Source organism: Megascapheus bottae, chromosome 22, assembly GCF_031878675.1.
Source record: "Megascapheus bottae isolate mThoBot1 chromosome 22, mThoBot2.hap1, whole genome shotgun sequence".
In the NCBI taxonomy this organism is placed as follows: domain Eukaryota; kingdom Metazoa; phylum Chordata; class Mammalia; order Rodentia; family Geomyidae; genus Megascapheus; species Megascapheus bottae.
In genome coordinates, this window is record NC_143530.1 from 6,727,466 (window position 1) to 6,972,001 (window position 244,536).

The 244,536-nt window shown below is 48.4% G+C and overlaps 9 protein-coding genes across 14 annotated transcripts; 4 read left to right on the plus strand and 5 right to left on the minus strand.

Moving 5' to 3' along the window:
• Nucleotides 1–24,158: 24,158 nt before the first annotated feature.
• On the minus strand, nucleotides 24,159–35,434 carry Vegfa (vascular endothelial growth factor A). The gene is made up of 7 exons (XM_090355581.1): nucleotides 35,389–35,434; nucleotides 32,096–32,292; nucleotides 31,220–31,296; nucleotides 30,629–30,658; nucleotides 28,912–28,983; nucleotides 27,619–27,750; nucleotides 24,159–26,112 (listed from the first exon to the last, which is right to left on the minus strand). The coding sequence occupies exons 1-7, from the start codon at nucleotides 35,414–35,416 to the stop codon at nucleotides 26,091–26,093; spliced, it is 558 nt and encodes a 185-aa protein (XP_090211707.1). The 5' UTR covers nucleotides 35,417–35,434; the 3' UTR covers nucleotides 24,159–26,090.
• A 79,794-nt stretch (nucleotides 35,435–115,228) lies between these two features.
• Nucleotides 115,229–129,957, plus strand: Mrps18a (mitochondrial ribosomal protein S18A). Of its 2 annotated transcripts, none has more exons than XM_090355583.1 (6): nucleotides 115,229–115,358; nucleotides 122,584–122,615; nucleotides 124,737–124,844; nucleotides 126,678–126,801; nucleotides 126,896–126,965; nucleotides 129,617–129,957. In XM_090355583.1, exons 1-6 carry the CDS (start codon nucleotides 115,247–115,249, stop codon nucleotides 129,759–129,761), a joined length of 591 nt encoding a protein of 196 aa, XP_090211709.1. In that variant the 5' UTR covers nucleotides 115,229–115,246; the 3' UTR covers nucleotides 129,762–129,957. The 2 variants fall into 2 exon arrangements, with proteins under 2 accessions (XP_090211709.1, XP_090211710.1); XM_090355584.1 differs by lacking the exon at nucleotides 115,229–115,358 and adding an exon at nucleotides 122,123–122,432.
• Nucleotides 129,958–130,048: 91 nt separating this feature from the next.
• On the minus strand, nucleotides 130,049–142,280 carry Rsph9 (radial spoke head component 9). Its single transcript, XM_090355582.1, has 5 exons — nucleotides 142,029–142,280; nucleotides 139,661–139,826; nucleotides 137,523–137,652; nucleotides 137,120–137,266; nucleotides 130,049–130,541 (listed from the first exon to the last, which is right to left on the minus strand). The coding sequence occupies exons 1-5, from the start codon at nucleotides 142,253–142,255 to the stop codon at nucleotides 130,381–130,383; spliced, it is 831 nt and encodes a 276-aa protein (XP_090211708.1). The 5' UTR covers nucleotides 142,256–142,280; the 3' UTR covers nucleotides 130,049–130,380.
• A 2,498-nt stretch (nucleotides 142,281–144,778) lies between these two features.
• On the minus strand, nucleotides 144,779–155,729 carry Mad2l1bp (MAD2L1 binding protein). 2 transcript variants are annotated; one of them, XM_090355587.1, is made up of 4 exons: nucleotides 155,644–155,729; nucleotides 147,356–147,694; nucleotides 146,733–146,989; nucleotides 144,779–145,702 (listed from the first exon to the last, which is right to left on the minus strand). In XM_090355587.1, the coding sequence occupies exons 2-4, from the start codon at nucleotides 147,399–147,401 to the stop codon at nucleotides 145,190–145,192; spliced, it is 816 nt and encodes a 271-aa protein (XP_090211713.1). In that variant the 5' UTR covers nucleotides 147,402–147,694; nucleotides 155,644–155,729; the 3' UTR covers nucleotides 144,779–145,189. The 2 variants fall into 2 exon arrangements, with proteins under 2 accessions (XP_090211713.1, XP_090211714.1); XM_090355588.1 differs by lacking the exon at nucleotides 155,644–155,729 and having other exon boundaries at nucleotides 147,356–148,081.
• A 452-nt stretch (nucleotides 155,730–156,181) lies between these two features.
• On the plus strand, nucleotides 156,182–164,977 carry Gtpbp2 (GTP binding protein 2). 2 transcript variants are annotated; one of them, XM_090355586.1, is made up of 12 exons: nucleotides 156,182–156,286; nucleotides 159,424–159,450; nucleotides 159,737–159,921; nucleotides 160,276–160,384; nucleotides 160,541–160,738; nucleotides 161,037–161,211; nucleotides 161,363–161,582; nucleotides 161,958–162,093; nucleotides 162,222–162,280; nucleotides 162,765–162,936; nucleotides 163,334–163,498; nucleotides 163,746–164,977. In XM_090355586.1, the coding sequence occupies exons 1-12, from the start codon at nucleotides 156,182–156,184 to the stop codon at nucleotides 163,920–163,922; spliced, it is 1,728 nt and encodes a 575-aa protein (XP_090211712.1). In that variant the 3' UTR covers nucleotides 163,923–164,977. The 2 variants fall into 2 exon arrangements, with proteins under 2 accessions (XP_090211712.1, XP_090211711.1); XM_090355585.1 differs by lacking the exon at nucleotides 156,182–156,286 and adding an exon at nucleotides 157,572–157,810.
• Nucleotides 164,978–167,038: 2,061 nt separating this feature from the next.
• On the minus strand, nucleotides 167,039–192,595 carry Polh (DNA polymerase eta). Of its 2 annotated transcripts, none has more exons than XM_090355590.1 (11): nucleotides 192,484–192,595; nucleotides 189,153–189,298; nucleotides 188,880–189,014; nucleotides 186,357–186,574; nucleotides 184,514–184,683; nucleotides 182,347–182,450; nucleotides 180,302–180,421; nucleotides 178,199–178,322; nucleotides 177,008–177,073; nucleotides 173,746–173,915; nucleotides 167,039–170,568 (listed from the first exon to the last, which is right to left on the minus strand). In XM_090355590.1, the coding sequence occupies exons 2-11, from the start codon at nucleotides 189,287–189,289 to the stop codon at nucleotides 169,683–169,685; spliced, it is 2,130 nt and encodes a 709-aa protein (XP_090211716.1). In that variant the 5' UTR covers nucleotides 189,290–189,298; nucleotides 192,484–192,595; the 3' UTR covers nucleotides 167,039–169,682. The 2 variants fall into 2 exon arrangements, with proteins under 2 accessions (XP_090211716.1, XP_090211715.1); XM_090355589.1 differs by having other exon boundaries at nucleotides 192,206–192,595.
• Nucleotides 192,596–192,791: 196 nt separating this feature from the next.
• Nucleotides 192,792–231,852, plus strand: Xpo5 (exportin 5). Its single transcript, XM_090355595.1, has 32 exons — nucleotides 192,792–193,071; nucleotides 194,560–194,681; nucleotides 197,990–198,062; nucleotides 198,927–199,064; nucleotides 199,212–199,394; nucleotides 201,719–201,745; nucleotides 202,017–202,202; nucleotides 203,014–203,090; nucleotides 204,477–204,576; nucleotides 205,719–205,802; nucleotides 206,157–206,282; nucleotides 207,612–207,702; nucleotides 210,969–211,097; nucleotides 211,736–211,854; nucleotides 214,174–214,329; nucleotides 217,063–217,104; nucleotides 217,481–217,570; nucleotides 219,160–219,359; nucleotides 220,611–220,710; nucleotides 221,566–221,747; nucleotides 222,757–222,857; nucleotides 223,900–223,996; nucleotides 225,000–225,135; nucleotides 226,065–226,163; nucleotides 227,037–227,083; nucleotides 227,325–227,422; nucleotides 228,563–228,625; nucleotides 229,813–229,895; nucleotides 230,847–230,954; nucleotides 231,082–231,219; nucleotides 231,356–231,520; nucleotides 231,691–231,852. The coding sequence occupies exons 1-32, from the start codon at nucleotides 192,967–192,969 to the stop codon at nucleotides 231,829–231,831; spliced, it is 3,606 nt and encodes a 1,201-aa protein (XP_090211721.1). The 5' UTR covers nucleotides 192,792–192,966; the 3' UTR covers nucleotides 231,832–231,852.
• A 1,639-nt stretch (nucleotides 231,853–233,491) lies between these two features.
• Polr1c (RNA polymerase I and III subunit C) lies at nucleotides 233,492–238,559 on the minus strand. Its single transcript, XM_090355596.1, has 9 exons — nucleotides 238,321–238,559; nucleotides 238,157–238,228; nucleotides 236,548–236,655; nucleotides 235,457–235,589; nucleotides 234,852–234,971; nucleotides 234,620–234,772; nucleotides 234,329–234,478; nucleotides 233,913–234,029; nucleotides 233,492–233,819 (listed from the first exon to the last, which is right to left on the minus strand). The coding sequence occupies exons 1-9, from the start codon at nucleotides 238,546–238,548 to the stop codon at nucleotides 233,701–233,703; spliced, it is 1,200 nt and encodes a 399-aa protein (XP_090211722.1). The 5' UTR covers nucleotides 238,549–238,559; the 3' UTR covers nucleotides 233,492–233,700.
• Nucleotides 238,560–238,689: 130 nt separating this feature from the next.
• On the plus strand, nucleotides 238,690–243,267 carry Yipf3 (Yip1 domain family member 3). Of its 2 annotated transcripts, XM_090355591.1 has the most exons (9): nucleotides 238,690–238,772; nucleotides 239,219–239,416; nucleotides 239,842–239,948; nucleotides 241,861–241,906; nucleotides 242,006–242,098; nucleotides 242,257–242,388; nucleotides 242,572–242,685; nucleotides 242,798–242,921; nucleotides 243,051–243,267. In XM_090355591.1, the coding sequence occupies exons 1-9, from the start codon at nucleotides 238,692–238,694 to the stop codon at nucleotides 243,197–243,199; spliced, it is 1,044 nt and encodes a 347-aa protein (XP_090211717.1). In that variant the 5' UTR covers nucleotides 238,690–238,691; the 3' UTR covers nucleotides 243,200–243,267. The 2 variants fall into 2 exon arrangements, with proteins under 2 accessions (XP_090211717.1, XP_090211718.1); XM_090355592.1 differs by lacking the exons at nucleotides 238,690–238,772; nucleotides 239,842–239,948 and having other exon boundaries at nucleotides 239,349–239,416.
• Nucleotides 243,268–244,536: the final 1,269 nt, after the last annotated feature.

The following is a 244,536-nucleotide window of genomic DNA, read 5'->3' on the forward strand; positions in this document are numbered from 1 at the left end:
TGGAGTTTTCGCATGGAGGCTTCTGGGAAACACTGTTCTTCCCGGGTAAAACCAGAAGCCCAGGCCCAGCACAGCTAATCCACATCTATGATCTAGTCATGAACCAGCAAGCCCAGGTGTAAGTGTGTGTAACTCTGGTCTGCCCGAGGTGGGGGCGGTGGTGGACGGTGACAAGCCCCTCCTCCCAGACCTCATCCTTCAGAGGTGACCAGAAGCTGGAGGGCCCATCTGAGGCCCCAAATCCTGCCCCACTCCTAACAGTTACCCAGCAACCTGAGTCCTGGCAGAAGCTGGGGTTAAATTAAAATGAAGAGAGATCAAGGTACATTGTAATTTTGTGGTCATTCTCTACTCTGACCTCTTTTCACCCCCAACCCCCAAGTCTAGAATCACACTCCAATGCCCTCTCCCTCCCTTCACAGGCCAGCCCCTCACCCCACACTCTGCTCCCCTCACCCAGCACTCAGCCCCTTGCACACACAGGCCCCTCCACTCACCCCCACTGGGTTCAAAGGCTCACCAAGCTGCCCTCTCCCTGACCACAGCTTGAAGCCACACACTCACACCAATGAGCTGCCGTCAGAGGCCGGCACCGCTTCTTGGAGGATGGGAACACCCAGGGTATGAACCCCAGATCCCAGCCCTCCACATCCCCCCCTCCAGGCCCAGGCTGAGCTCTGCCCCCACTCCCCACCAGTACCTAAAGGCATGAGTCACTGTACCCACACCCACAACCAGCTGAGTGGTCCCCACCCCCAGCGTGGATCAACCCAAGCCTCGATTGTCCCCTGCCACCCTGGGAGCATCCCATGAGAGGTCAAAGTCTCAAGGACAAGGTTCCTCCTGAGCAGGGAGGGGTGAGTCACAGGACTGCAGGTGATGTCAGGAAACTCAAGACACCAGGAACCCAGAGAAGGCTGAGTCTGAGCAGAGGGCACAGTTGACTGCCTAGGGCTGCATGGGCCTGGAGCTCCCCGGGGCACAGGTAGCCCTGGCAGCAGTGGGGCAGCCTGCAGGGGTATCTTCCATCTCTGAGGGACAGGGAGAAGCAGAAGCACCCCTCTAGCCTCATACACTGACCATAGCACGCAGCAAGGATCCGACCTGAGTCCCAGCAGTGTCTGGGGAAAGACAGGCCCCTGCCTCCCCACTGTCAGCATCTTCTCTTCTCTCCGGCCTTGGTGCCAAGAGCAAACAGGGAGCCACCCAGCTGTTGGGAGAACAGGCAGGGGATGGCCCAGGTCTCAGGGGCCAGGACCGGGGAACTGCCCTGAGGCTCCATGATCCCATGATTTAGGGCAAAGGGCAGGAAAGAAAAGGAAAGGAGAGTTGCGGCCCTTGTGCCCCAGCCCCCTTGCCCTGGCCCTCCACCTGAGACCATCCCGGGAGAGGAGACTGTCCGCACCGCTGAGCTGTGGCCAGAGCTGAGGTTAGAGATATTTGCTACTGCCAACCACACTGACTGCAGATAGGATCTTTTATAAATGGCTGAGAACAGCAAGCAGTTTACTTTCCTAGAAGACTTCAGGGGGAGGAGGAGGAGGAGGAGGAACAGGAGGAGGAGGAACAGGAGGAGGAGGAGGAGGAACAGGAGGAGGAGGAGAGAACTATTCAGCAGGACTCTCGAGATCAGGGCCAAATTAGCAGCTACCACAGGGGAGATGCAGGGAGGACCAAACAAATGATGGCCCCACCCAAGCAGCAAGTCCTGAGCATCGTCCAAGGTACTGAGGCCACAGGGCTGCTCCCGAAAAGCGGACACTTAATGAAGCTGTCAGACCAGCAGCCACAGCAGCATGGTATTTATGATGCACTGATCTCCTTGCGGGGATTTACAAGTCATTTGATCCTCGAGCCAACCTTCTAAAGCTGAAGTTATTTCATTCCTGTTTCAAAGACACTGAAGCACAGGAGGGTTGAGTAACCTGCCCAAGGCCGCACAGCCAGGAAGTAAGGCTTTGAACCCAGTGCTGTAGGCCGGTTGCCCATACTTCCTGACACACAGCGGCAGGCTACCACATGCACATTCCCCATGGCACCCAGAACCCCTAATCTGGCTTCAAAGTTGGGTGGAATCTATCAGTTCATCAAATAAATGCTGAGTATTTGCTCTGGGCCAGGCTAAGTAATGGGCTGAGGATGCAGACATCGGTGAGGCCAGGCCTGTCCCCTGTGTCTGCTGGGTGATGTCACCCAGGTACACAGATGGTCACTGAGGACACCCAGGCGAAGAGGCCAAACTGACATCATGAAGAATTCAGGCCAGGACTAAGGTGTGGCTCAGAGGTAGAACTCTTGGCCAACGTGCACAAGGCCCCCGGTTCGATCTCCCAGCACTGCCAAGAAGGAGAAAAAGAAAAAGAAGCAAAGATGTCAGCTGGTGAGATGACATAAAAATTCATCACATGTAGAGCCATTCATGAAAATAGCAAGCTTTTGTACCTCAAAGCCACCATCAACAGAGAAGAGGGATAGTCACAAGATGGGAGAAATGTTTGCAAGTCATATATCTGATAAGAGGGTGATTTTAGAACAGAGAGAAACAATCAAAACCAACCTGCTTCAAACCTGAACAAAGGAACTGAGCAAACATTTCTCCAAAGAGGATATGCAAATGGTCTAAAACGTCATTTTTAATGTTCAAAACTGATTAATCATTAGTGGGAATACGAATTTTTAAATACATTGAGAGCCAGGTATGGTTATGTGCATCTGTAACCCCAGCACTCGGGAAGTTGAGGAAGAAGAATTGCAAGTTAGAGAGCAGCCTGAGCTATGTACTAAGAAGAAAAAAAGCCACGCAGATGTTGGTGTAATCCTGGCTACTCAGGAGGCTGAGCTCTGAGGATTACAGTTCAAAGCCAGCCTGGACAGGAAAATCCATACCATTCTTATCTTCAAGGAATGACAGAAAAGCTAGAAGTGAAGCTGTGACTCAAGTGGTAGAATGCCAACATTGGGTGAAAAAGCTAAGGGACAGCACCCAGGCCTTGAGTTCAAGCCCCAGTACTGCTCCTTCCCTCTCAATAAAAATTATTTAAAAAAAAAGTAAAGTGAAAGTCTCTAGATTTGTACACCTGAAATGAGACAGAGAGCTATGATCATTCATGTAGGATCAGAAGCTCAAAGGGCCAGGGCCTGAGGTGGCCTTCCCAGGAGAGGACACCCCCACCAGGCTGCAGGAAGAACATAGCCACAGGCTATGCCAGGGTCCTTGTGGCTGACAGCCCAGCCTGGCCCAACTGGGGACCACTGTGTTGTCCCTGAGAGGAAGAGAAGGGTCCATGGCCCGCGTGGTAAACCTGGAAAGCCATCTGGGGAACTTACTCAGCCAGTCCTGTGAGGGAAATGGCCAAGCCACAACCCTTTGCTTCCTAGCCAAAAGCACTGAGCACATTGTGGCCCCTCTGTCTTCTCTCTGGGCAGTCACAGAAGCTTCTGAGCTTCCTTCCCACTTGGGTAGGAGGGAGGACGGGGCATGTGTCCCTTCCACAGACTGTCTCTTGTACAGATTTTGCAGGGGTCCACACTGGGCCAGGGCTATCACAGTCAGTACTCCAAACCAGCTCTCCAGGGCTGGGGCAGGAGGCCAACGATGGAGTACAGAGGTGAGTCAGATGAGTCCCTCAAGTCTGCTAAGTGTGTCTGGGTCTTACCAGAGCCTGGGGGGGCGGGGGTTCTGCCTAACCAAGGCCTGATGCTCTGAGGTCCTAGGGCATCACCTCCACCACCACCTCGCCAGGACAGCCCTGCCAGGGTGGGCACATTTTCTCCTCCCTAAGCACTGCATGTCAGAGATGGGAAGTTGGTGGGGGGGGGGGTAGTGGTGGCAGTCTAGACTTTACCCTCACTCTGCCCTCCCAAGGGAGCTATGCAGATTCTTCCTCAGGGCCCAAGGCCAGCCCCAGAGGACTCCAGGGAGGAGTCATATGGAAGATACCTTCAAAGCAAGCTTCCAGCCTCCTCTCAGGGCTGAGCCACCCCCTCTGTCACCATCTCTCACCCATCTACCACTGGCCTTCACACACACACCGACATCTGGGTCTCTTATGACCCCACAGAGAATCATTAACCTGGGAGGGCCGCCGCTGGCCCTTTAAGGTAGCTCTGGGAAGAGATGACTAAATCACCCCCAATGGACTTTGTGTCCCCAGGTGTGGGGCCACCAGGCCTGGGAGCCTAGCTCACCAGAGCTGCCCAGGCAGGCCACCATGGGAGACCCAGATGCCCAAGGAAAGGGCAGCTAGCTGTGCCTTTCGGGCTCTTTCCTGCCTGCTGTGGCCTCTGCTGGACTCGGGGCACCCTCCGTGGCTCTCTCCAGGCTGCGCTCCCCAGCTCCTTGCAGCAGATCACGCTGCTGGCCACCACCATCTGTCACGGCGTAAGAACGGGGCCTCTGGCAAGGTCCACTCCAGCTGCACCCAGCGAAGAAGCCTCTGGCCTAGAGAAGACAACAGTGGGGTGTGACCCAGGGGACAAGGGCAGAGCAGGTTGGCTCTGGGGATCAGCAGCCTCTAGGCTGATGTCTTCACAAATTCCTCCGGGGCACTTTCTTCCCAGAGCTGAGAGCTGCTCTGGTAAGATTCCCCATCCCCAGTGGTTTATGACCTCCCTGAAGCCAGAAAAGAGCCCAGCGAGTGAGCCCAACACCTGCTTATGACGGCATAACACCAAGTGTAAAGGAAGGCGCACCCATGATCTCCCTGTTTAGAGACAGCATCTCGCTCTATAGCGCAGGCTGGCCTCAAACACCTGGTCCTCCCACCCAAGCCTCCCAAGGGCTGGAATTACAGGCATGCAATACTATACCTGGCTGGATTAGAAGTTTGAAACAATCAGTTCTGCACACAGAAAGAAGCTCCAGACAGACGCATGTGCAAGAGGGTTAGCCAAGAATGGGCCCTAGGTCTTGCACCAGAACGTAGGTGACCTTGGAGGACAAGCTGCCCACCTTGGCCTTCTTTGGCTCCTATCCCACAGGCCAGTTGGTTGGCAAGCGTGGATGAAGTCCTGCCGTGTGTAGAGTGCCAGGGAGAGTGTGAGAGGGGGCCACATGGGAGAATTAGGAGGTGTTGTCTCTGTCCTGGATTGTGGTTAAATGAAGCCATCTGGAATAACTTGCGTGCAAGGTCAAGGAAAATCAGAACGGAATGGCCAAATCAAAGACAGGCATGGGAAGATAGAAAAAAAAATCAGTGGAGCCGGGTGCTGGTGGCTCACGCCTGTAATCCTAGCTACTCAGGAAGCTGAGATCAGAGGATCGTGGTTCAAAGCCAGCCTTGGGATGAAAAGTCCGAGAGACTCTTATTGCCAATTAACCACTTGGAGACCGGAAGTGGCACTGTGGTTCAAGTGTGGTAGAGTGCTAGCCTTGAGCTGAAGAGCTCAGGGACAGTGCCCAGGCTAAGTTCAAGTTCCACAACCAACAGAGGAAGGAAGGAAGGAAGGAAGGAAGGAAGGAAGGAAGGAAGGAAGGAAGGAAGGAAGGAAGGAAGGAAGGAAGGAGTGGACACAATCCCAGGAGGCCTCCACGGGGAGGTGGCTCAGAACATTATTTCACCCACCCATTCATCCATTCACCCCCCTATCCATTGTTACAGACATTAAAAGCCAGCTCCAAGCCAAGAAATGATGGTCAATTGTGTGCCGGTGTCTCAGGCTTATAATCCTAGCTACCCAGGCCGTTGAGATCTAAGGATAGAGGTTTGAAGCCAACCTATGCAGGCGACTCTGTGAGACTCTTATTTCCAATTCATCACCAAAACTTCAAAAGTGGGCTGTGGCTCAAGTGGTAGTCCACCAGCTCTGAGTGAAAAAGCCAAGCAAGAGTACCAGGCCCGGGGTCAGGGGCCCACGCCTCACGCTTGTAATCGTAGCTACTCTGAAGGCTGAGATCTGAGGATCTTGCTTTAAAGCCAGAAGAGTTATACAAATCTGAGAGGCTCTCATCTCCAATGAACCATTTTAAAAGCCAGATCTGGAGGAGTGGCTCAAATCCCCCAGTCATGAACGGAAAAGTGGAGTGAGAGTGCAAGGCCCCAAAAACTGCCCCATCTCCCCACCCTCCCATCCCTCCCCCAAAAAGCCAGCTTGAGAGCACAACCCTCCCCTAGACTGCTTACAGCCTCACTGGACAGCCAGCACCTAAACTCACACGTTCACACAGTCTAGAGCGAGACCTCATGCCAAAAGCGCAAGTGGGAAATGTCGCAGGGGTGAGCCCTGCAGGAATTCAACACCAACCCCAGATCCATGCTTTTAGGCAACAGGAGATGCCGGCAGGAGAGAGGCAGAGCCTCCTGGTGAAGCAGCAGACACCTGGCAGGGAAACACAGTTAATGGTGACCTGTTGTTTTTCCAGGTTCCTGGTGACCTCACCTTTGACCAACAATTTCTTGGCACTAGCACAGTCTGCCAAGGGGGCAAAGGGACGGGAGTAGGAAGGTAAACAGGAGGCGAGGCCAAAGGTAGCCCTGGAAGACAAAGGGCACATTCCAAAAAGTCTCACCAGCCAGAGGCCTGCGGCAGGGCCCAAAGTCCAATGGGGAAACACAGGCTCTCCAGGCACCAAAAATGCCGTCGGGCTCCATCACTGGCTGATCACCCTGGGAAAGGATGCTTGGGGCTGACTGGAATTGCAGTCTGCTGCAGCGCCCCGAGGGCCCCCATGTGCTGAGACTGAGGTAGGCTAGGCAGTTGGGGATTCCTACATGGACCTGCCCTTTCTTCACACTGACTTCTCCCATCCAGTACCCTTAGCTGGCATTAGTTGATGTCACTCTCAGCCCACACTACCCAGGGACTTAGGGGCTCTTCCGCTATGCTGGGTTGCTATCCTGCCAAGGACCCCAAAAGGAAGCCTTCAAATTCCTCAGCTGCCTGGCAGGCTTTCTGTCACTCATAGGCTTGTGTGACCTTCCGTGAGTCACTGAACCTCAGTGATGCCATCTATAAAATGGGGTGCATACAAGCAACACATGGGTTAAGCTTCTTAAAGGAAGATAATGCAATGAAATAAACAGGCATCCTTATTCAAAAGTCTGAATATTACTAGAGATCACATAAATATCTAGTCTTTTGTTTTTTACAGGGGAGGGGGTTTGAACTCAGATTTTCCCATTTGCTAGGCAAGCATTCTACCATGTGAACCATGCCTCCAACCCGCTAAACTTTATTTATTTATTTATTTTTGCCACTCCTGGGGCTTGAATTCTGGGCTTGGGCGCTGGCCCTGAGCTTCTTTTGCTCAAGGCCAGTACTCTTCCACTTGAGCCACAGCACCACTTCTGACTTTTTTTTTTTTTGCATGGTTTATTGGATATAAGAGTCTAATGGACTTTTCTGCCTGGGCTGGCTTTGACTTGTGATCCTCAGATATTAGCCTCCTGAGTAGCTAGGATGACAGGCCACTGGCACCCAACTAAACTTCCAATTTTACTGATAAGAAATTGGCCTTTTGTTTCTTTGTTTAAAATACCAGGACTCCAGTTCAGTATGTGACACTTGCTTTCATTCATTGGCTGGCACTCTCGGACCTGAGCCATGCCTCCAACCCCTAACCTGGCCTTTTAGATCTGAATTCCTAAACTTTGGGCACAGATCTCTTAAGGAATCTGGTGACAGATAAAGACTTTGTCCCCTAAGCCTTAAAACCCATTCACTGACACATTTCTCCTGCCTCAGTGACAGAGCAGGAGGAGAAAGATGATCAGAGTCTGAAGCTCCATGAGCCCCAAGGAAACAGGAAATGACAAGAGCAAATCCCAAGTGTCAAAGCGCAAACTTCATCGAAAGAATCCCCCCGAACCCAGTCCCCAAGGCCCAGTTGATCCCCCAGCTCCTCATTTTTCCAGTTCCCTACCCTATCCTCCACTCTCAACTGTGGGCACCCCTCCCCCAGCCGCTCCCAGGCTGGTGAATTCCACTGTGGTCTTTGAAAGTCAAACAGAATCTTGGAGCCCATCAGTACAAACCCTTTATCTTTACAGATGAGAACTGCAAGCAACCCAAGGTATGCTGACTTGCTTGAAGTCGTTCTGATAATCAAGACAGGAGCCAGGCGGCAAGAACTGACTCAGGCCCATGTGAGCATGCGCTGAGGCCTACTGTGGGTCCCTTGCCCTGCAGGGAGAGGAGGGGCTGCTAAGAACGGATGAACTGCAACTGGATTGGCCAAGCACGTCGAAAATCCTTGGAATGAAAGTGCACACAGGGTCACCTAGCTCCTGCTTATGCAAGAGAAGTTGCAAAATCTAGGCGCTCAGCAAAGGCAGGGCTGGACCGTTCGTTCATTCATTCATTCAACAAATATTTATTAAAACCAAGCATTAAACATGAGACAGTCACCCAGACAAGGTGCCCACTCACCCCTGAAAACCCACACATGAAGAGAATTGAGCTAGAAAGAAATGCCGTGGAGAAAGTTAGATGATGCCGTATAAGCACGTGGTGATATCACCTGTGGGGGGGGGGGGAGGCTGCGGTGTAGAAGGCACAACGTCCCTGAAGGAAGGCCAATCAGAGCGTGGGTCCACAGGCAGGACCAATCTGGTCATGGAGGGAAGACAAAGGCACAGTGGGAACATTTATTCATTCAGCAAGTATCCATTGAACCCTTGGCCCTATCTAAGCAAAAGAGTCACCTAGATCAGGCACGAACGGCGGACACCTAGAATCCTGGCTGTTCAGGAGGCTGAGATCAGAGCAGTGCAGTCTGGGTAGGACAGTCCATGACACTCTTATTTCCAATTTACTACCAAAAAAAAAGAGGAATGAGGAGGAGGAGGAGGAAGAGGAGAAGGAGGAGGAGGAGGAGGAAGAGAAGGAGGAAGAGGAGGAGGAGGAAATGGAGGTATGACTCAATAGTAGAACACTAGTCTTGAGTGCAAAAGCTAAAGGACAACACTAAAGCCCTAAGTTCAAGCCCTAGTTTTGTTACACGCATTATTCCCCCTACCCCGCCAAAAAAAAAGAAGTCACCTAAAGTTGGTGCTCCTGAACTCCTAAAGAGGAAGAAAGATGGCCTGTCTTTGAGAAGACAGAAAGCCTGGTGGTGTCATTTGTTCTGGCTGCTGGGAGGAACAAGAATCAGAGAGGCCAGGCCAGACAGTGTCAAAGAGGAACAAGGAGTGGAAATGGGTGAAGGTAGAAGTGGAAGGAAAGAACAGAATGCAGGTCACAGCTTCAAGTTACTACTGCAGGAATGGCGGGGCCCTCTGAAGATCTAGAAGACCATAGGTTTGCAAGGAAAACCAAGTCTGACAACATGGGATCAGGGCAGCACCAAAGCTTCTCCGGCTGAGGACCCTAAAGGCAGTGCTTCCATTGGGCAGTACACAGAGCCCCTGAAGGAAGGAGCCAATGGCAGCCAGATGGGGATGGGCAGGCCCTCAAGGTGGCCCCATTGGCCTTCAGTGGACATCTTTCCATTCTCTTCTTTGGGAATTCCCCCTCTCTGAGCCTGTTCCTGGTAGCCTTCCTGTCTTCCCACTTCCTCCGACCTCTGCCCAGGTGCCTCCCATCCAGCCAGCAAATTTCTATTGCACATTTTTTCTGTGCCAGACAGGTGCTGGGGGGCACACACAGTGAGCAGGGCACACACAGTGAGCAATGCACACATGGCCCCATCAGGCATGAAGTTGTCACTCTGGGTGGAAGTTAGCTCATAAGCAGAGAGGTGAACAGGCACGGGGCAAAAGGACAGGAAAGACCGTCAAGCACAGAGAGGAGGTCATTCACTCATTCAAGAAATGGAGTAGTACTTCGTGTCCAGTGCTGTTCCAAGGAGTTAAGATACAGCAGAGAACAGAGCAAGCCAGGCACGGTACAGGGAATGCCTGTGGTCCCAGCTTCTCAGGCGGCAGAGACAAGAGACTTACCCTTGGAGGCCAGCTGAAACCCTTTCTCAAAAACAAGCTAAAAGCCGGGTGCTGGGGTTCACTCTAATCCTAGCTGCTTGGGAAGCTGAGATCTGAGGGTCACAGTTTGAAGCCAACCCAAGCAGGAAAGCTAATGAGACTCGTAACTTCAATTAATCACACACACACACACACACACACACACACACACGAATGGGGAAGCAGCTCAATAGAAGAATGCTTAGGCACTTGCCTAATGAGCACAAGGGGCCCCAAATTCAATCTCCAGTAGGTAGGTTGGCAGGTAATTAGGTAGATTGGTAGGTAGGTAGATAGATAGATAGATAGATAGATAGATAGATAGATAGATAGATAGATAGATGTGGCACTTACAGCATAGCAGGGGGAAGGACAGACAGTTCTCCATGCACATAATAGGTCAGTGCACTTACAATGTGAGACATGGATGTGTTTAGAGAATGAGACAAGGGAAAGGAGCTGAAGATGGGGGCAGACTGTTTCTATTTTGAATAGGGATCAGGAAGGCTTCCCCGAGAGGTGATTGGAGAGGAAAGACTTGAAGAGGACGGGAGAGGTCTGGCAGCTATCTGGAGACAGAACACTCCAGGCCAAGGGGAAAGTCTGTACCGTGCTTGGGGCAGGAGCGTGCGGCCGTGTTTGAAGAGTGCCCTTGCTGCTCCTGGAAAGGAATCACACCAGACCTTAAAGACCTTTTGCTCTCAGGAAAGCCAGGAGCAACAGCAGAGATTTGAGATGAAAGGTGACCCGGTCTGACCTCCATCTTTCCTCATGAAAGGAAGTGATTGTAGGAAATGACGGGAAGAGGAGGCGGTTACTTTAGGGAAAATGGCTAGGGGTGTCTTCCTGGAGCTGTGGGCTGGGGCACAGCCATAGCCACTTTGCCTTTCCTGCTCCTTAGTCTGCCAATAGGAACAAAAAGCCTTCAACTGCACCCTCCTCCATCCTTTCCTCCTCCTCTCTTCTCTCTCCCTTTCTCCTGTCTCCTTTGTTTTCTGCCCCACAGATTAGTTCCCTTGACCTAGCCCTCAAGCCCAGAGGAAACGATGCCATCCTAAGTTACAGTGAGATGGTGACTCAGGTGCCCTTCCACCCAGGACATCTCCACTTCCAGTGCACACCTTGGGGCCCGGATTCAGGCAAAGATTTCGGCAGTCCATGCCTCGGGGAGAGAAAGCTGCCTCTGGCAATGTAGCAGAGAGAGTTTGCTGAAAGAAGCTGATTTCCAGATGGCTGGGGGAAAAGGATTGCTAAGGATGAAGAGCCCGACCCCGTCCCTATGTGAGAGTGAGGTTTGTTGGGGTGGAACTATCCCATGCTACCCCCTAAAAATGCCTCAGCCAGACAATGCATCCGAGGCTCTAGGGGAAGCTGGGTGCAGGTGGCTCACGTCTGTCACGCCAGCTACTCAGGAGGCTGAGATCTGAGGATCACAATTCAAAGCCGACCCAAATGGAAAAGGCCATGAGACTCATCTCCAACTAGAAAAGAAGCTGAAAATGGAGCTGTGGCTCAAGCCTTGAGGGGAAAAGCCAAGGAACAACATCAGGAAGCCTCCAGTTCAGACCACCGTATTGGGCCCCAAATGAGAAGAATACATACTCTAGGGAACAGAGACCCCTCAGCGCCACCGCAGCCACACCCCACGTCTGAGCCTACGAACATGTGTCCTCGTCATTCAGAGGAAGGCTCTGTGTCACCTCACAGGTCATCTCTCCGATCCACAGCAGATCTGGCTCCCTTTGACTGTCACATGCCCTCTGTGGCAGTGGCCTCCAGCACCTGAGTCACCTGTGATTCAGCCATCAGCTTCTGCCTTGGCCTAGAAAGGCTGGGCCAGGTGGACTCAGCTCTAAATGGGATAAGGCCAGCCGGATGTCCCTCCCACAGGCCTCCCCACCCACTGAACCACAAGAGTGCACCCCTCATCCAGAACATACACCTGCCACAGGAGACCCCACTCCATTCAGGGAAACGCGCTCTCTCTCTCTCTCTCTCTCTCTCTCTCTCTCTCTCTCTCTGACACACACACACACACACACACACACACGCACTCGTGCCAATGTACAGTATTGGCTCTGTGTGACTTCATAGCCCTCCTAAGACCTCTCTGGGACACAAGTTTTTTTTTTATTATAATTAGTAAAAGGGTTACATGATATTTGCCAGATAGAAGGTGCATTAATTCACATACATTGATACCCTTTCACATGTCTTGGTACCCCTTTCCCTCCGCCCCCCCCCCGGACACAGAAGTTTTAAAGCCCTTTTTTTTTAAATCCCAGAGTCCAAGAGGGGCTTTAACAAGGTGTCTCCACATCTGTGGTTTCCAGGTGCAAGGGACTCACATGGGAGAAGGCTGTGACAGCAAAGAGGAGAGGATGAGCCAGGACCTTCCAATAACACCAAGTCTCCAGCCGCAGGAAGAGAGCGGCATTGATGACGATGCTGTGCCAGCTGAGGGGCCCTCAAAGCCACCCCCTGCGGGGAAGCACAAAGATGAACTCTCCTGGAGACCATCAGGACAGGCGTGTCCCCTCCCACGCGCGCTCCTTGACTACCAGGCGGGGTGCTCACCCCTGCTTCTCACTGTACGACCCTCCTTTTCCCCTCTTGGAAAGCCTGCCTGCGCTCGAGGCCCGTTCACGCTCAGCCCATCCCACTTTTGGATTCTCAGAACCACAGCACTAGAGGGAGAGGGAGAAGGAGGAGAGGGAGAGGAACCAAGCCATCTCAGCAATGGCCATTCGCAGGTCCTTCCCATTTGGGGTCTCTCAGGTCTTCAGATCACACTCAGTGGATTCGTTCTGGGCACAGGAGTCTTGAGTGCTGGAGACTCCAGAAGATTGCAGAGCCGAGCGTCCTTGACCCCCTCGCCCTCTGTCCACCGTGATCCACTTCCCCGGCCCCGGATGGCGTGGCACGTGCCACTTCCCCCACGCTCCAGGAAGGGGTTAAGGGAGCTCCCAGGGTGGAGGGCAGTTGGGAAAGCTGGGCAGGAAGTGAGTTTCTCCACTTGGCCTGAGCATTGGTTTCCCAATCCAGTGTGACAACTGTGCGGACAGAGCCAGACAGAGACAGCCAGGCAGGTTGGACCTTGCCAGGCCATGGTGCCTAGAACCTTGTCCTGTTGGAGTGGCCCAGGAACCAAACTGGCCCCTGAAAGCTGTCACGTGGGAGGGGCCCAGGGCCCACTAAGGCAGTAAGGCAGAGAGGGGCCTAGAGTAGAAGCTTCTATGTGGGCCCATCCCCACATGGTAGAGTCTGTCCCTGTCATCCTTCTGTCACTGCTCCTAAGATGATGTCTCCTAGACTCATTTTACCCTAACCCATGTGAAGGACACATTCTGCCCACAACCCAGAACACCTGTACACATACCTGCCATTGAAGTTTGAGAACAATTCTTCTCTCACCTTGTGAGGCTCTTGGAGAGTTTCTTTCTTTTCTTTGGTGGAGGGAGGGGAGGTAAGTGTGGGGCTAGAATTCAGGACCTCGCACTCTCTCTTGGCTTTTTCACTCAAGACTGGCCCTCGATCACTTGGGCCACAGCTCCATTTCTCTGGGACATTTTTCCCCACCCTTCCTCTATAAGAAAGCAAGGCTACGTAACCACCTGATCCACTTCTTAACCACTATTTGAAAATGTCCACCCAGAGGCCCACAGCTAGATATAGTACCATAGTGGGATCGCTGTGGCCCGGCAACCACCAACTGCCTCCGCTTGAAGGGCTAGTAGCCACAGAGGCCCTGCCAGAGCTGAGTCTTGGCTCCCAGGGAGATTGTACCAACAGAAGCTCCAGGAGTTTCTCAAGATGGCTACCTGCAGGCCATGTGAGGGTAGAGACTCGTGCAGCTGGCCTCACAAGGCTCCTGTTTGTGTCAGATCTCTGCTGCTGGTGGGTTCCACCTAGAACAGAGACTGCAGGTGAGGTCAGGAGGAGGAGGAGAAGGCATTTACATAGCTCACCTGGTTGGCAGATCCAGGTACTTCCTTCCGCCAGGGACCATGGCCCACAAGCACAGCATGTCCAGATATGTTTGAACTGATCTTCAGATAGCCAAGGTCAGACCTGAGGAAGAACTTTCCAGGTCTCCAGTATTGATCCAGGGTGTGGCACAGCAAAAGGAGGGTATCTGGGATACCTCTAGCCTCCAGAGGGTAGTCTGCAGACCACAGAGGCCCCCCGGCCCCAAATGGCTTCCTCCACCCCTCTGAAGTGGAGAAAACATGGCGTGGGAGAGGAAGAAGATAGCCCATGAAGGTGGACAAGAGAGTGAATGGTTTACTTTGCTGTTTTCTGGCAGCCATACATAGCAGGTCATTTGAGATAAGCCAGCCTCAGGAGAACTTCCTGTGAGGAAAATAGCAATGGCTGACATCCAGGCCTGTGGGGCCTTTGCTGGGAGGGATGTTTCCCGTACCATGGGCCTGGCGAAGGTCTTGCAGCAGGGGCAGCACCTTTCCCCACCCCATGTCTCTTCTGTCCTCCCTCTGGCTCCACTCTCCCCAGTCTAAATTATTCATGTGGCTGCTGGGTCAGCTAATGCCCCACGTGGGACCAGAAGGGCCACAGTTGGGAGGAAAGGGGGTGAGCCTTGCCAGCCCCCCCTACCCTTGGAGCCTGAGTGAGCAGCATGGCCCTTTCTCCAGCCTCAGCCAGGACAGACTAATCTACCATACTCTTGCCAATTAGGCCCTAAAAAGCCAGAATTGCAAATGTGGCTCAAGCAGTAGACAGCCAGCCAGAAGCACAAGGTCTTGAGTTTAAGTCCCAGTACTGTCAAGAGGGGGGGGAGTGGGGGAAAGGAAGGAAGGGAGGGAGGGAGGGAGGGAGCGAGGGGGGGGGAGGACAAGGTGTACAGAGCCAGGGGTGCAGCTACCAGCCCGGCAAAGGGACTATTGGAGGGCTAAGATTAGGCTCCAGGCCTTGCCCACGCCTCACTGAAAGGAAAGGAAAAGTCTTCTTTTTCCCTGTGAGTTTTCTTACGTATCTCTGCACTACTGCCACACCAGAGGAGTGAAGCTTCTAGAATGTTGAGCCTTTTATGATCAGCCTCAACAGAATAAGTGCAGAGCTGCACCCTCAGCTCGGGGAGCTCACAGGTGGCACCGGAGCATGCCTCTGCACTGTGGGCCTGACAGCCAGGTAGCTGAGACCATTCATTCATTCACTCATTCATTCATTCATTTGCTCACTCTTTTTTTTTTTTTTTTTTTTGCCAGTCCTGGGCTTGAACTCAGGGCCTGAGCACTGTCCTTGGACTTTCTCAAGGCTAGAACTCTACCACTTGAGCCACAGCACCACTTCTTGGCTTTTTCTATGTATGTGGTACCGAGGAATCGAACCAGGTCTTCGTGCATGCTAGGCAAGCAGTCTACCACTAGGCCAAACTCCCAACTCCTCATACACCCTTTTATCCCCTCATGCATTCCCTTCCTCATTCATTCATACCCTCATTCATTCACTCATTGACTATTTGCTCATTCACTCATTCATTTCACTCACTCACTTGCTTATTTGTTCTTCAAACATTCAATTCTCTTATTCATTTTATCCTCTTATTTATTCTTCATTATTCACTCATTCATTTTATTCACTTCTCATCCACTCATTTACTTATTCATTTACATATCCATCCATTCATTCAACAAGTCTATATTTATTAAGTCCTCTTCCATTTCCACAGTGCTAGGTACTGAACCCAAGATCTCCACACATGCCAAGCAAGCATTCCACTGTGGAGCTACACCCTCAGCCTTATTGAGCCTCTTTTTCTTTCCTTTTCTTTGTCATTCTTTTTCAGAAAGTCTCACAATATTGCCAGACGGACCTCCAACTCCCAATCCTCTGCCTTAGCCTTTCCAGTGCTGGGATTGCAAACATGCATTACTTCACTTGGCTCTGAGTCCCTCTTAAGTGACAATCACATTATGTTCATTATCTAATTTAATCCACACCAACACCTGAAGGCAGGTAGGTAGTACAGTATCAGTTTCTAGATCAAGACAATGAGATCCAGAGATGTCAAGCAATTTATCCAAGGTCCCAGCGCCAGAAAATATCAGAAGTAGAACTGAGCTCTGTCTAGTTTCAAAATCTCTCTTTAAACCACCCTATCCCTAATTGAATGCCAACCGTTGACCTTTCTTGGGCACTTGCTGCATGCCATCACCATCCCATCCTCATTTCTCCTAGAATCAGCACTCATCTCGAGAATGGGGCCGCTATTGTCCACAGCCAGAGGACCTGCCCCAGGTAGCCATTCTGAAGTCTACACACTGCCTGCTTTTACAGATGGCCACTGCTATTCAGAAAACTCATTTGAGGGCTGGAAGTATGACTCAATTGGTAGAGTGCTTGTCTGGCAAGCACAAAGCCTTGAGTTCAAACCTTAGCACCACTACAAAAGTTTGGGTGTTTTGGTTTTGGTTTTGGGTTTTTGGTTTTTGGGGGGTTTTTTGGTCCACGAAGGGAACTCAAACTTAGTACCTGATGCTTTTGGCTTCTTGGCTTGCATTCTACCAAATGAGCCATGCCTCCAACCCTAGTTTGTTTTTCTTTAAAAGAATAAAGGGAAGGTAATTTTTCCTAAGCTTCAGTTTAGAGGCTCTCAGGGTTGAGTCTGTGTTTAGGAATTTGAAGACTCAGACCCAGAAATAGCGGACTGGATTTGAACTGCGGCAGTCAGGTGTGTGGGGCCAAAGTCACAGTGTTATCAAGTCTGTGACTGCCAGATAGGAGGTTATTAATAGCCACAGTGTTTATCTCTGTGCAGTCAGTAGCTCCCAGAGGACCGTGGGGTCAGAGGACCTCAGCCAGGTCAGCCCCCACCCCCAGCCCCATGAGTACTCATCCAAGAAGCTGGCCTCACTCCTCCTGAGAACCCTTACCCAATAGGGCAGCTGCCCTGGGACAGACAGGGTGAACCTTGTCACACTTGTGTTTGCAAGCTGGTCCGGATGGGCTCATGTAGAAAATCCATGACTGAGCATCTTGCTGCGGGAGGGAGGGAGGTGTCTGTGGGGGACAGGCCTGGCCTCTGGGCCCAGCAGGCCTAACCTGTGGCCTTGTCATCTCTTTCTTGAGCTGGTGGGGAGGAAGGGCTGGGAGTGACACCCATCCTGGAAATGATGAAGACGCCTGGACTGGGGATTCTGTAGGATCCCAAATCTAGACTGCAAGCAAACCCTGGCAGGGCACTGGTGGCTCACACTTGCAATCATAACTACTCAGGAGGGTGAGATCTGAGGATCACAATGAGAAGCCAGCTTGAGTAGGAAAGTCCGTGAGACTCTTATCTCCAATTAACCAAAAAGGTGGGAGTGGAGAAGTAGCTCAAATGGTAGAACAAATCTTGAGTAAAAAAACCTAAGGGGCCGGGAGTTTGGCCTAGTGGTTAAAGTGCTTGCCTAGCATGCATGAGGACCTGGGTTCGATTCCTCGGTACCACATACATAGAAAAAAGCTGGAAGTGGAGCTGAGGCTCAAGTGGTAGAGCTCTAGCCTTGAGAAAGTCCAAGGACAGTGCTCAGGCCCTGAGCTCAAGCCCAGGACTGGCAAAAAAAAAAAAAAAAAACCTAAGGGACAAACTCCAGGCTTCAGTTCAAGACCCAGGACTATGGCACAGACACACACACACACACACAGACACACACACGCACACATATCTCAGAATATTTTTTCTAGAAGGTGTCCAGACAACCATATTTTTCATCTTGGGGAAGCTTCTGGAACAAGTGCCCCTCAGAAGTAAGCTGGCCCGGTATCCGACCCTGGCTGCAAAGGTTCTGCCCAGAGCCTAGGTGCTTCTTCCACTCCTTCCATCAGACCAAAACATTCATGGTGTGCTTCGAGGGACTGGAAGAGAAGGTTGGCCTTGTGTCCTGGCCATTTCTTTTTTTTTTGCATTCCACAAATACGGAAGCCATCCTTCCTGTAGCCACATCCCTACTGGGCGACCCCACAGACCAGTATGGTCCTTTCTTTATCCCAGGTTCCAGAGCCCTATCTGCCCTGGTCTGCCTCACTCCCCCGCTGGAAATAAGTCTGTGTACTCGCAATAATGGCTGTCCAACACAGCCAGAGTCTAGCCACTTGGGAGATAGAGATGAAGAGGACGGTAGTTCAAGATCGGCCCAGGCAAAAAGCAAGTGAGACTTCATAACCCAACAAAATAGCTGGATGTAATGGCATAGGCCTAGGCTATCACCCCAGATAGCAAGAGGCACAAATGGAAGATCACAATCCAGGCCAACACAGACAGAAAGACAAGCTTCTATCTGAAAAATAACTACAGCAAAAAGAAAGCATGGGGGCCCTGAATTAAAATCCCAGTGCTAAGAAAAAAAAAAGGAGAGAGAGAGAAAAAAAAACTATAATTAAGTTTCCAAAGAAAAAGAATAAATTGTCCTAGGAGCAATATAAGTACTATAATAATGAGCCCTCTCAAACACACCTCCATACCAGATGCTGCCACGTGGAACAGGATTCTCATCCCACAGGCTCCACCCGGAGGGGTTTCTGTTCCCATGTTCCTAAGATGAGAAAGTGGAGACCGGGAACTAAGTTATCCAATGGCACACCAGAGATTCCAAACTGGATTCATCAGAAGTCTGGGGACATGGAATGGTCCAGACTGACAGTGCAGAGACACCAGGCAGAGCATGTGAGGAGAGAGCCAGGGTCCAGGCCTCTTAGGCCATCAGTCCTGGAGGACTTCAGAGTCAGCTGGCCCAGCCACCCACCAGAACAGGAAGAGAGGCTGAGTCTTCCTGCAGGAAGCCAAGGACGACATGAATGAGGGCTTCAAGGGGGACAGGTGAGGCCCACAGCAATGAGGACACGTTGGCATCTGCCCTACTCGGAGCCACACCAAGGGACCAGCAGGGCAAGTCTGGAGAAATAGCAAGGCCAGGCTGGCTGGCCGTGCATGGCTCATGACAGATAGTGAGCCCCGTTGGGACTGTAAATATGAGAGAGAAGGAGGATGGGACTGGAAGCCCTGAGGAGGTCCATCAAGCACTCCATCCGGGGACTCCTGACACAAATAACAACCACAAGAAGGCCAGGTAGACCTTTCCAGGACCAGTATCCATCTTCAACAACAAAGCAGTGTGGGAGGACAGCTCTCTCCTGGAGGCATGGAGTATCCTCGGGGCAAGGGTCCTGTCACCTCTCAGCCTGGGAGCTCCCTGATGGTAGAAAGTACATTTCCCTCACAGAGTCCACAGCACTGGTAGCTAACACCTGTCATTCTAACTGCTCAGGAGGCTGAGATGTGAGGATCAAGGTTCAAAACCAGCCCAAGCAAGAAGGTCCAGGAGGACTTTTATCTCCATTTAAACAGCAAAAAGCCAGAAGTAGAGGTGTGGCTCAAGTGGTTGAGCACCAGCCTTGAGTAAAAAAGCTAAAGGACAGTGTCCAGACCCTGAGTTCAAGACCCAGTTCTGGGGAAGGGGGAGGAGGAATGGAAGAAAAAGGAAAAACCAAGATGAATGCTCCAAAGCCTTTGAAATCATCTTCAGGTCCTAGCTTCTTCATCCTCAGAAGACCCAGGCCCACCTGGCTCCCACAGGCTTCTTTGTCTGATGGTCCCTGGATTCTAGCTCTTTCCTTTCAGAATCGCCCTTTCTGTCCCCACTGCTACAGCTACTCCCTCAAGCCCTGTCTCTGTCTTGTGTTTTCCCTTTTCAGGCAGATGGTAAATATTGACCATTTCCTTCCCTGCCCTCCCCAGGTCCTCACCCGGGTGAATAATGCCCTTTGGATGTAGCTGAATTCTCTCCCTCCGGTGGGGCCTTCTGAGGATCATCTTCTCTATTCTCCATCTCAATGCTAGAATAGGCAGAAGCCACCCAGCACACAAGGATCATAGCAAGTCACAGCCCGCATGGCTGGACTTCACGAAGTGTTGGTTGATGGAAAGGAAGAGGAAGGAAAAGGATACGATGATCCTTTCCTAAAAACCTCTTTTTTCTATCTCTCTGGAAATTCGCCTTGTCCTTGGAGCCTCTCTTCTTGCATTGAGGTCCACTTTCTCTTGAAGAGATCTCAGTTGAACTGAATCTTTCTTTGTGGGTATGTGCGTGTGTGTGTATGTGTGTGCCAGTACTGAGGCTTGAATTCAGGGCCTGGGCATTGCAGTTTGGCTAGCATTCTACCACTTGAGCCATACATCTACTTTCAGCTTTTTGTTGATTAATTGGGGAAAGACTATCATAAATATTTCTGTGCATGCTGGCTTTGAACCATGATCCTCAGATCTCAGCCTCCTGAGTAGCTAGAATTACAGGCATGGGTCACTGGTGCCCTACCCAGCTTAAATCACAATCTTTATTCTGGAAATTCAGACATTCCTTTGACATACCTGTGTCAGCCCTGCCCTGTCATCTTACCAAACCTACCACCAGAGCAGACTCCTGCCTATAATCTCTTCAAAACACATCATTCCCTTCTAGAACCTTCCTCTGACACCTTGGGCCTGCACATATACCGAGACATTGTGGATGGGACAGAACACTGTCACTTGAATGATTTAAACAGCCCACACATCTGCTCACAACTCTAAATTTGAGCAGTCTTAAGATGGCTTTGTTCTACTTTCTTAGCAGTGGGCTATACTGGGCAGGTGCCCAGGGGTGTCTGCCCACCTCTTACACAACTGGCAAATGCTATGTTTTCTTTCTCTCCTCCTTTTCTCCATGATCTATTTTTAAGACTTTCTTTAGTCCAAGCCAGGTGTTGCAATCTCTTGCACGATCCCCAATGACTTCACTTGACTCTCTGGGGCCTTGGCTGGGGGCAGGAGAAACAGTAAGGAATCCCTTTCCCCTTCTCATTCCAACAGGTAATTGAGCTTCCTTATAGCATGGCGGCTGCCTTCCAAAAGAGCAAAGCTAGACCGCCTGCTAAGGACTAGGCCTGAAAGTCCCAGAATCTATCTTCTGCCACATTCTTCATCAAGTCTGAAGGCCAACCCCGATTCCCAAAGTAGGGGAAATGAGGGAGGAAGCAGCCTAGGGGTGCAGGCTCAGGACCCATATTTGCAGCTAGGCCACCAGAATGGTTCTAACTCATGAATAGAGACCGGGAATCACCTCATTTTGTATATATCCATCCACTCACCTTCCTCACAGGAGCAGCTGTGAGAGGGGGGTAGGATGGCAGGCCAGTCCTCTGGAGAAGCAGAGATTCTAAGTAAAGGCCTAGGAAGGCGGTGACCAAGGTGCTCCCCTAGAAAAAGACAAGGTTCTCAGCTTGGCAGAGCAGAACTGACAGAAGGGAAGACCTTGGCCTTGACTGGGTCTTTTCTGAGCCTTGGGGGATCCTTGAGGAGGCTCCCAGGGGTGTCTGCAGAGCTCTCAAGACAACTGCAGGATGTGGTATTCTCGTGTTCTCCTCCTTCTCTCCATGGTCCATTTCAAGACTTTCTCTTGTCCAAGGCCACGTGTTGCGATCTCCTGTGTGCTTAGATTTCCCATCTCCCACATTGGAGCCCCAGGCTTGGGAGACATCTCTTGCCTTTGCTTTGCCTTTGCATGCATAGGGAAGCTGGATTCCAGCCCTGGTTTGGCCACTGCTACATCCTCCCGCTGTCCCACTTTTCTCCTGCCTGTTTGTATTCAGTCTAGACGATTTCTTTTTATTTGCTGTTGTCCTGCCCTAGCCTCAGGCAGCTGTGGTGTGGTGGAAAGAGCACTGGAATTGGAGTCAGGAAAGCTGGTTTAAATTCTCAATAGGCTATTTATTAATGGTGAGTCAATTCCGACAAGTTACTTAACCTCTCTGGGCTGCCTGCTTTATCAGCTAAGTGACAATAATAAGCTCCATCTCCAGGGTAGCTACAGGGAGAGTGGCATAACCAAAGGGTCTCTGATCCCCACCCCATTTACTGGCTGGCGGCATTCACTTTTGCTTGCCCAGTATTGCTTAGATGCTCACCTACCCCGCCCACCATCATCCTCTCTTGACATGGCGGCAGGAATCCCTTTTCCTCTCCGTAGCCTTGGGATAAAACTTGTTCTGTCTGCTTTAAAAGGGGGAAGAGGGCAGCAGTACATGTTGGAGTCACATTCTCCAAAATGGTTGTCACTAGCTAGGCATGTCTATCAAGATCAACCACAACTGATATATGTGAGTCATATAAAATGCACACCAGATTTGCAGACTGGGTACCTCCCAAAGGGTACAATCCCTCAATCATTTTCATATTGATTAAATATTGAAATGCTATTTTAGATATGTTGTGGTTACATAAAATATATTTATCTTTTAAATTGTCTTATGGAAAACTTTGAAGACATACATATGAATGGGCTGGGCATGTAGTAAAGTTAAGAGTATCAGCCCCAAATGTGCCAAGCCTTGAGTTTGAACCCAAGCATCAAAACAGATTAAGTTACAGATGTAGTCTGCACACTATTTCTATGGGCCAGGGCCTTGTGTGCCATGGGGAAGCAGTCATGAAAAAGGAGATGGTCCATGCCTGGCCAGGTGGCTCATACCTGTAATCCTAGCTACTCAAGAGGCTGAGATCTGAGGTTCAAAGCCAGCCTGGGCAGACAAATCTAAGACTCTTATCTCCAATTACCCAGCTAAAAACTCAGAGTTGAACTGTTCAAGTAGTAGAACACCAGCTGAGTGAAAAAAGCTGAGCACAAAAGACCTCGAATGCAAACTCTAGTTTGGAAAAGGAAAGTGGGAAGACAGAAGGAAGGAAAGAGGGATGGAGTGAGGGAGGGAAGGAAGGAAAGAGGGAGGCTGAGCCCAAAGGCAGAATGAGGATGAGGTCAGTAGTCCAGGGGACAAGAGGGAGACAGGACTTGTGAGGCAGTGTACCCAAAGGGGGCCCACCGATGGATCGGGCAGGGCCTTTTTAAAAGATCACTTTTTCCCCCTAAGTAAAATAGTCTCTGGAGGGTTTTCAACCAAATGGTGACATGACTTGGCCCCAATCTGAAAGGGCTCGTTCCTCCTATGGTGGGAGGATGAAAGGGAAGCCCTAGGAGGCAGGTTTGAGATGCCTTTGTGAATTCCATCTCGACCCATGTGGGAGTCAGGAGAGATGGAGAAAGGAGCAAGGAGCATGCACTAGACCAGATCTCCTGAAGAGCAAGGCCTGGCCTCCTGTCCTACCAATGATCAGTCTGCCATGCTACCCATCATGCTTAGTACCTCGGCTCCACCCCTGCCTTGCCGTCTACCTGTCGTTTAGCCACTCTTTATAGGGCAGCCTGGAAATCATGTTATGATAAGATACCTCCTACCTGCCAAAGCTAGATCTAATGCCGCCAGCACATTTTAGACAGTGCGTGTACATGTCTGTGTGTCTGTGTCTGTGACTGTATGTACATACTCATGCGTGTACATGCTGGTCCTGGGGCTTGAACATACTCATGCGTGTACATGCTGGTCCTGGGGCTTGAACTCAGGACCTAGGCACTGTCCTTGAGCTTCTTTTGCTCAAGATTAGTGCTCCAATTTGTTTTGTTTTGTTTTTGGTGCTTAATTGGAGATGAAGTCTCACAAACTTTCTTTTCTGGGCTGGCTTCGAACTTAGATCAAGGTCTCAGCCTCTGAAGTAGCTAGGATGACAGGTATGAGCCATTAGCACCTGGCAATGAAGCACATTTTCTTCTCAGAGTAATGGTTCTATATCTCTAATTTCCTCCACCGCTCCAGATCTTTTAGGAGCCAAATCACTTTTTTCTAAAATAACATCCTAGGCCACAGCACAATGGCTAGCCCTGCTTGTGCTCTGAAAGAAAGACAGACTAGAGGAAGTAGATTTGACCCAGCAGAGTCCACTTTCCCCGGGCCCAGGACATCAAGACATTGCAACAAGGCAGTCACAGCCCCATCTAGGGCAAACAGAGCTGTGGTTCCAGAATGCCTCAACACTCAGAAATTCAAACCAAGTACATCCTAGGGTCTCAGCGCCCTAGCAGAACCCTTTCACATTTCCCAACTGCGTAACTACAGCCAAGCCAAAACTCACACAGAGAAGGCCAGCTGGAAATAGGGCCAGATGCTTCCTCAATGAGGGCCAAGAGCCACCGTTGCACCCACTGCTTGATGCCTTGGCTAAGGAAACATCACTCATCCCCAGAGCTCCCATCTTTAGAAACCAGAAGCAGACCCATGCCCCTAGGACCAAACTGACCAGGATGGGAGGGCTCTGGACAGATCACAAGAAAGTGGGGATGCTCACACTGCACACTAGGGGACCCTTTTTATATTCAATGGAGAAAGACCAAGAGGAGCTTTGCAATCAGAATTAAAATCTTTAATACAAAATGCTTTTTTTTTTAAGATATATCTGTATTTCTTTGTTGTTGTTTAAAAATAAATATGTACTACGGAATATCTCGAAAAACTGCACTAGAGACAAAGACGTGATGTTAATATCTTTTCCCCCCAACAATTATTACGGATAAACAGTAGCACCAATAAATAAATGATAACAAATATTAAAATTAAAAAAGGAGAGAGATTTAGTATGTAGGATTCTCTATTTTTCTTGTTTTGTTTTTACATATAAAAAAACAGAATAGCAATGTCTATTTTATCAGAATCACATATATACATAAACATATATATATATATATTTATATACAAACACAAATTGCCAAATATATATATAGTATGTAAATGTATATTGAAACCTTATTTGGAAGGAATGTGTGGTGAGAAGCTAGGGGAAAAAGGAAGGGCAGGACTGTTAGCAATATTAAATATCTGCCCAGGGCAAGCTAGTAACTTTCACCGATCAGGCAGAGAGACAGATTGGAAACATGAATTTCATACACACAAACCGGTACAAACAAAGAGTGTAAGAAGGGAGAGAGAGCAAGAAAGAGAGAAAGAGAGAGAGACATCTCATAAATAGTTGAAATTAAATATTAACCAAGAATACTGAAAAAAACCCTACTCTTTAATTAAATTAACTGTTTTTAATTTCTAATTAAAAAGATATATTAAATAAGTACCGCATATAAAACACTCTGTCTCTTTTCTCTGCCTCCGCAGATGGGCAGGTGGGCCTGTCCATCTTCTCTGTGCTTCGGGAAGGGGCGGGGAGAAGGAGGGCTACCCACTCACACACACAGCCAGGTCTCCTGGGGACAGAACTAGTGGTTTCAATGGTCTGAGGACGTGAGGGCCACCTGGACAGCAATCTGGGAAGCAGGGCAGGGAAAGGACGAGCAGGTCTCAGGAAGAGGAGCCGTCGCAGGCTTCTTCTTCCACCAAAGTCTGTTCTCTGCCAGGACGCCTATTGGTAGTCCCCCAGGGACAATGAGAACAGAAAAAGACTGCCCAAGCTCTGGGCTCTTCTGGGCAGTGCCCTGGGGGGCGGTGAGAGAGGGGCAGGATGCCCTTGCAGCATGTGGCAGGGACCCACAAACACGCCATCTCCTGAGGCTCCCCCAGAGTCCTGGGGTGAGCTGGCATCCTTGTCCCTGCTATCTGTCGTCTGTCTTTCTGTCCTTTTTGACTTGGGGCAGAGGCTCAGGCCCAGGGTTGGGTTTGTCGATGTTCCTGGAAGTTGCCCCCAGGCCCTGGCTTTGCACATTCATTCCCAAGGAGAAGACAGGACAAAAGATCGCTCCAGAGTTTCTTGTTCCCTCCTGTCCCGGCACGACGTGGGGGAGGGACACCTCCTCCCATCTCGAGTCCACAGCAGTCAAAATACATCCAGTGAAGACACCAATAACATTAGCAAAGTTAACTTAAAAAAAGAATATATATATTTTATATAGATATAAAATATATATATTTACTTTTATATATATATAATATATATATAAATGTATAGGTGTGGGATGGGTATGTCTACAGGAATCCCAGAAATAAAACTCTCTCTAATCTTCCAGGCTCGGTGATTTAAGCAGCAAGAACAAAAAACAATGAAATGACAAAATCCAATCCAAGAGGGACTGTGCTGGGTCACCCGCCCAGGGAACTCGTCTCGCCCTCTGGACCCAGAATGCTCTGCGCAGCGTCCTCTTCCTTCATTTAGTTTAGGTTTCTGGATTAAGGACTGTTCTGTCCATGGTGACTGGTGACGGGTGTGGTGGTGGTGGTGGTGGTGGCGGCAGCGTGGTTAGTCAGTCATTCTGGATCTATCTTTCCTGGTGAGAGGTCTGGTTCCCGAAACCCTGAGGGAGGCTTCCTTCCTTTCCACAGCCTGGCTCACCGCCTCGGCTTGTCACACCTGAGACATACAGCAAAGGTCGGGGTGAGGGCCGGGAGGAGAGGCCTAGCAGCAAGGCCGGGAGCCCCTGTGGAAGCAGCAGCTCTATTTGGCACGTATCTCCCCCACCCCCAGGATGTCCACTGGGGTTTGCAGCCCATGCGAGACCGGACAGACATGAAAACACCTCACAAAGCAACGAATGGACAAATATGGGGAGGAACGGTGTCCGCCCTGAGGGGCAACAGGGCTGGACAGAGGTCGAGGGAGGGCCTGCAGGTCTGTCAGCTCAGGCTCTAAGGACAGACTTGGGGAACCATGAGAAGGAAGAGGATGTGGTGACCACTGAGGGGGACTGCCCTGGGGACATGAGGGCCCCAGCAGAGAGGAGCCAGAGGGATGCGGGGGCCCAGGGAGGAGAGAGACCATCTGTTCCCTGCAGGCCTTGTCTGGCAAAAGCTGCCTGGGAAATGGCAGGCCCAGTCCTGCTGGCAAACCTGGGCTGGGGACAGGGTTGGCCTCTAAAAGCATTGTCTGGTGCTCCCCTCCCTACTGCGGGGGATGCGGGTGCTGGTCCGGAGTCCCAGGAACTGAAGTTCTCAAATCCAGCCAGCGTCACCTCAAACAACCAGAACCCTCGAATGTTAAACCCGGGCTTTTCCCTACCCGCGCTGCAGTCACACCGGAGACCCACCGGACACGCCACAAACTCCACACCAATCCGGGCGGCCGAAGAGCTCCAGCCGCCAGCGGCCTGGGCTCCTGACCACCCCTCCCCCACCTCCCTCACCCCCCCCCCATACACACAACTGAGCATTTGGTCAAGCACCTGAACCCCACATGGACACCCAGGGCCCAGGCTAAAGGAGTTCACAGTCCGTGAGGGGAGGGGACACGTGGAAACGCAGAGGACACAGATTGATCTTTTGATGAAGGATAAGGAAATCGGATACCACAGATCCCATTGTAGATGGCTTGGCAAGGAAGAACGGCAGAGACCCGCCCAGGGAGTCCCTGTCTCTACAGCCTGCCCTCAGGGAGGGACCCCAGTCTAAGGGGATGCAGCCTGTCCTCAGGGAGAAGCCTGAAGAGTACAAGGCCCACCTTGGAGGGCCGCGCTAAAGCCAAACACGCTTCCACACTGAAGACATAACCCGAAGGGCTGTTTCTCAGCACTAACACCAGAGACAGCACAACTACACTGGCAGCAGCCAGGAGCAGCGGGACCACAGGACACAACACACAGCGGCATCCACACAGCCACGTGGAGGCACACCCGACTACCCACTCAGACAGCCAGGACAACCGCAGCAGGCCTGCCAGGCCAGGACCCACAGCCCCCCATGGCATCGGGAACAGAAAAGACAGCAGCCACCAGGCAGGCACAGCAGCCAGAAGCTGAGCAAGCAGCTGGCCCCTCAGTAGGCATGCTCTGTGTATGTATCTCTCTCTCTCGCTCGCTCGCTCACTCTCTCATCCCATGTCTTCAATGCCCCTTTCTGACTCGCTCGCCCTCTGGGAACCAACCTGCAAGTACGTTCGTTTAACTCAAGCTGCCTCGCCTTGCAACGCGAGTCTGTGTTTTTGCAGGAACATTTACAGGTCTGCGGATCTTGTACAAACAAATGCTTTCTCCGCTCTGAGCAAGGCCCACAGGGACTGCAAAAAGGCAAAAGGAAAGACATCTAAGCTAGAGCGTCAGCAGAGAGAGAGAAGAAGAAAAAAAAAAAAAACATGCAATACCCCTGATGTGTCCGCTGGGACCCCCACCCCCCCGGGCGGCCCCCGCGCCCTTCCACGCCCTGGAAGGATCAGAGCGCTGTAGCAGAGGAAGAGAGAGCGCGAAAAGAGGCAGCACTGTCCAGGACGCCTGTCCAGGGGAAGAGGAGGGCACAGGCGGGCAGAGAGGGCAGGAGAGGGCTGCCGGAAGGGGCGACGCTGTGCCTGGGAGGACATGGGCACATGTCCTCCTGTCCACTTGACATCAGGCCCCAGCTGCTGCTGCTGCTGCTGCTGCCCTCAGAAGAGCACACCTTGACGCTCTTCGCCTGAGGGACATGAGAGTTCCCAGGCCTTCTACCACACGAGGGCCAGCAGAGGGCATGACGGGAAGACAACCTCTCTGCCCAGCAGCCGAGCCACTGGGACTACAGCGTCCATCACCATCTCCAACCCAGAAGACACAGCCTTCCTCAGGGACACTTCGTGGGCATCTCGCCTGCGGCTGGACAGGGCAGGTCCGCCCCACCAGGCCACAAGTGCTGAGAAACCAGGGCCCTGTAGTCAGAGCAAGAGGGGCAGCCATGCCGGGCTTGACACCCCCCAGCTCCCCATCCTGCAGGCCCTACCCTGCCCCACCCCACCATCACACTCCCTCCTCACACCATGTCTGCCCGCCCTTCCACTCACAGCTCCCAGACAAGTGCAGAAGCCCAGAGCAGTGGAAGCCTGCTGGGTGAGCGGTCCTGACGTTCAGCACCCATGCCAACATGGGCCCACCACCAGCGCCCAGTGGGTGAGAGAAAGTTGGTGCCCAGCCAAAGCGTTCTCCCAGAGATTTCCAGGCCCAGGACACCGCCACCCCCACCCCCCATGCCCTGGGTATTAACCCTGGACCAGCAATACCACCACATCTCCCCATGGGTGCTCATTAGTGGAGTGAGTGAGTGAGAGAGAGACACTGAGACCAGGAGGAAAGGGCAAGAGCCGGGGCAGACCACGGGAGGGAGGGTAGGGTTACGGGGAACTGCAGGCGGGCGTTTGACTGGAGGCCACAGAGGCCCCAGGACATTAGACAGCAGAGCGCGGGCACCAACGTACACGCTCCAGGATTTATACCGGGATTTCTTGCGCTTTCGTTTTTGCCCCTTTCCCTTTCCTCGAACTGATTTTCTGGAAAATAAAATAACAGAGACAGACAGAGAGAGAACGAGCAGGGATAGGAGAGCAAAAGAAGGCGTGTGGGGTACAGATCACACAGGCCCAGTTCCTGGAGCAGGTGGCATGGGAGACAGGAAACCTCGGGAAAGGCTGGGTGCACAGACACCCCTTAGGGCCTCCTCACTTTGCCCAGCCTCCTGGCATGCTTTGGGTGGGAAGTAGAGATTGTGCAGGGCCGCTATGCACACGGGGCACTCCACTCTGGTAAGGTACAAAGCCCCTCTAGAAAGGTTCTCTGCTTAGCAGGTGAAGGGCAGAGGCCACAAAAGGTAGACATTGAGGCCAGATTCCTGGGCTGACAGAGAGGGGGACAGACTGCGCGTCAAGCACCTTCTAAAGAAAATAGCAGCGGAGCCCTCCAGAAGCCCTGGCTCAGGGGCCCCCGGGGTGGGGGAACAGCTTCCTTAGGAGCTGGCACAAAACCCAGTGCAGGACATGAAAGGTCCAAGTCTGTCCAGCCACAACCTGGGCTGGTGTCCTCAGAGCCCATGGAGGGGAAGGGAGGGAGGGCAGGGACTCCTGAGGCACTTAGAAGCCAGTTCCCTCAAAGTCGGCCACATCATCTACCAGGCTGTCTTCTGAGCCCAAGCAAGCCCCTGGCTTTCCCCATGGCCAAGAGGGCATTAAGGGGGACAGATAAGGGAGACAGGCTGAAGCCTGCCCCTCTCCAGGGAATCAGCACTCTCTGGGCCCCAGAGAATGCTCCGCAGCATATCTGTCACAAAGAAGGAAGAGGGAGAGAAGGGACCTAGGCAGAGGCAAGTCTGTCCCCTTTAAGAGAAAGTACTGGAAGGATGGAAGAAGCAGGCCTGTGCATGCATGCTGGCTTGTGTGCTTGCGTGCGCGCTCTCGCTCTCCTCTCTCTCGTGCTCTCTCATTGGCCCTCTCTTTCATTGAGCCTATTTTCCCAGATCAGAGCTCTGGGACTCCCAGCTGTCCTGTCCTAGAGTCTTAGGACGTTCCATCCTGAGTGGCGCATCAGATGGGAAGAGGAAAGGGAAAGACATGGCACTCTCTCTCAGTCGCTCCTTCCCTGAAACCTTACCAGTGTCCCCTGCCTGCCCCATCCTGACCCAACCTTCCACACAGAGCAAATGGAAAGCAGAAGCCAGGGTCAGTACTGCTGCTTTGCCTCCACGGCAGAGAGAGCTAGGTGATTGCTGCTTCAGGAACCACGCACCGAGAAACTCAATGCAGCCCCAAACCCAACTGGGTCACCATATTCATCGCCCAGTCTGGTTGTGTCTCCTATCACACAAAGGCTTCTCTGATACCCACTCCCTCTCTGCTCCAGAGAGCCAAGGGAGCTGGTGTTCACACCATCCAGCCCGCACACAGGGAATCCACAGCACCTCAGTGCCGCCAGACAGCAATATCGTCGAGGAAGCCTCTGGCTCCAGGCTGGAATTCTTTGCTTTACCTGGAGCCGGAAGCTGGAAGCTGACTCTGTCCCACAGTTGCCACCAATCTAATCCCCACCCAGACCAACTCAGTGACCCAGGAGGCCCTCAGAGCCCAGGGCAGAGAAATCCAGAAGCCCCAAACCAAGACAACTTAGCCAAGGAGAAGGGAAAGTGTGAATGTCATGACCACTTACTTTTCTGGTCTTGCTCTATCTTTCTTTGGTCTACATGGGGTAGAGAAGAAAAAGAGAGAGAAAGAAGAATTAAGAGGGTGATGATAATTGCAATAATAATAATAATAGCAATAAAATGTGGACACAATGTTTACAATGTAGCAACACTGCTTTGGGTTTGTTTTGTTTTGTTTTGTTTTGTTTTTGCCAGTCCTGGGACTTGAACTCAGGACATTAAAGGGCCTGGGCACTGTCCCTAAGCTTCTTTTGCTCACAGCTAGCACTCTATCACTTGAGCCACAGCACCACTTCCAGCTTTTTCTGTTTATATGGTACTGAGGAATCAAACCCAGGGCTTCATATATGCTAGGCAAGCACTCTACCATGAAGCCAACTTCCCAGCCTGCAACATTGCTTTAATCCCTTGACTAGCCAAGCAACTCATATAACCCTGTAATAAAATTATGAGGTACATGCAACTATTAGATCCACTTTCTAGAGGTGGACACTGAGGTGGGTCTGGATGAGGCAAAAAAGTATATGCTTAACCCTTGCACAGATCACAGTTGTTTGTGATCGGATGGATGGATGGATGGATGGCTCAGTCCTCACCTGCATTCACATTTGCTGTGCTGTAAGAAGCTCATCTCTCCTATGTGCTGGCCTTGGTGAGGTTTGATCCGCATGATCTGCAGAGGAAGGAAGCAGATCACAAAGGTTAGTGACCCAGCCAGCCAGACCCAGACGGGACACCCTGGGGCTCCTGCCACTTAGGCACCAGGGGTTCTACAGAGCAGGGTGGGCTATGGAGGTGGGATGACCAGGGCTCTAGCAGGAAGGCGCCTCAGGCCACCCCAACTCCCCCAGCCCTGCTGGCCTCAGGGAGCCTCTGCTCCTCTGAAGGGCAAAGATGGCTACAGGGTTGGCCAGGCTGGGAATTCAGGTCCTGGATTCTCGCCATTCTCCATCCCCCCTTCCCCGTGCCCCCTCAGGCCTCACCCTGACCCTAGTAGCTACCCAACGGCCACCCACCCACCCCCTTATGTCTTACAGCTCTTGCCCACTCTCCACCCTGTCTACGCTGAGACACACACAAGCACCACACAGCACCCAATGACAGGCTTTCAATTCTTCATAGACCAGGCCCATCCAACATCCCAAATCAAGCACTCAAGGGGGAGAGCTTGCAGATCCTTTCCAAGATGAAGAGAAGGAAGGGCTCTGGTTGCAAGCATCAGCCCTCCTGAGCCCAGGAGGCAAAGATCAGGAAGGCGAAGGTGATGATCCAGGACTGAGGACTGCAGTCGTCTTCTTCCCCAAGTAGACAAGACCCCGCCTCACTCTTCTCTCCCCAGGCCCCAACTCAGGGGCAGGAGCTGGGCCAGGCTCCTCCTACCAAGAGCTTCTGAGGAAGGGGCCCAGGCGACCTGTCCCAAAGTCTAACACCCCTCCCTGCCCCTCCCAGCCCCCAGTCCCACAGTGGCCCACCTGCATGGTAATGTTGGACTCCTCGGTGGGCACGCACTCGAGCGCCTCGTCATTACAGCAGCCCCCACAGCGCATCAGGGGCACACAGGACGGCTTAAAGATGTACTCGATCTCATCAGGGTACTCCTGGAAGACGTCCACCAGGGTCTCGATTGGACGGCAGTAGCTGCGCTGGTAGACTTCCATGAACTTAACCACTGCGTGGGGTTGGCGGAGGGGGGAAGAGGACAGGTGAATCTAACAGGTGCCACAAAAAGTGACCTCTACCCAATTCTGAAAGGCCACTCTGCAATCGCCTCCTCGGTTCTTTGGAGAGCTCAACCCTACCAAGTAAGTAATTCTATTATCTCACTGAAGGCCCTCCTGCCTGCTGAGTGGAAGCCCCTCCCTTCTCCCCCATCACAAAGGCTGGGCTCACTCCACAGATCACGAGCTTGTCAAGGTCCAGGGGAGGTGGCCTGCCACATCTGATCCTCTGCTTCAAGGTGACACCAGAGGGCAGTCCAAGTGTGGGCACACCTGCTGGGGCGTGGGGCCAGGAAGAACAACCAGGTCTGGCAAATCACTCTGTGCTTTCCCTCAGCCATTGCTATTGGCTGACGTTAGCTAAACTGACAAGTACTTCTCCCTGAGTACTTACTTCGTGCTGGGTACTGTGCACAGTTGTTGATATTACTTAGTACTACTGGGAGGTATCTTACACATGGGGAATGAGAAGCTCAGAGAGAGACACGGAGAGGCTCTAAAATCTGCCCTGAAGCCATACTGCCTAAGAGTAATAAACTAACAGGATAGAAGCTTCAGGAGACACCTTGCCACCTGCCAGTTTCCCTCTCCAGACCAGGGCTCAGGAGGTATCAACAGGTGAAGGAGGCAGGCACGCTCGGCAGGCCCTGCCAACCACTGATAACCCCGCCCCAGAGGGCAGACGGCTTACATCATGGAAAAAACAGGGCTGCTACTGCAACTACCCACCCAGGGTTTCTAGAAGCTGATCTGGAAACCAGGGTAAAGACAGTTTTCCAGGCTGACCGCAGAGCCTGGGTGCACCAGAGCATGAAAGGGTAATTCTGGGCCACAGGGGTGGGGCCCTTGAGAATAAATAAATGCACGACTCCAGAATGACTGCTCCAAACTGCAGGCCCAGCCTGCCACTCCCCATCACACCCCTGGCTACTGCCACATAACAAACCTGTCCCTAATACGAGCTCCCTATGCAGGAGGAAAGAAAAAAAAAAAAAAAAAAAAAAACCCTAGCTGGCCCAGGGGCCCAGGCACAGGCTGAGTAGATGTGACCTTGGGCCTGTCCTGTCTCTGGGCCTCCAACTCCGCTCATCTAAGCAGGTCGGCCTGATCTCTAAAGACACAGGGAAATGCTGAGACATGGAGCTGTGTCTCCTATCACCAGCCCTGAGGACAAGTGTTCTCTTATCCTGAGTGACACTGAGTCTGGAATTTCACCAGGCACTGAATGCACACTCCATAAACTACAGCCCTCTGCCCGCCTAAGAGCCATTGCAAGCTTTCATCCCTGCTCCTGTTCCAAAGTTTGTTTTTCTAAAAGTATAAAGTAAGCTCAGAGCCAGGGATATAAATACAAAAGGTTGGTTTGGAGAAACTTGGGGAGTTGAGGAGAGAGTGAAGAGAGAGCCACAGAAAGAACAGTGGGGACACCCAAGAAGCCTTCTCTACCCTCAAAGGGTTTAGCTGAAGAAAAGCATAGTCAAGAAACAATCAATGAGACTAGAAAGCAATCTAAATTGAACAAAATAATTAAAGTGAACAAGATAATGAATGCAGAACTTCTGTGTGTGTGCGTGTGTGTGCACGCATGCACACTGGTGCTTGGGGCTTGAACTCAGGGCCTGGACCCTCACTAATCCAAGGCTAGCACTCTTTACCACTTGAGCCACACCTCTACTTCCAGCTTTTTTGGTGGTTAATTGGAGATAATCTCATGGACTTTTTCTCTACCTGGGCTGGCTTCACACTGCAATACTCCGATCCCAGCCTCCTGAGTAACTAGGAGTTTTAAACTGATATTTCATGATGGTAGGGAATGAGGTGGCCCACATCTGTAACTCTACCCAGGAAGACAGCAGAAAGGCCTGGCCTGAACAATGAATAGGGTGAGGACGTCAAAGGTAAAACAACCTGGACTGAGAATTCCTTACAAAAGCTCCCTCCCTAGATTACCAAAGCCCAGGGGAGGTGAAGCAGCACCGTTCGGCCTGCCTCCTGCAGCCCAGCAAAGCTGTCCCAGGCAGGGTGTGCACATCATGCACTCCAGCATCAGGCTCCCGTGGTTTTCCTTATTTACGGCAGCCAACCTTTTCTCCAACAAACAAAGACCATTTGTCTTGCCTTTCCCAGACCACAGAGACCACTGGAAAGCTGAAGGGGGTGGGTGGCACACTGGAGCAGGGGCCTGTCAGTGGCACAGGCCAGGGAGTGGTGCAAAGCCAGGCCCTGGGCCAAGGAAAGGGCTCATGGAGTGGGGGGGGGGGAGGGAGGCAGAACTGGCTGTGGCATTGCCACCCCTGGCAGCTACTAAAGCCATACTGGATTTGGGTCAGAGAAACTGGCCTAGAGGGAGACCCTAGGGCCTTCCTTCCTTGGGGGGGGGGGGCAACCTGGAGGAGGAGCTTCTGGCTAGAGCAGAGGCCACACTCAGTGCTGAGGAGAGCCAGGGTGTCCCCAGAGAAATGGGAGGAGCCCCGTACTCCAAACCACACTGGAACAAAAGGCAGGCAGAGTCGGGCTGGGCAGGGGGGCGGGGCGCATAGGAGCTACAGAGCCCTCTGCTGGCCCTGGACAGAAGTTCACCGCAGCCAAAGCAGTCCACCAGGGCTTTCTCCAATCCCAAAAGAACACAAAATGCAATGGAGTGGGAAGAAAGAGGGTCCCCTGTCCATTAAGTTATCAGCCTTCTCCAGCTCACACAGGAAGAGCCACAGAACCCATCAGTGGCCTGTGGCTGGGTAGGAAAGGGCACTGAGCATCCATCCTCCCTTGGGACACAGGAACAAGGGACAGCCCTCTTGACATCTGGAATCCCTGAACACCATACCTCCTGGTCTGTGTTCAATTTCTCTGGAGAAAAGGATACTTGGCAGAAGTAGAAGGAAAAAAGCAACAAGTCTGACTTCTAGTAGAGAGCTAAACAGGGAAGAGCTTTAAGAAACTGAAGGGTTAACCTGCTGCCTGCCAGCTCTTACACACACTCACAGGACACAAGACACTAAAAAGAATCAGGTCTGCCCATGCACACTCTGGGGTGACAGGGGACTCACCTTCATGGGTTTTCTGTTCTTCCACCATGGGTGCAGCCTGGGACCACTGAGGACAAAACAAAGGCAGGATGTTGGCATGGGTAGAGGCAGAGACATGAGCAGAGACAGGGGTGCAAGGGCCCAGCCATTGGGCCCCCTTCTCCCTGTGTGCTTCCCTTGTAGCGCGCCCCCACCCTTCACCTCTGACTTTTCCAGACCTCCTGAGAAGCAAAGGGAATAGTGAGGAGTCCCCGCAGACCCAGAGCAGACCCGCTATCTGTGGCTTCTTCCACTGTTCAGTCCACAGAAGTTACAGACTAGCCAGATGTTGTGGGAGACGGGTTGGAGGCTCAGTGCAGGAGGAAAACACTAGAATTGTGTACTGTCCTGGCTCCCCACACTGCTCTCCCTACCCCGAGTCCCTGGTCAAAAGCCGTGGGTAAGTATTAAGGTCAAATAGGAGGACAAATTTGGACTGGGGCAGGAAGGAGGGACTGGGGGCGAGGAAAACAACATGGTGACCTTCTCCTGCTGACATGACAAATACCAGGGCAAGCGGGTGTAGGGAGGGAGGGGGTGCAGAGGACCGAAGGGCGCCAGCCACCCTCCCCCACCCACACCGCTTCCAGTTCTCAGGAGCATTCAGCACACCTACAGGTGGCTCCGGGGAGAAAAGCCTGGAAGGAAGGCCCCAGGGAAGAGAAGAACCTCATTTTTCTCCTTGGAGCCTGGGGTGAATTTCCAACACCTTGCTGGCCACCCATTTCCACCTGGACCCCAAGCCCCTCTCACCTGGACAGAGCCTCCAAAGTGATCTTTTCCTCTTTATGTTGCCCAGCCCCCAGGGGTTTCCTGTTCTATCCAGGCCCAGGCCTCTCTCAGCCCTTCCCACTCTCACCAGATCCCCAAATTTGTGAAGGTCAACAGCAAACCACGTGGACCACACAAGAGTAAGAATTAGGCAAAGGCTTCTAGCTCTTCCTGTGGATCCCCACTTCCCAAACACGCCATTCCCCTCCAGCAGCAGAACTGCTCTCAGGCTGCCCAGACCTCTCAACTTCCCTTGAGAGGAAATCCCACAGTCTGCCTCTCCTTCTCCTTTCCCACAATGCCCACCGCAGCCCACCCACACCCCCAGCCTTGCCTCCAGGGCCAAGGTCAGAGGAAGTCTCTCTCAAAGAAAGATAACGTTCCCCCCAGCTCCCAGCTGGGCGAGCCTCCCACTGGAGCTCCCCCCCCCAAAATTCTGCACCTCAGCCCTTCACCCACCCCACAATCCAAGATCCCCAAGTTCTCCACCTCCCCAGAGCCTCAGTGAGGAGAGGGAACAGAAACTTTGTGACCCCTCCTAAGCCAAGGGGGCCACGGGAGGAGAGGTTCTAGGCAGGGAGGGGCCAGGTGTCCTTCTCTGGGGGCCTCTGAAGGTCACTCTGTGGCTGGGCAGTCACTCCTGCCCCTCCTCCCCACTCGGAGGCCTGGAGCCAAGGCCCTTTGTGCCAGGGTCTGAGGAACTCTGGTTGGCCACAGGGACCCCTGCCCCTTTCCTTCCTTCTTTCCCCTCTCCAAGGGGCCCCTGGCTGAGTGAAGATATAGGGAGGGTCTGAAAAGGACTCAGGTGGCTCTGAGAAGCAAGTTTGGAGTTCTTAAAAACCACCTGCTCCGGTGTTCCATGCCGCCAGGACGACGTGTGTGTGCAAGGCTGGCAGGGGCGCAGGAGCGGCCATTCCCAGGCTACCATGTCCCAGAAAATTTCCGAAGGGGCACGTAAGGGTGATGCCGGGCTTTACCCTTCACTGACCCCCATAAAAGCTTAGCACAGCTAACTAGAAACCGCTGGGGAAGAGTGAGGAGCGCCGGGCCACCGAGTCAGGACTCCACAAAGCACAGGGGTGGGACCCGGTACCCCCACTTCTGACAGCTCCCATCCTTTCTCTGGCTTCTGAGGCCCCCAGAGAAGCGAAAATCAAGAGGGCGCTAAGGACTCCTCTCCTCGCTAGTAAAGCACTGGGCAGGGGGAGAAGGGGGAGAAGGGAGCGTCAGGAAATTCCTCCCCAGCACGCGACGCTGGGGACCGGGGAGGTTCTCCGGGTCCCCGGGCTGGGGCTGCCACGCGAGGTCACCTTCCCGCGGAGGGCGGGCGGGGGAGGGGCGACGCCCGCGGCCCCGGGCTCCCGGCTCGGGCAGCCGCGGCTCCGGGAACACGAGGCCGGCCAGGCCCGGGCTGATGTAATCGGCTCCGCGCCGCGCGCGCCCGGCCGGGCGGGGGAGGGCGGGCACCGAGCGGGACGCGAGCGGGGACGGCCGGGGGTGGCGCAGGTGGCCCCGCAAGCAGGGGTCCCCGCGGCAATCCATCCCCAAACTTTTGCTCAACTCGCAGCTAAGGGCCGGAGAGGGGCCGAGCGGCAGCGTGACAGCAGGCGGCCGGCTCCCCCCGCGCGCCCGGCCCCCCCACGCGCTCTGCCCTCCCCCTGGTCCAAGGTCCGAGCACCCCCCTTGCCCGCGGGACTCGGGCTCCCGCCCCCGCTGCCCGGATTTCCAGTTGGTCCGGGGTGGGGGGGGGATCCGCGGCCGGGAGCAAACTTCAGCCGCCAGCGCAAGCCCAGCCCCCTCGGCCTCCTCCTCCGGCTCCCGCCCTCCGCTGCTCGGCCCAGATCGTACGTGCGGTGACTCTGGTGGGTGGGCAGGGCCCGCGTGGGCGGCGAGCCGGGCCTGGCGCCCTCCCACCTAGCGCGCACCCCCTCCCCCTCCACGCTCGACGACAGGCAGGGACGCCGCGCGCCCGGTGCCCCAGGACCCGCGTGGGGCGCGGAGCCCCCCACGCGCGCGCTCGCAGGCACGTTCCCAGCCGGGAGAGGCGCTCGCAGCGGCCCGCGGCACCGAGCGGGCACGACCGCTTACCTTGGCATGGTGGAGGTAGAGCAACAAGGCAAGGGTCCAGTGCACCCAAGAAAGCAAAAAGTTCATGGTTTCACAGGCCCGGCCGGGGCCGGCGCGGCGCGTGCTGCCTCTCCGGATCGGGCTGCGGGGCAGCCCGCTCTCCTCCCCGCCTTGGCGGGCTCCGCTTCCTCCTGGAGCCAAGGCCCGGGCCCGGGCCTGGGGCTGGGGCGCGCGCGCGGCTGGGGCTCTGTCTGCGCACACGGCCACCTCACCCGTCCATGAGCCCGGCTGCCGAGAGCCGAGCGCCCACTGCGGCCCCCTCTCCTCTTCCCTCCGCGCCTCCTCCTGCCCTTCCTCCGGCCGCCGCGGCGTCTTCTGGCCCGAGCTGGGACTACTTCTCCCGGCTTCGCTCGGCTTGGCTTCCCCGGAGCGGACCACGGCTCCTCCGGAGCGAGAACAGCCCAGAAGTTGGACGAAAAGTTTCAGAGCAATTCCGCGAGCCCCTGTGCCCTCCACCCCGCCTCCGGGCGCGGGCTCCGACTCCGGCTCCTGCCCGCGGCTCGCCGCCGCGTCCACCGTCGGCTGCCCGCCCGCCCGCCCGCCGGGGAGGAGGTGGGCGCTGGGGCTGGGGGCGGTGTCTGTCTGTCTGTCCGTCAGCGCCGCTGGTCCGAGGCTAGATCCCGGGGGGAGGACGCACGCCGCACGCCCGCGGTCACCCCCAAAAGCAGGTCAGTCACTTTGCCCCGTCCCTGGCGCGGCTGGCTGGCTGGCGCGCGCTCGCTGGCCGGATCTCTCGCTCTTTCCTCGACTTCTCCGGAGCTCTCGCTACCTCTTATCTCTCGGCTGGTTTCCGAAATCCGAAGTGATGGGGGGGTGGGGTGGGGAGAGCAAAGAAGCAGTCGTCCCCCACACCGTCGGTACGATTTAAGGAATTAGAAGTTAAAAAAAATTAATAATAAATTAAAGCGGAAACACAATAGTTTTCAAAAAAATGTTTCAGAAAAAAAGAGGGGTGCAAACCCCGGGTAGATGGATCTCGAATCTGAGCGCAGAGCCCCCCCAGGCCGGTGAGTCCGCGGGACGGTCCGCCCGGCCACTGCGTCTCCCGACAGAGCTGCGCTGCCGCCGGCTCGGCTCGGCCCCGCGCGCGGCCTCCTCGCAGCCCGGCTGCCCCAAGCCTCTGCGGTCCGCACCACCACCGGCGGCGGAAAAAAAGAGGCTCAGGCCCCGCCCCGTCGGGGCCCCGCCTCCGGCCCCACCCCGTGGGCGTGCCGGGTCGGCGGGGCCAGGCACCGCCTTCCTCGAGCCCCCGGCCCTTCACCGGGAGGAACGGCGAGACCCCCCACCGGGGATCGCAGCCGGAGAATTATCCGCGCACCCCCCCGCTCCGGACCCGGCCCAGACACGCGTTCCCGCGGGGCGTGGGCGCGGGGGATGGGGACGGGTGGCTGGGCGCGTTCGGGGCCCGAGAGCAGCCCCTCTGTCCCCTTTGCGGGGAACGCTGGCGGGAGCGGGGAGAGCCACGGATCCCGGGGACCCCGGGGTGACCCCGGCCCCCTCCCCCGCACACGCGCGCACGCACACGCGCTCTCGCACTGACACCCGCGTCCTCACGCAGACGCCGCGCGCCCAAGTTCACGAGCTCCCGGCGGTGGCCGAGCGCCCCCTAGTGACCCCGGCGAGCACCGCCCCGCTCGGCTCAGGCGGACCCGGCCTGGGGAAGAGGGGTGCCAGGAACCCCCAGTGTTTGACCTCCCCAAAAGGTTGCATGTTGGAGACTGGAAAGGCCACGCAGGCAGAAAGCCCAGTGCCGCGCTAGCGGAGCGTGGGGAGGGAACTAGGTAGTTATTTGGAGCCTCTATCCAGAAGGATCTGGGGCTCCGGGGTGACGGGGTCTTTCGAGAAGTGTCCAGGGAGGCGTCCTTGGAGATAATTTGGCACCAAATGAGAAGGGGGATTCTGTGTGTGTCTGGGGTTTCGTCGGTGACCTGGAGGGAAGAGGACCTGTTAGAGCCCACGTATGCACTGCTGAGTCTGGCAGAGCCCAAGGGGAGAGGCAGCTGGGCAGACAGAGGCCCTTGTTCCTCCTGACCACCCCCCCAGATGTTGCCAGGGAACTGAAGCCAGGGGGCTGGAGGGGGCAGAGGGAGGCCTGGATTGAGGGATGATTCAAACCTACCACCCCCCCCCCCCCAGCACTGAGGCACGTCAGTAGGCCAGCTGCCCAGAGCTCCCCACCAGGCTGGGGGCCAAAGTTCTATCAAGCCCAGTCCAAGCTCACATCTTCTCTTCTGCACAGAAATGAGGGGGGGGGGGTAATTCAGTTTCTCCACCCCTTCTGGAACCCTTAGCTGCTTCTCCAGACTCATAGCCTCTTCCTTCTTTTTCCTCTGTTCCTTCCCTTCCCCTCAAAGACCCCTTCTCTAACTCCACATCTTCCCTAAGTGCTCCCCAAGGCCCCCGACCCCACCCCTGGATATAGGAACCAGCCCGGAAAAATTCCTGGTTGGGCTTTGGCCCAGCTGTTCCCAAGTCCCCCCCCACACCCCCCAACAAGGCAGGGTTCAGATACCTGTGGGAAGACGGGGACCGGGAAGCCCCATTTCTCACCCAGAGCTGGCTGGGCCTACCTGGGGCTGAGGTGGCCTCTGTGAAGACCTTGGGTGAAGAACAGGATTTCCCTCCAGTTATCCACAACAACCCAAGGGGTTTACTCAGCCAGGGCCCTCCCTTGGTGCATAGTGCTGTGTGGTTGGTGGGGTGCTAAGTTACCTACTGGGTACCCTGCCCTATGATGAGAGAGGCTGGCTCCCACCACCCCACCCCACTCTCTCCTTTCACACTCAGGTCTCATCCAGCAGCAAAGATGGACTGTTCTATTACTGACTTTATGACTCTGCTAGGCAGGTCTATTACCTGAGTCTGTACTCCAATCTGCAGAATGGGTTGAGGAAACGAACCCATTAAATCTCCCCTTATCTGCCTTGTATCCCAAGAACACAAGACGTGGCATCTTATCCTATCCTGAAACAGGACAGAGACCCCCCCAGACTCCTCAGGTTCACCGTGACCCCTAGAGAGCCAGAGGAGGACTTTGTAAATGGCCCTGAAGTTGGGAGAGATCTGGAGGGGTCCAAGGAGGCTCAGCCATCGGCTGAGCCAAGCATGCAAGGTGTGTCACATCTACTGGTTTGAAGTCCCAGGTGTGGGTTCTGCCCCCAAGATCCCAGGGCCATGACAGAGCAGAATTCCCAGTCTGCTGAGCTGGTACTGAGGCCTGGCCCCAGGGCTTTTGAGCAACTTGCTTCTGGGTGTGGATACATTTGAGAGATACAACTTAGTGAGTCAAAGGAAAGGACACCTCTTGCAAAGGTGCCTTCCCCAGCTTTCAAAACCAGCAACTCCATGCTCTTGTGTGGACCCAAGAGAAAAGCTCAAGTCATCTGGCTATTCTAGAAAGAGAGAAAGAGCCAAGCAGTGTCCTAAGGTCACCTGATGTCTGCCTAGTCCCAGGGTTCAGCTCCCTGCACAAGCTCTTCTCCTGTTCGCTTAGACTCCCTCCCCACGTCTCTCTTCCCAGATGATCCCCACCCCTATAGTCCCAGTCCCAGAAAATTAAGAGAGTAGTAGAGCCAAGAGCAGCTCTGAGGATCTGGCTCTGTCCTAGTCCAGGGGTAACAGCAGCCCCACTTAAGGCTGGGGCTGGGGTGACTATAGTTAATGGCTCTCAAAGTAGCTCAGACAGAAGATGTTCTGGGGGAGGGAGTGGGGGAAGGAACAGAGTGGGGGTGTGAAGGAGCATGAAAGGCAGCTGGAGTAAGCTGTGGCCCCAGACACAATAGTTTGTACTTTGTCCCGAAGTCCTGTCACCTCCAATACTGAGGGGAAGTTCTCGCCTGGGGAGGGGGAGGGGAAAGGGGAAGAGGTAATTTGAGGTCTGTGGATTCGTGGACAAGCCTCTCCCCCAGAGAAGACTATCTCGAGGTCTTGTTGCTGTCTACACATTTGTGTCACTAATGGAGGGAAGTCTTCCCTTCCACTCTGTCCCCCAAACCCCACGGGATTTAGTAGGGTCTTGGTCTGCAAGGAGAGAAGTATGTAGGTCTCCCATTCCCTGTCTGTTGGCTGTGGGTCTCTGTCTAAGTCAGCCAACAGAAAGCACAGGGGCTTTGGGGACAATGTACCCTATGGCATCCCCTCTAAATGTATGACCTTACACAGATTCTTCAACCTCTTTAAGCCAAGCTCCCTATCTTCTGCAAGGCCAGTGAAAATATCTGCCTTGATCAGCTGCTACCTCCAGACAAATGTGAGTGCATCTAACCCTATAGGAGGATACTAAATAAACTGTGGGAGAGGCACAGGGCCTGTGGAAAGCTGGGAGGACAACCTGCCCAGAAGACACATCAGGACACATGAGAAGGGCTTCTGGCAGGAGGTGGTACCAGATCTTGATTCAACAGCCATTATTCAACTTAGCCCGAGTCCTGCTTTGGGTGGGGGCATGGCTGCCTTTCCGGTAAACTGAAAGTCCAGGTTTTCTGATGGCCACAGAGAGGTAAAGGAAAACAACACAGATTTGCCAGGCAAAGGGGAAAAAAAAAAAAAAACAGAATTGCTACAGATAGATAAAGGCTTCCTGGAGGAGGTGACAAGAGTTGGGTTTTGGGAAGAGCAGAAGTTCAGCAGAGGACAGACAGAGGATTCTGCAGCTGCCCGGTGATGGAGAATGAAGCTAGGCAGAGCAGGGGATTAGGATTTCTTTGGAAGCATTCCCAACTAGAGCCCAAGGGGACAATGGCGCTCCCTCAAGGGTGAGCGCCACACTGCCTTCCCCGCCCTCTGGGACAGCATGTCTCTGCCAGAGAATTTAAACAAACAAGCAGGCACTTGGGGTAGGTCTGGCTCATACGTGGAGCACCACTACTGTTTGCAGCAGGGGCAGGGGGAGGGCAGAGGACACCCCTTCGTGAAAAGCACAGGGTCAGCAGGCTGGGACCCAGAGCAGACAAGATATTTTCTCCAGGTCTGCTCCCTCCCCAGTTTCCACCAGATACCTAGAACTTCTGGTCTACCAGCCACAGCCATGTAGAGAACAGAAAATAACACTGAGCAAAAAGATAAACAAGTAAATAAATTCCACAGACCTGTCTGTGCTGTGTGGCCTTGAAGTCAACTACCCCTTCTGGGCCCCAACTTTCTCATAGAGGAAACAGCTCTGAGGCTCTGGGAGACTGGAACAGCCCCATACAACAGCCCAATTAGAACCACCTGGTCCAAATGTCACACCCTCTCCAGAGCAGAGCCCTTCAGTCTCTTGAAGACAGAAATGGTTAACTCAAAGAAATCCAGCAGGAATATTGCTTAGCAGGAAGGTAGGAGAAAGAAAGGAAAAAAGGAAAGGAGGGAGGAAAGAAGAGAAGAAGGAAAGGAAGAAGGAAGAGGAGGGAAAAGGAAGGAAATGGAATGGAGGGAAAGAAGGAGAGAAAGGGAAAAAAGAAGAAAATAACAAGAGAAAGAGAGAAAGACGGAAGGAAAGAAAGAGAAAAAAGAGAAAGAACTTGGTTCCTGTCAAAATGATCAGGGGATGTTGGGGGACATGTTGGCTTGAGTCCTGCTTTAGGTTTTCTGTGGAGCAACTCGTCACTAGATTGTCACTGAATTGGCTGCAATATGGATTCCTTCAGGGAAATCGGAAGAAAAAACAATAAAAAGAAAAGAGGCAAAAACCAAAGATTCCCCTACTCTCAGTGAAAAGGGCCCTCTGGATCTAGACTGAAAGCCTGGCCCATGACCTAGGCCTGCCAGGACAGTTCACAAAGATAAGCCAGTTAATGATTGGTCCCTGAGGGGACTCTCCCCTCCATCTTGCCTGCCTTCCAGACCCACAGTGCAGGGTGTGGTGGTGAAATAAGGAAACCTCCTCTGTTGCTTCCAGAATCTTCCTGGCCTAATTTCCCCAAGATAATGGTGAAGCAATTCGTCACAGGCTATCTGTGTCCGAAAAGCACCAGGCATGCCCCTAAGATCCTCAATCAAGGTCCTTGGATCGGGGGCATGGGGGGGGGGGTGGACAGGGTACTCTTCCCCAGTATACCTGCCTCGTTTGTCCGATTTACTCAGTATTTCATGGAAAGAAAAACTCCACTGCTGAAGAAGACTGAAAATCTCCACCAGGCAGATGAGTAAAATGAAGTCCAGTGTGAGCAGGAGCCACGAGACCGTAGAAGCAAGACCCCCACTCGGGTCTCCCTTCCTTCCTCTCCAAGGACTGCAGGATCACCTAATAGGGGAGGACTTGCCAGGGGGATTTGCTGCGTCTAGGTGTTTATGCACTGGAACAAATGAGCACCTGAGTTTGGGGACCCATCTTTGCCCTCCCTTCCTTCCTAGAGGGTCACCCCAGGCTAGGCCTGCAGAGAGCACAGCCAGGGTGAGCCCCACCCCATGTGAGTCCCCTGAAGATCCTAGCCTGACTTCGTTTCCTTCCGTCTCAGCCCATGCACTCACACTGGTCTCCTTTGTTGGTTTGTGTGTTTGTTGAAGGAATCCTTGAACGTAGGGCCTCGCTCTCTGCCTTGGCTTTCTCACTCAAGGCCAGTGCTCCATCACTTCCAGATTTTTGCTAATTTATTGGACAAAAGACTCTCAGGAATTTTTCTGCTGAGCTGACTTCAAACTGTGGTCCTCAGATCTCAGCTTCCTGAATAGCTAGGATTACAGGCATGAGCTACCAGTGCCCGGATTCTATTTTCTTCTAGAACACAACTGAGTAGTGTATCAGGAGAGTCTTGGACACATACACACACACTCACATACACACCCAGCTAGCCAACATATTCAGTATCTGTTACAGCTCAGGCACAGTGCATGAAGAACTGGACTCGGGTGGCCGTGCCTGTGTGTACCAGCTGAAAGACCGCCCTTCCCTGTCCACTCTCCTGTCAACACTGGAATGTGCACTTCCTAGCTGAGAGTGAGGCCTGTGTGGGGCACAGACCCAAAGGCCTCTAGATCTCTTTCATTCCTGAAAAGCCAGGCCAGCACTCCCTGCTCCATTTCCAAACGTGGCACACTCTGCAGAGCAGGCACTTACCAGGCCCTCTATCCCGAGGCCAAGGCCTGGGCCATGGATTCATGGATTCCATGTTGAAAACATGGAAAACAAGCCCAGTGCCCGTGGCTCACGCCTGTAATCCTAGCTACTCAAGAAGCTGAGATCTGAGAATCATGGTTCCAGGGCACTAAAGTTGGGGAGACTCTTACCTCCAATTAACCACCAGAAAACCAGAAGTCGTGCTATGGCAGAGTACTAGCCTTGAGCAGAACTCGAGGACAGTAACCAGACCCTGAGTTCAAGAGTTCAAGTCTCAGGACTCCTCCCTGTTCCCCCCCTCAACACATACAAAATTTTTTAAAGTGTGACGGACATTACCAGAGTTTTGAATCTATGCCCTGAACTCAGATCATAAATGGTTTGAAGTAATCAGAACATTTTCCTTTCCTTTCCTTGTCTTCCTCCTCCTTCTCTTCCTCTGTCTCTCTCCTCTCTCTTTTCTTAAATGTCTCTCTCCTCACCTCCTTCTGTCTTCCTTCTTTTCTGCTGCAGGGGAACCTCTTTGGCTACGAAGCACTTGGTATCACTCACAAGCTTCTGCTTCTCAGAACCCCTCAAAAGTCACAGCTCCTCAATTCTCAGTTACGTTTGGTGTACAAGACTGGACAGCAGAAGTGGGGACTTTATGTCTTCCCAACCCCCACTGGCCTACTGGAGCTGAGGGGGATCTTGCAGGAAGAATCCTGAGGTTACAGGACACATTCCTTCTTGTCTGGGCCATTCCAGACTGAGCAAGAGGACCCTAAGCCCCTCCCCTATGGTTGCAGGACCTAAAGGGACAGAGGTAGGCTTGCCCTTCCCCCACCTCTGCCAGAGCCCAGGGAGCTGCCCCCCACCCCTGCCCAGCCCTCCCTTCCCCTGTCCACCAATTGCCTGTCCCCTCAACTCTGCAGGCTGAAGGCCACAGGGACTAATAAACCACACACACACACACACACACACACACACACACACACACACACCCCACTGCCACCACCACTGCCACCACCACCCACGACAGGGCCCCACAAAGATGTCAGGATTGTTCCCAGAAACCCAGCTGTTCCAGACAAGCCGACCTGGGTCACAACGCCCTCCCCACTGAGGCAGCTGAGAGGCTACCCAGCCCCCGAGCACCACCTCAGGAATTACCTTGAATGCCCCTTGGACAAATGGCGTCTCTAACATCCTTCTCTTATGTGCTGCTGTTCCCTGAGCCATAGTGGCCCTGCCCAGAAATCAGAACTCCAGGGTCTAAAACCAGGCCCTGTCATTGTCTTACAGCGGGGCCTAGAGCAAGGCCTGCCGCCCTCTGGCCTCAGGGTCCTGCTTGTTAGACTGAGGGGCTGCTCCAGTCGCTCAGGCTCACCTCATTATGGCCCGGTGCACAGCCAGAGCAGGGTAGGTGCCATAAGGAAAAGCACTGTGGACACCCTAGAGGCCCGGGCCTGGCTGGCTGCAGTAAATGGAGAAAGGACAACCAAGAGCAACTTCCCGGGCACACACCTGTAACCCGGGCTACTCAAGGCTGGGAGCTGTTCTGAGCCAGCCTGGACAGGACATTCCTTGAAACTCTGATCTCTAATTAACCAGTAAAATGCCCGAAGTGGGGTGGAGCTGTGGCTCAAACGGTAGGCTAGCACCAGCCTTGAATGATAAAAGCTATGAGACAGTGCCGAGGCCCTGAGTTCAAGCTCCAGTACACACACACACCCACACACACACACACACGCACACCCACAATTACTGCAGTAGTAGTGGTATGCAGGGAGGGAGGCAGAGAAAAACAATCTTCTATCTACTATCTGACCGACAGCTTGAGTTTGCCTATTGTCACCAAGCAGAACAGCTGGGATTGCAGCAAGAAGGATTTAAGTTAGATAAGAAGAGACCTATCAAACTCATTTTCTCTGAGGGATTTGTGGGATAATAGCAGCAGGATGTTTATCTAGTGACTTCTAGGTCCATTCCTAGCCTGGATGGAATGCCAAGGAAAGAGGAGACAAAGGAAGAGAAGGCCAGATAGGATGTCAGCTTGCTAGCTTCTGCTTTGGGAGAGGTGGTGAGCAAGGTACTCCTGTCTCTGAGCTGAAGTGGGGGACGGAATGTATGGGGTGTGGTAGCTAAGAACGGGCTGCAGGTAATGGAATGACAAGGCTGTCAAGTAGCACAGGGAAAATAAAAACAAAAATTTTAAAAATTTAAAATTCAGCCAGACCACAGTGGCTCCGGCTGAGATCTGAGGATCCAGTTTGAAGCTAGCCAGGGCAGGAAAGTCTGTGAGACGCTTACTTCCAATTAAGTACCAAAAAGGCCAGCAGTGGAGCTGTGGCTCGAGTAGTAGAACTAGACTTGAACCAAAAAAGTTCAAGGACAGCACCCAGCCTGAGTTCAAGCCCCATGTCTGGCACAACAAAATTAAATTTAATATTTTTTTTGTCAGTTGTGGGACTTGGGCCTGGGTGCTCTCCCTGAGCTCTTCAGCCCAAGGCTTCCGCTCTACCCTTTGAGCCACAGCGCCACTTCCAGTTTTCCAGTGGTTAATTGGAAATAAGAGTCTCACAGTCTTTAGTACCGGGGCTGGCTTTGAACTAAGATCCTCAGATCTCAGCCTCCTGAGTAGCTAGGATTACAGACCTGAGCCATCACACCTGGCTAAATTTAAATGTTTAAAAGTAGCACAGTGTTTATGACCCCTTTCCATGGGGGGCCCCATCTCGGGCATCCCAGCCCCACTGGAGTAATCACAGGACCTCCTTGGGGAATTAATCTGAGGCCTAGGCTGTGATGTGGAACTGGACAGGAAATGCAGAGACACTACTTGAGGAGGAGAGATGACATACCCAGCCTGGGCCCGGAGTGGGTAAAGTTGGGTGGTCTCCACGGGGACCTCCCAAGGACTGCCAGTCTGCCTGGGCCACTCCGGAGACTCCTAACAGTTTTGTGACTCATTCCACAGCCCCTCTTCCTTCTCTATCAAAAATCCAAGAAGCTGAGGCTAAAAAGCCACCCAGGAAAGGAAGTCCTTCTTTCTATCTACCCATCTTTCTTTTTTTCTACAACCAAGAATAGAGATGAAAGGATGAAAACAAGAATAAGGTCAAGGCCACTGACCAAACGCATCCGCTAAATAATGGACAAGATGAGTTGAGGCTGGTTACCCTGTGCCACCTCTGGCGCCACCTCCAGCCCCCTCTCCCCTACTCCCAATCCCACTCCCACCCCCAAGATGCTCTATGCAAATACCCTTGTGCCTTTGCATGTGTGGGAGCTGGAATCTGCCTGCCCTTTCCTTCTCCAAGACCTCATCTTCTGGGCCCAGTCCTCTCTCCACCATGCCCTGGCTCAATCCACACCCTTGTGCTGCCTTTTTCCGTCTGTCCCCAATCAGGAAGGAATTACTTCTGCCTCTTCACCCAACCCCCAAGTGCACCCTGTGTGGGGGGAACAGAATGGTCATGCCTTCGCTCCTGCCCTGGGCTCTTGGGCTACCCCTAGCTGCTAGGACCGAGCTGCTGCCCTCCTTGCTCCCTCGGGGCTGGCAGAAGCAGCAGCACCTCCTTGAAGCTGCCCCAGGGGAAGGGGAGAAGGGACAGGAGCTAGCCTGCCGAGCTGGCCCCTCCTCACTCTGACAAAGGCGGGGAGCTGAGTCAACAGGACAACCTTTGATGGGCGCCCTCCAGCAGCAGCCTTCAGATGTAGCTGTTACCTAACCTTGGACACATTCCAGACATTTCTCTGGAAGGCAGAGGCTCCCCCTCCTCAGTCAGGGCCCCTCCTGGGTGCCTCACCTAGCGATGGCCCGGGCCTCCAGAGGGCGCAGGAGAGCAGCGCTGGACCTCTCTGCCCTGGGGCAGCACCTTGCTGGAGGCCGTCCAGCCAGCCTCCTGGCTGGAGAGGGTGGGATGGGAGCTCCTCAGCATAAGGGACAAAAGAGGCAGCCTGGGCTGCAGAGGACCCTAAAGAGAGTAGATTTGAGCTAAGGAAAGTGATTCTCTGCCCCCACCATTCATTTGGGGATAAAGAAGACAGGGGTGATCTAGGCCCCAGGGATTCCTTCCTGACCTCGGAGCAATTAAAAAGACTTCTGATTCCAGTCAGCAAAGCTCCAAAACACCCCCAGTCCATGCTGGGGCAGAACTAGTGTGAGCTGTTGGGTCCCAGGAACCTCTTCTCATGTTCTATGGCACAGCGGGTAAACAGTGATTAACAACATTTAATTATATGTTTCCAAATGTCGACAAGAGAAGATTTTGAATGTTCCCAACACAAAGAAATGATCAGTGTTTGAGATATGCCAGTTACCCAGATCCAATCATTACGCTTTGTACACAGGAACGAACCCTTCACGCGGCACCTATAAATCAGAACAATTACAGCCTGGGCACGGTGTCGAACACTTGTAATCCAAGCTACACCGGAGGCAGAGATTGGGAGGCCAAGCCAAGTTTGAGGCCAGCTGGGACAAAAATTACAGCAATTCCCTCCTTTCAACAAACAAGCTGGGTGTGGTGGCACATGCCTGTCCTCCCAGCTGTGTGAGGGGGGAGCCAGAGGGTCATAGTCCAGACCAGCTGAGGTAAAAGCCAAGGAACCATGTCAAAACTAAACCAAAACTAGGAGCCGTGTGGCTCAAGTGGTAGAGACCCTGCCTGAGTAAGCTCAAGGTCCAGCGTTCACACTCAAGTACCACAAAAAGTACACCACGACAGAAATATTTCAAAAGAAAAGCAGAGCGCTCTAGAAGGAAAAAAAACCACTGGCATCTAACTCCACTAAAGGGAAGAGAGTCACAGGTAGGGAGAGAAACAGGACCTCAGACCCCACCCTGCATGTACCAGTCTGGGGGAGCTTGCATTGGGATGCTTGCGCATTTGAATTGTGGGTCTGCCCCTTTGGGGACAGGCTACTCTACCTCCCTGAGCCTGTTTCCCTGAGAAACTGTGACAACACCTGGGCCCCCGTGAGGAGAGAGTAACATGGGAGGACACATGGAGAGAGTAAAATGGGAGGACACATGCAGATGGATGTAGCATGAGGATCCAGTCTGTGTTCAGTTGGGACCAACCATGTGGGGCTTGCTTTTCCCACGACTGGGGATAATGGCATCGTTGTTGTCGCGCCAGAGGACCTTATAGACGTTTCCCCCACTCTCTCTCCTCTAATTCAACTCGCTGTGGCCCAACAGGGCCCGTGGACAGATAAATTCAACCTCATCTGCACACCACCAGCCTTGAAGACGCAGCTTGGAAAACCGGAAGGCAAAGCCCAGAACCATTTCCATGTAGGAGCCCTGAGCCCCGACAGCCAGAGCTGTTGGTGCCTTGTGTGCCAGCCTCTCCCTGCTGCTCAGTGTTTCCTTCTGAGTGCGTGTGTGCGTGTGCATGTGTGTGTTGGACACACCATTGGAAAGACCGTGTTTAACTGTATCCCCACCCCCAGAGCCTGAGGGCTGACACCAGCATGTAAGTGGAGACATTGAAGATAAGAGTCTCAGGGGCTAGGAATGTGGTAGAAGGCTTGCGAGCATACACAAAGCTCTGGTTTCAATTCTGCAGTACCCCATAAATAAAACCAAACCAGAAGTGGTACTGTGGCTCAAGTGCTAGCCTTGAACAAAAGAAGCCCAGGGACAGTGCCCAGGCTCTGAGTTCTAGCCCCAGAGCTGGCAAAGATAAATAAATAAATAAATAATAATAGATAAATAAATAAGTGGGCTGAGAGTTTGGCCTAGTGGTAGAGTGCTTGCCTAGCATGCATGAAGATGGGGGTTCAATTCCTCTGTACCACATACATAGAAAAAAAAGCTGGAAGTGGTGCCGTGGCTCAAGTGGTAGAGCTCTAGCCTTGAGAAAGTCCAAGGACAGTGCTCAGGCCCTGAGTTCAAGCCCCAGGACTGGCAAAAAAAAAAATGTGTCTCATGAACTTCGCTACCTGAGCTGGCTTCAAACTATGATCCTCAGATCTCCACCTCTTGAGTAGCTAGGATTACAGGTGTGAATCACTAACACCTTATATCTTTCTATGTTATTAAGACATGGTCTCATATCTAGAGACCCTACTCACACCTGCTTGTATAAGTATTTTTTTGTTCTCTGGGTTTGTGTCCTGCTAGGAATTAAACCTTGGGCCTCTTTTATATAAGGCAAGCACTGTATCACAGAGCCACATCCCCAGTCCTGGGGTCTCCATGAATAGTTAATCACGGCAACCACTGCCTTGGACCTCACTTCTGCTCCTCACACAACAGTCTCAGGAGTCTGCAGGGCCTGTGGAGTAGTCTGAACTTGAAAACCTTAGGCAAGGAAGGTAACTTACTCCAGCTCACAAAATGGACCAGCAACAGAGACAAACCTACCTGGCTCTTAACCGCTACAAGAACAAATCCTCAACAATGGTTTCTTTGAAAGAAACCGAATGAAATTCAAAGAATTTCTGAGGAAGAAATAAAAAATGAAGCAAGTAGCTAGCAGAATTTCAGTTGAAGGTTTTCAAGGTTTCAAGTCCTTTGGAGTTCAAATCCCAACACATGGTTGAAAGCAAGGCTAGAGCTAAGGCATCCCAGACAAAGGTCATTCATTCTAAATGTTCCTGTTGATCCTACTTTGTGTGTACATATGTGTGTGTGCGTGCTTCCTTCCTGTTCTATATATCCCTATAATAAGATGTATAAATTATGAAGAGCAGGAAATTAATAATAACTAACAAGAAAATAGAAGAATTATAACAACACATTGTAATAGAAGTTATGTGATGAGCCGGGCATGGTGGTTCACACCTGTAATCCTAGCTACTCAGAAGGCTGAGATCTGAGGATCATGTTTTTTTGTTGTTGTTTTGTTGTTGTTGTTGTTTTGTTGTTAGCCTGTCATTGTGGCTTGAACTCTGGGCCTGGGCATTATCCCTGAGCTCTTCAGCTCAAGGTTAGCACTCTACCACTTGAGCCACGGTGCCACTTCCAGTTTTCTGGTGGTTAATTGGACATAAGAATCCCACAGACTTTAGTGCCTGGGCTGGCTTTGAACTGAGATCCTCAGATTTCAGCCTCCTATGTAGCTAGGATTACAGGTGTGAGCCACCGTGCCCAGCCGAGGAGCACAGTGGTAGCCTTGAGCTGAAGAGCTCAGAGACGACACCCAGGCTCAGAGTTCAAGCCCCACGTCTGACCAAAAAGAAAAGAAGAAGTCATGTGATGAGAAGCTACTACTGACCACTTAGCAGAGAATCACTGAGCCCCTCTGCTTGCAGGAAGTAGCTTGTCTCCACATCCTTATCTCCTGGGACACCGGTCTCTGACAATTAGCCTTCTGTCCCCTTCTGCCCTTCTGGTCACACCTGGCTTCGCTGGAGGCTTGGAATTCTCAAAGCCCAAGGCTGAAAAGACAGCCAAAGCCATTCCCTTTTCAGCGTCTCTGTGGCCCATCCCCCACCAGGTGTTCAGCTCCCAATCGCAGGCAGGCTCCACACCCACATAGCGGGCCCTCCACACCTAAGCCCAGGCAACCAAGGTAGCCAAAAACATTTGTGAACTTTCCTTCTTTCTCTGACTTGACCTCAGATTTCACTGTACACTGAACAAGGAAATCAATCTCACAATGCGGTGCCACACCTCATCTAAAAAAAGAAAAAAATGGTGCTATTATTGCCTACTCCGTTTGTTCACTGTCACTGACACATGGTTTGGCACTGAAAACCTTTTGGGTATTTCCATCCCTGTTTAAGGCCCCAGAATGAAGTTTTGACAGCTTAGAGAATGGTTATTTTTTAATATGATGTAGATTTTGAAGGCAGCTCAGTGGTGGACTCATCAATGTGGTATCTTACAGCACAGGAGACCAAACTGATGCAAGCCAATTGTGTCAGTTTCTTTTTTTTTTTTTTTTTTTCTTTTTGTCAGTCATGGGACTTGAACTCTGCCTGGGCGCTGTCCCTGAGGTCTTCAGCTCAAGGCTACCACCTATGCATGGATCCATGAACCCACTTCCTGTTTTCTAGTGATTAATTGGAGCTAAGAGTCTCATAGACTATAGTGCCCTGGCTGGCTTTGAACCTCTGTCTTCAGATCTCAGCGTCCTGAGTAGTTATGATTATAAGCATGAACCAGCCATCAGTCATCAAATTGGTAATAGTGAGAGCCTCTAATACTAAGGTGAAAGGTCTTCCAGGTTTTCTTTTAATATTTGACTGTTTTTTGCTTTGTCATTTTTCTCTGATCTATATGATGGCCCTTCTTCCATTTCCTTTGTGGTTAACTGTTATAATCCAAGAGTTTCAAATTCACTTCAACCAAAAAATAAAATACCACAGAGATAACTTTTTACCTTGGAAATAAACTTTGCATTTCAAAGTTTCTCAGAAGGTGAAATCACACTTCTGGTGATTTTATGTGCCACCTACTGTGTGAAGGACTTGCTACTTACTATGTTCTGGACACTACTCTAGGTACCTGAGAGCAAATCCTGATTAACATAAAGTTCATGTGTCATTCAACTTACATTCTGGAGGACATGGGCTCTAATGAACAAGTAAACAATAATATGAACAATAAACACTATGCAAGAAAATAACGCAAGAGGAGGGGATGGAGCCTGGGTTAGTTGGGGAATGTTGTTTCTAACAACAGAGGGAGAATGTCATGGAAAAATTCTGGAAAAGAACATTCTAGGCTGAAACAGCAGCAATCAGGACAAAGGGTGGGATGGTAGAATATTTTTGTGGACTCTTGTTGGCTTCCTTGTTTGCTAGATTAGTTGGTGTGGGGTAATAATTTTTTTTTTTTTTTTGGTCATGGGGCTTGAACTCTGGGCCTAGGTGCTATCTATGAGCTCTTCGGCTCAAGGCTATGGCCCTACCCCTTGAGCCTCAGCCCCACTTTCCATTTTCTAGTGAGTAATTGGAGATAAGAATCTCACGTTCTTTAGTGCTGGGGCTAGCTTTGAACCATGAGCCTCAGATCTCAGCCTCCTGAGTAGCTAGGATTACAGGTGTGAGCCACCTCGCCCAGACTTGGGTAATATATTTTTTTTAATTGCCGGGGTATTGTATATAGGTTGCAGTTAATTTACCAGGTAGTAGGTGCATTACTTCTCACACATTAATACCCTTGCACTCATGATTCTCTTGCATGCTTCTCGAGGGCTGAGATTACAGGTGTGTGCCACCACACCTGGCTCTGGGCTTATGTTGCCAAAGAAATGTAAGAATGTCTAAATGCTAGGTAGAACGGTAAGGAGGGGATCAATCAGGACAAGTGTTATGAGCATAAAGATGCGAAGTTAGAACATAATGAATATGATGTGAAAATACTAGAATAATGAATATGATCTAAAATAGCGATAGAGTAATATGAGAAGCGTACAGTAATTAAATGAAAGGAAACTAAGAAATATATTGCCAATACAAACTTGTATCTAAAGGCTTATGGACATGGGAGATAAACATGATGTAAAGAGGGCCGAGAGTTTGGCCTAGTGGTAGAGTGCTTGCCTAGCATGCATGAAGACCCGGGTTCAATTCCTTGGTACCACATACGTAGCAAAAAGCCAGAAGTGGTGCTGTGGCTCAAGTGGTAGAGCCCTAGCTTGAGAAAATCCAGGGACAGTGCTCAGGCCCTGAGCTCAAGCACAGGACTGGCAAAAAATAAAATAAAATAAAATACAATAAAAGACACATATGACTGTAACCATAGGAATGGTCCGGAGCCTGGCTTACAAAATATAGTATCATAGGAGCCCACCTACCTGGGCAGAATAGATAAAGCAATAGCTAGAGTAAACAATAGTACATCTCTGGACACCACTGACCAAGGCATAACCACTCCAGACCAAGCAAGGACCAAGGCATAACCAATCCAGACCAAGCAAGGACCAAGGCATAACCAGTCGAGTCAAGCACAAAGGAGTTTGGGCCAGAGAGAAGCAAGCCACGGACCCAGAATGAGACACAGCACTTCCTCTGGCTTAACCAAGACTGCGGTTTGAGGATCTCTGGCCATGCAGAAGCTGCTCCTTGCCTGAGAGGACCGACAAGGACCTAGACTCACACTGCGTCTAACATCTGACTGGCAGGCCCTGTTCGACTTCGGGACTAAGAGATGTGGAGAGGGCGAGTCCAGCGGTGTGCTGGATAGGCGGATTAGGATTAGGCAAGTTAGGACTGGAAGATAGTGTCAACTCTGCTAAGCTATGTGAAATCAATAAACTATGTTGCATCATATTATCTACCTTTTGGTGAATTGCTTCGCCTGCTCACAACAGTAAGCCATGTAAGCCCCTGGGAAAGTTCATATTTAATCATAAACATGGCAGGTGGAATTCTAAGACAGGTCCTCAAGTTTCAAGCCTCAAGGTACCTTTCACGCCTGTAATAAGGTTACTTTACATAACACAGTGAACAAAAAAGAGGGACTGTCCCCAAAGATTTGAACAGGAACCCTTTGAAAGCTCTTTAAAAGCAGTTTTCTTCAGGATTGGAGGTATGACACAAGCGGTAAAGCACCAACCCTGAGTAAAAAAAAGCTAAGCAAGAGCCCAGCATCCTGAGTTCAAGCCCCATTGTCAGCACATACACATAAAAAGCTGTTCTCTTTGCTGCCCGATTTATGAAATGGGATATGATATTCCCTGCTGCCCTCTACACAGAGAAGGCCGTGTGGCATAGGTGTCAAGAGCCTAGGGGAATTGTGGGCAACCCTGGCTCACAGCATGAAAATAGGATTTCTGCCAACAATCAGAATGAGTTTGGGGTCAGGTGCTGGTGGCTTATGCCTGTAATTCCAGCTATTTAGAAAGCTGAGATCTGAGCTCACAGTTCAAAGCCAGCCTGGGCAGAGACGTTCACAAGACTCTATCTCCAGGTAACCAGCAAAATACCAGATGGGAGGTACGGCTCAAGTGGTAGAGTGCCAGCTGAGAGGGAAAAGGCTAAATGAGAGTACAAGAGCCCTGAATTCAAACACTAGTAGCAAAACAGAAATAATAGTAATGATAATGAGCTTAGAAATGGGTGTTTCCTCCAGAGTCTCTAGACAAGAGCTCAATTCAACCAACACCTTGATCTCAGCTTTGTAACAAACACCCTGAGCAGAAAATCTGGGCACATGAATGCCAGACTTCCTGCCCACAGACAAGTGTATGGCATGATCATACACATTGGTTGGAAATGTTAAGTTTATAATCATTTGTTATGCAGCAATAGAAACAGATGCAGCATGACAGGAACTCATAACTACCTTTTCTTGCGCCAGCCCTGAGGCTTGAAATCAGGGCCTGGGAGCTATCTTTTAGCTTTTTCATTCAGGGCTAATTCTCTACCACTTGAATCTGAGTTCTACTTCTGGCCGTTAGTAGTTAATTAGAGATCCTTGGTGATTCTCCTATCTTACCCTCTTGAGGAGCTAGGATTACAGACATGAGCTAATGGCACGAGGCTGGACCTCCCTTTCTGCCACCTCTGTCTTGTAGGTTCCTGACCTCAAAGCCTCATGCTGGAACCCAATTCCTCCCTCTCCCACTTTCCATGTGTCAGCCATCCTACAAATGGATCTCCCACGATGTCTCCCCCATAAATCCAAGCTTCTGTGTTCCTGCCACCATCACTACCAGAGCCTCTTCAGTGGTTACCCACCCACTGGATGGCCGCAGCCTCCTGACCAGCTCCTTCCACCGCCTTGGACCCCCCTGGCAAATCTCCCAGATTAGCCTTCTCACCTATTCTCTGATCCCTTGTCACCCATCTAGGTGAGCCTGGCAGGCTTTTGAGCATCAAGAGCCACGTGCTGAGTGTATCTGTGGCATCCTTCATGGCACCGTGCTTGTTCTGTAGGTTCACAAGTTTGTTGATAATGGTCGTGACCATAAAAAGGAGGCACCTAGCGATTTTCTTCTTTTTTTGTGCCAATTCAAGGGCCTGAATTCAGGGCCTGGGTACTCCCCTTGGCTTTTTCCCTCAAGCCACTCAAGTGACTTTACCATTTGAATTATAACTCCCCTTGTGGCCTTTTGGTGGCTCATTGGAAGTAAGGGTATCAGACTTTCCTGCACAGGCTAGCTTCAAACAGTGATCCTCAGCTCTCAGCCCCCCAAGCATCTAGGATTGTGGACATAAACCACCAGTATGCCAGCCTTTTTCTTCTTCTAGATCAGAGCATACTAGCCTGGGTCAGTCCCCCAGGCTCTGAACATTTCATCAGAAGCAGAGGAACTCTGTGATATATAGCTTTCTATATCTACTGCCCAAACTCCTTCCCACCCACCCACCTCCCCCCGGGAATCCTGGCCAGCCAATCTCCCACCTCTCCTACCCCACCCCCATTCTTACCCTTTTATCAATATCAGAGCTTTTGCTCAGACTGAAGGGTTCGCTTCTCAGGCATGTTTGCTGTTTAACAAGGAGGTAGCCTTAAAGGAAGCCAGCATTAATGGCAGGGTTTCAGCTGTGATGTTTGGACAGGGATCTAGAGCTCTTTCTCCTGGACCCAAAAACATACCGGACCCATTGAGAAGAGAAGAGGCTAGATTAATGAAGAGCACTGAACACCCGTGACTTTCCCTTCACAGCGTGGACAGAACAAGGGTCCACATAATAGGCTGGGTCCTGAGGAGGATGTTTCCAGAAGGACTCCCCATGAGATGATGGAGAAGTCAAAAGATATTGGGTGGCCTGGTGAGTGTGTGAGTGTGAGTGTGTGTGAGTGTGTGTGTGTGTGTGTGTGTGTGTGCGTGTGCGCACGCGCCAGTTCTGGGGTTTGTACTCAGGCCTGGGTTCTGTCCCTGAGCTTTCATGCTCAAGGCAAGGCAATCACTCTACCACTTGAGCCACAGCTCCACTTCTGTCTCTTTCAGTAGTTTACTGGAGATAAATCTCACGGACTTCACTGCAAAGAATAGCTTTAAACGTCAACCCTCGGCTCTCAGCCTCCTGAGTAGCTAGGATTACAGGTGCAGAGCACCAGCACCGAGCTGCTATGGTGATAGAGAAGCTCCTCGCAGTCCTCCCCCTTGAGACCCTTCTCCCACACCCTACGGGGGTCACACTGGGTAGGGTGGGCACCCCGTCTGAGAAGTCAGGATGACTTGTTCTATCCGTGGTCATTTTTATGCCATCACCTTCAATACAAACGAGAACAGACCTTTCTTTCTACAGGTCCAACACACTCCAAAAGTAGCTAGTGGCGAAGGGGAGATCACTTCCAAATCCACCAGCCTCTCCCTCCACACTCTGTTCACTAAAGTTTTCATGTCCCTTTTCCCCTCACAACTGCAGCCCTCGGCTTCCTGGCCCCTGGGAGGGGAAGCCTATGGTGGGAGGGGAGGGACTGTGTGCAGCTGGGGGCTGGCTCTCTGGCATCCTGGGGGAGTCTTCCTCCTTAATTGCTTGAGTTCTACAGCTGTTATCACTAACAAGAAATTAAAAAGCACCCTCCCCCTGTCCCCGCTCCTGCCCTGGGGACTCACAAGTGCTCTCTCAGCAAGTTGCTCTCCTAAGAACCCAGCTGAGGGGGCGAGGGAGACTTAGGGACCCCTCCCACTGAGGAGCCTCAGCCCCTCCAGAGGAGAAGGCCCTGGGGATGATGGGGGAGTGGGCTCCAGGCTCCACCCCTCCACTTCTGCTACTGTCAGGCCCTAATTTTTATATATCCTGTCTCATAATCCCCGTAGCTCTTCTGGGACTCATCAGACTTTAGGTCCAGATTTGGAGTTTAGGAAATCAGATCTCTGGGACTGCAGACTGAAGATCCACATTCAGCTGCTCTGGGCCCAATACGTTATTATGTAAAATGGAGAGGAATGAAGGGGAGATGAGTCAGAAAATAAAGCAGGAAACCTGTCAGTCAGCCCAAGGGAGAATGACCCAGCTGCCCTAAGACCTTCTAAGGATCAGGAACCTCTATCTAGCTTTGCCCACAACAGTCATGACCTGGCCCTGTCGTCTCCTCCCCCCCCCCCCCCCCCCACATACCAGAACTCAGGGCAGATGCTAACTTTGCTCTCGGAATGGACTTAGGACACTTACAGATTTCAGACTAGCGTTTCAGACCCCATCCTTTCCTCTCAACTTTCCCTCCCAAGAATTCATGAGCGAGATGCAGCACACCTGAATCATTCATAGTTTTCACCAAGCACAGATCAACTTATCTACTTTATTTTCTTAAATAAAAAACCAAAAGAAATGTCAACCACAAACTTTTAGATTCCCACGCACGTGTCCCACGGCTCAGCAGACGCCAAGAAGCTTTTGTCAGGCTGCTATTATTTGTGTTTAAATCCTAGTATGAGCTGCCAAGTGCTTTCTTGCCCTTAATTTTGGTGAAAATCTGCCTCCCCTAAAAAGCAAATGCCCCCCAAGAGCAAGGTCAATGTGAAGGTGCTTAATTTAAATGACCTAGTGGTGAAGTGCTTGTCTAGCATTCGATTCCTAGGTTCCATTCCTCGGTACCACATACATAGAAAAGGCCAAAAGTGGTGCTGTGGCTCAAATGGTAGAGCTCTAGCCTTGAGAAAGCCCAAAGACAGTGCTCAGGCCTTGAGTTCAAGCCCAGGACTGGCAAAAAAAATCAAAAAAGAACCACATCACAGACCCACAGATAGGGGCCGTGTCCTGTTTATTTTCACAAGGAATCTCTCTCTCTCTCTCTCTCTCTCTCTCTCTCTCTCTCTCTCTCTCTCTCTCTCTCTCTCACACACACACACACACACACAGAGTTGTTGTATATATTAGAGTGTACATCACATCAATCATATACCTAGATAAGAGACAATTCCCCCCACCCCCAGAGAACCCAATCCTTACCCTTTAAATCATGTCACTGTAATGAGAATGTTGACTCACAATCATTGAAATGCAGTTTCTACCCTGATTTGCTATTTTATCGCACTTTCAAATGTGTATTGGCCATGAAAACTAATAAAGGCAATTTCATTTCAAATGATTCCTAAATTAATTCACCAAAGCGCAGATATTTTTCCAATGATAGATGTCTCACTTGAAATCGGGAGTGATCTTTAATTAGAGTCCTCTGGGGTGTTTTTAGTGTTAAAGGGTTTCCCTGCATGGAGACAACCATGCTGTAATGGGTGCCTAAATGGCATGTGTGTTTCTGGTTTTGGCAAGTCTCATGTAAGTCCATTTTCACCCAAGAATCATTTCAAATCTAAGGAAAAATGAAGCGAATGTGTCACCAGCTCTCCCAGCCTGTGTGTGAACAAGGGTTACTTTAGAGCAAGGGAGCCTGACACAGCACTCACCCCAGTCATCCAGCGTGCCCGCTGCTTCCCAAGGCTGCGAAAGCCTGACTCAGGCTGAGTTTACGTAAGTAAACCTGACGTAAATGTGTACCTATAACATTTGGGGAAGGCACAAAGAGAAGTGTAAATAGCTAGGATTCTGGGTGTGAGTTTAATTTGGGGGACCTGATGTTCTAAGACTGCTTTACAAAAGAATTTAACCATACTCAAAATTAACCTTAGACACAGAATGCCCATTGCATACCCAGGCCTGTGTGGGGGTTGGCAGAGATGTTATGATGTTATAATTAAGAGATGTTATGAGCCAGATGTGCATTCATGAACCTTAAATCCAGGCTCTAAGAAAGAGCTTGACACGCCAGCCTCTAACCACTGGCATGCATCAGCTCCTCCTTAACCCCCTTCTCTCTGCCCCCCAACCCTCCATGATCCCCTAACCAAGCTTTCTCTCACACTGTCCCCAAATGTCCCCACTAGAAGGAATCTTCTTAGATAGGCATGCTACTGTTATTGACAATTACAACAATGTCAAAGAAAGCTCCCTTCTCTGGGGGACTCGAGTGCTGCTGCTTGCTATCTGCCCCAGTCCTTCTCTACAAACAACCCAGGGGCAGTGGGGGGGGGGGCACTGCCATCTGCATGTCCTCAGCCATCAGTCCTCCCCCACCGCCTGTCTGAGCTGGGAAGGGGCGACTGCTGAGTCAGGATATTCCTCACATTCCCTCCCTCCTCCCTCCTCCCTCCTCCCTCCTCCCTTCTCCCCTGCTGGCCTAAATGCCATGAACCCAGCCTGAATGACCAACTCAGCTGAGTGGGCCTCTCCCTCAATCCCAGCCCTCTCACCCAGAGTCTGCAGGAAGGAGGTCCCTAGCCCATTCTCCTCTGGGTCCTCTTCATGTGTCCTAGAAGGTGCAGCTCCCACTGGCTCCACTCTGCCACCTCCCTTCCCCGGTGCCCTCAGGCAGACACTGTACCCTCCCCAAGGAACCAGCAGGGAAAGTGGTGGGGAGCCAGCAGCAGACCTAACTACACTGCACCCCCACATACCGAGCCAGCCGGGTGCCCACGGGAACATGTTACCCCTCTCGTGACATGTCTGCCCTAGCATGCAGTGTTAAACTGGTAGGGAGGCTCTGGGGAACCCAACTTTAAAAAGAGAGGCTGCCTCCATCCTCAGGGAGTTTCTAGTCTGATGGAGGAGGTCCCGGAAGAAGGATGGACGAGAGGAAGGAGCAGACTGACCTCTCTCACTAATAGACTTACACCTAAAGTAGGCATCGCCTTAAGTCCCAGGGCAAAGCACGGAAGTGAACAAGAAGCATGGGCCCAATCAGCAGTGGGACCGGTCCACGTAAGCACAGAAGGCTTCCCGAAGAGGTGTGGGGACAGAGATCTCTCCAAAGGTTCGCGATGAGCAAGGAGGGCAGTGGCTGGCAGCCATGGCTGCACAGGGCCCAGGAGGGCCTGGCTCCCCTCTGGGATGAGGCGTCCCCACCAAGGCACACGCCGAGTGCTGTCCCTCTCAACACAGGCAAGAGCGTGTGACACGTGCAACTGCACAAAGCTCAAGGTGACAAGGTCTCAAGACAAGGCCTTGCCCACTGGTTTTTGTTTGTTTTGGTCGGTTCTGGGGCTTGAACTAGGGGCCTAAACACTCCCTGAGTATTTTTCATTCAAGGCTGACACTACCACTCTACAGATCAAATAGTAGTGAGTAGAGACAAGAGTCTCACAGACTTTCCCGCCCAGGCAGGCTTCACACCACAATCCTCAGAGCTCAGCCTCCCGCGTCACACTTAGATTCACAGTGTCCAACTAGGGCTCCGCCATTCCCTTGGCACCTGGCTCACACATTCTCTCGCTGTCCTCCTCCAGTTCCCTCAGCCTCCAGTTCTGAGAAGGAAAGGGGAAGAAGGCGACGTGCAGGGAGGAGCCGCCCTGGAGGGAGGTCGCAGGGTGTGACTGACCCAAGCCCCCGTTCCCAGCACACACAGGTCCTCGGCCTGACCCCTGGCAGCCTACAGCAGCCCACTCAGCCCACGATGGCCTCATCCCTTGGAGGGCCCAGCGGGACCATTTCACAACCCTGTGTGTTCCATAAAGCATGTTCTTGGAAAGCCGGGGACGGGACAGCTCAGCCCTGGGTGTTAGAGAGGCCTCAGCCCCAGGGGTCTATGCTTGAACAACAAACAACCGTGGGCCTGCTTGGCAGGAGAGGGGGGGAACGGGGAACGGGGATAGCCTGTGCTCTGAGGCTGGAGGAAGGCAGGCCCCCACACCCCAACCTGCGAGTGAGCCACACACTAGTCTTCCTCTCGTGGGAGGGCTCAACCTAAGGACGGGACACTAGTGGAGGTACAGCCAGGCGAGGGTGGGAGGACACATGGCCCTGCAAGCTGAGAGGGCTCTGAGGGCAGGTCCCCAGCTCCCCCCACAGTGCCTGGCTTCCCCAGTAATCTGGCACACCAGTCAGTGATGACGGGAGCTGTGACTCAAGGAATAGAGCATAGATAGATAGATAGATAGATAGATAGATAGATAGATAGATAGATAGATAGATAGAACTATCCCAGGGTCAGACAAGTTGTCCTTTCCCAGCTCAAAGCTGTCCTGTGAGGTGGGACACCGAGTCAGGAAAGCAGCCCAGTTAAAGGGGCTGGAGGGTCAGGACTATGTCCTAAGTACACTGGGAAGCAAAGCATGAGCCCAGCCGGGGCAGGCTTTCTTACAGGAGGCTTTCTCAAGATAAGGCTGAAGACCTCTTCTTTTAAAGAAGAGAAAGACAGAGGCTCTGCAGACCACGGAATGTGCTGTGGGGTCCCATGATGAATCAGTCTCTATAAAAGCCTACAAGTGCCTGGGAAATGAAGATCCCCTCCCCTGTGTGGGTGAGCCGTGGGGTGGGGAGAGGGGGAGGAGCTAATGCCTCTTCCAGCCCCTGACCGGGGACCAGGGCCAATCCTCCCTTTGATGTGCCACTTCCAATCACTGAGCCTCACTCTCCTGACAAGACAGAGCCATGCCAGGGCTAAGCAGAGGAGGCTGGAGAGGGAGACCCAGCACAGTGCTCACTGATTCTTCTAATGAATGAATGGTGATGGATGGATGGATGGATGAATGATTCAGGGTCCTGGTTTTCCTGGGAGACTAGTAAGCATAGCCCCCCTCAGATACCTCCAAAGGTCCTGAAAACACTGCAGACTTTATCTACAAAATGAAGCTTCCTCCAGGAGGCTTCCTTGGCTTTCCTGGTATCTCTAACCTCTCAGGTTTTCAAAGACCTCAGATAGATTAGAACACAAAGCAAGTAACACATATTTGTATATGTACATGCACATATATAGAGAAATACATGTGGACATATGATATATCTTTATGAATATATCATAATGAAACCCACAAAAAAAGAGGGAAGGAGGAAAGGGAAGAAATGACAGAGCTGGAGGAGGTGAATTTATTTATTATACTATGTGTATATATGGAAATAACACAATGAATCCTCTTCTTACAGAGATAAAATGTAAACATTTTATTTTCTTATTATTTGTTTTGCTGGTCCTGGGGCTTGAACTGTGGGCCTAGGCACTGCCTCTGAGCTCTTCAGCTCAAGGCTAGCATAGCACTCTACCACTTGAGCCACAGCGCCACTTCCAGTTTTCTGGTGGTTAATTGGAGATAAGAGTCTCATGGACTTTTCCTGCCAGGGTTGGCTTTGAACCTCCATCCTCTGGTCTCAGCTAGGATTACAGGAGGGAGCCACCAGTGTCCAGCTGTTCCTGGGCTCTTTTGGCTCAAGGCTAGCACTCTACCACTTCAGCCACAGCTTTTTCTGTGATTTAATTGGAGATAAGAGTCTCATAAACTTTTCTTCCTTGGCTGGCTTCAAACTGCAATTCTCAGATCTCAGCCTCCTGAGTAGCTAGGGCTTACAGGCCACTGGCTCCCAGCTAACTTAAACATTTAAAAGAGTAAACAGAGGAGGAAGGAGAAGAGAAAGAGAAGAAGGAAGAGGAGGAGGAGGAAGACAAAGAGGAAGAGGAGGAGAAGGAGGAGGAGAAGGAGAAGGAGAAGGAGAAGAAGAAGAAGAAGAAGAAGAAGAGGAAGAGGAAGAGGAAGAGGAAGAGGAAGAGGAAGAAGAAGAAGAAGAAGAAGAAGAAGAAGAAGAAGAAGAAGAAGAAGAAGAAGAGAAAGGAAAAGGAGGAGGAAGAAGAAGAACAAATAGGTAGTATCAGAGGAGCAATAAAAATGTTTGGGGGTAGTGGGGGAAGAGAAAGAACACAAAGGACTTTTTGCGTACAAATAAAATTTCTGTACATATAATAACAACAGCAATAATAGTTAACATTTAATGATTGTTCAGTGTGATCCAAGAGCTGTGCTGTGTGTCTAATGTCATAAACTTTGGTAGGACTCTCCTAAGTAAACATTATCTGATGCAGGGAGAGGAAAAAAAAATGGGTCTAAGAGAATGTTGATAGAAATGTTTTCAACTTTATTTTGATTCTCTGACACACATTTTTCACATCTTTGCAATCAATAACAAGAAGGCACTGTGTCATAGTTTAATTAACAGCATTCTTGAGTTTTGGTCATTTAACAGGGTGTCTTGCTTTGCATGTTATACGCCAGTTAGGTGCGTGGTCTTTAAAAAGACCACCAAATCTTTCAGCCAACAGTGGACGTTACATAGCATGTTTCTCTAACTCCAAGTGTGTTTGGGGGTTGGGGAGAGCAGCACACAGAGGCTCATGAACCTGGGAGCAGCCAAGGAACAAGGTTGGCTTTCCTCCTCTGAACTCCTGGAGCACCCAGCCCAGCGCCCCCGGCTTCGGAGGTCCAGAAGACAGGGACATGGAGATATGGATGGACACAGAAAGAAAACCTTGGGCCTCTCAACCAAGCTCTCATTATGCAGTGAGGAAGACAGAGCTTCGAGAAGCTGCTCTCAGCAACCCAAGAGAATGGAGGTCAAAGGGAAGGACGGGGATTGCTCCACAGTCCTCCAGGAACCTCGGGCCAAGGGAAGCATGCAGGCCTAAGGCACTAGGCCATCAGGACTAAGTGCTGGCCTCTGCTTCCTCCAGCACTCACTTCTGCTTACCTGCCAAAATGAGGTCCCCTTGGCCTTTCCCCCTCTGCTCTCCCACTAGCCCAGGAGGGGAGGCAGGGGCAAGATAAGAAATAACCAGCTCCGTTGGAAAGCTGAGGAAACTGAGGCCCCTGGAGTTTCAGGCCTGGCCACTGGGTTCTCTCTGCCCTCTTTAAGTGGTGGTGCCTATCTGGATATCTGTGCCTGCCCCCTGGGCCACCCTAGGCAGGGGATCTCCGGGGTGACAAGGGGCAAGAGGAAGGGAGAATTATCCCTTGCCAGGGACTCTCCTGCTTGGTCAGAACATTGCTACCACCTCCTCCTAGGTCCCTTCTTTTCCCAGGACTCCTCCCATCAGAGGCCCGTCTTCTCTGGGTCCCAGGGTCCTCGTGGCCTCCGACCACTACATCACGTGCCTAGCTTAGCCTGCCTGGAAGTGGGGAAGGAACAGAGACACCATGGCTGGTCCCCCTCCTCTCCAGACATCTGCAGTGGGAGCTGAAGGATTAGGGCCTTTAGCAGAGACCAAGACTTACGGGGTCAGGAAAAGGAACTTCCATCCTAGCCTGGGGAGGTGGGAAGGTAGGGGGAGCAGAGAGGCTGGACTTACTTTTTCAGCCCTCTTCACTCCTTCCCTGCCTTCCCTTGCCTCCAGATGCCCAGTGATGAATCCCACTGCAATACAAGGTGGAAGGCCCAAATAATGGCTTCCCCTCCCTTCCTCCCCCCCAGCCAGGACTATAAGCCAGGGCCTGAGAGGCGCTTAGATTTCCCACTCAGCTGTGGGCCTTGTGGATGAAGCCTGTCCCTCCTACCTGTCATTAGCATGTAGCAGGGCAGGCAGATTTCCCAAGGTGACTTTCTTTCTTGCCCTTTTCTTCCTGCCTTGAAGCAAGGAATCAAGAATCTAGCATTAGCTAAGAATCTAGCACTGGCTAGGAATGCAGCACTGGGCAGGAATCTGCCATGGCTCCAAAATTCCCAAATCTAAAGCAAAAGCATTCCGGAAACAATCTAAGAATTCTACAGACACTGACTTACGTAATTCCTTGTAAGAGGAAACTGAGGCTCAAAGAAAACAGGTGACATTCTGGGCACCACTCCAGGAAGTCTGGCTCTAGTCTAGAGCTAGTAGATGATCTAGCTCCCAGGTACTCTGAGAGGTCACCCCCTGGATTTGAGGCAGCACCCTGAGGTCGGGGCTGAAAGAATGTCTGCAAGTACTGGTTATCAGTGCCCAGAAGCAGTGTTAAGTGAGTGTCCCTATCTTGCTAAGCCTAGCCTAGACCCCGTCTGGAGGAGCCATGGCAGGCAAGAGATCACACAGCCCTGTGTCTGCTCACTACTCAGCTCTGTCTGCTAGCTCCGTGGGGCTACCTTGCAAGGACAGCTGCTCTTTGGGTCATCCCCTGAGCCTAGGCACTGCAGGGCCCAGACTCCTCCATGGCGTTCCACCCCCACTCCACAGTGACTCTGGGAGACCCCAGGTGACCCCAGAAACCAAGTCACTGTGCACACTACCAAATGATAAATGCCATCTTTTGTCACCATCCTAGCTCCAGTCCCCAGCACCATGGCTGACAGTCACTCCATGATTGCTGAATGGATGATGGAGACACTCACCTGTCTCTAAGAGGAGGCAATGGACACGATGCAGGGTGTGGACACAAATTACAGCACAAGGCACACTGGACCCGGGGGGAGCTCAAAGAAGGGGAAGATGGGTTTGAACCAAGGGACTAGGAGAGGCTTCAGGGAGGAGTTAAGCTATGTTGTGTTTAATAACAGCAATGATGATTACTATTATTATTACTATGTGGCATACTTTTAGTGCTTTTCAGGCCTTAATCCATTTATTCCTCTGATGAACATCAGAGGTGGATACTACTTACACACCCATTTCACAAATGGAACCGAGGCTCAGACAAAGTAACTTGCTGGGAATTATACGGCTATAATAAATGAGCAGAGTCATCCTTTCAGCCCAATTCTGGCAACAAGAGAGGAATGGGAGGGGCCTCTACAAGGAATAGGAAAAGGAACAGTACAGTTGGCCAGATGGGGAGATTACAAACTGGCCCCCTGTGGACCACATCCGGTCCTCAGACATGTTCTGTCTGGCCCACCTCGAGTGCTGTACGAAGTCCTTGAAGAAGGTGCAGCTCATGACAAGCCAAAAGGTAAACAATGGGAGGGGGGCCTTCAGGGGTTTGAATTCCAGAAACGCACAACCATTGAGAAGCTAAGCAGCACAGCTCCCCCGACCTCAACCATCTTCCCTGGTCCCATCACCTGTCTAATCCCTGTAGGCACTGAAGGTTGAAGACCTGAACTGGAGCCCAGAACACCAAAAGAATCATAAGCAGCAGGTAATCCTGGAAAGGTTTTTGGTGTTCACCAATAAGCCTTGAACACAGGCTATGGAATTTGGGCAATGTGTTGGCAATAGCTGGATAGACGACCATCAGTCATCTAAGAAACAAACACACACACACACACACACACACACACACACACACACACACACACACACACACAACACGTAACTGCAACTTCTGTCAACTGAACCCAGAGGGCCCTGAGAGAAAGCTTTACACACATGGATTGTCACAGCTTGGACTTCACACCCCTGCTGTGCTCATAACCCAGCCCCACCACTGGCCTGGCTATGGCCTTCCCTCAGCAGGTACCCGTCTTCCTTGGCAGAAGGGAGTCCCACAGCTGGCTCTCCTGCCCAGGGGTGTCCCCTGACCCCGGATGCTCCCCACCCACAATGCAGAGCTGCTGCCAACCTAAGAATGCTGGAAAGGATTCAGGCTGGAATTTCCCTCAGGGTGGGCGGGGCCCAGGTGAGCCTGGCAACAGGGATAGGGGCTGAGTGGAAAATTTTGGCCTGTTCCAGCCCCCACCCCCCCCCCCAGTGACTCAGGCCCATAATAGTGGTAAGTCTGGGGAGGGGATGAGACAGGAACCCACAGAACAAATTTTCCCTGTCTCTCTTTCTCTACCACTGCACAGTCACCTCCCTCACTGAACACATATCCTGCCTCACCACTGGCTCACTGCAGCCACTGTCTGTACCTGGGACACCAGCCATGGAGTCAGCATGGGGCAGCTGGCTCACCTGCACCAAAGCCTTCCTCATGTCTCCACAGCCTGGGCAGAGAGAGGACTCTCTAGCAAACGTCACGGTGGACTTGGGATTTAAAAAATAAAAACGCGGGACATTCATGGCTCAAGCAATATTTGAGACATAGTTATACTAAAAATCAAACAACAAAATTACTTGTTATCCATGTGTGGTGGCTCACATCTGCAGTCCTGGCTACATGGAAGGCTGAGATCAGGAGGATCCAGGTTCAAGGCCAGACCTGGAAAAAAGTTCATGAGAGCCTATTTTAATTAAAAAAACAACTTGGGATGGTAGCACATGCCTGTCAACCTGGCTACTCAGGAAGCATAAATAGGCAGATCATGGTCCAGGTTGGTCCTGGCTGAAAGTGAAAAAGTGAGACCCTGTTGAAAAAAAGAACTCCGAGCCAGGCATCAGCAGCTTGTGCTGTAACCCTAACTGCCCAACAGAAATCTGAGGATCATGGTTCCAAGTCAGCAAGGACAGAAAAGCCCATGACATGAGACTGCTTTTTTTTGGGGGGGGAGGAGGACCGGTCATGGGGCCTGAACTCTAGGCCTGGGTGCTGTCCCTGAGCTCTTCAGCTCAAGGCTACTGCCCTACCCCTTCAGCCACAGCACCATTTCCCCTTTTCTAGTGATTAATCAGAGTAAGAGTCTCATGGTCTTTAGTTCCCGGGCTGGCTTTGAACCGTGATCCTCAAATCTTGGCCTCCTGAGTAGCTATGAGTATAGGCATGAGCCACGGCGCCTGGCTCTATAAGACTCTTATCTACAATAAACTACTTGGAAAAAGTCAGAAGTGGCTCTGTGGTGCTAGGCTTGTGCACAAAGAGGTTCAGAGACAGCACCTAAGCTGAGTTCAAGACTCAGGACCAACAAAAATTTTAAAAAATAAGAAAATAACTACAGCAACAAGGATACCAAAATATCTACCTAGCAAGCGTGAGGCCCTGATTTCAAATCCCAGTACCAAAAAATTATTCTATAGAGGAAGAAGTTCAGATTTAACTGAGAGGCCCTTGTTTTGTCTAATAACCTTATGTTAAAAAAAAAAAACTAAAAAAATAGGAGGGGGTAGGTGCCTCACCATTCCTCCCAATAACAGAGTCTTGGGATCTGAACTCGAGCAAAATGGGGAAGGAGGTGCTGCAAGTGTTCACTGGCCCAGAAGACATCCTGCCGCGCAGCACACAGCTGTAGAGCAGGCAGGCGGTTAAGGTGAGAGCCCACAGCTCCTGGGAGCCTCTTAAGACACCCGGCCTTCTACCTCCTTGAGTTTCTACCTGGGGCTTGAATTCAGGGCCTCCAGCTCACAGGTTTTTCACCACTGAATCACACCTCTAGTTTCAGGTTTTTTGCTAGTTAACTGGAGATAAGACTCTACTGGATTTGTTTCTTTGAGATGTCTTCAAACCATGATCCTCAGATCTCAGCCTCCTAAGTAACCATGTTTGTAGGCATGAGCCACCAGTACCTGACCCCGTCTCTTCTTTTGAACCCCATGCCTCTATCCAAACACACTTTCCCACAGCGCTATAATAGTGAAGTTTTCACGCTCAGGCAAAAGGCAGGGAACAAGAATGCAGCAAGGACTGGGTCTTGTTGACCATCTTGTCCTTCACCAAATGAATGTTGTTGTGGCTGTGGCCCCTGTACTGGGGCCAGACAAAGTGGTTGAGACCCTCATAGCCCTCCCAGACTGACGGGAAATGGAGAACATGCATCCCATATGGACGGAGGGGCAGAGAGAAATCAGAGAGGGGCGTGGGGCCAGGATCTGTTAGCAGTTTTCCAAGGCAGATGTATTTTCCAGTCTGTGTCTACTGTGTGGTTGTCCAGGGATTCTCCTTTGCCTCTTTGAGGATAAGTTGGCCTCTGTTTTCCCCAACCATGGTCCACTGATTCCAGTAACCTCCCAGGACCACAGCTTCAGGCTGCTGAGTCAGAGCTCTCCAGAGATGGGGGTGTTTTGGTCTCGAGGTTGGTTGACAATGATCCCTTTGGTGACAGCTGCCTTAGGCCTTGGGGCAAGGAGTAGATAGATACTGAAGGACCATCTTGTCAGAAAGATTCGTACTCTTCTTGCTGGAGATTCCCACACCGATTGCAGAAGAGAGGGGCGCCACAGGGACCTATTGTCCAGATGTAGAGGCCAAGGCCCAGTGACTCACCTCAAGTCATGTGGTTCGTGGAGGTAAAGGACCAAGAGAAAAACTCAGGGCTTCCATAGTACATTCTAGGGCTCCATCCTTCTGCACCCCTACCTGGTGATTCTGTCTCAGTCAGTCCTGGCTGCTGTAACAAAACAGACCTAGGGGGTTCAACACAGGCATCTATTTCCCACAGATCCAGAGACCATAAAATCAAGATGAAGGTGCTGGCCAATTTGATTCCTAGTGAAGATTCTCTTCTCTTCGTGGATTGTTCTTTGGTGTATGCTCATGAGAAAGAATGAGGAAGGGGGATAGATAGATGATAGATGGATATATCAATAACTGAATAATAGATATATAGATAGATAGATAGATAGATAGATAGATAGATAGATAGATAGATAGCACACTGGTACATCTTCTTCTAAAAGCATAAATTCTACCCTAGGGTTCCCAGAGGCCCAGAGCCTCAATGGATGAATTTCAGGGGACACAAAGCAGTCCTTAGCCAAGAGGAAATCACTGGGAGACTCTTCCATTCTTTCCTACAGAGCAGGGGACAGTAAGAGAAAGAAGAGATGGCCCTGGACCTCCAGGACCCCCCAGACCCCAGCCTGCATCCTGAGCCTCGTCAGGGCACGGCTCAGCCTGCACCCCAGGTGACTGCCCCATCCTGACTTGTCTCTACAGGTGCTCTGTGTGCTTCATTTTGTCTCCTGACTTCCGACTCCTGGGGTCTTCCTAGATGATTGCCTCCCCATTTCTGCACTCCCATTCCCCAACTTGAGGTTGCCATGAATAATCAGATGCTGGCAGAAGTGAAATATCAGGCTCTTGTCAGTCTCCAGTCTGGACAGTCAGATCACAGAACCAAGAACCATACACAGCCAGTAAGTGTTACATTCAGCGCTGAAAACAGAGGTCCCCTGAACCCACTTATAAAGGGCCCCTCCCTCAAGCCCAGCAGGCGTGAGGTCCCCTATAAATCTGGGCACTTAAGGAGGAGAGCTGGGAGGCACCAAGCAAGCCAGTGACATCATCACTTGAAGGAAATCTAGAAACTTCCCCCAGCACCATGCAATAGACAGGTAAGGAAACTGAGGATATGGGATAAGGAAAAAAAAAAGTAGGCATCCACAAGCTCTGGTCCTGGTCTTAGCTCCACTTCTGTGTGACTCAGGTTAGTATGTTCCCTCTCTGTGCTCTGGGTTCTACCCAGAGTTTCTGTTCCAGGTTTCTAGTTGAAGCATCAGCAGTTCAGGCCTAACCGAGGTCCTGGGCCTCCCCCCACCCTCGCAGACCTCCACAGTAGCCAGGTCCAGGGACTTCTGGAGGTAAGACTTGCATGGTAGATGGTAGGAGGCAGGGAAAGGGGGAAGGAAGAGGAAGAGGTAAGGAGGGGCAGCAGGAAAGGGAAACTGAGTGAGTCCTGGGCTTGCCCCAGCCTGTCCCCTGCATCCGGGGAGGGGTGAGAGTGACTGTCAGCTGAGAAAGGAGGGCAAGAGGGGCCGCTGGGGAGAGGCAGGGAGCCCCCGCCTGGACTTGTTGGGGCAGCAGGGTGCAGCTGTTTCCTGCTGATGTTTTAGAAGGTCCTGGTTGATACTGTGCAGGGAGTGACACTAACCCCCAAATCTGAGCCCTTCCCCTCTCCCCAACTGGGTCATGCCCAGGGAACAGGGAAGCCAGGAAGAAGGGAGAGAGTAAGGTTGGTGCTGGGAACAGTACTTGGAGTTGGGAATGAGAATGAGCACTTCCCAATCTTCCCAACGCCAGCCCAGTGGGGCCCCAAGGAGAGGGAGCAGGCCTGTCAGAGGACGGAGCTGGGGAAGAGGTGTTAGGCCTTCTCCTCCTTCCCCATGGGCTATGTGTGCTTGCCTCAACATCCAAACATACACAGACAGGCTATAGCTGGGGATGGTGGGCAAGAAAGCAGGGACTATGGCTGAGCACTTAGTTTATAAACTGTCCGGCCATCTGTCCTTTGCCAGGCTGGTAAAATAGCAGCTCACATTCATGCAGCCTGTCCCGGCTGCTGGCTTCCTTCTATGACCCTTAGGTGTCACAATCCTATGAGGAAGTTGCTAACATTATCCCTTATTTATTTTTATTAATTTAGTGTGCACGTGTGTGTGTGTGTGTGTGTGTGTGTGTGTGTGTGTGTGTGTGTGTGTGTGTGTGTATGCTGGTGCAGTGGCTGGAACTCAGAGACTTCCTTGCATTCTTGCTGACTTTTTTGTTCAAGCCTGGTGTTCTGCCACTTGAGCTACAGCTCCACTCTGGCTTTTTGCTGAATAATTGGAAATAAGAGCCGTATAGACTTTCCTGCCTAGGCTGCCTTTGAACCTCAAGCCTCCAGTCTCAACCTCCTAAGTAGCCAGGATGGCAGGCATGAGCCACCAGTGCTCAGCTTACCACCCCTATTTTATAGACAAGGACGTAGGAACCCAGCGTGGTTAAGGAACTTGCCAGTGATCACACAGTGGCCAGCGGCAGAGTGGAGAGGTGAACCTAATCACCAGAGCCTGAGGTCTCTCTGTGTCTGATCTGCATCAACTGAAACCATCATGTGAGGTTTGTTTCTCCATCCTATTAATCTGGCTCATTACATTGATTCATTCTGTTGTTGTTGTTCAACTATCCTTGCCTTCTGGGGATGAATCCCAATTGGTCACAGTACGTTATCTTGTTAATATAAATTTGACTTGCCAGTTTTTTTTTTTCCTGAGGATTTCTACATATCTATACATAAGACATATTGGCCTGCAGTTTCCTTATCATATCTTTGCCTGAATTTACTATCAAGGTTATAAAGGTCTCAGAATGAATTGGAAATAATTCTTTCTACTCAATGTTTGGGAGCAGTTTGGGGCCTGATAATCACCAGTGAAGCTCTGTGGTCTTAGAATTTTTGTTGCTATTTGTTATTGGTAGAAGTTTGTGACTACTAATCCAATCCTTTGTTGTCATGGTTGTAGTCAGGTTTTCTAATCTTTTTTTTTTTTTTTTCCCAGTCCTGGGGACTGAACTCAAGGCCTGGGTACTGTCCTTGGGCTCTCCTCAAGGATAGCACTCTACCACTTGAGCCATAGCACCAAGTCCAGCTTTTCTATGTATGTGGTACCAAGGAATCAAACCCAGGTCTTCATGCATGCTAGGCAAGCACTCTATCATTAGGCCAAACTCCTGGCCCCTCTTTCTCCTCTTATAAAGCTATCAAAGCCATTATAGGAACCTCCCATTCTCATAGCCTCTTCTAATCCTGATTAATCCTTTCAAGAGTTCCCATTCAAGTATGATTGACATATGAATTCAAATAGTGTTGTCTAAGTCCTCTGTTTCCTTGCTGATTTTTCTGATTGTCCCATCCATTATTAAAAGCCAGGTATTGACGCTGCTGGGCGCTGGGCGCGTGGCTCCTACCTGTCATCCTAGCTACTCAGGAAGCTGAGATCTGAGGATCTTGGTTCAAAGCCAGCCCCGGCACTAAAGACCTTGAGACTCTTATCCCCAATTAATCACTAGAAAAGGGGAAGTGGTGCTGTGGCTCAAGGGGTAGAACAGTAGCCTTGAGCTGAAGAGCCCAGGAACAGCCCCCAGGCCCAGAGTTCAAGCCCCATGACACACACGCACACACACACACACACACAAAGTCAGGTATTGAAATCAATTGTTAATGTCAAATTGTCTGTTTTTCTGTTCAATTATATCCACTTTTGCTTAATGTATTTTAGAACTCTGTTTTTAGGTATATAAATGTTTGCAATCATTACATCTTTCTGCTTACTAGATTGAACATTTTATCAATATATAAAGTTTTTCTTTGACTATTTGCTTTGCTTAATGAATTTTTCATGATTGTAATATAACCAACCTAATTCTCTTTTTGTTACCATATACACTGGAGATCTTTTTTTTGGGGGGGGGCAGGGAGGTCAGTCCTGAGGCTTGAATTCAGAGCCTGGACACTGTCCTTAAGCCTCTTTGTGATCAAGGCTAGCACTCTACCACTTGAGCCACAGCACTCCTTCCAGCTTTTTCTGTGTAGTTTATTGAAGATGAGTCTCACTAACTTTCCTGACAGGCTGGCTTTAAACCATGATCCTCAGATCTCAGCCTCCTAAGTAGCTAGGATTACCAGAGCCCAATTTCTACTTTCAAGTCTCCTTTTGCTCTTATCTCTAAAATAATTTTGTAATTTTAATCTAATCTGCTCATTTCGTCCTTTCAATGGAGGATTTTAACTCATTTAATATAATTACTAGTGAAGAATCATTTGCTTATTCCAGTTAGTTGGGTTGTTGTATTCTTATGTTGTCTTCCATCCCTTCATTATTGCCTTTCTTAATTCAGGTGACTTTTTGCCAGCATATTGTTTTGATCCATTATTTTATATGCATTAGTTACTTTCTTAATGATTACCTTAGGATTGCAACTGAGATATTAATTGTAATGACCTAGTTTTACCAATACCAATTCACTTTCAATAACATAAGAACACTCTGCTCCTTTCCATGTCCATCTTGCCCCTCTTTTATAATTGTTACAGATTACATCTTACACAATGTGTACCTATTAACAAAGATTGATAATACTTTCATATACATTTGCCTTGTAGATCAAATAATGACCTCATAAATGAGAAAGGTTTCAAACAGCAAATGACAAGATATAATGACTCCCTATTGGAGGAGCACTGTGGGAGAGAACTTGTCAGGGAGAGGGGGAGATCCAGGGGAGACTTCCAGGATGGCAAAGTTGCAATTGGAATGAAGTTTTGAGGGGAAAAAATTACTATGTAAAACTGCTTATTCACAAGAAAAGATGTGTAAAATATTCCATTCTGGGCAAAAAGAATGTTACCAAATATCATGAAAGACCTCATTTGTGTAAATATGTGTGTATTTATACATACTCAAAGATACATGTGTATATATACATAGAAATACATTCATGATTGTAATCATAGTATTTTAACAGTGGTTCTCTGCAGTTGTTGGGACTCAGATGAAAGAAAATATGCCCTTACTTTTTTATAGGCCAGTCTATATTGTCTAAATTCTTTTTTTGTTGTTGTTGTTGCCAGTCCCAGGGCTTGAATTCAGAGCCTGAACACTGTCCTTGGGCTTTCTTAAGGCTAGAGCTCTACCACTTGAGCCACAGCACCACTTCTGGCTTTTTCTATGTATGTGGTACCAAGGAATTGAACCCGGGTCTTTGTGCATGCTAGACAAGCACTCTACCACTAGGCCAAACTCCCAGCCCCAGTTTAAATTCTTTACAATGAATACATATCACTTTCATAGCCAAGAAAAGCAATAACATCATTTTGGTCTTCAGGGACAAATGAATGAGTTGGCCTTCATGATGCAGAGTCAAAAGGGATCTGCTGGACACAAAGGCAAAGACAGAGAGACCTGGAAACCACATCCTGTGTCAGGAAGTTGCCATGATAGAACATGACTAGAGAATACTAAAGACCTGAAAAAAAAATTGTCTCCAGGGACACCAAGGCCTTTCATTTCACCAAAAATCTGGAGTCTGCTCTTGGCACAAGGAAAGGAAATGAGTTTTGATTCGCTAATTTGATTAGACAAATTAATCAGTGGAGGAGAGGAGAAGCTCAGAGGCTGGACCCGATGGGGAAACTGTCATAATGACTAAGAGGAGAGAATATAGGTCTAGGAATGAGTCAAAGCTTAGAAGGTAGAAAAGAAAAAGGGACATAAGAGCTAAGTGGAAGCCAAATCAGATGACAGTATTCCTGCATAGAATATGGGATTGTCTGCCTCCCCAGGGTCTCCAGGGATGTGGGATGGCCTGGCACGCTATGGGCAGTAAGCCCAGGTCTAGAGGTGATGGTGAGGGTAGTCATCACGAGGCTGGTTCACCATCACAGGAGCCCTGCAAGCCCTCGACACCTCTCTGTGCCTCAGTGTTGAAGGAAAGAGTACAATTACGTTGCATGCGAGTGAGGAGATAAAGTGACAACCTATATAAAGAGCGCAGAGCAAGCCAGGTACTGCCAGCTTACGTCTCTAATCCTAGGATTATTCTCAGGAGCTGAGATTTGAGGGTTGTGGTTTGAAGCCATGCTGGGCAGACAAATCTGAGAGACTCTTATCTCTAACCAACCAGCAAAAAAAACCTGGAAGCACCAGCTTTAAACAACAAACAATCCAGAGTATAAGGCCCACAGAGCTCACACCTATAATCCTCAGGAGGCTGAGCTCTGAGGATCCCGGTTCAAAGCCAGCCCTGCATGAAAGTCTGTGAGACTTTTTTTTTCTTTGTGTGGGAGGTGAGGTTGAGGGCCTTGAGCTCTGGGTCTTGGTCAGCACTAGAGCTCTTTGGCTCAAGGGCTAGCACTCTACCACTTGAGCCACAGCGCCACTTCTGTTCTTCTGGTGGTTAATTGGAGATAAGAGTCTCATGAACTTTCATGCCCGGACTGGCTTTGAACTGCAGTTCAGGGACAGCACTTAGGCCCTGAGTTCAAGCCCCATAGAACCAGCATGTATGTGTTCAATAAACCCTATGGTTTTTCTATTGTTTTTATGACTATCAGTATCTGCCAAGATCCCATGGGAAGAATGAATGGAAAACCAGGCTGTAAGCATTCACCAGGCCCCTTCCTCACCTCTCAGACCCTGGCTTGTGAGACAAAGACCTAGGCCTTTCTGGTCTGGCTTACTTAGGCTCTGAGGCCCTTTGCAGTGCCCACCCTTTCCACCCATCCCCACATTTCTTGGCACTAGTTTCTTCCTTCAGTCAGTCAGTCAGTCAGTCACTGAACGTGTATGAGGTCCTGGTCTATGCCAGGGCTGAGGGCTGAGGGCTGAGGCTAGAAAGAACATCCTGATCTGGGCCTGTCTTCAAGCAGCTCCCAGTGCAGCTGAGTCAACTCCCTCCCTCCTCCTCCCTTTTCCCCTCTCCATCTCTTTCTCCCCCCCACCCCACCCTCCCTCCTTCTCCTTCTCCCTCCCTCTCTTCTTCTCAGTCTCCCCCTCCCCCTCTTTTATTCACTGGTTCATTAAGGACTTCCCAGGTGCCTCCTCTGGGCCACACACATACACTGCTTCTGTCTCCCGCCACTGGACACAATGCAATTACTCAAGGATTCCTCTCCCAGGAATTATTCACTCTCCAAACTTTTTCTCATCCTTTTCCCTATTTATTCACTTTGTGCCCACACCCAAAATCACACAGAGGCACCAAACCAGAGATCCAGGAAGAATATTCTTACATTATGTCATCTCCTTGGACGTAAAGCCTTCCTTCACTAGTTCCTAATGTCTCAATGGCAGTGACTGAGGCCGCTGGACTCCCATTTCATTCATTCACTCACTCATCCCACAGCCATTTATGGGCACAGTGTTTAGACTAGGTCCTGCTGCACAGAGGAAGAGTAACAGAAATAAACCACCACAGAGAAGACTTTTGAGGAACCTCCACAACCTGGTTCATTCTTTCCTTCAATGTTTATTTCTAAAGCATCGGGAACATGAATGAGGTAGAGATGTACCACATGAAAATGCTATTACAATGTCTCAGGCCATCTCTGAGATAACAATGGCTGCGCAAACATCAGCAGGGTTTCTCTTATTGTTTGCTTGTGTACCAATACTAGGGCTTGAACTCAGGGCCCGAGTGCTGTTCTAGCTCCACTTGTGGCTTTCTTGGTGGATAATTGGAGATAAGAGTCTCGCTGGCTTACAACCAGGATCCTCAGGTCTCAGGCTCCTGAGTCGTTAGGAGGGCGGGCGTGGGGGCACTGTACAGGGTGGCACTGCATTTGGAATCAAGACTGATAGGAAAAGAGCCTGTGGTTAGACAATCTACACTATGAATTTGGGCAGGGCACCTCCCTCCTCGGGGCTTCCGTTTGCTCATACAAATAATCCCATCTACCAATGCAGTGAGGAGGAAAAGAGTGAATGTATGTGAAACCTGGCAGGTAGAGAGCCATATCTGTGCATCAGTTATTATTAATTTTAAACAGATGCATAAACAGATCATCACTAGGGACCAAGTTATGTGGGAAACACTAGGAGAAGCCCCAAGAGGTCAAGCCCAGCCCAGTGAGGGGAGAAGATGGATGCCCTCTTCCTTCACCTAGGCCCCTGCCCGTGTCTGCCCACCCCCAGGGATATCATCTCCCTGGGCTACAGTCAGTGGGAGGGCACACACTGGCTCTCAGGTCAAGGGAGCATGAGGGTACACAGGTAGCCCAGAGCCACCCTTGCCAGGCACAGGGCGGCCAGCTTTCCCTAGCTCTCCCAAGTACTGGGTCCTATCCAGTGAAGCCCCTGACACAGATAGGAGGCCCAGGAGTTCGATACATCTGGGAGGCCAAATTAAAGGGCAATTCTCATATTTAAGACCTCTTCCTAGATCCTGGAGCTCTCATTCCCTGAACCCACATAATCCTTTCGACAGATCTGACAGGGGTGGGGTGAGATCAAGGCCCTCACCTCTCAGATGAGCCCACAGAGGTGAAAGAGGGACTCTGAGCTGAGAGATAGATCTCAGCCTAGGTAATCCAGACTGACTGCAAAGCGCTACTCTTTATCCTCCCACATTGTGCCTCTTCTCACCGTGGGAAGTATCCAGGAAAAAACGATTACGCAGAGCAGGCAGGACTGGGGGGACTCAGGACGGAGCAGGGTGGGGATACATTCCCATGTGCAGAACAACTGGGATCTCACCAGCACAACCATGTTCATCGCAGCACTGTTCACCATAGCAAAGATATGGAACCAACCCAGATGCCCCTCAGTTGATGATGGATCAACAAGATGTGGTATTTGTACACAATGGAATTCTACGCTGCTGTCAGAAAGAATGACATCGCCCCATTTGTAAGGAAATGGAAAGACTTAGAAAAAATCATATTAAGTGAAGTAAGCCAGACCCAAAGGAACATAGGCTCAATGGTTTCCCTCATTTGTCATAATCAGTAGAAACCTTGGGATCTCCTAGCAGAGATTTACAATAGAGCAAAACCTAGATACATAAGGCCATAGAGGATGACGCTAAATGAAAGGACCTCCAGGATATGGAAACAAAAGCCAGATAATGAGTTATTGTTGTTCTTAATGTACTGTTATCTCTCTTGCTGTCCCTTGGTTATCTCATATTGTTACAGTATTTTACCTTGTTATCTGGTATATTGTATATATGCTTGATTGGTTATTTTAAATTGGTTAGGGAAGAGGGGAAAACAACATGAGGGGTGGGGGGCAGGACCGGCAGGGAGGGGTTACCACTGGAAAGAGATGGGAGGCGTGGAGCTACGGGGAGGAAGCCTCCTGCCTCCATTCAGTCACTGCAGGAACCCTGGCAAACAGGAAGAGCATGAGGCAGAGCCTCAAACCTCCCGCCCCCCCCCCCCCCCCCCCCCGCCCAGAGCACACACTCCAAGTATCACCTGTCCAGGTAGTTCCATTCCCAGGCCTGCATCCACAGGGACCAGGATGTGGACGATGAAGTATAGACAAGCCCTAACGCAGACAGCTCTGCGACCCCCAGGCCTGGCCTCTGCAGCCACAAGCCAAATACTGTTTGTGGTTTGGGCACCAGCCAAGTGCCCACACCCAGGCTCACGGGACCAAAACTTCCCCGTGCTATCAGGTTACTGAGCGCGTGCACAGAGCCTGTTACACAACTGAGCAAGTGGCGCGCACCCCAGCTGTCCCGAAGGTCCCTCGGAGGAAAGGTCAGTCTTTCTCAGGGGGAGCAGGCTTGATGGGGTTGGAGTGGGGAGGGCCAGGAGCCAAGGACTCTGGGTTCTCCCATTGGCTCACTGTGAAGCTCCAGGAAGCACCACTCCCCTGTCTGAGTCTGTTCCCCACCACAAGGGGATCCGGACCTTCCAGCCTGGCGAATCCAGGCACCTACTACCCTCTGTGCCAGCTGACACTATCCTTTCCATAGGAAGTGGGCAGGATGTGGCAAGAGCAGGGAAGAGGGCTGGATACGATGACCTCTTAAAGGAACCTTTTCTTCTCATGGGGCTCCTGAAATAGAAGTGGGTTTCCTTGGGGGGAGCCTCCTGGTCATCCCTTGTGGAGGAAGAGGGAGGAGAGAAGCCAGAGAGCAAGAGATAGAAGATGTGATTTCCTGCTCTGCATTTCTTTCGCCCCATTTTCCTCCAGCCCATGCGTTACACCTGGCTTTGCCATGGAGAGGAGGGGCGTGTTTGATACATGAAGCTCCCCAATGGCCTTTGCCCTATGACCTGGACTAGGCCTGAACCACTGTTTCCCTAAGTGTGTGTGGCGGATAGGCTCATATAAGCAGGAGATCCTACGGGCACAGAGTTCCCTAGGTTCCAATATGTGATCTCTTCCATGAGAGGCTGGACAAAAGAGACAGGAGATACTGCTCTTGACAGGAGACATCTCTAGACAGGCACGTCCTAAACATGGCTGGAACCCAGGGCCCAGTGAGACAGAAAGTCATGGAAAATCTCCAACAGGGAGGCAGCTCAGATTGGGAGGGCACTGAGGACAAATGTCATAGGCAGCCACAACTAACTGTGTGAGTCAAACCCCCGGCCCCAAGTCCAGACCTGGTCCAACACCTGTCTCCTGGTTCTGAAGGCAGGTAGTAACTCCAGGTAGCACTTTCCCCTCCCTGGAGTTACTTAGAACTGCAGTGACCCCTGCTGGCTTGGCCCAAAATCACCCCTCCCCTAGTCCTCTCCAGAGCAGTCCTTGGCCCTCTAACACCTTCCCCATTAGCTTTTAGACCCAGCCTGACCATACCCCACCACCAGGCTGCCCACTCTTCATTTCTCATGGTTGAACTGGGCCGAGCCTTGTCGGACAACATGGTAGTGAGTTTGGAGAGGAGTCCGATGGCATGATAACTCCAAGAACTGCTGGATCCTTTACCAGCCACAGACTTACTCCTGTGGAAGCTCAAGATCACTCTGACTATTGGTTGACAATATTTGTTGACATTTTCCAGGTAGTGATCTATCTCCTGTATGTCAATCTGCAGATTTAATTCACTTAAAAATTCTTAAAGACAGCCAGGCATGGTGGTGCATGTCTGTAATCCCAGCTACTCAGGAGGCTGAGATCTGAGGATCAAGGTTCAAAGCCAGCCTGGTCAATACAAAGCCGAGAAACTCTTATCTCCAGTTAAGCACTGGAAAAGGGAAGTGGGGCTGTGGCTCAAGGGTAGGGCAGTAGCCTTGAGCTGAAGAGCTTAGGGACAGCACCCAAGCCCAGGAATAGGGCAGAAGCCTTGAGCTGAAGAGCCCAGGGACAGCGCCCAGGATAGAGTTCAAGCCCCATGACCTCCTCACCCCCCCCCAAAAAAAAGAATTTTTTAATGCAGTTAAGAAATTCTTACATGTTTGGGCTGGGAGTTTGGACTAGTGGTAGGTTGCTTGCCTAGCATGCATGGAGACCCAGGTTCGATTCCTTGGTACATAGATTCCCACATACATAGAAAAAAAAAAAGCCAGAAGTGGTGCTGTGGCTCAAGTGGTAGAGCTCTAGCCTTGAGAAAGCCCAGGGACAGTGGTCAGGCCCTGAGTTCAAGCCCCAGAAATGGCAAAAAAATAAGCCAAATCACAGATACAACTCTATGCCTTGACTTTTGAGCCCACTCCCTTGCCTCTGCCTGCCACAAAGGCCACCTGTCGTGTTCAAATTCAGTTTGGTCTGCCCAGTTCCCATTGCAATAGAGAAACAGTACTTAGTGGCCTTGCTTATGTTCTCCAGGATGGCTCTCTGATCCAAATCTGACCTGCCATTGTTCCCTTCCCTTGTGTAAATGAAGACGCAAATTTAGCTTTTGTGCCCAAGAAACATTCCCTCTTCTGCTCATTGTGCCTTAAAATTCTTTGGAGCAGCCTCACCCCTTTGGTGAAAGTAGTTTGGATGGAGATAGCTCCACTCCCCCCACCCCCACCCACACATACCATCTCCAGGGGGAAATGTGAATCAGGCCTGGTCAGTCACCCACCAGAATATCCCAGCTACAGTGATTGGTTCAGAGAGGACATATGACCCATCCAGGCCAATCAGAGCCCATCCTGGGATTTTTTTCCTGCAGCCACTAAGAAGGATGGTTTTCCTTTCCGAAGTTGCTAAACAGGTGTAATGTGCCAGGATCGTTGCCCAGGGAGATCATGCCTAAGAAGGAAGTCCACACACAGCAGAGCAGGGCCTCAGTCCTGACTTTACCCGAGCGGTGCCAGAAACAGATACACCCCCTGCACTCCTCAGTGACAGAAGCCAATAAATCACTTTTTTTGTTGTTGTTCTTGTCTTCAGCAAGTATGAGTGGGTTCCTATCCTTTGAAACAAAGATCTTTCAAAGCCTTGCCCCCTGTTGTTAATCATTGTTAACAGCTGTGTCTCCTTCTCCCTCGCCTTTGTCCCCTCTGCTTTTATAGACATACTGGACATTTTTTAAATAAAAGCTGACACCACTGGCTACTCCTTCCTTCAGGATATGTTCCTTTGCTTATTTTCATGGAAACTCTCTCCTGGTTTCCTCCCTCCCTTCCTCTCTGAAGCCCTGTCCATCTCACTTTTCTTTTGCTGGCTCCTTTGGTTTGCAAGTTAACAGATGCCAAAAGCAAGCAAGAAAGAAAAATGCGAGGATTTATTGGGAAAAGTCTTGAGTGAGCTCGGAGAATGAACGAGGACACTGGAATATGGAGCTTGAAAATGGCAGAAATGACCCAGTCTGACTCTCCTCTGTCCCAGGTCAGGATACGGCAAATGCGTAAGTCCTAGAGATTTAGGAGCACCGAGTTCAGCCACGGACTGCACCTTGGCTGTCCCACAAAGGGAAAGGGGAGGCTTGGTGAAATGAGTCTCCAGGGGCTTTTCCATAGGCGGGCTGATCATGTGACTCTTCTACCCTCAAGATGGAGGACGGGCAGGGTTGCCAGAAAACAGGCCAGAAGGCCACAGAGTGGGAGGAAATGTCATCCCAAGTTCTCCAGTTTGGGCCGAGGGTTTTCTTCTCACTATTTGCTCCCTGTGCCTTCTCATTCCCTCCCAGGTTGGCTGCCACTATTAGGATTATAGTTGCTAGTACATCCTCCAACTCACACCTGCCTCCCAAGTCCAGTCCTGTATGTCTTTGAGCCCCTACATGGACCGCGGACCCATAGAGCTCCTGGACTAGCGGCTCCAAACTGAACTTGTTCTGGTTATCAGATCTACTTCTCTGGGGGACATGACGCCAAAAACGAGGGGCCACTGAGCCATTCTCAACACCTGGCCTGCCTGAGGGTCTTCACTCATGCCAGGCCCTCACCCCAGCGCTTTTATATCTATCACTCCCATCTGTATCCATCTCATTCCCTAAAACAAAACTTCTATCCACCACCTCTTCTGTAACACATCTGGCAGATCACAGCTGCCAGGGGGGGAAAGAAAGGGGCAAATTCCTCTACGGAGGTGAAAGTATGTAACCAAGCTCTGGCCAACGGTGTACAAGTACAAATGGTATATGCTACCTGTGAAAATGTATACTAAAAAGAAAGGGTATGTCCTTCTTTCTACCCTTTTCCAGTGGCTGGCACTGGAGAAGCCATTTTGAACTATGAGGCAGAAGCTGAGTATTTGAGAAGTGGAGTGACACCATTCGATAGATCCCGGTGGTAGCTGGGCGTGGCGGCTCACACCTGTAATTCTAGCTACTCAGGAGGCTGAGATCTGAGGATCCAGGTTCAAAGCCAGCCAGGTCACTAAAGAACATGAGACTCTTATCTCCAATTAATCGCTAAAAAATGGGAAGTGGGGTGTGGCTCAAGGGGAGGGGGGTAGTCTTGAGCTGAAGAGCTCAGGGACGGCACCCAGGCCTGAGTTCAAGCTCCATGACCCAACAAAAAAAACAAAATCTGGTGGCTACGGAGATGTTCCACCAGCTCTGGACTGTTCAGTCTAGGTTTGTTTTATGTGCAAGAAATAAATGCCTATCATGTTTAAGCCACTGTTATTTTCAGTTATTCATAGCCAAACCTCGTCCAATGCCCTGCCACTATCCCGTAAGCATCACTTTTAGTATCACTTCCTCAGGAAAGCCTTCCTAGATAGCAGACTCAGGTAAATCCCAGAGAGATCAACTCCATGGCTTAACTTCTTGGGCTTTGCTCCAGATACGTGTGTATCAATGTCAATTTTGCATTCAATCATTGTTTTATTGTTTTTACCTACCTCAACATAATGCTCAAGAAAGCAGGAACAGACTCTGTCTTTTTTGTCGCTGTTGTAGTCTCCGTCATCGTCGTCGTTATCATCATCATCATCATTTGGTACTGACATTTGAACTCAGATCCTCATACCTTCAAGCACTCTAGCACTTGAACCACACCCTAATTATCTTTTCACCACTGATGCTTCAGTGCTTAGCATGTAGTAGTCTCTCAGTAAATGCTGATGAATGAATGAATGAACTTCACATCACAGATCCGATTGTTTCCCTCCTTTCCAAGGTCTGTCCATAACCAGCTGGCTCAATTAAATTCCCCCTCCGTTACACTGGCTTCTCCACTGGCATTTCGCCCCCCCACATGAAAATTTGCTCCCCCTAACCTTCATCTAAGCTCTAACTATTCTAAATATTCTGGGGTCACCTACTACAGTCCAGTTGGGGATCCCCAAGTTCCAGTTCAGCAAACAGGCTATTATCTTGATGTACATCACATGTGGCAAGGAGAAGGCGCTCACCACTCTCCTCTCACACAGGCAACCAAGAAGTGGTCAGGAGAAAGAGAGCCCAGAGCCAGGTGTACCCCTCCTGAGGCCTGTTCTCCCCCTGACTCCACCAGCTGCCTGTGGCTGGTGGCCCCAGCCCTTCTTCTCTGCCCCTACCTCTGTCTTCCACCTCTGGTGACCCTCCAAAGTGATGAGTCACAGAGGGTAAGGAATGGGAGTTTAGGAAGGCTGGGATGAAGACTCATCTGTCCCTGTCTTCTTCTGCCTAGTATGCAGTAGTTGCTTCATAAATGTCCTGTACATGCACACACGAGCCCTGGTACAGGGGCCTGAACTCAGGCCTGGCTACTGTCCCCTAGCTTTTTCCTTTAAGGCTGGTACTCTATTGCCTGAACCACAGCTCTGCTTCTGGTTTTTGGTGATAAATTGGAGATAAGTGTCTCCTGGATTTCCTGGGATCCTCAGATCTCAGACTTCCAAGGAGCTAGGATTACAGGCGTAAGCCACAGGGCTCAGCTCAGATTGCTCTTCTTGACAGAACACAAAGCTCCAGATATTATCTCCCATCCTCTCCCTATTCCCCTCCCCCATTCTCAAGGGTCAGGTGGACATGAGGGAGGCCCACACTCACAAGCTGGGGGAGGGCGGGGAGCAACTCCAGATGTGAGGTTGGAAGGGCCTTCAAGGAATCTTGGGACTCAGGCCAACATCTTAATAGAGCAGATGAGGAAACTAAGGCCAGAGAGAGGGAGGATTTGCAAGCTGAAGATTGAGGCCCCAGGACTCCTGAGTCCCTCTTTCAGTACTGTTTGCCACCCTGGGCAGGGTCTCTGGGGAGAAGAGGCTGCAGGAATGGAGGGTACACAAGCTCCAAGGAGGAAATCCATTCTTACTCCACCCCAAGTAAAAGTCTGGAACCTAGCCAGGCCTCAGTTTCCCCAAGGTAAAATATAAACAACTAATCATTCTAACCTGTAGTGAGTTTGTGAGGAGTAGTGGACAAAACAAAGTTCTTGGGAAAGGTGCATTGTGTAGTAGGTGCTCAGTAAACACCAGCTGTCACTACTGTATCTGTATCCTGAGGCAGCAGACAGCTGCCCCTGAGGAGGGGACTGCAGGGGGCAAAAGGGAGCTGGCTTGGCCAACTTGCTTGCCAGGGGCACGCTCCCCAGACCCTCCCAGGGCCCCACCCTCTGGTCTCCTGTTTCCAGGACTCAGTGGGTCCAGGGCCCTTCCAGCCGCCAGCCTGTCTGCTGGGCTCTCACGCCTGATGCAGAGATAACATAACACATCCCACAACAGCATTGTTTCCTACTTCCCCAGTCTCAAGTGGGACCCTGGAGAGGGATTTGCTGGCATCGGGGTAGCTGGGGCTTAGAAGGACTGAGAGAGGCTGCTCCCAGAGTTGGCCAGGACCCAGACCTTAAGGCACTTGGAGGTAGCTGGGTTTGCAGGGAAGGGTCAAGAGAAACAGCTGCGGCCTGAGCTTCTGGAACATTCTGCCAATGTCTGCTACATACCACACACACATTTGGCTGAAGATAGGGAGAGAGGCTTCTTCTGCATGGAGAAATGGGACATCCTGCTGTGACCATACTCTCCCTCACCCCAAACCAGAACCTCTGCTCCCTGTGCTCCCTTGGGTGGCAGCCCTCTGAAGAAAAGCCAGAGCCCTGGGTGGCAGGCGGATGGAGTCCTCATGCTGTGAGGAGCACAGGGGGAAGGGTGGCTATGGATATGGAGGCAGCCTTCCTGCTCTCCCTGTCAGGGTGCCTCTCCCCGCCCCAGTCCCCAGTACTCCCAGCATAGTCACTCTCATGACCTCACTGCCATGACCGGGCCAGGCAGGTGGCCAGGAGCAAGGGACCCGCCAAAGTCCACACCCCTAGAGATCACCATGAGCCAAGCCTTGGGGTGGGGTGGAGCTGGGGGAGGCTTGGATAATCTCCACCCACTCACACACAGGCCCAACACACAGCCTGTCCCACTGAGTGCCTGGCCCGGCCAGGCAGGCCCCCTTTCTCTCCTGCCACCCCTCATCAGGGCAGTCAACCCTCAAGCGCCAGTTGTGGCTGTCAGCCTAACTCCTCCCTGTATGGCTGTTCTGTATGGCTGGCCTGTCCTGAGAGATAGTCCCTAGATAACCTCTGGGTCACTTCAGGGTAAGGTAGTGGTGGTAATGGTGGCGGTGGTAATGGTGGCAGTGGTAGAGGTGACATGGGTGGTTATGTGGGCATGGAAGTGCAGACATCCCAGTGATGAGATCATGAAGACAGGCATGGAGGCAGTGGAAGTGGGGACTGTCAGGGAAGGTGAGAGGGAGGGCACATGAGGTGGTAGTGATTGGGTTGTGGTGCTGGAGGTGGCAGTGGTGCTGGCAGAGCCGCTAGCGCTGAGGGAGATGGTGACAGTAATGGAAGCCATGATGGCGGCTGGAGAAGCGGCAGAGGTGGGGTTCTAGGTGAACATGGAGGATGGATGGCACAGGTCCTCGGAGCAATGGGAGCAGCAGCCCCTTCCCCAGTCCCCCAGGGAGGCAGAACATGTTCCCTCCTCCTCCAACTTGAAGCAAGTGTCCTTTGGCCTGGGGTCTACTGAGGTGTCCCCTGAAGGCAGGTGGACAAAGGCCAGGCGAGGCCAGCACAACGGAGCAAACTGGAGTCTGAGCTTCATTCTGAACTAAAGTACAGTTACTATGAGGACTGGTAAAAGCATCCTCACAGAGGCCTGGCACAGATAGATGAGATGACAGATACCTTTCACTCTATTGTTGTGTGTGTGTGTGTGTGTGCGCACCAGTCCTGGGGCTGAGGTCAGGCCTGGGTGCTGTCCCTGAGCTTCTTTTGCTAAAGGCTAGCACTGTACAACTTGAGCCACAGTGCCACCTCTGGCTGGCTTTTTCTGTGTATGTGGTACTAAGGAATTGAACCTAGGGCTTCATGCATACGAGGCAAGCATTCTACCACTAGGCCACATTCTCCCTTTCATTCTATCTTTTAAGGTTTGCTTTTCAAGCCCCACCCCCATTTACACCCCTCCTTACTTAAGCCTCCATAGACCTATTGCTAGACCTATTGCAATGAAGTCCCAACTGCCAGGTGGTTTAAGATCATTGTGTGTGTCACTGTTCTGCAGGCCAAAAGTACAAAATCAAGGTGTCAGCAGGACCGAGCTCTCTTCCACCTGTGTGTCTCCCTGACCTTCTCCCCTGATCCCAGGGAGACCCTGTCTCAACCCTCACCCTCATTATATCTGCAAAGACCCTACTTGCAAATAGCTTCAGGTCCCAAGAGGACATGGATTTTGAGGGGACACTATCAACCCTCTTCATTCCCTACCCCTGAATGAGCCAAACCTAACTTTATAGCCCCTTATCACCTGGCACAACCATGGCCCCTGCTCTAGGCTCCTCTGGGCCCTCACTGGACCCACCCAGCAGGCCCCACAGGCCCCACTCTGGCTACCCATGCCCCAACTCCCTCCACAGGGCCTTGTGTGCATGCATGCCTGTGTGTATGTGCAGATTCTCTGTTCACTTGGCCAGGAGAAAGGGGGATTCTAGTCTTCAGCCAGAACCCACAGGGGCCTCTATGCTCGGAAATGCTTCTTCCTCTCCTCCTGGCAGCTGTTTGGCTTGGCAGGGACCCAGCTGGCAGGCTCAGCAGCCAAGGAGCCCTGGGGGGCAAGGGAGGGAATGGTGAGGGGCAGGCAGCTCCTTCCTCAAGCCCAGGCCCTGGGAGCTGGGCCAATGGCTGGCTACCCTGCTGGCCCCCTCCTCCCTGGTCTCCTCTCCTCCCCATCCCACAGAGGGGAATTCTGGAGACCCCCCCCCCCAGCAGCTCTAGCCAAGGGGAAGACGTGCAGGAGAGGAGCAGTGACTGGCAAAGGAGAAACACACAAAGACAGGGTGGGCAGCCCCTGCAGATGTGCTCCTCGAGGCTCTGGATAGGCTCGGAGGCCACCCTAGGACAACCTGGACCTCTTCCAACATCTGGTTATCCTGTCTTCTGCTCCCTCCACGTTCCTCAGCAATTCTGTCCCTAGTACCCACGTCTAAGGCCCTCGCTTTCTCCTTTCAGGGCCCCTCAGAACACCCAAGCTGTTGCCTGTCATTCAGATAAGGATGATAGGAAATGATGCCCTAGCCCCCACCAGATCCACTGATGAAAAAATGGAAAAGAAAACTGTGGGACTAGCACAGTGTTCCGAGCCTGCTCAGGCACTGTCCCTGAGCTTTGGTGCTCAAGGCTAACATACTACCACGTGAGCCACAACTCTAGCTTTTTGCTGATTAATTGGAGATAAGAGTCCTGTGGGCCTTCTTGCCTGAGCTGGCTTCAGACTGAAGTGTTCAGAACTGAGCCTCCTAAGTAGTTGGGATTGTAGCACTCAGCCCCTTAGGGTCCATTTGGCCAGGGTCACCTTGTGAGACCCTGGACAGGTAACGTTTACCTCTCTAAGCCTCAAAATCCTCTCATAAAAATGGAAATGCAACTAACTGCAAAGGTTGCAAGGACACCTTTGAAACAAGGTGGGTACTTCCTAAGTGTTAATATAGTAGGTGCATTGTGTTAAGTACTTTGTATAGACTTTCCCATTTCATAGTAACTGGATGACACAGAATGCATTTCATGGCTCAGGGATCTAAGCAGTGTGGGTCCCAGGGCTGGTAAGTGACTGAGCTCGGATTTGACTCAACCCTGAAACTCTAGATCCTTCACTCCAAGCCATGGTGCTCTGGCGGGAAAGTATGGGAGAAAGAATCCACATCATATTAGTGTTAACATTGGTAGGGGTGGATTGGACTGAACCCAGGCCACAGAGAGTGTCTGGGACATGGGGAATCCCCTAGCCACCCCTGCAGGTGCAGCCCTGAGGTCTGTACCACCCCATACTCGCAGATTTGCATGCAGTTTGCAAACAGGACTCTGTATTTGGCAATTCTGAGGTCCTAGATGTGAGAGCCAGCCCATCTGCACTCCCAGCCACAGAAGCAGACCACAGAAACTGAGGCTCCCTGAGAGGTACTTGTGCCTTGGCTCATCTGGAAGTGGTTAGCCTCTTTTGCCCCCCTCCTGAGAGCCAGCTGTTTGCGGTGGCTAATTCCGGGAAGTGCCCTTCAGCCAGTGGCTGGGGGCGGGGAGTGGGCAGGGGTTCCTCGCCACTAAATCAGTAGGATGAGAGGGAAAGGACCAGGCAGCAGAGGGTTAATCAGCCTTCATCCCCAAGAGCCCTGTCTCCTCCCCCAGGCCTGCAGACAGCCTGGGTTACTAGGGGTTGAATGATGAGGAGGAGAAAGGGGGCGGAGGCAGGGGGACACTAAGGAGCTGAGATGGAGAAAAGTTTGCTGCTGGAAGAGATCTTCAATAGGTCATCTGATACTGTCCATCCCCCTGTTGCCTGGGGGTCACAGTGACCGCTTGGTGTGGTGGAAAGACACCAGCCTTTGTAGTTGAGCTCAACTGGGTCACAATCCTGACTCCATCACAGACGGTCTAGGCGACCTTGAGCAGGGTCTTTAGCCTCATCTGTGAGATGGAGACTAGAAGAGGCTTCTGGAAGAAACGGTCAGTCCTATGACCAAAAACATTCAGGTCCTTCTTCTGAGAACAGCGGAAATCTGCTACAGACATCTCTCCTGGTTCCTTTCCCTGCCTCACTGTGGCTCACTCTAGCTTCTAACCCAGCATACTGTGGCACGGGGCCTGATCTTTAAGCCACTCCCTGTCTAAAGCTTGGCCTACCCTCCTCTCTGCCTAGATCTGCCTCCTCCTCTCTTTCTAATTCTGACAAAGCCACATCCAACCCTACCTCCACCATCAACAGCTCCCTGGGACTCATAGCCCTGATCTCTCTCCACTCCACAGCTCTGACCTCAAGGAGATGAGTAGACAGCTCCAAACCCACTCATCATGGAAGTTAAATGTCCTCACCACTGGGAAAGTGTGCAACTACATAGGAACTCCAGAAAATATGGTTGCACTGCCACTTTATAGACGTTCCCCAAGTCACATGCCTGGCCTGAGAGCAAAGCAGAGGAACTGCTGGACTCAGAAAACATGACCTTAAAAAGTGAAGAACTCTAGCCAGGTTCGATTCCTCGGTACCACATACATAGAAAAAAGCCAGAAGTGGTGCTGAGGCTCAAATGGTAGAGCACTAGCCTTGAGAAAGTCCAAGGACAGTGCTCAGGCCCTGAGCGCTTGCACGCGCGCGCACACACACATACAACACACACACACACACACACACACACACGAAACCCCAAAGGCTGGGCACAGTGGCTCACACCTGTAATCCTAGCTACTCAGGAGGATGAGATCTGAGGATCATGGTTCAAAGCTAGCCCGGACACTAAAGTCTGTGAGACTGGTTGCTGTGGCTCAAGAGGCAGGGCGGTAGCCTTGAGCTAAAGAGCTTAGAGACAACTCCCAGGTCCAGAGTTCAAGTCCCATGACCGACAAAAAAAAATGCAAAGGACCAGGAGCATGACTCAAGTGGTAGAGCAAGTGTAAGACCTTGAGTTTAATTTCCATCTGTAAGAAAGGGGAGGGAAGAGAGGGGAGGGGAAAGGGCAAAGCAAAGAGGGAAGAAAGGGGAGGGGGGAAAGAGAGAAGAGGGAGAAGGAAGGAAGGAAGGGAGAGAGGGAGGGAGGGAGGGAGGGAGGAAGCAAGGAAGGAAGGAAGGAAGGAAGGAAGGAAGGAAGGAAGGAAGGAAGGAAGGAAGGAAGGAAGGAAAGGGGAAGGGAAGGGAAGCAGGCAGGCAGGCAGCCAGGCAGCCAGGCAGCCAGGCTGTCACCAGACCACCAGCCTCCCCTCATTCTGGCTAGATAGTCAGAGCTATTTCACAAATGGTTCCCAGTGCCCCAGCGGCTCCCATCCCTTCACATGGGCCTGTCTCCATGCCTTTATTTCCAGCCTCTCCTCTCCCCCCTCCCTTAACCTGTTTGATAACTAGTGTGTAAGAGCCAGTCTGTTAGCTCTTTGTTATTTTTAATTGCCATTTACCCACTCATTTTGTGCCAGAAGTTGTAGTTGTGCTAAGTTATTTGCCTATTCTTATTCAGTAACACACACACACACACACACACACACACACACACACACACACACGCGCGCGCGCGCACACACAGGGCAACCTCAAAATTAGTATTTTATACCAGTCGTACAAATGAGAAACAGGCGCTCACATACCGTATGCAGACTTCGAAACAGCACCCTCTGGCCTTGAAGAACCCAGCGGGGCAGCACAATGACAAGGAGACACTCAAGTTCACTCAGATCAAAGAATGGCAGCTCTGAACAGTCAACCATCACCATCGAGGAGTCAGCTTCACCAGATGTCTCCAACTCCGCAGGGCCAAAGCCAAACCTCTGACCTTTCCTTCTAAAAGCACTTTACCCACAGCTCCCCACATATCAGCTCAGAACAATTCCTCCTTCCAACAACTCTAGGCAGAAACCTTGGTGCTGCCTTTGACACCTACCCCTCCATCTCACTCATAATCATCAAGAAATCTTCTTGGCTGAAACTTTAAAATACAAACAGCTCAGTGGCACCCTTGGTGACTCACGCCTGTAATCTTAGCTACATAGGAGGCTGAGATCTGAAGACTGGAAGTAGCTGCCAGACAGCCTGAGCAGACAGCCTAGTGAGACTGAGACTCTCCAATTAATGTAGCAGGAAGCCCGGGAGCAGAGGTGTGGCTCAAGTGAAAAAGACTGAGTCTTGAGTGAAAAAAGGCTAGGCCAGCTGGGTGCTGGTGGCTCATGCCTATAATCCTAGCTACTCAAGAGGATGAGATCTAAGGATCGCAGTTCAAAGCCAGCCATGGGCCAGCCCATGAGAGTCTTATCTCCAATTAACCACCAGAAAACCAGAAGTGACACTGTGTCTCAAGTGGTAGAGTACTAGTCTTGAACTAAAGAGCTCAGGGACAGCACCCAGGCCCAGAGTTCAAGCCCTACAACTGACCAAAAACAAAAAGTCAAGAGCATAAGACTCTGAGTTCAAGTCCCAGTACACACACACACACACACACACACACACACACACACACACACAGAGCTAGGTAAGGAAAAAGCCAGGCATAGCATTAAGTATAATAGGTAGAGTCAAAGGCTCAGTGAAGTCTCAAAAGGAAAGGAAACCTCTAGGGAAAAAGGGATTTTCAGATATAGTCCACAGCAGAAGGAAGAAGGATACTTGGTAGAAGGACCAGCCTGAACAAAGGTCTGGAGAGACTAAGCCTAGCCTGTGGCCAGAAGTAAGGTCCCTTGAGGGGTGGTGAGTAATGCCTAGGATTGAGGAGCAAGAGTCAACGGTGGGACTTTAAAGCCAGATTTGCTCCAGGGATGACCCTGATGCTGAACCTGGTTTTAGACCATGGCTGGGCCTTTGGGCAAGTAAGTCACTCTGTCTTGGTTTTCTCATCTCTATAAACAGCAGAACCACCTCCATCTCAGTACTCGTAAGAATTCGACGAGATGATGTATATGAAAACCTCTGGCATTGGACTTCATAGATGCTTTTTAAAAATGTTTATTGACTCTGAGCAAATGATGGTGGTGGGCGTGAAGCGCTCACTCAAGTGGTTTAGTCACGGAAGGAGAGAAATCGATTGCGCAATGACCAGGGTGCAGAGCAGGGTCAGGGGAGGCTGCTCGTAAGTGGAGGGAGACCTTGGGGGTGGAGGGAGAGGGACTGCAAGCCAAGGAGAGGATGGGGTTGCCAAGAAGGGCCCCATGAGGAAAATGCTCGAAAACTGATAGTGGCGACAGTTGCTCATCCTGTAGAATAGACTAAAGCCACTGAACTGTGCACTTTTAGTGGGGACTGTGCTGATTGTGAATTATAGCTCAATAAAACTGTTAGAAGAAGAAGGCAGGCTGGAGGGAGCCATGAGTTCCTCCGAGAATCAGGGAGGGGGATCTGGGTGAGCCTGCTGGAGATCGAGGACAGAACACACTTCTACCACAGAGAGCAGCAGGCCAGTAGGGTCACTCATGGGTTCCACGGGTCTGAGTGTCCACAAAATGCCAGCGTGACAGGGGTTGTTCTGGAGTTGTTGTGTCCTCACCTTATGAGGACACAGTGTGGCGACAGCTCTGTGCAGTGGTGCAGATGGGACCACTCTCCCCTCCCAGTCTCCAGTAGAGGTGGATGGCCGCTCAGATCCCTGCAGGGGCTCACACACGCAGCACTCCAAAGCTTGTGCTGTGATTAGGAAAGGGGGCAACAACACAAGGCACTCTAGAACCAGGAGGGAGGCGTGTGCAGCCTGGAAGAGTCAGAAAGGAGGTCTTGAAGCCATCATCCCATGTCGCAACCTGTAGACTGTGCTAGGGACCTCTGAGAACTTGTATGGAGTCTAACTACATATAATTCCTTTACTTTCTTAAATGTCCTCCCTGACCCCAAAATACTGTGCGTCTTGCACACACATAGTAGAGTAACGCTCCGAGGAGAGGTGGGCAAAAGAGAGAGAGGCAGGACCTGGGGATGGGGCAAGGAATCAACTCAGACCACAGAAAAGCCACCAAGCTCTTGCAGAGAGCATCATGAGCCAGATACATCTCCTAAGCCAGGGGTCTTCGGACCACAGGCACCATCAGATATTCACCAAGACCACCCACAGCCCCAGACTGTGCCACCCCTCCCCCAGAACCATTCACAGTCCCTTTGTCTTCATCCCCAGAGAGCCACACCCCTGCCACCTTCATCCCCTGACGACCCCTCCAAGTTCATCAGGCAATCTGAGGCAGCATCTGAAAAGAAGTTCTGAAGGGACCCTGGGTCCCTCAGTGGCATGCTGATACCCTCCCCTCTGCGCTCAGCCTCATCCTGTGTGCATAAGCAAACGTTGAAGGTTAAGGGAACAGGCTCCAGACAAACTCCTGAGGTTGGAGTCCCAGCCCTTTCCTCACTAGCCACGTGAACTTGAACGTGTGTCTTAGTTTCGTCATGTAAAGGAGGAAACCACAAAGGTTGCCATAAGGATTAAATGGGTTAATCAATATAAAGGCTTGAAATGCTGTATGTTGCCCAGGAAAGACTCAGTAAATATGTAGACTTCATATTATTATGACTCTATCCAGTATGGTGTCTCAGCATTCTGTGTCCTCAGGATTTTTCCTGTGCTATATCACATTGGCCTCCATCTCTAATTATGTACAACAAACCACCATTAATTGAGGAATCCAGGCCCCTCAACAAATCCAGAAGTCTTCTTGACCTCAGGCCTCCTTGATTTAACCTTTCCCATGGGAAGGCCTGCACCCCACTGACACACAGTAGAAAGCGCAATGTCTGAGACATTGGTTTCCTTGTATCTGACATTATGTGAAACTTTCATGAGTTTCACCTCAATTCATTGTAAACACACCTCTTTCACCAGAAGAGCCCATTACTGTGATTTCCCCACAGAAGGAGTCACTTCCACAGGACGGACCAAGCCACATCCCTAGTGCAGAAAGAGGCAGTAGTCACTATATTATACAGCCCTGTGGTTTTCTAGCTGGGTCTGTTTCCCTACCTGTCTCCAGCCAGCCAAGACCTTATTGTTTTCTTTCTTTCCTTTCTTTCTTCCTATCTATCTATCTATCTATCTATCTTTCCTTCTTTATTTTTATTTTACTAGACTTTATGCTTACTAGGCAAGTGTTCTACTGCGCTCTACTACTGAGTTACACTTACAGCCCTTTTCCACATTGGCTAATTTTTGTCAGTTGTGAGGCTTGAACTCTGGGCCTGAGTGCTGTCCCTGAGCTCTTCAAAGCTATTACCCTACTCCTTGAGCCACAGTGCCACTTCTAGTTTTCTAGTGATTAATTGGAGATGAGTCTCATAGCTTTGAACAACAATCCTCAGATCTCAGCCTCCTGAGTAGCTAGGATTACAGGCGTAAGCCACTGCTTTGGTTATTTTTGAGATAGGGCCTTACTTTTGGCCCAGATGCATGCCTGGACCTTGATCCTCCTACTTTTCACTTCCTGTTATAGCTGGCTGTAGAGACAGGTATGTATTGCTGTGCTCAACTTCTTCTATTCAGATGGAAAACTCTTCCTACTTACCCTGGCCCAGAATCTCGATCCTCCCAATTTCAGTTCTCAGGTTGCTAGGAATACAGAGATGAGCCGCCAGTGCCTGCCTGTGCGCCTCCTGACAGCAGAAACCTGTCTCACTCATCCCCATGTGCCATCTTCACAGGTTTTCCTAACTGCATAGACCAGTCTCCCCAGGGACTCGGCATCCCCAGGGCAGGGCTCCTTTATACCCCAGTCTGTCCAATCCCTTAATGTCATGAGCAGCAAGCTCTACTGGGAGGACCCCAGCACAAGTAAGGCAGAGTTGGAGTGGGCAGACCAGTGTGTGAACAAGCCTGAGGTAGGTCGTGGGCTCAGTCAGAGGCAGAGGCAAGAGAGTAACAGAATCATACTTGTAGTCTGACCACTCTCCAGGCACTTCTCCAAGTGCCTAGCAGGCATTGAATCATTTAATCTCCACAACGCTACCACATACCTTCTATTAATGACTGCTAGACAGATGAGGACACTGAGGCACCAAGTGGCTAAAGAACTCTTCCAATTACCTAACAAATAGCAGAGCTGTGATTTGTACTGGGTCTGAATCCAGACTACATGATCCCAGCTACTTAGATTATCTCCCATGCTCATGATGGAAAGCATGCATCAGCCAGGTGCTCCTGGTTCAAGCTTATATCCTATATAGGTAGGAGGATGAGATCATGTGGGTAGCCATTTGAGGCCAATCAAGGGGGAATGATCCATGAGACCTCTGCTCATCCCATAGGGAGGCAAAGTAGTAGACGTAAGTCATCCTACCTTTGTGAGAGACTGAAACCAAAAGACCATATGTCCAGGTCAGCCTGCACAGAAAAGTTCTCAATATTCCATCTCAAAAAAGTTAAGCAGAGTTGGGCACAGTGGCTCACACCTGCAATCCTAGCTACTCAGGAAGCTGAGATCTGAAGACTGAGGTTCAAAGACAGCACAGGCACTAAGAATGAGACACTCATCTCCAATTAACCAATAGAAAAACAGAAAGTGTGGCTGTGGCTCAAGGGGTAAAACAGTAGCCTTGAGCTGAAGAGCTCAGGGACAGTGTCCAGGCTCAGAGTTCAAGCCCCATGACCCACCAAAAAAAAAAAAGTTAGTCAGGTGGCGCATGGTGGCTCACCCTTATAATCCTAGCTACTCAGGAGGCTGAGATCTGAGGATCAAGGCTCAAAGCCAGCCCAGGTACTAAAGTCTGTGAGACTCTTATCTCCAATTAACCACTAGAAAACTGGAAGTGTGGCTGTGGCTCAAGGGGTAGGATGGTATCCTTGAGCTGAAAAGCTCAGGGACAATGCCCAGGCCCAGAGTTCAAGTCCCAAGACCAACAAAGAAAAAAAAAAAGGTTAAGCATGACAGAAAAATAAAAATAGGAGGATCACAGTCCATGCACAGGAAATGAGACTGTCTTGATATTGCACACACATATCCCCAAAAAAGAAGAACACATGTCATCCAGAGAGAGAGAGACTGGCCTGGCCACTGCACAAACAAGGTTAAGGGGCACAGACCAGCTGGAGCCTAGGACTAAAAGGTAAAAAAGGGGTTCATGGGTCTTTGTTCGCAGATATTTTTTTGTCAGTGGTGGTGATCATAAAACTTGAAGGCCTAGGTGCTATCCCTGAGCTTTTCTGCTCAAGAAAAATGTTCTGTCACTTGAAGCCACAGCATCAGTTCCAGTTTTCTGTTGGTAAGTGGAGGTAAGAATCACATAGATTTTCCTTCCCAGGCTGGCTTTGAACTGGGATCCTCAGATCTCAGCCTCCTGAGTAGCTAGGATTATAGGCGTGAGCCACCAGCACCTGGCCTCAGATTTTTTATTTTTTTTTTTGAGGCAAAAACCACAGACTCTCCCATAAACTGAGAGCCCTGATGACAGAAGTTTGTACCTGAAGTCCTTCTGTGGGTACAGGTTGGGGCAGCACCCTCTAGGTCCTTACGGCACAATGGTATATAAATAGTGACTTTACAACCAGTGCTGAAAGAAACTGCGCTGTCACCCTCGTAGGTGGGATGAAGGCCAGGAGCAAGGGCGAATCCTCACAGGGGAAGGCAGAGCTCAGGGCCAGGTTATGGCTGGCCCAGTTACCACTCTACTGAGAAGCTCTACGGTTCGTGCATTTCTCTGCTAGCTGGGCTCTTAAACAAGGGACCCAGAGTCTGGTTTCCCCAATAGTGTTTCTCCCATAATCTCTTTAGGTTGTGCTCAGTCTCTTAAAGGTTACAGCCCTTGGTGCTTTGGATTGAAGGAAAGGCTCCCTTGAGCATGGGGATCAGAACAAGCAGGCAAAAAGTGATGGCAAGAATCTGGGGAAACTGGGTTGCTCCTCTGCCTGGGTGGTAGGTGGCCACCTCTGCAGCAGTGACTCAGCCACAGGTTGCTGAAGTCAGAGGAGAGAGTCGTGGTGTTGCAATCTCACATTCAGCTGCCCCAGGCAGGAAAACTGAGAGCTAGGTCAGCCTCAAGGGTGTGGATTGGAGAGGGAAGGCTCTTTAGGAGGCTTTCTTGAATTATTGGGCTAAGGATAAGAAAGATAGTTTTAGGTTTGTAGTCCCCTGATCTTGTCCTTCTCCCTCTCTGTCCCCAGTGACCCTTCCTGAAATACAGCCTCTTCTAAGAAACCATCCTGAACTAAGAGAAGGGAATGGGTCTCCTCAAAGCTGATCTCCAGGCTGATACACAGATTGACTCAGAGGCTCTCTAGCATTTTGCCCCAATTCAGGGGTACCACTTCCCACGTCTCCTGAAACAGAGGGCAAATGTCTTCAATATGCGATCTCTGCTTCAGTATGCACTCTACTCCAGGATTAGCCATATTTGTTATTATTATTATAATAGTAAAGATAACTTTCACATTACTTATAAGGTGAAGCATAATTTTTCTCTAAAAATAGTCTGGGGAAAAATGATGCTGTAAGATTCTCTAAGAGAAAAATGAAAGGGACGATGGTGATCAAGATGCATTACATTCATAAACTGCTTTGCTGAATGACAATTCCTTTATGTAACTACTTAAAGATGATAAAAATATATTTTAAAAAAGATAAAAGAGCCAAGTGCCAATGGCTCATGCCTATAATCCTAGCTACTCAGAAGGCTAGGATTTGTGGATCGCAGTTCAAAGCCAGCCTAAGCAAAAAAGTCCATGAGACCCTAACTCCAATAAACTAGTCAGAAAAAGTCAAAAGTAGAGCTGTGTTTCAAGTGGTAGAGGACTAGCCTTGAGCAAAAGAAGCCAGAGTGGCCCAGGCTTTGAGTTCAAGACCTAAGACTAGCACAAGAAAGAAAATAAAAGGAACGGAAAAAGGAAGGAAGGAGAATGCAAGCAAGCCAGAAAGCAAGGAAGAAAAAGAGAGAAAGAGCGAGCTGAGTGTTGGGGGAATCATGCCTGTAATTCTAGCTACTCAGGAAGCTGAGGATCATGGTTCTAAGCTAACCTGGGCAAGAAAGTCCATGAGACTGTTATTTCAACTTAATCACAGAAAACCAGAAGTGGTGTGGTGGTAGAAAACTAACCTTGAGCTGAAGAGCTCAGAGATGGCACCCAGGCCCAGAGTTCAAGCCCCATGACCAACAAAAATAAGGAGGGAGGGATGGTGGAAGCTATTAAAACAAACAAACAAATAAACAACAACAACAACAACAACAAAAAGATTCCCCAGCTAAGCACTGCTGGCTCATGCCTGTAATCTTAGCTCCTCAGGAGACTGAGATCTGAGGATCACAGTTCAAAGATAGCCTGTGCAGAAGTCTGTGAGAATCTTATCTCTAATGAAGTAGCATAAAGTGAAAAGTGGGGCTGTGACTTAAGTGGTAGAGCACCAACACTGAGTAAAAAGCTAGGGGACAGAGACCTGTCCCTAAGGTTAAGTTTCAGTGCTGGCAGAGGAGGAGGAAGAGGAGGAAGAAGAACAGGAGGAGGAGGAGGAGGCGGAGGAGGAAGAGGGAGATTCCTCATATTTAACCTGTGCCTTTGCAAACTGCCTCAAGCTCATCCCATTTAGTACTGGTCCTGGCAGGACCCAGGAGACAATCTGCTGGAAGCACCTATGATCTATGTTGCTGGGCCTGGTCTATGACCCCTGGAATCCCCAAGCTGCTACTGGGCAACTGCAGATCCCTCTGTGGTCCCCTCACTGTCAGGATGCTATTCAAAGTCCTAATGCTATGATGCGACTGCAGCCGGGAGGCAGCTGTCCAGAATACCCTTTCCCAAATTTAGCTGTGAGTTAGAGTCACTTCTGATACCTGAACTGCAACCCACCTGTTAAAGTAACATCTCTGGAGAATAATGAAAAAATTTAGCCAGGCATGGTGGCTGTAATCCTAGCTACTCAGGAAGCTGACATCTGAGGATCATGGTTCAAAGCCAGCCCAGGCACTAATGTCCGTGAGACTCTTTTTTTATATATATATATTTTTATTGTAATTAATAAAAGGGTTACATGATATTTGCCAGATAGAAGGTGCATTAATTCACATACATTGATACCCTTTCACATGTCTTGGTACCCATTACCCTCCCCCCACCCACCACCCACTCCCCGTATTGGTTTTCCCCCCTTCCCTATCAAGTTTCAGATAACCAAATACAAATAAATTCAATATATCAGATAACAAAGTGAGATACTGTAACAATATGAGATACCCAAGCCATGAGACTCTTATTTCCAATTAACCACCAGAAAACCAGAAGTAGGAGAGGCCGGGAGTTTGGCCTAGTGGCAGTAGTACTTGCCTAGCATGCACACAGATCAGGGTCAATTCCTCAGTACCATATACATAGAAAAAAAGCTGTGGCTCAAGTGGTAGAGCTCTGGCCTTGTGAAAGCTCAAGGACAGTGCTTGGGCTCTGAGCTCAAGGCCCAGGACTGGAATAGTGTAGTAGCCTTGAGCTGAAGAGCTCAGGGACAGTGCCCAGGCCCAGAGTTCAAGCCCCACAACTGACCAAAAAAAAAAAAATTAAGTCTCCCCAGGTACCACCTGTGTTTGCGAATCAGTGACCTGATCAAGCCAAGTGAGAGATAATGACTGGGGGTTACAGAGCAGGTCATTGGCCATATCTAATTCCTTTAGTGTCCAAAACAAACCTCCTCTGCTGCCCACCCCAGCCTCCATGTGACTGTGGCCACTTGCCTGACAGACCAGGAGTCCCAAATGGATCCTAGATTTCATGGTTCAAGGCTAGCTCAGAGGAAGCTACCTAGGAGCTGTTAAAACCTCTTCCTCTCAAAGTTTCTCTTTTCCATCAAGCAGCTCAGGATCCTCGATGCCTTAGAGCACAGCCCAACCTGTTAATCCTCACCCCTGGACACCACCCAGGATTTAACAGGAGCTTAGGGAAACTAGGGACCCAGATGGGTGAGGCTTGAGGCAGGATACCACGAAATGTGCTACAATCACAGGCAAAAGATCTAGGACATGCATGGAGCATGGTTTCCCTGACTCCACCCTGTGCTCTCCCCTCCATCCTCTCCCCACCCTCTGATGACGCACTGACTCCCACCCTCCACCTCACTTCCATTACCCCCAATACACTGGCAGTAATCCAGCAGCCTAAGGGCTGGGAGCAACTGCTTTTCATTTTGGTGTCTGGCTGGTCTCAATAGGTCCATCTAGGGACCTTCAAGACCCTGTCTGTGACACACACACACACACACACACACACACACACACACACACACACACACACACGCAGTGCCTTAAGCTCTGACAGGAGAGGAGGGAGTCTTTAAGACATTCTGAGTCATTGGATTCAGAGCATTCATCGGCTTAACCGTAACTCTTGGAAAAAAGGACCACAAGGAAAGATAAACAAGGCTAGTAGGGTATCTAATTTCTGCCATCTTCCTCTTCTACCTTGAAACTCAGTGGTTCTCAACCTAGTCACCCATGGAATCACTTGGGGAAATTTTTTATTTTTAATGCTGATATCTGGGTTCCAGCCCTGAGAGATCAATTTAATTGTTCAATATAATTTGGGGGAGAAAGAAACTGGGAAATGACTTAAATATGCAGGCCGGGCTTAGAACACTTACCTGATGGAGGCTGGGAGTTTGCCCTTGGTACCACATACATTAAATAAAAGCTGGAAGTGGTGCTGAGACTCAAGTGGTAGAGCACTAACCTTGAGAAAAAGTTCAAGAACAGTGCTCAGGCCCTGAGTTCACGCCCCACAACTGGCAAAAAAAAACAAAAAAAAAAACAAAAAACACTTACCTGATGGGATTGTCTAGCCCAAAAGGTAGATTCCTCGCTGGGCTGTGGGCCAAAGGAAGAGCCTAATCTTTCTTTTTTCTTTTCTTTTCTTTTTTTTTTGTGGGTCATGAGGCTTGAACTCTGGGCCTAGGCATTGTCCCTGAGCTCTTCAGCTCAAAGCTACTGCCCTACCCCCTGAGTCACAGCCCTACTTCCCATTTTTTAGCGATTAATTGGAGATGAGTCTTATGTTCTTTAGTGCCCCAACGGGCCTTGAACTGCAATCCTCAGATCTCAGCCTCCTGAGTAGCTAGGATTACAGGCATGAGAAACCATGCCCGGCTTAGAGCCTATTCTTTCTAGAGTAGGGTGGGCACTGGACATTGAGACCCTATCTTCATGTCTTTCATCAACACAATGAGACTAGAGTCTGGAGAGATGGAAGGTCTCTCTCCCCTGTCTTCACCTTGGACAAAGTATTTGGCTTGTTATAGTCTCAATTAGTCCACAAGATGGAAATAAAAAAACAAAACAGTTGCTACTATGTAGTAGTACTTATAATAATTAAGTCTAAACAACTTTGAGCATGTAGTATGTAACCAACAAAAGGTAGCTTATTATTCCACTTTCCATCACTATAACATATTCTTGAGATAGGCAACTTAGGAAGAAAACAGGCTTGGATTGGCTCACAATTTTGAGGTTTCAGGCTGTGATTGGCTGGATACGTTGCTTTTGGGCCTGTGAAGCATGCCTTCGTGGGAGCACAGGGCAGAGCAAAAGTACTTGCATCATAGCCTGGGAATTTTAAAAAATAGAAAGAATAAGGAGCTGGCCAGGATCCTAATATCTCTTTCAAGAACTCATCCCTCCCCAAGACCAACAACAGCAAAATCCCAATATCCTAAAGACCTCCCTGGGGCCCCCCCTCTTAAAGGCTCCCGTAGCTCCCAATTTTACTTCCTAAATACTATGCCTCACAAAACATGTGGCCTTAGGAAACATTTAGTATCCATACTGCAGCAGTAGCCTTTCATTATTTTACAAAAAAAGAAAATGAAAGTTGATCTGTACATCTATTTTCACAGTAAGATTATTACAAAAACTAAAAGGCAAAATCAAGTAACCACTCACAAATGAATAGATATGAAACTTGGTACATGAACACAATGGACTATTACTCAGGCTTCAGGAGAAAAATTCTGACACAAGCTACGTGGTTGAACCTTGAAGACATTATGCTAACTAAAATCAGCTCATTAAAGAAAGGAAAATATGCCAGGCACTAGTGGCTCATGCCTATTACCCTAACTACCCAGGAAGCTGAGATCTGAGGATTGTGGTTCAAAGCCAGTCTGGGCAGGAAAGTCTGTAAGATTCTTATCTCCATTAAACTATAACAAAAGCCAGAAGTGGAGCTATGACTCAAGTGGTAGAGCACTAGCCTTGAGCAAAAAGGTCAGGAACAGTGACCAGGCTCTGAGTTCAAGCTCCAGACACACACACACAAAAAAAATAGTAATTCAGATGGTAAATTCTCTTTATTTATATCTTAGCATATTTATTTATTTATTTTTGTCAGTCCTGGGCTTGAGCTCAGGGCCTGAGTATTGTCCAAGGCCAGAGCTCTACCACTTGAGCCTCAGCACCACTCCTGGCTTTTTTCTATGTATGTGGTACCCAGGAACCGAACCTGGGTCTTTGTGCATGCAAGGCAGGCACTCTACCACTAGGCTAAACTCCCAGCCCCAGCAAAAGTCTTTTAAAAAGTCAGAGAAGGGCCAGGAATTTAGCCTAGTGGTAGAGTGCTTGCTTAGCATGAACAAAGACCCATGTTCGATTCCTTGGTACCACATACATAGCAAAATGTCAGAAATGGTGCTGTGGCTCAAGTGGTAGAGCTCTAGCCTTGAGAAAGCCCAAGGACAGTGCCCAGGCACTGAGTTCAAGGCCCAGGACTGGCAAAAATAAAAAACAAAAAAAATAAAACATAAATAAAAAGAGAAATGCCTTGTGATGGTAACTCATGCCTGTAATCCAAGCTGTTCAGCAGGCTGAGATCTCAGGATCATGGTCCAAAGCCAGCCAGGTAGCAATGTCCAGGAGATTCTTATATCTGACTAACCATCAAAATGACAGAAATGAAGGCATGGCTTAAGTAGTAGAGCACCATCCTTGAGTGAAAAAGCTAAGGGACAGTGATCAAACCCTGAATTCAAGTCTAATGGAGTATCACACACACACACACATACACACACACACACACACAGAGGGAAAAAAATAAAATAAGTAAGAACCAGAATTAGCCACACAGCTGACCTAAGCCACAGAAGCTTGAACACATGGCCTTGTCTTTAGACCTCCCCTTCTGAGGTAGATGGGGCCAGGGGGACAGATGCAAAATGAATGAACTCAGGATTTATACTGATAATAAACAGGAAATGGCAGATAAGTTTAAATATTTATACAGAATGCAGGCTTCAGGGCAAAGACACTACAAGGAGGGCAGAGGAGGGACAGGAGACATCAGGAGAATGTAAATGTTAGTAGAAGGTGGGGGTTGAGACTGGTTAAATGTGCTTCCAATGCACGTTCACACATCTGAAGGGAGCAGAGAGGGATAACTATGGGAAATCCCTCTCTAGGCCCAGAAAAAAGGTGCCAGCACCTGGGCTATATCATCCCTGCCTTCCATGGGAGACCCTGTGAGGCTGCGGAATTATAAAGATTATGTCTCATGTGTGTTTGTGTGCACATATGCACATAAACCCACACACGCACACACAAGCATGCTTGCCTGTCCTAGGGCTTAAGCTCAGAGCCTGGGCACTTTCTCTTAGCTTTTTCTTTTCAAGGCTGATGCTCTACCACCTGAGTCACAGCTTTACACTGGTTAAATGGAAACTAAAGTCCCAAGGACTTTCCTGCCCAAGCAGGTTTCTGAGATCCTCAGATCTCAACCTCCAGAGTAGGTAGGATTACAGGTGTGAGCTATGAGCACCTGTCTAGTCTTGCGTGGGGAAGGCAGGTGGGGAGGCTGGACATTGCTTCTTCTTCAGCCTCCCCTCCCCCATCTTCTCTCTTCCTCCATCCCAGGATCAGCTCCCTGGGCTGATGACCCAGACCTGGGGGAGGAGAGCTGGTGCTTCTCAATCTACACAAGTAGCCATAGGGAGGACCACCTGGAATTAGCTGGGGACCCCCTGACCCACAGCAAGCAACCTCCCCACCACACAGCAAATTCAATCTATTCCTAGAGTTAAGTCCCCTGAAGGGCTAGGGGCCAATACTTCGTTCTCTCTGGAGCTGGGAGTGGGGGAATCCTCTAAGAGAGAAGAGCTCCACTGCCTGCCCTTTCCTGACACCCAGGACCCATCTGAGAATGAGGGATGATTGTGCCTATCGAAGACCTTTAGATCTCAGAAACCCAGAGACCTGAGACATGAAACGCACAGGCTTCAGCACTCGTGGAAATGCTAGGGATGCGGTATGCCCTGTGCCCTGGACCTCTTGAGAGAAAAATGCTCCGCATTTATCCTAGAAAAATAACCCACGGGTCACCCCACGCCTCCTTCCCTTCCTTCCCCATGCACTTTCTCTAAGGACAGCAGTGGGACCCAGGTCTCTTTACAAGGCCAGTTGGGCCAAAAGGGGAGAGAAGGCAATTGCCCTTTCCTCTGCTCTGGTCCCACTTCCTCCCACTCCCACGTTCCACGGCTGGCAGCTCCTAGTAATAAATGCATCAAAACAATCTCCTCCCAAGTCAGAAGGAAATCGTGAGCTAAAGGGAAAGGTGGCATTTTTCCAAACATGAGAGCATGCCAGCCTTCGCCCTCCCTCTATCCCAAACACTGTGGCACTCCACATAGGCTTGAATAACATCTAGCTTACTATTTTTCCCATGTTTTAACTGTTGTTGTGTGGGGGAGGATTTATGCGGGGGGAGTTCTGCAGCTTGAACTCAAGGCCTAGGCACTGTCCCAGAGCTTTTTTTTTTTTTTTGGCAGTTGCAGGGTCTGAACTCTGGGCCTAGGCATTGTCCCTGAGCTCTTCAGCTCAAGCTACCACCCTACCCCTTGAGCCACAGTGCCACTTGCATTTTTCTAGTGGTTAATTGAACGTAAGAATCTTATGGTCTCTAGTGCCTGGGCTGGCTTTGAACTGAGATCCTCAGATCTCAGCCTCCTGAGTAGCTATGATTACAGGCATGAGCCACTGTGCTGGGCTGTCCCAGAGCTTTTGTGCTCAAAGCTAGAGTTCTCCCACTTAGTCACAGATCCAATTCCTGCTTTTTAGTGGTTAGAGATGAGTCTCATGGACTTTCCTGCCTGGCCTGGCTTTGAATTGTAATCCTTACATCTCAGCCTCCTGAGTAACAAAGATTACTGGTGTGAGCCATGATGCCCAGTTGTTGGGCTTTTTCTATCTTTTCTTTTCTTTTTGAGACAAGGCATTGCTATGTAGCTTAGGCTGGCCTCAAACTCCCAACCATTCTGCCTCCATCAAGCACTGGGATAGGTGTGTACCACACCCAGTACTAGTTTACATTCTTTTGTTATTACTACATTCACAGTGAAATGGCCAAATCCAAAGCTAAAGCCATTTCCAAAAGCCAGGAAGAGCATGGATGGGGGGGGGGGCATGATCCCTGCCTCCAAGTCTTCTCACTAGCCCATACTACCCCCTCCCTCTCCTCACCACCACTATCATGGGAGGTCAGTCTCCTCCAGGTCATAGTGGCTTCCATAGCAACAGCATTGGTGGAGTGTGGACCGAAAGATGGGGTTCTATGGGTTCCAAGCCAGTCCCCTCTGTGCTCAGCTCAGCCCAGGCATGGACCCTAAGGAAGTGCTTTAAGCTTTGGATCAAAAATGACAGAATCACAAAACTGAGATGACCTCAGAGACTCCTGGCCCAGCATTTCACTATGTGGGTTAAATTACAGGCAACCAGAGAAGTTAGTATGAGCCCCAGACCCGGGGGGGGGGGGGGCAGAATTAGCAAGCAAAAGCAGGGTGTTCAGAGTCTACTCTCCAGCTACAAAACTCCTCAGCCATCTCCTTCCTCTCTCTGCTCCTTAACTCCAAGGCTTTTCTCTCCCCCCAGGGGTCCTTCCCAGGATCCTGAGGAAAACCATTCTAAATAGCACTATTCTCCAAGGTGGACTCCCCCATCCCTGGCTCTAGAGATGCCCATAAGAATGCTATGGCAAGGGGCCGGGAGTTTGGCCTAGTGGTTAAAGTGCTTGCCTAGCATGCATGAAGACCCGGTTTCGATTCCTCAGTACCACATACATAGAGAAAAAAGCCGGAAGTGGTACTGAGGCTCAAGTGGTAGAGCTCTAGCCTTGAGAAAGTCCAAGGACAGTGCTCAGGCCCTGAGTTCAAGACCCAGGACTGGCAAAAAAAAATAAAATAAAATAAAAAAGAATGCTATGGCAGGAGGTAGATTAACAGGCATTCCTGGTGATCCAGCCTGTCAACAGAGCTTCTACCATATCAGCCAGATCGGCCCACACTCAGTCTCTCCCTCCAGGTGACTCCCCAGACAGTATTTCTTGCAAGAAGAATGAAGCTCTTCTAAGTGCTGACCTATCTGGTCACTGGTAAATCCAGAACCACCAGGCCTTCCAGTTCCACATGCTTGCCCTGTACAAAGGCCAGAGCCCTGGCAGCAAGGTATCTGATTCTGGCAAATGGTACACCCTACCCCATCACACAGTTACAAATAGAATCAGAATGTAGACCCAGATGGGTTCTTTACAGATCAGTAGAACCAGCACCCAGGGCGCACACATCTGGCTTGGCATTGCCAGCTGGCTGAAAATCAGTCTGCAACTCCTTTCTTTGGCTTTTATAATAATTTTTTCCATACAGGGGACAGCATCTGCATAGGGTACCACTTGATACCTGTTCAGAAAAAATACCCAGGAGTTCCAAAGTATTCTTCCTAAAAGGTTAGAAGCTTTTCCTTATGCAAGAACTGCATTTGGGCAACAGGAGAAGGAAGGTGATGAGTCACTTAGCCTGACAGGGACATGAAGGCCTTTTGAGAAAGGGCATCTGGCATCTGCAGCAGTGATCAACCAGGGATTGCTTGCAGGGGGCCAGCGGGGGGTGGGGGACTGAGCTAAGCCACCCTCACTGGCTCCAGCAAAGCCCCATCTCACTTGGTTTGAATTTAGATTGGAAGCCTCAGCGGGCAGGCCTTTTCCTCTGAGCAGGTAGTTTTGTCTGGGGCCTTCTTCCTCCAGCTCCACTTTCCAAAGAGCTCTAAGAGATTCAGGAAGCACCTAAAGATGTCTCTCACCAATCCCATCAATTTGCTTTTCTACTTACATTAGGGCAGCAATGTCCCAGCCCAATGTCCCAGCACAAAATGAACCAGCTTTGCTCAATGGCTGTTATGTGGTATATTTAAAGTTTATAGACTCTTTCTGAGTGGATATCTTATTTCATGATTAAAAATGTAAAACCAGCCCATGCAAACGGCTCACACTAGTAATTTTAGTTACTCAGGAGGCTGAGATCTGAGGATCACAGTTCAAAGCCAGCCCAGGCAGGAGAGTCCAGGAGCCTCATCTCCAATGAACCACCAGAACACCAGAAGTGGTGCTATAGCTCAAACTGATAAGAGTACTAGCCTTGAGCAAAAGAGCCCAGGAACATTCTCCAGGCCCTGAATTCAAGCCCCATGGTCAACCACAACAAAAATCTATGGAAAATGTTGAGTTAGAAAATAAAGGTGTAGCCACACCCCTAGCTGTTTCCAGGCACACAGTGGACATCAAGCAGGACACCCCATAGATTTCGTGAGGATGAGGAGAGATTCATCATCTCCCTCCTCTAGTACATGTGCATACAGCGCTGCCTCTGCTCTGTGTCCCACCAAGCAAGATCTCCCTCCCCTACCTGCCTAGGCTGCAACCCAACAGGAAGCCAGTGGCCCTGTATGCAAGGTCGTGGGAAAGCCACGTGTGCAGCCAGGCCCTGGCCGTTCCCCCAGCCCAGCTGTCTCCACAGAGCTTAGGTGCTGTCCCTTCCCTCTTCTGCACAAAGCCCGTGAAGGGGAGGAGGCTCCAAGCTGCAGATGAAACCAGACCCTCCTTGGGAGGCGCCAAGCCTCAGTTCCTGGCCTGGGCAGGGCAGACCACGTGTTGTTATGGCTGAGTGGACCAACTGGGAATCACATTAATTATGAGAAAGCAAACATGCCCGTCACTGCTGGCCCTTTCCTCTGGTTGTTTCCCCTGAAGCCTCTTCTCACTGTAATCTTTATCAAATCAGTTCTCTCATCTTCCCACCCTTCTCACCAACTCCTCTCTTCCCTTCATTACAATTGTGAGGTTCTTGGCTCAGATCCCTTTTCCTGGGTGAGGTGGGAGGAAAGTTGTGAAGAATACATCTATGCACAGCTGGGACAGGACCTTCCCTCAGGCCACAGACAGACTCACCCACCCATGGCTCTACAGCTCCCTTTGCTCTGGGCTTAATCTGGGTCCATGCTGAGCCTTCTTGATGGGTAGCAAATCGCTAGACCATATTGTTTCTGCTGTGCATTGGGGGTTTTCCTTGGCAAAATGAACACATCTGGGTTGGCCTCCCATCAGTGTGTGTCTGAACATCATCTTTGGGAAGGTTCATCTGGAATATAAGTTATCTGAAGATAGAATTGGTGGCTCATGCCTGTAATCGTAGCTACTCGGTGGCTGAGATTTGAGGATCCAGGTTTGAAGCCAGGCAGAGAAATTCCAGGGAGACTCTTATCTCCAATGAACCCTCAAAAAACCGAAGTGGTACCGAAGCTCAAAGTGGTAGAGTGCTATATTCTTGAGCAGAAGAGCTCAGGGACAGTACCAGTGCCCAGACCCAAGTTCAAGCCCCACAACCAGAAGGAAAAAATAAATAATCCAGGTAAGAGTATGAGGTAAGTCCTAGCACCAGCACAAATGTATGTGTGGGCACACACACACATGCACAGGCACACACACAGGCACACGCACACACACACACTTGAGCTGGTGGGACTTGGTAGTATAAACCTCCTGGAGGAGGCTGAGGCTGGAAGACTTGGAAGCTCAAGGTCATCCTAGGCCACGAAGGAAGGAAGGAAGGAAGGAAAAAAGGAAGGAAGGAAGGAAGGAAGGAAGGAATGAAGGAAGGAAGGAAGGAAGGAATCTCCAAACGAGATAGTGCAAATTGTCAAATTTGTGACAAAGGCAAAAAGAAATAGATAATCCTAGCTACTCATGAGGCTGAGATCTGAGGATCAAGGTTCAAAGCCAGCCCCAGCACAAAAGGACCTGAGACTCTTATCTCCAGTTAACCTTTAGAAAGCAGGAAGTGGGGCTTGGGCAGTAGCCCCAAGCTGAAGAGCTCAGGGACAGTGTCCAGGCTGAGTTCAAGCTCCATGACCCACAAAAAAAGAAAGAAAGAAAGAAAGAAAGAAAGAAAGAAAGAAAGAAAGAAAGAAAGAAAGAAAGAAAGAAAGAGGCCAGGAGTTTGGCCTAGTGGTTAAAGTGCTTGCCTAGCATGCATGAAGACCCAGGTTCGATTCCTCGGTACCACATACATAGAAAAAAACCAGAAGTGGTGCTGAGGCTCAAGTGGTAGAGCTCTAGCCTTGAGAAAGTCCAAGGACAGTGCTCAGACCCTGAGCCGATACTCTTTACCTGACTTCTGTAACTGTAACTCCTCTGTACTATACCTCACCTTTATAATAATAATAAAAACTATTTTAAAAAAAAAAGAAAGAAAGAACAGAAAAGAAAATATAGGTTGGGAGTTTGGCCTAGTGGTAGAGTGCTTGCCTAGCATGCATGAAGACCCAGACTAGATTCCTCGGTACCACATACATAGAAAATGCGGGACGTGGTGCTGTGGCTCAAGTGGTACAGTGCCAGCCTTGAGAAGAGTACTCAGGCCCTGAGTTCAAGGCCCAGAACTGGCAAACACACACACACACACACACACACACACACACGCACGCACGCACGCACGCACGCACGCACGCACATACAACATAGGAGAATATCTTCATAACCTTCAAGAGAAGAAGAAAATAATGGGAAACAAAAGTGTGAACTATGAAAGGAAAAACTGATTAACTCTGTGTGTGTGCACACATTCTCGTCAATATTAAGACTCAAACTGAGGACTTTGTACTCTCACTTTCTGGTCAAGGATCATTAATGCTCTACCATATGAGACATGCTTCCACTTCCAGCTCTTTGCTGTTTAATGAGTCTCTCAAATTTGTCTGCTTGGGTTTGTTTTGAACCTTGCTCTGCAGATCTCAACTTCCTAAGTAGCTAGGTTGGCATGAGCCACCAACACTCGGTCACTATTAATTTCTTGATTATTGATTATTAAAAAAAAAACATATTACAAGACCAGGAATGATGATGAACACCCCTAACACCAGCAATGTGATGGCTGACGCAGGAGGATCAAGATAAAAAAAATTTTTTTCCAGTCCTTGGGCTTGAACTCAGGGCCTGATCACTGTCCTTGGGCTTTCTCAATGCCAGAGCTCTACCACTTGAGCCCCAATAACACTTCTGGCATTTTCTATATATATGGTACCACGGAATCAAACCCAGGTCTTCATGCATGCTAGACCACATCAAGATAATTTTTTTTTGGCCAGTCCTGTACTTGAACTCAGGACCTGAGCTGCCCTTGGACTTTCTCAAGGCTAAAGCTCTATCACTTGAGCCTCAGCACCACTTCCAGTTTTTTTTGTTTGTTTGTTTTTGTTTTTTTGCCAGTCCTGGGCTTGAGCTCAGGGCATGAGCACTGTCCTTGGACTTTCTCAAGGCTAGAGCTCTACCACTTGAGCTACAGCACCACTTCCAGCTTTTTTCTATGTATGTGGTACTGAGGAATCGAATCCGGGTCTTCATGCATGCTAGGCAAGCACTCTAACACTAGGCCAAACTCCCAGCCCCGATAAAAATTTTTAAAAATAAAATTAAAGCCGGGTGCTATGGCTCATGCCTGTAATCCTAGTTACTCAGTAAGCTGAGATCTGAGGATCATGGTTCAAAGCCAGTCCTGGCACCAAAGAACCTGAGACTCTTATCTCCAATTAATCACTAGAAAATGAGAAATGGGGCTGTAGCTTGAGGGGTAGGGTGGTAGCCTTGAGCTGAAGAGCTCAGGGACAGGGTCCAGGCCCAGAGTTCAAGCCCCATGACTCTCCCCCCCACCTCCCCCACACACATGCAAAAAAAAAATTAAATTATACTTCCAGCCAGGGCTCAAGTGTCAGAGCAGCTACCTAGCAACCAAAAGCCCAGAGTTCAGACACACTCCTGAGCAAATCCAAAATCTAATCCTTCAACTGTTTTTATCTTAATATAGGAACTAATCATTAATGGATTTAGAAAAATCAGATATTAAAAAGATAACATGCAAAGTATTTCTTCCTTTTTTTTTTTTAACCAGTCCTAGGGCTTTAACTCGGGGCCTGAGCACTGTCCTTGGACTTTTCTGGGAGGAATCAAATAGAGGTTTTTGTGCATACTAGGCAAGCACTCTACCAGTAAGCCAAACTCCTGGCCTGCAAAGCATTTATTTAAACATATTTATCTGTACATTCCAGATTTATTTCTTTTTACTTTTCTACTGTTTCTTGTAACCTGTTCCCATAGAAAAGCCTGTTGTTGGGCCTGGGAATGTGGCTTAGTGCTAGAGTGCTTGCCTAGCATGCATGAAGCCCTGGGTTAGATTCCTTAGTACCACATAAACAGAAAAAGCCGAAAGTGGTGCTATGGCTCAAGTGATGGAGTACTAGCCTTGAGCAAAAGAAGCCCAGGGACAGTGCTCAGGACAAGTGTTCAAGTCCCAGGACAGGCCAAAAAAATTTTTAAATAAAATTTGATTATGGTAAGTTAGGATAAGACAATGAGGAGAGGGTTGGCACACAAATGCTGTAGCTAATCGTTGCAACCATTACAAATACTGGGTGAAGCTTTGTTACTGCCCTGATCTTTCCTTAGTCCCTGAAAGTCAGGGATGGGTAAAGAAACAGAATATAATACAAACAAGGGATGTGACTCAAAGTCATCTACATAGAAAAGTAGAAGCTAAAGGGAGAGTCAAAGCAGATCTTGGCTGGGACACCTAACTGTGTACCACATCAAGACACTCTCTGCTCCCTTCCTAATCCACATGTCCAAATGTCTCTCCCACTTTGACTTCTCAAGTTTCCACTCCAAAGGTCTGTCTTTACTAAATGAAGTGTTTTGTGATAGCCCAGTACTCTTCCTGTTTGTGGTGATGCCATAAGCTCCTTACACTCAACTGTTCTGTATCCTTAAGTGCCCACCGAAGTGGCAGTCCTATCTAGATAATGGGCTCCTTCTCCCCTCTCATCATTTAATCATTTTACCATTTAATGAGCCTGATCTTCCTCACCTATGAAGTACAGTCAAATAACTAGAAAATCCCCGTCTGGGGATAAAGAATACCCTTACCACCAACTGGAAAAACTGAGCTGTAAATTATTTTCCTCCGCCTGGAAACATCCTGTACGTCCTGCAAATCTTTTGTTTGGAAGGAGAGGGAAGATCATAGTGGGGCTTGAGCGCTCTCCTCCCTCCCCTTTCTCCCCGCTCTTCTACCATTTGAGCCACAATGCAAGGGGGGCTCTAGGAAACTGCATTTTCTTTTTGCTATCACAGGCTTCCTTATCATGGCAGGCGATGCTCAACTTGCGGAGAGACATTTACTCCGCCTTTACGGTTTACCTCATCGAATCTTCACAGCAGCTCTAGCAAATAGGAGCCTACTCACTCATTCAACAAGTTATGCACCGCACAATGCGCTAGGTATTGGAGAGGTGAGGCAAAAGTATATATATAAAGTTCCTGCCCGGGGCCGGGAGTTTGGCCTAGTGGTTAAAGTGCTTGCCCAGCATGCATGAAGACCCGGGTTCGAGTCCTCGGTACCACATACATAGAAAAAAGCCGGAAGTGGTGCTGAGGCTCAAGTGGCGGAGCTCTGGCCTTGAGAAAGTCCAAGGACAGTGCTCAGGCCCTGAGCTCAAGCCCAGGACGGGCAAAAAAAGAACGACGGGTGGTGTGCGGCATTACCAAGGGGCGGCTCCCGGGAGTCCGAGCAGCCTTCCCGACGGCGGCGCGGGAGCCAGCAGGCTCGTCACGAAGGCCCTACCGGGCCGCACTCCCACAGGGCGGGAGCGACGCGGGCCGAGGGAGCGAGGGTAGCGCTCGGCCCCGCAGCCGGCTCGGCCACTGCGGCTGCGCGCGCGCCCGCCCCGGAAGCGGAAGTGCGCCAGGGGTCCGGGTGGTATTCAACATGGCGGCCCTCAGAACGCTGGTGTCTGGCTGTGGACGGCTGCTCCAAGGGCTTCTGGCGGGCCCAGCGGCGGCCAGCTGGTCTCGGCTTCCGGCGCGCGGCTTCAGGGAAGGTGAGTACGGGGTACGGGGTTCCAGCGATCCCCTGAAATTGAGAAGGGCGGCGGAGTACGTCTGCCAGCCTCGACGCCCGAGATGCCTCCTCCAGGCCCCGGGCCCGTGTGCTGGGCCTCCGACACGCAGAGGAAGGGAGCCGAGGGGAAGGCCCGGCCACCCAGCAGGGACGGGAGAAACCTGCCGCCGGTTCAGGAGAGCTTCACGACCTTCCTTTCTCCCAATCTCCAGAGCTTCCCTTTCCACGCCTCTCCCCCCCAGAGTGGGAAGGCCATGGAACAGCTGAGAGTAGTCCTAGTCCACCAGGATTCTGAAGAAACCTAGATTCGAATGAGATTATCCCTGCGGCCCGAGTTTGGCCTAGTGGTAGAGTGCTTGCCTCGCATGCACGAAGATCAGGGTTCAATTCCTTAGTACCACATACTTAAAAAATGCCAGAAGTGGTGCTGTGACTCAAGTGGTAGAGCTCTAGCCTTGAGAAAGTGCAAGGAAAGCTCAGGCCAGGACTGGCACACACACACACATACAAGCTGATCCACTTACATGATAAAGTACAGGAAGATTCGTTTACTTGAACTAGCAAACCCAGTGGAAGTTTGCATAAAGGGGATGTTTCTCCAGGCTTACACAAGGATGGAATCTGGTCGACCTTTCAGCCTGTAACTTTACTTGAGTACCTTTCCCCATGCTGAGATTGGAGTTTGGGACCTTGTGCTTGTTAGGTGGGCTCCCTACCTCGAGCCAGGTCACCCACAGAACACCTACAGCCTTCTGTGGAGTCCTGTGGGAAGCACGGGTGGATGAATTATCTGTGAAAAAAACAATGTCTTTGGTTTTTTGTAAAGATTCATGTGCCATATTGGCCAGCCAGTATTTATCAGTTAAAGCTGAGAAGTATTCACTGAAAAACTATCATTGGAAACAGAGGAAACAGAAAAGTGAGTGTGTGTGTGTGTGTGTGTGTGTGTGTGTCCCCTAATAAAATGAAAGGGTTAGTGGAGTAAATTTATTTAAGAAGAGGTCTCTATCTTAGCTTTCAAAGAACAATTTCAGTAGAGTGATAGAAGAGGAATCCAGTTTGGAGATCAGTTGTTGTGGGTAGAAAATGATAATAGCAGATATGCTTGAAGAATTCCATTGTGGAAAGATAGAACAGTTGCCAGAGGGAAAACATCCAGATATGGCCTGATTAGAGAGATCCATTAATAAACACAAACATCAAAGTGATCCTGCCAGTGACAGGAAGGGCCTGAATAGGTGTATCAGTTCCCATGCTGCCAGAATTAGGCCTATGCATAATATTTTTGAGAGTGCCTACTAGGTTGCATATCTTGTATGAAAGTCAAAGATGAAAATAATTTTTTGCTATGTTCCCAGAAGAAGGTTAAAAGGAATCGTTTTTTGTTTTATCTTTAAGACTGAAATGCTTAGGAGGTTACACTTAAGAAATATGTTAGCTGGAAATGTGAAATGATGGTCTGCAAATTGAAATGAGTCTTTGAAGTCTTTTCCATAAATACTTAGGTTGGTAGGTCCTATCAGTCACTGTCAGCCTAAAAGCAAAATGTTAAATCAGGAGCTGGTGGCTCATGCTTGTTATACTAACTACTCAGGAAGCTGAGATCTGAGAATCATGGTTCAAAGCCAACCTGTGCAGGAAAGTCTATGACTCTTATCTCCAGTTAATTACCAGAAAACTGGAAGTAGAGCTCTGGCTCAACTAGCCTTGGGAAAAAGCTCAGAGACAGTGCTCAGGCCCTGAGTTCAAGCCTCCCAACCAAAAAATACTCAAATGTTAGATTAACATAATGTGCTCTTGATTATAGTCACTATCATAGTCTATATTCTTGAAGAGTCACCTATTTTCATACCGTTAAATGAAGTTTTTAATGTTCTGTTCATTACTTTTAAGGCATCAAGCATTAGACATGTAGTTGATTTATACTGGTCCCAGCTTGTATATTGAATATTTAAATAATAGGATTGAATTTAAAATTGTGGTCAGGAAGCTGGATCTCTTGCTGTAGATAAAACTACAACTTGTAGTTAACGTTTGTTTTTTGTTTTTTTTTTTTTTCCTTCCTAGGCCTGCCTTTGAATTCAGGGCCTGAGCACTGTCCTTGAGCTTTCTTAAGGCTAGAGCTCTACACGTAAGCCACTGCACCACTTCCAGCTTTTTCTATATATGTGGTACTGAGGAATCAAACCTGGGTCTTCATGCATGCTAGGCAAGCACTTTAACCACTAGGCCAAACTCCTGGCCCCTGTAGTTAAAGTTTATGAGGACTGAACACTAGTGTTCCTGCCAGTGAAAACCTTCACTCTAAACATGCAAATCCCTGTTTGCAGCAGGGGCAGCTCTGCCCCATCAAACATTTGACAGCGCTTAGACACATGTTTGGTTATCACAACTGGTACTACTGATAGCTGGTGGGGAAAGAATAGGGATACTAGTAAACATTGTAGGAACCTGTCTCTGCTGCCCCAGGCCTGTAATCCTAGCTACTCGGGAGGCTGAGATGTGACCCGTGACTGTTCAGAGCCAGCCCAGGCAGGAAAGTCCAGAAGACTCTTCAGTTAACCACCAGAAAATCAAGTGGTGCTGTGGCTCAAGTGGTAGAGCACTATCCTTGAGCTAGAGAAACTTAGGGACAGAGCTCAGGCCCTGAATTCAAGCCCAGGACCAGCTCACGCAAAATAAATAAACAAGGGGCCAGGAGTTTGGCCTAGTGATAAAGTGCTTCCCTAGCATGCCTGAAGATCCGGGTTCAGTTCCTCAGTACCACATACATAGAAAAAAAGCTGGAAGTGGTGCTGAGGCTCAAGTGGTAGAGATGTACCCTTGAGAAAGTCCAAGGACAGTGCTTAGGACCTGAGCTCAAGCCCAAAACTGGCAATAATAATAATAATAATAATAATAATAAAATAAAATTTAAAAAAACAAGACAAAACATTGTATGACTCACCTGATAGCTCTCCACAACAAAGAACCCTCTGGTCCTAAATGTCACCCCTGCTAGTGTTGAGAAAGCCTAAAGTTTGATAAGACATGCATACAAAGCCAGAAATAAACAGATTGGGGGGGGCGGTGATTTTCTAAATCCTGGTGTAGGCAGCAGGTCATTTTCATTTTCTAGGTTTCAACATATATGTATTCATGTACTCCTTAAAGTTGGATATTAACTGTCCTTATTTTTTACAGATGAGGAAGTCCAGTGCCAAGGGATTCAGTGCTATATAAGGGATGGCGTTAGAAGTAGAACCACCCTCCTTCCTCTCCAGTATCGTAACCTTGGTCTTCTATGACAGGACCTTCCTTCCCTGGAAGTCCCACTAGTTAGCTTGCATTTAGTATTTTGGGGGATGGAATTGTCAAATTTATCAAAGATTATATTAGACCTTATTCTTATAAAGGAAATGTATCTCAAGAACAGAGCAGAATGCACTGAAACCAAGTAAGGCCAAATGGAATTTGCTCTGCCTTTTTCAGCTAAGGAGCTGCCTGGAGAATGTGGCATTTCAGAGAGGGATGTGCCTGGTAGGGTAGGCAGCTCTATAGCTACAGCAAATTGAGGGCACTAAAGGATTTAAGGGAGTTAATCCAGAGTGAGCTGCTAGCAGAAAGGGGCTCTTGTACAGCAAGACTCTCTGTTCTAAAGCAGGGCAGTGACATTCCCTCTGGGCAGAGGGGATGAGGGAAGCCGTGAATGTTAATAGAATTAAAGATGAACCTGAGGAAGCCGTGCATGAAGAAGGAAGGTATTTGAGGATAGTGGTTATTGACCAGAAGCCCAAGCACACCTCCCAAACTCACACTACTACTTGCGAGGCAGTGAGGGCTGCCTTCTAGCCATCGGTCGCTCCCTTCCTGCTGACTAGGACTTGGTTTCCACATGACCTCAGGACCTTGTTTCTTTGGCTGCTAACTGCAGCAGTGGCCTGTACTCACCATTCATCTTCCCTCACTTCCTCTTGTACTAAACAGTCGGGTCTTTACACAGCTGCAGTTCACTGCCTTTGTGTTTATGTGGCCTTCAAGGTCTTCTGCGTTCATTGCCATCTCACCACAATGCTCTTTCTCCAGACTGTTATCATTCAGTTATCTTGGACTCTTTCCTAGACAAGTGTTTACTGAAGTACTCAAAGGACCTCTTTACAAGGCATGGACTTTATTATGATGAAGTTCCCATTCTTGGTTTAGCTCCCTTTCTTCCTTTAGGGTAAAGACAGTGCCTTTCTATTCTGTATTGACTCCACAGTAGATAGATTGGAGTTCTCTCTCCCACCCCCACCCCCTCTCTCTCAGTAGATAGGTTGCCTGGTTTGAGAAAGATTGAGACATACCTATCTTGAGAGATTTTGGCCCTCCATTCTAATCTAGAAAACTGCTTAATCTCTCTCTTTTCTTTATTAACACTGCTGTATCTAAGAACAGAAAGGTGATTTCCTCTTTTCCAAAACAAGTTTTCTGTTAGCACATAAAGCTCTTAGTCCAGCTTGTCTTAGCTACCCCCACTTAGGCAGCCAGGGACAAAATGAATCTCAGGTTTTGTTTGGTTTTGCCATGTTTTCTATGCACACTGAAAATCAATACTACTTTGATTCCTATCTCCTCTTTTCAGAGGCTTAAAATCTACTGAGGGCCTTTCCAGGCTCCAGGCAAGCCTTCTCCCACTGCACTAAGACACTACCCTAATCAGGCTCTGTCTCCTGTGAGTTCTCAGGTCATTCCTCTGGTTTGACAAATTGTCTTAGATAAGCATCTGCCTATTGTTTTACCCACTGGCTTCTAGTAAGATATTCACTGGCTTGGGATTGCTGTGCAGAGAGCTTATGAAAAGTAGAGCTTGCCATGGGCTTTGATCTCTCTTCCAGGGGCCAGTGGGATGACTTCAGGGTTTGGGTCTTTGCCGAGAGTGATGTGTTTTGCTAGGCTTGTTTACCTCATGGTTAGGACCCAAGTGCCTCTACGGAGAGGGGAACCACATGTTTATCCTCTTTGTGTTTCAGGGCCTGGTTCTTATGCTGACTCCAGTGGGACCTGAATGTGCCTTTGCTTTTGTTTACTGTGGGACTTCTGAGAACCCCCACCCCTTTACCTGTTATTGCTTAGATTTAGTTGCCCTCAGTACTTGCATTTTCACAAATTCATAGTTTCTAGGCTGACTGGAGCCCCCTTTAGGCTGGAAATGGAGCCCCACTCTATTCTGGGGATGAGCTCTGCTGTCCCCTTGGCTAGGAAAAATGGTGTCTGTGCCTCCAGATTCCCACTGCAGTGACCTTCCCTCTGCAGCTGTGCTGGCTTCCGGACTGACACCAGGTTGAGTCTCACCCACATCCCGTTCTTGGTTTGGTCTCTGTTCTGTACAAGTAGATCCGTGTGTGGGGTGACGCAGTTTCTTTTACTCCAGCAGCCTTGTTGTCTTTGACTTGATTAGTGACTTCAGTGTATCTGGAGAAAGCCTCTGGGCTTTCTGGCCACTGTGTGTGGAATTGGACATTGAGGGACTCTCAGGTTGGTTGTTTGGGAGTAATGAGTCTTTATGAATGACTTGCCCAGAAAACAAATAAGGAACAATTCCAGGCAGTCTGTGTCCAATTAGGTGTTGGTCACAGAGCTCAGTGTTCACAGATGCTGGCATGGGCCTCTGCTTGGGTTACAATTGCCTTTTTTCCCCCTTAGTCCTTTTTCTTTTTCTTTCTTTCGTTTTTTTTTTCCCTTTTCTTTTGTTGTTGTTGCAAAAGCAATATATATTTATTTTAGGAACCCCAGAAAATAAGTTCTTTCAGATAAGCAGAAAATATCCACTCCCACCACCAAGGGAATGGTAACCAGAATTACCACTTAGGTCTCCAACACATATACACATGGCTGGCCATGAGTCCCTGCAACCCACAGTCAATTGTGTATATGCTGATGGGGGTTTTCCTACAAGAAGGCCTGCTTCCTCTGGATCCTCACAGCTAAGGACCCCCCAGTTCTTGATTTGTACTTCTACTTGCCTTGACCAAAACAGAGTAAAACCAAACCATGCTGGCCCACCTACTATTTAAAAAGGGCTTTAGCACAGTGGTTCATGACTGTAATCCTAGCTATTCAAGAGGCTGAGATCTGAGGGTCACAGTTCAAAGCCAGCCATGCAGCAATGTCCATGAGACTCTTATCTCCAATTAGCCACCAAAAAGCCAGAAAATGAAGTGTGGCTCAAGTGGTAGCTGTAGCCTTGAGCACAAAAGTTCAGGGGCAGCACCCAAGTCTAGGACCAGCAAAAATAAAAAGAGCGTTAGTGTTTTGAAAGGCACCCAGCAGCCCAACAGCATGGGCCCAAGTTTTCTCTTGTCATAGTTCATAGTGAAAGGGGGACCATGGTGAATATTTTGTTCCCTAAAAACAACAGCACTTGTTAAGCATGTGAGGAACAGGCACAGCTCCTTTCTAAAGATGGGGAGCGCAGGGAGATTGTCCAGGGCTTTCACTCAGTGTGAACTGTCAGACTGCCTTTGGTGAGTGTTGTCCTTTGCATCCTGGTTAGGTAAGATAAGAAATGCATGCTGCTGATCCAGTTCTCTTCTGACTACTCAGGCGCCTGTTTCAAATGGTCTTAGGTCTGCTGGCCCCTCCTTCTGCCCCCCCCCTCCCGTGCCAATGTGCCAGCCTGAGAAGAGGATTTGAACTCACCTGGTCCTCTTTGTACAGGTTTGAAAGAGAGTTCTGAGGGTGGTTTAAGAGTGAACTTGTTGATAAGCCTCTAGAACACTAGAACACTATTAAGTGCTGAATTTTAGGTGCAGAGCCATCAAAGCCAGAACCTGGTTTTATATGGCTCTCTTTGTGAAGGAACATATATGCAAGAGATACTTCCGAAAGTCTTTCCAGTGCTGCTGCCCTCCCTCCAAAACACTTTAGGCTATTATTGCTAGCCACAGTGGGGCAGGATCTTGCTGACTCTTTGGATAGAAACAAGATGAATCTCAGCTTAAAAAGGCAAAACAGTGGACACCCTTAATCCCAGAGAGGTGTTGCTGCCTCAGCACCCAGTCTGCCTCAATGATGGAGAGCCCTGGACTTGACGGTAAACCCTGCACACTCTCTCTTTGGGGTAGGGACCGTGGGAAAATGCAGACTGCAGGCCTTTTTCTGCCTATTTGGAATTTGAGCTGTTATTTGAAACTCCCTGTTCCTTATTAAATGGCTGACCTAATTTTCCCCCTTTATCTCCATAGTGGTGGAGATCCAAGAAGGAAAGACAACTATAGTAAGTATCATCGCGTGGGCCACTCATAACCTCTCTAATGCTTGAAGACGCCTGGCTTTTCTTCCGAGGGAGACGGGGAGGCCCAATCTGGACTCCTGCCTCCAGGATCTGCTCCCTCAGTGACCATAAATCCCACAGTCTACTATTCTTCAAACTGTGCTATAGTATGGTTAATCAGAAACAGTCACTGTGCCTGGGCTGAGGTATCTGTTATTTGATTTAAATGACCTTTTGTCTGGCAAAGTCTCAGATATCTTTGCTAATAAGTTATTTGGCAGGTGTTAGCTCATCTTCCCAAAGGGGAAACTAAGGCAGTGTTTCAAGCTTAGAGACCCAGAGTAAATCAAGCCAGGAGCCTGGGTCTCAGTTCATTTGGTCTGGAATGACTAAGCCACCCCTAAAATATCTACAAGGTAACATTCTCTAGCCCTGACTTCACTAGGCAGCACCCTGTCTCTTGGTAAGGAAGCTAGAACAAGTCTCTATCTGCCCTTTTCTTCACTGGGCCCAACTTACCTCCTTTTCTTGGGGAGTCATGGGGCCAAGATTATCCTATAATCTTTAAACGACAACTTTGTTTTCACATGGCCTTCTCCATGCCTCCAAGAAATCTTCAACCACCCCACAAAGCTCCCAGAAGCCTCAGGAACATCTATGCCAATCAAGAACTTAACCTTGTGGCAGCCAGCCAAGCACACCCATCTTAACCCTGGGTAAATCCTTCCGTCCTCCCCTCCAATATGCTTGCTCAGCCTCGACGCAGGTCTGACTTTTTAAGGGACCCTATTTCCTTAGGGTGCCTCTTCTGGTACATGCACTCACTCTATAAACTTCATGTTGAGAGACACATCTAACTTGGAATCTGCTGTTCCTCATGTAGGACATGGTCTGCTCTTGGATAGCACAACCCTGGAGATACTATGGCTCTGGGGAATGCCATCCATGCCTGAAGAGGCACAGCCATGACTCTCTTTGGGCATTGGATGCCTGCCTCACTGGCTTGTGTTACATGATTTCTGCGAACCATTTGGCCTCCTCTCACCACTGGGCCTTCTCAGCCTTCCATGTACCTGAAAATTTTCTCTAGCCCATAACTTGCATCGGGCATGCTTATGGTTGTTGTGATAGAAAGGTGAATAGTGGTGCCTCCCACAGCTGAGTAGAACTTCCAGGCCCATTTTGGTCAGGCGCCCCCCGCTGACCCCCTGCAGTGTTACTTCCTTTCCAAAGCTGTTCAGACATGTCCAGCCTTGCTCTCATTAGCCACGCCTGCCAGGCTTTCTAAGCTCCCCTTGAAATTGGAGCTAGCTCCCAGATCACTGCTTTATCACACTTAGCAATTCCAAGGCTGTGTCACAGGATATAGCAGGTCACTTCACATGTGGGCACAGCAGGGTTTGAAAAGCAGTATGTCTAATGATCACAGCCGAGAGGATGAATCTACAGTTCCTCTGGTTTGGTTAAAAGAAGAGCAGCTTGTCTGTGCTTCCCAGAGTTCTTGGCCTCAGTCCTGCTGGTAACCCCACATTGTGGGACTGTCCTGTGCAATGTAGAATGGTGAGTAGTACATCCCTTACTACTTGCAGTAGCACCCCTGCCTCATTATGATAATCAAAAATGTCCCCAGACATTGTGAAGCAGGAAAGTATGTCACCTGTGGCTGAGACCTCCAGACACAGGCTTCGCTCTAAGATGAGATAGAGCTGGCAGGCTCCAAGGCAGGGAGGAAGAGAAAGGCGCTTCCTGCCACTCCACCCCGTTCATCTGGAGTTGTCTATCATGTGCCTACATTACTTTCTCCTGGAGGGCTTGGAGGAAACCTCATGTTCTAGTGTTTTCTTTTGGTTTGTTGAGGAAGGATAGAGAAAACCCTTCCCTCCCTCTTACCACCAGTATTAAGTTCAGATAGTTCCCAGTAGCCTTGAAGGCCACTAAACCACATCCCCACTGCCGCCCCAAGGCAGTTCCAGAAAACCCCACCATGCAGGCAGAGGCCTATTCGCTGCTCCCCCAAAACCCCCAGGATCAGCCTTGTCTAGCATTCCCACCCTTTGAGGTTTACTCAAGGATGAGGGGCTACATGCCAGCCCTGTCCTTCGTGTCGTCTTCTCTGCCTCCTAGATTGAAGGCCGTCTCACAGAGACTCCCAAGGAGACTCCAAATCCCCCCAACCCCTCAGGCCAGTGCCCCATCTGCCGTTGGAACCTGAAGCACAAATATAACTATGAGGTGAGTGTGAGCGCAACCACTGTGTCACTGAGGTCACACTGCAAGTACCTCAAGCCCTGTTCTTCCCTGTGCTGCCGTTCTGTTTCATGTTACCACCAAAGACGCTACATTTTGCCCATAGCCATCAAGTCCACTGCTCCTTAGAATCACTCATCAGCGCATTAATGATAACAGTGCCCCAGCTCCACCCCCAACCAACTGCCTCAGTCTCTAGGAGTGGGGCTGGCATTTTCTGGTGATTCTCACGTGCACCTAGGACTGAGAACTGATTAAGTTCACGGGCTGGCTCAGAACACCAGCGGTTTGTGTTCGCAAAGGGCTAGAATCAGGTTGTGGTTTAGCTCGGAGGGTGGCTCACAGCTTCCACTGTGGTCTGTGAACACAGTACTGTCTCTCCATTGCAGCTGCTTGTGGAGAAGGTGATGGCAGCAGTGGTGCTGCGAACCCGTGCACTGCCATGCCTGGCTAGTGCTGACCTGCTGTAATGTACTAACCCCAGGGGTAGACAATGAACTTGCCTCCTATCTCCAGCTACTAAGTAGCAGCTAGAGTACGAATTCCAGGATAGCCAACCAGCCTATGTCCAAGCCCATGCTCCTACTAGAGATGAGGAGGCCTGGAGAAACCCTCCTTGTTGCTTTGGGGACATAAAATGTTCTATTTGGAGGTTTCAGGTGATTCTGGCTGTAGGCCAATTTGACCTGTAAGTCGTCGCTGTGCCCCTCTGTGGAATGGGATGACTAAGGGCAGAGAGGCTGGTCAGCTGATAAGAGCAGGCGAAGCCACATGCCCATGGGATCTGAGCTAAATGACCCAACTAATCTCCTGGGCTGGGAGCCTTGGCTTCAGGCCATGGCAAGGGGGAGGAGGGTACTGTACTGCCCTAGGCCTTTTTGTGGTGAACTGTGCCTGAAGAGATAGAAAGTATGCAACAGAAGGGCAGCATTCAGAGCTTTGCTTCTTGCTGCATGGAAGTTAGTAGGGATGTTGGCAAACTCAGAATCCCAGCTGCTGACAAAGAAGTGAACACCCATACCTGCCCAGCTGCCATGCAGCACTCTTCCTACCAGAAGAAATCTAATCCCCTCCAAGGGAAAGGCTAAAGTTGTTTTTCCTTTACCCACTTCCACTCCACTGTTGGCCTGCTGCACAAAGGTGCTGGCTTGCTTGGTGGCCTACTGTAGGGACTGTGGCTGCAAGCGCAGTTTATCAGCCCTGGATTAACGCATTCAGGTTCTTTTTATCTGACTCTGAAGAGCACAGGGGCGACAATAGGGGGCCTGGATCCCCATTCTGCAGTCACACAGTGAGGCCGAGCAGGGTGGCAAGCTGATATGTGGACATTACTGCTAAGTCTGCTGTGCCAGGCCTGGAAAAGGGCAAATTTAACCCCTCCAAGCCTTTGTAGAGGTGAGAGGGAGGTGGTCTCTTGTCTGTTTCTCTTTCCTCTTTGACAGTCCCCATCCTGAGAATCCTGCCGGCAGGTAGTACTCCACATGAAGTCCATTCTCATGTGGTCACAGGACTTAGAAAACAGAGTTAACACGTGCCCTCTGGGAAGGAGCTGGAGAGCTGTCGGCACACACTCGATGTGTGGCACGTAGTGTCTGGCACTGAAAGGTTCGGCTCTCCCTCCTGGTGTGGAGAAGTTCACATGCTCCTCATCCCAGCCTGAAGAGAACCACCAGACATTTCCCACCAAGACCCCACAAGCACACAAAAAACTGGCTGAGCATGCTGGGACCCGCAGGCTCCCTGCACACTGCAGAACCCTGGCGCCTAGTATGACATGCAGGCCAAGCTGATGGTCTCCTTAATTTTCGTTTCCACTAGGATGTGCTGTTGCTCAGCCAGTTCATCCGGCCTCACGGAGGCATGCTGCCCCGAAGCATCACAGGTCTGTGCCTGGAAGAGCACCGCAAGATTGAGGAGTGTGTCAAGATGGCCCACAGAGCAGGTAGAAGGTCCCTGGGCTAAGAGGGGCAGAGGTCAGCAGGTGCCTCCCACCCAAAGCCCCTCAGAAATTCTGATATGTTCTTTCTCGCACTCAGGTCTTCTGCCAAACCACAGGCCTCGGCTTCCTGAAGGGTTTGTACCAAAGAACAAACCCAAACTCAATCGGTAAGCAAACAGGTACCAGACACCTGAGCACTGGGCCCGTGGCTCCTACTGGCTCCCCGTAGGAGGCCATTTGCTGAAGCTTGCATACAGCACTGGAATGCTGAGCATGCCTTGGCTGTCCATCCAGCTCCTGGCCAGCCTTCACTACCACTGTGGCTGTGCTGTGCTGTGCACTTTGGTCTCCCTTCCAGTCCCCAAAGCCTCTTTATTCTTCCTTGCCCTATGAGGCACTGACACAGGAGCAGGAGGGTAGGGAGGGTAAGGCCACTGCCTCCTGATTGGGCATTAGCATGTGCTAATCCCCATTTGTGATGTCACGCTGGGTTGCTATGGGGATGTCAGCCCTTCCCTGAGCTTTCTTATCCCATTCTCCAGCACCAAGATTGTTAGAGCGCACATAGAAGGCAGGGCCACTAGATAGAGCTGTGCAAGTTGTGCTCTGTACCGCTCAGGAGCAGCATCCAAGGAACCTGGACATCCTGAGGCTTTACAAAACCGGGAGGAAGGCCCAGAGCTTAGAATCAACCAGTCTGTTACCACTCTGGGCAGAGCCGCCAGTGCTCTCTGGTATAAGAGCAGATTCTTGTCTGACACTGTTCCTCTTCACCCATCTCTTGCACCACCACACTCAAACCCTCTTCAATTCTAATATGAGCTATTCCGAGCAGAGCTTTGGGGGTTTCTTCTTCTGCTCCCCTGACTGCCTCCTCCCTGTCTAGCCGCCAGTGCTCTAGACCAGAATGGGGCACACAGGGGGCCAAGGGATGATAAAGCAAAGCAGGCCCCTCAGCCCCCGCAGCCCTCCCAGGCCACTCCCTGCCAGAACCCAGATGCATACTGGGGGAGGCCAGAGGGTTGGGCCAAGGGTACGAGATGTGAGAACATGGCTGTTTCCTGGTACCTTGCCTCCCCATGCCTGGAGGCTGGGCCAGAGCTGGGCCTTCCCTGACATATTGCAAGTGAGGCCATCTGCTAGCAGCCCTGGGGGGCAGGACATGGTAACCACTGTGCCATGGTCCATTTGGGGGTCAAGCCCACCCCTCTAGCTTTTAAGAGCCAGCGGCAGGCCTGTGGACACCATCCATCCTACCCTCAGGCCTTTGAAGCTGGGCCAGGCTCTTCACGCATCCGGCATCCTTTATCGTGATACAGGATTGATGATGTGTGGGAGCTCTTGGGTTGCAAAAGGATGGGGGGGGGGTGGAGTGGATTTGGCTCAGAAAACAGTTGATTCCCTTGCATGGGGGCTCTAGTACCAACCAGATATCCCTGAATTGCCATGCACAGGCTGTGCTTTGTTCTGCCTTCCATCCCACAAGAGGTAGGAAGGGACTAAAGTGTTCCCTGTGAGTTGACAAGAGGCCACCCAGCACCCCGCCAGCTAGCTGCTCGCTGTGATACCGGCATCAGGCCCAAGGCTGGCCTAAGAACAGCTAAGACCAAAGCTCTGAAGAACCTGGTCAGCTCTTCTGGAGCCTTCGATCCTAACAAGCAGCTCATTTGGAAAGCCATCACTAGGCGAGGCCAGTAAAGAGGCCCCTGGGTGGTCAAAGGATCCACGCTTTTCCTCTTGGGTTGTCCCTGAACAAGCACTGAAACAGTTCCTAGTGTCAGTAGGAAGCGCTAGGCAGCCCTCCCTCACCTCCCCCCACCCCAAGGCTGACAGGACCTAGGGAACATGATGCAGAAGCCTATCCATCATGTTTTTACATTTTCCATCAGTGTTACTAGTCTTTGAAGCTTTTCAAGTGAGGCGCTGGGGGCTCACGCCTGTAGTCCTGGCCATTCAGGAGACACATGTGAGGATCGTGAGGTCAGCCTTGCCAGTAAAGTCCGTGAGATTCTTACCTTCAGTTCACCACCAGCCTTGTCCTTGAGCTCAGGGACAGCACCTATTGCTCCCAAGGGCCCAGTGTCAGCACTTACTAGAAAAGCTTCCATTTGAAGATCTCTAGAGGTAGCTGGGTGAGCCCCAGCTTAGTGCCAGAGGATTCCTGGCCCTTGCCGTTGAGCTATCAGAACAGAGGATGGGCGTTTGTGGCCAGGCTCCAGCTTGCCTCTGGACCGAGGAAAGCCCAATCCCAGCACTAGGAGCCACTTTTCCAGGAACTGTCTGTCCGGGCCTGGCCACCTCCAGAGGAGACCAGAGGGCCATGCTGGCTACCGCTCCCCTCCACATGCAGAAATCTTCCTGGGTCAAGGCTAAAGCCACTGGCCTGCACCCCTTACTCCCACCAGAGGTTGGGTGAAGGGCAGCAGTTCTGTGCCAGTTGTAGTGTCCTGGAAAGTCCCCTGAAAGCTGGGGTGTAGAGTAAGCCAAGTGGGGGAGAGTGCAGGGTTCCTCCGTGCCCTTACGTCATTCTTATCCCTAGGCTGATCCAGAGAGGAGTGCGTGCTCCCCGCAGCCTCCCTGCGCCTTCTCCCCAGCCCTCGTAAAGATCAAGGGAGCGGGCCTACTCCGCCTGACCCTGGCCACACACGCTCGCAACACAGCCCAGCCCATCTGTTTCCAGGACATGCGGCCGTTACTCCCGGAAAAACTGGCAAAGGGGATTGCTTGGCCCTGTGTCCCGGCCTGAGGAGGCAGCACCCCACTCTCCCTGTCCCAGTGTGGCCCCAGCACTCAGACTGACCTTGTGTTCACTCCATAGCTACCTGACCCGCTGGTCAGCCCGATCTGCCAAGCCCATCTACAAGAAAGGCCACCGCTGGAACAAGGTGCGCATGCCTGTTGGTTCACCACTCCTGAAGGACAACATCAACTACTCAAGAAAGCCTCTGCTCCTGTACCACTAGAGCCAGGCCTCGGGCCGGCATGGCCGGCTTCAACACCAACAGCCTTCTTGATCATTCAAAGCTGGAGGCCAACGCCTGGCAGGGTGGTCTCGCCATTGACTTGGGCCTTGTTGGCTTCCCCACCACCACCACCCCCTTACACACACAGGTGGAGGCGGAATTAACTGAAGAAACCATAAAGCACGCGGGAAGTTTACCTGCCCACCAGGTGTGCACTCATGGCTTAGGAAGGGGGTGAGGGGGAGGGGAAGCAGAGCGTAACTCACCTCACAAGGTGGGCCACAAGAGACAGGTTCCCACTTTATTAGCAATTGGTGCTTTTGCATGAGGGCTGTGAAGAGGTGGGCTGGGCTCCCTGGTCCACAGGTGGCCCACAGCCGGGTCTGGACTCATCCTCCTCCAAGGGAGGTTGTCGGTTGTCATCTCCAGCTGTTTCCAGGCAGTTTTCTAGTGTTTCCTGCAGCAGCGTATTCTAGAGGCCAGTGCTTTAGACTAAGTTTCCTGGCCTGGGTGGCCCTCTCACAGCCTGGACCCCAGCAGGAGGTGGGAATGACGAAAGGTAGACCAGGCCCAAGTTGAAGGACGTTTCTAACTGCATTCATCCCCAGGCTGTGCCATCTTACAGCATGAAGGGCAAGTCCAGGTTCTTCTCACCGGTGCCCACATAGATGTAACCATAGTTTTTGGTGCGGGGAGCATGGTAGAAGGTGAGGCCTGGCCAGAGCAGGCTGCGTAGCACCACCAGAGCGTTGCCCCTCTCCATCTGGATGCTCCAGGACCCTGAGAGGACAGGCGGAGGTGAGGCCTGGGGCAGGCAGAGGGTCTGGAGGGAAGGAAGGCGGGTGCACAAGCCTTCCAGGGAGGGCAGGTTAACAAAGCTCCACCACACTGGACAGCTGGGGGGCTCCAGGTTCCCCCACCCCTCCCCGTAACAAGGCCATTCCTGGCTTCCTTAGTCCTAGCATAGTTTGCCCCCAGCTTACATAGGTTCTCTTGCCTGCCCTCAGAAGCTCTACCCTGAGATGGATCAGACCATCCAGCCATGGGCTCCGCTTCAGGCCTCCGGGCCCAGTGTGGGGACTTGGGTTGCTAAAGGGCTCTTGTCAGTTCTGAGTTCTGCCCCGCTTTGTACTTCTCCAGACAGCAGCAGGCCAGCCTGCCTGCCGGCCTGCTCCAGCTCTAGGTCCAAGGGAGGGAGCTGCCGTGTGGGAGGAAGGAGCCTGGGAAAATCGCCTCTGGATGCAGATCTGGGGCTTCTATTCCCCTGTGCACGGAGGCCTCTCCCCCAAACCAGCCACAGCCCTGCTCTGGGCCCTGCCAGAAAGGCGAATGCTTTGAAGGTTTTGGTGCTGGACCAACCAGCCATGCACTCAGAGCTGCTCCCAGGCCTTCATCCACTGCCAGCTTAGCTCTGCCACTTGGCTCCCCACACCCCAGCTTCCCACAGCCCACCTCCAGCCACAGCCCACCCTGGTCACTCCACACCCAGCAGCCTCAATGCAGTCCCCACCCACTGGGGGCCACCCTGTATCCAAACGCCTGACTGCCAGGGACAGCCGGATGGCTCAGCAGGGAGATGCCTTCCCAGGTCAAATCAGAGCTTTCTGAGAGCACAGAGGTCTGTGGACTGTGGTCCTCGGAGCTTGCTCTAATAATACAGTGACTGCCACTAAGTGCCACCACCATGAGGCAGAAACCACAGATGGACTTACCAACTCCCCTGACCCAGGAGCCTGCCATGCAACATCAAGAAAGATGTAGGTGGCTCATACTTGTAATCCTAGCTGCTCAGGAGGCTGAGATCTGAGGATCACAGTTCAAAGCCAGTCCAGGCACTAAAATCCATGAGACTCATCTCCAATTAGCCACTAGGAAACCGGAAGTGGCGCTGTGGCGCTGTAGGGTGGTAGCTGAAGAGCTCAGGGAGAGGGCCCAGGCCCAGAGTTCAAGTGCCACAACCAAAAATAGGCAAGTTTTCTTGATGGTAGAATGCTTGCCTAGCGTGTGTGAAAACCTGAGGTTTGATTCCTCAGTACCACATAAATAGAAAAAGTTGGAAGTAGCACTTTGGCACAAATGGTAGAGAGTTAGCCTTGAACAAAAAGAAGCTCAGAGACAGTACCCAAGCCCTGAGTTCAAGCCCCAGGACTGGCAAAAAAGAAAAAATGAAAACGTAAGAAGGCTGGACATGGTGGCACATGCCTGCAATCCTAACTACTTGAGAGGCAGAGGTAGGAGGACTTTGGTCCAAAGCCAGCTCAAGTGAGATTCTGTCTAAAAAATAAAAAAGAAGCCAGGCACCAGTGACTCATGCCTTACCATCCCGCTCAGGAGGATGAGCTCTGAGGAGTCCAAGTAGGAAAGTCAATGAGATTTCAACTACAATTAACCACCAAAAAACTGGAAGTAGAACTGTGGCTCAAGTACCAGAGCCCTGGCTTTGAGCAGAAAAGCTCAGGAACAATGCTTGGGCCTTGTTCAAGGACCAGCACATGCACAAAAAGGGCATCTCTGCCACGTTGCCTGTGCTCTGGCTCAGCACAGACCTCTCACAGGTCAAGAGCCTCAGCCTCTGACTTTTAATCACCCATCTCCAGGAAGCATTGCCAGGGGGTGAGGGTGTAGTATGGCAACACCGTGTTCCCAGAGCATGGTGTGTGGAAAGCCCCAGCCCAGCAGGTACCATGCCCTGGCCTGATTGTCCCACCAGGGCCCAGGGCAGCATCTGAAACCACACTCCTCCAGAGTCCCTCCCTGCCCTTGGGGACCACAGCACCTTTGAACTAAGAGCAGCCAGACTGCTCATTGATCTCTGCCTGTATGGACAGCTTATAGACCTCCTTGAGCCAATGCCCTAGAGAAGACAGTCCTGGAGACCCCCACCCCAGACAAACCCTCGTCTGTCATGCTCACCAGATGCTGGCCCACCTCACTTCACCTGGCCTTCCTGGCCACCTCTTGCCTCTAGTCGATAAGCAGGGGCTCCTACCTGGATAGTGGGAGACTGGTAGGGCAGCCAGAGGGCTAAGTGGAACAGGCCAGGGTGCCCACAGAGCTATCAGCCTGTGAGGAGCCTGCCTCCCTCCCTTGCATTCCTGTCACACTCCTGTCCTCTCACCATTCCTGGCTTGGCTGGTCGTCTGGGAAACAGACTCTCCACGTGCCAGGAGTCACGTAGCATCTACCTGAGGAACCAGCACTCGCTGCTGTCCTCACCGACTTTCTTAGTGCCAATGCTGGGACAGCCTGGCCCAGCCAGCTGCCCCCACCCCCTTTACAACTGGGGGGATGCCTGGTGCTCTGCATCACTGCCCCTCCTCTCCTGACCTGCTGGCTAGCCCCAGTGCTCCCGCCCCATGCACTGACTGAGCTCGCTGTGGGCATGGAGAGATCAGAGCAGGTGACATCAGCTCTCCTCAGACTGCAGCCCCCTAAGTTGTGTCAACTTAAAAAAACAGCCCATTAGCTGGGTGTGGTGGCTCACCCCTGTAGATATGAGGATCAAAGTTCAAAGCCAGCCAGGCACAAAGGAACCTGAGACTCTTGTCTCCAATTAACCTCTAGAAAATGGGAAGTGGGGCTTGGCTCAAGGGCTAAGGACAATGCCCAGGCCCAGGAATAGGGCAGTAGCCTTGAGCTGAAGGTACAGCGCCCAAGCCAGGTTCAAGCCCCATGATCCATAAACACACACACAGCCAGCCCACCTCCCTCCCCCCGACCCCCATCAAAGACACAAGATAGAATCAAGCCCTTTATACCATGGGGATGACACCCACATGCAGCCTCCAGTCTAACTGACGGGTGGAGGGGTTCCCTGATCCAGGGCAACATTTGCCCGCCAGGCTTCTGAGGAGCCCCCCTGGACACACACACTTTAGGCTGATCCAGTGCCTTGTTCCCACCCCTCTCCAAGGCCATTGTCTCATTCATACTGTCCCTTTCCCTGCAGCTCAGCTCTCCAGGCAGCAGGTCCCTTGCTGCCCTCTGCTGTCCAAACTGAGCATTGCTGCTGCAAGCTCTAGCTTGCCTCATTTCATCTTCCCAAACCTCCTTGAGAAGATGGGTGACTAGCTTGTTCCCACACCCATTCAGCAGCTACTCAGAGGCTTCCTGCTAACGGAAGGAAAGGTGAAGGAGTGCTGGATGGCAGAATAGCATCTAAAAGTCTGGCCACCTAGCCCATGGCTCCACCCATGACACCAGCTGCAGGCCAGTAGCTGAGAAAGACTATGCCACTGGTGCATCTGTAATCCTGAGGCTGCGCCCTCAGGATCACAATTTGAAGCCAGCCCAGGCAGAAAAGCCTGGGACTTCTATGGCCAATCAACCACCAAAAATCCAGAAGTAGAGCTGTGGCTCAGGTGGTAGTAGAGTGCTAGCCTTTTAAAGCTAAGGAAGAATACCCAGGCCCTGAGTTCAGTCCCAGCACCAGCACCAAAAAATAAGTGCTGCCCCCACTGCCCGTCGGCTGGCTGTGGTCTCAGCTGCAGAGGATCCAGCATCACAGCACTGTGGGAGTGAGTGTCATCAGGGCAGGGCTGCCACACAGGCTGTGGGTCCCCCCCCACACCACCACTACATCCCTGCCTTTTCAGTGCAGGTATACCCTCCTCCAGCTCTTGGCAAGGCTGAGGGAGACGCTGGAGGTCACACAGGAATTGTGCATCTGATGGGTGGGATATGCTCCAGTCCCTGTAAACCTCTGTCACACCAGTCCCAAGAGCCTCCTGCCAATCACTCCTGAACCTCCCAACACCCCGGGGCAGCTTGACCAAGGCGCCCCCGTGTGGTGGAGGCTAGGGAGGCCATCCCTTGGTGCTGAAGGAGGCTGAGACAGCATCCCGAGGCCTGGCTCACTTTGCCCCATCTCTGTCCACCTGTCCATTACTGCCTTATGATTGCAGCACCACTCCCAAGCTACCTGCCGCTTCCATCGCTTTTGGCCTAGGCGCACTTAGGCCAAGCCCAACTCAACTCCACGAACTTCTCTACCACTAAAATAAACGTCAATAGCAATGATCAGGTTTTGAGCGTTGACAATGTTAGGCCCTGTTACAAGCATTTTGTAACTGAGTTAACTCATGAAATTCTAACAGCCTGACAAAACAAATAATATTGACTTCCCCCTCTTAGACATGGGGAAACAGGGCCAATCACCAGTAGCTCATACCTGTAATCCTAGCTACTCAGGAAGCTGAGAGCTGAAGAACAAGGTTTGATTTGCTATCCAGCCTCGGCAGACAAGTCTGAATGACCCTTTATCTTCAATTAACCAGCAAAAAGCCAGAAGTGGAACTATAGCTCAAGTGATAGATGCCCACCTTGCATGAAAAAAGAAAAGCAAGAACACAAGGCCCTGAGTCCAAGCCCATCAAGTAAAGAAAAAAATAGGGGGGCTGGGAGTTTGGCCTAGTGGTTCAAGTGCTTGCCTAGCATGCATGAAGACCCAGGTTCGATTCCTTGGTACCACATACATAGAAAAAAGCCGGAAGTGGTGCTGAGGCTCAAGTGGTAGAGCTCTAGCCTTGAGAAAATCCAAGGACAGTGCTCAGGCCCTGAGCTCAAGTCCAGGACTGGCAAAAAAAAAAAAAAAAAAAAAGAAAGAAATAGGGGCTGGGAGCGTGACCTAGTGGTAGAGTGCTTGCCTAGCATACATGAAGCCCTGGGTTCGATTCCTAGATACCATATACACAGAGGGAAGGAGCAGGGCATGAAGTCCATCTGGCTCCTGACTTGGGTGACTGCACTTGCACACATCCTCTTCACACTGGCAGTGCTCAGGGAACAGAAGAGTCCAGTGGCCCTGCCTAACTCTGCTGGCCTTCAGAGCTGTCTGCAGTGAAAAAGCGCTACACACACAGCAGGAAGCCAAGTTCAGAACCCATCCCCTTAATGGGCAATTTGCTCACTTATGCAGCCTGTGCCCGGTGTGCAACAGAACTCCCAACCTCAAGGTTGAGACATGTGTTGTATGGCTAGGACTTCCAGGGCTGCTCAGAGAAAGGCCCCTGCCGGCCTCCACTGCTGGCCTCCACTGCCAGAACCCTCTGGATCCCTGCTGGGATCCGCCAATATCCCACCCCTATTCACAACAGCCATCTACCTGTCTGCCAGCTGACAGATGGATAAAGAAAATGTGGTACATATCCACAGTGGACTACTACTCAGCCGTTACAAAAACAAACACTCACTGAGGATCCAAGGCAAGAGGATGACGAGTTCCAAACCAGCCTGAGCTGCCTAACAAGATTGTGTCTAGGCTAAACACTATAGATCATACCTATAATCCCAGTGACTCAAGACATAAAAAGGAGGATCACAGTCCAAGTCAGACAAAAATGTGAGACCCTATCTAAAAAAAAAAAAAAAAAAAAAAAAAACAGCAAAAAGAGCTGAGGGTCCAAGCAGCAGAGAACCAGCCCAGCAAGCACAAAGCCCTAAGTTCACCAAAATATCACCAGTATCACCAAAATAGGTAAAAAGAAATTTCATAACAGAACTACTCCTGTAGAATCTGAAACAGTTGATCTCACAGACGCGAAGAGATCACCGTTCATTATGAGGAAAGAGCTCAAGCCATTTCTTGGACACTTATGAGGACTATACTTAATGAGAATTCTATTGTACTTTTTTTTTGTCAGTTATGGGGCTTGAACTCGGGACCTGGGTGCGGTCCCAGGACATTTTCTCTCAAGGCTACTACTCTACCACTTTGAGCTCAGCACCACTTCCAGTTTTCTGATGGTTAACTGGAGATAAAAGTCTCGTAGACTTTCCTACCTGGGCTGGCTTTGAACAGGGGAAGTGGGGCTGTGGCTCAAGGGGGAGGGCAGTAGCCTTGAGCTGAGGAGCTCAGGGACAGAGCCCACGTCCAGAGTTCAAGCCCCATGACTGGGAGTGTGGCCTAGTGATAGCATGCTTGCCTAGCATGCATGAAGCCATGAAGCCTGGGTTTGATTTGCCAGTATCACATACATAGAAAAAGCCAGAAGTGGTGCTGTGGCTCAAGCGGTAGAGCGCCATCCTTGAGAATGAGATATGAATGAGAATATGAGGCCCTGAATTCAAGCCCCAGTATTGGCATGCATGTACACACATGCACACATGTGCACACAGAGAAGCTGCCCTGACAATTAAGAGATACTGAGACACTGCACAATTGTGAGAGCATATGCTAACAGTCTACCTTTCGTTACTGGAGACCACTAACTGAGTGTCTGCCATGGCTGGGCACTGGGACGCCCTATCACAACAGCTCCCAGGAAACCCACAGTGCCACTCAGGCCTTGGCCCCAATCCCAGAGGAGAATGGCAGGTGGTGTGGCCCGCTGGCCCAAGCTGAGCCTCTGAGCTGTTACCTTTGGGGATGTCATACTCCAGGGAATCCAGGAAGTCCAGGGAGGGGTCCAGGTTAGCCTTCTCCAGCAAAGTCTTGTTCTTCAGGTCCACAGCCTCCCTGAAGTGGAAGTAGGAACTGAGCTTCTTGACCTCAGACATGGAGAGTCCTAGAGAGAGGCAGACAGGGAGGACAGTGAGCCCAAAGCCCACAGCCTTTCCTCTCCACATTAGAACCACAGGGAAGGACGTGGGAAGAAAGTCCGGTGACCTATGTCAACTGCAGCACCAGGGTCCACCCTGCTGTGATGTGATCATGACTGCTCTTCTTGGAGGAAAGCAGGATTCCCGGGTCTCCCAGCCATGTACCTCTCAGCTCAGGTACAGACACCCTACCGCCCCGGAGGGGAACCGCGGAGCATCCACCTTCAAAGGTCCGATTGACATGCGTGGACCCAAAAGGGGTCTTGAAGAGGGCGCCTCGGGGGACAATAGCCACAGCCTTGTCAATCTGGTCAATGACAGACACCAAGCGGGTCTCCTCCTTGATCTGGACCTGAGGAGACAGGAGAAGAGCGCTCACGCCACCCAGTGCAGGACCCCTGCTCTGTCTCAACCAGCAGTGTCCAAGCTCACCAGACAGGCCCTTACTGTTCCCTACATTCCCTACTCAATCCATGCCTTTCTTCCCTCACTCCCCCTCTTCCTTCTCTCCCTCCTTCTCTTCCCTTCCCTTCCCTTCCCTTCTTTCCCTCTCTCTTCCTTTCTTCCTCTTTCCTTTCATAGTCTTCTTTTTTTGTGTGTTAATACCTGGGTATTGAACTCAGGGCCTAGGAACTGTCCTTAAGCTTTTGTGCTCAAGGCTAGCGCTCTACCACTTGAGTTACAATTCCACTTCTGGCTTCTTTTATGTTTGATTAGAGATGAGTTTTACAAGATTTATTTTTGCTAGGGCTGGCTTCAAACCAAGATCCTCAGATCTGTCTTCTGAGCTGCCAGGGGGAGGCAGGGCACCTGGCCCACCCTTCCGTGTGTGTGTGTGTGTGTGTGTGTGTGTGTGTGTGTGTGTGTGTGTGTGTGTGTGAAAGAGGCGGGGGGGGAAGGAAGACACAGAGAGAGAGAGAAAGACAGAGAGAGAAGGACAGAGAGAGAGAGAGACAGAGACAGAGCACTGGTAATGAGACTCGAACTTAGGGCCTCACACTCCTACTTGGCTTCTTTGCTCAAGGCTGGCATTTGGACCACAGCACCACTTCCCCAGACTTCCTTCCTTGATCTTGCATACAGGTGGTGCAATATTCAAATTACAGATGGACATGTGTGGCTCACTCGGAAGGCTGAGATCTGAGGATCGCAGTTTGAAACCAGCCCACACAGGAAAGTCCTTGAGACTCAAAGCGGTAGAGCACTCGTTGTGAAGCACTAGCCTTGAGTGAAAACGCTCAGGGACAGTGTCCAAGCCCTGAGTTCAAGCCCCGTGACTATGGCTCAAATGATACAGCCTTCAGCAGAAAAGGCTAAGGAACAGTGCCAGGGAACACTGAGGTCAGGACTCTCTCTCTCTCTCTCTCTCTCTCTCTCTCTCTCTCTCTCTCTCTCTCTCTCTCTCTCTCTTTCACACACACACACACACACACACACACACACACACACACACACACGAATAATTATTCATGTAGTTTAATGATCTTGGACTTGACATTATTCCCAGCATTTCTCATTTTTTTTCTTTTTCGTTTTTTTTTTTTTTTGCTAGTCTTGGGACTTGAACTCAGGGCCTTGGGCTTTCTCAAGGCTAGAGCTCTACCACTTGAGCCACAGCACCATTTCTGGCATTTTCTATGTTTGTGCTACCGAGGAATTGAACCTGGGTCTTTGTGCATGCTAGGCAAGCACTCGACCACTAGGCCAAACTCCTAACCCTCATTATGACTTTCTTATACTGAAGCTCACAGTAGACATCAGGGACCCTGTAAATGAATGTCTTTGGTCCTCAGGGATGTCTGGAAATAGCAGCCCTGGCTGGGAAGGTGGCTTAGTGGTAGAGTGCTTGCCTAGCATGCATGAAGCCCTGAGTTTGAGTCTTCAGTACCACATAAACAGAAAAGCCAGAAATGGTGCTGTGGTTTAAGTGGTAGAGTGCTATGCTAGCCTTGAGTACAGAAAGGCTCAGGGACAGTGCCCAGGTCCTGAGTTCAAGCCCCAGGACTGCCAAAAAAAAAAAAAAAAAGGAAAAAGTTAGATAGCAGCCCTGGACAGAAACAGCAGAGGCCCTCCAAGAGCACCACAGAGGCATAGCGGTCAAGTTCCCATGCGTTCAAGTAGACCGCCGGGCAGGAATGGAAGTAATGGTAGCAGTGATGTCCTAATTGCTCCTGGGCTGGCTTTTCCCCAGTGGTGACTGGGCACTCTCATTTGGTTTGGTGCTGGGGATGGAACCAGAGCCTCACACACTGTGCCCATGCTCATGTCCTCTACTTCTGAGCCACAGCCCAGCGCCAGGCTGACTGGGAATGGCCACTAGGGGGAGCCATTGATCAGCCCGATCCCCGAACTTCACTCACCACCACTTCCTCATCGAAAGACTTCTCACCCTCGTTGACCTTCTGGAGCTCGGTGTGCTCGTACTCATGAGAGGGGTCTCCCATGAAGCGACCCTTCACCACATCTGTCTGTATCATCATCTCCTCTGTGGCCGGGGGTAAGAGGCTCCATTCTGTGCAATTCAGGCTGAAGACAAAATAACACCAATGGCACCAGATTCCAACTCCTCTCACACCAGCTTTCCTGCCACCTTCCCTCCTCATCCCTAAGTTCAGACCCCCAGGACCCTTAAGATCCCTTAGTGCCTGTGGTGTGCAGCCCACCCTCCTATGGGACAGATTCAAATGCTTCTCAACTTCAGTGAGATTATCTCCTGCTTGATAAACCAAGTTGGCTATTGTCAGTGGCTCGCGCTTGTGCGCTTGTAATCTTAGCAATTCAGGAGGCTGAGATCTGAGGATCGGGATTTGAAGTCAACCTCACGTCTCTGTAAGATTCATCTCCAATTCCTCACCAAAATGCTAGAAGTCAAGCTGTGGCTCAAGTGGTAGAACCTTAGCCTTGGGCAAGAAAGTTTCAGGCAGCACCTAAGCCCTGAGTTCACACACACACACACACACACACACACACACACACTTGTCAAGTCAAAAATGCAAGCCAGGGGCTGGGAGTTTGGCCTAGTGGTAAAGTGCTTGCCTAGCATGCAGGAAAACCAGGGTTCGATTCCTTGGTCCCACATTCATAGAAAAAAAAATGCCGGAAGTGGTGCTGAGGCTCAGTGGTAGAGCTCTGGCCTTGAGAAAGTCCAAGGACAGTGCTCAGGCCCTGAGCTCAAGCCCAGGACTGGCAAAAAAAAAAAATGCAAGCCAGGGGGCTGGGAGCATAACTTAATGGTAGAATGCTCACGTAGCATGCATGAAGCCCTGGGTTCAATTCCTGGGTACTACATACACAGAAAAAGCCGGAAGTGGTGCTATGGCTCAAGTGGCAGAGCACTAGCCTTGAGCAAAAAGTGTCCAAAGACAGTGCCCAGGACTGAATTCAAGCCCTGGGACTGGCAAAAAAAGAAAAAGAAAAAGAAAAGAAAGAAGGAAAGCAAAAAGAAAACATAAAAATGCAAGCCGGGCATAGTGGTGTATGCCTGTAATTCCCAGCACTTTATGCTGAGGCAGGAGGATCAGGAATTTCTGGCCAGCTTGGACTATGCAATTCCAAAGTCAGCCTGGGCTACACCCGACAACTTAGCAACACTGGACCAGCCCCATCCTTGAGTGTCCTGAATCCTCTTGGGCCTGGAAACTGCAGCGGTTGCCCAGCTGGTCTCCCTGCGGCCGCACCTACTGCCCATGAGACCGGCCCCTGCCTACACCTGTACCTCAGGTACCAGTCACTCTGGGTCTGCTCTCAAGTGTCAACTGGTCAGAGGACATCCCTGCTCGCTGTATGTTCTGTCCTTTACACTATCTGACATGTAATATACTTTTTATTATCTGACCTCCAAAACACACTACAACATGCGCTCCATGAGGACAAAGGCTTGATCTCATTTGCCACTGAATTTGTGGTAACTAGCCTACACCAAAGCTGCGCATATGGTAGGTGCTCCACACACACACACACACCAATAAGCCATGGACCCCAAGACTCTTGGGACTCCAGATCTGGACGCCCTCTGCCTTCCTCTCAGCACTTCGCCCAAATCCACTCTTGGCAGGAACACCTGGAGCTGATCTGGCCCCACCCTCCACCCTCCACCCTCCGACAATCCACGCTTGGCCTCGCCCCGGCTCCCACGCCTTGGCTATTCTGCCCAGGCCCCCGGTGGCTTCCCCGCTCTCCACACCGCCGGCGTCCGGGTGTACGCACACCTCTGCTCTAAAGGTGAAGCTTCCTCCCTGGGAAGAGCAGGGCTCCTCTGGGCAGGGCTGGCCTGAGAGGCCAGACTCCAGGGAACAGTCTCCAGCGTGTGTTTCCTGGATCCTGGGTCCTGAGTCACAGCCCCGCCCGGCTTCCAGCAGCCATCCCATCCTCACTCCCATCTCAGCCTCCTGAGGCGCGGTGCTGCGGGGGGCGTGGACCCGATCTCAAGAGGCCAGGCCGCGCGGGAGGCTCGCGGGCAGCCCGCGGGGCGCGCTCGGCCCGGGGAGGCGCGGGTGCCTGCGGCGCCCATGGTCACGCCCCCGCAGGCACCCGCGCCTCCCCGGCCACGCCCCCGCCGGCGCCCGCACCTCCCCGCCCCGGCCACGCCCATGGTCACGCCCCCGCAGGCACCCGCGCCTCCCCGCCCCGGCCACGCCCATGGTCACGCCCCCGCAGGCACCTACGCCTCCCCGGCCACGCCCCCGCCGGCGCCCGCGCCTCCCCGCCCCCTCCCCGCCCCTCCGCCACCTGTAGAGCGTCTTGCGCGGGGCCAGCTGGTCTTCGCTCAGGCCCTGCGCGATGTAGTAGTCGGCGACCAGGCCGAGGATGCGGCCCCAGAAGAGGACGCGGTCGTAGCGGTAGTCGCGCTTCACCAGCAGGAGCGACGTGAGCAGCGAGGCCCGACGGTCCGGGCTCAGGCCCTGCCCGCTGCCCGAAGCCAGCTCCAACGACAGCAGGAGGCTGTCTGCGTCCATGCCGTCCAACGCCCGGCCTGCGTCTGGAAGCCGTCTCCATGGAGACCCGGAGGCCCGCCCCCACCGCGCCGGAAGCCGGGCTCACCCGCCGCGCCCCGCCCTCCCGCCCAGCGCCTTCACGGGGCTCCAAGAGCCCAAGGCCCAGACATGCTCCGCCCCTTCACACTCAGACACACTCACACTCACACACACACACACTGTAGGCCCAGGTCTTACAGACCCCGCCCCATCCACTCTGTACTCTTCACCTGATGTTCCCTTATCAGCTCCTTCCTAGGACCATCACGATGTGACAAACGTGACGGTCACTAGGTAATGAGCCGGCTAGAGGACCACTCCTTCATCAAGGATGTTGAGGTTGAGGGTTTCTGGAAGGTGGTGGGGGTGGTGGGACTTGAACTCGGGCTTGGGAGTTGTCCTTGTTGCTCTTCAGCTCAAGGCCACTACCCTACCCCTGGAGCCACAGGGCCACTTCCTGTTTCTGGAGTTTAATCGGAAATAAGACTTTCAGGCATAGTACTGAGATCCTCAGATCTCAGCATCCTGAGTAGCTAGGATTACAGGCGTGACCGCCCCCTAAAGGTTGCGTTTAGACCCCAATGGTAGCCCCAAGGCAGCTGGTGTCTGCACTCCAGAGACTAAACACCACCAGCTCTATGTTCACTCCTCGAGTCCCCCAGCCAATGTCAAACACAAACTCCATCATAAACAGGTTTCTCAGCACGCCTGCTGCTGAGGAAAACAGCTTTATTAGTGATAATCTTTTCTTTCTGGATTCCTTTGGGGAAGACTCATAAAATCCTAATGACCTAAGCCGTAGTGCCAAGCCTATGGAGAAATGAGCCTAAATTACCAAGATAATCACTTTGTTTTGACTGTGTAGGCATTGTTTATAAAGACATTTAAAGTAAGTATTTGAGCTGGGCACCTGTGGCTCATGCTTATAACCTAGCTATCGTCTCAGGAGACTGAGATTGGAGGATTGAGGTTTGAAGCCATCTGGGCAGGAAAGTGCATAACTCTAATCTCCAGTTAGCTACCAAAAAGCTAGAAGTGGAGCTGTGGCTCAAGTGGTAGAATGTTATCCTTGAGCAAAAAAGCTCAAGGTCCTGATCTCAATCCCCAGGACTGGAACACATGCACACACGAAGTATTTGAGGAAGTTGACCTCAAAATGATGATAGCTGTAATTTCAGTGTAAAACCACACATGATGCCACACTGAGGAGCACCTGCCACCTCTACAGCCAAGTACACCAGATTCAAATCCATGTTGTAGAAGCTAAGCAAGTTAAACCTCACCTATAAAATAGTACTTATGGCCCAGGCGGTAGCTACTCAGGAGGCTGAGATCTGATGATCAAGGTTCAAAGCCAGCCCCAGCTCCAATGACCTTGAGACTCTTATCTCCAATTAACTTCTAGAAAAACAGGAAGTGGGCTGTGGCTTATAGGGTAAGGCGGCTCAAGGGGTAAGGTGGTAGCCTTGAGCTGAAGAGCCAGCTACAGCTCCCAAGCCAAGCTCATGCCCCATGACCCGTTTAAAAATAAAAAAACTTACACTGCAAGACTGTTAGGATTCGATCATGTTTAGTAGTATCTGAAACACAATATACAGGTACATGGAGCTGTGTCCCAGGCACAGTGGGCTGGGAAGATGGCTCTCTTGGTCTCTGGAGGTTGAATTCAAATACTTCAAAAAACTTAATGAGGCCAAAACTGGCCTAGTGGTAGAGTGCCCATCTAGCATGCACAAAGCCCATTCCTTGGTACCACATACATAGAAAAAGCTAGAAGTGGTGCTAGGCTCAAGTGGTAGAGCACTAGCCTTGATGAAAAAGTGTCTAAAGCTGGATGAGGTGGCTCACGCCTATAATTCTAGCTACTCAAGAGGCTGAGATCTGAGGATCAAGATTCAAAGCCAGCCTGGGCAAAAAAGGACCTGAGACTCTATCTCCAATCAACCTGCAGAAAATAGGAAGTGGGACTGTGGCTCAAGGGTAGGGTGGGAGCTGAAGAGCTGAAGAGCACAGAGACAGCACCCAGGTCAAGTTCAAGCCCCATGACCCACAAAAAGAAAAGAAAAGAGTGTCCTGGGGCCAGGAGTTTGGCCTAGTGGTTAAAGTGCTTGCCTAGCATGCATGAAGACCCGGGTTCGATTCCTCGGTACCACATACATAGATAAAAGCCAGAAGTGGTGCTGAGGCTCAAGAGCTAGAGCTCTTGAGAAAGTCCAAGGACAGTGCTCAGGCCCTGAGCTCAAGCCCAGGACTGGCAAAAAAAAGAAAAGAGTGTCCAAGGACAGTGCCAAGATCCTGAGTTCAAGCCCCAGAACTGGAAATACATGTCTGTTATTATCAGACATTACTTGTAGAACTTGGTCAAGCCACACAACAGCCCAGACTGGTCTGGGCTAATGGATGATTGAAACTAAAATTAGTAAAAAAAAAAAAAAAAATTCCAGAAGCTCCAGAGAAGAGGTATCAAGAGAAAAAAAATAAATAACTTCAAGGCTGAGAAGTATCTACATGTCCAAAGTTTCAGAAAAATTTAATGATTGTTCATTTTCTTTTAAAATTCATGAGTCACATGAGTCACACCCACATATGACTGCTAACAATTCTGAAAAGAATGAGCAAAAGCAGCAAAGGGCCGCCTCCCTGAGAGACTTTATAGATCACCTCTGCTTTCCAACCCAGACAGAACCCTCCAGCAGCCTCTGTAGTCAGCCTTTGATTCTGAGATGTCCTTCAACGTTGTTGACAGTCAGAGCCATCAGCCCACCAGCAGGCCTGAGGAGGGGAGGCAGACTGGCAGGATCCAGGAGAGAGCCTCCCTCCCTTATCACCAGGAAGCTACCCCCAATTTCAAGGAACAGGTGGGTGAGTCGACCGACCGAGATGCCATGTGTCTTCTCAGATTAGGATGCCCATCTTTCACTCATGGAAGCCTTTAAGTGTCACTGGTGCCTGGAACCAAACATAATCCTCCAGATCCAGGGCTGGGACAGAAGATCTACCACAGGACAGGGTCACAGTGAGTTTGTGGCCCCGGCTGGGTACGCGGTAGTTGAGCTTGGGCCGAAACCAATCTTCTCCACAGTCACGGTGCCCCAGTGCCATGACAATGGTGCCCATGAGTGGAGGAGCCTGCAGCTCACTAAAGGCATCAGCCAGGAAAATGGCTCGGAAGAGGCGACGCAAACAAGCTGCTGTGCTCAGGCTCTGGTCCGCACTGAAGGGGCCCAGCCGGGACAAGTCAAGTTCGTAGAACTCTTTGGGGCTCAGAGCATTGCCCCCAAGGAGGATCAACACTCTGGGTACTAACGTCCGCGAGAAAAGGTCCTCTAGATGACTGAGGACACTCTCCAGTTCTGCCAGGGTCTTTTGGCATTTTCTGCTGTTCACCTCAGTGGTGGTGAGAGGTTTCTTCCTCACGACATCCTCTGCCTGTGAGGACAATGAATGGTGGGAGAGCAGGAGGTAAGGTAAGCCAGTGCCAGCTGAAAAACTCACTGGGATGCATAGAATGAGACTTACAGCATTGAATCCCAAAGAAGTAGCAAAACAAGATTTATCAAATAGCATTCCATTAAGAAGGAAACGAGAGCTGGGAGTTTAGCCTAGTGGTAGAGTGCTTGCCTAGCATGCACAAAGACCTGCGTTCCATTCCTCCGTACCACATACATAGGAAAAAATAAAATAAAAATAAGGCCAGAAGTGGTGCTGTGGCTCAAGTGGTAGAGCTCTAGCCTTGAGAAACTCCAAGGACAGTGCTCAGGCTCTGAGCTCAAGCCCAAGACTGATTAAAAAAAAAAAGATTAGGAGTGGTGAATAGCAATTGGGGCAAAATGTAGCCCCATAAGAAACAATGCCAGCAGGGCGCACAGTGGCTCATGGCTCACACCTGTAATCTTAGTACTAAGGAGACTGATATCTGAGGATGGCAGTTCAAAGCCAACCCAGGCATGAAAGTCTGTGAGACTCTTATCTCCAGTTAACCACCAGAAAACCAGAAGTGGCACCATGGTTCAAGTGATAGAGCTCTAGCCTTGAGTTGAATTGCTTGAGGCAGTGCCCAGGCCCAAGTTCAAGACCCACAACCAACAAAAAAGAAGGAGGAGGAGGAGGAGGAGGAGGAAACATAGCCATATTTATGAATTGACAATACCCATGAAAAGTCAAGAACTGACAATATAGACACTACTGATGGCAAGAACAAACACAACAGGGATGAATACAAGCTTGGAGGATGCTTAGATCATCTGCAAATTCCCATCTTCTGCATAATTTCCAATGCCCGAGTTCAAACCCCACAACTGCCCCCCCAAAATAGACGATCAGAGGGGAAAAGTGAGCATTTAATGTTGGGGGAAAGGCTAACAGATGCCCTGAGGGCTTCTTAGACCCCCTATTACCGGGACGGCTACCATCCACCTAAGAGTCTCCCCAAAGATTGCCTTCCAAAGCCTGTACAAACCTGGGGTTTCCGGTAGAAGTGCTTTAGCTGTTCATAGGGCAGCGGGAGTTGCTGGCGTTGGTACATGATATGCTTTAGAAGTTCACAAGTAAACTGACAGCAGCCTTCCTGGCTCACTGGCCCAGGAAACACCACCGGCACCAAGCAGTCTCTTGGGGAAAAGGCCTCGGTAGGATTGGAAAGTTCCTGCTCAGAGTTAGTCTCCAGCAGATCCAGAGGGCCATGAGTTTCTTCCGGCTTCTCAAACCATTCCAAATCTAGGGCGTGAACAGGGATGAAGTAAGAAACAGGAGAGGGCAAAGTCAGGCTTCCTAAGACCAATGGCCGCCAGGCCGGACCCCCTCTCCCCCCGCCAAGGGGGCACAGAGCCTGGGCAACCTCGGGGCGGGCGGTGAGTCCCGATCCCCGCCTGCGGTGACGGCAGGGCAGTGGGGGAGTTCCCTCCGAAAGCGGGGCTCCCTGACCCGCGAGGGCCCACCTCCAGCCAGGGTGTGGGAGTCCCGGGCAGAGCCAGCGCGGGGCGGGACACTGGCGACAGACCGGATATGTGATTGACGGGAGGCGGCGGTGGGAGAGAGAAGCAGGTCTCCAAGGTTCCCCCAGCTCGGATCCCCATATCTTACCAGGGACTGCGGCGGGACACTGCACTTCCGGCTCCGGCGACGCCATCTCGGCCGCCTCCACCCTCCTCTCTCTGCGGTTGGCACAGGCGCCGCGCGGGGCAACCTGGGAAGTCCACGCCCCACTTCCTCCTGGGCGGGGCCGGGGGCGGGGCCGGAGGCGAGGTCTGGACTTGAGGCCTGGGTGCCCGCCCCGTTGGTCTGCTCAGCCCTCCTCCAGCGGGGAACCAGTGTGCTGAGCCGCGGGGGGAGCCTTCGGAGCATTCCTGTGCTCAGCACCCACACACCCCTGCGTTCACTGTTAGCTGGGTGCCCACCTCTTGCCAGACCCTGTCCTAGGTGCTGAAGACAATACCGCCAATAAGCCGGGTGCAGGCGCTATCCCCACGGGATGCACTGTCTGTAGATAGTACAGTGTAATATTTATACAGCGGGGCGGGGAGGGGACAAAGGCTGTAGACGTGAAGGACAGGGGACCTGACATTCTGGTGTTGAGTCAGAAGAAAAGTGTGAAGAAGCTGTGTGACTGGAAGACAGCAGGACAGAGGACCACCTCCTAACTTCCTGCAGCCTTTGAGAGACAAGGAATTCAAGGAATGAAATAAGCTCCTGTGTGTGTGTGTGTGTGTGTGTGTGTGTGTGTGTGTGTGTGTGTGTGTGCGCGCGCGTGCGCGTGCGCTGGCACTGTGGCTCCATCCAAGTGAGAGGGAAGGCTCTCCCTTGGCTTTTCCTCTCTGGGGAAGTTGACGCTCTACCACCCGAGCCACACCTCCACTTCTGGCATCAGTTCATACTTTGAAGGATTAAACTGTTGCAGTGAAACATACAAACCTGATCTTACTAGGACTTAGTGATGTTAAAGTTTGTACTGTGGGGCCGGGAGTTTGGCCTAGTGGTAGAGTGCTCGCCTAGCATGCATGAAGACCCGGGTTCTATTCCTCGGTACCACATACATAGAAAAAAGCTGGAAGTGGTGCTGAGGCTCAAGTGGTAGAGCTCTAGCCTTGAGAAAGTCCAAGGACAGTGCTCAGGCCCGGAGCTCAAGCCCAGGACTGGCAAAAATAAAAATTAAATTAAAAAAAATTTAAAAAAAAGAGTTTGTACTGTGTCTCAAACCTGTAATCTTAGCTACTGGAAAGACAGAGATAAGAGATGAAAGTAGAGCCATGGTGGAGGCTCACCCCTGTAATCCTAGCTAATCTGGAGGCTGAGATCTGAGGATAAGCATTCTTAGCCAGTCCGGAAACTCTTATTTCCAATTAACACCAGAAAACAAAGTGAAATTGTAGATCAAGGGGTAGGGTGGTAGCCTTGGGCTGAAGAGCTCAAGGACAGCCTCCAGGCCCATGACTGACAAGAGAGAGGGGTGGGGAGGAAGGGGAAGTAGGAAGTCAGGCCAGGCAAAAATGTTCAATCTCAACCAATGGCTTGATGAAGTGGTACTTGCCTGTCATCCCCAGCAAAACGAAGAAGCAGAAGTAGTAAGATCAAAACCCAGGATTAGACAGGTGCTAGTGGCTCACACCTGTAATCCTAGCTACTCAGAAGGTGAGATCTGAGGAACACAGCTCAAAGTCAGCCTGAGCAGGAAAGTCCATGATGCCCTTATTTCCAATTAATCTTCAAAAAGCTGGAAATGGAGCTGAGGCTCAAGTGGTAGGATACTAGCCTTGAGCAATACAGCTCAGGAACAATGCTCGACTTGAATTCAATCTTTTTGTTTGTTTGTTTGTTTGCCAGTCCTGGGCTTGAGCTCAGGGCCTGAGCACTGTCCTTGGACTTTCTCAAGGCTAGAGCTCTACCACTTGAGCCTCAGCACCACTTCCGGCTTTTTTCTATGTATGTAGTACCGAGGAATCGAACCCAGGTCTTCATGCACGCTAGGCAAGCACTTTAACCACTAGGCCAAACTCCCAGCCCTTGAATTCAATCTTTTTTTTTTTTTTGTAGGTCATGGGGCTTGGGCACATTTGGGCTGAGCACTGTCCCTGAGCATTTCAGCTCAAGGCTACCACCCTACCCCTGGGCCTAGGTGTTGTCCCTGAGCTCTTCAGCTCAAAGCTACCACCCTACCCTTGAGTTAAGCCCCACTTTCCGTTTTCTAGGTTGATTGCAGATAAGAGTCTCAGGTTCTTTTGTGCCTGGGCTGGCTTTGAACCTTGATCTCAGCTTCCTGAGTAGCTAGGATTACAGACCTGAGCCACTGCGCCAGCTTTGAATTCAATCTTTACAAGCAATACACACACACACAAACACACACACACTATTTGTATACATTAAGTTGTACATAGTAAGAAGTTTTATCATATTTCCATCCATCCACCCATATAATATTCACTTCAGTTACTTTTTCAAGTACGAGGGTTTGAATTTAGGGTCTTGTGCTTGCTTGGCACAGTTATAAATATGTCCACACATATGTGTGTCTTTTCAGTATAGTTTCTACATGTGAGAAAAATATTTTTTTTTTAGGTTGCCTTGTCCCACTCAATATATCCTCCAATTTGGAAGTGGTGCTGTGGTCTAAGGGATAGGACCATAGCCTTGAGCCGAAGAGCTCAGGGACAATACCCAGGCTCAGAGTTCAAGCCCCACAACCGACCAAAAAATGAAAAAAATACATATATATTTTCTAATTCTATTTTTATGAAAATGACATGATTTCTTCCGTCTTTGTGGATGTGTTTACTATGTGTATGTGTATCATTTGACTGTTATAGTGCTGTAATAAACATGGATATGCTGATGTCTCTTCTGATATATTGGATTACTCTCCTTCAGATCTATGCTCAACAGTGATGTGGCAGGGTCTTTTGAGGAACCTCCATGCCGATTTCCATGACTGCTGTACAAGTTTACATTTCTACAGTGTATAAGGTTTCCTATCCTAACCTTGTATTTTTTTCAGCATTTGTCATTTGTCTTGATGGACTCCATTCTGAGATGAGAGTAATCTTAGTGTAGTTTGACTTATGTATCCTGTATGGCTAAGGATGTTGAGCATTTCTTCATGGGTCTACCAACCATTACTTCTTCAAGTGAGAAGTCTGTTCAGTTAAATTTTCCCATGTAATGGGATTGTTTCATTGCTCTTTGTTTTTGAATAGCTGGTAAAGGTTTTCTCCCATTCTCTGGGGACTTTCTTGGTTCTGATCATTGTTCCTTTTGCTATACATAAATTCTTTAAATTTGATGCCTCATTAGTCAATTCTTGCTCTCATTTTCTAGGCAATTGTATTGCTCATCCGAATATTTATCTGAGCCTATAATTTCCAGTTTTTGTCCTATATTTTCTGTAGTATATTTAAATTTTCAGGTCTTAATTTTAGCAGTGTGTGTGTGTTTATGCCTGTATGTGTATATGTTTGTGTGCCCACATTAGGGCTTGAACTCAGAATCTGTGGGCTATATCTGATCTTTTGCTTAAGGCTAGCACTTGGCCAGATAAGTCACAGGTCTTTTTGGCTTCCTGGTAGCTAACTGGAGGTAAAGGGCACATGGACTTTACTGCCCAGGCTCACTTCAAACCTTGGTCCTCAGATCTCAGTCTCCTGAGTAGCTAGATTCCAGGCATGAGCTAGCTACCAGCGCTTTGAGCAACTTCAAGTTGATTTTTGTAGGGACTGAGATGTAGGAGTTATGTTTCAGTTTTCTGATTGAAAGATGGGGTTAAGTTTCAGTTTCCTGCAAGTGAATAACACATTTTTCCCAGCACTATTTGTTGAAGAGGTTATCTTTTCTCTAGTGTATTCTAGTGTATGTTTTTTGCTCCTTTGCTGAAAATTAGCTGGTTATAATTGTGGGGTTTTTTTCTTTGTCAGTTGTGGGGCTTTAACTCCAGGCTTGGGTGCTGTCCTGGAACTCTTCAGCTTAAGGCTACCTGGGCATTGTCTCTGGGCTCTTCAGCTCAAGGTTACTGCCCTACAGCTGAAGCCACATCCCCACTTCTGGTGGTTAATTGGAGATAAGAGTCTCTCAGACTTTAGTGCCTGGGTTGGCTTTGAAGTTGGATCCTCAGATCTCAGCCTCTTGAGTAGCTAGGATTACAGAAGTGAGCCACCCCGCCCAGCATGGTTCAAACATTTTACTCTCTTTTTTGGGGGTCAGTCCTAGGGCTTGAACTCAGGACTTCACCGGTGTCCTTGGGCTTTCTCTACCACTTGAGCTGCAGCACCACTTTTGACTTTATGTATGTACTGAGGAATTGAACCTGGGTCTTCATGCATGCTAGGCAAGCACTCTACCACTAGGCCAAACTCACAGCTAGTTTAACCTTTTCAATACAAGTTGACATTCTGCATCTTTCCACTAGACAGTGAAGTCCATTACCATTCAATATTAATATTGAAAGATAGGCCATGTTTCGTATCATTTTGTTAATTTTCTAATTTATTTTTACATATTTCTAGTTTAATAGTCTATACCTAGTTGAGTTTATTCTTTCCCTGTATTTTCCTGTTATTATTTTATTTTTTATAGAGAGTTTCTTATTTTATGGGTAAATTCTTTTTTTTTTTTTTTTTTGGTCATGGAGTTTGAACTCGGCCTGGGCATTGTCCCTGAGCTCTTCAGCTCAAGGCTTCTGCCCTACCCTTGAGTATGGGTAGAATTCTAAAGGACATACTTCTAAATGGCTGATAAATTTACCTTTTATGGCTGGGAGTTTGGTGTAGTGGTAGAGTGCTTGCCTAGCATGCACAAAGACCCCACGTTTGATTTTCAGTACCACAAACATAGAAAAAAGCCGGAAGTGGAGCTGTGGCTCAAGTGGTAGAGTTCTAGCCTTGAGAAAGCCGTAGGACAGTGCACAGGCCCTGAGTTCAAGGCCCAGGACTGGCAAAAAAAAGTTTACCTTTTATAAAATTATCTCAGCTAGGGCCTGGAGTTTGGCTTAGTGGTAGAGTGCTTGCCTAGCATGCATGAAGACTCAGGTTTAATTCTTTGGTACCACATACATAGAAAAAAGCCGGAAGTGGAGCTGTGGTTCAAGGGGTAGAGCTCTAGCCTTGAGAAAGTCCAGGGACAGTGCTCAGGCCCTGAGTTCAAGCCACAGGACTGGCAAAAAAAATCTCAGCTGGGCACCAGTGGCCCACACCTGTAATCCTTGTTACTCAGGAGGCTGACATCTGACGATGTGGTACAAAGCCAGTCTGAGCAGGAAAGTCTGAGACTCTTACCTCCAATTAATTACACACACACACACACACACACACACACACACACACACACAAAGTGGAGCTGTGGCTCAAGTGGTGGAATGTTAGCCTTGAACACAAAAGCTCAGAGACAGTACTTAGGCCCAGAGTTCAAGGCTCCAGACTGGCCAAATAAAATATTAAGTTAATCTGAATAGGAGCTACAGTGTAGACACTGGAGAACATAACAGTGAAGATGAGCCAGGACAGGAATGCCAGTTACAAGTAGCAAATGCAGGACACAGTGTATGGTTAAAGAGGCTTAAGGAGGGTAATCGCAGGAGGTGGAGAGAATTAGGTGAACCTTAGAGATATTCAGAAGTGAGTTTAGCTGTGCAACAGTGTCTCACACCTTATTCTTCTAGCTACTCAGAAGGCTGAGATCTAGACTATTATTACAGTTTAAAGCCAGCCTTAGCAGAAATACCCAATAGACTCCATCTCCAAAATAACCAGCAAAAAGCATCTGGAGTTGTGGCTCAAGTGGTGAGTGTAAGCTTAGCAATTGTGAGGCTCTGAATTTAAACCCAAGTGCAACTAAAAAAAAATTAGTTCGTTGGGGCCAGGAGTTTGGCCTAGTGGTAGAGTGCTTGCCTAGCATGCACAAAGACCCAGGTTCGATTCCTCGGTACCACATACATAGAAAAAAGCTGGAAGTGGTGCTGAGGCTCAAGTGGTAGAGAGCTAGGTTTGAGAAAATCCAAGGACAGTGCTCAGGCCCTGAGCTCAAGCCCAGGACTGGCAAAAAAAAATAGTTCATTGAACATAATTTAGTATTTGGACCTAAGGAAGAGAAGATATAAGAAGAGATTTCCAAGTCTGGTACTAGTTGGTCATGTCTATATTCCTAATTTCTCAGGAGGCTGAGGTCTAAGGATTGTGGTTCAAAGCCAGCCCCAGCAGGGAAGTCTGTGGGACTCTCACCTTCAATTAACTACCAAAGAAGAAGGAGAAGGAGAAGGAGAAGGAGAAGGAGAAGAAGAAGAAGAAGAAGAAGAAGAAGAAGAAGAAGAAGAAGAAGTAGTAGTAGCAGTGGCTCATATCTGTAATCCTAGCTACTCAGGAGGCTGAGATCGGAGGATCACAGTTCAAAGCCAGTTGGGACACTAAAAAGTCCACGAGAATCTTATCTCCAGTTAACCACTAGAAAACGAGAAGCTGCTCTGTGGCTCAGGAAGTGCTCAGGGACAGCACCCAGGCCCAGAGTTCAAGCCCCAAGATCCAAAAAAAAAAGACAAGCTTCTGACTTCAGTAACCATATAGTTAGTCAGCTATACAATGAAGAAAGAAATACTAGGAGAATATAGAGCAAAAAAAAAAAAAAAGATAAGTTCAGGTTTTCATAGGCTGAGTTTGATATGTCAGACAGTGAACCAGTTACTTCAGGAGCATTTAGAATAGGGGTGGTTTTTGGGGGGAGGGGAGTTCATCATGGAACAGATGATACCACCCAGGAAGGGTGTGAAGAATATGAATGGTCTAGGATCCTGAAGACACTAGTGTCTGTGGTGTAACACAAGAGAGTGAAAAAAACAACGAAAGAGCACTCAGAAGTATGAAGAAAAACAAGGGTTAGGTCCTGGAGGTCAAAAGTAGGGTGTGTTTCAGGAAGTAGGGACAGAGGTCAAAACATACCAGAATAGTACAGTGTTTAATATACTCTTATAAAACTAAAAAAAAATTAAAAATTAAGTATTATGGTGTTGGGATGGGGTGTGTATGTGTGTGTGTGTGTGTGTGTGTGTGTGTGTGTCTTTGCCTGTGTAAGTGGTCAAGTAGTTAGCATAAGTAAGGGTCCTTTCTAGGTTCCATCTCTTCCAATGCAAAAAATAGTAAAATAAAATACAAAAGAGAATCTAGAAACAGATCCATGGATATATATATATATATATATATATGTATACAAACATATATATGTATGCATATTTCTTCATATTTAATAATTGTGACAAAGTAAATAATAGCACATAAAGGAAAGTCCCAGATTTAACCATAAAAATAAATCTTAAGCCAGACACAGTGGCTCATGCCTGTAATCCTAGCTACTCATGAGGCTAAGATATGAGGATTGGGGTTAAAAGCCAGCCCACCCAGGCACTAAGTCTAAAGTCAGAGAGAATCTTACCTCCAAATAACCACTAGAAAATGGGAAGTGGCGCCCTGGCTCCAGGGGTAGGGTGGTAGTCTTGAGCTGAAGAGCTCAGGGCCAAGGCCCAGGAGTTCAAGCCCCATGGCTGACGTAAATGAATAAATAAGGGAGTTTGGCCTAGTGGTAGAATACTTGCCCAGCATGTGCTAAAACCTGGGTTCAATTCCTTGGTACCACATACACAGAAAAAGCTAGAAATGGTGCTGTGGCTCAAGTGGTAGAGGACTAGACCTGAGAAAGCTCAAGGACAGTGCTCAAACCCTGAGTGCAAGCCTTCAAGCCCCTGGATTGGCCAAAAAATATAATAATAATAATGCTAAAATTTCTAGGGCCAGGAGTTTGGCTTAGTGGTAGAGTGCTTTCCTAGCATGCATGAAGCTCTGGGTTCCATTCCTCAGCACCACATACATTAAAAAAAAAAAAAAAAGCCAGAAGTGGTGCAGTGGCTCAAGTGGTGGATCTCTAGCGTTGTGAAAGCCTGAAGACAGTGCGGGCCCCGAGTTCAAGGCCCAGGACTGGCAAAAATAAACAAACAAAAATCTTCTAGAAGAAAAGTTAGGGAGGTGTAGCTCAGTGGTAACAGTGCATGCTTATCATACATTAAGGCCCTGGGTTCATTCTCCAGCACTGAATTAAAAAGTAAAGAGTTCTGGGAAAAATATTAGGGGGTGACTTATAATCGAGGAGTGGGCTTGGTTTAGAGGTGACCCCCCCATTAAAAACCACTAAAACATTTTTAAAAATTTAACAAAACATAAAAAAAAGATTGCTTAGTTTGAATTTTGGGTTTAAAACATTGGAGGAGGCCCTATACACAAGTGACTAATTACAAGCCAGGAAAAAATGTTTGCATGTGACACGTGTGTACCCACAAAACATATATATGAATGGATTCCATCACCAACCACCTCACAAGCAACTCTCAAGGAAGTAGTCACATATACTACCTTTCATCACCCAGGATCTTCATCTCCTGGAGTCACCTCCTACTCCTCTGTCAACTGCACTGCTGTCTGTGGTAGGCCAGGGATGTTAGATCCACACACCCTCTGCCTTCTCTGAGTTCTCCACTCAGCAGACAAGAGGACTGAGATGGGCAAACTGAAATTGTGTGAGCCATGAAGTTGAGGACAGCTGTTATCAGTCAAGTGCAGCAGGCCCTCAGTGTGTTTGTTTGTTTCTTTAATCAGGAAGAGCTAGAGAAGCTAAGCTGGTCCTGTTGGATTGTAGAGTTTTATCTCTCCTTCCCATCACCCATACGTTTTAAGGATCTCTTTATTTTCTAGTCTCAGTCTTTAACAGTAGTTTTTTTTCTGGTAGGTCTATTCTCTGGCTGGGTTGTTTTCTGCAATGTAACTTTCCTCTCAACCACCTAGGATCGCAAAAAAACCGTCCTCTGTGTTTTTGAAGACCTAAACAATTGGCTGGACCAGCTCGGCCCTCTCTGATTTTGGTTCTGCACTTGCTGCTGTGAGGAGTTAGGCCATGTGGACAGCAACGGCGTGGCCCATGGATCTGCCCTCTCTCCAAGTGGGTTTAGGAGGAAGCCAGGACCTCACTGGGTCTGAACCCCTTCAGGGAGCACCAGAGGTAAGTCAATGTTGCTGATTCCAGTTTTTCAAGGAAAACTGAAGTCTGGAGGCAAAAAGATGCTTTGTTTCTTGGCTGTCTATGAACCTCTCATTGTGTGTAATATAGAGGGAAGGAGTGAGTCATGAGATAGCCACGGAGTTAAGAATGAACCCTGGCGTCCTGACTCCCAGCCCAGCCATTCTAACCACTCCTCCATCCTGCCTTTTCTGGAATCCTGTACACTGGTTTATGTGGCCCGATGTGTTTACTCCAGGGTGACTGCAGGCGCTGTAGAGGAACAGGAGACAGAGGCTTAGTCAAAAGTCAACAATCTAGGAGAGCCCTGGGCCAAGTTTCTATTCCGGGCCACTGGGGTGGTTGACGCCACTGGAGCCCGGCCCCGCCTCAAGTAGGGGGCGAGGCCCTTCCGACAGCTGGGGCTATTTTAAAACAAACTGGGTTCTTCCAGACTGGTTGGGCTTCGAAACAATAGGAGGGGAGATGCTCGTGGAGGGCGGCCAGTATCCCCCAGGCGCAGCGGCGGCGGCGGCAGCAGCAGCAGCGTTTTACGGGCTCAAGCCCCGTGTCCGGGCTTAGTGGGTGCCCGGGGCTGCGAAAACCAGCCCCCGGACGGTGCCAAGCTGGTAATAAAGGAGTGACGACGGTGTAAAGGTGGCACCATCAGCGCCACAATAACAGCCTAATTAGGCTAACTGCGGCCTGCCCCCGCCCGGCTTGGCCCCTGACTCACCCCGACAGCACGCCAGCCGTCGGGGAGGAAACCGAGGCAGGGCTGGAGCCGGCAGGCTGGAGCTCAGAAGGGTTCAGCTCTCTAGGTCCAAGGGCTGTGGTCTGGTATCCGCGCGGAGGGGCTCACAGAGCTCGATTCTGAGCCCTCCGACCCCGGCGACCGCGCCCTTCCTCAGGCTGCGGGCGAAGCCACCGCCGCGCGCTCCAGGCCCTAAGGAAAGAGGCGCGGGGCATCGCGCTGACCCGGCTCCAGACTACGGCTCCCTGCGGCCTTTGCGCGCTAAGCGCGCCCTTAGCTCTCGCCGGGAAGCCGCCTGCAGCCGCGATGCCTCCTGGGAACTGTAGGATGGCTACGCGCTCTTTCGAGCCAAATCCAAGGCATATGGACTCCATATCCCATGCTGCCCCGCGGCTGTTTCTGACGCGACTCGGCGAGGAGTGGTGGAGGCGTGGCCAGTTCAGGGCCCCACCCCGCTCTCCTCCGGCTGGCCGGACGCGGCGGTAGCAGAGGGCGGCAGCGGCAGCGGCGCGGCGGCGGCGGCGGCGGCGGCGGCGGCGGCGGCGGGGGGGAGGGGTTGGGCGGGGGGCTGGTGGCAGCGGCGGATGGACTCGAGGGTATCGGAGTTGTTCGGCGGCTGCTGCCGGCCCGGAGCAGGTCCGGCCATGGGCGGGACCCTCAAAGCTAGGGCAGTCGGCAGCGGCGGCAGCGGCTGCGGGGGCCAGAAGGGGAAGAAGAAGAACGGAAGGAACAGAGTGGGCAAAGCCAACAACCCCCCGTACCTCCCCCCTGAGGTGAGCACTTAAAAAGTGGTGGGGCCGGCGGAAATCACTCCTTCCGGTCCCAGGACCCCCCCGGGAGGCGGGGCCGAGAGAACCCCGCTTCCGGTGACAAGACCCCCGGAAGGGGGGCACAGGTGGAGAACCTGCGCTTCTGTCCCCAGGCCGTCACCCCGGGAAGGGGGAGTGGAGGGACTGGACCTCCCGCCTGACGTCCGGACCTCGGGGGGCAGGGCTCACCCCTTATTTGGGAAGGAGAAGTGAGGACAGGGTCCCCTTCTCTTTGGGGACAGAGTATCCAGATGAGGAAGCAAACAGAGTAAATGCTACTTTTTCTAAACTTGCTCCACGAGGAAGAGGAAAGTACCCGGGAAAAGAGCAACATGGTCCCTCCCTATTCCCCAAGTCTCACACACATACAACCAGAGAACAGTTAGGCTTAGTCTTCTGCCCTCTGCCTGACCTGTGAGAGAGTGGGACAAGAGAAGAACTTCCACTTGGTCTCCTTATGATAGGGAGACCCAGAGGGAAGAACCTAAACCAGTGATTATCAAACCTGTGTGCCAAAATGGTCAGGATTGCTGGCCCCAGTTCCTAGAACTTCTGAGGGATGAGCCTGAGAATATGCTTTTCTTTTTTTTAAACAAGTTCTTATAATTTGCTGATGCTGGTGAGTCTGGGAACACACTTTGAGAACTATCTGCCTAGATTGTCACCCTTGTATTTCTGAAGCCATCTGTTCTGCTATGTCTAGTCCCAGCAAAATGATAAATAACTCATGGTTGATGGGAGAAGAGAGCCTATCAACTTTGTGGGGGGTGAAGATTATAAGTGAAGACCACTTGGCCAGGGCTTTAAAGGATGTTTTGATGGACTGGATAGGAAGAGGAAGAATGAAACAGCTAGAGCAGAGGACTGCAGAAATACAGAATGGCAGTTACATATAATCTTGTTCACCCATATGGGAAAGGCCTGGCCCAAAAAATCCCACTGTGCTGTGCTAACCACCTGCGGTAGAATGAGAATGTCAGCCTGGAGGTGTAAGGAGTAAAAGCCATTATGAGTGTGGACTGTGGATTCTGCCTCCTTTTTACATTTTCTAAGTTTGTTTATCTCAGTTCCAACTTTAGAGCTCTCTGCTCTTCTCTCAATGAGCTTATGGTGACCAGTGCTGAACTCACTCTTTGGCCCTGGTCCATATCCACTGGTAGCTTCTTACCCTTGATGGCATCAGCTGAGAGGGGCAAGCAGGGAGGAAACAGTGTTTCCCAGATGAGTGGCAAAGAAAAGCCTAAACAGTCTGGGCACAGAGGACACACAGACATCTGAGAACAGCAGTTTTAGGCTCTGGGAGAAGGAAAGGGTGATCTTGCATCTAGCAAATCATACCTCCCCTGAATAAAGGAGGGACTTGGGCTTCCATTCTTGGCCTAAGTTGGCAATTTATTGTTTCCTTAGAGAGATCACACTAGGACTGAGTAGAGGGTTTGTTCTGTATCAGCCCGTGGCAGGCACTTGGCTAGATAGGTATTGAGACTTCTACTCCCTGCTTGGGCTCAGTGGGAATTGAGGGAAAGTAGGGATTAGATCTGGACAGTAGATGGTGACTGCTTCCTGTTTCTTTTCAGGCTGAAGATGGAAACATTGAATATAAAGTGAGTCTTAGGCTGGGAAAAGCAGGGGATGGGTTAGAATGCCTTTGGCCAGCATGGGGTGATTTCTCTTAGGTCTTTCCAGTTTCGTGGTGTATGATAATTTAGGGTGTGGCTCAGAGTAAGGGATCTGAACCTCATTCTATTGAAGGGGAACATGCTGTTAGGGGAACAAGGGGGCAGAGGAGGAAAGGAAAGGTCCTGTCCTTGCAGCAAGACTGTTGGGGGACCACATGAGTTTAGGAGGAACACCTCTGATTTCAACTCCTGATACCCCACCTGCCCCAAGCTGAAGCTGGTGAACCCATCCCAGTACCGCTTTGAGCACCTGGTGACACAAATGAAGTGGCGGCTCCAAGAGGGGCGTGGAGAGGCTGTCTACCAGATTGGGGTAGAGGACAATGGGCTGCTTGTGGGCCTGGCAGAGGAAGAGATGCGGGCCTCCCTCAAGACCCTGCACCGAATGGCAGAGAAGTATGCTTCCCCTCTCCCTCAGTCCTTCCCTAGCTCTGGCGACCACCCTTTGCATTCTCAGTCATGCAGGGCTCTAGAGTCAATGGGGTGGGGCCTCTCTTCTCTTGTAGTCTCTTGACAAAGGGCCAGATTGGGCACTGGTGTCCTGCTGTTTATTGGACCTAGGCTGTTTTGTTCCTTAAATGTGTTGGCGTGTTTCCTTTGGAGGGGCTGTGGGTGGGGATTGCTGGGGAGAGGGGTAAGGAGTAAGGTGGTGGGAGCTCTGTGGGTGGTGCAGAGAGGTCACTGGTCCAGAGCCAAGCATTAATGGAGGGAGTACAGTGAAATATGGCAGCTGTGGCATTGCTGTGGCAGGGTTGGGGCAGACATCACTGTTCTTCGGGAGCGAGAAGTGGATTATGACAGTGACATGCCCCGGAAGATCACCGAGGTGCTGGTACGAAAGGTCCCTGACAACCAGCAGGTGAGTACAAGCTCTTCCCAGCCCCATGTCGGCATGCTCTCATCATCACTGTGGGGTGCAGATCAGCCTTTGCTTTCCTCAGGCAGCCAGCAGCAGCTTTGACTTCTGGTGATAGGTGATTGATTGGAGCCCTTACCTCTGGCAATGTATTCACAGTTCCTAGACCTCCGTGTGGCTGTCTTGGGGAATGTGGACTCCGGAAAGTCAACCCTGCTTGGGGTCCTGACCCAAGGAGAGCTGGACAATGGGCGGGGCCGGGCTCGACTCAACCTCTTCCGCCACCTGCATGAGATTCAGTCTGGCCGAACCTCCAGCATCAGCTTCGAGATCCTGGGCTTCAACAGCAAGGGAGAGGTGCATGGGACCAGGGGGACCCAGTGGGGCCAGCCTCTAAGGATGGATGGGATGGTGGAGGGGAAGGACAGAGGCTGGGAGCAGAGTGTGGAGCCTTTGGAGTAGCGTAGCTGGAGGTCCCCGGGGCACTGTAAACGAATGCCCTCCCTCTTAGGAAACCGGGAAATCAACTGGACTGAGTAGAAAATGGGGCTCAAAACTTGGAAGCAGAGCTATCAGGGACTGACTTAGGTCCTGGCACCTCCTGAAGGGTTGGGGTGGCTTGCAGAGGATACTGAGAGCCTGGGCTCTGGGCTAGGTGGTGAATTACAGCGACTCACGGACGGCAGAAGAGATCTGTGAGAGCAGCTCCAAGATGATCACCTTCATTGACCTGGCGGGCCACCACAAGTACCTGCACACCACCATCTTCGGCCTCACCTCCTACTGCCCTGACTGCGCCCTGCTCCTCGTCAGTGCTAACACGGGGATCGGTACGAGGCACTGGGCAGGGGCAGGGCTGAAGGGAGGAGCTGACTCTCCCGCCCTGGGCTTCTTCAAAGTGGAGAGCCATACCAACTCTCCTCTTCCTTTCCTCCCTCCCACGATCTCTTCTCTCCTGCTGCCGCTACCTCTCTGAGGCAGCTGGCACTACAAGGGAACATCTGGGGCTGGCCCTGGCCCTGAAAGTGCCCTTCTTCATCGTGGTCAGTAAAGTGGACCTCTGTGCCAAGACCACAGTGGAGAGGACAGTACGCCAGCTGGAGCGGGTCCTCAAGCAGCCTGGCTGCCACAAGGTCCCCATGCTGGTCACCTCTGAGGACGATGCTGTCACTGCTGCCCAGCAGTTTGCCCAGTCACCCAAGTGAGCCTGCCTCTCACCCAAAAGCCCTGGTCCACAGGGAAGGCATCTAGAGTGCCCATGAGCATGGTGTCCCGACTTCAGGCCCAGTACCCCTTGGCTCTTTCAGCTTAGGATGGGGTGGAGGAGTTTGTGTCTGAAGGGCGTGGCCTTCCCCCTGTGCCAGCCTAGAGCCTTGCTGATGCCTGGGACCTTGGGGATATTTGCTGTCTCTCTCGGGCCTGGGAATGGGCTTTGTGTACCACATTCCCTGGCTTGCTCACAGCCAGGAGAGAGGGAGGGAGCCTCTCTTGCCCAGAGAACAGCTCACCTGATGTGTGTAGGCCTCTGCTTCCGGGCAGGATTTCCCTCATCTCCATTTCCTATCCTCTTCTGTAGTGTCACCCCTATCTTCACACTGTCCAGTGTGTCGGGGGAAAGCCTGGACCTTCTCAAAGTCTTCTTGAACATCCTGCCACCACTCACCAACAGCAAAGAGCAGGAGGAGCTCATGCAGCAGTTGACGGAATTCCAGGTAGTTGGCTCAACAAACAGGTAGAAGGCTGGGGGTGGGGAGGGGCCAGTTCTGACCATGCTAGAGCCTGTTGAGAGATTGTGCAGCCCTGGGTGGCCAGACATTGATGGAGTTTGCTTTGGCTCCAGGTGGATGAAATCTACACGGTACCAGAAGTGGGGACTGTTGTTGGCGGGACACTTTCCAGGTAAATTGTCTACCCTACTTTACCCTTACGCCCTTATACCCTTAAGACATCCTACCCAGAGGAGGAGACCCTGGAGTTGTGTAGAGCCCCTCAGGATACGTTTGTTTGGGCTTTCATGTCTAGAAGAGCTGTAGGAAGCCACTCTGTTGGCTAATGAGGGAAGTGGTATGGCTGTTTGCTGGGAAGAAAGTGTGGGTTTATCAACTAACCTCATGTCAGAGTGGGGAATATATTTTTCAAAGCAGAGGGTGAAACCCAAGCGGGTAACTTGCTCCATCAGGTGCCAGCTGTTACCGCTGGTCTTCCGGGTATTGGACTTAAGTCTTAGTGGCCTGGGAAGGCCACTCCTACCTTCAAATCTGAATTTAGACTTCCTTTCCCCTACCTGAGGGGCCTAGCCCCAGAAGGGAGAGTGCTCTATATGACCCTCGCAGTTGGTCAGGGGACCTAGGCTGACACTGTACCACCTGCCCCTGGGCTGCAGTGGGATTTGTCGTGAGGGCGACCAGCTGGTGGTGGGCCCTACGGACGATGGCCGCTTCCTGGAGCTGAAAGTATGCAGCATCCAGCGCAACCGCTCTGCCTGTCGAGTGCTGCGAGCTGGGCAGGCTGCTACACTGGCCCTTGGGGACTTTGATCGTGCTCTGCTTCGAAAGGTGAGGCTGGGTATAGGGGTTGGAGAGAGAAAAGTGAGTGACTATTGACCAGGGAGCACTGTGGTCACAGGTGCTTCTTTCACCCAAGAAGCATAGGCCTGGTTACAGAGCCTGTATGAGAATGTCTCAGAATACTCCCTAAGAGGAAGAGCACTTTAGTGTGAATCACCGCAGTGTAAGCTGCATGTCCAGGATTTTAAAAATACTGCTCTGAAAAAGTTAAGAGGACATGGGAGATGGGCAAAGATTACCTTTCAAGAGGAAAGTACAGACAGTTGTCCACCAAGGCCTCTGTGGTTACATGGAGGAGAAGCAAGTCCAGTGGGGTAGAGGGTGGCCGGGAAGGGATCATCTAAGCCTAGTGTGCCCTGTGTGGGCCTGTGCTGTGCCTTCCCAGGGCATGGTGATGGTGAGCCCTGAGATGAATCCCACCATCTGCTCAGTGTTTGAGGCAGAGATAGTCCTACTGTTCCACGCCACCACGTTCCGGCGAGGGTTCCAGGTGACAGTCCATGTGGGCAACGTTCGTCAGACAGCAGTGGTGGAAAAGATCCACGCGAAGGTGAGTGGGACCCTGCCAGGCCTCCAGGCCAGGCCTCGATTGCTTCAGAGAAAAGGCAGACTGCCTCCAGAAAGGAGAGAAACCTCACCTTAGACATGGTAGTGCTCTCTGATCCCGCAAAGGGAACAGAAGCCTCGTAGGATGGGAAGCAGCCCACTTGGAGGCCCCAAGGCCCTGGAAGGCCCCAGGCTGCGGGAGATGGAGATGGGAGGCAGTGACCAGGGCACTGACCACTTTTCTGCTGCAGGACAAGCTGCGGACTGGGGAGAAGGCAGTGGTACGTTTCCGCTTTCTGAAACACCCCGAGTACCTGAAAGTGGGCGCCAAACTGCTGTTCCGGGAGGGTGTGACCAAGGGCATCGGCCATGTCACTGATGTGCAAGCCATTTCAGCAGGAGAAGCACAGGCCAACATGGGCTTCTGAGTCCTCCAAGCAAGACAGCTCTGTTGCTGTCGCTACAATATAAGGTGACTTCCGGCCATGCTGCCCGCTGTTGGCGGCTGTGTGTGTTCGTAGGCCAGGGAGAGGGGTGCCCTCTTCCACTTGCTTCCTGACAGCTTTCAGGAGAGGCATGAAGCCTGGTGTGGCCACCAGGGAGGGGCAGAGCTAAGGGAAAGACTAGAGGGCAATGCTCAGCAGCCACGAGCCCATCTGACTGGCCCATCAGCCCTGGAGAGCGCAGACTACAGCCACCATGGCCCACTGTCAGGACTGGGCGTGACTTACCTGTGTGGTCGCTGCCCATCAGGACTCGTCACAACCAGGGTGGCCCTTGGAAGCACTCCTTTTTTTATACCTCTTCTCAAGGCCATGTAAGTTGCCCATCTTTATCTGACTGGACAAAAAATGTTGCCCTGGCCCTCATGTGGCCCCAGATTGTGAAGAGAATTTGATAGAGAGGCAGTGTTCCGGCCCTATGTTGAGACCTAAGTTTTATCCCTCTGCTTTGTTCCCCCTTCTCTCAAGGGCCGTACTTCTAGCTCCTTTCACAGGCCCCACAGGTGCTATCTGTTGTGCTGGCCCCCGTGTGGGGCTGCCAAGCTAAAGCTTGCCATGGCAGAGGCCAGCTGCATGTAAATCAGCGTCCCCCTTTCCTTCTACAGTCACCTGTTGGCTTTCATGCTGGATCGAATCACGTGCTTTGCTCTTCTAGGTTGGTGGTGGCTGGGGACCTGACCCCTCACAGTTCTGCATCCTGCCCTCTCCACCCTATTTTCTGCTCTGACATAAACTTTGTTTTAGTAATTTGTAGTGATCATCCCCTTCCCTCTAGCAGGGAACCAGGAGGAAAGGGAAAGATGGTGCCATATTTCTTACTCTTAGGCATGGACTTTCCTTTCCCTTTGTTAGTGTCCTGGGTTCCCGTGGGCTCAGGGATTTGTTGGTTGAGATTTCTCTGCATATATACATATATAAATGTACATGTATATATATTTAAATACACATATATATTGTACAGAATAAAATGTTTTATTAAACACATTGTGTTTATGCTTGACATACAAGCTCAGCTTGCAGAATGTTTCCTCTCTAGAATTAGAAGCAAGTGAATCCCTACCATTGCTGAGCCCTGAAATACCAAGGCATTTTTAGCTCAAATAGGTAGCTACCCTGTATTTGGGAAGAAGCCCTCTCCTCTGCCTATCAGAGATCAGGGAAATTAAGAGGTGAATGACCAGTCTGGTCCTCCTACCTGACAGATTTTTTTTTTTTTTTTGGACTTTCTCAAAGCTAGAGCTCTTACCATTTGAGCCTCAGCACCACTTCCAGCTTTTTTTTATGTATGTGGTACTGAGGAATCGAACCCAGGTCTTCGTGCGTGCTAGGCAAGCACTCTACCATTAGGCCAAACTCCTGGCCCCCAGATTTTTTTTTTTCTTGGTACCTGCAACAGCAGTTTGAACTCAGGGCCTCACACCCTTGCTTGGCTTTTTTTTGTGCAAATCTGGTACTCTACCATTGAGCTATACCCCCCCTTCTCACTTTTTGCTGGTTAATTGGAGATAGTAACCTCAACTTTTCTGCTTGGGCTGGCTTTGAACTGCAATCCTCAGATCTCAGCTTCCTAAGTAGTTAGGATTTATAGGCACCAGTCATCAATGTCCTGCATTTCACAGGTCTGTTATAACCTAAATTCGTAGAACTCTGAAGACCATCTGAAAAATACCAGCCCCTTTTCCATTTTTCATGTTCAGAGAAGTATGGCCCAAGGCTAAGTCAGTTGTAAAACATGAACTACATGTTGAGCTCTGGTTCTGGGAAAAGAAATAATGTGTTTCCAGGTCTTCTGTGCCTGTCTGCCTCTAGAGTAGTAAAGTGATAGTGTCATCCACTCAGGACTATCTACAACTTAAAATATTACTGGTTTTGTCTTGCTATTAAGAAGCCTGTGGTTGAAAAACTTCCTGTATTAGGAGCCAAGAGCACTTACTTCCTTCTTAGGAGTTATGTTTCTTTCTTTATGCAGCTGCTAATAAATGTGCAACCAGATGGTCTTAGGGCTTTTCCCCAGCAGTGACCTTTACACTCCTGTCCAACAGCCAGACTCATTAGCATTGTGCCGGGACAGGGCTGGCACTCTCAAGAAAACAGGTGTCCTGCTGATTCTGGTCGTCCACTAGATATCTTCTGTTTATACCCTACCCATCAGGGCTTCTAGAAGTCCAATGAAACTTCTCTGTACCATACCATTTTGTTCTATGGCTCCTTCACATAAGCCATAAGCCAGCCTGTCACAGAGGAGCTAACCTGTTCTGAAGAACAGCCAGAAGATGAACCCTTCAGTTAGGTTCTTCCCCCCCCCTCCATATATATATATAATCTTCCCTAGATTAAGAAAGCTGGGACTAGGCACTGAGGCTTGTAATTCTAGCTACTTAGGAGGCTGAAATCTGAGGATCAAGGTTTGAAGCCAGCTTGGGCAGGGAAGTCAGACAACCAAAAAGCCAGAAGTAGAACTGTGTCTCAAGTGATCAAGTGTTAGCCTTTAGCACAAAAGTTCAGGGACAGCACCCAGACCCTGTGTGTGCCAGGACTGGTAAAAACACAAAAAGAGCTAGGAGTGTTAGGGCCTGCCTGGAATCCCAGCAAACCAGAGGCTGAGGCAGTGGGATGGTTAGTTCAAGGCCAACTTACAGTGAGCCCATCTTAGAGAAAAAAAGGGTAAGTAGCAGGGAATGTTGGAAAATCACATCTCAACATTTGTAACACCTCCAGGAAGTAGTGAGCCACTTTGCAACATTAATGGAACATTTAGGAGGGAAAAAGAAAACATAAGGCAGGCCTTCAAAAACCTTGCATATTTTTATTGTCCTAGTTTTTATTTACCATTTCACAAGTCGGGTAATGAGCACATATCTTTTTTTTTTTTTTAAAGAAACATTTAATTTACAGAAAAGAACCACAGGCTCTGGAAATTCAATTAAAGGATTTATGCAAAGGTTTGCTAGGTTTTTATACGTAACAGTTACTGCTTACATAATGAGCGTTTCATATTAAAAATGAGTAATCTAGAAGATCATCCCCTTAGTTTTTTATTAAAAAATTTATTAACATATTTCAGATGACGTGTTTAACAAACAAGTATTCAAGAAGGAAATCTATATACAATCACTGGCACTTAGATTTCAGAAAATAATCAAAATTAGACTGAGGGTTTGTATGTCATAGATACATTATCAATCTAACAAGCACATATCTTTTGGGGCACTGTTACACCTTCCTTTACCTTTACTCCTAGTTTTTATCTCCCATCCCTACCTAGTTGAATAGCTCATTTTCAACATGTCCAGTGAGTACCACTGCCGCATGTTTGACCTTTGTCTCCATTTCTGTGCTGCTACCTTATCTTCACAAACACAGATAAACTTTTTTTTTTTTTTTTTTTTTACTATGGGTCATAGGGCTTGAACTTGGCCTGGGCGCTGTCCCTGAGCTCTTCAGCTCAAGGCTATCACCCTACCCTTGAGCCAAGCCCCACTTCCCATTTTCTAGAGGTTAATTGGAGATAAAGAGTCTCGGGTCCTTTTGTGGAGGGCTGGCTTTGAACCTTGATCCTCAGTTCTCAGCATCCCGAGTAGGTTTACAGGCAGGCGTGAGCCACCCTGCCTGGCTAACTCCTCCTCACTTTTTTTTTTGGTCATGGAGCTTGAACTCTGGGCCTGGACTTGTCCTTGAGCTCTTCAGCTCAAGGCCGCAGCACCATTTTCACTTTTTTTTTTTTTTTTTTTTTAATTTTGTACATACATACACTCAACCAAGGTATATCAGGCACATGTTACGTATGGGTATGGCACTTTGAAATACTGCCTTTAAGAAGCTGTAAGTCTAGTATATTGTAGGGGTTAGTCATAAAAGTGAAAAGTACTATCAAATGGTATTTTCTGCTAGAGCCAGTGAATTTCAGATTTTCCCCCTTCAAGTTAAAATCAGAGCCACCATTTATAAACTAAAAAGCAGTAGTTGATTTCTGTCCACTGTTCTCCCATCCATTTCACCTGTCACTATGTAGCTTGGGCCATTTCCAGTTGATTCCATGTCTAACTTCCTATTTATGGGACTAGGGATTAACTTGTCCTATACTGGGCTAACATTCAACCATTTATGATATACTTCATGGTACCAATAATTCATGGGTCTCCTTATCAGGAAAGCCCAAAGAGCCCATTTCCCATATGTAAGATTAGGGGTGGTTAACACAGTATCAAGCCAAACACAGCCTTATAATGCAATGCCAGCTACATAGGAAGGCAGGTTGGGAGCCTGGGCAAAACCAATTCTGCGCTAATATTAACTGAAGCTAAAAAGCCTGGAGGTTATGGCTCAAGTGGTAGACACCTGCGTAGTACAGCTCAAATTCTATTACCATTACCACTTCCAGAAAGATTTGTCGTCAAGGCATCTGAACTGCCCATTTTACAAAGCTAGTTAGAAAAAATCTTTAAACCATTTAGTTTTATACTTTTTTCCCCTGCACCAACTTTAAGCTGGGTACTTTTAAGTTTTAGTGAGGATTTATTTTAGGATAACAGGAAAAAGTAGGGGGAAATGGAGAGCAAAAAAAACAAGGGCCGGGAGTTTGGCCTAGTGGTTAAAGTGCTTGCCTAGCATGCATGAAGACCTGGGTTTGATTCCTTGGTACTACATACATAGAAAAAAGCCAGAAGTGGTGCTGAGGCTCAAGTGGTAGAGCTCTAGCCTTGAGAAAGTCCAAGGACAGTGCTCAGGCCCTGAGCTCAAGCCCAGGACTGGCAAAAAACAAAAAAACCCCACCAACCCCACATTCTGCTCTCCATGCAGGAACTAGTTAAAAGACATCAAGTCAGGCTAGGCACAAGTGCTTCATACCTGTAATCTTAACTACTTAGGAGGCTGAGATCTAGGGATCTTGGTTTGAAACCAGTCGGGACAGGAAAGTCCATGAGAGTCTTATTTCCAGTTAACCACCAAAAAGCCAAAGTGGAGCCGTGGTTCAAGTGATATAGTGCTAACTGGATCAAAACTGAGGGATAGCATCCAGGCCCTGAGCTCTACCTAGCCCCAGGATTACCAAGTGAGGCACTTGAAATAATTCTCCCCTCCCCCCGCATCTGTGCTAACAACTGAAGCTATGAGCTTAAATGTGCTAGGCAGGTACTCTACCACCGATCTACATCCCCGCACATCATTTTTACGGATGCCTTGCTCAAAAGCTAGGCCCTGTGGGAGTTTAGAACTCATTTCCTTAGGCGGCATGATTTCATCTTTTTACTATATATAGTACTGCATCTTCTATAAAAATTAAACACAACAATGTACATTGGTGTTAATATACAATGGCATTAGAATTACACAGGGAAAAATGGAAGCCTAGCACCTAATCAGATTACTATTTTTTTGTCAGTCCTGGGGCTTGTACTCAGGGCCTGAGCACTGTCCTTGGGCTTTCTCAAGACTAACGTTCTGCCACTTGAGCCACAGCACCACTTCCGGCCTTTTCTATATGTACCAAGGAATTGAACCCCGGGTTCTCATGCATGCTAAGCATGCATGAGAGTACTTACTCTACCACTAGGCCAAACTCTCGGCCTTGTGATTTTTTTAATTAAAAAGTTCATAGGTATTTCCTTGAGAAATGAACGTAGCCTTCTCTCCCTGATATTATAAATAAAACATGAAAACCCTACAGCAAGCCCGAGGGCAGCACTAATGTGCTAATGGCTTAAAAAATGACTCCAATGTCTGCATCCCCTCAAGCCTGGGGCGTTTATTACTGGAGGCCACAGGACTCTTGGGATTTCTTTTGCTTTGAGGAGACAGAGCAGGCACAGCCTGGGACCTTGAGGAAGAAGACTGCAAAAAGGACTTCTGTAATTCTAACGCAAAATGGTAATCCATGTGTTCGGGCATCTCCCACACGAGTACAGAGGAGCCACACTTCTCACAGGGAATCTGGTCCTCAGCAGCTACAAAACCAGAGATGGCAGTTTCCTTTGGGGCCACCTCTGGTGACTTGGAAGCTGAGAAAGCAAGCACATCTGGGCTGTTTTGGACCAAATTCACCGCTGCGGGGGATGCTTTGGAAAATTCAGGTGTCAAGGCTCCTTTGCAAACACCAGAGGCACCGCCTACACAATCAGTTGGAAAACAGTTTGACAACCCTTCAGAATTGGCCTGGGGATTTTGCGGGTGGTCAGGAGCTGCAGCATCGATCAGCTGTTTCTGCTTTAAAAGCTGACTCTTCTGCTTAAAGAATGACTCTGTTCCTAAAGTTTGACTGCTTTTGAACACTAAGCAGGGCTTGGAAGGTGAACTTCTTGAGGTGGTAACAGTTAGAGATGAAAGAGAAGCTTCTTTAACTTTCTGCTTTTCTGCAGCTTTCTGGAAGAATGAGTCCAGAGAGGTAGTTGCTTTCTTAGTGGCTGGCACTGTTTGGCTACTTCTGTGGGTCTTCGCTTCTAAGCTGTTAGTTGGCACCTTTGGCACTGAAGCTGAGTCACTGCTCAAGAAGCCAGTGATGTCCTTGTAAGCTGTAGGGGCAGAGGCAGAGAACTTGGAAGCAGAGAGGAGGAGCATTGTAAGGGGCGGTGACCTGTGTATAAAGCAAAGGAACAGGAAATCAGCTATAGGTCACTGTTTTAGAACTTAGACTCAATTCACAGAATTCCTGGCTCTGCCATGGCAAAGCTAGTTTTACTGCAGTGTTTCTCAAATTTTAGTTTGTATCACAGTATGGAGAAAGCAGACCTGAGATGGTCAGAAAATTTGAGTTTGTAGCAGTTTTCCAGGTGAACGCTGGTTGTGTGGGACCACTTTAGGAACCCCAGTGTGACTGCACCTGCTGGTACCTGGAGATCCACAGTAAAAGCAGCTGTAATAATTCAGGATTGGGACACAAGACTTTATTCAAGAAACACAAAAGCTTTACAATAGTTCGATTGGAAATACTTGAAACACAAAGCCTCTTAGCCATTCTTGTGTTTTCTACAGTGGATACCTAACTCTCAGCCGTAACAGACTTTCTACTCTGGAATTTTGGAATGAAAATTTTGATGCTTATCATCAATCCTAGTCTCAGAAAAATTTCAAGAAATTCCTGTTACAAAGTTTCTCATGTCCATTTTCCATGATACATTTTTTCCTATGAACTGAATTTCAAAAGCTAAAAGCTGCTTTTACATAGATTAGTTCCCTCATTGAGATAAGGATTAAGTGCTGTTTTAAAGGTATGAAGGCATCTATCAACTTTCATGCTTTGGAACTACTTTGTACATTATAATCTTGGAGCTGGGAGTTTGGCCTAGTGGTAGAGTGCTTGCCGAACATGTACGAAGACCCTGGTTTGATTCCTAAGTACCACATACATAGAAAAAGCCAGAAGTGGTGCTGTGGCAAGTGATAGAGCTCTAGCCTTGAGAAAGTCCAAGGACAGTGCTCAGGCCCTGAGTTCAAGCCCCAGGACTGGCAAAAAAAAAAGAAAAAGAAAAATCATGGTGTTTTAGTGTCCATAATTTCACATTACTAAGGATACTAAAGCTTATTAGCAACAAACTTTTCAAATATCATTTGGTCCTATAAAACTGCTTAACAGTAAAAGCAATTAAAGAGTGGTTTTGTGGGTTTTTTTTGTTTGGTTTTGTTTTTTTGTGGGTCATGGGACTTGAACTCTGGGCCTGGACATTGTCCCTGAGCTCTTCAGCTCCAGGCTACCACCCTACTCCTTGAGCCACAATGCCACTTCCTGTTTTCTTTCTTTTTTTTATTAAAGAATTTATTAATACTGATTTTTACATCATATTTCAAATGACGTGTTAAACAAGTATTCAAGAAGGGAATCTCTATAAACAATCACTGACACTTAGATTTTAGAACATAATCAAAATTAGGCTGACGGTTTGTATGCCATAAATACGTATTAATCTATGTAATAAAACATGTCTATAGAGTCATAAGTTTTTATGTCTATGTAGTTGTGTTTATATTTCCAGTACCATGTCCATAGCATTAGGTATTCAACTACTGAGTGCTTGCTCTTGTACTGTGTGGATCTAATAGCCACATATTAAGGATACCGTGTGCCTTTTGTTCCTTTGGTCTTGACTTGTCTCACTCAATATGATTCGCTTTAGATTCATCCACTTCCCTGTAAATGCCATTATTTTATCTTGTCTGTTGGCTATGTAAAATTGCACACTGTGTGTGTGTGTATCTCACATTTTCTGTATCCATTCATCTGCAGTAGGGCATTGGCTATTGTGAATAGTACAGAGATAAACACAGCTGAGCAGGTGACCTTATCATATCTTGGGTTATGGTGTTCAGGATAGATGCCCAGCCACTTCTTGTTTTCTGGTGGCTAATTGGATAAGAGCCTCACAGACATTAGTGCCTGGGTTGGCTTTGAACCTTGATACTCAGATCTGTGTCTCCTGAGTAGCTATGGTTACAGGCATGAGCCACTGTACCTGGCTTTTGTTTCTTTTTGCCAGTCCTGGGACTTGAACTCAGGCCCTGGGCATTGTCTTTAGACATTATTTGCTCAAGGTTAGTGCTCTACCGCTTGAGCCACAGCACCACTTCTGGCCTTTTCTTTGTATGTGGTAGCAAGGAATTGAACCAAGGGCCTTGTGCGTGCTAGGCAAGCATTCTACTACTAGGCCAAACTCCAGGCCCCTGGTATTATTATTGATAAAGCCAAACGTTTATTTACAACGAAGAATTCCAACATTGGATCTTTCACATATGAAGGACAAAGTATTATATATATATACACAGCAAGGGGTGGCAGAGCTGTAACAAGAGTTAATAATCATTTCCCACAATTAAAGGCCTACCATTTCCATTTCATTGAAGACAATGGCTCTGCTCCCCCTGGTATTATTATTATTGGGTATTGAACTCAGGGCCTGAGCACCGTCTTTGGGCTTTCCTCAAGGTTAATACTCTATCACTTGAGTCACAGCACCAGTACATGGTGTGGTGCCAAGGAATCGAACCTGGGTCTTCGTGCGTGCTAGGCAAAACAATCTACCACTAAACCAAACTCCTGGCCCCTTTGGCATTATTTTTTGAGAGTTTTAATGTTGTGTGAAACACAGGCTGGCTCAAATTAAGAGATTCTCCTGTTTCTGCCTCCAAATTCTGGGATTACAAATAAGCAATAACTTAGATCAACTTTTTTTTTTTTACAACCCTCAATGTATATGTGTAAGTAAATACAATTTTTTTCATAATTATAACTACAATTTGGATTTTTTTTTTAATGGGTCATGGGGCTTGAACTTGGCCTAGGCTGTCCCCGAGCTCTTCTTCAGCTCAAGGCTATCACCCTACCGTTGAGCCAAGCCCCACTTTCCCATTTTCTAGAGGTTAGAGTCTCAGGTCCTTTTGTACCCGGCTGGCTTTGAACCTTGATCCTCAGATTTCAGCCTCCTGAATAGCTAGGATTGCAGGCTTGAGCCACTGCACCCAGCACTAAGGATATTCTTGAAATTTTAGTTGTATTTTCCATGTGCAAGTAGTCATTTGACTACAACAGTGGACAGGGACAGTATTGGTTTACCATACCTTTTACCTATCCTGGGACCCAGACTCTACCAAATGCAGGTAGAGTAGCAGCAACTGTACTGCTTAGTCTCTGTGTTCTCTCCTTTAGTGCAAGCCACTCCCTCTGTAAAAAGTAGTGGAGTTAGCCACCAAGAGCCTACTAATTTTAGAGCTAAGCTGGGATATATTTTGTTTGAAAAGATGAGCTAGAAGGAAACCTCACCATTCAGCGTGGAATCCAGCAGTATTACAGTTCCTGAGGACAGTAAGTGCATCCTGGCTCATCTTATGAGCGTCGTAGTGGGTAAGGGCACAGCAACGGCGCAGGCTGCTGAGACGTTTGTCTCCTTGCACCCGGATGCTCACAGCCAGCTGGGTGGCCACTCTGTCATTCTGTGGAGAGAAAAGGACAGAGGCTTTGTAAATAGTTACTGAGAGCATTGTGATTCTATACACCGAACTACATGAAAGGGGGACAAAATGGTTTGGAAACAGGGAAAAAGCCAAGAATATCAAGTGAGCTAGACAAGAATGAGGCTGTTTATTCCAACGCCACTTGTATAAGCACATGTTATATATAAGACACCGGGTTTGACACTGTGAGAGATACAAAGACATTTCCTCTATTCATGCTTATATGTGATTAGTGCAGACTTTATCTCACTTTCTGAACAAAAACATTACATTATTCCATATCAAAAAACTGCTATTTCTGGGCCGGGAGTTTGGCCTAGTGGTTAAGGTGCTTGCCTAGCATGCACGAAGACCCAGGTTCGATTCCTTGGTACCACATATATAGAAGTCGGAAGTGGTGCTGAGGCTCAAGTGGTAGAGTTCTAGCTTTGAGAAAGTCCAAGGACAGTGCTCAGGCACTGAGCTCAAGCCCAGGACTGGCAAAAAAAAAACCCCAAAAAAACAAAAAACAAAAGAACAAAAAAACTTCTGCTATTTCTGGACAGGACATAATTTGCATAATTTGGGTGATAGAATATTTGGGAGCCAGAATATTGTGACAAGCTATGGGAATGGGACAGTGAAAATGACACCTTCCTGAAACACTGCATGTGTCTAAGGCAAGAAGATTCTAACCAAAACCTACTGTACTATATTCTAATTTCTGAAGACAGTTCAGGAAAGTAACATCAGGACTGGATAATACATTTGGTCTTGAATTAAGTCTTAATTTTCTCTGCCTTGATGCTCTTGTTTGAAAAAGTAAAGTTTTTACCCCCACGACAGTATAGAATGATAGCTGGTAGAGAGACAGATGGCACCCCTTCACTTCAGTGAAGTCTGAGGCCAGAACACTGTTAGGTCAACACACAGAATACCTAAGGTCAAGACAAATATAGAAGGGAAAAAGGAATCCCTCAAAGATTCTAGTGAAGAGAAATATTCAAAAGGCAAATGACCCAAGAGCAAAATTATTTTTTGAAGGAAATGTTTGAGATCTGAATCATATGAGCATATAAATCGGTAATTATGAAAATTATACAACCAAATGCCTATTGTGTGTCTGTGAAGATAATACATGAGGTTATACTAGAAATGACCACAGAAAGCGTATGTGCTTTGAAAAGGCAGTGATGGAGGCTGCTGATGTGAGAGGGCAACTAGGGAAGGCCTCTTGAGAAGGTGAAATGTGAATGGACCTGAATAAAAACAACGTATGAGCAAATGTGCTCCAAGACAGAGCAACAGTGAGTTAGAGGCCTAGTGGTAAAGGCCTGTAATCCCAGCAGCTGGGTGGTTGATGTAGAAGAATCAAAAAGTTGGAGCAAGTCTGGGCTACACAGTAAGACTCTGAATCATGTCTCCCTCCAAAATGAAGAAAAAAGATCGGATCAAATCCAAAGGTGCCAAAGTGAAAGTTTACTATGTGTCTTAGGCAAAAGGGGTTCATTCTTGTAATCCTAGCTACTTACGAAGCTAAGATCTGAGGATCATGGTTCAAAGTCAACCCAGCAGAAAAGTCCATGAGACTTTTTTTTTTTTTTTTCCAGTCCTGGGCTTGAGCTCAGGGCCTGAGCCCTGTCCTTGGACTTTCTCAAGGCTAGAGCTCTACCACTTGAGCCTCAGCACCACTTACATCTTTTTTCTATGCATGTGGTACTGAGGAATCGAACCCAAGTCTTTGTGCATGCTAGGCAAGCACTCTACCACTAGGCCAAACTCCTGGCCATCCATGAGACTTTTATCTTCAACTAACCACCTCATCTCAAAAAATGGGAAGTGAGTTGGGCACCAGTGGCTCACACCTGTAATCCCAGTTTCTCAGGAGGCTGAGATCTAAGGATTGTGGTTCAAAAGCCAGTCCAGATGGGCATGGTGGCTCACGCTTGTAATCCTAACTACTCAGGAGGCTGAGATCTGAGGTTCAAAGCCAGTCCTTGCACAAAAGGACCCGAGACTCTTAGCTCCAATTAACCTCTAGGAAATGGGAAGTGGGGCTTGGCTCAAGGGTAGGGCAGTAGCCTTGAGCTGAAAGCTCAGGGACAGTGCCCAGGCTGAGTTCAAGCCCCATGACTCACAAAAGAAAAAACAAAAAAAAACAAAACACCATTTTTTTTTTTAACTTCTCAGAAAAAGCTGGAAGTGGTGCTGGGCTCCTCATCTACCATGCATAAAGCCATGGGTTTGATGCCTCAGTACCACATAAGCAGAAAAAGCCAGAAATGGTACGCTGGCTCAAGTGGTAGAGTACTAGCCTTGAGCAAAAGAAACTAAAGGACAGTGTCCAGGCCCTGAGTTCACGCCCCAGGACTGGTTAAATAAAGGGAAAAAAAGCAGGAGGGAGGCAAGGGAGAATAGAGTAATCAAGGGGGAGACAGGACAGAAAGCCAGAGGGGAAATCGTTGTAGAATTAAAAGGAATCCTCATTATGACTTAAATATGAAGGGAAGCTACTGGAATTTCTAAACTTTCAGCATCAAAGTCCTCTGAATCTTTTTTTTTTTTTTTTTTTTTTTTTTTGCCAGTCCTGGGCTTGAGCTCAGGGCCTGAGCACTGTCCTTGGACTTTCTCAAGGCTAGAGCTCTACCACTTGAGCCTCAGCACCACTTCCGACTTTTTTCTATGTATGTGGTACCGAGGAATCGAACCCGGGTCTTCATGCATGCTAGGCAAGCACTTTAACCACTAGGCCAAACTCCCGGCCCCAGTCCTCTGAATCTTAAATGCAGATGAATTGCCAAGGCTCTCCATTCTCCGAACCATGTACAAGGAAGAGAAGCCCCAGGGACTTATGGAGTGATGCAAACTGAGTGACACCTAGTGGGCAAAATTGAATACACTAACAACACAATGTCTACAGAAGGCGCAAACACCTACAGACTATTCTAGCAACAATATTGATCATTACAGTAGATTTGTAGATGTTACACTCAGCATTCTCTCTGCAGGATATTTTTCTCTTTGTTCCTTTTCAATAGTTAAAAACACCCAGAATATCATAAAGCCCAACCGAGGCATCCAGAAAATCTTACATCCATCCGGTCCTTGGTCAATCTCTCCTCTAGTTCTTGGGCTAATTGTAGGAGCCACCATTGCACCTAAAAAAGTATCAGAATTTTTAATTTTTCATTTGGCTACACCAGACACAGAACTGGACAGTATATTTTTTCGGATCTAACCCACATAGAATTGCGCATCTAATGGCTTCCTATAAACTAGATCAGAAATCTTAGTACTCTGGCAGGGAGTTTAGCCTAGTAGTAGAGTGCTTACTTAGCATTCATGAGGACTTGGGTTTGATTCCTCAGTACTACAGACATAGAAAAAGCCAAAAGTGGTGCTGTGGCTCAGGTGGTAGAGCGTTAGCCTTGAAGAAAAGCCCAAAGACAGTGCTCAGATCCTGAGTTCAAGCCCCAGGACTGGCAAAACAAAACAAAACAAAACACTTTTTTTGTTCATTTATCTTTCCTGTTAACATAGGAGATCATTTCAGGGTATGTTCCAGGTGTGGGACAGAGACAACTAGCCAGGTGCTTATGGCTCACGCCTACAATCCTTCCCATTCAGGAGGCTGAGAGATCTGAGGACTGCAGTTTGAAGCCGGCCCCATAAGATTCCTATCTCCAACCAACCACTCAAAAAAAGCTAGAAGTGGAGCTGTGGTTCAAGTGGTAGAGTGCTAGTCTTGAACGCAAAGAGGCTGAGGGACAGTTCTCAGGTCCTGATTTCAAGCCATAGGACCAGCAAGCGAAAAAAAAAAAATACAACTGAAGCACAGTTCAGTAGGCTTCCAAGTTTCCACCTACTAAAAAGAAACTCCATTTTGAACATCAGTACATTCTCTCTCTCCCCCACCCCTCTTTCTTTGACAGTCCTGCACTTAAGCTCAGGGCTTGACCACTGTCCTTGGGCTTTCTCAAGGCTAGAGCTCTACCTCTTGAGCCTCAGCACCACTTCTGGCTTTTTCTTTGTATGTGGTACTAAGGAATCAAACCCAGTTCTTCATGCATGCTAGTCTACATACACAAGCCAAACTCTTGGCCCCTTTATTTCTTTTTGGTGGAAGAAAAGTTAGTCAATTTCAACACCAAAACTCAAACTTTTCTTCCCTTCAGATATTACCGAGTTCCCATCTAACCTAGTAAAGCTTCCACAGATACCAACATGTGCACACTAACTCTTTCTGTGAAAGAAACAGTGTTCTGTCCAGGATACTCACTTACCTGTTCCCGTGTAGCCAGAGCTGTTTTCCCTGGGAAATTCTTGCTACAGCCAATAGTTTTGGGTAGCTGTCTGGGTTTAACTGGATCATGCTCAATCCCTCGGCACATGGCATACAACCAAGACCTAAGAAAACCAGTAGATGAGTTTAAGGTAACAGTTAAGCATTACTCTTTTTTTTTTTTTTTGTAGTCCTGGGGCTTGAACTCAGGGCCTTAGCATTGTCCTTGGGCTTTCTCAAGGCTGGAGCTCTATCCCTTGAGTCACACACCACTTCCAGCTTTTTCTATGTATGTGATACCAAGGAATTGAACCTGGGTCTTCATGAATGTGAGGCAGGCCACTCTTACAACTAGGTCAAACTGCCGGCCAGTATTACTGTTATTTAGACAAAACATAATACCTACATTAATCATTTATCTTTCTTATAAAACAAATGTTCAAAATTAAGTATACTTGACTTCTGATAGAACCCCTGCCGTTCTCAATTTCAGCACAATAAAGGAACATATACTGTTTTGTGAAGCCAAGTCATCATTTGTATTTTGGCAAAGTGCCAACAAGCAAAGCCACAAAATTCATTTCCCTTTTTTGTATGTTTATTTTTGCCGGTCCTGGTGCTTGGACTCAGGGTTTGAGCACTGACCTTGGGCTTTCTCAAGGCTAAAGCTCTACCACTTGAGCCACAGTACTAATTTTTTTTCAGGAATTGAACCGAGGTCTTCATGTATGCTAGGTAAGCACTCTAGGCTAGACTTCTCATCCACTTTTTTCTCTTTTTGAGATCAAATTTGAGGTTGGTTTCAAACTTATGATCCTCTTGCTTCCACCTTCCAACTATTGGGACTATAGGTATGCATCACCAATACTGACCTCATATCACCCAGAACTGAAATGTAAGGATCTTAGTAATATTTTAATAATATTGTATCACAAAGATGGTATAATGGTATACAATTAAGCTTCAAAGTAACAATTCCTATCAGTCAAACACCAAAGCATTTGAAAAATTTAGACTGATAGAGGAGTGACCTACTTTTGGCAGGACAGCACTGGAGTTAGAACCTAAGGTTCTGTACTTGCTATCTACCATCTGAGCTCATTAAAAAACAGAAACAAGCAGGGAGCGGTGGCTTACGTCTGTAATCCTAGCTACTCAGGAGGTTGAGATCTGAGGATTTCAGTTCAAAGCCAGCCTGAGCACTGAAGTCCAAAGTCCGTGAGAGACTCTTATCTCCAATTAACAGCTAGAAAACCAGAAGTGGTGCTGTTGCAGAAGGGGTAAGGTGGTAGCCTTGAGCTGAAGAGCTCAGGGACAGTGCCCAGGCCCAGCATTCAAGCCCTATAATCAATAAACAAACCAACTTATTTCTGTCAGTGGTGGGGCTTGAACTCAGGGCCTGCGCACTGTCCCTGAGCCTCTTTGTGCTCAAGATTAGCACTCTATTGCTTGAGCTATAGGGCCACTTCTGGCTTTTGAGTGGTTTATTAGAGATAAGAGTCTCACAGTTTCCTGCTTGGGCTAGCTTTGAAAGTGATCCTCATTATCTCAGCCTCCGAGTAGGGAGGACTAAAGGCAGAAACCATCAATGCCAAGCCTATAAAATACTTTTTTTTTTTTTTTCCCTGCCTGTCTTGGACTTGAGCTCAGGGCCTGAGCATTATCACTGGGCTTTCTCTCAAGGTTAGAGCTCTACCACTAGAGTCATAGTGCCACTTCCAGCTTTTTCTATGTATGTGGTGCCAAGGAATTGAACCTGTGTCTTCATGCATGCTAGGCAAACACTCTACCATTAGGTCACACTCCCGGCCAGAGCACATAAAATACTTTAAAGCCAAAACCAACTAGTGAGGGGGAGGGAAACGGGTACCAAGACATGTGAAAGGGTATCAATGTATGTGAATTAATGCACCTTCTATCTGGCAAATATCATGTAACCCTTTTACTAATTACAATAAAAAAAAAAAGAAAAGAAAAAAGAAAAACCAACTAGTGAAATTACCTGGACCTAAAGATAGGTTTAGATTTTATTTGCTACTTTTGTCTCTATTTGAGTTTAGCATATCCATAAAGGTAAGACTGAAAGATAATACGAATCACTCACCCATTCTTCTCTCCAAAATGACTCTGGAGCTGAGATTCTGTGAACCGGGTTAGTTCGCCCATGTATTCTACGCCTAGGATTTCAATGACAGAGGCCCCAAGCTTTCCTCCAAGACTGCGGCTGACAACAGACGTCAAGAATTTACAGATCACCACGTAAGTAAGGAACAGGGAGTGCAGGGTGCTCTGCCGCTCTCCAAACATCCAGGGGACAGGAGCATGTCTCGTCCCATGTACCTAGCACACCTCTAGCCTGAGGCAAGATGATCACAGGAACTCAGATATTCTGAGAGTTTTAGGACCAGGGAAAATTAAAAACAGCAGAAAAAATTAGCCATTCATTACTATTATGTCACAAAACACTCATTATGGAAGACCTATTAGTCCCATTTAAGGGTTAAAACTCTACATGTAAGACAAATCTTTTCCTTTGCTATCGCCTTTACACTTAATGTGGTTGCAATACACATATGTATATATGTATAATTTTTTATTTTATTTTTATTGGTTGTGGGGCTTGAACTCAAGGACCTAGGTGCTATTTCTGAGCCTCTGTGTTCAAGGTTAGTGTTCTACCACCTCAGCCATAGAGACAATTCTGGTTGTATGGTTCTTAATTGGAGAGGAGCTCACAGACCTGGGCTGTAGTGCCTGCGCTGGCTTTGAACCACGATCCTCAGATCTCAGCCTCCTGAATAGCTGGGATTTCAGGCCAGGCGTTAGCCACTGCACCCAGCACTTTCTTTTGGTGCCTGTGAACTTTTTTCTCACTTTCTATGCTAGTACTAGGGCTTGAACTCAAGGCCTGGGTGCTGTCCCTTGGATTTTTCACTCAAGGCTAGTACTCTACCACTTGCCCCACAGCTTCATTTCTGTCTTTTGCTAGTTAATTGAAGGTAGGTGTCATGAATTTTCCTGCCTTTGACAGTCTTCACACCTGAGTCCTCCAGACATGTATGAGCCACTTGTACCTGGTTTGTGTGCAAACTTTGGTGACTACACTATTCACTTAGCAAATTACTCCTATTCAGATACATAGTAACACTTTCACTATTTTCTGAATTCTCATATCCTGTCTTTTTTTTCTTCTTCTTTTTGTGCCAGTCCTCAGGCTTTAACTCAGGGTCTGAGCACTGTTCTTGGCTTTCTCAAAGCTAGCACTCTACCACTTGAGCCACAGCATCACTTCTGGCCTTTTCTAGGTATGTGGTAACTAAGGAATAGAACCAAGGTCTTCATGCATGCTAGGCAAGCACTCTTAGCACTAAGCCAAAATCCAGGCCCATATCCTGTCTCTTTTTACTTTTTTCTTTCTTTCTTTCTTTTTTTAATATTACTAACCCTTGTCAAGAGCAATTTGTGGGCACAATACAATTCATTCAATTGATTTGGCTGCTTTTATGTCTGGTTTGACAGCAAGCCAGAAGTTCTGAACACTGTGATTTGAGAGTAAATAAATATAAAATCCTCCCCCCGTACCCCCGCTTTTTTTTGGTCAGTCTTGGGCTTGAGTCAGAGCCTAAGCTCTGTCCTTGGACTTTCTCTAGGCAGGCACTCTACCACCAGGCCAAATTCCCAGCCCCCAAATTCCTATTTCTCTATATTAACTACTTGAATAAACAGGGAACATATAACCAATACTTAGTTCATTTCTTTAAAATTCAGGAGCAGTATATTCAACGTACTATCCCAAACAGAAAATCCATTGAGAAAATGTTTTGTGTTTTTCAAAGTTATCTGTGTTGCTCTCTCCTATATTCCTTGGTTTCAATCCTTCCTTCCTTTCTTTTGTAGGTTGTGGGACTTGAACTCTGGGTCTGGGCCTTGTCCCTGAGCTGTTCAGCTCAAGGGTACTGCCCTACCCCTTAAGCCACAGTGCCACTTCTGGTTTCCTGGTAGTTAACTGGAGATAAGACTGGCTGTGATCCAGGCATGAGCCACTGGACTCAGTGCCTCCAAACTTTTCTGAGGAACAAAAGACACCACAAGCAGAAAACATCTTCACATGGTTGTAAAGGAAATTCTAAGTGCTTCCTGAATACTTACATTTTATGAATTGGCATTTGGCTGAAAAGCTTCGGCACTGAACCATGTGAGACCAGAGTCTGGCGGTTTGGCTTGTTTAGACCACAGGCTAGCTTTGCCAGGACCTGGAAACATGTATAAAAACCTCAGTACTGTTAACCCATCTACAGAGTTGGTAAATATTACACACACACACACACACACGCAGCTTAAGGGCTATAAGGTTTCCATTTAGAATCAAAATAGATCCAGAAAGTAGGACCATCTCTAGGACTTAATATTTTACACATCTCCAAAGGAAAACATGATCCTAACTGTTCCTCCATTACCTCCATTCTCATTCTGTAATCATTTGTTTCCTTTCCCATCTATCCCTTGAGTTCTTTCAACTTTGATAGATTTAAAACACAGTGAAGCTTTCAAAAAAAAAAAAAGATTCAAAACAGCAAAACAAAAAGACTCAAGATGCATTTCTTAGTATGTCCATATGAACATGCTGAGAAAAGTTTGTTTTACTATCCTGTTTATACTTTTTTTTCCCCTAGTACTAGGGCTCGATAACGCAGAACTTCAAAACACACAGAGTTTTTTCTGCTCAAGGTTGGTACTCTATCATGTCCCAATTTTTGCTGGTTAACTAAAGATAAATCTCCAGGGGCTGGGGGTGGGGAGAGAAACCGGCGTTGATGGTTCATACCTATAACCCTAGCTACTCAGGACGCTGAAATCTGAGGATCATGGTTGAAAGCCAGCCCAGGAAGGAAAGTCTGAAACTTGTTTTCTTCTTTTTGGTGGGTCATAGGGCTTAAACTCACCCTGGGCCCTGTCCCTGAGCTCTTCAGCTCTAGGTTACCACCTTACCCTTGAGCTAAGTCCCATTTCCTTGTGTTGAAAGTTTAATTGGAGATAAGAGTCTCAGGTCCTTTTGTGCCCAGGCTGGCTTTGAACCTTGATCCTCAGATCTCAGCCTCCAGAGTAGCTAGGATTACAGGCATGAGCAACCTTCACCTGGCTAAGTCTGAAACTCTTTATCTCCAACTAACCACCAGAAAACCAGAATTACAGCCATGGATTAAAGTGGCAGCGTACTAGCCTTGAGCAAAAGAGCGCTTAGGTACTGAGTTCAAGCCCTATGATTGACAAAAAAGTCTTGATTTTGTCTGCCCAAGGCTGGCTATGACTCTTCATCTTCAGGTCTCAGCCTCCTGAGTAGCTAGGGTTATAGGCATGAACCTGTTGCATTCTGGTATACTTCTTGGTTACCATTTTGAGTCTTGAGTTTACATTATAATTTAGTGTGTGAGACTGAGATTAGACTGAAAATCATTTCCACTAATAAATACTTTATCAATTATACCATTTTAAGATTAAAAAAAAAAAAAGCTAGGCAGGCCACGAGTTTGGCCTATTGAGAACCCAGGTTCCACTCCTTAGTACCTCATACACAGAAAAAGGCAGAAGTGGTGCTATGGTTCAAGTGGTACAGCTCTAGCTTTGAGAAAGAAGAAGGACAGTGCTCAGGCCCGGAGTTCAAGCCAGAACTGGGGGGAAAAAAAAAAAGCTGGGGCACAGTGGCTTACCCCTGTAATCCTAGCTACTCAGGAGCTGAAATCTGAGGACCAAGGTTCAAAGTCAGCGCAGGCACAAAAGGACTTGAGACTCTTATCTGCAATTAACCTCTAGAAAATGGGAAGTGGTGCTTGGCTCAAGGGTAGGGCGGTAGCCTTGAGCTGAAGAGCTCAGGGACAGGGCCCAGGGTGAGTTCAAGCCCTATGATCCACCAAAACACACACACACACACACACACTAAAATCACTCTTTAAATTCATTAGAGATGTTCTAGAAACTTCTATTAAGTAGTATTCATTAGTCTGGTTTAAATTTTATTGGGACTATTGTTTCTTCTTCCTCCATTCAACCTGAGAAAGAAAAACTTTCCTGGGCATACTGGCAACTTTTCCCCAATCAGAGGGAGAAGGTGACCACTTACTGATCTTTAGACCTGGGTCATCGAGAATTGTTTGTGCTTCTTAAACTAAAAGTGGTCCAAGTTAATAACATTTTACTGCTGCGTTTTTCTTATTGTTCCCACTATAATCAGAAATTGACAAAACATAAAACAAAAGGAATATAAAGCCAAGCAATTCCACATAAGTAACTGATACAGGGGTGGGTATAGAGTCTTCACCTTGTTGTGTGAAATTCCAGCTGAGCACTGGAAACCAGTTTGCCTCTCTATGGCTGCTCTCATTTCCTCCACAATCACCGCCCCCACGGTAAGCTGCAGGTCTGGAGAGCTGCTATTATCCATCTGAAGGGACTCAAGCCACTGAAGTAAGCCTTGTTTTCGTATTTCCTCTGAAAAAAAGGTTGGGAGACATTTAGATATTTTAAAAATTAGGCATTTTCAGTCCTGGGCTAAATAATGACAAGTGATCAATAACAGACTATGGATATGACAGTGTATACTATTACAGGTCTATGCGTGTGACTGGCTAAGCCAGGTTTGCGTAAATATGTTTGCACAATGATGAAATCATGTATGACACATTTTTCAGAACGTACTTGTGCTCATGTTATATTACCTAGTGCAGAAAGGCTTGGTTTCAGGTACTTCAGATCATGTAGGTTTTCATAAAACAAAATGGCAGCCAGTTTAGTACATTAACTCAGAGATCAATTTCAGGTAAGCAGAGTTGACACAAGTTATATAGAGTACCAGCCTTGCAAGCATGAGCCTGAGCTCAACCCTAATACTGACAGATCAATTTCTTCTTCATACTTTCTGTAGCAGCCTTAGCTTCAGCACAACACATATTTTATAGTAGTAACATCTCTTATGAGCAATGACTTTTTTTGGTGGTAGTGCCAGGGAGAAAAAACCAGAGCCTTGCACATGCTAGGCAAGTGTTCTACTACTGAGTCATATCTATGAGCAATGATTTCAAAAGCATATTTTTTCTTCTTCTGCCCATGAATTTTCTTCAATCTCCCGTTGAACATCACATCTTCCCTAGTTTAGGAAACAGCCAAGCTGGCTACTGGTAGCCCACCCACATCTGTAATACCAGCTAGTCAGGAGCTGGGATCTGAGCATTTCTGTACAAAGGCAAGAAAGTCCATGAGACCACCTCCAATAAACCACATATTCAGAAAAAAGCCAGAAGTGGTATCTGGCTCAAGTGGTAGAGTACTAGCCTTAAGTAAAAAGAAGCTTAGGCTCAACATCAAGGCCTTGAGTTCAGCTCTGGAATCAGTAAAAATAAACACATTTAGAATTAATTCAAGACTCGGGGCCGGGAGTTTGGCCTAGTGGTTAAAGTGCTTGCCTAGCATGCATGAAGACCCGGGTTCAATTCCTCGGTACCACATAGATAGAAAAAAGCCGGAAGTGGTGCTGAGGCTCAAGTGGTAGAGCTCTAGCCTTGAGAAAGTCCAAGGACAGTGCTCAGGCCCTGAGCTCAAGCCCAGGACTGGCAAAAAAAAAAAAAAAAAAAAAAAAGAATTAATTCAAGACTCAATCCAAACCTAAATTTATATTTTCAGAAACTAGTTCTGTGTAGTTTAAAATCCAACCAAAGGAACTACATTTATTTTCCCAACGTGAGTTCTTTTCACTTTTAGATATTTTTCAAATAGGGGCTTGTGTTTTTACGCTGGCCTTTGACCATGATCCTCCTACCTATACTTTCCTGTGTACCTGTGGTCACAGCATTGACCCATCTTGCCTGATTTCTTGACCTCAAATTACAGTCCTCTCAAATTCTGCCTCTTGAGGTTACATACACGAGGCACACCACCTCTGTCCACCTAGTTGTATCCAAAGAGATATTTACTTTTATACAAGTTTCATAGCTTCTCAACATACATATACCTGGAAAGATAAATGTATTGTATATCCTCCAACACGAGTCTTTGGAATTCATTCGGGTTGTAATTAGAGATTCTTTTCAACCATTCCATGAAGAATCAGCTTGACCAAGCAAAGCAGGTTCCAAAGGCAGGAAGCAGAAGCAATGGTATAGAAATACCTTTCTGAACAGCCTCTTCTGCTGTTGTAGCACCTTGAGGCAATCCTTCAATATAAGTGGTTGGCAACCAGTCTGTCAAGATAGGCTGACCCTGCAGCTTCTGAAGTCTCTCTTGTACGACACTGGTCAGGTCTATGTAAGCCTCATCAATGCTGGCACGTTCAATGATAGCAAAACGAGACATTATCTGCATTACTTCAACACTGGCCTCTCGGTATCTAAGGATAAAGATCACACATAGGCAACAGAGGTAACTTTAAGATTGTCTGTACCAACAATTTCCATAATCAAGAAACAAGTAGCTTGGGCCGGGAGTTTGGCCTAGTGATAGAGTGCTTGCCTAGCATGCATGAAGACCCAGGTTCAATTCCTCGGTACCACATACGTAGAAAATAGCCGGAAGTGGTGCTGAGGCTCAAGTGGTAGAGCTCTAGCCTTGAGAAAGTCCAAAGACAGTGCTCAGGCCCTGACCTCAAGCCCAGGACTGGCAAAAAATAAATAACAAAACAAAACAAAAAAACAAGTAGCTTAAAAGAGGCTAGTTACATAACTGAAGGGATCAATCAGCTAACAGGCAGATGACCGTGACCAATGATTATATATAGAGAGAACAATATCTATATACATGAGATAGCTACCCCCCTCAAAAAAAAAAAAAAAAAGGAAGCAGCATTGTTAAAAGTCTTAGTTGAGATCTGAGGATCACAGTTTGAAGCCAACTCAGGCAGATCGGAGACTCTCATCTCCAGTTAACTAGCAAAAAGTTGGAAGTGAAGTTGTGGTTCAAATGGTAGGAGTGAAAAAGCCTTGAGTGAAAAAGCTAGAGCAGAAGACCCTAAGCTCAAGCTCCAGTACTAGCACTGGTACACCAGCATGTACACATGAATGCACTCTCTTCCCGCCTTAGATCCCAAGTCAAAGGAAGGTCTGTACCACACAGAATAGTGTACTGTGAGACTATACATACTAGACTCTGAAAAAGATATGGGAATCCTTAGTCATCTGCTTGCTTTGTGAATTTATAGTACTTAACTTCCCTATATAGTAGGAAGTAATACTTAAATACTTAAAATATTGCCAGATTTTAAAGCTATGAGAGCTTATGAAGAGCTTCACACAGTATCTGGAATATATGCTCAATACTCAGCACATTAGCAACTGGGATTGTTATAATGGCTAAGGCTTGTGCGTGCCTCCAAATGTGCCCCTCATTCTAAGACTCAACTTATAAAACTTGGAGCCAGTTAAATTCACAAAGTAATCTTTCAGTTTATTCAATGTTGACAAATAATTCTCCCTTTGTCTCTATCTAACTTTTTTTTTTGTCTTTTGGTTGGTTGTGGGGCTTGAATTCTGGGCCTGGGTGTTGTCCCGAGCTCTTCAGCTCAAGGTTACAGCCCTACCCTTTGAGCCACAGCGCAAAGTTTTTCTGGTGATTAACTGGAGATGAGTCACTTGGTTTAATGCCTGGGCTAACTTTGAACTGTGATCCTCAGATCTCAGCTTCCTGAGTAGCGAGGATTACAGGTGTGAGCCACTGTGCCCGGCTCTCTCTAGCTTTTTTATCTCTAGCAAATAATTCTAGATATTCACTAAAAGTTTGTCTGATTCAACCTTCCTTGGAAGACCACTAGTGTTTTTTCTTTTCCTTTTTGTTTGGGTCCCAGAGCTTGAAAACTCAGGGCCTGGGCACTTTTCTAAGTTTTTGTTGTTACTGGTGGTGGTGGTGGTTGTGAGGCTTGAACTTAGGGCTTGGGTGCTGTCCCTTAGCTCTTTTCTTTGGTCAGTCCTAGGGCTTAAACTCACTGTCCGGGCATTTTCCTTGAGCTTCTTTTGTTCAAGGCTAGCATTCTACCACTTGAGCCACAGTGCCACTTCTGGCATTTTCTGTTTACGTGGTACTAAGGAATCAAACCAAGAGCTCCATGCATGGTAGGCAAGCACTGTACTTACTAAGCCACATTCCCAGCCCTGTCCCTGAGCTCTTTTGCTCAAGACTAGTGCTCTACCATCCTGAGAGCTCCACTCTGTTTTTGTTTTTGCCAGTCTTGGGGCTTGAAGTCAGGGAGCTTTTTTTTCCCCCCTCAAGGCTAGCATTCTACCACTGGAGCCACAGTACCACTTCTGGCTTTTTCTGTGTATGTGGTATGGAGGAACTGAACTTCATGGATGCTAGGCAAGCACTCTACCAATAGGCCACACTCCTAGCCTACTAAATTTCAACGATAGTAATCAATTTTTATACAACTAAGGAACGGAATGGGTGTCAAAGACGCAGTGATTATAACAATGGTTCCAGACTGTTACTAAACTATATATTAACATCTGTTTTCACTTCATAGACAAGATACTAACCAAAAGGAACTTGTTTAGATGTTTTGCACTTTCTTTTTCCTTTGGTGCTGGGGATCTGAACCCAGGGTCTTATGAATGTTAGGCAAGCACATTACCTGTATGCCACACACAAGCCCACACAACAAAATCTGATGACCACCCCCCCCTTTAAACAATGTTTTTTCTTACTTGGTGAGGTTAGCTTTTCCACGACACTCACGGACTTGTGCCAGTAGAAGATCTGGACATAATTTCTTAGCATCATTTGCCCACATGTTTCTAGTAACCCCAAATGCACGAGCTTCGTAACTCACTGCAATAATTCTATGGTTAGAAAAATATCAGATGATCAGAAGCAAAAATAGCCAGAATTTGTCATGAGTAAGCTATAAACATATAGCACAGCATTGTATTTCTACAGATTAAAATATTGGTAGTTGTAACAATAACAATGATACATACCCACCACCTTTCCATGATTTGTACTGTACTACTGCACAAGGTTTATTCCTCAACTGAGGATTTTGCCGTTGTTCTACTTGAACAAAAAAACAGTCCATGTCCACCAGAGCAACAACTCGATCCTGTCCAGTAGCCATTTTCCCCCCCTGGAAAACAGCATTTTTATGGAAAATTAGAAACACACCTAATCACTGGAAGCTAGTGGCTCATGCCTGTCATCCAAGCTACTCAGAAGATGAGATCTGGGATTGAAGTTTGAAGCCAGCTCAGGGAAGCAGTCCAAGAGATTCTTACCTCCAATGAACCACCAGAAAACTGGAAGTGGAGCTGTGGCTCCAAGTGGTAGAGTGCTAGACTTCAGCCAAAAAAACCCCCAAAACCAAAAACTTTCTGAGACAGCACCTAGGCCCTGAGTTCAAGCCCAAGCCCAACCACAGAAAGAAGGAGAGAGAGAAGGAGAGAGAGAAAGAGAGAAAGAGAGAGAGACAGAAAGACAGAAAGATGGAAAGGAAGGAGTCTAAGTCAGGCACTGGTGGCTTGTGCCTATAATCCTAGCTACCTAGATGGCTGAGATCTGAGGATTATGGTCTGAAGCCAGCCTGGGCAGGAAAGTCCATGAGACGCTTATCTCCAATTAACTACTTAGAAAAAGCCAGTGATGCTGTGGCTCATAAGTAGAGTGCTAGCCTTGAGCAAAAAGAGCTCAGTGACAGCATCAAGGCCCAGAGATCAAGCCCCAGGACAGGAGGGGGGGAGGGGGAGATGGGGAGAAAAGAAAAGAAACACACCTAATCTAAAATGTCAAGGGAAATTGTCATTTCATATGTCACTGATGAATTACCACAAACATAGGAGCATGGCAACTACCAAGAATGAGACGGAGTGGGCGCTGGTGGTTCACAGCTGTGATGTTAGCTATTCCAGAGGCTGAGATCTGAGGATCATGGTTCAAAGCCAGCTCAGGGGAAAAAAAATTCCATGAGATTCTTACCTCTAACTAATCACCAAAAAAGTTAAAGTGGAGCTATAGCTCAAATTATAGAGTGCTAACCCTGAGCAAAAAAGCCCAGGAACAGCAATCAGGTTCTAAATTCAAACCTTAGTAATAGCATTAAGCCAGGCATGATGGCTCGTGCCTGTAATCCTAGCTACTCAGGAGGCTGAGATCTGAGGATCACGGTTCAAAGCCAGCCTGGGCCCTAAAGTCCGTGAGACTTTTATCCCCAATTAACCACCAGATAACCAGAAGAGGCACTGTGGCTCAAGGGGTAGGGCAGTAACACTGAGCTGAAGAGCTCAGGGACAGCACCCAGGCCCAGAGTTCAAGCCCCACGACTGACGGGGGAGGGGAGGGAGATTTTTTTTTTTATATATGGCTGCTGGGAAAATTAGTATGATTATGAAAGTAGTAAGCAGTAAAAGCATTAACAACACTCATCATCAGAAGAACTGAACATTTTACAAAGGAAGAGATATAAATAGCCAACAAATGCATACAAATAGGCTCAGTATCATTAGCAATGAAGAAATGCAAATTAAAACCACAATGCACATCAGCGGAGTAAGGGGCCAACAGTAATATAGTTGACAAACAGATCTCAAGTGTAAGTTTAGAGAAAAGAGAAGTGAATCTCATGTTCTTTAGTTGCCTTGGCTGGCTTTGAATTGCAACCCTCAGATCTCAGCCTCCTGGGTAGTTAGGATTACAGGAATGAGCCACTGCGCCCGGCTCAACCACCATGATTTTTTTTTAACCAGTCCTGGGTTAGAACTCAGGGCCTGACCACTATCCTTGGGCTTTCTCAAGGCTAGAGCCCTATCACTTGAGCCACAGCACCATTTCCGGCTTTTTCTATGTTTGTGGTACTGAGGAATAGAACCCAGGTCTTTGTGCATGCTATGCAACTACTCTACCACTAGGCCAAACTTGAACTGGGCCAGGGCAGTCTTTGAGCCAAACCCCACTTTCCGTTTTCTTTTTCTTTCTTTCTTTTTTTTTTGGTGGGTCACAGGGCTCGAACTAGCCTGGGCGCTGTCCGGGAGCTCTTCAGCTCAAGGCTGTTGCCCTAACTCTCTCTGGGCCTGGGCATTCTCCCTAAGCGTTTCAACTCAAGCCTTGAACCAAGCCTTACTTCCCATTTTCTAGAGGTTAATTGAAGATAAAGGGTCTCAGATCCTTTTGTGCCCAGGCTGATTTTGAACCTTGATCCTCAGATCTCAACCCCCATGATTTTAAAGGCTTTCCAGGCAATTCCAACATGAACAGAGTTGGAGAACCACTGACCTATTGTAAATAAGATAGGGACACAGCAGAAATATGATTTAACTATGAAATATGAAAATATGAAAATCACAGGTTATACAGTTGAGTGAACACCCAACTGTATTTTAAAAACAGTTTTTCAAATATTAACATTCATCTTCAAAACAGTGTCAAACAACTACAAAGGTGAAAGAGGAGCAAAAAAGAAAAAAATAAAATATTAAAAGCATGCATTCTTTATAAAGATTCATCATTTACCCAAAACATGCAGAATGTGAGTGACACTTTAAACATTTATCAGAAAAGTGGCTTTTCTTTTTTTTTTTTTCAATTTTTCTTTTTTATCATAAAGGTGACGCACAGAGGGGTCACAATTACCTAAGTTAGGTAATGAGTACATTTCTTTTTGGAGAATGTCACTCCTTCCCTTGCTTAAAGTGGCTTTTCTACACTTCAATATTTTATCTTTGTAGGAAAAAGGTGATTTTGAAACACCATTGAAAATCATACGCTTATTCTCTTTTTACTTTTCTTGTTACTTCAGTGGTAAGTAACGAAACATTTCCATACGTGCATTAAAAAGAAAAAAAACAACGCCCCCCCAAAAACGCCCACAATTTCAACAGATTTCACTGTTCTACCTTCACAGATAGAGACAGATTCCAAGTATTTTATAAGGTGGGACACCGAGCACGCTTTCTTCAGAGAAGTTTACATCTCCTCTGCACTCTCACATGCACTATTTGGCAAACAATCTTCAATAACTACATGTATTCCTCTCTCGACTTACCCCAGTCTGCACTAAGCAACTTTGGAGCGGATCTGGCCGCAAGACGTCCAGGGGAATGAGCGCGAGCGTGACGAGGAAGGCTCAAAAGCAGCGAGAAGACCTGAAACAGACGGACGCCTGCCACAGCAACGACCTTCGAGGCCACCCAGGCCTTCACCCTCCCCGCGCGTTTTCGACCTCCTTCTGGCCCAGTCCCGACGCCAGTGAGGGGAGGAAATCCGGGAAGTCGGCCCCGAGCGCTGCGGAGCGGCGCCACGTCTCCTCGCCGAGGAACCTACCCGTCGGGACGCCGCGGGCTCGGAGGCGGCCACAGGCACCCCGAATGATGCCGCCGGGGTGAGCGCGTCCCAGGGCGATCCAGCCGACAGATCCTCACTCCACAGAGTCCTTCCGACCGACTGAGCTCAGGTCCCGCGCGCGCGCGCAGACGCCGAGGGCGGAGGGCGAGAGGAGGCGGGCGTTCCGCCTGCGCACTGCGGCCCTTCGGCTCCGCCCCGCCCACTCAGGGGCCGACGTCACCGGGGAGCCGCCACTTCCGCGTGCGCCGTGGCGGGTCGGGCGCGTGCGCCGTGACGGGTCGGGCGCGTGCGCAGCGCCGGGTCCTCGGCCGCACGGGTTTGGGTTGCTGTCGCTCTCCTCCGGCTTTCCACCCCCTCAGCCCGCCGCGGCCCGGTACCGACGGGTGGGTCCTCCAACACGGTCGTCCATGCCACACGTTCCCCGGGCGGGCGGAGTGTGTTCTCGCAGCACGTGCTTTAGCCATGGCGACGGATCAAGTGAACGCGTTGTGCGAGGAGCTGGTGAAAGCGGTGACGGTCATGATGGACCCCACCTCCACCCAGCGCTACCGGCTGGAAGCCCTCAAGGTAGCGGGGGTCCCGGCGCCCCGGGCCCGTTCCGAGACCCTTCACCCCGCCCCGCCCCGCCGCGCTGCCCGCCCGGCCGGCCGGCCGGCCGGCGGCTTCCCCTCGCGGCCCTCCGCGCCTTTTCCCACTCCCAGGTCTTTGCTCGCGCTCCAGCTCTTGGCGCGGACCCCATCCCCGCCATCCCACTTCCCACCATCATTCCTCTCCCTTTCCCACCTCTTTTTCACTCCAGACGGCGCCACGATGCTCCGCGTCCCGATCTGCACGAGTTTTCATCCCCCCCCAGCCCCAGCCCCAGCCCCGCACCTCCTGGCCTTCCCTGGCGCACGTGCCGGTCCTACCTCCACGCCAGCCTCATTCTGTACCATCTTTTCTGCCGGCCCAGCCTGCACATTCCTAACCACCTCCAAGTCCCGGAGCGACTCTTGTCCCTCACTCATGGGTGTCCTGGGCATTTCGGGGCGGGGGGATAAATGGTATTTCCCTAACTCTTTCTTGACTTTGGCTGCTGTTCAGTGTATGATAATTCTTCGACGGGTTCGCGCGAATATGAACTTCTAACGCATGCTTTGCATTTTTTTTGTTTTTAAACTAGGGCACTTTGGTTTCCTGGAAGTAGTTTTCTTGAATTCCGGATGCTGTGCTCTGGGCTTCGAAAGCTGCAGTTTGGGAAAGCTAAAACTGATGGGGGTGGGGGGGTAGTGATACGATAGTTTATTATTCTAATAAACAATGTGTATGGAAGTTGTGAGAAATATATCTAGGAAAGAACACTCCCAACTGTACATGCTTTAAGTTGTATAACTTCATAAAGTGAACTGCATTAGTGCCACTTTATAAGGTATAGATGTATGTCACAGGGTTTGGAATTCCCACAGTTAGGTTCTATTTTTTTTTAATGAAATTCATAAAATAGACACGAAAGTAAAAAATGCTACAATAGTTCCTAAAATCAACTAGGGAGCTGATTATGGTACAGTTTCTTTCTTTTCTTTTTTTGTTTGTTTTGTTTCTTTATCCTTACTCCTTTAAGTTTTTAAAGAAAATTCTAGGACTTAACCATCCTTCCTTTTTTTTTTTTTTTTTTTTTTGCCAGTCCTGGGCTTTAAACTCAGGGCCTGTGCACTGTCCCTGGCCTTTCTCAAGGCTAGAGCTCTACCACTATCACTTGAGCCACAGCACCATTTTCGGCCCTTTCTACTATATGTGGTATCAAGGAATGGAACCCAGGTCTTTATACATGCTAAGCAAGCACTCTACCACTATCCCAGCCTCCTTTTTTTTTTTTTTTTTAAACTTTTTTTTAGTGTTAGTGAGGATATTGCTACAGCATAGAAACCCTAATGGAAGGGTTATCACTTTATATTCATATAATATTGATCTATGATTTACAATTTAGAAATATAGCTAAAGGTTGGGGTTTCTTTGGGCTTTTATAGGCACCACCTTCTTTTGGCTCTGTAAGGAATACTAACATCTTCTTTTTAGTTTTGTGAAGAATTTAAAGAAAAGTGTCCTATTTGTGTTCCCTGCGGCTTGAAGCTGGCCGAGAAAACTCAGATTGCCATTGTCAGACATTTTGGTCTTCAGATCCTGGAACATGTTGTCAAGTAAGGATCTTTTGTGCATTACTACTGAAGTCTTAAGAAAGTAAATCTTTAGTTGTGGGGTTACATTTGTCTGTTTTTCTTTGTGCAGGTATGGGCTTGAACTCAGATCCTGGGCTTTGCTCCTAACTTGTTTTTCACTCATTACTTGAGCCCCCTTCACTTCTGGTTTTTTGGTGGTTAATTGGAACCGTTTTCCTATCCCAAGTTGATTTTGAACCAAGATATTTAGATCTCAGTCTCCTGAGGAGCTAGAATTAAATTTGTGAACCCATGGCACCCATCTAAATCTTCAGTTCTTTTTTTGGGGGGGGGCGAGATCGGGCATTGGTTGTAGGGCTTGAACTCTGGGCCTGGGTGCTCTTGTTGAGCTCTTCTGTTCCAAACTAGTGCTTTAGCCTGGTACCATTTGCAGTTTTCTAGTTAATTGGAGATAAGGGTCTCATGAACTTTGCTGCCCAGGCTAACTTTGAACCACGATCCTTAGATATCAGCTTCCTGAGTAGCTAGGATTACAGGTATGAGCCACAAGTGCCTGGCTAGGTCTTCAAAAAAAAATTGGGGGGGAGCATCCCTGGGGCTTGAACTCAGGGCCTAGGCACTATCCTTGGGCTTTCTTAAGGTTAGTGCTCTATCTCTTGAGCCACAGTACCACTTGTAGCTTTTTCTATATATGTGGTAGTGAGGGATTGAACCCAGGGCTTCATGCATGCAAGGCAAGCATTCTATCACTAGGCTATGCTCCTGGCCCTCTTCAATTCTTAATAACCAATAGAGGTGCCCCAAGAAGAAGGAAATGATCACCAAGATGTTAGCTGAACCTTGCAAGAGTGCTTATATGGGACCTTTATGTATCCAGTCCTGGGCTTGATCTCAAGATCTCTAAGCACTGTCCTTGGACTTTCTCAAGGCTAGAGTTCTGCCACTTCTGTTCTTTATTTTATGTATGTGGCACTGAGGAATCGAACCTGGGTCTTCGTGCATGCTAGGCAAGCACTGTACCACTAGGCCAAACTCCCAGTCCCTTCCTTTACTTTTGTTCATGTAGTATATAGTATGGTATATATACACATACAGATATACATAGAAACATTTGGATATATATATACCAAATATTAACTCATCTGTTGCTCAATCTGTCCAACATTAATGGACTCTTAGAAGATGATAGAAGATTTCAAGGCCTTTGAATTCTAATGCAGTGTAGAAATAGATGAACCTCTGATTGAGACATGGTGCCTTTCTTTTTTGTCTCTTCATCTTTTTTTTTTTTTTTTTTTTTGTGGGTCATGGGACTTGAATTCTGGACCTGGGCGCTGTTCCTGAGCCCTGGAGCCACAGCCCCACTGCTGTTTTTCTAGTGATTAATTGAATATGAGTCTCACGTTCATTAGTGCCTGGGCTGGCTTTGAACCACAATCCTCAGATCTCAGCCTCTTGAGTAGCTTGGATTACAGGCATGAGCCACCTTGCCTGACTTCTCTTACCTTTCATGTGTATCTTTGAATGGTTCGTCCAAAGCAGAATGGGAGAATAAATGAGAACCTCTCCTAACTTGAGTCTCATAATTCATTTAGCCACCATTTTTCTGGAATTGTACTGTAATTTTATAAGCCAGCTCAGAAAAAGAGGTGGTAGTATCAAGATTATATGTTCTTAGCCAGGTGCAGTGGCTCATGCCTGCAGTCCTAGCTACTCAGGAGGCTGAGATCTGAGGATCGAGGTTCAAAGCCGGCCTGGGCACTAAAGAACAGGAGACGCTTACCTCAAATTAATCGCTAGAGAAAGGGAAGTGGGGCTGTGATTCAAGTGATAGGGTGGTAGCCTTGAACTGAAGAGCTGAGGGACAGCACCCAGGCCCAGAGTTCAAGCCCCATGACTGACTTGGAGCATGGCCTAGTGGTAGAGTGTTTGCCTAGCATGCATGAAGCCCTGGGTTCAATTCCTTGATACCACATACACAGAAAAAGCCAGAAGTGATGCTGTGGCTCAAGTGTAGAGTGCTAGCCTTGAGAAAGCCCAAGGATAATGCTCAGGCTGTTAAGTTCAAGCTCCAGGATTGGAGGTTTTTTTTTTGTTTTTTTTTTTGAGGCGGAACTACATTGTTGGAATCATACTAGATGAATATTTGTTACTGGTCTTATAATCATGAAAAGCTTATTTGTGACAAATCCTGAATGAATTCCAATTACTGATCCCTAGTGTATATATAATCTTGTTCCAATAATTTTTTGTTATTGTTGTTGTTTAATATTGGAACTTGAACTGAGGACTTTATGCTCTCAGATTTTCTACTCATGGCTAGCGCTCTCCCCCTGAAGCCATCTGCTATCCATCTATGTCTTGTTTGTCTATCTGCCTATCTACCTAATCTTCTCTTTCCTCTCCCTCCTCTTTCTTCCTTCCGTCCCTTCCTTCCCTTTTTTTTCCCCCCTCTCTCTCGGTCCTGGGACTTGAACTCTGGGCCTGGGCGTTGTTCCTGAGCTCTTCAGCTCAAGACTGTCACCCTACCTCTTGAGCACAGTGCCACTTTCAGTTTTCTGGTGCTTAATTGGAGATAAGAGTCTCACGGGGGTCTTTTTAGTGCCTGGGCTGGCTTTGAACCTTGATCCTCAGATCTCAGCCTTCTGAGTAGGTAGGACTGCAGGCATGAGCCACTGCGCTCGGCTCCTTTCTTCCTTTCCTATTCTTTTTTTTCCTTTTTGCCAGTCTTGGGACTTGAATTCAGGGCCTGAGCACTGTCCTTGGACTTTCTCAAGGCTAGCACTCTACCACATAAGCCATAGCACCACTTCTGGCTTTTTCTCTGTATGTAGTATTGTGAAATGCAACCCAGGGCTTTGCGCATGCTAGGCAAGCACTCTACCACGAGGCCACGCTCTCAGCTCTTCCTTTCTTATTCTTGTGCCAGTTCTGGGACTTGAACTCAAAGCCTGAGCACTGTCCCTGAGTGGTTCTATTTGTTTTTTCTCAATGCTAGCAGTCTTACTTAAGCCACAGCTGAATTTCAATCTTTTTGGTGATTAATTGGAAATAAGTCTCATGGGCTTTCCTGCCTACACTGGCTTCAAACTGTAATCCTCAGATTTCAGCCACCTGAGATTATAGGCATGAGCCACTGGTACCCCCAAAAGTCCTCACTTTTTCAATTATTAGTAATTTGGTTGAAAAACAACCAATTTAACCATATTCTAAGAAGTACAAAAATGTAATTTTTAAATGAGGTAAAGCAGAAATCAAAGCTATTCTTCTGTGGAAAGAGGACTTGGGTTATATGTGGTTCTGATGATTTTCTGTTTGTTGGTGGCCAGGTTTCGGTGGAACACCATGTCTCGGTTGGAGAAGGTCTACCTGAAGAACAGTGTCATGGAGCTGATTACAAATGTAAGAAAGGTGTAGTTGGGAGACTATAGTGTTTTCAAGATAAGCCTTGTGTCTCCTGTATGCTCTATTTGTGGAAGAATTCACAGGTTCTATGCAGGCCAATCAGTAGAACATTAACAGTGACCTTCAGCATAAAAATACCTACTAGCATAAGATACCATGATTCATCTTGTCTATTACTAGTAATTAGTCTGCCTGCCTGCTTCCTTCCCTCCCTCCCTCCCTCCCTCCCTTCCTTCCTTCCTTCCTTCCTTTTTTTCTTGTGGTCTGTCATGAGACTTGAACTCAAGGACCTGGGTGCTGTTCCTGAGCTCTTTTGCTCAAGGCTAGCACTTGAGCCATAGCACATTTTGGTTTTCCAGTGGTTAATTGGAGATAAGAGGCTCATGGATTGACTTGCCCAGGCTGGCTTTAACTGCAATCCTCAGATCTCAGCCTCCTGAGTAACTAGGATTACAGGTATGAGCCACCAGTACCTGGCAGTTTTTCTGTATTTTCTAATATTGGCATCATTAGTAAAATACTTCACTGTGCTCCAAGGCCATTCTACTTTGCCAGCATTCCAATATCTACCTTGTCTCTATATTCTTAGTTGTGGCACTCTAAAGAATGAAGTAATACATAAATTGCTTCAATATATAAGAACGGTGATGTTTTCCTGGCTCTGTGACAGCTATTTTAGTAGCTGGTTTGAAATGGAAAGTGATTAAAAGAGGGCAGGACCAGCCAAGTAAGTCAGTCCTGGAGAACAGGTTTTTTGTTTCAGTTTAGTTTGAGCAGGCTTGCTGATGAGCATTTTACATTTGGATAGTTCATCCTAAAATTAAGACTTGCAGATCTCTTAAATCTCTTGCTCGTTTTTAGGGAACATTGAGCATGTTGGAAGAGGTGAACCACATTAAAGATGTCCTGTCTCGAATTGTAGTAGAGATGATAAAGCGAGAGTGGCCACAGCACTGGCCCGACATGCTTGTAGAGTTGGATGCTCTCTCCAGGCAAGGGGTACGTAGTGAAGTTCTGTTAGCTCCCATGCGTGTGTTTATTCTTGTCATTGACTTCCGTGTTTATTTTGTCAACAGAAAATAGCCTTTGAACACACCTGGAATGAATGAGGTGTTTAGTGTAACTACCTTATTTCTGTTGGCATAGGAAACCCAGACAGAATTAGTGATGTTCATTCTTCTGCGACTGGCAGAGGACGTAGTGACCTTTCAGACACTTCCCCCTCAAAGAAGAAGGGATATTCAGCAAGCGTTAACCCAGAACATGGAAAAGATCTTCAGCTTTCTGCTTACCACACTTCAGGAAAATGTGAACAAGTACCAGCAAATGGTAAGGAATTTTATAATAAGTAATGGGTTTGTTGTGGTGGTGGTGGTGGTGGTGTGTGTGTGTTTTCATTAAAAAGCCCTTTCTGTCTATGTGGTACTGATGAATCGACCCTGGTTTTTTGTGCATGCTAGGCAAGCAGTCTACCACTCGGCCAAACTCATCAAAGAGCTTCTTTTTACACAGGCATATGTGTCTATTTGTAGAGAAGTTCTATATAGCATGAAGAGAAGGTATTGTAAGCTGTTACATTTACTTGCACTTTATATATTAGCTATCACACAGCCTTATATTCAGAAAATGTTGCTCCAAAAGTTTAACAAATAGCTATGAAAGATCCTCTAATAAATAATTGCAGTGGAATTCATATTCATTCTTCTTACTATAATGGACTCTCCTAGGATCACCTCCCTGAGATTGTTTACTTCAAAAACCTTTGTACTGAGCCGGATGTCACATGCCTATACTCTTAGCATATAGAAGATAGATCACAAGCTTGAGGACAGCTTCAACTATGTAGTGAGATCTTTCTCAGACAAAATCCCTGTATTTTTATTTTCCTTAGTAAACTTAACCCCTTAGAGGAAAGAGACAATTACATGGAGAAGACCTACCCATACTTTAATAACATGGGTTAATTCTTAGGGAAAATGGGATGTATCTCTATGTCTTATACCTACGTTAAATTATTAGACTCTGAGATTCAGGACAGTTTTTCCTGGAAGCAAATGTGTTTTTATAGTTCTAAGGAAAAGCAAAACTGCTTTTTTCTTTTCTTTTTTGAAAGTTTTGGCTAAGATTTATGTTAAATAACAAGTGTAAAATTGGGAGAAATGGAGAAGAGAGAGAAACATTCTCTATTCCTCCTGCAGAAAATGGGACCTGAGATCTCTGTATCTTTTTGTACTGGGGCTTGAACTCAGGGTACCATTCTCTAGCCTTTTTTTTTTTTGCCAGTTGTGAGGGCTTCACCTCAGGGCCTAAGCACTGTCCTTGGAATTTTCTCAAGGCTAGAGCTCTACCACTTGAGCCACAGCACCACTTCCAGCTTTTTTTCCATGTATGTGGCACCAAGGAATCGAAACCCTGGTCTTTGTGTATGCTAGGCAAGCACTCTACCAATAAGCCAAACTCCTGGCCCCTTTAGCTTTTTCACTCAAGGCTGGCATTCTACCACATGAGCCACAGCTCCACTTCTGGTTTTTGGAAGATTAATTGGAGATAAGACTTGACTTTCTTGCCTGGTCTAGCTTTGAACTTAAATCTTCATATCTCAACCTTCTGTATAGCTAGGATTACAGACATGGGGTACCAGTGCCTGACTTTCCTATGGCTTATTTGGGAGAAGTTCATTTCCTGGCCCCAGGAAAAGTTCTTTTGCTTGGAAAGAATAGCATTCTACAGGGAAAAAGGTATTTCAGCTCTTCAGAATAGCAGTATCTCTTGTCTTAGTTGTATGAGTCAAGCAGTTCTGCTCAAGTTGTAAGCACAGGAAAGATGGGACTTATAAAGCTACACCAAGACCAGAACACACATGCAGCCAAATTTTATACCTTGAATTTCTCACTTGTCTCTTAGTTTCTCTTTCTTTTTCTTTTTTTTGGGGGGTGGGGTGGGTTATGGGGTTTGAACTTGGCCTGAGCTCTGTCCCTGAGCTCTTTAGCTCAAGGCTACCACCCTACCCTTAAGACAAACCACACTTTCCCGTTTTCTAGAGGTTAATTGGAAATAAAAGTCTCAGGTCCTTTTTTTGTGCCCAGGCTGGCTTTGAACCCTGCTTTTCAGATCTCAGCCTTCTGAGTAGCTAGGATCACAGATGTGAGCCACCAGCCAGGCTTGTCTCTTAGTTTCTTATCTACTTCCCTCTTTTTACCAATTAGGAAGTAAGTTGAGTGTAATCAAAAAATGAAATAAATGGCCTCCCTCCTCCCGTCCCCTTAGCTTCCTCCTGTACTAGCCAGGGATTGCAGAGCTTGTTGAAGCTTTATGATCCTAGTGCTAGTAGCTCTCAGGTGCTTCAAGGGTATTCCTGCATATATCTCCTCTGAATCCTTATACAGATTACTCTTCATTTTATTTTCATAAGTTCCTTAAGAAAATATTGATATGGGGCTGGGAATTTGGCCTAGTATTAAGAATGCCTAGCATGTACAAAGACCCAGGTTTGACTCAAAGTAGTAGAGCAGTAGTCTTGAGCAAAAGAGCTCAGGACAGTACTTAGGCCCTGTGTTCAAGCACTACACTTAACCCCCCTCCAAAAAAAAAAAGAAAGAAAGAAAAATGAATATAGCACATAAAGACACTGGATCTTTATACTTTTCTTTCAGAAAACTGATACTTCACAGGAGTCCAAGGTAAGTGCTCCCTATGAACTGGACAAAGACTGCAGCCTTCAGGTGCTGCCGGATACCTATACCTACACCTCAGCCTTTGTAGCAGGATTCTTTTTGCTTTTTTTCTTTTGGGCCACTTAGCCATAGTGGGAGGGACATAAAATGGTAATCTTTATTAGTAAACTTATGATTTCTTGAAGTAGCCACACATATCTGTATTTTTTATGTCTCTGTTCGATTGTAACAAGTCCTTGTCTGTTAGTACCTTGTGATCAAAAGTGATTTCCTGCAGGCTCAAGCACACTGTCGAGTAGGAATTGCAGCCCTGAGTACTCTAGCAGGCTACATTGACTGGGTATCCATGACTCACATTACCACTGAAAACTGTAAGATCCTGGAGGTGCTGTGCTTGCTTCTAAGTGAACAGGAACTTCAGTTGGGAGCAGCTGAGTGTCTTCTCATTGCAGTCAGCAGAAAAGTAAGTTATGCCTTCAGACTGACTCGTCATGAAGCTTGAACTACGGTTGTGTGGGGGATTAGGGGCATGTGGCAGACGGTTAAACTTTGAGGACTTTATTCCTTGAAGCTAATTTACTGTTTCTAACACCCTTAGACACAGGTACAATATTACAGAGTCCACTGACAGAATATATACAAATTTGTCAGTCTGCTTGGTTCTTGAGACAACCAAGATTCTTGACACCTCACACTTTGGTCAAACTAATGTGAATACTTAAAGCTCACTGCCACATCAAATAATCTGTAAACTGCATAACTTTGTAATTGTCGTGGCTCACAATAGAACTGTATGCTCTTCTGTCTAGGAATATTAGTTGCAGATGTAATGTGTTTGGTTGCATTGCATCCTTGTATCAGCATTCTTGCCCAACATCTTGGCAATAAAAACTTAACCCGGATTTGGTTTTAGAGAGCTAGCTCTTTGTGTACTGCTCAGTATATCCTGGGGTATTTGAGAAACTATCAAGGTATTTATATTTTACTATAGACGTGTAGAAGGAAGTCAAATATATATATATATTTTTTTGCCAGTCCTGGGCTTGAGCTCAGGGCCTGAGCACTGTCCTTGGACTTTCTCAAGGCTAGAGCTCTACCACTTGAGCCTCAGCACCACTTCCGGCTTTTTTTCTATATATGTGGTACCGAGGAATCGAACCCGGGTCTTCATGCATGCTAGGCAAGCACTTTAACCACTAGGCCAAACTCCCGGCCCCAGGAAGTCAAATATTTTGAAGCCATAGTCATGACTATTCTCCCTTAAAATGTTTTAGGGCAAATTGGAAGACCGGAAGCCCTTGATGGTCTTATTTGAAGATGTTGCCATGCATTATATACTTTCTGCTGCACAGTAAGTAGCCTGCCTTTTCCTGTGTTTGCTAAGAAGAAAGGATAGTTCCAGTTCTTTGGGTGGTTGCCTGGTTGGGAATTTTGATGCTAGGTATTTAACTCGGTGCCTTTGGCATATTAAATACCTCATCTACCACTGAACCGGATGCCTAGCCCTACAGTGTGTTTTCTAGTGTCTTTGTGGGGTTTTTTTATTATTATTCTCTTTTAGACATATCTTAAGTTCCTACCTAAATGATAGCACTCAACAAATAGTGTTTATGTTTGTTTATTTATTTTGTCTCTTGAACTCTGGGCCTGCGTGCTGTCCCTGAGCTCTTCAGCTCAAGGCCACTACCTACCCCTGGAGCCCCAGGGGCCATTTCTGGTTTTCTAGAGGTTAATTGGAGACTTTAGTGCCCAGGCTGGCTGTGAACTGCAGTCCTTAGATCTCAGCCTCCTGAGTAGCTAGGATTACAGGTGTGAGCCTGGTTACTGATAGTATTTATGAATAAGTTAATAGATAATTTTACAGGTACCTGTTAATCCCCAGGCCCCCAATTAGCTTTGGTACTAGGCCTTAGGTGTTGTATCAGGTAGAACTTATATTGCAGATGATTAAAGCCATCATAATACCCTCTTTTTGATCCTCTCCTTTTAACTTTGTGAGACACACATATTACTTAAACTTTGTCTTTCCCCTCTCCGCCTCTCTCACTTTGCATTTAGGGTCTTGAGCTTGTGAGTCAGGAATTCTGACACTTGAAGTCAGACTCCCACCCCTTAAAATCTCTTTACTCATTTTAATATGGAATTTATTATGGCTTTCATTCCTAAGGAAACTGTAGCTCCTTTCTCTTCCCCCCATTCCCCCACCCAAGTTCTGGGGCTTGAACTCAGGCTTAGGCACTGTCCCTAGGCTTTTCGGCTCAAGCCTTGTGCTCTACCACTTTGAGCCTCAGCTCTATTTTCAGTTTTCTGGAGATGAGAGTCTCACGCTTTTCCTGCCCAGGCTGACTTTGAACTTGATCCTCAGATCTCAGCCTCCTGAGTATCTAGGAGTACAGGCATGAGCCATTGGCACCCAGCTAGTCATGGTACAAGGAATTGTTACTTGTCTCCCACACATCTCTCCCTGTCAGTTAGGGCATCATCAGTGCTGCTGCTCACTGATCATGCAGGTGCTCTTTGGTGCCATCACATATAAACAGCTTACATTTGCCCAGAGTACTGGGGATGTTTATACCTGGTTATGTCCATATGACACATTAGTTTCTCAGTGTTGGATTTTTTAGACCTTAATAATCAAAAAGTTGAATAGTAGAGAATAATGCACAGACAGTTCCATTTAATGGGATTCTGTGACTTGTCTTGATGTGCAACTAATCCCATTGTTTTCTCCGTACAGAACTGCCGACGGAGGAGGCTTGGTAGAAAAGCAGTATGTCTTCCTGAAGAGACTCTGTCAGGTGTTATGTGCACTGGGCAGTCAACTGTGTGCTCTGCTGGTAAGCTAACTCTTGCTTTCTGGAGAGATTTGGGCTGTTTGGGCATTTTGTTGTGAGAACTGTATTTTTATTGCTTGAGGTTGTCCTGATTCAGCATTGGCCTATAGGTTATTTAATATAATTATATAGGTTAAATTATTTTTGTAGGGCCTGAATGATAAAACTTTGTTTTATTATGTTTTTAGCAAAATAGCAAAAGCAGTCATCTTTGTTATTTACACCAACATGTCTGAATTGATGAACTTGGGCACTTAATAAACCCAAGTCTTCTGGACCCTTCAAGTTCTTTCAACCTATTTAATGTGGACTTGAGTCCCTTTGCCAGGCGATGTAGCTTAGTAGTAGAGAACTTCCTATTCCCAGTATAAAACGAAACAATAAAAACAAACAAACAAAAAAAACTTTAGTTTGATTGGCTTGGAAAAACTTTCTTTTAAGGGGATAATTAAGTGAGCTTGAAAATTAGAAGATAGAAAATTAGTATTGACATTTGCAGTGCCCTTTTCTGGTGGTTTAACTGGTTAGAATAGTTTGAGATATAAGAAATAAAACAGGGGCTGGGAGTTTGGCCTAGTGGTTAAAGTGCTTGCCTAGCATGCATGAAGACCCGGGTTCGATTCCTCAGTACCACATACATAGAAAAAAGCCGGAAGTGGTGCTGAGGCTCAAGTGGTAGAGCTCTAGCCTTGAGAAAGTCCAAGGACAGTGCTCAGGCCCTGAGCTCAAGCCCAGGACTGGCAAAAAAAAAAAAAGAAGAAAGAAAGAAAGAAAACAATCAAGGGAAGCTGGGAGCTGGTAATCCTAGCTACTCAGGAAGCTGAGATCTGAGGACCAGAGTTCAAAGCCAGCTTAGGAACAAAAGTCCATGAGACTCTATCTCCAGTTAATCACTGGAAAACTGGAAGTGATGCTGTGGCTCATTCTTGAGCTGAAGAGCTCAGGGACAGAGCCCAGACTTCAAGCCCCATGACAAGCAACAAGAGCAAAAAAGTCAAGGAATTACTTAGTGAAGTCACAAAAATACAAATAAGCTAGGTTGAAAAATAATAAGTTGTTTTTTTTTAAATACCTGTATGTATGACTTACTTCTTTGATCACTTCCCAATGGGCATCATTAATGTAATGGTCTTTGTCTCCCACAGGGCGTAGATTCTGATACAGAAACACCAGCAAACTTTGGAAAATACCTGGAATCTTTTCTTGCTTTCACAACCCACCCAAGTCAGGTAAACTTTATGCAGAGAAGTCCTCAGATTTTAATTGAGTACTCTGGCCTATAAAGTGGGACTATTGAGCTCTAGGGAATGGCTGTAGGTGGAATTTCATTGAGAAAATCGTGGGTCCTTCCAACTCAAAATTGATGAATTGTGTTATTACAAGATTAATTTCATCTAACCCAAGACTTTTGTTTTGAGAACCCAGTATCCTTTCTTACCTAGAAGAGAAAGTGGCAATTTTCAGTCCATATTCCAGGATTTAATTCTGTGGTTACCCTTAATTGATAGATAACTGGTAGACTGAATAATAATCCTGGAAGTCCTTAAAGCAAGTTTTTTTTTTCTTTGTTTTCTTTGCTTTAGTTTCTGCGCTCTTCAACACAGATGACCTGGGGAGCTCTGTTCAGGCATGAAATTCTCTCTCGTGATCCTGTGCTGTTAGCAATAATACCAAAATACCTTCGTGCTTCTATGACTAACTTGGTTAAGGTATATAATGGGAATTTAAACATGTGTCGTGTAGGTGAATATTATTGAGACTTGGAGAGGCATTAATTCCTCGCCCATTATTGTCACTTAACATTCTATTGAGTAAGATGCTGAGGACAAGGTCACTGACCATCCAGTTTGATGACCTCTGTTCAGAATAGTTTGCAAGTATAGGAGGGTGAATTCAGAAAGATAAGAGGGGCTGATATTATTATAAGGGGATTGTTACTGAAGGCAGATAGGCATATGAGAATGGAGTAAGAAAGGAAGCATCATATATAGTTCATGAATTTTCACATCTGCTAAGAGCTCTCAGAGCTGACAGATTGTTCATCTTGATTTCCAAATCCAAAGCATGGGCCCAATTTAAGAATACCCTTGTTCTAGAATTTAGAGTTTGCCTAGCACAGGATCTGTCACAGTCTTCGGAGATTTTTTTTTTTTTTTTGTACAGGGGCTTGAACTCAGAGCAGGAGCTCTCCACTGAGCTTTCAGCCCATTTTCAATACTTTTTTTTTTTTTTTTTTACTCCAGTTCTGGGGCTTGAACTCTGGGCCTGAGCACTGTCCTTGGGCTTTCTCAAGAGCTCTACCTCTTGAGTCACAGCATCACTCCTGGCTTTTTCTATATATGTGGTACTGAGGAGTCAAACCCAGGTCTTCGTGCATGTTAGGCAGGCATTCTACCATTAAGCCCAAACTCCTGGCCTTCAGAACTTTTTTTTTTTTTTTTTCTGGTGGGTCATGGGGTTTGAACTAGGCGGGGACACTGTTCCTTGAGTTCTTCAGCTCAAGGCCACCACCCTACCCCTGGGCCTGGGCATTGTCCCTGAGCTTTTCAGCCCAAGGCTACCATACTACCCTTAAGCCAAGCCCCACTTCCCCCTTTCTAGAGGTTAATTGGAGATAAGAGTCTCTCCATCTTTAGTGCCTACTTTGAACTGAGATCCTCAGATCTCAGCGTCCTGAGCAGCTAGGATTACAGGCATGAGCCACTATGCCTGGCACTTGAGTACATTTTTTAAACAAATACTTTTCTACACATATACAGAACACAAATAGTTCTAAGTTCATTTCTTGCTGTATGCTGAATTATCACTTTGTCTTGGGATATCTTGACACTGATAGGGAGAGGTGTCAGCTGAAATCACTTTTTTACCTGCTACTCTTAAGAATACTGGATGTGGGATAGACAAACTAGATCTGGGATAGATTATAGAACAGTCACAAAATACTTTGTACAAACTTTAATTCTTTCTAAATAAACCACAAAGTATTCAAGCTTTGAATCTTACTCTGACTAGGACTGTTTTCATTTTTTTCTTTCCAGATGGGCTTTCCTTCCAAGACAGACAATCCTAGCTGTGAATATTCTCGATTTGATTTTGATAGTGATGAGGACTTCAATGCTTTTTTTAACTGTAAGTGACACTGGACTGAAATTTTTTTCTCAATATTGATAGCATGCTATCTGATAATTATAAATCATGGTGCAAACTTGGGACTCCTATTAGAGATCCTCAAATCTATACAGCACCTGATTAAGATTTGGCATCCCATTGCAGGGGGGACGCTGGGACCACATTCTCTGTTCTACCGCCTACCTCCACACAGTCATTGAACATAGTTGTTAAGATCATGATTAACATACTTTAAATCTTCATACTTAGCTTAGCCAGGAGCCATGGCTCCCGCCTGTAATCCTAGCTACTCAGGAGGCTGAGATCTGAGGATCTCAGTTCAAAGCAGCCTAGGCACTAAAGATGGAGAGGCTCTTATCTCCAATTAACCACTAGAAAATGGAAAGTGAGACTGTGGCTCAAGGGTAGGGTGGTAGCCTTGAGCTGTAGAGCTCAGGGACAGTGCCCAGGCCCAGAGTTTAAGCCCCATGACCCCCCCCCCAAAAAAAAAAAACACACCTTTATACTCAGGAGTAAATGTATTTTTAGTTTTTATTATTACTTTTCTATTATTAGCATAAGCTGATTTGTTAGGGGGGAAACTGGACTCATTGTGACTTTTCTAGGTATCTTTATAATCCAATTAATCTCACCCTTATCCTCATGATTAAATACTTCTTTCTGTCTTCGCAGAATAGGAAAACCTATTACATTATAGTTCCATTTTAGGTTTACTGTAGGCTGATTTCCTTCCTTCCCTTCCTTCCTCCCTCCTTTTTTTTTTTTTTTTTTTTTTTGAGAGAGTATCAATATGTAGTCCAGTCAGGCTTTGAACTCACGGTCTTCCAGCTTGCTAAGCTCTGGGATTGCAGATATATGCCACTATATGTAACTTTCTTTTAATTGAATTAAATCAATTTGCCATAGAAGACCCAGTTTTATAGTATACAGTTCATTGAGCTTTAGTGTTTTCATCATCATACAACTACCACCACAATTCTACAATATATTCACTGTCCCCAAAGAGAAGTCTATATTTATCTCCTAATCTCATCATTCTCTTTTTTTGTTTGTTTATGTGGTTCTGAGGAACCCAGAGCCTCACGCATGCTAGGCAAGCACCCTACCACTAAGTCACATTTCCAGGAGAGTAGTTTGGTTTTCCTTTTCCTTCCCTTTCCTTCCCTTTCTTTCCTTCCTTCCTTCCTTCCTTCCTTCCTTCCTTCCTTCCTTCCTTCCTTCTTCCTTTTTGCCAATCCTGAGGCTTGAACTCTGGGTCCCGGTGCTTTCACTGAGCTTCTTTTGCTAAAGACGAGTACTTTATCATCTGAGCCCCCACACCTTTCTGAGGTACTAAGGAATTGGACTTAGGACTCTATAGTGAGCTAGATGAGCACTCTACTGCTAGGCTATGTTCCTAGCCCCTTGAATAGTTTTTTGTGGTTCTTGTTAGTCCCAGGGCTTGAACTCAGGGCCTGAGCACTAACCTTGAGTTTTTCCCAGGGCTAGAGCTCTACCACTTGAGCAGAGTACCATTTCTGGCTTTTTCTATGCATGTGGTACCAAGGAATCAAACCCAGGTCTTCCTGAATGCTAGGCAAGCACTCTTACCACTGGGCCAAACTAGTAGTTTGTTTTTTTAATTGGAGATAAGAGTCTCATGGAATTTTCTGCCTAAGCTGACTTTAACCTGAGAGATCCTCAGATCTCAGCCTCCTGAGTAGCTAGTATTACAGGCAGAAACCACCTAGCCCTACTTCCTACCCCTTGCTACTAGCAATCTCTTCTGTCATTGTATTTTGCCTATTCTGAACATTTCATATAAATGGAATTTTAAAATATGTGGTGTTTTGTGACTACTTTCTTTTTTTTTTTTTTTTTTTTTTTGCCTGTCCTGGGCTTAAGCTCAGGGCCTGAGCACTGTCCTTGGATTTTTCTCAAGGCTAGAACTCTACCACTTGAGCCTCAGCACCACTTCTGGCTTTTTCTAAGTATGTGGTACCAAGGAATTGAACTCAGGTCTTCGTGCATGCTAGGCAAGCACTCTACCACTAGGCCAAATTCCCAGCTAACCTGAGACCTTTTTTTTTTTTTTTTTTTTTGCCAGTCCTGGGCTTGAGCTCGGGGCCTGAGCACTGTCCTTGGACTTTTTCAAGGCTAGCACTCTACCACTTGAGCCTCAGCACCACTTCCAGCTTTTTGCTATGTATGTGGAGTACCGAGGAATCGAACCTGGGTCTTTGTGCATGCTAGGCAAGCACTCTACCACTAGGCCAAACTCCCGGCCCTTTTTTTTTAAATCTTTTTTTTTTTTTTTGCCAGTCCTGGGCTTGAGCTCAGAGCCTGAGCACTGTCCTTGGACTTTCTCAAGGCTAGAGGCCTACCACTTGAGCCTCAGCACCACCGAGGAATTGAATCCGGGTCTTCATGCATGCTAGGCAAGCACTTTAACCACTAGGCCAAACTCCCGGCCAGTGACTACTTTCTTGTAGCATTTTTTTTTAATGTATCCAAATTGTGGCATGTGTAAGTACTTTGTTTCTTTTATCAGTTCATATTCTTTTTACTACTAATTATAACCATTTGTGTACATGTTTTTGTGTGAATGTGTTTTTGTTTCTTTTGGGTATGTAATAGCAGTTAAGTTTAGATAAATTTGACAATTCTACATTTATATTGCGGGACTGCCAGGCTATTGTCCACAGCAGCTGTACCATTACCTATTCCTACCAACTTGATTCCTTTTAATTTCCACAGAAAGGGAAGGCTAAGTGTGATATAGCTAGCAAGATAACTTCTGAAGGTAATTGTTTTTGAAAATTATTGGTGTAGGGATCTACCTGGGGTCAGAGTGCTTGTGTAGTATGTTCAAGGCCCGAGGTTTGATCCCCAGCTCTGTTTTTTAAAAAATAAAATTATTTTGTCTGTCATGGGTAGTAGCTCATGTCTGTAAATGCTAACAACCAGAAGGCTGAGATTTGAGGGTAGTGTTTGGAAGCCAGTCCAGGGAGGAAAGTCTGTGAGGATTCTTTATCTTCAGTTAATCACAAAAAGTGGCACTGTGGCTCAAGTGGTAGAACACTAGACTTGAGCAACCCCAGTACAGGAGGGGGAGTGTAAATAGCTGAAAACATCTGGATTTATTCACTTAAGAAAGCCATATTGAGCAATTGTTAAATTCAAAACACAATCCTATCTTTTTTTAACATTATTCCCTTGGGATAGAACATATTATGTACCAGTTGTCTTCCTTTGTTGTGCTTCCTTTGTTGTGCTTCCTTTGGCAGCTTCTCGAGCCCAGCAAGGAGAGGTGATGAGGTTGGCTTGTCGTTTGGATCCTAAGACCAGCTTCCAGATGGCTGGGGAGTGGTTAAAGTTTCAGCTTTCAACTTCTATTGAATCTGGGTCACTGAACTGTAAGTGTTCTTTATTACTGAACATTACTGTTGTAATGGTGTAGATGTCAGAACAATATACCTAGAGCTGTTAAAAAGCTTTCTTAGTGCATCATTACATCCTAGGGACTAAGTATTTTTTTTTGCAAATCTGTTTAAATTAACATAAAACTGTCCCTATCCACTTTGGGTTTAATTTTCTATTCTAACAAAATCAGCCAGTTGTTGATTTTTTGGCTTTGTTCACGGATCATTAAACAAATTACACTTAACTTTTGAAAACTTTTCCAGCAAATGCTTGTTTATAGTAGTACTCATAAATTCAGAAAAATCTACTAGAGACTTACTGCCTGAGAGCTTTTTTGCTGAAGGCTAGTACTCTACCACTTGAGCCACAGTTTTGCTTCTGGCCTTTTTTGGCTAATTGGAAATAAGAACCTCATAGATTTTCCTGCCTGGGCTTGCTTTGACCCATGTTCTTCAAATCTCAGTCTCCTGGGATTTGAGGCATCACCAATGTCTAACCTTCGCCCAAATTTAAACTGGTTAGAGCACCTGTTCCTCAACTCTTAAGTTACCAAGTAGTCTCTGTAATGTCACTGACTATGTCATCTGTTGTCTTACTGTGCTAATAGTTATTTGGTGTGTGTGTTCTGTAGCTGGAACTGGAGAAGGAAACCTCTGCTCCATTTTCTCACCTTCCTTTGTGCAGTGGGAAGCCATGACCTTTTTTTTGGAGAGTGTGATCAACCAGATGTTTAGAACTGTAGATAAAGAAGTAAGTATTTCTCATGTTGTGTCTATAATAATTTTGAACCTTTAAAGGCTGATACAAGGGTTATTTAAAAAAAAAAAAGTTCATCTTATAGAAAACAGATTTAGAGACGTTAACCTAGTCACGTTTCAAGACGGTGCTGAGACCAAACAAATAATTGAACAAACGAACGAATCTCTGATTCTATACCCTACATCATTTAATGTCCATTTTAAGGACATGTCAAGTGGAGTTTGAAAGCATACAGCCTCTCTTAACAGTTGTAGAGAAACAGTAATAGAGGTTTTACTTTGGATAGGTTTTTTTTTTTTTTTTTTTTTTTTTTTTTGCCTGTTCAGTGGCTTGCACTCTGGGCCAAGACACTGTCCCCAAGCTCCTTTTGCTCAATGCTAGCGCAGTGCCACTTCCAGTTTTTTCTATGGTTAATTGGAGGTAACAGTCTCAGAGTTTGGGGGGGCCGGGGGGTGGTGGGGCTTAAGCTTGGCCTCGGTGCTGTCCTTGAGCTCTTCAGCTCAAGGCTACCACCCTACCCTTGAGCCAAGCCCCACTTTCCATTTTCTGGAGGTTAGATGGAGAGTCTCAAGTCCTTTTGTGCCTGGGCTGGCTTTAAACTGTGATCCTCAGATCTCAGTTTCCTGAGAAGCTAGAATTATAGGCACCCAGCTCAGGCAACAGTGGTTTTTAAAAATATGTTTCATTTGTTTGTATTACCTGCCATTGTAGAGAGTGACTAAAAGATTATGTGGCCAAAAAAGTTAACAAGCTGCTCATCCAGCCCACAGTAGCATTAGCTGGGGTTATATTTCTAGTAACATAAGAGAACATTAGTAGTGGATCACTTGAGTAGTGGATCACTTGAGTTAGCATATGAACCAATGTAGAGAAAAGTTTTCACATTTGATATGATTAATTTGCCTCCCCAGACAGTAAAATGTAAAGCCTACCGTATTTTATTTTATTGCCCATCGTGGGGCTTAAACTCTGTGATGGGTCATGGTTCTTGAGCTTTCTCAAGGCTTAGCACCTTACCAATTGAGTCACAGCACCACTTCCAGCTTTTTCTTTGTATGTGGTAGGAAGGACTTGAACCCAGGGCTTTGTGTAAGTACTCTACCACTAGTTCAAACTTGTGGGCCAAGCTTACAGTATTTTTTTATTTGAATTAATAGAAGGGTTACAACTATATTTGCCAGACAGAAGATGCATTATTTCACACACATTGATCAGTATTGTATAATAGTATAATTGATGGCATTAGACATGGCTAGATGATAAGAAATAATCCACATTGAAACCTGAAAAATATATAAGGGTCCCATAGGAACAAGAACTTACTGGATGATTTAGGGCTGAGGGCTTAGCTTAGGTGGTAGAACCCTATTCTAGCTTGCAAGTGACCCTGGTTCAATCCTAGTACCACCACCACAAAACCCAAAACAAAACAAAAACCCTAATGAAGAATCAGATTATTTAATAGTTATTTAACAGAAATTCCTAATTGGGGGAGGAGAAAGGAAAAGGCAATCACCAAAAAAAATATTATAAGTACACATATATGTATATGGGTGTGTACATTTATACATACATATATTGCTATATATTAACATAGAAAATATTATTTACTTTTGGCTCAGGGTCTGCTTTTTTTTGCTCAAGTTACCACTTGAGCTATAGCTCCACTTCTGGGTTTTTGGTAGTTAATTGGAGATAAGAATCTCACAGGCTTTCCTGCCCACGCTGGCTTCAGACCAGGATCCTCAGATCTTAGCTTTCTGAGTAGCTAGGCTTGAGCTACCAGCACTCTACATGACCTGTCACCAATATTCTAAAAGTAAACTTGTTAGGTTAAATAAATTATTTATGCCTCTGAAATGTTCACAGCACAATTTTTCTATTGATGAGAAAAACACTACAACCTTTCTGAAAAATAGACAATGATATATTCAGGTAACAAATAAAAGGGAACACAATCTTGGACTGCAGGTATAACTTGGCAGCAGAGTGCCGGCCTAGCATGTGCAAGGCTGGATTTTATCCAAAGTACCTCCAAAGTAATTCTAACTTTGTTTCTAATAATTTGTGTTAGCAATATACTTAACATTCACAAAGACCTGGAAACATCCTTAATTGCTACTAGTAGCAGGAAGTGCCTTGTCCCGATAGGCCTACGGTAGCACTGTATAGTGACTGAAGTCAGAGTTAAGACAAGCACTGTATGAAATCATAAGTAATTGTGTTACTGGAGTTAAGGGAAATAAAGCAAAAGTGGTTTTCTCCAAGTGCATTAACTGTGTTAACCTCCTTTTCATGTGTGCTTTCCAGGCGATTCCTGTCAGTGATGGCATAGAGCTCTTGCACATGGTCCTAAACTTTGATGTGAAGGACCCACTCATCCTGTCCTGTGTCCTCACTAATGTCTCAGCACTCTTCCCATTTGTCACTTACAAACCCGAATTCCTACCCCAGGTCTTCTCAAAGGTAAAGTACTCCTTAGTAAACTTAATTTTCGCATTTCTAAACTTTTTTTTCCCCCAATCCTGTGGCATGAACTCAGAGCCTGAGCACTGTCCTTGGGCTTTCTCGAGGCTAGAACTCTACCACTTGAGCCACAGCACCACTTCCAGCTTTTTCTATGATGTGGTACCAACGAATCAAACCTGGGTCTTAATGTATACTAAGCATTCCTTCTACCACTATGCCAAACTCCTGGCCCCGGCTTTTTTTTTTTTTTTTTTTTTTTTTTTTTTTAATTTGAGGGAGGGAGAAAGCCCTCCCAGCTAGCCCAGGCTAGCTTGACTTCTGATCCGCCTGCCTCAGACTCAAATTCTGGGATTACAGGAATATGTTACTATACCTAGCTCTAGATTTTATAAAAAAATTTTTGAACTATGTGAGGCAAACATGTACTGAGTGCATGCTGCATGAAAGGTTCTATGCTAGTACCTTACCTTTTAGAATCAATGTAAGAAAAGACACATGAACAGATGTGTACCTATATAGCACTGTAATTAATACACTCGGATACTAGAAACAGAAGAGAGTACTAAGGGAAAGTAAGAGAGTGTCAGTGGACTATCAGATCAGAAGGGATTTGTAACAGAAGCAGTATGATTTTCAGGTTTCAGGTTTAATGAGTTAGTGGATGTAGAGCTGAAGCCAGGCGTGGTGGGCTCGAACCTATAATCCTAGCTAGGAGGCTTAGATCTGATGATCGCAGTTCAAAGCCAGCCTGGGCACTAAAATACGGGCACTAAAGACCGTGAGACTTATCTCCAGTTAACCAATAGAAAACTGGAAGTGGTACTGTGTCAAGAGTCCCTGAATCGCTCAGGGACAATGCCCAGGTTCAGGGGTAGGGCAGTAGCCTTGATCTGAAGACTTCAGGGACAGTGCCCAGGCTCAGAGTCCAAAGCCCCATAATTGACCAAAAAAAATTTTTTTTTGTTAAAAAAGAGTTACAACCGAGTGAGAATAGCGAATCAGGAGAGAGAACAGGAGTGAGGAAGAGAGAACTATTTTAGAATCATAAATTTGAAGTAAATAAAGAGCATCTAAGGTGGAGACATCTCAAATCCAGGGTTTAGTTTGCATGTCTAAACTCTAGAAAGCAATGAGAATAATATAACGTCGTCATCATAGAAGTTCCAAAACTAGAAAGAGGATACAAATATAGAATTAGTGTGAGTCAAGTGGCGAACCATAGTGGTTGGTCACTGTTATCCAAGAAGGAGCATAAAGAATAAAGAGTCCCAAAGAAACAATGGATGCTAGGGAAATAAAACAAATAATGTGTTACACAAAGACTAGGACTTAAGTGAAGTTATTTCCTGCAACAGAAATTCTCTTAAAGTCGGATAATAATGTTCAATGGGTTTCTTGATTAGATCTTCAGCCCAGTTTAATTTCATCACAGAGACCAAAGAAGCAGTCTTACTTCCTTGAGCACAGATAGATGGGAAGTTATAAAATGGACCCAGAAAAGGTAGTCCCCTTTTTTTAAAAATTTTTTTTGAGGCAGGGGTACTGGGGTTTGGACTCAGGGCATTTGCTAGGTAGGTGCTCTACAACTTTAGTCATCCCTCTTCTAGCCCAGATCATTCCAACTTTTGATGAACAGTAGAGACGAGAGGTATGTTACTACCATAGCTGAGCTGTTTGAGGATGGAATAGATTGTTATAAGACTCCATCACATTTTTGTTGTTGGTGGTGGTGGTGGTCATGGATCTTAAACTCAGGGTATAAGCCCAGTCCCAGAGCTCTTTTTGCTAGTTCTGTAACAATTTGAGCCACAGCTTCACTTCCATTTTCTGGTAGTTAATTAGAGATGATAAAAGTTCCTTCCTGCCCCAACCGGCTTTGAACTGAAATCCTAGATCTCAGCCTCCTAAGTAGGATTACAGATGTGAGCCACTAGTGCCTGGCCCTAAAGCATTTTAATGGTACAGTTGTGACCCTCCAGCTTCTTATAGACATATTTAAGGTAAGTGACCATCTGAAGTTTTGCAATACCAAAGAAAAGTACTTTTTTTTTTTCTCTTTTCTGTTGGTCATGGGGCTTAAACTCTGGGCCTGGACACTTTCCCTGAACTCTTCAGCTCAAGGCTACTGCCCTACCCCTGGAGTCACAGCCCCACTTCCCTGTTTTCTAGTGATTAATGGGAGGTAACAGTCTTACTTTCTAGCTAAATGCAGTGGCTCAGGCCTGTAATCCTAGCTACTCTGGAGGCTGAGATCCCAGGACCAAGGTTCAAAGCCAGCCCAGGCACAAAAGGACCTAAGACTCATCTCCAATTAACCTCTAGAAAACTGGAAGTGGGGTTTGGCTCAAGGGTAAGGTGACAGCCTAGAGCAGAATCGGAATGCCCAGGTCCGGTGGTAGGGTGGTAGCCTTGAGCTGAAGAGCTCAGAGACAGCACCCAGGCCCAGAATTCAAGCCCCATGACCCACCCCACCCTTCAAAAAAAAAAAAACCAACCCAAACTCTTTATTATATTTTTGGAGCCCAGGTTGGCAGCTTTGAACCTTGATCCTCAGATGTCAACTGCCAGAGTAGCTAGGATTCCAGGTGTGAGCCACCACACACAGTTGAAAAGTACTTTTTAACAAAAAAAAAAAAAAACTGGATTGTTACAATAAATTAGAATATTCTTTTGGCATGTGTTCATAATTACAGTTGAAAGCCACACTAAGTGACTATTTCTTCTTTTCAGTTATTTTCATCCGTCACTTTTGAAACTGTTGAAGAAAACAAGGTAAGTCTATTAATTTTTTAATAAAGATCAGATCTCTATCCCAGGTTGTTACGGAACTCATAGTCCTGCTTCAACCTTTTGAATGTTGGCATCTTAGTTGTGAACTATTACTCCTGGCTAAGACTATTAACTGAACAGTTCCAAAGAACTGTTGGGAACAGTAATCCATTGGCTGGATTTTTGTGTGAGTGGAAGGAGGCTGATAGTGATGCCTTATTTTCATAAAATACTTTGCCCTTGGAAATACTCCAGTGTGACTCATGATAACTGTGAATGTCATATTCTTAATGCCATATTCTTAAAATTGTAAGAATTTATTATGAGATTGCCTTTGACAGAGTCATGTGCTCTATTATTGTAAGTGGTCTCTTTCTAGGCCCCCAGAACCCGAGCAGTGAGGAATGTGAGGAGACATGCTTGTTCCTCCATCATCAAGATGTGTCGTGACTACCCTGAGCTTGTGCTGGTAAGTTTCTGGGCTCCAGCTGAGTCACCACTGAGACCTGTCGAGTGTAGTGTGTCGACCTGTGTAGTGTGACCTGGGTTCGATTCCTCGGTACCACATATATAGAAAAAAAAGTCAGAAGTGGTGCTGTGACTCAAGTGGTAGAGCTCTAGCCTTGAGAAAACCCAAGGACAGTGCGTGTGCGTGCGTGCGTGCGTGCGTGCGTGCGTGCGTGCGTGCGTGCGTGCGTGCGTGCGTGTGTGTGTGTGTGTAGTAAATAATAGAAGGGTTACATTATATTCACCAGATAGAAGGTACATTACTTCACAAACATTGATACCCCTTCTCATGTTTTTGTGCCCATTTCCCTCCCTCCACCCCCTCCCCTCATCTTGTTTTCCCCCCCTTCCCTATCCTATTTCAAATAAACATCAATACAGTATACCAGATAACAGGGTAAGATACTGTACCAATATGACAATAACCAAGGGACAACAAAAAAGATGAGAAATAATGTAGTGCATTATGAACAACAATCACACATTATGTGGCTCTTGTTTCTATATCCTGGAGGTTCTTTCATTTAGCCTCATCCTATATGGTCTTATATGTCTAGGTTTTGCTCTACTGTAAATCTCTGCTAGGAAAGTCCAAGGTTTATACTAATTATGACAAATGAGGGAAACCACTCATTTGAGTCTGGCTGACTTTACTTAATATGATTCTTTCCAAGTCTTACCATTTTCTTACAAATGGAGCAATATCATTCTTTCTCATGGCAGCATTGAATTCCATTATGTATCAATACCACATCTTGTTGATCCAATTATCTACCAAGGGACATCTGGGTTGGCTTTATATCTTTCCTATGGTAAATAGTGCTGCAGTGAACATCGTTGTGCTGGTGGGTTTAGTATGTTCTTGTTCATGGACGATTGGGTAATTGCCAAGTAGTGGAATTGCTGGGTCAGAATTCTTTACTATGTGATTTGGTTTTGGTTTTCATTTTAAATTAGTTATAAAGGAAGTGAGTTAAAAGCATTTCCATATACGTATGCAATGTATTCCAATCATAATCACATATTAACTGTTTCCTGTTCCTTCCCCTTTCCCAAACAATTTCAGCAGGTTTCATTTTGTATTTTCATAGTTGAAAATAATGTGTTTCAAGTCTGTTCATTCAATTATGTGGTGTTCTTAATTACTCTGCCAAATGTGTGCCTAATTTTGGAAAAAGCCAGATGGAAGTCTCAACCCTTTTTAGAGTAAGAGGGGAGTTTTTGTAAAAATTTAGCATTATTCTAAGTAACAAATAAATTAGAAATTTCTTCTATGACAAGATAACCATTATCTCCCTACCTAACCAATCTTTGTAAGGGTATTGTAGAGTTGAGGTAGAAGAGTCAAGTTGTTTTCCTACTTGTATGGTAAAGTACATTTATCCAAATTCAAGACAATGCCTGTCTTGTGTTTAATTACCTGAACATTAAATTTGAAACAAAACTAAACAGCGATGGTCCAACTTTCCTAGACCCATCTTGGTTTTCTTTCTTCTTTGAGTGGTCCAAATTAATTCTTTACCTCCTGCCTTTTTTGTTTGTGGTCTGCAGCCCAATTTTGACATGCTTTATAACCATGTGAAGCAACTCCTCTCCAACGAGCTCCTCCTAACTCAGATGGAAAAATGTGCCCTCATGGAAGCCCTGGTCCTCATTAGCAACCAGTTCAAGAACTACGAGCGTCAGAAGTTGTTCCTAGAGGAGCTGATGGCACCTGTGGCCAGTATCTGGCTTTCTGAGGAAATACGAAGGTAGGTGAGACAGTTCCCCCTGTCTCAGTGCACTGAACACCCTTTCTGCATTGAGAATGCCAGGAATGGTAAGGGCAGAGCAGGCTGCTGGGGGAGGCAGATCATGGGACTTGAACTCAAGGCCTGGCTGCTGATTCTGAGTTTTTGTGTTCAAGGCACTAATGCACTTTGAACCATGTCTCCACTTCCTGATTTCTGGTGGTTAATTGGAAGTAAGTTTTGACTGGCTGACTTTGAACTGTGATTCTCAGGTTTTAGCCTTGAATAGGTAGGATTATAGGTGTAAGCTACCAATGCCCAGTTTGCTATTGGTCTTGGCACAATACCAGCACTTTGAAGAAATGGAGAATAGCCAGAGAAATTGCCACAAAAGGCCCATCTTTTTCCCATGTAGTAAAGTGTTTTCTTTGAGTTTTCAAATGCAGGGTTTTTTGTTTGTTTTGTTTGGTTGCCAGTCCTGGGGCTTGAACTTAGGGCTTTTTTCCTCAAGGCTAGAGCTCTACCACTTAAGACTCAGCATCAATTCCAGCTTTCCTTTTTTCTGTGTATGTAGTATTCAGTACTACATAAAGACCTAGGCTAGGTAAGTGCTAGGCAAGCACTTACCACTAGGCCAAATTCTCTGCCCCGTGTATCTTTTTTTTTTTTAGTTCATAAGGTGCTACTGAGGAAATATGGAAGTGTGAAGGGAAATTTAAGCCTTTCAATGGGGGCTGGGAGCGTGGCCTCATGGTAGAGTGCTTGCCTGGCATGCATGAAGCCCTGGGTTCAATTCCTTTGTACCACATACACAGAAAAGACCAGAAGTGGTGCTGTGGCTCAAGTGGTAGAGCATTAGCCTTGAGAAAGTCCAAGGACAGTGCCTAGGCTCTGCATTCAAGCCCCAGGACTGGCAAAAAGCAAAAACAAACAAAAATAGCCTTGCAGTGGCAGCTGATATCATTCAACTAATCTCATCATAAAATACTTTTTGTGTTTTGTTTTGTTTTTGTTTTTGCCAGGCATGGGGCTTGAACTCGGCCTGGGCAATGTCCTTAGGTACTTTTGCTCAAAGCTATCCTCTGCCACTTTAGCCACAGTTTTATTTCTGTATGTGGTACTGAAGAATCAAATCCAGGGCTTTGTGCGTGCTAGGCAAGCAGTCTACTACTAGGCTACACTCCCAGCCCAAGTCTATTGGTTTTATGGGAGAAATTGTCTTTACTTAAAATACCCTGCTGTAATCTGTCTTTTCCAACTTCTTCCCTCTAGTGTGCTGTTGGACGTTGATGCATTCCTTGCCTATGTGGGTGCAGATCTGAAAGGCTGTGACCCAGCCCTGGAGGATCCCTGTGGCTTGAACCGAGCGCGAGTAAGACTCTTGTGGGGATGGGAAACTGCATTGGCCCCAGGTAGAAGTACAGGGTGTTGCCATTGTCAAGTTTATCTTAGGTTTGTTTTGTCTGTACTGGTGAGAAACCTGGAGTCTCCAACTACTCTAAGCTTCTCCTTTCTTTTCTTCTTTAGTCCTGAATTCTTGAGTTAGTTCCCACAGCAGAACAGATGGTCTTTTCATTGAAGTCATTATTTTGGCTTCAAGGATCTCTAAGTAGATCTGAAGACTGAAGGTGTAATGAGGAAGTAGGTCAGAACTTGGCCAGCAGGGTGAGTCCTCCCTGCTCTTGCTCTCTGGCATGTCAAGTCCTAAGAGATGGCCAAGCTTGCACACCTGACGTTTTTTAGTGCTTTGCTATTCAAATTGTTCTTGGCCTCTGTATTGGTAAAAGCTACATTCATCCTGGCAAAGTAGGTTGGTTAAAAGGTATGGTGAAGGGATTAGGGCAAAAGCTATCAAAGTCCAAGCTGGAAGGCACAGGTTCGACTTGGAAACAGTGAAATAATGGCAGTTGAAACACTGTCTTAGAGCATGTCTATGCATCCTTGAAGCTTACCATCCTGTGGGACGGTCACTAAACCCCTAGAAAGAAATCCTAATGAAGGGGAAATTTCTAGAACTATACTGGTCCCGTAGATGATAAAGTGGACCCCTTTAAACTTGAGCTTAAAGGAAGGAACAAGGATCTGATTTGGGTGGGAAAAACAGAAGGCTCTTTCTTCACCTCTGGCCTCTGCATCACTTGTGTGGTAGCATTGAATATGTCTTAACAGTACCTTTCTTTTCTTCCTCTTTTACATTTACGTTGGTTTCACTGTTGCTTTTCTACAGATGAGCTTTTGTGTCTACAGTATCTTGGGTGTTATAAAACGAACCTGCTGGCCGGCTGATCTAGAAGAGGCTAAAGCTGGGGGGTTTGTGGTTGGTTATACACCAAATGGTAGTCCAGTCTTCCGCAACCCCTGCACAGAGCAGATTCTGAAACTTTTAGACAATCTGCTTGCCCTTGTCAGGTAAGTCAAAATAAGGTTTTGGTCTCTTGTTTATTATTATTATTACCTTGATCTTGAAAAGTTTCATCTGTTAATATGTTTTATCGTGGAAGTAGTAATGGAGGATTAGGTCTTCATTCTTTCTAGGACAAAAAGTCCCTTTTATAAATAAAAGCTTTCAGACTGGGAATGTGGCTTAGTGGTAAAGTGCTTGCCTAGAATGCACGAAGCCTTGGGTTTGATTCCTCACAGTACCACATAAACAGAAAAGGGCAGAAGTGGCATAGCTCAAGTGGTGGAATGCTGGCCTTGAGCACAGAGAGGCTCAAGGACAGAGCCCAGGCCTTGAGTTCAAGCCTCAAGACCAGCAAAAAAATAAAGTAAAATCAAAGTTCTCTCAGGTCACTGGTGCTTCACACTTAAAATCCTAGTTACTCAGGATGCTGAGATGTGAGGATTGAGGTTCAAAGCTAGCTTGGGCAAGAAAGTCTATGAGGCGGTTGTGAATTTGTAATAGCAGTAGAACACTTACCTAGCATGCACAAAGCCCTGGGTTTGATTCCTTGGTTACCACATACATATAAGAAGCTAGAAGTGACGTTGTGGCTCTAGTAGTAGAGTACTGGCCTTGAGACAGCTCAAGGACAGTGCCCCATGTCCTGAGTTCAAGCCCCAGGACTGTGAAAAAAAGAAAGTCCATGAGTCTCCAATTAAACAGGAAAACACTGGAAGAGGATCTGTAACTTAGTTGGTAGAACACTAAAAAGCTTAGGGATAGCACCTAGGCTCTGAGTTCAAACCCCAGAATTGTGCGCACACACACACACACACACTCTTTTTAGTGACACTGGTGTGGTATGGTCCTGCTGTGTCAGGACTTAACTCTGTGTTCATATGCCTTAAGTTGTGTATACTGCATAGTTAATAACCTCCAGGTACATGGTTGTCCAGGACCGCTCCTGCTGGGAGGAATGCTTGGGGACACACTGTCTGGGTAACGGTGCATCACTGACTCCCATGTTTGTTTCAGAACTCACAACTCATTGTATGCACCAGAAATGTTAGCTAAAATGGCAGAGCCCTTTGCCAAGGCTCTGGATATGCTTGAAGCTGAAAAATCTGCTATATTAGGTAAGAAATGCAACCTTTATTTCCCCATAAGTTGGTTTTACCTTTCCATAGGCTCCTGGAGCAGCTTTGTTGTGATTGTGTCATACTGTACTTGTCTGGCTCCAGAGGTAGGGCGGTAGCCTTGAATGGAAGAGCTCAGGGACAGCACTCAGGCCCAGAGTTCTCCCACAACCGAAGAGAAAGATAACGGTATTCTTTCTGCTTGTGTATGGGGGTTTGTGTACTCAATCAAAATTTATGCAGGAGGAGGGATAGTGATGCGGTTCAGTGGTAAGAGTGGCCTACCTATCAGGTACAGGTTTGACTGGGCTATCCAATGAGTAGTCCTCAGCTGTAAAGTTAATCAAAGGAAGGATGTTATTTTTCCTTTCACGCTCATGTCTGTCTAGGCCTAAATGGTGTTGGCTAACACTATATTTAATGTCTATATTATATAAACCAGTTAAAATATAACTTCTAAGACATGGATTGCCATTCATGTAATAAGTTATTACTTCATAGCACACATACTGATCCATTATTCAAGGTAAGTCAGGAACTCCGGCTTTAGAAATATGTGGCCCATGAGTTACACTAGAATGGAAGAATACTTCCCCTGGTAGTTTTTGATTGTGATTTGAAATATAAAAGGATCTCCTACATACTTCTAAGACAGGAGACTGAGGTGAGTGGAATTTACTAGGACCTGTTGTCTGTTTGGGGCTTTTGCATATGATTTTCCTTGCAAAAGAGTTTTCATGTCTTGGGGTGGGAGTGGAGACATCTTGGTATTTCATAGGGAAATCCTTTTGCCATGTTTGGTACAGGTCCCATCTAGGAAAAACGAGGTCCAGTCTGAAGTTTTGTACTTGATCAATGCCTACCCAAAGGAACAAATCACCTTTTGGACACACAGACACACACATCTGCCTGCTGCCCACTGACACACACGCACGCACGTGCACGCGCACTGGCAACAGAGCAGTGTGTTCCACACACACACGTGTGTGTGTGCGCGTGTGCTGGCAACAAAGCAGTGTGTTCCTGATCTCTTCCCCTATAGGATTACCTCAGCCTCTCCTGGAGCTCAATGACTATCCTGTCTACAAAACAGTCTTGGAAAGAATGCAGCGCTTCTTTAGCACTCTTTATGAAAACTGGTAAGGAGGGGGCAAGGCCACTTCTCAAGTATACTTACAGGAGTTGCTAGGTATTAAGTCTTTGATTTAGAATTCTGTTGGACAGGAAAGGTGGAACAAGAAATGGGAGGCATGGGGCTGGGAATATGGTTTAGTGGTAGAGTGCTTTCCTACCATGCATAAAGCCCTGGGTTTGATTCCTCAGTACCACATAAACAAAAAAAACAGGAAGTAACGCTATGGCTTAAGGGGTAGGTTGCCAGCATTGAGCAAAGGAAGCTGAGGGACAGTGCCCATGCCCTAAATTCAAACCCCCTACGTGCCTCCCCCCCCCCAAAAAAAAAGGGAGCCCACTTGCCTGGGCTTGGTATCTTCCTTATTGTTTTGAAGCCCCTAGTCTTAGCTCTGACCTAATGTTTGTGCCCAGTATGTCTGTGCTTCCAGTGCATGAAATGCTAAGACTTCACTCAGCTTCTCATTGCCTACACACCCAGGCTTTGGCTTCAGTTACCTTGGTGTTGTATTCAGGGCCAACCTTACAGCACCTCCATTGTGAGTCTACATTGCAAAGCAGTGAAGGATTCTCTGAACCTTAGCTTGCAATCTGTATCTTAATACATGCTATGTTCCAGAGGAAGAATAATTTTCCACTTTGTCAAAAGTTTCTATTTAAACTTCAAAGCTAAGGTCTCTTAAGGTGTAAATGCAATTGTTTTCTAGCTTAAAATGAAACTTACTGTAGGGCTAGGAGTTTGGCCTAGTGGTAGAATACTTGCAAAAGACCTGGATTTGATACCCTGGTACCATACACAGAAAAAAGTGTGATACTGTGGCTCAAGTGGTAGAGATCTAGTCTTGAGAAAATCCAAGGACAGTTCTCAGGCCATGAGTTCAAGGCCCAGGACTGGCACAAAAAAAAAAAAAAAAAAAAACTTACTGTAGACCAGAAATGAAATCCTTGGAGAAGTCAGGGCCAGGAATAAAGGATACTGGATTTGTCACTGCCAATGATTTTGCCTTTTAGTTTCCACATTCTGGGGAAGGCAGGCCCTTCCATGCAGCAAGACTTCTACACTGTGGAGGACCTTGCTACCCAACTCCTCGGCTCAGCTTTCATCAACTTGAACAATATTCCTGATTACCGTCTCAGACCCATGCTTCATATCCTTTCAGATATCCCTAGATAGCCCAGGGTCAGAAAGTTAGGGATAGGAACCAGAGGGAGAAGGAACAGTTTCCAGGAACAGGTAAAATTGTACATCTTAAGAATATATATAATCTCATTATAGACAGGAAGGTTTTAAAAGTCAAAGAATATCTTCGTTTCGTTTATCGAGACAAGGTGTACCATGTAGCCCAGACGGATCTTCCTTCCTAGGATCTCTGGTACCATGCATTACTGGCACATGACACTATGCCCTGCTTATTTGAGTAGACAAGACAATTATAGGCATGAGCTACCTGCCTTTTCCCCCTCTAAGGTAGAATCTTGCTTTGTTGCCCACACTGGCCTCAGACTCCTGGGTTTCATTGGTCTTTTCTATACCTCAGGCTTTTCAGTAGCTAGGGTTAGATCTGGCTATCAGTTTTGTTGGGAGAAGTTTTTGTTTTTGTTTGGTCGTGAGGTTTGAACTCTGGGCCTGGGCACTGTCCCTGAGCTCTTCAGCTCAAGGCTACCGACCTACCTCTTGAGCTACAGCCCTGCTTCTGATTTTTTACTGGTTAAGTGGAGGTAAGGCTCTCAGGGACTTTAGTACCCAGGCTGGTCCTTAGATCCTCAGATCTCAGCCTCCTGAGTAGCTAGGATTATAGGTGTGAGTCACCAGGCCTGGCTCTCTCTAGCCTTTTGCTGGTTTATTTTTGGAGATGGAGTCTGCAAGGGTGTCCTACTTTTCTTCTCCAACCCAGTACCCATGATGTGCAGCTTTGTAGAAAGTACAAATGTACAAATGTACAAATGTAATGGGAGTCGAGTTTCCATGCAGTTTGGGATTTAGTCTATTAACACAGCATGTTCTTGACATCTCACTACTGGTGGGTGAGGGAGGGGCCTGTGCTCATGGCTACAGCTTCTTAACTCATTGCAGCACGGGTCTTTGTGAAGCCACTTGTGCTCTCCTGTCCTCCAGAGCACTATGAAACCCTGGTTCCTCCCATCCTTGGACCTCTTTTCACCTACCTCCACTTGGTAAGAGCCTAAAGAAAGAACAGGAAAGCAACATTCCTGGGTCTTGTGTGCCAGATTATCACACCCCCTGGGAAGCTGAGTTGATTTACCCGTGAAGCACTTTGAGCTGCAGATTCTGTTCCTTACCTCTTGCAGACTGTGTCCCTACTCGGCAGTTAGGCAGGGAACCAAGGGGTATTGATCGTGGGTTTTAAGATTCAGAATTCAAAGAATGTTGTCAAGCTGAGTGTGGTGGCTAATGCCTGTAATCCTAGTTACCCAGGAGGCTGAGATCTGAGGATCACAGTTCAAAGCCAACCAAAAAATTCCCATGATGCCCTACTCTCCGATTAATCAATCACCCAAAAATCAGGAATGGAGCTGTGGCTCAAAGTGGTAGCCTTGAGCAAAGAGCTGCGCACCACCCAGGCCTTGAGTTTAAGCTCGATTACTGACCCCCCCCCAAAAAAATGTCAAGACTAAGCAGAAGTGCTTCAACCTTATGGGCTGAGACTCCCTTGGCTCATTTTAGCACCTTAAGTACTCGGCCGGACACGGTGGCTCACACTTCTAATCCTAGCTACTGGGGGGGGGGGGGGGCCTGAAATCTGAGGATCTTGGTTCAAGGCCAGCCCCTGCACAAAAGGACCTGAGACTCTTATCTCCAATTAACCTCTAGAAAATGGGAAGTGGGGCTGGACTCAAGGGTGGTAGGTAGTACAGTAGCCTGGAGCTGAAGGGCTCAGGAACACCGCCTGGGCCCAAGGGTAGAGTCGTACCCTTGAGTTGAAGAGCTCAGAGACAGTGCCAGGCTGAGTTCCAGCCACATGACACACCAAAAAAAAAGTGCTCCAGTCTGCTCCCCTATCTAGCACTTCCTTCCTGTTTCCCCAGAGACTTTCCCAGAAATGGCAAGTCATCAACCAGAGAAGCCAGCTGTGGTAAGGACTATACCCACTCCACTTGGCGCTGAGCTAACAGCTGGATTGGGTGGGATAAGGAAAGGGGGCAGGGATTCTGCTGTCCTGGGGCTAGAACATTGATGGATCATTGTCATCTTTAGCCTCAGTGGTGGTTTATGTGTAGTTATGTGAAGGAAACCAGAGGGTCTGGAGAGGGTTGCTATTTCCTTACCCTTCCTCTTAAGCATGCTCATGGAACTTGTCTCCTGGCTTTTGGCAGCGGAGAAGAAGAGACCACGGAAGATAATCCAGAGTCTCAAGAGATGTTGGAGGAGCAGCTGGTGAGGATGTTAACCCGAGAAGTCATGGACCTCATTAGTAAGTGACGTGTGAGAACCATGGGTAGTGCCATCCCCAGGGAGACTAGGTTGATGTAAAAATTCAGACTTTTTTTGTCGGTGCTCTAGGCCTGAGCACCGTCCCTCAGCTCTTCAGCTCAAGGCTGTTCTACCACTTTGAGCCTCAGTACCACTTCCAGTTTTCTGGTGTTTAATTGGAGTCTCATGGAATTTCATGCCCATGTTGCGTTTGAACCATGGTCCTCAGATCTCAGCCTCCCAAGTAGCTAGGATTACAGGTGTGAGTCAACAGCTCCTCGCAGAAATTCAGGCTTATAGCAATGTGCCTTTTTTTTTTTTTTTGCCAGTCCTGGGCTTGAGCTCAGGGCCTGAGCAATGTCCTTGGACTTTCTCAAGGCTAGAGCTCTACCACTTGAGCCTCAGCACCACTTCCAGCTTTTTTTTGTATGTATATGGTACCAAGGAATCGAACCCGGGTCTTCGCACATGCTAGGCAAGCACTTTAACCACTAGGCCAAACTCCCAGACCCAACGTGCCCATTTTTAAAAAGTAAAATAATCAGAAGCTAGCTAGTACTTAAATCGATCAAAAGCTTATCTATGAAGTAAATTGAATGGTACCCAGGCTAGAATATGAAGTTTAGGTATTAGAAATAACTGCCTAACTTTATCAAAATTAAGAAATTTTAAAAATTCTTAGACATGAAGATTTTTTTTTTTTTTTTTTTTGCCAGTCCTAGGGCTTGAGCTCAGGCCCTGAGCCCTGTCCTTGGATTTTCTCAAGGCTAGAGCTCTACCACTTGAGCCTCAGCACCGCTTCCGGCTTTTTTCTATGTATGTGGTACCAAGGAATCAAACCCGGGTCTTCATGCATGCTAGGCAAGCACTTTAACCACAAGGCCAAACTCCCGGCCCCATGACATGAAGATTTATTTTCTTGTCTACGTTTTGGAAATGTTGACAGAAACAATTACTGGTAATCCGAGATGGCCTGTCCTAACTTGTAGCCCATCTCTCCCCACAAGCTAATTTGAAGAGGGACTGGAACTCAGTGTATTCAAAAGAATGCCTTGGTGAAGATGGGTTCTATGCCTTTCTGACAGTGCTTCACTACCTCTCCCCTTCAACTGGCCAGAAATAACCTTGTTATCTCTCTTAGCGGTTTGCTGTGTATCAAAGAAGAGTGCCGACCACAGCACAGCTCCCCCTGCAGATGGGGATGGTGAGTGTGTGGGTGGCTGGGCCCTTGGAGATCCCATGAGGCCCCAGCGGCTCTGTTCTATACAATCTCTTTCCTTCGTACCTGGTGAGGATGGGACCTGAAGCTTGTGACTTTGTTATCTCATACTAGCCTTCTTGGTGTGTTCTTGCTGTACCCTTCATGCAAGCACACCCTACTTCAGTGCCTTTGCACATGCTGCTTCCTCTGTCTAGTGATTTTCTTCATTCTGTATGCATGTAGGTTCTTGATTCATGTAGATCTTGTGCAAATATTACCCCTTCCTAGAGGTTTTCCATGATTAACTTACCAAAAATAGCTCCAGCCATTCTGTAATCTTCCTCCACTATAGTTTATTTCCTGGTGTGTGTGTGCTATATGCATGTGTGTGTCTCCTGGGGCTTGAACTAGGGCATTGTCCTTGGGCTTTCTCAAGGCTAACGCTAATGCTCTACCACTTGAGCCACAGTACCACTTGCAGCCTTTTCTGTGTACATGGTACACAAGGAATCAAACCCAGTGTTTCGTGCATGCTAGACAAGCACTCTACCACTAGGCTACATTCCTGGCCCTCCTAGTGCTTCTTAAATCTACATTAGGTAGGTTCTCCTTCACTAGAATGTAGTCTCATCAAGAAAGGATTCAGCTTATAAACATTATTATTATTATTATTATTATTATTATTATTATTATTATTATATTATTATTTTGCCATTCCTGGGGCCTGAACTCTGGGCCTGGGCACCATCCCTGGGCTCCTTAGGTCTAGCTACTCTACCACTTAGGCCACAGTTCCACGTCTGCCCTTTTCTGTGATTAACTAGAGATAACAGTCTCATAGACTTTCCTACCCAGACTGGCTTTGAACCAGAATCCTCAGATTCTGAGTAGCTAGGATTAGAGGTATGAGCTACTGGTGCCTGGCCTAGCTTATACCTTTTATAACTCCAGTGACATGTGCAGCGACATCTCACATATTTGTTCGGCAGTGACAGCCTTTCACCTGCTGCCCAGTGTGCATGGTTAGGTCCATCTCTAGGTCGTCCGTGGGCATGAGCCTGAGCCTCCTTCCATGGGGTAGAAGAGTTCCTTATACTGATCTCCCAGACAGCTTGGGACACACAACCTTGCTTCACTGTGTGGCCTTCTGTTCTGAAAGGATGGAGCTTGATATCCTGCTTTGCTTTCAGATGAAGAGATGATGGCCACAGAGGTAACCCCTTCACCTGTGGCAGAGCTTACAGAGCTGGGGAAATGTCTGATGAAGCATGAGGTGAGTTGAGGGACAGGTGATACTTTTCCTCCTCATCTAGCTGGAAAACCAGTGTGTACTTTTCTGTCAGAAAAACGAACATTGCTTGAAGTCCGTAGTGTCTAGTTGCCCTAGCCCAAGCATCTCTTCTTCATGGAGGTTCTCATATACTGTTTTGGTTTTCCTTCTTTTTAGCTCCCAATACATAAAACATAAAATCAGGAGAAGTAAACTTGCTATCCTATCTACTTATATCATTTCCTGCTTACCTATTAGAAATTCAGGTCTTAGCTGGGTACCTGTGGTTTATGCCTGTCATCCTAGCTAGTTGAGATGCTGGGAACAGATAGATCATGATTCAAAGCCAGCTCCAGGGCATAGCGATATGCACCTGTCATCCATCCATGCTATGTGGGAAGCTGAAATTACCAAGATACCCTAAGCAGAAAAGTATGCAAGACTTGCTCCTCATCGAGGAAGGCTGGATATGTGGGCACGTGTGTGACCCTAGTGACAGTGGAAGCCTAATATTTGACAGACTAGCTCAAGCCTGAGTCAGGATAGAGACAAGACTATCCTAAAAATAACTTGTGAAGAAATAGCAGTACCAATTCAGGCTAAGCAAGCACAAAACCCTAAGTTCAAATGCCCTATTCTACCAAGGAAAAAAAAAATTGGGGCAGGGGGGTAAGGGCTAAGATTGTAGGGCTTGAACTCAGGACCTGGGCCTGTCCCTAAGCCTCTTTGTGGTCTCTCTATCACTTGAGCCACAGTACTCCTGGTTTTTGAGAGGTTAACTGAGCATAAATGTCTCAGAAAGACTTCTGCCCAGCCTGGCTTTGAACTGCGCCATTCAGATCCTGAGTAGTAGGATTATAGGCATGAGCCACCAGTGCCCAGCCGAAATTTAATACTTAATATGTAAAATCAGAGAAAATTGTACATACTGTCCTAATTGTGCTTTCCTTTCAGGATGTTTGCACTGCGATGTTAATTACTGCCTTTAATTCCCTGGCCTGGAAAGACACTCTGTCCTGTCAGAGGACAACCACACAGCTCTGCTGGCCTCTCCTCAAACAAGTATGGCCAGCCACCTCACTCCCTGGCCCTTAGGGGTTGGGTCGCTGGATTGGCTGCATCAGTTGGAAGAGTTAAGGTGCTGGGCCATAGGAGACCTTCTGTCTCCTGAGCACAGCTGTCTCCCTAGGTGCTGACAGGGACTCTTCTGGCAGAGGCTGTCACATGGCTTTTCACCAGCGTGCTCAAAGGTTTACAGATGCACGGGCAGCATGACGGGTGCATGGCTTCCCTGGTCCACTTGGCCTTCCAGATATATGAAGCACTGGTGAGTGCAGAGAGCATGGGGGCAGGTTGGCCGTGGCCTTTTCACTCAGCCTGCTTCCTCAGAGGTGGGTTTGACAGAGATCGGGGAAGGTGACAGATGCCAAATGTACTCAAGTGAATTTACCCCTACTTATCAGCGCCCCAGGTACATAGAGATTAGAGCTGTGATGGAGCAGATTCCTGAAATACAAAAGGATGCTCTGGACCAGTTTGACTGCAAGCTCCTCAACCCCTCCCTGCAAAAAGCAGCTGACAAGCGACGGAAGGACCATTTCAAACGCCTTATTGCCGGTTGTATTGGGGTAGGTCATGCTTTCACCAACCCCACATGACTGCTTGTGGTCTTCGGCCATGTGTGTGCAGGGGTCACAGTAAACCACACCCAATTCATTCACTGACTATTGTGGTGGGATAATCTCCTAACACAGTACTCAGAGCCCAGAATCAGCTCCTTCTCCTTTGTTTTCTACAGAAACCCTTGGGAGAGCAGTTCCGAAAAGAAGTTCACATTAAGAATCTTCCCTCACTTTTCAAAAAGGCAAAGCCAATGCAGGAGGAGACAGAAGTGCTGGACAGTGAGGGGGGCAGCTTGGCTACCATCTTTGAACCCTGAATCAAGCTGTTGGGCATCTTCCTCAGCCTTTGTCATCTCTTCTTCCCTTCTGTAGCTAATCTCTAGCCCTTCTCACAATGCCACCTTACTTTGCACTGTGATCAGCCTGGAGACACATCCAGGCCTGGAACAGAATAGTGGGCCCTGTATGGGGCCACAGTAATTCCACAAACGTTATCAAGAGAGAATTAGGGCTTTCTGGCAAGGTGTCCCAGGTGGTTCTCATTCTACTTGGACTTTTGGCTTTTCCAAGAAAAGCTAGAGCAGAATGGCCCTTCTCCCCCAAGCCCTTTGCCCCCATGCAGCCACACCTGTGCAGAGTAGGGATTGGGGGTGCTGTGCCCAACACAGCAACTTTGCAGCCTCACAGAGGCTCTGCCCTCAACTCTAGTTTCTCCTGGACCACTGCTCGAGTCCTGCTGAGCTCCATGCTGCTGGGCTGGCAGGAACCCTTCCCTACCCCTGTGGGTACGTCTGCATTAGGTGCTAAGTGAATAGATTTTGGCCAGTTCTCTCATCTTTGTCTTGGGCAAGAATCTGGTCATCTGATGGAATCCATATTACAAGCTATTAAAGTTTGGGCACAGTGTCAAGCATACCTCCAGGGACTAGGGCTGGGTTATCTCAGTGCTAACATCTTCCTTTCTAGAGCTCATGTATTTGCCCTTCTATGAATGACCCCCAAGGGTTTCCCCCGGCCTCTGGGTTTACTCAGGCACAAAAGCCATAGCACCCTACTCTGTTACGATGTCACTGTCATCCAAGACCAACTAGGCTTACATCTGTGATAAGCAGCTGGCAACGCCACGATCCCCTGGGACTACTTGAGTCCAGGTGCCTTTAAAATCTCATGGTCTTTCAGGTCCTCGATCACTTTTTTCCCCCAAGATCCATTTCCAAAAGGAAAGAAAATGTGCAAGTTCATTCTAGAGATCACTGGAAGATATTTGAGTACATGGGTATGGGGTGAAACCTAAGTACCATGAAAACTAGGCTTGCATTTAGAAACCGCAATGTATCCATGTTTCTAGAGGCTGGCCAGCAGGGTCTCAGTGAGAGGTGAAAACTACTGCTCCTAGCTGGTCCCGGCTGTAGGCTGGAAAGTAGAGTGTAGGAGTGTCACACTGCTGTTTGTCACAGTCTGCCCCTTGCTTCTGCCTGGTGCATGGGGCTATATTGATTGTAGAGGTAATGTCAAGATCATTTCCCTCCAGACTTGACAGCTGTCCAGTCCTGTCTGGTTGGGGCTATGGAGGGTATAGCTGTATTTATTACCTTGCAATATTTTGAACATCCTGTGATTTCATGCTAGAAGTTTTCTATTGTTTCTAGAACTTTTTTGTAGAGACGTTAACACCTGCATGTCAGTAAAAATTTCAATTTCACAGAGGAAGGGCCTATCTGCCTTTTTCAAACCAGTGAGATATATTAGCTATCTGGAATACTACAACAAAGATTGCTGCTTATCCAACAAACCAGCACCTATGTGGCCCAGACACTGAGTCTTGTCATACTGTATCAGCACTGTAGCTGCTAAGGACAAGCACCCCATGCCCCTTCATTTTTCCCTGAGAGAAACTGCCCTGGATGCCAAGAGGTAGGTGGTCCACCTTGATTTGGCTCAGGAAGCATTAAGTGGCTCTGAGGAAAAGGCTCCATATTTTTAGATCAAAACAGCATCTGGATATGAATTTATTTACATCAGAGGCCTTACAAAGGCGTAAGTCTTGTGACACATTTAACAAAATGTACTGATTGAAAATAAAGCTGGAATTGGACCTCTACCACACATGGTGCAGCAGTCCTGTAGGGCAATTTAACACCCAGAAGCATTGGAGCACAGCCATCCCAGAAACTTCAGTGCAAGCCTTAGTCCATCTGAACCGCATCTAGCTCATCCAAGAACCTCCGACACTTGGCCATCAGAATCTTGATCGCTTCACTCACCAGCACATCTGGTGGCAACACTCCTGTCGACTCAACTGAAACTGGGACCAAAGAATTTAACTTTAGGAAGTTACTTATCGTTATCAAATTCTGGAAAATAAGCAGCAGCACCCTCTCCCGCATTTGATACTTACAGATATAATGGTCTCTCACGCGGGCAAGCCTTACAGCCTTCTTCAGCTTCTCATTGCGGAAGATTTCTCTGCTGAAGGTATCTAGCCGGGGATTGGCAACTCTGGCCACCTTTTTACCTAATGAAAACAAAGCCTGCCACACTGACGATATAGTTCACACCTGTAATCCTAGCTATTGAGAAGCAGCCCAGGCAAGAATGTCTGGGAGGCTTACCCATCAGAAGGCTACAAGGGGTGCTGTGGCTCAAGGTGGTAGGTAGATCACTACCAGTCTTTGAGCAAAAAGAACTCTGGAACAGCCCCCAGTCTCAAGCCCCACGACACCCAAGAAAAAAAAAGCAAGCCCTTATTCCTGTCACCTTGAAAGAAAGCACTTTTTTTTTCCAAGTTCTGACCAGAATACTCTAATAGCATACCTTGCATTTCCTGCACCTCAATAACACCAGGTGAGAAGCACCGGCTCAGTTCCTCAGCTGCCTCCCCTTCCACAGGTTCAAGCAGGGTGATGTCTGGCAGGAGCCTATAGCTGGCTGTTGCCACTGGAGAAAACTTTGCATGATCTTTACCTAGAGAGAACAGGAACCGGCCTGTGAAAAACCAGTCACCCCTAGGCCACTGTAACACAGCCCCTTTGCTTTGTGCCTCTTGGGAAGACACAACTGCTCCATTGCTATCAAGCTCCCCTAGCCCCAATCCAGGTGCCTCACCAATGCCCTTAACACAGTGCATGAGCAGGTCAATCTCCTGGCCAGGCCGCAGCTGGGCAATGAGGATGTCATCATGTACTGGGCGGATAGTACCCTCTGGGAAGACATCAGCCTGGTTTCCCAAGGGGACCCATGTCATATGCCTGGTATATACTAAAACAGAGCAAAACCAGAAGATCCTATTAGCTAAAGATACCAGCAGGTGGGCCCTCATGCTCACACTACTTCTCACCTTTATGGTTTATGTAGAGTTCATTAGGGTCAGAAGAGTCTTTAGCAGCTTGAGGGTTCCGGGTACACCTGACCTGCAGCCGGAACTGCAGTGTGTCTATCTCTGTACCTTCATCATCTTCTGCACAAATAGAAGAGATAGCACTTGCCTAATGAGCATTTGAGGGCTAGGCACTGCTTAAGTCTTTACAAACTTAAGAAAGCCAGCACATAGCCAGGTGCAGTGGCTCACGCCTGTAATCCTAGCTACTCAGGAGGCCAGATCTGAGAATTGTGCTTCAAAGCCAGCCCGGGGACTAAAAATCTATAAGACCCATCTCTAGTTAACCACCAGAAAACCAGAAGTGGTGCTGTGGCTCAAGGAGCAGGGCTGTAGCCTTGAGCTGAAGAGCTCAAGGACAACACCCAGGTCCAGAATTCAAGTCCCAGGACCCGCCCCCCCCACCAAAAAAAAAAAAAAGCCAGGACAGATGTTCTCACAGATGATACGAGACCCACTGGAATAGGTGTGTAGCTTGCCGAGAATCCTAACCGTGATAAACAGCCCAACACTAGAACATACTTTAGGGCAGAGATCTTAACATTTTTGTTCTCTATTTTCTTTACCTTGGTTCCGATATTCAAACAGCCGAGGATCAGCATGAATGGGAATGAGTCCCAGGCGGTGAGCAAGGATCTCATCTTGGACAATTGATGTGTTATTGTACACCAGGACTTTTTCCACAGCCATTGTTGGCACCTGTCCAAGGAAACAGTGTTCAGGTTTGCAAAAAGCCAGTTGGCTCTCCACCCGTCCCTCCATCTTCTGAGAGGACACCTTCCTAGAAGAGTTTTATATAAAACCCATCAGAGCAAAGCTTTTAAATAGTAGAAATGAAGCAGGGTGCGGAGGCTCACTCCTGTAATCCTAGCTATTTAGGAGGCTGAGATCTGAGGACCAAGGTTCACAGCCAGCCCAGGCACTAAAGACCAAGAGACTAATCTCCAATTAACAACTAGAAAACCAGAAGTAGTGCTGTGGTTCAAGGGGTAGGGTGGTAGCCTTGAACTGGAGAACACAGGGACAGTGCCCAGGCCCAGAATTCAAGTCCCACTGTTGAGAAAAAAAAAGTATGAATGATTTAAGGACAACTTTTGGAAGGTGAGGAAAGGGTGTGAATTCAGGGCATCCCATTTATTAGGCAGGCTCTCTTAGCACTTGAGCCATGCCCTATTTGCTTTTTAAAGTCATTTTTCAGGGCCAGGAGTATGGCCAAGCCGAGTGACACAGTGCTTGCCTAACATGCATCAAGCCTTAAGTTTAATTCCTCAGTACCACTCATGCAGAAAAAGCCAGAAATGGTGCTGTGGCTCAAGTGGTAGAGTGCTAGCTTTGAGAAAGCTCAAGGACAGCAACCAGCCCCTTAGTTCAAGTTGGCAAAAAGTTGTTTTTTTCTAGTGGTTAACTGGAGATAAGAGTCTCAGGTCCTTTTGTGCCCAGGCTGGCTTTGAACCTTGATCTCAGATTTCAGCCTCCTGAGTAGCTAGGAAAAAGTCATTTTTCTGATACACATGGCCTTCCACTGTGATCCTCTAGAGTAGATAGGATTACAGGTGTGATTGAGCACACAGCCAACAGGGGTTTAGACTTCACTTCTACAACGGATGTCAGCTTTTCCCCCATGAAACTCCAGCCTCCCTTCCCTGTCCATTGATACCTCAGCTAATAGAATTCTTCGAAAAGCATTGGCAATGGCTGCGTCGATTCCCACCATGTCAAATTCCAGTGAGTCTTCATCCATATGTACCACGTCCACACGAAAATTCTAGAGGCAAGAAATATGAGCCCATAGCTCTTTACAACCATCCCCTGGGTATTTAGTTCCCTTAACATATTGACATGTACCTTCCCCAAACCTCCCTTTACCTATATGACCCTCAGATATTCCTTCTTTCCCACGCCTTGAAAGTCTCCCTTGTTTTGTCATCCATTCACTGAACCCCTATGTAATATGGTTCATAACAAAACCATCCACAGTGCTTCCACACTGAGCAATTTTCTCACTAGATGCTGCTACATTTGTACACTTGGCCCAGTTCATAACATCTTTGTCAGTCACGGGGCTTGACTTTCCGATCTCGGCCTCCTGAGTAGCCAGGATTACAGGTGTGAGCTACAGCACCAGGCTCATAACATCTTTTTTAAAACCATTTCTACAACGTGGTTTTCATCATTACCTTGGTTTTTGTCTCTGATCTTTTTCTTAAGACAAGAGCCTCACTATATAACCCAGGCTGACTTCAATCTCATGATCCTCCTGCCTCTACTGCCTAAATGCTGGATTACAGGCACGCATTACAACTGTAGCCTCATCTTATTTCAAACATGTAATCTAGCTTGGTAAGCTTTGCCAATGCTGAAAATAATGCCTCATTACTCCATTCACTCTCTTTCTTGTGAGCTTGAACTCAAGGTCTGAGTGTTTTTTACTTAAGATTGGCATTCTACCACCACTTGAGCAACAACCCCATTTTTGGATTTCTCTGACTTTGCTGACTTCCAAACACATCCTCAAATCTCAGCCTCCTGAGAAACTAGGGTTATAGGCAACACCAAACCATTTTCTTAATCAGTAAATAATTATGGGCCAGGAGTTTGGCCTAGTGCTTGCCTAGCATGCACAAAGACCTGAGTTTGACTCTGCGGTACCACATACATAGAAAAAAAAAGCTGGATGTGGAGCTGTGGCTCAAGTGGTAGAGCTCTAGCCTCCAGAGAGTCGACGGACAGTGCTCAGGCCCTGAGTTCAAGCCCCACCATCCAAAGAATAGATTCACAAACCAAGTTAATTTTATCCCTCCACCCTAACCAAAGAAATCACAAATTTACCTGTTACCCCTCCACACACACACCTTGTTCTTCTCACATCCTCAATTTCAGCACCTATACGCAGTCTCACCGATACTGGGATGACGCATGATCATCCTAAACTTCGATGGCAAACTCACCATCCCTTTCAGAGCCTAGTGATGCCCTGTTCCCCCAACACTCGGCCACTCCACTCAACACCCCGGCAACATCAGCGGCTGGGATTTTCTCAGTGTCACACGTGTTCTTTCCGTCCAGAGGATGAGCCTCGGCAGGACGCCCCCGCCTCCCCTGCCGTCGGGAGCCCCTCACCACCTTGTTCCGGAGCTGTCTGTGCGGGGTCATCTGGGGACCCCGCCCTCCCCGTCACGACTGCCGCCCTCGCCACCGCCGAGCGCAGGGAACGGGGCCCGCGGTCCGGCCTGGCCCTCCTCCCAGGGCGCTGCCAACGCACCCACCTTCTCGAAGCGGTCCTGGTCCCAGGCGTCCTCGTAACCCGCATAGTTGCCAGGGAAGTCCGTGGTATGCACCTAGAGCAGAGAGGAAAGCTGTCCGCCAAAGGGCAGTGGAGCCCGGGCCGCCCCGACGCCGGGCCCCGCTCCACCCCGTCCCCGAAACTTACATTGCGAACCCCGAATTCCCCCAAAACCACGCGACTCCGCATCTCCTCCACGGCCTGGGCCGCCGCCATCTTCAGCCTCTCCACGAGACGGGGACTCGGCGCGTGCGCTCTCCCGGCCCGCCTCCGTCGCCGTGACAACGCCCCGCCCACTGGCCTCCTAAATATCGCGATGTTTTGCCTGTCGGCGTCCACGTCCCCAGTTTCCGGAAACCACTTTAGGCCAAACATCCGGGTTTCTCCTGGTCGGGTTCCGGCTGGCGGGCTCTGGGCTCCTCGCTCCAGCGGGGTCCCTCGCCCGGGCGCAGGTCTCCGGCTCTTCCTCCTGCCCGCGAGGCCGGCACCGGCTTCAGCGACGGGAGCCCTCGAGGGACATGGCGGCCTCAGCGGCGCCGGCCGGCGGCGCTCGACCCGGAGCTGGCCCGGAATGGTCAGGGTTCGAGGAAAACATGCAGGTAATGGCCCCCAAGTCCGGCGGCCGGCCTGGGGGGCCCTGGAGCCGCCGGAGCCTCCCGGGGAGCGTGCTCTCGCCTTCCCCACAAGTTAGGGAGGCCTTCCGGGGTGCGGCCCCGCGGGGCGGGGGAGAACGCCTCCCAAGAGTCAGCGTGTGCACCATTTCAGTGTGGGCTTGGGAAAAACAAAAAGAAACTCGCTGTCGCAACTCCTTGACACACAGGACTGACACAGGAGTTGAACAGATGGTAGGTTTCCTGGTAGAGTGCCAGAGCTGGCAGCCCAGGGTGCCTGGGAGCCACGACGGGGGCAGAAGGCGGCCTGATCCACAGTGATCCCAAGTCATGCCCTCAGCAGTGCAAGAACGAAGCCCCAAACCCCGGGATGAGCGAGGACTCCGCGCATGGAACAGAAAGGGGCTGCACGCTACCAACTGTTGTCTTCCCAGGGTGGGGGCTCAGCTGTGATTGACATGGAGAACATGGATGACACGTCAGGCTCCAGCTTCGAGGATATGGGGGAGCTGCACCAGCGCCTGCGCGAGGAAGAAGTAGATGCTGATGCTGCTGCTGAAGAGGAGGAGGATGGGGAGTTCCTGGGCATGAAGGGTTTTAAGGGACAGCTGAGCCGGCAGGTGGCTGATCAGGTAAGCAAGACAGAATCCCTGGCCATGGAAAAGTGTACCAAGACATGTCCTGTGTTCCTTTTGTGTGTGTGCTGGTCCTGGGGTTTGAACCCAGGGCTTGGACACTGCCTCCTTAGCTTTTCTCTTCAAACCTACCACTCTGCCACCTGACCTAGAGCTTCATTTCCAAATTTTTGTTGGTTAATTGGAGATGAGGGTCTCACAGACTTTCCTGCCAGGGCTGGTTTCAAGCCATGCTCCTCTTAGCCTTCTGAGTAGCTAGGATTCCAGGTGTGAGCCAGGGATAGCCAGTGTGTCCTGTGTTGAGTTGGTGCTGATGATGTTTACCTCAGTTTATCCAGTTAGAGCTATGGAGAAATATTAACAAAATAGGTAGCAAGGTACAGAGCCAAAAATCTCATGATACTCACCGCCTCTTGCTTCAGATGTGGCAGGCAGGGAAGAGACAAGCCTCCAGGGCCTTCAGTTTGTATGCCAACATTGACATCCTGAGACCCTACTTTGATGTGGAGCCTGCCCAGGTGCGAAGCAGGTGAGGATCCCTCTTTTTTTTTTTTTTTTTTTTTTGGCAGTCCTTGAACTCAGGGCCTGGGCACTATCCCTAGCTCTACCAAGACTACAACCAGATACCAAGCCCTAAGCTCTGTTGTCCCCCACCCCTCGCCAGCCCCAACACCTCTCATTACCTGTTAGGGGTCACTGAACACAACATGGCAATAACACATTGCCCACCTTCTCCCTTCCATCTTGGATACTACTCATCGTTCAAGACCTAGCTCAGATGCCATGCTCTTGTTCTGCAATCCTCAGTCCCCCTCCCCGAGTTGGTCCTCATCTGAAGTTCCTATAGAATTCTACTTTTTTCACCGGGTGCCGTGTCTCACACCTTGTAATGCTAGCTACTCAGGAGGCTGAAATCTGAGGATCAAGGTTCAAAACCAGCCCAAGCAGGAAAGGACCTGAGACTTTTATCTCCATTTAATGGGAAGTGGGGCTTGGCTCAAGGTTAGGATGGTAGCCTTGAGCTGAAGAGTTCAGGGACAGCGCCCAGGCCGAGTTCAAGCCCCATGACCCATTAAAAAAAAGAAGAAAAAGAAAAAGAATTCTAGTTCTACTTCTTCTCTAATATATAGTACTTTAGACTGAAGTATATTCTTACTCCTGAACCTGTTGTCTCAAAGGTCCTCCTCAAAGGCAGGCTCTTTTTTTTTATCTTTCCATTCCTATCCTCAGAACCATCAGTAGATACTTATTGGATGACTTTGAAGACTGGGTTTAATCTTGGCTTGGCTCTTTGTTCATCATTTAATTTAGAGTACTTTTGAAATACTCAGGACCACTTAGCAAGTAGTTGCCAAGCTTTTCCTCTGCTAGCACACTGACATCAGAATCAGGCAGTGGTGTAAATGTACGTGTGAGCCTTGCTATTGAGTCTAGTTATACTAGAGTAGTCCTGTGCTACTGTGTGATGATGGAACATACAGGAGGGACACCGCAGTCCCAGCACGCATAGGTGTGACAGAGTGGGCTCACAGGGGAAGTACCATCTAGCCACACATCCCAAGGTACCAACTACAAGACAGTGGAGAAATGGCTGTACTTTTATTTCTTTTTTTTTTTTTTTTTTTTTTTTTTTTTGCCAGTCCTGGGCTTGAGCTCAGGGCCTGAGCACTGTCCTTGGACTTTCTCAAGGCTAGAGCTCTACCACTTGAGCCTCAGCACCACTTCCGGCTTTTTTCTATGTATGTGGTACCAAGGAATCGAACCCAGGTCTTCATGCATGCTAGGCAAGCACTTTAACCACTAGGCCAAACTCCCGGCCCTGTACTTTTATTTCTTGTGTATATAATGTTAGTACCTCTTAAGACAGTGCTCAACAGTGCAGGAAGAGGTAAGAGACTCATGTTTCTCTGAGTATTAACATCTTTACTTTTTGTTGTTGTTGTTTTTAGTTGTGGGGCTTGAACTTGGCCTGGGCACTATCCCTGAGCCACAACACTGCTTCCAGTTTTGAAGTGGTTAATTGGAACTAGAGACTCACAGGAATTTTTCTCCCCAGGCTGTCTTCAAACCACAGTCCTCAGATCTCAGCTTCCTGAGTAGCTAGAACTACAGGCATGTGCCACCAGTGCCTGGCTTAAGACCTTTACTTCTAAACCTTTCCTAGGACTTCTCTATCACAGCCCTGAATTCTATGTATCCCTGCTGATGTTTGCCAGTCTTTGTAAGGGAGCAGGCCAGACTGCAAGTAGTCAGGCACTATAGCTGTTTCTTCAGTAAGCTCATCCCCTGTGTCTTTGCTACTTTTTTCTCCCCTGTCATCCAGCATATCTCGGCCAGGCCCCATTCCCTAGCATTAGAAAAATGAGTAAGATCCAGGCCTTGACTTCCAGAATCTTCAGTTTAGTGCTGTCTTAGCTTTCATCTCTCTCCCCCTTCCCCAGGCTTCTGGAGTCCATGATCCCAGTCAAGATGGTCAGCTTCCCCCAGGTGAATGGGGACAGCATGTCTGGAAGGGAGGGGGGAGCACCAGTGCAAGCCTGGAAAGGGCCCTGCACCTTCAAGCCTGAGTGAGTTGGTCATTCACAGAAAATCGCAGGTGAACTCTACGGGCCGCTTATGCTGGTCTTCACGCTGGTTGCCATTCTTCTACACGGGATGAAGACCTCTGACACCATTATCGTAAGCCCGACAGGCCTTGGGGTTGGGGTGGCAGAAGTACATTCAAAGCTGACTAAGGATGCAGTGGTGGAACAGGGCAGGAGCCTCCTCTGCTGAAGACCCTGGGTGAGGGTGAGCTCTCAGGCCTCCTGGCACTAAGTCGAGCCTTCACCCGGCAGCGGGAAGGCACCCTGATGGGCACCGCCATTGGCACCTGCTTCGGCTACTGGCTAGGAGTGTCGTCCTTCATTTACTTCCTTGCCTACCTGTGCAATGCCCAGATCACCATGCTCCAGATGTTAGCACTGCTGGTAAGGAACCTGGTATGGTGGTGGGCAAGGGTGGCCAGGAAAAGGGTAGCTAGGACAGGACTTGGTCTGTTTCTGTGCTGTGGCCCCTGGGCCTGGATTGGGAGGAATAAGCCAAAGGACCATCTGTTTCCCAGGGTCCAGCCCAGCCTGAGTGACTTTCCTCTCTGCCATCCTTCTCCCCAGGGCTATGGTCTCTTTGGGCACTGCATCGTCCTGTTCATCACCTATAACATCCACCTCCACGCCCTATTCTACCTCTTCTGGCTGCTGGTGGGGGGGCTGTCCACATTGCGCATGGTAAGTGGTCCACCCACTCAGGCTTCTTGATGATCCTGGCCTGGTTTGGGAGTGCCTACCCTATCCCACACTTGGAAATCAGGCCCTCTGAGCCACATGTCTGTGGCCCTAGGTGGCAGTGTTGGTGTCACGGACTGTGGGCCCCACCCAGCGGCTGCTCCTATGTGGCACACTAGCTGCCCTGCACATGCTCTTCCTGCTCTATCTGCACTTTGCCTACCACAAGGTGGTAGAGGGTAAGTGGCAGGAGGCCCTGCCTGGGGGGGGGGGGGGAGGGCGGGGTGAGCACTGGGGCAGAACCGCTGCTGGTCAGAGCGCCCACCTGGGGAGTGGCAAGCTCACCCCTTCCATCCTCCTCCTTTCAGGGATCCTGGACACACTGGAGGGCCCCAACATCCCACCCATGCAGAGAGTCCCCAGGGATGTCCCAGCGGTGCTCCCAGCTGCAGGGCTGCCGGCAACCCTGCTCAACGCCACAGCCAAGGCTGTCTCAATGGCCCTGCAGTCACACTGACCCCACCTGAGATCCTGGGACAGCTCTGTCCCCTGCTGCAGTGGAGGATTAAAGGACAGTACTGATGACGTGTCTTGTTGATGTGGTCTGTTGTGCCACTGAGCTGTAGCCATTTAAGCATCTCCTTGACACCATCTGTCCCTAAGGGCACAGGGCCAGAAACTCATGGCCAGGACTGCAAGACTTTGCAGCCAGTGCAGAAAGTGGGTCAGTTCCTCTGAGACCCCCTCACCACCTTCCCTTCCTTCCTCTTTCTCCCCCACCCCTTCCTTGTCTTGCTAAGTATAGACTTGGTAATTAAAATATTGATTGAATCTGGAGCTGAAGCTACTGTTCCAGTGCCCTCCCTGCCACCCTACTTCCTAGACACCTTCCTTTCCTGTCCTGTCAGCAGCAATAGCATCCCAGGTTCTTTATCCTCCCACCTAGACCAAGTGAGGCTAGGACAGGCAGACTCCACAGAGCACAGGGGAGGATAGCTTATGGCACTGCCCCTGAGGGCAAGGGGCATCAGACTCAGTGAGCCACAGGCAGGCCTCGGACATGAGAGCCATAAGCCTGAGGGAAGAGTGCAGCAGGCTTGAACACACTTCTAAGTGTGTGGAGAGGTCATCACGTGGACCGTCTGCACCTGGGCCGCTGTGAAGCTGGTTTTCCTGGGAAGCTCACGCTCCTGCCTTGGTCTCCCTGTGCCCAGCACTTTCAGGAGTCCTCTCTAAGTGCTGCTCATCCTGAAATCAGCCATCAGCCCATTAATCTGCCCACTGAAGTTCAGTAGTGAGAGGAACAGGACCTGGACTGCACTTAATACAAGTTTTTAAACTACTCAGAAAAGCCAGAAGTGGTGGCATGGCTTCAGTGGTAGAATGCTAGCCTTGAGCAAAAGAATCTCAGGGACAGTGCCCAGGCCCTGAGTTCAAGCTCCACAACCAGCTCCCTGTACCCACCCCCCAAAAAAACAACAGCAAACAAAACTTGGTTTGGGGGACTAGGAGTTTGGCCTGATGGTAGAGTGCTTGCCTAGCATGCACTAAGACCCTGGCTCAATTCCTCAGTACCTCATACATATGAAAAAAAGCCCAAAGTGGTGCTGTGGCTCAAGTGGTAGAGCTTTAGCTTTGAGAAAGCCCAAGGACAGTGCTCAGGCCCTGAGTTCAAGGCCCAGGACTGGAAAAAAAATAAAACTTTGTTTGGCATTACCTATAAAGTATGAATCAACAGCATCTTCCCCTTCTTATACAGGTATCCCTCTTTTGCCCTGTATTATATACCAGGTGAACATTTTTGTTTGTTTTGCTAGATTCGAGTTAAGCTGGGGTGGGGGGCGGTGTCTGGAG

Bases quoted from the DNA above. Each gene is read 5' to 3' on its own strand.
- Mrps18a (XM_090355583.1), top strand. From the start codon at position 115,247: ATGGCGGCCCTCAGAACGCTGGTGTCTGGCTGTGGACGGCTGCTCCAA. The intron at 122,616-124,736 runs GTAAGTATCATC...TCTGCCTCCTAG, and splicing joins AAGAAGGAAAGACAACTATA to ATTGAAGGCCGTCTCACAGA. The intron at 126,802-126,895 runs GTAGAAGGTCCC...TCTCGCACTCAG, and splicing joins CAAGATGGCCCACAGAGCAG to GTCTTCTGCCAAACCACAGG.
- Xpo5 (XM_090355595.1), top strand. From the start codon at position 192,967: ATGGCGACGGATCAAGTGAACGCGTTGTGCGAGGAGCTGGTGAAAGCG. The intron at 194,682-197,989 runs GTAAGGATCTTT...GTTGGTGGCCAG, and splicing joins ATCCTGGAACATGTTGTCAA to GTTTCGGTGGAACACCATGT. The intron at 198,063-198,926 runs GTAAGAAAGGTG...GCTCGTTTTTAG, and splicing joins TCATGGAGCTGATTACAAAT to GGAACATTGAGCATGTTGGA.
- Polh (XM_090355590.1), bottom strand. From the start codon at position 189,289: ATGGCTACTGGACAGGATCGAGTTGTTGCTCTGGTGGACATGGACTGT. The intron at 189,015-189,152 runs GTATGTATCATT...TTCTAACCATAG, and splicing joins AAATCATGGAAAGGTGGTGG to AATTATTGCAGTGAGTTACG. The intron at 180,422-182,346 runs GTAAGTATTCAG...GTCTGTTGTCAG, and splicing joins CAAATGCCAATTCATAAAAT to CCGCAGTCTTGGAGGAAAGC.
- Polr1c (XM_090355596.1), bottom strand. From the start codon at position 238,548: ATGTTTGGCCTAAAGTGGTTTCCGGAAACTGGGGACGTGGACGCCGAC. The intron at 236,656-238,156 runs GTGGGTGCGTTG...TCTTGCCTCTAG, and splicing joins ACCAGGACCGCTTCGAGAAG to AATTTTCGTGTGGACGTGGT. The intron at 234,030-234,328 runs GTATGCTATTAG...TGTTTTCATTAG, and splicing joins TGAGGTGCAGGAAATGCAAG to GTAAAAAGGTGGCCAGAGTT.
- Mad2l1bp (XM_090355587.1), bottom strand. From the start codon at position 147,401: ATGGCGTCGCCGGAGCCGGAAGTGCAGTGTCCCGCCGCAGTCCCTG. The intron at 146,990-147,355 runs GTAAGATATGGG...TTCACGCCCTAG, and splicing joins GTGTCCCGCCGCAGTCCCTG to ATTTGGAATGGTTTGAGAAG. The intron at 145,703-146,732 runs GTTTGTACAGGC...TTGTCCTCACAG, and splicing joins ACTTCTACCGGAAACCCCAG to GCAGAGGATGTCGTGAGGAA.
- Vegfa (XM_090355581.1), bottom strand. From the start codon at position 35,416: ATGGTGGAAGAACAGAAAACCCATGAAG. The intron at 30,659-31,219 runs GTGAGGACTGAG...TACCCCATGTAG, and splicing joins CACAGCAAATGTGAATGCAG to ACCAAAGAAAGATAGAGCAA. The intron at 27,751-28,911 runs GTACGTTGGTGC...GCCTTTTTGCAG, and splicing joins CGGTATAAATCCTGGAGCGT to TCCCTGTGGGCCTTGCTCAG.
- Yipf3 (XM_090355591.1), top strand. From the start codon at position 238,692: ATGGCGGCCTCAGCGGCGCCGGCCGGCGGCGCTCGACCCGGAGCTGGC. The intron at 239,417-239,841 runs GTAAGCAAGACA...CTCTTGCTTCAG, and splicing joins GCCGGCAGGTGGCTGATCAG to ATGTGGCAGGCAGGGAAGAG. The intron at 242,686-242,797 runs GTAAGTGGTCCA...CTGTGGCCCTAG, and splicing joins GGCTGTCCACATTGCGCATG to GTGGCAGTGTTGGTGTCACG.
- Rsph9 (XM_090355582.1), bottom strand. From the start codon at position 142,255: ATGGACGCAGACAGCCTCCTGCTGTCGTTGGAGCTGGCTTCGGGCAGC. The intron at 139,827-142,028 runs GTGGCGGAGGGG...TTTTGTCTTCAG, and splicing joins CCGCGCAAGACGCTCTACAG to CCTGAATTGCACAGAATGGA. The intron at 137,267-137,522 runs GTGGATGCTCCG...GCCTCTCTCTAG, and splicing joins TGTCAATCGGACCTTTGAAG to GACTCTCCATGTCTGAGGTC.
- Gtpbp2 (XM_090355585.1), top strand. From the start codon at position 157,622: ATGGACTCGAGGGTATCGGAGTTGTTCGGCGGCTGCTGCCGGCCCGGA. The intron at 159,451-159,736 runs GTGAGTCTTAGG...ACCTGCCCCAAG, and splicing joins ATGGAAACATTGAATATAAA to CTGAAGCTGGTGAACCCATC. The intron at 160,739-161,036 runs GTGCATGGGACC...GCTCTGGGCTAG, and splicing joins GCTTCAACAGCAAGGGAGAG to GTGGTGAATTACAGCGACTC.